The sequence below is a fragment of the Bombina bombina genome, chromosome 6 (genome assembly GCF_027579735.1).
Source record: "Bombina bombina isolate aBomBom1 chromosome 6, aBomBom1.pri, whole genome shotgun sequence".
In the NCBI taxonomy this organism is placed as follows: domain Eukaryota; kingdom Metazoa; phylum Chordata; class Amphibia; order Anura; family Bombinatoridae; genus Bombina; species Bombina bombina.
In genome coordinates, this window is record NC_069504.1 from 1,144,951,606 (window position 1) to 1,145,239,963 (window position 288,358).

A 288,358-nucleotide genomic window follows, 5' to 3' on the forward strand; every position below is an offset into this window, starting at 1 on the left:
AGGGTCAGACATGTTTGACAGACTTAGCACTACAATGCATAAAAAATATTTTTTGAAAAAAAAGTTAGTGTGTCTTTAAATAATAAAAGTGCACACTTTATTACTAAAACATCAAATAACCATCCGATTTTAATGAAATTTTCACCACATTGTCTTAATGCTTTGAAAAGATTGCACACAAATTTTCAGACCAATTAACCTTAATGCCCAAACCGGAGCTAAGAACAGAAGTTAACCGGTTAAAAACACTACAGCACAATGCCACAGCCTCTACTGTGGCTTTTACCTTCCTTAGAGATTATTTGAGCAAGAAATAAGCCTCTTTGAAGTCCTTTCTGAAGTCTCTGGACTCCCCACGTGACGCTGCATGAACTGTCTAGCAAAAACAACTGCGTAACTGAGGCGCGAAAAGGAGGCCCCCTCCCTCTTGATTCCAGAGTGGTGGGGCCTTTTTGACTAGGTTAGGTGTATAAATAAGTGCCAGGCGCCAAAATAAACCCCCCAAGTGTTTTAAAAGTCTCAAAAACTCCCTATTCATACTGAATCATGCTAATAAAGCAATCGATTAAGCCCACAATAGTGTCAACCAGCTTTGAGCCCTTAATTGAAGCCATAATTTTATACAGAGTCTGAGAAAAATGGCTTACCTATCCCTGAGGGGATTTCTGACAATCTTCTAGCATTACTGGGTCTTGTTAGAAAAATGACTGATCATACCTGAAGCAGTTAAGCCTGCAAACTGTTCCCACCAACTGAAATTCTCCGGTATTCAACAGTCCTGCGTGGGAACAGCAATGGATTTTAGTTACTGGTGCTAAAATCATATTCCTCTCAGCAGAAATCTTCATCACTTTCTGCTTCAGAGTAAATAGTACAAGCCGGCACTATTTTAAAATAACAAACTTTTGATAGAAGAAATAAAAACTACAAATCTAACACCACAAACTCTTTACCCTCCCGTGGAGATGCTACTTGTTTAGAGCGGCAAAGAGAATGACTGGGGGGGCGGAGCCTGAGGGGAGCTATATGGACAGCTCTGCTGTGTGCTCTCTTTGCCACTTCCTGTAGGGATTGAGAATATCCCACAAGTAAGGATGAAGCCGTGGACCGGATACACCAATGTAGGAGAAAAGAGTATATCGTCGATCTGAAAAGGGAGGTAGGAGATGAATCTCTACGACTGATAACAGAGAACCTATAAAATAGATCCCCGTTAGGATGACCATTACATTCAATAGGTAATGCTCCCTTCACATCCCTCTGTCATTCACTGCACTCAAGAGGAACCGGGCTTCAGCATGCTGAGAAGCGCATATCAACGTAGAAATCTAGCACAAACGTACTTCACCACCTCCATAGGAGGCAAAGTTTGTAAAACTGAATTGTGGGTGTGGTGGGGGGTGTATTTATAGGCATTTTGAGGTTTGGGAAACTTTGCCCCTCCTGGTAGGAATGTATATCCCATACGTCACTAGCTCATGGACTCTTGCCAATTACATGAAAGAAATAACGTTATGCATTGCAAAATAACATATGAACAGGGTAATAATAAACATTATTATTGTAGGGTCTAGGTAGAGCTGCATTTAGTGGGAGTCGAGAAAGTGTACGACCTTGATTGAAGAGTGCCTGTTACTCTTAACTAGCATTTCAAGGACTAACCAGGACCATACTCAAATTAGGACAGTGTAGTGCCATAAACAAACATTGCAGTGAATAGTACGGTGGATCAGGCGTGTTCTGGCGGTGTAGTATATTGGAATGTAGTATATCGGCTTGTCTGTAGGCACTTTTCTGCCTCTTGGGATTCTATGGGCCTATGAGGGACTCAGATGGACTTTTGGGAGGTTTGAGGTGTCTGTAGTATTCTGGAATAAAGTCCTCTAACTCAGTGATTTGCAACCTTTTTTTTGCCGTGGCACACTGTTTTACATTAAAAATTCCTGCGGCACACCACCATCCCAAAATTTTACAAAATCACACATTGTAGCCTAATACAGGATATATATTTTTTATGTATATTTTTTATATATATATATATTTTACATGCATGTGCTTCTGATATGGCGAAAAAAATACAGTAATTCATTCTGTTTTGCAAAGACAATTTATTGTTAGAAGGTGCTTCTTAATTATTAAAAAAAAAAAAAAAAACTTCTGGCAGCGTTAGTGAAATACAAAGTCCTTCAAAATTATTTCTACATTATATTTACATTAAAGTCTCATGCGTCTAAAAAAATCTACAGTTACATTTCATGATATAAAAATATATTACAAATCTGCTGTATTATTTACAAGCAAAAGCTCTAATAGCCAAGACATTTAGACAAGGTCAGCAAATAATTTCCATCTCTAGTATTTTTTCCAGTTAAAAAAAATATACTGTGACTTCTTGCACATTGTGCAAGAAAATGTTTCATTTTACAAAGAGTACTTTGGTGAGCAATACATTAATTTTTTTCAGATATAATTAAAATACCCTCTCTCTTACATGGAAACTAAAATCTTCATATTCATATAATACTCCACAATGATTCACTTTAAATTTGATTAATGGAGGGAAGTAAAAAAATAAATTAAAAAAAAAAGCAATTTCAACCCTGTGGATTCTAGGGAGTGTTTCAACAAGGTGCTCTGACTGAAGGATACGGAGAGCTGACTGAAGGATACAGAATTACGGGAATGCTTCTACAGAGGTCAGCGATAACAGAACCCTTAGCAAGTAACGCTCCTAAGAGTTTTATTTAGAAGGAAAAAGGAGATTGAAATATGTTGCTTATTGTCTTAAATTGGATTAGTAGATACATATGATGGCCCAATTTTATATGTTATCATCATATGGAATTAGGTTATTAATTCCTTGACTCACAGGGGGCTACAAATCCTTCTCTGCCAGCCAAGGCTATAATTTAATAAAACTGAAAGCACAAAAAAAGAGAAAAGAATAAAACCATCTGAAAGCAGCAAACATGCAAATCCTTGACGTTGTTCCACTACGTTGCCAGAAGAGCATTTTCAGTTTTGCAAAGAGTTATCCCATGAACAGACACATACATACTCCACAACAAGTATTAAATGAGTTCACAGAATGTTCACACTAAGCATAAATATCAAACACTATTGTGCAACATTTATATCTAAGGAGCGGTCAGTGATTAGGACTGAGCATGATACGCTTCGCGATTATTTTCATCTTCGTGTCAACCGTGTCACCGTTCTGGAAAAAAAAACACATCATTGAATTAAACCATTTTACGTTTACTCTATTTGTATTATGTAGTTTGCCAGATATCACTTGGAGAATGTAAACTGCATTTACACACCATGAGTTGGCCAATACTGGGCATGCAAAACTAAGCTACAGTTTTACAGCAATATGCAGTAAGGTCACAGATTGTGAATATTTATGCAGTCTGACAATCCAGTTACCCTTAGTTTGCTTTAATTCGTATATTCACTGGCATGCAGCACCATTACACATAAAGATCAAGCTTTTTATTATAGCAAATCTAGCAAAATGTTCTATCTTAACAACAAATCAGTTTAGTGTGAGGGCTTAACAGCACAAAAGAAAATTTATGCTTACCTGATAAATTTCTTTTTTGACACGACGAGTCCACGGATCATCTTAATTACTAATGGGATATTCACCTCCTGGTCAGCAGGAGGTGGCAAAGAGCACCACAGCAGAGCTGTTAAATAGCTCCTCCCTTCCCTCCCACTCCAGTCATTCAACCGAAGTTAGGAAAGAGAAAGGAAAAGCCAAGGTGCAGAGGTGTCTGAAGTTTACAATAACCCACAGCCTGTCTTACAAGAACAGGGCGGGCCGTGGACTCATCGTGTTAAAAAAGAAATAAATTTATCAGGTAAGTATAAATTTTCTTTTTTAAGACACGATGAGTCTACGGATCATCTTAATTATTAATGGGATCCAATACCCAAAGCTAGAGTACACAGATGATACGGGAGGGACAAGACAGGAAACCTAAACGGAAGGCACCACTGCTTGAAGAACCTTTCTCCCAAAAGCGGCCTCAGCCGAGGCAAAAGTGTCAAACTAGTAGAACTTTGAAAAAGTGTGAAGAGAGGACCAAGTTGCAGCCTTGCAAATCTGTTCCACAAAAGCTTCATTTTTGAACGCCCATGAGGAAGCAACAGCCCTCATGGAATGAGCCGAATCACTTTTTTATCTGAGGAAACAACCTGTTTGAGGTTGAGAAACGCGTCATAAGTATTAAAAGCCATTTTATTTGAAGTTGTCTGTGTTGTGGTTTATCAATACCAACTGAACAACACACAAAAGATTACACCTTTGCAGCACCTGAAGTCCAGCCAACAGGAGACACACTCAGAGTTTCAACTAGGACAAGTGCCTTTGGAGCTTGGCTTCCACAGTGTACTAGCCACTGATAAGTGCAAGCCTGCTTTCTTGCACTGGTCACAGTACAGTGTCACACCATCTGGTAAGCATAATACTTATATCTATACCTACATATCCAGACGGTATCACGCTATTGTGGCGCCCTCTTTCTACTTTCTATTTTAACAGTTGTTCCACACTCTCTGGGATCAAGAGGAGCAGCCCTACTCACGTAACAGGAGGATACCTTTATCCCTTCAATTTACCACCAGTTTAGGGACAATAAATAGGACTAATACGGTAGACTTGATCTACTATACTTTAAGTGTATTACCTGGTTTTATATTGAATATTGTTTTTTTATATTTTAAATATCAGCGCTCTTTTATATCACTTTATTGGGATATGTTCATTTTTTCCCTGGGAGAGATAATCCAGAGACAACCACCATTAAAGAGAAACCCTTGTCTCCTGCTCCAGTAGCATTCGAGGAGACAAATCTGTATAATCTCCAATCCATTGCCTGAGCATGCTTAACTGCAGAGGTCTGAGATGGAACCGAGCAAACGGGATGATGTCCATTGCCGCCACCATCAACCCGATTACCTCCATGCCCTGAGCCACTGAAGGCCGAGTAGTGGACTGAATGACTAAACAAGTATTGATAATCTCTGATTTCCTGACATTCTGTCAGAAAAATCAATGGTTCCCAAGAAAGTTACCTTTGTGCATGGGAGTAAGGAACTCTTTTCCAAATTTACCTTACATCCGTAAGACCACGGGAAGGATAACACCAAATTCGTGCGAAATCTTGCTAGCTGTAAGAATCGCACCTGGACTAGAATATCGTACAGATAGGATGCCGCTGCAATGCCCCGTAACCGAAGCACCGCCAACAGCACTCCCATAGCCTTCGTAAAAACTCAGAGCTGAGGCAAGAACAAAAGAAGAGCCATGGACTGGAAGTGTTTGTCCAACTTGTGAATGGCACATGAATGTACGCGTCCTTTAAATCCACTGTTGTCATAAATTGACCCTCTTGGATCAAGAGAAGAATGGAACGAATAGTTGCCTTCTTGAAGGACGGTACCCTAAGAAAATCTGTTTAGACTCTTGAGATCTAAAAAGTGGTCTGACGGTTCCCTCTTTTTTGGGAACCACAAACCGATTGGTATAAAAAAAAAACAGACCCAGTACCTGTATTGGAACTGGATCAATCATTCCTAGGTCTGAGATATCACTTCCGCAGTGTAAGAACGCCTCTCCTTTTCTCTGATCTGCAAATAATCTTGAAAGCAGAAAACCGCCTCTGGGAAGAAAACTCTTAAACTCCAATTTGAATCCCTGGGACACCATTTTTTATTGCCCAGGGATTCTGAACATCTCGAACTCAAGCCTGAGCGAAGACAAAGTCTGCCCCCCACAAGATCCGTCATAAATTGACCCTCTTTCAAGCCAGGTTCCAACAAGGTCTTCCCCTTGTAATTAATCATTAAAAGCTTAGACTTAGAGCATACATTCATAGAACAAGGCTCTAACCATAAGGCTCTGTGAGCTGGAACAGAGAAACCTGAAACCTATGCTCCCATCTTGATAACTTGAAGGAAGAATTTGAAATAAAGGATTTAGTCAATTTGAAAGCCTTTATCCTATCCTGGATTTTATCCAGGGGAGTTTCTGACGTAATAGTGTCAGACAACGCATCAAACCAATATGCCATTGAACTAGTGACGTTAGCAAAGTACACAGCTGGTTACCATATTAAGCCCTGGTGTATATCCTCTAATTTTTGTCCATAGGACCTTTGAAAAACCCAACTATCCTCTAAGGGTATAGTAGCTTTCTTATCTAAGCTGGAAACTACTCCTTCCACCCTAGGGAATGATAGCCCAGTCTCCATAGCTGAATCGGCTATGGGAAACAACTCTGTAAATATAGGGAATGCGGTTAATAGCTGCAGCTGGTTTCAAACTGCAAACCTTCCACTAGCTAGACAGCTAAGCTAACCATCAGGCTACTACAGCTGGCTGTTTCCATTCTTTATAACTTGCTGGACGCATTAGGATCGCTTACACAGGTAATGTCGGAGTCGCCCAGGGTAGCTAAAACCTCCTAAAGTAACAAATGGAGGTGTTCAAGCTAAAAACTGAAAGAAAAAACAATCTCAGGATCAAATAAAATAATGTTCCATCTGAGTTTGAGAATTCTCTCTCAGGTAATCCCGAAGTATCTTCCTCTTTCAGGTAACAGGGAAGAACCAGTCGGAACAGAAACTACTGAATCAATTTTCAATTCTAAATGATTGAAAATAATACCTCTAGTAAAGTTTCCTACCTCATGGGAAAAACATATAATGTATGAATGCAGAGCAACTCCGAACACCCTGAAGAACTTTAAGAACCAAGTTTAAGCTCCACGGAGGAGCAACAGTTTTAAACACAGGCTTAATCCTGGCCAAAGCCTGACAAAAAGCCTGAATGTCTGGATTCTCTGCCAGACGTTTGTGTAAAAGAATAGACAGAGCAGAAATCTGTCCCTTTAACGAACTAGCGGATAAACCCTTTTCTAAACCCTCTTGTAGAAAAGACAATATCCTAGGAATCCTAACCTTACTCCATGAGTAACTCTTGGATTCACACCAATGTAAATATTTACACCATATCTTATGGTAAATTTTTATGGTAACCGGTTTCCGAGCCTGTATCAATGTATCAATAACCGACTCCGAGAAACCACGCTTTGAGAGAATCAAGCGTTCAATCTCCATGCAGTCAGCCTCAGAGAAATTAGGCTTGGATGGTTGAAAGGACCCTGAAGTAGAAGGTCCTGCCTCAGAGGCAGAGACCATGGTGGACAGGACGACATGTCCACTAGGTCTGCATACCAGGTCCTGCGTGGACACGCAGGCGCTATCAGAATCACTGATGCTCTCTCCTGTTTGATCCTGGCAATCAGACGAGGCAGCAACGGAAACGGTGGGAACACAAAAGCCATGTTGAAAATCCAAGGGGCTGCTAGTGCATCTACCAGCACCGCTCCCGGGTCCCTGGACCTGGATCCGTAACAAGGAAGCTTGGCGTTCTGGCGAGAAGCCATGAGATCCAGTTCCGGTTCGCCCCAACGAAGAATCAGTTGAGCAAATACCTCCGGGTGAAGTTCCCACTCCCCCGGGAGAAAGGTCTGGCGGCTTAGAAAGTCCGCCTCCCAGTTCTCCACGCCTGGGATGTAGATCGCTGACAGATGACAAGATTGAGACTCTGCCCAGCGAATTATCTTTGAGACTTCTAACATTGCTAGGGAACTCCTGGTTCCCCCTTGATGATTGATGTAAGCCACAGTCGTGATGTTGTCCGACAAATCTGATGAACCTCAGTGTTGCTAACTGAGGCCAAGCTAGAAGAGCATTGAATATCGCTCTTAATTCCAGAATGTTTATTAGAAGGAGTTTCTCCTCCTGAGTCCATGATCCCTGAGCCTTCAGGGAATTCCAGACTGCGCCCCAGCCTAGAAGGCTGGCATCTGTTGTTACAATCGTCCAATCTGGTCTGCGAAAAGTCATTCCCTTGGACAGATGAATCCGAGACAACCACCAGAGAAGAGAATCTCTGGTCTCCTGGTCCAGATTTAGTAAAGGGGACAGATCTGAGTAATCCCCATTCCACTGACTCAGCATGCATAATTGCAGCGGTCTGAGATGCAGGCGCGCAAATGGCACTATGTCCATTGCCGCGACCATTAAGCCGATTACTTCCATGCACTGAGCTACTGATGGGCTTGGAATGGAATGAAGGACACGGCAAGCATTTAGGATTTTTGATAACCTGGACTCCGTCAGGTAAATCTTCATCTCTACAGAATCTATAAGAGTCCCTAGAAAGGGAACCCTTGTGAGTGGTAACAGAGAACTCTTTTCCATGTTCACTTTCCACCCATGCGACCTCAGAAATTCTAGAACTATCTCTGTATGAGACTTTGCATTTTGAAAACTTGACGCTTGTATCAGAATGTCGTCTAGGTACCGAGACACCGATATGCCTCGCGGTCTTAGTACCGCCAGAAGCGAGCCCAGAACCTTTGTAAAAATTCTCGGGGCCGTAGCTAACCCGAAGGGAAGAGCTACAAACTGGTAATGCCTGTCTAGAAAGGCAAACCTTAGGTACCGATAATGATCTTTGTGAATCGGTATGTGAAGGTAGGCATCCTTTAAGTCCACTGTGGTCATATACTGACCCTCTTGGATCATGGGTAGGATGGTTCGAATAGTCTCCATTTTGAATGATGGAACTCTTAGGAATTTGTTTAAGATCTTTAGGTCCAAGATTGGTCTGAAGGTTTCCTCTTTCTTGGGAACCACAAACAGATTTGAGTAAAATCCTTGCCCTTGTTCCGTCCGCGGAACTGGGTGGATCACCCCCATTACTAGGAGGTCTTGTACACAGTGAAGAAAAGCCTCTTTCTTTATTTGGTTTGCTGATAACCTTGAAAGATGACATCTCCCTTGTGGAGGAGAAGCTTTGAAGTCCAGAAGGTATCCCTGAGATATAATCTCCAACGCCCAGGGATCCTGGACATCTCTTGCCCAAGCCTGGGCGAAGAGAGAAAGCCTGCCCCCCTCTATTGGTACACATATTTCTATTGGGCTCCACATTGGCCTTTAAACATAATGAGCAAGCAGATTCATCTGTGTCAGACATGTTTAAACAGACTAGCAATGAAGCTATCAAGCTTGGAAATTTCTTTCAATAAGTTTACAAGCAATATAAAAAACGCTGCAGCGCTTTTAAAAACACAAAAAAACTGTCACAGTTGAATATAACAACGAACTAATATGGTTATAGCAACCAATTTTAAACAGTAAATGTATGAAATTAGCAGAGGAATGCACCCATTAGCAAAAGGATGATTAACCCCTCAATACCCAAAAACGGATAATCAATTTAAGATTTAACGCTTTTCTCACAGTCAAACACACTGTCACAGGTCTGCTGTGACTGATTACCTCCCTCAAAAATGAATTTTGAAGACCCCTGAGCTCTCTGGAGACGTCCTGGATCAAAGAGGAAGAAGCAGGAAGACTGTGCTAGAATTTTAACTGCGCAACAAGGCGCTAAAAAAGGACCCTCCCACTCATATCACAACAGTGGGAGACCTGATATAACGGTGTCTATGCAATACGTTAGCCATGTGGAAAAAACATAATTTATGCTTACTTGATAAATTTATTTCTCTTGTAGTGTGTTCAGTCCACGGGTCATCCATTACTTATGGGATATATTCTCCTTCCCAACAGGAAGTTGCAAGAGGATCACCCAAGCAGAGCTGCTATATAGCTCCTCCCCTCACATGTCTTATCCAGTCATTCGACCGAAACAAGACGAGAAAGGAGAAACTATAAGGTGCAGTGGTGACTGGAGTTAAAATTTTAAAATTTAGAACCTGCCTTAAAAAGACAGGGCGGGCCGTGGACTGAACACACTACAAGAGAAATAAATTTATCAGGTAAGCATAAATTATGTTTTCTCTTGTTAAGTGTGTTCAGTCCACGGGTCATCCATTACTTATGGGATACCCATACCAAAGCTAAGTACACGGATGATGGGAGGGACAAGGCAGGAACATTAAACAGAAGGAACCACTGCCTGTAGAACCTTTCTCCCAAAACCAGCCTCCGAAGAAGCGAAAGTGTCAAATTTGTAAAATTTGGAAAAAGTATGAAGTGAAGACCAAGTTGCAGCCTTGCAAATCTGTTCAACAGAGGCCTCATTCTTAAAGGCCCAGGTGGAAGCCACAGCTCTAGTGGAATGAGCTGTAATTCTTTCAGGAGGCTGCTGTCCAGCAGTCTCATAGGCTAAACGTATTATGCTACGAAGCCAAAAAGAGAGAGAGGTAGCCGAAGCCTTTTGACCTCTCCTCTGTCCAGAGTAAACGACAGAGAAGAAGTTTGTCTAAAATCTTTAGTTGCCTGTAAGTAGAACTTCAGAGCACGGACCACGTCTAGATTATGCAAAAGACGGTCCTTCTTTGAAGAAGGATTAGGATATAATGATGGAACAACATTCTCTTGATTGATATTCCTTTTAGAAACAACCTTAGGTAAAAACCCAGGTTTAGTACGCAGTACTACCTTGTCTGAATGAAAGATCAGATAAGGAGAATCACAATGTAAGGCAGATAACTCAGACTCTTCGAGCCGAGGAAATAGCCATCAAAAACAAAACTTTCCAAGATAAAAGATTAATATCAATGGAATGAAGGGGTTCAAACGCAACACCCTGAAGAACTTTAAGAACCAAGTTTAAGCTCCACGGAGGAGCAACAGTTTTAAACACAGGCTTAATCCTAGCCAAAGCCTGACAAAAAGCCTGGACATCTGGATTCTCTGCCAGACGTTTGTGTAAAAGAATAGACAGAGCAGAAATCTGTCCCTTTAACGAACTAGCGGATAAACCCTTTTCTAAACCTTCTTGTAGAAAAGCCAATATCCTAGGAATCCTAACCTTACTCCATGAGTAACTCTTGGATTCACACCAATATAAATATTTACGACATATCTTATGGTAAATTTTTCTGGTAACAGGTTTCCGAGCCTGTATTAACGTATCAATAACCGACTCCGAAAAACCACGCTTTGATAGAATCAAGCGTTCAATCTCCATGCAGTCAGCCTCAGAGAAATTAGGCTTGGATGGTTTAAAGGACCCTGAATTAGAATGTCCTGCGCCTCAGAGGCAGAGACCATGGTGGACAGGACGACATGTCCACTAGGTCTGCATACCAGGTCCTGCGTGGCCACGCAGGCGCTATCAGAATCACTGATGCTCTCTCCTGTTTGATCCTGGCAATCAGTCGAGGTAGCAACAGAAAAGGTGAAAAAACACATAAGCCATGTTGAAAACCCAAGGGGCTGCTAGTGCATCTACCAGCACCGCTCCCGGGTCCCTGGACCTGTATCCGTAACAAGGAAGCTTGGCGTTCTGGCGAGATGCCATGAGATCCAGCTCCAGTTCGCCCCAACGAAGGATCAGTTGAGCAAACACCTCCGGGTGAAGTTCCCACTCCCCCGGATGAAAGGTCTGGCGACTTAGAAAGTCCGCCTCCCAGTTCTCCATGACTGGGATGTAGATCGCTGACAGGTGACAAGAGTGCGACTCTGCCCAGCAAATTATCTTCGAGACTTCCAACATCGCTAGGGAACTCCTGGTTCCCCCTTGATGATTGATGAAAGCCACAGTCGTGATGTTGTCCGACTGAAATCTGATGAACCTCAGTGTTGCTAACTGAGGCCAAGCTAGAAGAGCATTGAATATTGCTCTTAATTCTAGAATGTTTATTGGGAGGAGTTTCTCCTCCTGAGTCCACGATCCCTGAGCCTTCAGGGAGTTCCAGACTGCACCCCAGCCTAGTAGGCTGGCATCTGTTGTTACAATCGTCCAATCTGGTCTGCGAAAAGTCATTCCTTTTGACAGATGAACCCGCGACAACCACCAGAGAAGAGAATCTCTGGCCTCCTGGTCCAGATTTAGTAAAGGGGACAGATCTGAGTAATCCCCATTCCACTGACTTAGCATGCATAGTTGCAGCGGTCTGAGATGTAGGCGCGCAAATGGCACTATGTCCATTGCCGCAACCATTAAGCCGATTACTTCCATGCACTGAGCTACTGATGGGCTTGGAATGGAATGAAGGACACGGCAAGCATTTAGGATTTTTGATAACCTGGACTCCGTCAGGTAAATCTTCATCTCTACAGAATCTATAAGAGTCCCTAGAAAGGGAAACCTTGTGAGTGGGAACAGAGAACTCTTTTCCATGTTCACTTTCCACCCATGCGACCTTAGAAATGCTAGAACTATCTCTGTATGAGACTTTGCATTTTGAAAAGTTGACGCTTGTATCAGGATGTCGTCTAGGTACGGAGCCACCGCTATGCCTCGCGGTCTTAATAGCGCCAGAAGCAAGCCCAGAACCTTTGTAAAAATTTGCGGGGCCGTAGCCAACCCGAAGGGAAGAGCTACAAACTGGTAATGCCTGTCTAGAAAGGAAAACCTTAGGTACCGATAATGATCCTTGTGAATCGGTATGTGAAGGTAGGCATCCTTTAAGTCCACTGTGGTCATATACTGACCCTCTTGGATCATGTGTAGGATGGTTCGAATAGTTTCCATTTTGAACGATGGAACCCTTAGGAATTTGTTTAAGATCTTCAGGTCCAAGATTGGCCTGAAGGTTCCCTCTTTTTTGGGAACCACAAACAGATTTGAGTAAAAGCCTTGCCCTTGTTCCGTCCGCGGAACCGGGTGGATCACTCCCATTACTAAGAGGTCTTTTACACATAGTAGAAATGCCTCTTTCTTTATTAGGTTTGTTGATAACCTTGACAGATGAAATCTCCCTTGTGGAGGAGAAGTTTTTAAGTCCAGAAGGTATCCCTGAGATATGATCTCCAACGCCCAGGGATCCTGGACATCTCTTGCCCAGGCCTGGGCGAAGAGAGAAAGTCTGCCCCCCACTAGATCCGTTTCCGGATAGGGGGCCCCTTTCTTCATGCTGTCTTAGGGGCAGAAGTAGGTTTTCTGGCCTGCTTGCCTTTCCAACCCTGTCTGTAACGAGTAGCAGTCCCTTCCTGTTTTGGAGTGGAGGAAGTTGATGCTGCTCCTGCCTTGAAATTACGAAAGGCACGAAAATTAGACTGTTTGGCCTTTGATTTGGCCCTGTCCTGAGGAAGGGTGTGACCCTTACCTCCAGTAATGTCAGCAATAATTTCTTTCAAGCCGGGCTCGAATAAGGTTTGCCCTTTGAAAGGAATATTAAGCAATTTAGATTTAGAAGTTACATCTGCTGACCAGGATTTAAGCCACAGCGCTCTGCGCGCCTGGATGGCGAATCCGGAGTTCTTAGCCCGTTAGTTTGGTTAAATGCACAACGGCATCCGAAATAAATGCATTAGCTAGCTTAAGGGCTTTAAGCTTGTTCATAATCTCATCCAATGGTGCTGTGCGAATAGCCTCTTCCAGAGACTCAAACCAGAATGCCGCTGCAGCAGTGACGGGCGCAATGCATGCAAGGGGCTGTAATATAAAACCTTGTTGAACAAACATTTTCTTAAGGTAACCTAATTTTTTATCCATTGGATCTGAGAAAGCACAACTATCCTCCACCGGGATAGTGGTACGCTTGGCTAAAGTAGAAACTTCTCCCTCCACCTTAGGGACCGTCTGCCATAAGTCTCGTGTGGTGGCGTCTATTGGGAACATTTTTCTAAATATCGGAGGAGGGGAAAAGGGCACACCGGGTCTATCCCACTCCTTGCTAATAATCTCTGTAAGCCTTTTAGGTATAGGAAAAACGTCAGTACACACCGGTACCGCATAGTATTTATCCAGCCTACATAATTTCTCTGGGATTGCAACCGTGTCGCAATCGTTCAGAGCCGCTAACACCTCCCCTAGTAATACACGGAGGTTCTAAAGCTTAAATTTAAAATTTGAAATTTCTGAATCCGGTCTCCCCGGATCAGATCCGTCACCCACAGAATGACGCTCTCCGTCCTCATGTTCTGCAAATTGTGACGCAGTATCGGACATGGCTCTCGTGTCATCGGCGCGCTCTGTCCTAAACCCAGAGCTATCGCGCTTGCCTCTTAACTCAGGCAAATTAGATAATACTTCTTTCATAACATTAGCCATATCATGCAAAGTGATTTGTAAGGGCCTTGATGTACTTGGCGCCACAATCTCACGCACCTCCTGAGCGGGAGGCGAAGGTACTGACACGTGAGGAGAGTTAGGCGGCATAACTTCCCCCTCGTTGTCTGGTGATAATTTCTTTACCGGTAAAGACGGACTTTTATTTAAAGTAACATCAATACAATTGGTACACATATTTCTATTGGGCTCCACATTGGCTTTTAAACATAATGAACAAGTAGATTCATCTGTATCAGACATGTTTAAACAGACTAGCAATGAAAGCTAGCAAGCTTGGAAAAAATCTGTCAATAAATTTACAAGCAATTGAAAAAAACGCTGCAGCGCTTTTAAAAACACAAAAAAACTGTCACAGTTGAAATAATGAACTAATTCAGTTATAGCCAACAATTTTAACAGTAATTGTATTTATTTAGCAGAGGATTGCACCCACTAGCAAACGGATGGTTAACCCCTCAATACCCAAAAAAACGGATAATCAATTTAAGATTTAACGCTTTTATCACAGTCAAACACACTGTCACAGGTCTGCTGTGACTGATTACCTCCCTCAAAAATGAATTTTGAAGACCCCTGAGCTCTCTGTAGACGTCCTGGATCAAGGAGGAAGACTGTGCAAGAATTTTAACTGCGCAACAAGGCGCTAAAAAAAGTCCCTCCCACTCATATTACAACAGGGGGAGACCTGTTACAACGGTTTCTATGCAGAAATACACGTTAGCCATATGGAAAAAAATCCTGCCCAAAAAGATTTATCACCAAAGTACCTCACAAAACGAATAACATGCCATTAAACGTTTTAAAAACAACTTTCCAGTGTTATGCAAAGTTATCACTAAGCCTGCTACCAGTCGCTTCTACTGCAGTTAAGGCTCATACATTTAATTCAGTATTAACAGTATTTTCTCAGTCAAATTCTAGTCCCTAGAAAATAACTCAACTGCGCATTCATTTATCAGCCTGATACCAGTCGCTACTACTGCATTAAAGGCTGTACTTACATCATATGGGTAACAGCAGTGTTTTCTTAGTCAATTCCATTCCTAGAAAATATTACTGCACATACCTCATTTGCGGGGGACCCCGCATGCTATTCCCTTTTCTGAAGTTACCCCACTCCTCAGAATGTGCGAGAACAGCCAGTGGATCTTAGTTACGTCTGCTAAGATCATAGAAAAACGCAGGCAGATTCTTCTTCTAAATACTGCCTGAGAGAAAAAAACAGCACACTCAGGTGCCATTTTAAAATAACAAACTTTTGATTGAAGAATAATTAGGTAAAAAAACATAATTTATGCTTACCTGATAAATTCCTTTCTTCTGTAGTGTGATCAGTCCACGGGTCATCATTACTTCTGGGATATTACTCCTCCCCAACAGGAAGTGCAAGAGGATTCACCCAGCAGAGCTGCATATAGCTCCTCCCCTCTACGTCACTCCCAGTCATTCGACCAAGGACCAACGAGAAAGGAAAAGCCAAGGGTGAAGTGGTGACTGGAGTATAAATTAAAAAATATTTACCTGCCTTAAAAACAGGGCGGGCCGTGGACTGATCACACTACAGAAGAAAGGAATTTATCAGGTAAGCATAAATTATGTTTTCTTCTGTTAAGTGTGATCAGTCCACGGGTCATCATTACTTCTGGGATACCAATACCAAAGCAAAAGTACACGGATGACGGGAGGGATAGGCAGGCTCTTTATACAGAAGGAACCACTGCCTGAAGAACCTTTCTCCCAAAAATAGCCTCCGATGAAGCAAAAGTGTCAAATTTGTAAAATTTGGAAAAAGTATGAAGCGAAGACCAAGTTGCAGCCTTGCAAATCTGCTCAGAGGCCTCATTCTTGAAGGCCCAAGTGGAAGCCACAGCTCTAGTAGAATGAGCTGTAATTCTGCTACGAAGCCAAAAAGAGAGAGAGGTAGCAGAAGCTTTTTGACCTCTCCTCTGCCCAGAGTAAACGACAAACAGAGAAGACGTTTGTCGAAATTCCTTAGTTGCCTGTAAGTAAAATTTTAGAGCACGGACTACATCCAGGTTGTGCAGTAGACGTTCCTTCTTCGAAGAAGGATTTGGGCACAAGGAAGGAACAACAATCTCTTGATTGATATTCCTGTTAGTAACTACCTTAGGTAAGAACCCAGGTTTAGTACGCAGAACTACCTTATCCGAATGAAAAATCAAATAAGGAGAATCACAATGTAAGGCTGATAATTCAGAGACTCTTCGAGCCGAGGAAATAGCCATTAAAAATAGAACTTTCCAAGATAACAACTTTATATCAATGGAATGAAGGGGTTCAAACGGAACGCCCTGTAAAACATTAAGAACAAGGTTTAAACTCCATGGTGGAGCAACAGTTTTAAACACAGGCTTAATCCTGGCCAAAGCCTGACAAAAAGCCTGGACGTCAGGAACTTCTGACAGACGTTTGTGTAACAGAATGGACAGAGCTGAGATCTGTCCCTTTAATGAACTAGCAGATAAACCCTTTTCTAAACCTTCTTGTAGAAAAGACAATATCCTAGGAATCCTAACCTTACTCCAAGAGTAACCTTTGGATTCACACCAATATAGGTATTTACGCCATATCTTATGGTAAATCTTTCTGGTAACAGGCTTCCTAGCCTGTATTAAGGTATCAACAACTGACTCGGAAAACCCACGTCTTGATAAAATCAAGCGTTCAATTTCCAAGCAGTCAGCTTCAGAGAAGTTAGATTTTGATGTTTGAAGGGACCCTGTATCAGAAGGTCCTGTTTCAGAGGTAGAGACCAAGGTGGACAGGATGACATGTCCACCAGGTCTGCATACCAAGTCCTGCGTGGCCACGCAGGAGCTATTAGAATCACTGATGCTCTCTCTTGTTTGATTCTGGCAATCAATCGAGGAAGCATCGGGAAGGGTGGAAACACGTAAGCCATCCTGAAGTCCCAAGGTGCTGTCAGGGCATCTATCAGGACTGCTCCTGGATCCCTGGATCTGGACCCGTAACGAGGAAGCTTGGCGTTCTGTCGAGACGCCATGAGATCTATCTCTGGTTTGCCCCAACGTCGAAGTATTTGGGCAAAGACCTCCGGATGGAGTTCCCACTCCCCCGGATGAAAAGTCTGACGACTTAAGAAATCCGCCTCCCAGTTCTCCACTCCCGGGATGTGGATTGCTGACAGGTGGCAAGAGTGAGACTCTGCCCAGCGAATTATCTTTGATACTTCCATCATAGCTAGGGAGCTTCTTGTCCCTCCCTGATGGTTGATGTAAGCTACAGTCGTGATGTTGTCCGACTGAAACCTGATGAACCCCCGAGTTGTCAACTGGGGCCAAGCCAGGAGGGCATTGAGAACTGCTCTCAATTCCAGAATGTTTATTGGCAGGAGACTCTCCTCCTGACTCCATTGTCCCTGAGCCTTCAGAGAATTCCAGACGGCACCCCAACCTAGAAGGCTGGCGTCTGTTGTTACAATTGTCCAGTCTGGTCTGCTGAATGGCATCCCCCTGGACAGATGTGGCCGAGAAAGCCACCATAGAAGAGAATTTCTGGTCTCTTGATCCAGATTCAGAGTAGGGGATAAGTCTGAGTAATCCCCATTCCACTGACTTAGCATGCACAGTTGCAGTGGTCTGAGGTGTAAGCGTGCAAAGGGTACTATGTCCATTGCCGCTACCATTAAGCCGATTACCTCCATGCATTGAGCCACTGACGGGTGTTGAATGGAATGAAGGGTGCGGCAAGCACTTTGAAGTCTTGTTAGCCTGTCCTCTGTCAGGTAAATCTTCATTTCTACAGAATCTATAAGAGTCCCCAGGAAGGGAACTCTTGTGAGTGGAACGAGTGAACTTTTCTTTTCGTTCACCTTCCATCCATGTGACCTTAGAAATGCCAGTACTAACTCTGTATGAGACTTGGCAGTTTGAAAGCTTGAAGCTTGAATCAGAATGTCGTCTAGGTATGGAGCTACCGAGATTCCCCGCGGTCTTAGTACCGCCAGAAGAGCACCCAGAACCTTTGTGAAGATTCTTGGAGCTGTAGCCAATCCGAATGGAAGAGCCACAAACTGGTAATGCCTGTCTAGGAAGGCAAACCTTAGGTACCGGTAATGATCTTTGTGAATCGGTATGTGAAGGTAGGCATCTTTTAAATCTACAGTGGTCATGTACTGACCCTCTTGGATCATAGGTAAAATTGTCCGAATAGTCTCCATCTTGAACGATGGAACTCTTAGGAATTTGTTTAGGATCTTTAAGTCCAGGATTGGTCTGAAAGTTCCCTCTTTTTTGGGAACCACAAACAGATTTGAGTAAAACCCCTGTCCCTGTTCCGATCGTGGAACTGGATGGATTACTCCCATTAACAAGAGCTCTTGTACGCAGCGTAGAAACGCCTCTTTCTTTGTCTGGATTGTTGACAACCTTGACAGATGAAATCTCTCTCTTGGAGGAGAGTATTTGAAGTCCAGAAGGTATCCCTGAGATATTATCTCTAGCGCCCAGGGATCCTGGACATCTCTTGCCCAAGCCTGGGCGAAGAGAGAAAGTCTGCCCCCCACTAGATCCGATCCCGGATCGGGGGCCCTCAATTCATGCTGTTTTAGGGGCAGCAGCAGGTTTCCTGGTCTGCTTGCCCTTGTTCCAGGACTGGTTAGGTTTCCAGCCTTGTCTGTAGCGAGCAACAGCTCCTTCCTGTCTTGGTGCAGAGGAAGTTGATGCTGCTCCAGCTTTGAAATTACGAAAGGAACGAAAATTAGACTGTCTAGCCTTAGCTTTGGCTTTGTCCTGAGGCAGGGCATGGCCTTTACCTCCTGTAATGTCAGCGATAATCTCTTTCAACCCGGGCCCGAATAAGGTCTGCCCTTTGAAAGGTATATTAAGCAATTTAGACTTAGAAGTAACATCAGCTGACCAGGATTTTAGCCACAGCGCCCTGCGTGCCTGAATGGCGAATCCTGAATTCTTCGCCGTAAGTTTAGTAAGATGTACTACGGCCTCCGAAATGAATGAATTAGCAAGTTTAAGGACTCTAAGCCTGTCCGTAATGTCGTCCAGAGTAGCTGAACTAATGTTCTCTTCCAGAGACTCAATCCAGAATGCCGCTGCAGCCGTGATCGGCGCAATGCATGCAAGGGGTTGCAATATAAAACCTTATTGAACAAACATTTTCTTAAGGTAACCCTCTAATTTTTTATCCATTGGATCTGAAAAAGCACAGCTATCCTCCACCGGGATAGTGGTACGCTTAGCTAAAGTAGAAACTGCTCCCTCCACCTTAGGGACCGTTTGCCATAAGTCCCGTGTGGTGGCGTCTATTGGAAACATTTTTCTAAATATCGGAGGGGGTGAGAACGGCACACCGGGTCTATCCCACTCCTTAGTAACAATTTCAGTAAGTCTCTTAGGTATAAGAAAAACCTCAGTACTCGCCGGTACCGCAAAATATTTATCCAACCTACACATTTTCTCTGGTATTGCAACTGTGTTACAATCATTCAGAGCCGCTAACACCTCCCCTAGTAATACACGGAGGTTTTCCAGTTTAAATTTAAAATTTGAAATATCTGAATCCAGTCTGTTTGGATCAGAACCGTCACCCACAGAATGAAGTTCTCCGTCCTCATGTTCTGCCACCTGTGACGCAGTGTCTGACATGGCCCTAATATTATCAGCGCACTCTGTTCTCACCCCAGAGTGATCACGCTTACCTCTTAGTTCTGGTAATTTAGCCAAAACCTCAGTCATAACAGTAGCCATATCCTGTAATGTGATTTGTAATGGCCGCCCAGATGTACTCGGCGCTACAATATCACGCACCTCCCGATCGGGAGATGCAGGTACTGACACGTGAGGCGAGTTAGTCGGCATAACTCTCCCCTCGTTGTTTGGTGAAATTTGTTCAATTTGTACAGATTGACTTTTATTTAAAGTAGCATCAATACAGTTAGTACATAAATTTCTATTGGGCTCCACTTTGGCATTGCAACAAATGACACAGGTATCATCCTCTGAATCAGACATGTTTAACACACTAGCAAATAAACTTGCAACTTGGAATACAATTCAATTAGAATATTAAAAACGTACTGTGCCTTTAAGAAGCACAGATGATCTATGACAGTTGAAAATTAATAAATTGAAAACAGTTATAGTGTAAACACCACAACTTTAGCAAAGGTTTAATCCCATTAGCAAAGATAACAAATTCTGAAAGCAGGAAACAAATTACAGAATAAACGTTTTTTATCTCAGTCAACTATAATTCTCACAGCTCTGCTGAGAGAAATTACCTCCCTCAAAATAAGTTTTGAAGACCCCTGAGCTCTGTAGAGATGAACCGGATCATGCAGGAAATACAATGAGCTGCTGACTGAAATATTTGATGCGTAGCAAAAGCGCCAAAAAACGGCCCCTCCCCCTCACACACAGCAGTGAGAGAGAACAGAAACTGTCAGAAAAAAGATTAAGCAACTGCCAAGTGGAAAAATAGTGCCCAAACATTTATTCACTCAGTACCTCAGCAAATGAAAACGATTTTACATTCCAGCAAAAACGTTAAACATAATTTCTAGTTATTAAACAGCTTTATGTAATTCTTACAGTGTAATTCTAGTGAAGTACCATTCCCCAGAATACTGAAGTGTAAAGTATACATACATGACATTATATCGGTATGGCAGGATTTTCTCATCAATTCCATTGTCAGAAAATAAAAGCTGCTACATACCTCTATGCAGATTCATCTGCCCGCTGTCCCCTGATCTGAAGTTTACCTCTCCTCAGATGGCCGAGAAACAGCAATATGATCTTAACTACTCCGGCTAAAATCATAGCAAAAACTCTGGTAGATTCTTCTTCAAACTCTGCCAGAGAGGTAATAACACACTCCGGTGCTATTTTAAAATAACAAACTTTTGATTGAAGATATAAAACTAAGTATAATCACCATAATCCTCTCACACATCCTATCTAGTCGTTGGGTGCAAGAGAATGACTGGGAGTGACGTAGAGGGGAGGAGCTATATGCAGCTCTGCTGGGTGAATCCTCTTGCACTTCCTGTTGGGGAGGAGTAATATCCCAGAAGTAATGATGACCCGTGGACTGATCACACTTAACAGAAGAAACTCCTCTCTCCTCTCGCGACCTCCTTCTTTGTTCAGACTTGCAAGAGAATGACTGGATATGACATGTGAGGGGAGGAGCTATATAGCAGCTCTGCTTGGGTGATCCTCTTGCAACTTCCTGTTGGGGAGGAGAATATATCCCATAAGTAATGGATGACCCGTGGACTGAACACACTTAACAAGAGAAAAGATATTGGGTATTATTTATATGTAAAACGGATCCGGAACGCAGCCGTGGCGCTGTCTGGTGCCACATGAGTAACAGAAAGTACTGTGCTACCAAAGATTCCTTTCCGATATCGGAAGGAAAAACATAATTTATGTAAGAACTTACCTGATAAATTAATTTTTTTCATATTAGCAAGAGTCCATGAGCTAGTGACGTATGGGATATACATTCCTACCAGGAGGGGCAAAGTTTCCCAAACCTTAAAATGCCTATAAATACACCCCTCACCACACCCACAAATCAGTTTAACGAATAGCCAAGAAGTGGGGTGATAAGAAAAAAGTGCGAAAGCATAAAAAATAAGGAATTGGAATAATTGTGCTTTATACAAAAAAATCATAACCACCACAAAAAGGGCGGGCCTCATGGACTCTTGCTAATATGAAAGAAATTAATTTATCAGGTAAGTTCTTACATAAATTATGTTTTCTTTCATGTAATTAGCAAGAGTCCATGAGCTAGTGACGTATCGGATAATGAATACCCAAGATGTGGATCTTTCCACGCAAGAGTCACTAGAGAGGGAGGGATAAAATAAAGACAGCCAATTCCGCTGAAAAATAATCCACACCCAAAACAAAGTTTAAATCTTATAATGAAAAAAACTGAAAATATAAGCAGAAGAATCAAACTGAAACAGCTGCCTGAAGTACTTTTCTACCAAAGACTGCTTCTGAGGAAGAAAACACATCAAAATGCTAGAATTTAGTAAATGTATGCAAAGAAGACCAAGTTGCTGCTTTGCAAATCTGATCAACCGAAGCTTCATTCCTAAATGCCCAGGAAGTAGAGACTGACCTAGTTGAATGAGCTGTAATCCTTTGAGGCGGAGTTCTACCCGACTCAACATAAGCATGATGAATCAAAGACTTTAACCACAATGCCAAAGAAATGGCAGAAGCCTTCTGACCTTTCCTAGAACCAGAAAAGATAACAAATAGACTAGAAGTCTTTCGGAAATCTTTAGTAGCTTCAACATAATATTTCAAAGCTCTAACCACATCCAAAGAATGCAACGATCTTTCCTTAGAATTCTTAGGATTAGGACACAATGAAGGAACAACAATCTCTCTACTAATGTTGTTAGAATTCACAACCTTAAGTAAAAATTTAAATGAAGTTCGCAAAACCACCTTATCCTGATGAAAAATCAGAAAAGGAGACTCACAAGAAAGAGCAGATAATTCAGAAACTCTTCTAGCAGAAGAGATGGCCAAAAGAAACAAAACTTTCCAAGAAAGTAATTTAATATCCAGCAAATGCATGGGTTCAAACGGAGGAGCTTGAAGAGCCCCCAGAACCAAATTCAAACTCCAAGGAGGAGAGATTGACTTAATGACAGGCTTTATACGAACCAAAGCCTGTACATAACAATGAATATCAGGAAGATTAGCAATCTTTCTGTGAAAAAGAACAGAAAGAGCAGAGATTTGTCCTTTCAAGGAACTTGCAGACAAACCTTTATCCAAACCATCCTGAAGAAACTGTAAAATTCTAGGAATTCTAAAAGAATGCCAGGAAAAATGATGAGAACACCAAGAAATGTAAGTCTTCCAAACTCGATAATATATCTTCCTAGATACAGATTTACGAGCCTGTAACATAGTATTAATTACAGAGTCAGAGAAACCTCTATGACTTAGAATCAAGCGTTCAATCTCCATACCTTCAAATTTAAGGATTTGAGATCCTGATGGATCTTGCGATAGAAGGTCTGGTCTTAACGGAAGAGTCCACGGGTGGCAAGTAGCCATCCGGACAAGATCCGCATACCAAAACCTGTGAGGCCATGCTGGAGCCACCAGCAGAACAGACGAACGCTCCTTTAGAAGCTTGGAAATCACTCTTGGAAGAAGAACTAGACGCGGAAAGATATAGGCAAGATGATACTTCCAAGGAAGTGACAATGCATCCACTGCTTCCGCCTGAGGATCCCTGGATCTGGACAGATACCTGGGAAGTTTCTTGTTTAGATGAGAAGCCATCAGATCTATTTCTGGAAGTCCCCACATTTGAACAATCTGAAGAAAAACTTCTGGATGAAGAGACCACTCGCCCGGATGTAATGTCTGGCGACTGAGATAATCCGTTTCCCAATTGTCTATACCTGGGATATGAACCGCAGAAATTAGACAGGAGCTGGATTCCGCCCAAACAAGTATTCAAGATACTTCTTTCATAGCCAGAGGACTGTGAGTCCCTCCTTGATGATTGACATATGCCACGGTTGTGACATTGTCCGTCTGAAAACAAATGAATGACACTCTCTTTAGAAGAGGCCATGACTGAAGAGCTCTGAAAATTGCACGGAGTTCCAAAATGTTGATTGGTAATCTCGCCTCCTGAGATTCCCAAACCCCTTGAGCTGTCAGAGACCCCCATACAGCTCCCCAACCTGTCAGACTTGCATTTGTTGAGATCACAGTCCAGGTCGGAAGAACAAAAGAAGCCCCCTGAACTAAACGATGGTGGTCTGTCCACCACGTCAGAGAGTGTCGTACAATCGGCTTTAAAGATATTAATTGCGATATCTTTGTATAATCCCTGCACCACTGGTTCAGCATACAGAGCTGAAGAGGTCGCATGTGAAAACGAGCAAAGGGGATTGCGTCCGATGCAGCAGTCATAAGACCTAGAATTTCCATGCATAAGGCTACCGAAGGGAATGATTGAGACTGAAGGTTTCGACAAGCTGAAACCAATTTCAGACGTCTTTTGTCCGTTAGCGACAGAGTCATGGACACTATCTGGAAACCTAAAAAGGTTACCCTTGTCTGAGGAGTCAACGAACTCTTTGGTAAATTGATCCTCCAACAATGTTCTCGAAGAAACGATACAAGTCGATTCGTATGAGATTCTGCTAAAAGTGAATACTGAGCAAGTACCAAGATATCGTCCAAATAAGGAAATACCACAATACCCTGTTCTCTGATTACAGATAGAAGAGCACCGAGAACCTTTGTAAAAATCCTTGGAGCTGTTGCTAGGCCAAACGGCAGAGCCACAAACTGGTAATGCTTGTCTAGGAAAGAGAATCTCAGAAACTGATAGTGATCTGGATGAATCGGAATATGCAGATATGCATCTTGTAAATCTATTGTGGACATATAATGCCCTTGCTGAACAAAAGGCAGAATAGTCCTTATAGTTACCATTTTGAATGTTGGTATCCTTACATAACGATTCAATATTTTTAAATCCAGAACTGGTCTGAAGGAATTCTCCTTCTTTGGTACAATGAAGAGATTTGAGTAAAACCCCAGCCCCTGTTCCAGAACTGGAACTGGCACAATTACTCCAGCCAACTCTAGATCTGAAACACATTTCAGAAATGCTTGAGCCTTCATTGGATTTATTGGGACACGGGAAAGAAAAAATCTTCTTGCAGGAGGCCTTATCTTGAAGCCTATTCTGTATCCTTGTGAAACAATGTTCTGAATCCAAAGATTGTGAATCGAATTGATCCAAATTTCTTTGAAAAATCGTAATCTGCCCCCTACCAGCTGTGCTGGAATGAGGGCCGCACCTTCATGTGGACTTGGGAGCTGGCTTTGGCTTTCTAAAGGGCTTGGATTTATTCCAGACTGGAGATTGTTTCCAAACTGAAACCGTTCCTGTAGGGGGAAGGATCAGGCTTTTGTTCCTTATTGTGACGAAAGGAACGATAACGATTAGCAGACCTAAATTTACCTTTAGATTTTTTATCCTGTGGTAAAAAAGTTCCTTTCCCCCCAGTAACAGTTGAAATAATAGAATCCAACTGAGAACCAAACAATGTATTACCTTGCAAAGAAAGAGAAAGCAAAGTTTACTTAGAAGACATATAAGCATTCCACGTTTTAAGCCATAAAGCTCTTCTAGCTAAAATAGCTAAAGACATATACCTGACATCAACCCTATGATATCAAAGATGGCATCACAAATAAAATTATTAGCATGTTGAAGAAGATTAACAATGCTATGAGTATTATGATCTGTTACTTGTTGTGCTAAGGCTTCTAACCAGAAAGTTGAAGCTGCAGCAACATCTGCCAAAGATATAGCAGGTCTAAGAAGATTACCTGAACACAAGTAAGCTTTTCTTAGAAAGGATTCAATTTTCCTATCTAAAGGATCCTTAACGGAAGTACTATCTGCCGTAGGAATAGTAGTACGTTTAGCAAGAGTAGAGATAGCCCCATCAACTTTAGGGATTTTGTCCCAAAACTAATCTGTCAGATGGCACAGGGTATAATTGTTTAAACCGTTTAGAAGGAGTAAATGAATTACCCAGATTATTCCATTCCCTGGAGATTACTTCAGAAATAGCATCAGGGACGGGAAAAACCCCCGGAATAACCGCAGGAGATTTAAAAACCGTATTCAAACGTTTAGATTTAATAACAAGAGGACCAGAATCCTCTATTTCTAATGCAATTAAGACTTCTTTAAGTAAAGAACGAATAAATTCCATTTTAAATAAATAAGAAGATTTATCAGTATCAATCTCTGAAACAGAATCCTCTGAACCAGAAAAATCAGTATCAGAAACAGAATCAGAATGATGATGTTCGTTTAAAAAGTCATCTGAAACATGAGAAGCTTTAAAAGACCTTTTACGATTACTGGAAGGAGGAATAACAGACATAGCCTTCTTAATAGATTTAGAAACAAAATCTCTTATGTTAACAGGAACACCCTGAATATTAGATGTTGATGGAACAACAACAGGTAATGGAACATTACTAAAGGAAATATTTTCTGCATTAACAAGTTTGTAATGACCATCACAAACAACAGCCGGAGAAACAGTTACCACAAGCTTACAACAAATACACTTAACTTTGGTAGATCCAGCATCAGGCAGTGATTTTCCAGAAATGGCTTCTGATTCAGGGTCAACCTGAGACATCTTGCAATATGTAATAGAAAAAACAACATATAAAGCAAAATTGGTTAAATTCCTTAAATGACAGTTTCAGGAATGGGAAAAAATGCCAATGAATAAGCCTCTAGCAAACCAGAAGCAATAAGACTTAAATATTGTGGAGACAACAATGACGCTCAAATTTTTTAGACGCCACATCCGGTAACGCCGACATTTTTGACCCAAAAACGTAAAAAAAATGACGCAACTTCCGGCGACACGTATGACGCCGGAAATGACAAAATCTTTGCGCCAAGAAAGTCTGCGCCAAGAATGACGCAATAAAATGAAGCACTTTCAGCCCCCGCGAGCCTAACAGCCCACAGGAAAAAAGTCAAATTTTAAAAGGTAAGAAAAAATTGATTTATTCATATGCATTATCCCAAATATTAAACTGACTGTCTGAAATAAGGAACGGCGAATATCCTGAATCAAGGCAAATAAATGTTTAAACACATATTTAGAACTTTATACAAAAGTGCCCAACCATAGCTTAGAGTGTCACAAAATAAGACTTACTTACCCCCGGACACTTCTACATGTAGTAGAAAGCCAAACCAGTACTGAAACGAGAATCAGTAGAGGTAATGGTATATATAAGAGTATATCGTCGATCTGAAAAGGGAGGTAAGAGATGAATCTCTACGACCGATAACAGAGAACCTATGAAATAGACCCCGTAGAAGGAGATCATTAAATTCAAAAAGGCAATACTCTCTTCACATCCCTCTGACATTCACTGCACACTGAGAAGAAAACCGGGCTCCAGCCTGCTGCGAAGCGCATATCAACGTAGAATCTAGCACAAACTCCATGGGAGGCAAAGTTTGTAAAACTGATTTGTGGGTGTGGTGAGGGGTGTATTTATAGGCATTTTAAGGTTTGGGAAACTTTGCCCCTCCTGGTAGGAATGTATATCCCATACGTCACTAGCTCATGGACTCTTGCTAATTACATGAAAGAAAAAGTAAGTGCGCCATCCAAACCGGTGCCTAACATAGCTCCGCCCCCGTGGGCGTGTACTAGAAACTATCTCTAGCTCGAAAAACGTGGTATCATCCACTGTTTAACGCTCAGCCCTGCACCCTCAAAAACCAGAGAAGCTGCTGGGAACTGTTTAGGTGTACTGAGAAGCACAATGCAAACAGACCCCGTACTAGGCAATACAGACTTAGCTGTCTAACACTAGCAATGTAACTAAAACAGTAGCTCAATCTCCCGGTCGCCATTGTCATATTAAGTTAAAAATAGCTACCGGGAGAAACTTACGCATCATAAAGAACGAGAGTGAAAATAGTACTAGCACTGAAAGGTAGCATCTTAAACCAAAAACAAAACAATTGGGATGTAATCAACTGAACCAGCCACAAAAACACTTTACCCTCCTGAGTTCTCTATACTCAGATATAGATATAAGCCCTTAGCCCAGTGCCTGCATAGTAATTGCTGTCACAGGGTCCTCCTCCTTACAGAAATGAAGCTATGTCCCCTGAAATATAATAAAGTGCTCCACTCCTTTGAGATCTTCCCAGACCCAGAATAAAAAGTTAGCACTTACCTTGAACTCTGTCCGACAGCAGGGCAGCTCAGCAGGTTTAGGTCGTCCTCTCCCTCCCATAGCCCTGTGGAAGATGATAAAGCCTGAGTTAAGTATTGCTTAGGCCATCAGGATAAGGGCAGCATAAATGTATGGGAGGCGCAGTGAGAATTATGTCCCACAAGTTCCCATTGCTCTTAAGCCACCAAAAGCTCTACTGTAGAGACTGATATGGACTATGGCTACACCCTAGAACAAAGCAGCACACTCTGGCACTACTTTAAAAAACAAAGTCTTGATTGAAGAATCTAATCTAACACCTCACTTTACCTCTTCCTATCACTAACGTAGGCAAAGAAAATGACTGGAGTGGGAGGGAGGAGCTATTTAACAGCTCTGCTGTGGTGCTCTTTGCCTCCTCCTGCTGACCAGGAGGTGAATATCCCATTAGTAATTAAGATGATCCGTGGACTCATCGTGTGTTAAAAAATAAATACAGAATCTTTCACTGAAGGAACAAGTGTCATTACACAACTTGTGACCAAAGCTGAAACAGACAGGGTGTCACAAGGTGTACAATAGCAGCTTCTGCTTTACACGGTGCACTTGCCTGTCTTGGTATGTATGAATAATTGTAATGGCTATAAAAAAAAAAAAAAAGAGTCATACAAACCAGATCTTAAGAGAAGTGATCTTTCAGGGTCCCACTGTGTGTAATCCTTTTACTAGAATTTCTGTACACCAAGCACAAAGATAACACAATTTAGAATGCAACAGCTCCCCAGTAACGATCCCTCACGTGCCGCTAGTACTAGGCTCACCCCAATAAGCACGTATTACATTAGTGTGCAAGCTGCAGTGGGACAATTACCTGTAGATGTTTGGGTCCAGAAGCAGCGCTGTGTCTTTTGGAAGTTTTGATAAATGAACTATTTTTGTTTTCATTTGGTGCCGCTCACTCTCATTCACCCACACGTCAGGGAGGCTGAAAGAGAAACATAATTTATGTAAGAACTTACCTGATAAATTAATTTCTTTCATAGTGGCAAGAGTCCATGAGCTAGTGAAATATGGGATATACATTCCTACCAGGAGGGGGCAAAGTTTCTCAAACCTAAAAATGCCTATAAATACACCCCTCACCACACACATACCTCAGTTATAACGTATAGCCAAGTATTTAGGTGTAAAAAGGAGTAAAAAAGAAAATTTATGCTTACCTGATACCTTTTTTTTTTTTTTTAGACACGATGAGTCCATGGATTCCATCCTTACTTGTGGGATTACGCCTCTTGGTCAGCAGGAGGAGGCAAAGAGCACCACAGCAGAGCTGTATATATACTGTTGCTCCTCCCTTACCTCCCACTCCAGTCATTCAACCGAAGTTAGGAAGAGAAAGGAAAAGCCAAGGTGCAGAGGTGTCTGAAGTTTACAAAATGAGTAACCTGTCTCATAGAACAGGGCGGGCTGTGGACTCATCGTGTCTAAAAAGAAACAAATTTATCAGGTAAGCATAAATTTTGTTTTCTTTTTAAAGACACGATGAGTCCACGGATTTCATCCTTACTTGTGGGATACAATACCAAAGCTAGAGTACACGGATGAAAAGGGAGGGACAAAAAAGGGAACCTAAACAGAAGGCACCATTGCACGAAGAACCTTTCTCCCAAAAACAGCCTCAGCCGAAGCAAAGGTATCAAATTTGAAAAAAAAAAAAAAAAAAAAAAAAAAAAGTGTTAAGAGAGGATCAAGTTACTCTTGCAAATCCGTTCAACAGAAGCATCATTTTTGAATGTCCAAGAGGAATCTACAGCCCTGATGGAATGAGCCGTAACTCCTTCAGGAGGCTGCTGTCCAGCAGTCTTATATGCAAAACGGATGATACTCTTCAGCCAAAAAGAAAGAGGTAGCCGTAGCTTCCGAAGCCCCATGATTTCCAGAAAAAATGACAAATAGGAAAGACGATTGACGAAAGTCCTTAGTCGCTCGCAAATAAAATTTAAAGCACGGACTACGTCCAAATTTGCAGAAGACGTTCCTTCTTGATAAGGAGGATTAGGACACAAGGAAGGAACAACAATCCCCGATTAATGTTCTCGTCTAAAAAAAAAAAAAAAAAAACCTTATGAAGAAAACCAGATTAGTACATAAAACCACCTTATCTGAATGAAAAATAAGGAAAGGTGAATGATATTGTAATGCCGAAAGCACAGACACTCATTGAGTAGAAGAAAAGGCAACAAGAAATAAAACTTTCCAAGATAACAACTGAATATCTATGGAATGCATAGGTTCAAACAGGACTCCTTGAAGAACTTTGAAAACTAAATTGAAACTCCACGGAGGAACAATTGGTTTAAAAACACAAGCCCAATTCTAATCAAAGCCTGACAAAAAAATTTAATATCAGGTACATCAGCCAGACGCTTGTGCAACAAAATAGATAAGGCAGAGATCTGACCCTCGCTGATAAACCGTCTTCCAATGCTTCTTGGAAAAAAAGACAAAATCCTGAGAATCCCTACTCTACTCCATGAGTAGCCCTTGGATTCACACCAATAAAGACATATGCGCCACATCATATGGTAAGTCTTACGCGCCTGAATTAAGGAATCTATGACCAAATCAGAGAACCCTGCTTGGGTAAAATTAAGCGTTCAATCTCCAAGCAGTCAGTTGCAGAGAAACTAGATTCGGGTAAAGGAAGGATCCCTAAATGAGAAGGTCCTTCCTCAATGGAATCTTCCAAGGTGGCAGGAATGAAATGTCCACCAGATCAGCCTACCAAATCCTGCGAGGCCACGCAGAAGCGAGGAGGATGACTGATGCCTTCTCCTATTTGATTTGAGCAATCACCCGGGAAAGAAGCGCAAAACGGGGGAAATAGATATTCTAGGCTGAAGGACCAAGGAACTGCCAAAGCATCTATCAGCTCGGACTGGGGGCCCTGGACCTGGACCCGTATCTCAGAAGCCTGGCATTCTGACGAGATGCCATGAGATCAAACTCCGGCCGACCCCATTTGAAAATCAGGTTGGAGAATACTTCCGGATGAAGTTCCCACTCTCCTGGATGAAAAGTTTGCTTGCTCAGAAAATCCGCTCCCCAGTTGTCTACCCCTGGGATGTGGATCACCGACAGATAGCAAGACTGGGCCTCCGCTTTCCGGATTAACTTGGCTACCTCAGTCATCGCTAAGGAACCCCTTGTTCCCCCCTGATGATTGACGTAAGCCACTGTCGGTACGTTGTCCGACTAGAAACTGATGAATTGGGCCGAAGCCAACTGAGGCCAGGCCCGAAGCACATTGAAAATCGCCCTCAGCTCTAGAATGTTGATGGGAAGGAGAGACTCTGCCTGAGTCCATACTCCCAGAGCCTTTAAAGAGCCCCAGACTGCTCCAAACACTAAAAGTCTGGCGTCCGTTGTCACAATCACCCATGAAGGTCTGCAAAAGCATGTCCCCTGGGATAGATGATCCAGAGACAACAACCATTGAAGAAAGTCCCTCGTCTCTTGTTCTAGGGTTATTTGAGGAGACAAATCTGTATAATCTCCATTCCACTGCCTGAGCATGCTTAGCTGCAGAGGCCTGAGTTGAAACCGAGCCAACGGTATGATAATCATTGCCGCCACCATCAATCCGATTACCTCCATGCACTGAGCCACTGACGGCTGAGGAGTGAACTGAAGTGCTCGACATGTATGCAGAATCTTTGACTTACTGACCTCTCTCAGAAAAATTCTCATGGATATAGAATCGATTAGAGTTCCCAAGAAGGGTACCCTTATCTTCAGAAATAAAGAATTCTTTTCCAAATCTACCTTCCACCCGTGAGTTCTCAGGAAGGATAGCACAATGTCGGTATGGGACCTTGTTTCCTGACAAGACGACGCCTGGATTAGAATGTCGTCCAGATAAAGCGCCACTGCAATGCTCTGCAGTCTTAGAACCGCCAGCAGAGACCCCAGAACCTTTGTGGAAATTCTGGGAGCCGTGACCAGACCAAAAAGAAGAGCCAAGAACTGAAAGTGTTTGTCCAGAAAGGCAAACCACAGGAACTTGTGATGATCTCTGTGGATAAGAACATGAAGATATGCATCCTTTAGATCCACTGTCATAAATTGACTCTCCTGGATCAATGGAAGGATGGCACGAATCGTTTCCATCCTGAAAGATGGAACTCTGAGAAACTTGTTTAGAGTCTCGAAGTCTAAGAAAGGTCTGAAGGTTCCCTCCTTTTTGGGAACTACAAATCGAATTGAATAAAATCCTGCCCCTGGTCCTGTATCGGAACAGGCCAAGTACTCCCATGGAAGAAAAGTCTCTTACACAATGTAAGAACGCCTCTCTTTTTAACTGGTCTGCAGAGAATCTTGAAAGCAGAAACCAGTCCACCGTGAATTCCTGAAACACTATTTTCCATTGTCCAGGGATTCTGAACATCTCAAACCCAAGCCTGAATGAAAGTCTGCCCTCTACAAAATCCGATCCCAGATCGTGGACATGTTCTTCATGCTGATTCAACAGCAGGGTAATTGGATCCTTTTATTTTTTTTAATTCAAAGGAGATTATCTCCAACAAGCCAGGTTCCCACAAGGCCTTCTTGTAATGAATCGTTAAAAAATTTAGACTTAGAGCATACGTCTGTATAACAAGGCTCTAACCATAAGGCTCAGAGAGCTGGGACAGAGAAATCTGAAACCTACGCTCCCATTTTGATAACTTCAAGGTAAGAATTTGAAATAAAGGAACTAGCCAATAGACCGCCTTTATCCTATCCTGGATTTTATTCAGGGGAGTTTCTGGCTTAAAAGTATCAAACCAAAATGCCGCCGCACTAAGGACGGTAGCAAAGTACACAGTTGGATGCCATTGTAAGCCCTGATGTACATCCCCCTTTCCCAATTTTTGTCCACATAACCTTTGAGAAATCTAACTATTCTCTAAATAAAATAGTAGTTATCTTAGCTAAGTTGGAAACTACTCCTTTCACCCTAGGTAATGTCTGCTCCTTAGCCAAGTCGGTTATGGGGAACATCTCTGAGTTATACGGAATGGAAAAGTCCACATTCCCTATACTTACCTAGGATAGATTACACCTGGATAGTGCTAAGGTTGAAAATAATTCCTCTAGTAAGGCTAGTTTCCACGTGGGAAAAACATAAAATGCATGATATGCAAAGAAAAACTCCGGACGGAGTATGAGAGGAAGCGCAGGGCATTTCATGTGTGCCTAAACATTTTGTGAACACTATAGGTTTGTGGCATAAAGTGACCATTGTCAACATACTCCTAAACAGCAAAGGCCATAAAAGGAGAAGGTTCAGAAAAAAAAAAAAAGAGTAATGTTTTAATAAAAATTTACACAAAAAAAACGTTACTGTCACTTTAAATTCTCTTAAAAGTAACTTCTTATTTCTGTGTCAGAAAATATCCAAGTAGCATGTTAACCTTGCTGGAAATAGACATTGCTATGTACATTAAAGCAACCATGTCTTGTGTCCAAAATTCCCTATTAAAATTGCAAGGAACCACAGAGCACCCCATGTGGGCCAGAATTTTTTTTTATTTTTTTTTTGAGACCCTATATGAGAAATTTGTGGCACGTATAAATAATTAACAAATAAACATAACTTTATTTTATGTGTGCACTTGTTCCATTTTTACAAAGCTGAATTATACAACAAACAGCTGAAATGCATCAAATAATAGGAACCCCACAAAAAACGGTACTGTCTTTTTAAAACTCAAAAAGAACGTTATTTTTTGTGCGCTTTCGTTCCATTCAAAGTCATAATGGATGAATTAACAAATAAGCATCTGAAATACTTTGAACAAAATTAACAAATAAAAACGTTACTGTCTCTTTAAAATTTAAACTAAGTTTTTATTTTTGTGTGCAAAAAAAATAGATGAGCACCCAAGTAGCAGAGCAACTACAGACATCTCAGATAAACTTCGCTGAGGTGATCCATCAGTACTCCATATTGAAATTGACACTTAGAACTTCATGTTTCCTAACATGACCTAATTCCCAGGCAGGACAGGAGGGTTAGTATACTGTGTCTAACAAACATTTTTCCCCACATTCTACAGAGAAAAGAAGCACTGCTGATTTCCTAATAAAGGGAAAACTGCTTTAGTCGTCACTGCACAACCTTTCTCTTGCGCAGTAAAAATTCGCAACTCTCCGGAAGAGAAGGGGAAAAAAAGTGGCGCGCTATGAAAAGAGCCATCTCCCTAAGGACCGCCCATCGTGGGCATTAACCATGTATGCCAGGAAAACTAACTAAATAATTAATAATAATAATAATAAAAATAATAGTCTCCTGGTCAGCATTATAGTCGCAACTGCTAGACCGGATGAGAACAACAATTGCCCAATTACGCTCGAAAAGAGCGATGTGAAAAGCTGTCCTACAGGGAGCGCTGTCAGAATAGAAATCTCCCGGTCGACTTGATTGTTTATGTAACCACCAGGAGATGAGGCCTCATTACAAGTAGCATGTTAACCTTACGAGGCCTTCTCCTATCGCTAGCCTGTTAATACTAAAGACCCCAAGGTATGCTCAAGAGGAGCAATGTCAATATTGCAAACTCCTGGTCGGCATGTTTGTATTATACAACCGCCGAGAGTGTCTGGGACAATTGCAGTACATGTGCTGCCTAGTATAGCCTCCCAAACTTAAAGGAGAATTCATACCTGAATAAAGAGCCCATATCTTACACTAAGGGCTGCCCATTTACAACGTGAGTAGCCAACTCCTGAGTTCTTTTTTTCTTCCAAGCCCAGAAATAAAAAAATGGCACTTACCTCACAATCTGCCGACAGCAAAGGCAGCTCCCAGGTGTGTGAAGTCCTACTCCTCACATGGACCTGAGGATTACAAGAAAAACACCGAGTAATATCCCTCATATTTTTTCCAGGATAGGGCAGCAACAGTATATGGGAGGCGCAGTGAGCATTATGTCCCACAAGTTCCTATTGCTCTAAAGCCACCAAAAGCTCTCCTGAAGAGACTGATATGGACCACGGCTACACCCCAGAACAAAGCAGCACACTCTGGCACTAGTTTTAAAAAATAATAAACTCTTGATTGAAGAATCTATACTAACACCTCACTTTACCTCTTCCTATCACTAATGTAGGCAAAGAGACTGACTGGAGTGGGAGGAGCTATATATAGCAGCTCTGCTGTGGTGCTCTTTGCCTCCTCCTGCTGACCAGGAGGTGAATATCCCATTAGTAAGGATGAAATCCGTGGACTCATCATGTCTTTAAAAAGAAAAGCATACAAAAAGAGGAACTGGAAAAATAATGTGCTTTTATACCAAAAAATCATAACCACCAAAAAATAAGGTGGGTCTCATGGACTCTAGTCACTATGAAAAATTAATTTATCATTTAAGTTCTTACATAAATTATGTTTTTTTTCATGTAAGTGGAGGAGTCTATGAGCTAGTGACGTATGGGATATAATACCCAAGATGTGCAACTCCACAGAGTCACTAGAGAGGGAGGGATAAAATAAAAAGAGCTATTTCCGCTGAAAAAAAATAAATCCAAATAATAATTAAAGTTTTCTTAAATTTAAAAAAACTCAAATTATAGGCAAAGGAATCAAACTTAGATAAATGTCTGAAGAACTTCTCTACCAAAGACTGCTTCTGAGGAAGCAAATACATCAAAATAGTAAAATGTAGTAAATGTATGCAAAAGACCAAGTTACTGCTTTGCAAATCTGATCAACTGAAGCTTCATTCTTGAAAGCCCAAGAAGTGGCAACTGATCTTGCAGAATGAGCAGTAATTCTTTGAGGCGGAGACTGCCCAGTCTCCAAATAAGCCTTGTGATCAAAAGTTTTAACCAAGATGCCAAGAAATGGCAGAGGCTTTCTGACCTTTCCTGGGACCAGAAAATACAACAAATAAACTAGAAGTCTTTCTGAAATCCTTGGTAGCCTCAACATAGTATTTCAAAGTTCTTACCACATCCAAAGACTGTAGAGATCTCTCAAGAGAATTCTTAGGATTAGAACACAAAGAAGGAACAACAATTTCCCTACTAATTTTGTTAGAATTCACAACCTTAGGTAAGGCTCACAAGACAGAGCCGACAACTCAAACTCTTCTAGCAGAAGAGATAGCTAAAAGAAATAAACACTTTCAAAGAAAGTAGTTTAATATCCAAAGAACGTATAGGCTCAAATGGAGGCGCCTGCATAGTCCTTAAAACCAAATTAAGACTCCAAAAAGGAGAAATAGACTTAACAGGTTTGATGCGAACCAAAGCCTGAACAAAGCAGTGAATATCAGGAAGCATAGCAATCTTTCTATGAAATAAAACAGAAAGAGCAGAGATTTGTCCTTTCAAAGTATTTGCAGACAACCCCTTAGCCAAATAAACCTGAAGAAACTATCCGAGGAATTCTAAAAGAATGCCAAGAAAAATTATGAGAGGAGCACCATGAAATATAGGTTTTCCAAACCCGATAAATCTTCCTTGAAACAGATTTACGAGCCTGTAACAAAGTGTTAATCACTGGGTCAGAGAAGCCTCTATGACTAAGAACTAAGCGTTCAATTTCCATACCTTCAAATTTAGAGATTGTGATGGAAAAACGGCCCTTGCGACAGGTCTGGCCTTAAAGGAAGTGTCCAATGCAGGCAACTGGACATCCGGACAAGATCCAAATACCAGAACCTGTGAGGCCATGCTGATGCTATCAGAAACACATGAGATTGTTCCATTATAATCTTGGAAGAAGAACTAGGAGGCAGAAAAATGTAAGCAGGTTGGTAAAACCAAGGAACTGCTAAAGCATCCACCATCTCTGCCTGATGATCCTTGGATCTGGAAAGATACCTGGGAAGTTTCTTGTTCAAACGAGAGGCCATCAAATCTATTTCTGGGAGACCCCACATTTGTACAATCTGATGAAACACATCTGGATGGAGAGACCACTCCCGCGGATTCAAAGTCTGACGACTGCGATAATCCGCTTCCCAATTGTCTACTCCTGGAATATGAATCACAGAGATTAGAAAAGAGTTGGACTACGCCCAAGAAAGTATCCAAGATACTTCTTATATTGCTAAAGAGTTGCAAGTCCCTCCCTGATAATTGACGTATGCCACTGTTGTGATATTGCCTGTCTGAAAACGAATGAAACGTTCTCTCTTTAACAGAGGCCAAGCCTGAACAACTCTGAAGATAGCACAGAGTTCTAAGATATTGATTGGTAACCTCGCCTCTTGAGGTTTCCAAACCCCTTGTGCAGTCAGAGACCCCCAGACAGCTCCCCAACTTGTGAGACTTGCGTCTGTTGAGATCACAGTCCAGGAAGGATGAACAAAAGAGGCCCCTTGAACAATCCAATGATGGTCCAACCACTAGGACAGAGAGAGTTGAATGTTGGGATTTAAGTATATTAGTTGTGATATCTTTGTATAATCCCTGCACCATTGAATCAGCATGCAAAGCTGCAGAGGTCTCATATGAAAACGAGCAAAGGGGATTGCGTCCAATGCTGCAGTCATAACACCTAAACCTTCCATGCACATAGCCACTGAAGGGAACGATTGAGACTGAAGGTTTAGACAAGATAATACCAATTTAATTCGTCTCTTGTCTGTTAAAGACAAAGTCATGGACACTGAATCTATCTGGAAACCTAAAAAGGTGACCTTTGTATCTGGAATCAAGAAACTCTTTTGTAAATTGATCCAGCTACCATGCCTTTGAAGAAACAACACTAGTTGATTTGTGTGAGATTCTGCTAAATGAAATGACAGCTAGTACCAAGATATCTTACAAATAAGGAAACACTGCAATACCCTGCTCTCTGATTACAGATAGAAGGGCACCGAGAAACTTCGAAAAGATTCTTGGAGCTGTTGCTAGGCCAAATGGAAGAGCAACAAACTGGTAATGCTTGTCTAGAAAAGAGAATCTCAGAAACCGATAATGGTCTGGATAAATTGGAATATGAAGATAAGCATCCTGTATGTCTATTGTGGACATAAAATGCCCTTGCTGAACAAAAGGCAGAGTAGTCCTTCTAGTCACCATCTTAAAAGTTGGGACTCTTACAAAATGATTTAAAAAGGCTTTAAATCCAGAACTGGTCTAAAAGAAACAGAATTTATGCTTACCTGATAAATTACTTTCTCCAACGGTGTGTCCGGTCCACGGCGTCATCCATTACTTGTGGGATATTCTCCTCCCCTACAGGGAAAGGCAAGGAGAGCACACAGCAGAGCTGTCCATATAGCTCCCCCTCTAGCTCCGCCCCCCAGTCATTCGACCGACGGTTAGGAGAAAAAGGAGAAACTATAGGGTGCCGTGGTGACTGTAGTGTATAAAGACAAAAAAAATTTCAACCTGATTAGGAAAACCAGGGCGGGCCGTGGACCGGACACACCGTTGGAGAAAGTAATTTATCAGGTAAGCATAAATTCTGTTTTCTCCAACATTGGTGTGTCCGGTCCACGGCGTCATCCATTACTTGTGGGAACCAATACCAAAGCTTTAGGACACGGATGAAGGGAGGGAGCAAATCAGGCCACCTAAATGGAAGGCACCACGGCTTGCAAAACCTTTCTCCCAAAAATAGCCTCCGAAGAAGCATAAGTATCAAATTTGTAGAATTTGGCAAAAGTGTGCAGAGAATACCAAGTCACTGCCTTACATATCTGATCAACAGAAGCCTCGTTCTTGTAGGCCCATGTGGAAGCCACAGCCCTAGTAGAGTGAGCTGTGATTCGGTCAGGAGGCTGTCGTCCGGCAGTCTCATAGGCCAATCGGATAATGCTTTTTAGCCAGAAAGAGAGAGAGGTAGCAGTAGCTTTTTGATCTCTCCTCTTACCAGAGTAAATGACAAACAAAGATGAGGTTTGTCTAAAATCTTTTGTTGCTTCTAAATAGAACTTTAAAGCACGAACAACATCTAAATTGTGTAATAAACGTTCCTTCTTTGAAACTGGTTTCGGACACAGAGAAGGAACAACTATTTCCTGGTTAATATTCTTGTTGGAAACAACTTTTGGAAGAAAACCAGGCTTAGTACGCAAAACAACCTTATCTGAATGGAAAACCAGATAGGGTGGATTACACTGCAAAGCAGATAATTCAGAAACTCTTCTAGCAGAAGAAATAGCACCCAAAAACAGTACTTTCCAAGATAATAACTTAATATTTATGGAATGTAAAGGTTCAAACGGAACCCCTTGAAGAACTGAAAGAACTAAATTTAGACTCCAAGGAGGAGTCATGGTTCTGTAAACAGGCTTGATTCTAACCAAAGCCTGAACAAAAGCTTGTACATCTGGCACAGCTGCCAGTCGTTTGTGTAACAAGACAGATAAAGCAGAAATCTGTCCCTTTAGAGAACTAGCGGACAACCCTTTATCCAAACCTTCTTGGAGAAAGGAGAGAATCCTTGGAATTTTTATTTTACTCCAGGAGAATCCCTTGGATTCACACCAACCGATATATTTACGCCATATTTTATGGTAAATCTTTCTAGTCACAGGTTTTCTGGCTTGGACCAGAGTATCTATCACAGAATTCGAAAACCCACGTTTGGATAAAATCAAGCGTTCAATTTCCAAGCAGTCAGCTGCAGAGAAACTAGATTTGGATGTTCGAATGGACCTTGTACTAGAAGATCCTGTCTCAAAGGTAGCTTCCATGGTGGAGCCGATGACATATTCACCAGGTCTGCATACCAAGTCCTGCGTGGCCACGCAGGAGCTATCAGAATCACAGAGGCCTTTTCCTGTTTGATCCTTGCTATGAGCCTGGAAAGGAGAGGAAACGGTGGAAACACATACGCTAGGTTGAACGACCAAGGCGCCACTAATGCATCCACTAGAATCGCCTTGGGATCCCTGGATCTGGACCCGTAACAAGGAATCTTGAAGTTCTGACGGGACGCCATTAGATCCATGTCTGGAATGCCCCATAATTGGGTTAACTGAGCAAAGACCTCCCGGGTGGAGTTCCCACTCCCCCGGATGGAAAGTCTGACGACTCAAATAGTCCGCCTCCCAGTTGTCTACTCCTGGGATGTGAATAGCAGATAGATGGCAGAAGTGATTCTCTGCCCATTGGATGATCTTGGTTACTTCCTTCATCGCTAGGGAACTCTTTGTTCCCCCCTGATGATTGATGTACGCAACAGTCGTTATGTTGTCCGACTGAAATCTTATGAACCTGGCTTTCGCTAGCTGAGGTCAAGCCAGGAGCGCATTGAATATTGCTCTTAGTTCCAAAATGTTTATCGGGAGAAGCGACTCTTCCCGAGACCATAGGCCCTGAGCTTTCAGGGAGTCCCAGACCGCGCCCCACCCCAAGAGGCTGGCGTTTGTCGTGACAATGACCCACTCCGGCCTGCGGAAACTCATTCCCTAAGACAGGTGATCCTGGGTCAACCACCAGAGAAGTGAGTCCCTGGTTACCTGGTCTACTTGAATTTGGGGAGACAAGTCTGTATAGTCCCCATTCCACTGATTGAGCATGCACAGCTGTAATGGTCTTAGATGAATTCGAGCAAAAGGAACCACGTCCATTTCTGCGACCATTAGTCCTATTACTTCCATGCACCGAGCTATGGAGGGTTGAGGAATAGAATGAAGAACTCGACAAGCGTTTAGAAGCTTTAACTTTCTGACTTCTGTCAGGAAGATCTTCATTTCCATAGAATCTATTATTGTTCCCAGAAACGGAACCCTTGTGGACGGTGACAGTGAACTCTTTTCTATGTTCACCTTCCACCCGTGAGATCTGAGAAAAGCCAACACAATGTCTGTGTGGGCCCTCGCTTTGGAAAGAGACGACGCTTGGATTAGGATGTCATCTAGATAAGGTGCTACAGCGATGCCCCTCGGCCTTAGGACCGCTAGAAGGGACCCTAGCACCTTTGAGAAAATTCTGGGAGCGGTGGCTAAACCGAATGGAAGAGCCACGTGAAGGATGGAACTCTGAGGAAATTGTTTAATATCATTAAATCCAGGATTGGCCTGAAAGTTCCCTCTTTTTTGGGAACCACAAACCGGTTTGAGTAAAAACCTAGACCTTGTTCCCCGGAGGGGACTGGGTTTATCACTCCCATCTTTGATAGGTCTCTTACACAATGTAAGAATGCCTGTTTCTTTATCTGGTCTGAAGATAAGTGAGACAGGTGGAATCTTCCCTTTGGAGGAAGTCCCTTGAACTCTAGCAGGTATCCCTTGAAGACTATTTCTAGTACCCAGGGATCCGGAACATCTCTTGCCCAAGCCTGAGCGAAGAGAGATAGTCTGCCCCCTAACAGATCCGGTCCCGGATCGGGGGCTACCCCTTCATGCTGTCTTGGTAGCAGCAGCAGGTTTCTTGGTCTGTTTACCCTTGTTCCAGCCTTGCATGGGCTTCCAAGCGGGTTTGGGCTGGGCCGCGTTACCTTCTTGTCTAGCGGCAGTGGAGTTATTAGCCGGTCCGTTCCTGAAATTGTGAAAGGAACGAAAATTAGACTTGTTCTTAGCCTTAAAAGGCCTATCCTGTGGGAGGGCATGGCCCTTACCCCCAGTGATGTCTGAAATAATTTCCTTCAATTCTGGCCCAAAAAGGGTCTTACCCTTGAAAGGAATATTAAGTAACTTAGTCTTGGACGACATCTGCCGACCAGGATTTTAGCCAAAGCGCCCTCCGCGCTACTATAGCAAAACCTGAGTTTTTCGCCGCCAATTTCGTTATTTGAAAAGCGGCATCCAATATAAAGGAATTAGCTAACTTTAATGCGTGAATTCTGTCCATGACTTCTTCATAGGAAGTCTCTTTCTGGAGCGACCTTTCTAGTTCCTCGAACCAAAAGGACGCCGCTGAAGTGACAGTAATAACACACGTAGCTGGTTGAAGGATGAACACTTGTTGAACAAAAATCTTTTTAAGCAATCCTTCCAATTTTTATCCATAGGATCTTTGAAAGCGCAGCTGTCCTCTATAGGAATAGTTGTGCGCTTCGCTAGTGTTGAAACAGCTCCCTCAACCATCGGGACCGTCTGCCATGCGTCCCTTCTAGGGTCTACTATGGGAAACATTTTCTTAAATATAGGAGGTGGGGCAAAGGGTACACCTGGCTTCTCCCACTCCTTATCCACTATGCTCGCTACCCTCTTGGGTATTGGAAAAGCGTCTTCGTGCACTGGGACCTCTAAAAATTTGTCCAATTTGCACAACTTCTCTGGAACTACTACAGAATCACAGTCATCCAGAGTAGCTAATACCTCCTTAAGCAAAGCGCGGAGATGTTCTAGCTTAAATTTAAATGCTACTATATCAGGTTCTGCCTGTTGAGAAATTTTTCCTGAGTCTTAAATTTCACCCTCAGACAGCCCTTACCGCACAGCCAATTCCGATTGATGTGAGGGTAAAATAGATAAGGCATCATCAGCGTCTGATTGTTCATCCTTTTTTTATCTGTATTTAAAACTGAACAATCACGCTTTCTCTGAAATGCTGGCAGTTTGGATAAAAGATTTGCTATAGAATTATCCACTACTGCTGTTAATTGTTGCATAGAAATAAGCACTGGCGCGCTAGGTGTCGCCTGCGCGGGCAAAGCTGGTGTAGACACAGAAGGAGAGGATGTAGAATTATCCTCACTACCTTAATTAGATAAATTATCTTGGGCAACATTATGAAATGTAACAGAGCTGTCCTTATTTTGTTTGGACGCTATGGCACAATTATCACAAACACTCAAAGGGGGAACACATTTGTCTCTACACACACAGAACATAGGTTATCTGATGGCATAGACATGTTAAACAGATTTAGGCAGGCAAACAATGCAATAAAAACGATTTTAAACAAAAACGTTACTGTCTCTTTAAATAATAAAATTACACACTTTATTTCTGAATGTTCAAAAAACTATGAAGGCAATATCCGATTTTTATGAAATTTGGACCCCAGTGTCTTAATGCTTAGAAAGTATTGCACAGCAAATATGGAGACTCTAGCTCTTAAAACAAGCAAACCAGAGCTAATTGTTGGATTTAACCGTTTTTATACACTACAATCCCTGCTACAGTATTGCTGCAGCATTTTACCTTCCTTAGGGGTCAATCATCCACAGAAATAAGCCTTCTGGAGTCACTTTCTGAGTCACAGGACCCTCTCACATGAAAACTGCATGCACTGCCTTGAAATCAACTGCACCAAAATGAGGCTTCCTCCCTCAGCACACAGTTCAAATGCCATGATATTGTAATAAAAACCAATCGATTTTGCCCCTAACAGTGTCTACCAGCATAAAAATCAAAAAGGGGAAGCCTGTTATCTTTTTTGCTGAGGTGAAAGAAAAATGGCTTACCATTTTCCCTGAGGGGAAAAATGACTGTCATCTAGCATTAGCCTGTGTTGTTAGAAGGAGACTAGTCATACCTGAAGCAGATAAGTCTGCAAACTGTTACCCCCAACTGAAGTTCTTTGGTTTCAACAGTCCTGCGTGGTAACAGCAATGGATTCTAGTTACTTGTGCTAAAATCATATTCCTCTTAACAGAAATCTTCATCACTTTTCTGTTGTAGAGTAAATAGTACAAGCCAGCACTATTTTAAAATAAACTCTTGATAGAAGATATAAAAAACTACAACTAACACCACAAACTCCTCACCATCCCTGAGGAGATGCTACTTGTTCAGAGCGGCAAGGAGAATGACTGGGGGGCGGAGCTAGAGGGGGAGCTATATGGACAGCTCTGCTGTGTGCTCTCCTTGCCTTTCCCTGTAGGGGAGGAGAATATCCCACAAGTAATGGATGACGCAGTGGACCGGACACACCAATGTTGGAGAAATTATCTTTATTTGGGACAATAAATAGATTTGAATAGAACCCCAAACCCTGTTTCTTTAGAGGAACTGGAACAATCACCTTCATGCAGTCTTGGGAGCTGGATTTGGTTTCTTATAAGGCTTGGTTTTATTCCAATTTGAAAATGGTCTCCAATTGGAACCAGAGGCCTTAGGGGAAGGAGTTGACTTTTGTTCCTTATTCTGACGAAAGGAACGAAAATGATTAGGAGCCTTAAATTTACCCCTAGATTTTTTATCTTGAGGCAGAAAGACTCCCTTCCCCCCCAGTGATAGTGGAAATAATAGAATCCAATTGAGAACCAAATAATATATTACCCTGTAAAGATAGAGATAGTAATCTAGATTTAGAAACCATGTCAGCATTCCAAGATTTAAAGGGACAGTCTACACCAGTATTTTTATTGTTTTAAAAGATAGATAATCCCTTTATTACCCATTCCCCAGTTTTGCATAACCAACAGTTATATTAATATACTTTTAACCTCTGCAGAGGCTTAGATACAAGATAATCACAAACTGCCCCTTTATTTCAGTTCTTTTGACAGACTTGCAGTCTAGCCAATCAGTGCCTGCTCCCAGATAACTTCACGTGCACGAGCACAGTGTTATCTATATGAAATACGTGAACTAGCACCATCTAGTGGTGAAAAACTGTTAAAATGCATTCTGAAAAGAGGTGGCCTTCAAGGTCTAATAAATTAGCATATGAACCTCCTAGGTTAAGCTTTCACCTAAGAATACCAAGAGAACAAAGCAAAATTGGTAATAAAAGTAAATTGGAAAATTGTTTAAAATTACATGCTCTATCTGAATCATGAAAGTTTATTTTGGCCTAGACTGTCCCTTTAAGCTATAAAGCTCTTCTGGCTAAAATAGCTAAAGACAGATTTAACATCAATCTTAATAATGTCAAATATAGCATCACAAATGAAATGATTAGCATGTTGAAGCAGAAGAATAATGCTGGATAAATCACAATCTTGGATAAATCACAATCTTCTACCTGACGAGCTAAACTATCCAACCAAAAAGTTGAAGCAGCAGCCACATCAGCCATAGAAATGGTAGGTCTAAGAATATAACCAGAATATAAATAAGCTTTCCTTAGATAAGATTCAATCTTTCTATCTAAAGGATCCTTAAAAGTAGTACTATCTTCCATAGGAATAGTAGTACGTTTGGCAAGAGTGGAAATAGCCCCATCAACCTTAGGGACTTTTTTGCAAAACTCCAATTTAGCCACAGGTAGAGGATACAACTTTCTAAACCTAGAAGGATTAAAGAAGAACCAGGCTTTGACCATTCTTTAGAAATCCTATCAGAAACAGCATCTGGAATAGGAAAAACCTCAGGAGCAACCTTAGGAGGTTTAAAAACAGAATTTAAACGTTTACTGGGTTTTTTTATCAAGAGGACAAGACTCTTCAATACCCAAAGTAACCAGAACTTCCTTTAACAAAGAGCAAATATAATCAATCTTAAACAGATAGGAAGATCTGAATCAGGATCCTCTGAACCAGAGGAATCATCAGCAAGGGACATTTCAGTATGCTGTCGGTCAATACAAAGTTCATCAGAAATATGAGAAGTTTTAAAAGACCTTTTACGTTTATTTGAAGGCGGAATAGCAGACATAGCCTTATCTATAGCTGCAGCAATATAATCTTTAACATATGCAGGTTTATTAGGTACATTAGACATTGAAGGAACAACAGACGATGTATTAGTACTAATAGAAACATTATCTGCATGCAAAAGCTTATGACAGATGCCACATAATTGAGCTGAAGAAATATCAGTTAATTTACAGCAAGATCAGAGGCAGGATCAGACAGACATCTTGCAAAATGTAAAAAGAAAAAAAAAAAAGAAAAAACATTTAAACAAAATATTTAATTTCCTTATATAGCAGTTTCAGGAATGGGAAAAAATGCTTATGCTAAAGTAAAATGCAAAAAAAATAAGCATTATGGTTCTTGATAATATGAAGAGAACCAGAAGCAATAAAGGAAGAGGGGTAATATACAAAAAGTTTTGGCGCCAAGTATGACTCAAAAGGAAGTTCCCAAAAAAAAAAAAATTGCCGCCAAAGCTAACATCAGGAAATGACGCAACTCGCGTCATAGGCGCAACTTCGTGCCAAAACATCAAGTCAACAAAGACGCAGGAAATGACAAAACTTGCGTCATCCTAGACGCGATTCCGCACCAAAAAAAATTTGCATCAAGAATGATGCCATACAGAACAGCATTTTGCGTCCTCGCGACCCTAGCTTGCCCGTGAAAATTTTGGAAAAAGTCAAACTGAAAAATTGAACCCCAGGTAAGAAAAATAATCTTCCCAAATACATTCCATAATGAAACTGATAGACTGCAGAAAAGGGAAATATACATAGACCTGACTCTTGGCAAATATAAGTAAATACATATATTTAAAACGTTATAACATAAAGTGCCAAACATGGAGTGTGTCCTAAAAGAAATGATACATACTTACTGGAAAACACCCATCCATATATAGCAGACAGCCAAACCAGTACTGAAAAACATCAGCAGAGGTAATGGTATAGGAGTATAACGTCGATCTGAAAAGGGAGGCAGGAGATGAATCCCTGCGACCGATTACAGAGAGCCTTTGAAAGGATTTCCTATGGGTGAAACCACTAAATCAATAAGCAATAATCCCTTCACATCCCTCTGACAAACACTGTACTCAGAGGAACTGGGCTTCAGAATGCTTAGAAGGGCCTATCACAGAAGTAATCAAGCACAACTTACCACCTCCATAAGTTTGTAAAACTGAGGTGTGTGTGGTGGGAGGTGTATTTATAGGCATTTTGAGGTTTGGGAAACTTTGCCCCCTCCTGGTAGGAATGTATATCCCATATGTCACTAGCTCATGGACTCTTGCTACTTTACATAAAATAAATATAAAGTCTTGCTGAAAGCAAAATACTTTTTATTTTTATTATAAAGGTTGCAAAGTTTACAACATAATATCAGTAAAAAGTTATATTCTGGGCAACAACAAAGATACAGCTGTAGTGACAAAGTATGCAATGCACTCATTGTAGCCTTTGAGAACAAATTTTGAACACAGCGAAAACCTCAATGCAGACTGAAAAACCTTGTCCTTTATATAAAGCACTAGCTATGTGTAAGTGCGGCAGCCAGGCTCCTTCCTTGCCTCATTATGCCCCCAGTAATGCAACTAGGCAGGAGGGCTCATGAGTTCTAGTCTACTGAGGGCATGTTGCCTTCATTAAAAGGCTTACTGTAGGAATGTTCTGGGCTGAATTCTGATGTTTGAGCATATAGCTAAAATAACTCGGTGATTAAACTTGTGATTTTAGCCATGTTGTGCACCCTTCCGGTAGAAAAGTCACATGCCCTACCACTATTCCTAGAAGACCTACACACCCTACCCCCAACTACTAGAAGACCTGCACAACCTTCCCCTAGATTTGGCAGCCCTCTAGATTATATTTATTAACTAAAAGTATAAAGCTGTTATATAATCTCTCTCTGCCTATCAAAATTACCCCTATCTTATGTAATAGTATAGTATTGAATTAGCATATGAATAATCTTAATAGACCATATACAGCTGATTATAAGAAAATTCGACCAATCTTGGTACACATGCAGTTGTGGCCTAGTGGTTAGGTTGATAGTCTTTATATTATTAGGTCAGGAGTTCAAATCTGGCCATTATTGTTTATTAGTATTAATTTATACTAAATTTTATTTATATTTTTTTAATTTTTTATCTTTTAAATTAACAATATAGATGCACAATTTTGCTATATCAGGAATATATTTAGCATATCAAACATGTCACACGAGTAAACGGAGCATTCTTAATATTCACCCACAATATCTTTTTAGTTAAAAATCTTTTAATACATTAGCACTTTAATAATCAATATTATTTATGATATTGGCTATCAGTCAATATTTATATTTAGGCACCACATTAGTATTTTAACTATTTGACCACTCTATGCAAACAGGCAGTCATGGCCTAGCGGTTAGCTTGTTAGATATTTATACTATGAGGTCGGGAGATCCAATCTAGTCAATGTTTAATACTAATATATATCACATTATATATAGTGGCTTAATACTGTCACATTAAGAGTACATTAACATAGTAAATATGTCATATGAATACATCAAGTATTCTTAATAATCATTCATAATATCTTTTTAGCAAATTATTAACATATTAGCACTATAATAATTACTAGTATCCCCTTCCAATATTGGCTTTTAGTCAATTCTTATTTTATTTTTAGCCATCACACTAGTATGTTAACCAACATGTCACACATATCTGCTATGGCCACACATAGCAATCCATCACATAATGGTACATCATTGCTTTCCTTATATGTACATCACTATAAAGGTAAATACCACTATCTGTTAGGCACAAGTACATCACATTTATACACCTTTTTTCACACACACGTTTATTTTGTATAATGCACCACTTGCACCAGTCACAGCATTGTCAAGATACATTCAGTACACTATGAACACTTGCATCAGAAGCCTGCTTATAGCCTAGTGGCTGGGTTGATGGTTTCCCAGCCACTAGGTCGTGAGTTCTAATCCGACCATTAGATGTAGTAATATGATCGATTATATGGCTTTATATATATTTTTAGTAATTATATATTTTTTTAGTATTTATTCTTGTATTTATATATAATTTGTTATTATATGATTTATATGTTTATTATAAATTTATTACTGAGAATTCATCTATTATATTTATAAATATCAGATTATTATATCGTATTTCTTTTATATTGTTTGTAAGACTGAAATATCTAAATATTATTGTTACAATTATTGAGATTAAAACTTGCTATCGATTCATGTTAAATTGCCCTTGTATATATAGAAAGATTTTTTTGAAGTTTGTATAAATTGTATTCATTTTTAACAAAAGTGCTATGTATCTCAGGGCGACACCCTGTAATCAGATAGTACACCTGAGCAAGGGAGGTGTGTGAATTTTCAGGGTTTTGATTGGTCCTGTCAGTCCTTTTAAGTCAGCAAGGTAGCTCTTAGAATTATGTAGCCTGATGAAACGGCATGTTAGCCGAGAAACGCGTTGCTAAGTAATTTTTATATTTTTAATAAATACTTTTATTTTGTCTACCTTGCTGGTGAATTGTTCTATTTGCCTTATTGATCCCTTGCTTGGATTAACCTCTATCGGCATATCCACCTTTATTTTCCACCACTCCTCCAACGATCCAGGAGCAGCTGTACAGGCCTCAGGGAGTCAGCCGAACGGCTCTTTAAGATTCGGCACGCCTGATATTGCACTGCTTGTGCAACTCCGTTTGTGAGTATAACTTCTCGACATCTGTTGTATGTGTATTCTGTGCCTGGGATAATCTGCACCAAGGACGGTATCTATATTTTATGTCATAGGTATCTTTTTTCCCCACATCGTTGGTGAAGTGATTACCCAGTGAACAGCTGATTTCACCCTCTAGCGAGTCAGCCGAGCGGCTCTGAAGCTTCGGCTCACCTGTTATTGCACTGCATGTGCAAACATCTTTGTGAGTATTACTCTGAACTGTTAGTTTAGAATCATTTGTAGCCAAGGATCATCTGCACCAGAGCGCCTCTTCTTTTTTTGTTTCTATACAGAACGCAGTCATCTCTTCCCCTAGAAAAGCATCCTTACTCCTAGAAGACCAGTGCGCCCTACCCCATATTCCTAGAAGACCTGTGCGCCCTACCACTACTACAAGAGCTGGGCGCCCTACACCTACTACTTAGAAGAGCCACGCATTCTACCACTATAAGAGCTGAGTGCCCAACCCCTACTACTTGGAAGACCTATGCACCACACCCCTAAAAGAGAAGTGCGCCCTACCACTATTACAAGAAGAGTCGCGCGCACTACCCCTACTACTTGGAAGAGCCGCGCGCCCTACCCCCAACCTGGAAGACATGAACGCCCTACTACTAGAAGTTACGCGCCCTACCCTCATTCCTAGAAGACCTGCATGCCTTACCTATAGAAGAGGCATGTGCCATACCACTACTACTAGAAGTCATGCACCCTGCCTGCAATCCTAGAAGACATACACTCCCTACCCTTACAAGACCTAAGTGCCCTACCGGTATAAATGCCGCTTGCTCTACACCTACTACTTAGAAAAGCCATGCGCCCTACCCACACTACTAGAAGGCCTGCGTGCGCCCTACCCCTACTACTAAAGTCACATGCCCTATCCCCACTCCTAGAAGACCTGCACGCCCTACCCCTAGAAGAGCTGTGCACCCTATCACTACTACTAGAGAAGTCCCGTGCCCTACCCCCACAGTCCTAGAAGACACAAGTGCCCTACCAGTAGAGAAGCTGCATGCCCAAACCACACTCCTAGAAGACATGTGCACCCTACCACTAGAGCAACTTGCGCTACCATTACTCCTAGAAGACCTCTGCATCCTGCCCCAAACTCCTAGAAGAGCCGTGCGCCTTACCCCTACTCCTAGAAGACCTACGTGCCATACTCTCACTACTAGAAGAGTCACGCGCCCTACCCCCACTCTGAGCAGAACCCAGCATCATACCCATAATTGACCTGAGTGCCCTACTGGTACAGCTACGTACCCTACCCCTTGGAAGAGCCATGCCCCCTACCCACACGTCCTAGAAGACCTGCGCACTGTACCCCTAGAAGAGCAGTTTACCATATAACTACTCCTAGAATACCTGCGTGCCCTACTGGTAGAAAAGCTACGCGCCCTACCCCTACAAGAATCTCCTGCTCCTAGAATCTGGTGGTCCACCTGCATGGGTCTCGTATGCTTCTCCTTTCTTGTTACTCTTATTTTCATTTAACAGAACTCTTGACATTTGTGTATTTGGTTAATTTCCTCTTGCTGAATCATACTCCAATATTGACGCAGTGGGGGTATTTTTAGACTAACTACAAAAGTTATTTTGTGTGGCTAGCTGCTTAATATTAGTGCGATATTGCGTGAATCCTGAACAATCTCAAATGTACACAACAAACCCGCACACTTCTCTTTCCCATATGATACACACTTACATGTCTTCTGGAGTCCAGTGAAGCAACAGTTTTATTTTACCAGTATCCTCTTTTCTCTTAGCGAGAACCTAGAAGAGTCAACAGGAAAAAACTAAATTACAAAATAAAGACTTAAAAAAATTGAAACAATAGTGTCAAATTACAATTACAGGCCAAGAAGATTTCACCAGTGTTTGCATATGCAAAAGTTATCTACTGTGATTAAATACAGTAGAATTGCATAATCAACAAGTACACTATAATAAAAAGACAATGCAAAAATACTCTGAATTTAAAATGAGCAGATTTTTTCTGACAAATGTAAAAAATGTACTTTGGTTTTCCGGCATGCTGTATCAAGTGACAGCCATCAGCCAATCAGACATATACATATACACTGTGAGCTCTTGCACATGATTAGTAGGAGCTGGTGCATGGTACAGTGTGATTGGGTGATGACTGTCACATGATAGTTAAACGTATATACTGTGAACTCTAGCTGATGCTCAGTAGGAGCTGGTGCCTCAGCAAGTGTGCATATAACTCATGTTACAGCCTGTGTCACGTCACAGAAAACAGTGTCCAGCACCAATCTGCTTAAGGTGGGTGCACGCTGCAGGGTCCTCAATCAGCATACAAAAGACAGCAGCACCATTCCTCCACAGCAACGTTACGTGTTTATTGGGACATAACCAACTAAGTACGACAACGTTTCAGTCTACAAGACCTTAATCATGTAGCATACAGAGAACAACTAATTCACCTTATTTAAACCCAATATAGGCGGAGTTTCAATTCTCAGGTTAACCCTTTCAACACTACATCTCCCTCTACTGGTGAACTATCAAATGACAAAACCTAGTGCATACAGAATTCACATTAAACAATTACTGCGCAGAATGTAGTACAACTCTTAGGAGTAAACAAGACAATGCATTAACTGGGGTGATTACATAAGCCTGTGCACCCTTCACTTGTTCCCAATTTGTTGGATTGAGAGCTTGCATTGTGTGGCTGTTTTAGGGTCCCAGCCGTCAAGTGTATCTTGGTTTGCTGCAGCTACTACAGTCTGGGATCAAAACATTTCTGACCTTATTTCTAAAGAGGTTTCACTTGAAGAAATTCAGGATTGCTAGAGGTTGGTCAAGACTGCAAACTGTTTAATTTGCGATAGCTGTTGCAATGAATGGCATTAATATGCACAGTGCTAATAGGACTTCTGGCTATAAGAATCTTATGGCTCATGTTATGGTATTTAAAAGCAGAATTCGTTCGATTGAACCTCTTTTTGTACCTCGACTAGATGCTATTATTATAACAGTTACTGGGGTAAGGGAGCATTCCTGCAGCAAGACAAAAACATCTAAGGGCAGTGTTAAAGGGATAGTCCAGTCAAAATTAAACTCATGATTCAGATAGAGCAGAAATTGTAATCAAATTTCTAATTTACTCCTATTATCATTTTTTTTTTCATTCTCTTGGTTTCTTTATTTGAAAAAACAATAATGTAAGCTTAGGAGCCAGCCCATTTTTGGTTCAGTACCTAGATAGCGCTTGCCGATTGGTGGCTACATTTAGGCCGTTGTGTCTGCAGAACTTTCCTGTCTAAATCAGCCTATTTTATGGTTGTCTTGTGGACATCATAGCTTGGGTATAGGATCCCACACATGTGATGGCTTGTGGACTCTTGCCATATGTATGACTGAGGGATTATGGGAAGTGAGTATTTGTGCTGGAGTTTAATGATATAGCATGGGATACCACAGTTGTAACATTTTGCACATAATAATAAGAGAAGTCTGCATTGGATGGTAAAGGACAGTCATACTTACTGTGCTGTGGAATACAACGCTGTGTCCATTTCCTAAGCTTTCTATTTGAGCAGAGAGATTAAAGCAAATGGCACGGTGTCGTATCGCATCTAGTGTTTGGGCGTCAAAGAAATCATGTGGCCTTGCTGAAAAGCAATGCATAAACAAGTTAATATCTGAAGATGATTGTTTTACCTACACTACTAGGGCACTGAAAACATTTATATCAAACTATATACTAGAAAAAATGAAAACGGTGTCTCCGTTTATTCACTTTTGTAGAAAATGATGTACCCTGTATACATGTACAAACCTTAACATGACTATATATAAAATATGAGCGGCCAAAGTATTCAGAACACTGCCATTCTACAAGGAAATGTATCTCCTTGATCTTGATCAACTAGAAAACAATCTTGCTTAGGCTAAAGGGTCACACAAATCCATACTAATGGGAAGTTCCCCATTACTGGTAGAAACTTCCTGATGTCAGAGGCTTCTTCCCTTTCCAGCATCAGTTTCCCATGAAGTCAGAGGCTAAAGATAGAAATAGAAAAAGGAACAAAAACAACTTCCCAAGACAATGAACGGGCACATGAGAAAAAATGAAGACCCGTTCCTGGTGGGCTTTTTATGAGTTTATCTAAATAATGTCAAGCAGAAATCTCAAGCTAGGTGCATGTGGTGTTATATTATGTCTGGTGCCTAAGCCAACACTACCCAGCATGCAAAGTTCTGGTGGTGAATGTGAACAGACAACTGGTTAATGGTACACAATGAACCTTAAGTCTTTTGTTCCGATGCTTTGCCTGGGAAGATTAGTTATTGTGAGCTAAAAGATAACCTGCGCCTAAGATTGGAAAGCATGGGATTTATAGAAGACATCTGACTTCAGGAAGTTTGTACATCTCCTCCTGGTTACAAAGCAACCTAACCATTGTTATTGTACAGTCACAACAGAACATGAGATAATGAGTTTCATGTGATGAACCAGGTTTAAGGATTTTTACTTGGTAAGATGCAACAAAACCTTTATTCTACTTCTGAACAAATGACAATACACAAAGAAACTGCACAAATGACCTAGTTATTCTCCAAACATTAGATTTTAAAGGCAGAACACCTATCAAACATATGTCCACAAGGTGTGGCACCACTGAGAAAATGGAATAACCAGGACGCATGTGCAGTGCCAAGTGCATAATATCTTAAAAGCAGAACACAAGCTACATTTCAGTGACTCACTGGCCATGTTCAGTGATATTGAACTAATAAAACAATTTCTCCCTCAACAAGGCAAGCTCATTAATTCACTTCTAACACCGTTATTAAAGGTTAAAAAAAGGATAACATTACAAATGCTTCAATTACTCAGAAAACAATCTCCCCTGCCTGAATAACTTGCTAAGTATGATGTAAATGATGCAATGAACAGATTGGTTTTGTTTAACCTTTCAAACCAGCTTTAGAGTCTTAAGATTAAATCCAACTCACATTTCTGAAGAGTCTGCATCCTCCTGGCGATAAAGCACTCCATGCTGCACATCACTACTTACTGGTATTATTGTATTCGCTACTTACAATTTGCACTGGGTTTTATTGTTTAGCAATTCATGTAAGTTCTAAATACACAAACTAAAGAGCACAATAGTGTTTGTGAAAGCTCACAATGCAGTAGGGATTGGTTTAACTTGGTAAATACTACAGAAGAAATGTCACTATTATACTGCTGTTCTATAGGAACTGCTTAAAAGGACAGTAAAATAAAACATTAAAAGGACATACACCAAAATTAAAATAGGTTATCTAAATAAAGCATTATGTGTAGATAAAACTTGCAATTGACATGCATTACCTATTTTGCAGTTGACTCTCCTAAAAATGGGGGGAAAAACATGCAGGGTGTTTATACCTATGTCCTATACTCTTATTACCGAGATACTGTTTTCCCCTCACTCCCTACAGACAGGAAGTCACCTACTGACATACCTGACTCACTGAATATGTATACGTACTACAGTCTAATCACTGAGTTACTGTTTTCCCCTCACTCCCTACAGACAGGAAGTCACCTACTGACATACCTGACTCACTGAATATGTATACTTACTACAGTCTAATCACTGAGTTACTGTTTACACTCACTCCCTACAGACAGGAAGTCACCTACTGACATAACTGACTCACTGAATATGTATACGTCCTACAGTCTAATCACTGAGTTACTGTTTTCCCCTCACTCCCTACAGACAGGAAGTCACTAACTGACATACCTGACTCACTGAATATGTATACGTCCTACAGTATAATCACTGAGTTATTGTTTTCCCCTCACTCCCTACAGACAGGAAGTTACCTACTGACATACCTGACTCACTGAATATGTATACGTCCTACAGTATAATCACTGAGTTATTGTTTTCCCCTCACTCCCTACAGACAGGAAGTCACCTACTGACATACCTGACTCACTGAATATGTATACGTCCTACAGTATAATCACTGAGTTATTGTTATCCCCTCACTCCCTACAGACAGGAAGTCACCTACTGACATACCTGACTCACTGAATATGTATACTTACTATAGTCTAATCACTGAGTTACTGTTTTCCCCTCACTCCCTACAGACAGGAAGTCACCTACTGACATGCCTGACTCACTGAATATGTATACTTACTATAGTCTAATCACTGAGTTACTGTTTTCCCCTCACTCCCTACAGACAGGAAGTTACCTACTGACATACCTGACTCACTGAATATGTATACTTACTATAGTCTAATCACTGAGTTACTGTTTACACTCACTCCCTACAGACAAGAAGTCACTAACTGACATACCTGACTCACTGAATATGTATACCTACGTACTATAATCACTGAGCTATTGTTTTCCCCTCACTCCCTACAGACAGGAAGTCACCTACTGACATACCTGACTCACTGAATATGTATACCTACGTACTATAATCACTGAGTTACTGTTTTCCCCTCACTCCCTACAGACAGGAAGTCACCTACTGACATACCTGACTCACTGAATATGTATACGTCCTACAGTCTAATCACTGAGTTACTGTTTTCCCCTCACTCCCTACAGACAGGAAGTCACCTACTGACATAACTGACTCACTGAATATGTATACTTACTATAGTCTAATCACTGAGCTATTGTTTTCCCCTCACTCCCTACAGACAGGAAGTTACCTACTGACATACCTGACTCACTGAATATGTATACCTACGTACTATAATCACTGAGCTATTGTTTTCCCCTCACTCCCTACAGACAGGAAGTCACCTACTGACATACCTGACTCACTGAATATGTATACTTACTATAGTCTAATCACTGAGCTATTGTTTTCCCCTCACTCCCTACAGACAGGAAGTCACCTACTGACATACCTGACTCACTGAATATGTATACGTACTATAGTCTAATCACTGAGCTATTGTTTTCCCCTCACTCCCTACAGACAGGAAGTCACCTACTGACATACCTGACTCACTGAATATGTATACGGCCTACAGTCTAATCACTGAGTTACTGTTTTCCCCTCACTCCCTACAGACAGGAAGTCACCTACTGACATACCTGACTCACTGAATATGTATACGTACTACAGTCTAATCACTGAGTTACTGTTTTCCCCTCACTCCCTACAGACAGGAAGTCACCTACTGACATACCTGACTCACTGAATATGTATACATACTACAGTCTAATCACTGAGCTATTGTTTTCCCCTCACTCCCTACAGACAGGAAGTTACCTACTGACATACCTGACTCACTGAATATGTATACGTTCTACAGTCTAATCACTGAGTTACTGTTTTCCCCTCACTCCCTACAGACAGGAAGTCACCTGACATACCTGACTCACTGAATATGTATACGTTCTACAGTCTAATCACCGAGTTACTGTTTTCCCCTCACTCCCTACAGACAGGAAGTCACCTGACATACCTGACTCACTGAATATGTATACGTACTACAGTCTAATCACTGAGTTACTGTTTTCCCCTCACTCCCTACAGACAGGAAGTCACCTACTGACATACCTGACTCACTGAATATGTATACGTACTACAGTCTAATCACTGAGTTACTGTTTTCCCCTCACTCCCTACAGACAGGAAGTCACCTGACATACCTGACTCACTGAATATGTATACCTATGTACTATAATCACTGAGCTATTGTTTTCCCCTCACTCCCTACAGACAGGAAGTCACCTACTGACATACCTGACTCACTGAATATGTATACTTACTACAGTCTAATCACTGAGTTACTGTTTTCCCCTCACTCCCTACAGACAGGAAGTCACCTACTGACATACCTGACTCACTGAATATGTATACTTACTACAGTCTAATCACTGAGTTACTGTTTTCCCCTCACTCCCTACAGACAGGAAGTTACCTACTGACATAACTGACTCACTGAATATGTATAAGTCCTACAGTCTAATCACTGAGTTACTGTTTTCCCCTCACTCCCTACAGACAGGAAGTCACCTACTGACATACCTGACTCACTGAATATGTATACTTACTACAGTCTAATCACCGAGTTACTGTTTTCCCCTCACTCCCTACAGACAGGAAGTTACCTACTGACATACCCGACTCACTGAATATGTATACTTACTACAGTCTAATCACTGAGTTACTGTTTTCCCCTCACTCCCTACAGACAGGAAGTCACCTACTGACATACCTGACTCACTGAATATGTATACCTACATACTATAATCACTGAGCTATTGTTTTCCCCTCACTCCCTACAGACAGGAAGTCACCTACTGACATAACTGACTCACTGAATATGTCTACGTCCTACAGTCTAATCACTGAGTTACTGTTTTCCCCTCACTCCCTACAGACAGGAAGTCACCTACTGACATGCCTGACTCACTGAATATGTATACCTACGTACTATAATCACTGAGCTATTGTTTTCCCCTCACTCCCTACAGACAGGAAGTCACCTACTGACATGCCTGACTCACTGAATATGTATACTTACTATAGTCTAATCACTGAGTTACTGTTTTCCCCTCACTCCCTACAGACAGGAAGTCACCTACTGACATACCTGACTCACTGAATATGTATACGTCCTACAGTCTAATCACTGAGTTACTGTTTTCCCCTCACTCCCTACAGACAGGAAGTCACCTACTGACATACCCGACTCACTGAATATGTATACGTCCTACAGTCTAATCACTGAGTTACTGTTTTCCCCTCACTCCCTACAGACAGGAAGTCACCTACTGACATGCCTGACTCACTAAATATGTATACCTACGTACTATAATCACTGAGCTATTGTTTTCCCCTCACTCCCTACAGACAGGAAGTTACCTACTGACATACCTGACTCACTGAATATGTATACGTACTACAGTCTAATCACCGAGTTACTGTTTTCCCCTCACTCCCTACAGACAGGAAGTTACCTACTGACATACCTGACTTACTGAATATGTATACGTACTACAGTCTAATCACTGAGTTACTGTTTTCCCCTCACTCCCTACAGACAGGAAGTCACCTGACATACCTGACTCACTGAATATGTATACGTCCTACAGTCTAATCACTGAGTTACTGTTTTCCCCTCACTCCCTACAGACAGGAAGTCACCTACTGACATGCCTGACTCACTGAATATGTATACGTCCTACAGTCTAATCACTGAGTTACTGTTTTCCCCTCACTCCCTACAGACAGGAAGTCACCTGACATACCTGACTCACTGAATATGTATACGTCCTACAGTCTAATCACTGAGTTACTGTTTTCCCCTCACTCCCTACAGACAGGAAGTCACCTACTGACATACCTGACTCACTGAATATGTATACGTCCTACAGTCTAATCACTGAGTTACTGTTTTCCCCTCACTCCCTACAGACAGGAAGTCACCTACTGACATGCCTGACTCACTGAATATGTATACCTACGTACTATAATCACTGAGCTATTGTTTTCCCCTCACTCCCTACAGACAGGAAGTTACCTACTGACATACCTGACTCACTGAATATGTATACGTACTACAGTCTAATCACTGAGTTACTGTTTTCCCCTCACTCCCTACAGACAGGAAGTTACCTACTGACATACCTGACTCACTGAATATGTATATGTACTACAGTCTAATCACTGAGTTACTGTTTTCCCCTCACTCCCTACAGACAGGAAGTCACCTACTGACATACCTGACTCACTGAATATGTATACCTATGTACTATAATCACTGAGCTATTGTTTTCCCCTCACTCCCTACAGACAGGAAGTCACCTACTGACATACCTGACTCACTGAATATGTATACTTACTACAGTCTAATCACTGAGTTACTGTTTTCCCCTCACTCCCTACAGACAGGAAGTTACCTACTGACATACCTGACTCACTGAATATGTATACTTACTACAGTCTAATCACTGAGTTACTGTTTTCCCCTCACTCCCTACAGGCAAGAAGTCACCTGACATACCTGACTCACTGAATATGTATACGTACTACAGTCTAATCACTGAGTTACTGTTTTCCCCTCACTCCCTACAGACAGGAAGTCACCTACTGACATACCTGACTCACTGAATATGTATACTTACTACAGTCTAATCACTGAGTTACTGTTTTCCCCTCACTCCCTACAGACAGGAAGTCACCTACTGACATACCTGACTCACTGAATATGTATACTTACTACAGTCTAATCACTGAGTTACTGTTTTCCCCTCACTCCCTACAGACAGGAAGTTACCTACTGACATAACTGACTCACTGAATATGTATACGTCCTACAGTCTAATCACTGAGTTACTGTTTTCCCCTCACTCCCTACAGACAGGAAGTCACCTACTGACATACCTGACTCACTGAATATGTATACCTACGTACTATAATCACTGAGCTATTGTTTTCCCCTCACTCCCTACAGACAGGAAGTCACCTACTGACATAACTGACTCACTGAATATGTATACGTACTACAGTCTAATCACTGAGTTACTGTTTTCCCCTCACTCCCTACAGACAGGAAGTCACCTACTGACATACCTGACTCACTGAATATGTATACTTACTACAGTCTAATCACTGAGTTACTGTTTTCCCCTCACTCCCTACAGACAGGAAGTTACCTACTGACATAACTGACTCACTGAATATGTATACGTACTACAGTCTAATCACTGAGTTACTGTTTTCCCCTCACTCCCTACAGACAGGAAGTTACCTACTGACATACCTGACTCACTGAATATGTATACTTACTATAGTCTAATCACTGAGTTACTGTTTTCCCCTCACTCCCTACAGACAGGAAGTTACCTACTGACATACCTGACTCACTGAATATGTATACTTACTATAGTCTAATCACTGAGCTATTGTTTTCCCCTCACTCCCTACAGACAGGAAGTCACCTACTGACATACCTGACTCACTGAATATGTATACGTCCTACAGTCTAATCACTGAGTTACTGTTTTCCCCTCACTCCCTACAGACAGGAAGTCACCTACTGACATGCCTGACTCACTGAATATGTATACCTACGTACTATAATCACTGAGCTATTGTTTTCCCCTCACTCCCTACAGACAGGAAGTTACCTACTGACATACCTGACTCACTGAATATGTATACGTACTACAGTCTAATCACTGAGTTACTGTTTTCCCCTCACTCCCTACAGACAGGAAGTTACCTACTGACATACCTGACTCACTGAATATGTATACGTACTACAGTCTAATCACTGAGTTACTGTTTTCCCCTCACTCCCTACAGACAGGAAGTCACCTACTGACATACCTGACTCACTGAATATGTATACCTATGTACTATAATCACTGAGCTATTGTTTTCCCCTCACTCCCTACAGACAGGAAGTCACCTACTGACATACCTGACTCACTGAATATGTATACTTACTACAGTCTAATCACTGAGTTACTGTTTACACTCACTCCCTACAGACAGGAAGTCACCTACTGACATAACTGACTCACTGAATATGTATACGTCCTACAGTCTAATCACTGAGTTACTGTTTTCCCCTCACTCCCTACAGACAGTAAGTCACCTACTGACATACCTGACTCACTGAATATGTATACGTACTATAGTCTAATCACTTAACAGTTACTGTTTTCTCCTCACTTCCTAACTGCCTACAGCCAGGAGGTCACACACTGACATACCCAGCTTACTGAATATGTATACATAGGTCCTATACTCTAATCCCTGACCTATTGTTATCCCCTCTCTCTGCCTACAGCCAGGAAGTCACTGACATGCCTGACTCACTGAATATGTATACGTATGACCTATACTCTAATTACTGACCTATTGTTATCCCCACTCCCTACAGACAAGTAGTCACTTATTGACATGCCTGACTCACTGAATATGTATATCTATGTACTATAATCACTGAGCTATTGTTTTCCCCTGACTCCCTAACTAGCGGCCTACAGACAAGAAGTCCCTAACTGACATGCTTGACTCACTGCATATGTATACCTATGTACTATAATCACTGAGCTATTGTTTTCCCCTCACTGCACAACTGCCTACAGACAAGAAGTCACTAACTGACATGCCTGACTCACTGAATATGTATACCTAAGTACTATAATCACTGAGCTATTGTTTTCCCCTCACTCCCTACAGACAAGAAGTCACTGACATGCCTGACTCACTGAATATGTATACCTACGTACTATAATCACTGAGCTATTGTTTTCCCCTCACTCCCTACAGACAAGAAGTCACTAACTGACATGCCTGACTCACTGAATATGTATACCTACGTACTATAATCACTGAGCTATTGTTTTCCCCTCACTCCCTACAGACAAGAAGTCACTGACATGCCTGACTCACTGAATATGTATACCTACGTACTATAATCACTGAGCTATTGTTTTCCCCTCACTCCCTACAGACAGGAAGTCACCTACTGACATGCCTGACTCACTGAATATGTATACCTACGTACTATAATCACTGAGCTATTGTTTTCCCCTCACTCCCTACAGACAAGAAGTCACTGACATGCCTGACTCACTGAATATGTATACCTACGTACTATAATCACTGAGCTATTGTTTTCCCCTCACTCCCTACAGACAAGAAGTCACTGACATGCCTGACTCACTGAATATGTATACCTACGTACTATAATCACTGAGCTATTGTTTTCCCCTCACTCCCTACAGACAAGAAGTCACTAACTGACATGCCTGAGTCACTGAATATGTATACCTACGTACTATAATCACTGAGCTATTGTTTTCCCCTCACTCCCTACAGACAAGACGTCACTAACTGACATGCCTGACTCACTGAATATGTATACCTACGTACTATAATCACTGAGCTATTGTTTTCCCCTCACTCCCTACAGACAAGAAGTCACTAACTGACATGCCTGACTCACTGAATATGTATACCTACGTACTATAATCACTGAGCTATTGTTTTCCCCTCACTCCCTACAGACAAGAAGTCACTAACTGACATGCCTGACTCACTGAATATGTATACCTACGTACTATAATCACTGAGCTATTGTTTTCCCCTCACTCCCTACAGACAAGAAGTCACTAACTGACATGCCTGACTCACTGAATATGTATACCTACGTACTATAATCACTGAGCTATTGTTTTCCCCTCACTCCCTACAGACAAGAAGTCACCTACTGACATGCCTGACTCACTGAATATGTATACCTACGTACTATAATCACTGAGCTATTGTTTTCCCCTCACTCCCTACAGACAAGAAGTCACTAACTAACATGCCTGGCTCACTGAATATGTATACCTACGTACTATAATCACTGAGCTATTGTTTTCCCCTCACTCCCTACAGACAAGAAGTCACTAACTGACATGCCTGAATCACTGAATATGTATACGTCCTACAGTATAATCACTGAGTTATTGTTATCCCCTCACTCCCTACAGACAGGAAGTCACCTACTGACATACCTGACTCACTGAATATGTATACCTACGTACTATAATCACTGAGCTATTGTTTTCCCCTCACTCCCTACAGACAAGAAGTACCTACTGACATACCTGACTCACTGAATATGTATACTTACTACAGTCTAATCACTGAGTTACTGTTTTCCCCTCACTCCCTACAGACAAGAAGTCACTAACTGACATGCCTGACTCACTGAATATTTATACCTACGTACTATAATCACTGAGCTATTGTTTTCCCCTCACTCCCTACAGACAAGAAGTCACTAACTGACATGCCTGACTCACTGAATATGTATACCTACGTACTATAATCACTGAGCTATTGTTTTCCCCTCACTCCCTACAGACAAGAAGTCACTAACTGACATGCCTGACTCACTGAATATGTATACCTACGTACTATAATCACTGAGCTATTGTTTTCCCCTCACTCCCTACAGACAAGAAGTCACTAACTGACATGCCTGACTCACTGAATATGTATACCTACGTACTATAATCACCGAGCTATTGTTTTCCCCTCACTCCCTACAGACAAGAAGTCACTAACTGACATGCCTGACTCACTGAATATGTATACCTACGTACTATAATCACTGAGCTATTGTTTTCCCCTCACTCCCTACAGACAAGAAGTCACTAACTGACATGCCTGACTCACTGAATATGTATACCTACGTACTATAATCACTGAGCTATTGTTTTCCCCTCACTCCCTACAGACAAGAAGTCACTAACTGACATGCCTGGCTCACTGAATATGTATACCTACGTACTATAATCACTGAGCTATTGTTTTCCCCTCACTCCCTACAGACAAGAAGTCACCTACTGACATGCCTGGCTCATTTGTATGAGGACTGCTGAGAAACTTGTTTTATCTGTAAAATAACAGTAAGAGATACACAAACTATCCAGCTTTGTCTCCCACCTCCTCCGGTAACACTGCGCAGCTCCTTACTCCCTCTCTCCTCACCGGACTAAACTTCTTACTCATACGTCTGAGAAACAATATCCTTGTAGCCAGGATTATATTTCACTGAGAAGTGTGTGAGAAGTTTAGCGCTAATTTATTATATTGCAACCATTTGGTGCAGCAGAGAAGGCATAGCTGCCTGATTTTAGGCTAATTAGCTTGTACAGTGAAATATAATTCTGCCTACAAGGAGATTGTTACTCAGAGACATTTGTTTAGTCCAGTGAGGAGAGGGGGTGAGGAGCAGCACAATGTTACCACAGGAGGTGGGAGAAAAAGTTGGATAGTTTTAGGCAATTCTGTGCATCTTTTACTGCTATTTTACAAATAAAAACGAAATTTATGCTTACCTGATAAATGTATTTCTTTCTTGACACGGTGAGTCAACGGATCATCTAATTACTATTGGGAATATCACTCCTGCCCAGCAGGAGGCGGCAAAGAGCACCACAGCAAAGCTGTTAAATATCACCTCCCTTCCTTCCCACCCCAGTCATTTGACCTTAGTAAAAGGAAAGAAAGGAAGCAACAAGGTGCAGAGGTGCCTGAGGTTTATATCATAACAAAAAACCTGTCTTAAAAAAAAACAGGGCAGGCCGTGGACTCACCGTGTAAAGAAATAAATTTATCAGGTAAGCATAAATTTAGTTTTCTTTCTAATGACACGGTGAGTCCACGGATCATCTAATTACTATTGGGAATCAATACCCAAGCTAGAGGACACATAAGGGAGGGACAAGACAGGGAACCTAAACAGAAGGCACCACTGCTTGAAGAACCTTTCTCCCAAAGGAAGCCTCAGCCGAGGCAAAAATGTCAAATTTATAGAATTTTGAAAAAGTGTGTAGAGAGAGGACCAAGTTGCAGCCTTGCTAATCTGTTCCACAGAAGTTTCATTTTTGAATGCCCAGAAGGAAACAGCCCTCGTAGCAGTTTCATAAGCCAAACGAATGATACTCTTCAGCCACAAGGAAAGAGAAGTAGCCATAGCTTTCTGCCCCTTACGTTTCCCAGAGAAAACTACAAACAGAGCAGACGACTGGCGAAAATCCTTAGTCGCCTGTAAATAGAATTTCAAAGCACGTACCACGTCTAGGTTGTGCAACAGACGTTCCTTATGAGAAGAGGGTTAGGACATAAAGAAATAACAACAATCTCCCGATTAATGTTCCGATCTGAAACCACTTTAGAGAGAAACCCTAACTTAGTACGCAAAACTACCTTATCTGAATGAAAAATAAGGTAAGGACACTCATACTGTAATGACGAGACCTCTGAAACTCTACGAGCAGATGAAATGGCAATAAGAAACAAAACTTTCCAAGACAACAATTTAATATCTAAGGAATTTAAGGAATGCATAGGCTCAAACGGAGCCTGTAGAAATTTAAGAATAAGGTTAAGACTCCAGGGAGGAGTAACCAGCTTAAACACAGGCCTGATCCTGACCAAGGCCTGACAGAACGATTGTACGTCTGGTACATCCGCCAGACGTTTATGTAACAAACTAGACAAGGCAGATATTTGAGCGTTTAAGGAGCTTGCCGATAAACCCTTCTCCAAACCCTCTTGAAGAAAAGACAAAATTCTAGGAATCCGAACTCTACTCCAAGAGTAGCCTTTGGATTCACACCAATGCAGATATTTGCGCCATATATTATGGTAAATCTTTCTAGTCACAGGCTTACGAGCCTGAATCATGGTCTCAATGACCAACTCAGAAAAACCACGCTTAGATAAAATTAAGCGTTTAATCTCCAAGCAGTCAGCTTCAGAGAAACTAGATTTGGATGAAGGAAGTAGAAGGCCCTTCATCAATGGAAGTCTCCAAGGTGGAAGAGATGAAATCTCTACTAGGTCTGCATACCAGATCCTGCAAGGCCACACTGGTGCGATAAGGATCACCGACGCCCTCTCCTGTTTGATTCGAGCAATGACTTGAGGAAGGAGAGCGAACGGGGGAAATAGGTATGCGAGACTGAAATTCCAAGGTACCGCCAGAGCGTCTATTAGTACAGCCTGAGGATCCCTCAACCCGTACCTCGGGAGCTTGGCATTCTACCGAGATGCATGAGATCCAGTTCCGGCTGTCCCCATTTGAGAATCAAGCTGGAAAACACTTCCGGATGGAGTTCCCACCCTCCCGTGTGAAAGGTCTGTATGCTCAGAAAATGCGCTTCCCAATTGTCCACTCCTGGAATGTGGATCGCAAGCTACCTCTGTCATGGCCAAGGAACTCCCGAGTTCCCCCCTGATGGTTGATGTATGCTACTGAAGTTATGTTGTCCGACTGGAACCTGATAAACCGGGCCAAAGCCAACTGAGGCCAGGCCAGGAGAGCATTGAAGATTGCTCTCAGCTCCAGAATGTTTATGGTAAGAACCGACTCCTTCCGAGTCCATATCCCCTGAGCCTTTAGAGAGCCCAAGACTGCTCCCCATACCAACAGGCTGGCGTCCGTTGTCACAATCACCCAGTTGGGTCTCCAGAAGCAAGTTCCCTAGGAGAGATGATCCTGAGACAACCACCAAAGAAGATAATCCCTTGTCTCCTGATCCAGATGTAGACGCATAATCTCCGTTCCACTTCCTGAGCATATATAACTGCAGAGGTCTGAGGTGGAAACGGGCAAACGGAATGATGTCCATGGCCGCTACCATCAGACCGGTTACCTCCATACATTGAGCCACTGATGGCCGAGGAGAGGACTGAAGCGCCAGACAAGAATCGAAAATCTTTGATTTCATGACTTCTGTCAGAAAAATCTTCATTGATAGGGAATCTATTATGGTTCCTTAGAAAACTACCCTTGCAGTTGGAATTAAGGAACTCTTTTCCAAATTCACCTTCCATCCGTGAGATCGCAGCAAGGTTAACAGCATCTCCGTGTGGGAGTTTGCTTGTTGAAAGGATGGCCCTGAACCAGAATGTCGTCCAGATAAGGCGCCACTGCATTGCCCTGTAACCCCAGCACCGCCAACAGGGATCCCAGAACCTTTGAAAAAATTCTGGGAGCTGTGGCAGGGCCGAATGGAAGAGCCACAAACTGGAAGTGTTTGTCTAGGAATGCAAACCTCAGAAACCTGTGATGATCCCGGTGGATGGGAACATGTAGGTACGCGTCCTTTAAATATACAGTTGTCATAAATTGACCCTCTTGAACCAAGGGAAGAATTGAACGAATAGTTTCCATCTTTAAGGACGGTGAACTTGTTTAGACTTTTGAGATCTAAAATTGGTCTGAAAGTTCCCTCTTTTTTGGGAACCACGAGCAGATTGGAGTAAAATCCCAGACCTTGTTCCTGTCTTGGAACAGGAACTATCAATCCCAGGTCGGAAAGGTTTCAAACACAGTAAGAACGCCTCTCTTTATCTGGTCTACAGATAATCTTGAGAGCCGAAACCTGCCCCTGGGAGGAAAGGTCTTTAACTCTAGTTTGTATCCCTGAGACACGATGTCCCCCGCCCAGGAATCCTGAACATCCCGAACCCAAGCCTGAGCAAAGAAGGAAAGTCTGCCCCTCCCCCCCAAGATCCGGTCCCAGATCGGGGGCAGGCCCTTCATGCTGACTGAGTCATTAGCGGGCTTCTTAGATTGCTTTCTCTTGTTCTAAGACTGGTTAGGCTTCCAGGAAGGATTTGACTGTTCCTGCTTGTTAGAGGGAGAGGAAGGCTTACCCTTGAATTTTCGAAAGGAACAAAAATTACTCAGACGTCCTTTCTGTTTATTCCTCTTATCCTGAGGGAGGAAATGACCCTTTCCTCACGTAATGTCAGAAATAATCTCTGCCAATCCCGGACCAAACAAGGTCTTACCCTTGAACGGGATCGCCAAAAGCTTAGACAGACGACACATCCGCAGACCAGGATTTCAACCATAAGGCACTGCAGGCCAGTACGTAAAAACCAGAAATTTTTGCTCCCAGTTTGATAACTTGTAGGGAAGCATCTGTAATAAAAGAATTGGCCAACTTAAGGGCTTTGATCCTATCCTGGATCTCTTCAAAAGGAGTGTCGGTCTGAATACAATCAGACAACGCATCAAATCAGTATGCCGCCACAATAGTAACTGTAGCAATACACACCACAGGTTGCCATTGTAAGCCCTGGTGTACATACATCTTTTTGAGCAACCCCTCCAACTTCTTATCCATAGGATCTTTGAAAGAACAGCTATCCTCTATGGGAATAGTGGTTCTCTTAGCTAATCCCCCGAGACCTGACAACTGCCAAGAGCCCCCCCAGAAACTTTGTGAAAATTCTGGGAGCTGTGGCAAGGCCAAACGGAAGAGCAACAAATTGAAAGTGCTTGTCTACAAAAGCGAATCTCAGGAACTGGTGGTGATCCCTGTGGATGGGAACATGAAGATACGCGTCCTTCAGGTCTATGGTCGTCATGAACTGACCCTCTTGGACCAAAGAAAGAATGGAACGATATGTTTCCATTTTGAAGGATGGTACACTGAGAAATTAGTTGACACTTTAGGTCTAAGATGGGTTGAAATGTTCCCTCTCTTTTGGGAACCACCGAGTTGAATAGAATCCTAGACCCTATTCCCTTACCAAAACTGGAACAATAACTCCCAGGGAGGAAAGGTGCTGAACACAGCTTAAGAATGCCTCTCTTTTTACCTGATCTGCAGATAACCTTGAGTAGAGGAATTTGCCCCTGGGAGGACGAGAATTGAATTCTATTCTGTAACCGTGAGATACTATGTCCACAGCCCAAGGGTCTGGGACATGGCGTATCCATGCTTGACGAAACAAGGAAAGTCTGCCCCCCACTTGATCCAATCTCCGACTGGGGGCAGACTCTTCATGCTGACTTAGATGAAGGCTTCTTCAATTGCTTCCCCTTGTTCCAAGTCTGATTGGATCTCCAAGAGAACTTGGCCTGCTCCAGCTTGGAAGATGAGGAGGAAGACTTTTGAAGTTACGAAAGGAACAAAAATTTGAATTTTGGTGCACCTTAGGCCTATTCTTCTTGTGTTGAAGTAGAAAAGACCCCTTTCCAGCCGTAATTTCAGAAATTATCTCCGCCAGACCAGGACTAAACAGGGTCTTACCCTTGTAAGGTAGCGACAGGAGCTTGGACTTGGAGGTAACATCAGCTGACCAAGATTTCAGCCACAAAGCCCTGCAGGCTAGAACAGTGAAGCCAGACATCTTGGCTCCCAGATTAATAACTTGCATGTTGGCATTAGAGATAAAAGAATTGGCCAGTTTGAGAGCCTTGATCCCATCTTGGATCTCCTCTAGCGGAGTATCCTCTAAAATCAACTCGGACAAAGCATCACACCAATAAGATGCAGGGCTTGTTACCGTAACAATACAAACAGCAGGTTGCCATTGAAGACCCTAATGAACATATATTTTCTTTAAATAAGCCTCCAGCTTTTTGTCCATGGGATCCTTAAAAGAACAGCTATCCTCTATAGCAGTGGTCTCAAAGTACAGGCCCCAGGGCCAAATGCAGCCCTCAAGATAGTTTCATCTGGCCCTCTCTTGTTTAATAGGTAAACCATTCTTTTGGGCTGTCAATTTTTTTTTTAAGGTTCTAAAAGTTGTAACTAGTTGATATTCTCTATAGGCACTCAGGAGACAAATATAAAGACAAAGCATCCAGTGTAGACTCCCACCACGCACTGCGTTGGGTAAATATCACTTTTAAATTGCTATACAGTTCCAAGATGATCACTTCACTTGGTACTCATAAGATAAATATACAACTGTGTATGTCTATTGTGGGCTACAACTCCCACTATTCACTACTACTTGGATAAAGGTCACTTCCTAGTATATTTACTCACTCAGTTCAAGCAGCCTCCATGGGGGAAGAACACTTGACCAGTGGCCCCCAGATACTTGGAGTTTGATACCCCTGCTCTATAGGAATCGTGTTTCTCTTGGCCAGCGTAGAAATAGCCCCTTCTACCTTAGGCACCGTGCACCATGAGTCTCGAATGGAGTCAGCAACAGGAAACATCTTTTTAAAGACAGGGAAAAAGAAACCCTGGCTTATCCCATTCCTGTGTAATGATCTCCGACACCGTCTGGAACAGGAAACCCTTCCACAGAGGAAGGATCATCATAGTATTTATGAAGCTTACTAGATTTCTTAGGGTTGACAGCGACAAGAATCTGAGTTGTCCAAAGTAGCCAATACCTCCTTTAAAAGTAACCGGTGTTCAAGCTTAAAGGGACACTGAACCCATTTTTTTTCTTTCGTGATTCAGATAAAGCATGCCATTTTAAGCAACTTTCTAATTTACTCCTATTAGCAATTTCTTTGTTCTCTTGCTATCTTTACTTGAAAAAGGCATCTAAGCCTTTTTTGGTTCAGTACTCTGGACAGCACTTTTTTAGTGGTTGATGAATTTATCCACCAATCAGCAAGGACAACCCAGGTTGTTCACCAAAAATGGGCCGGCATCTAACCTTACATTCTTGCATTTCAAATAAAGATACCGAGAATGAAGAAAATTTGATAATAGGAGTAAATTAGAAAGTTGCTTAAAATTTTATGATCTACCTGAATAACAAAAGAAAAAAATTGGGTTCAGTGTCCCTTTAAATCTGAAGTCTACTTCTTCAGAATCAGGCAAAGGATTTATACTGTCAGGGTCTGAGATTTCACCCCCAGAAGCTACAGAGGTATCCTCCTCATCAGACTTATGAGGGAGGTCAACTTTCGCAGCAGCAGATGGGACAGACACCTTATCAGAAAAATTATTTCCTCTTGCGCTTCCCCATCATGGGAAAAGCCGATAAAGTCGCAGATACTGCAGAAGATATCTGTGCAGCAAAATCTATTGGCAAATATACACCTCCAGGAGGTTGAGAGGAACCGCAGGGCACTGTATGTGATGCCATCAAGTCTTGGGACGTTTGAGGAGAAAGCTGCGGCATATCCTGAACAGCATTATCCTGAGACACAATAGGCTCAGAAGAGAGAAATTTATTTTTAAAAGGGACAGTCTAGTATAAATTAAACTTTCATTATTTAGATAGGACATTTTAATCAACTTTCCAATTTACTTTTATCATTAAATTTGCTTTTAAACCTAGACAGACTCATATGCTTATTTCTAAGCCCTTGACGGCTGCCTCTTATTACATGCTTTTTAAAATGCTTTTCAACACAAAGAGACTGAAAGTACATGTGGGCCATATAGATAACACTGTGTTCAGGCACAGGGGGTTATTTAAGATTTAGCACAAAACAATGCTAAATGCAAGTCAATAGATAATAAACAGTCACAGTCATGTGATCAGGGGGCTGGAAGAAGGTTCCTAGCTACAAGGTAATCACAGAGGTAAAATGTATATTAATATAACTGTGTTGGTTATGCAAAACTGGGGAATGGGTAATAAAGGGATTATCTATCTATTAAAACAATAACAATTCTATTGTAGACTGTCCCTTAAAGTTTTAGGGTCTTAGCTAAACATGAGGAGCAAAATTGCATAGGGAAAACAATTTGGGCCTCTAAACATAAACATTTATCAAATGAAATAGGCTCCTGTTCAGTGTCCATAGCTAAGATAAAAAAAAAAAGTAAAATGAAACAAAAAAGTTTACTGTCACTTTAAAAGAAACTGAACTTCTTCAAAGTGTTGTAATTGCCTTTTTAACAAGGAAAACTGGGATACTACAAAGCGTTAATATGACCCCAAAAATAAGCAAACATTTTAACACCTCTACACCTCAGTCAGACTGAGGTGCCCTACCGTCACCGTTAGTAGCCAAATAAGAGAGAAGCTCCAAAAGCCGTCACAGCCGATAGCCTGCAGAGAATGACACCCCTCCGCTTCAGCATACAAGCGGAAATTCGGTTGTCACGTGACCAGCACACACAGAAACTGCGCACTAACAAAGCGTGCAAACGTGTCTCAGCCTTACTAAACTAACGGATCTGGTCAAATTTCCAACGGGCAGCAAGAAAACAGCAGGTTGTCTACAAATATCTAAACATCTCCCTCACAAATAAAAAAAAGATCGCCTTCAGCCTAAGGAAACAGTCCCATTACACATAAGGAAAGTTATCAGTCTCCTCTCACATACAAACGTGCCTGCACTCTGCCCGAATAAACCCTTAACCAAGGATTATTATGTCCCAAAAAAAAAATGCAGTCTCTTGTTTGTTCCTTTTTTTTTTAAAAACAAAACCTGAAAAGTGCAAGTCTCCAGTAACTAGAAGACAAAAAGCACTTACCTGCATATTCAGCTGTCGGGCATGAAGACAGCTCACAAGGTGTGAAAGGACACATACTCCTATCAGAGACCTGTAGAAAAAGAAAGAACAGAGTAACCAACTCTGGCTTTCTATACCATAGGCAGCAATATGTTAGAAAACAAAGCAAAACCACCTCACCACTTTCCAACCGCTTAAAAGCCACCACTACTCTTACTCAAGACACTGATGTGGACTCAGCTAAACCCAAATCCTTGCTTGCAGGGAAAAGTAGCCAAAAAATGAATAATTATCTTCAGACACCAACTTCACATCCTCCATTAACAGAGGCAAAGAGAATGACTGGGGGTTATGGGTAAGGGAAGTGACACTAAAAGGGACAGTCTAGGCCAAAATAAACTTTCATGATTCAGATAGAGCATATAATTTTAAACAATTTTCCAATTTACTTTTATCACCAATTTTGCTTTGTTCTCTTGGTATTCTTAGTTGAAAGCTTAACCTAGGCGGTTCATATGCTAATTTCTTGAAGCCCACCTCTTTCAGATTGCATTTTAACAGTTTTTCACCACTAGAGGGTGTTAGTTCACGTATTTCATATAGATAACACTGCTCGTGCACAAGAAGTTATCTGTCGAGCAGGCACTGGTTGGCTAGACTGCAAGTCTGTCAAAGAACTGAAAAAAGGGGCAGTTTGCAGAGGCTTAGATACAAGATAATCACAGAGGTTAAAAGTATATTATAACTGTTAGTTATACAAAACTGGGAAATGGGTAATAAAGGGATTATCTATCTTTTAAAACAATAAAAATTCTGGTGTAGACTGTCCCTTTAACAGCTCTGCTGGGGTGCTCTTTGCCTCCCCCTGCTGGCCAGGAGTGAATATCCCACTAGTAATTGGAATGACGTTGTGGACTCTCCATGTCTTAGGAAAGAAATATAGTTTTACTTTACTGTCCCTTTAATCAGTATAATTTATTGAATTAAACAACTAGTTAAGAGGTAAAAGTGACTGAGGTACGGATTTGTGAAATGCGACGGAGCAGCTTGTGTGTGTACCGATACATGTTCTGCATCTTATAGTCACAGCTTGTGTGTGTGTGTACTGATACATGTTCCGCATCTTATAGTCACAGCTTGTGTGTGTGTGTACTGATACATGTTCCGCATCTTATAGTCACAGCTTGTGTGTGTGTGTACTGATACATGTTCCGCATCTTATAGTCACAGCTTGTGTGTGTGTACTGATACATGTTCCGCATCTTATAGTCACAGCTTGTGTGTGTGTACTGATACATGTTCCGCATCTTATAGTCACAGCTTGTGTGTGTGTACTGATACATGTTCCGCATCTTATAGTCACAGCTTGTGTGTGTGTGTACTGATACATGTTCTGCATCTTATAGTCACAGCTTGTGTGTGTGTGTACTGATACATGTTCTGCATCTTATAGTCACAGCTTGTGTGTGTGTGTACTGATACATGTTCTGCATCTTATAGTCACAGCTTGTGTGTGTGTACTGATACATGTTCTGCATCTTATAGTCACAGCTTGTGTGTGTGTACTGATACATGTTCTGCATCTTATAGTCACAGCTTGTGTGTGTGTACTGATACATGTTCTGCATCTTATAGTCACAGCTTGTGTGTGTGTACTGATACATGTTCTGCATCTTATAGTCACAGCTTGTGTGTGTGTACTGATACATGTTCTGCATCTTATAGTCACAGCTTGTGTGTGTGTACTGATACATGTTCTGCATCTTATAGTCACAGCTTGTGTGTGTACTGATACATGTTCTGCATCTTATAGTCACAGCTTGTGTGTGTGTACTGATACATGTTCTGCATCTTATAGGCCAGTGTTACACTGGAAATCATTACAAATGCTAAAGATGTGACCATGACAGGTTGTACGTCTTCTAGCAAACACGGCTGAATGGCTCCTCGTGCAATTAGCACAATGCGCAGCACATTTACTCTTGGGGTATTAGTAAAAGTGATAGAGAGTGTGTGTGTGCCCAGCTCACCTAGTTTTAAGAGTAGAAATCCTTTAAAAAAAAAAAATACATTTCCTTCAGTGAAACAGAGTGCCAATTTCTAGATTTAAAATGATTGTAAAGTTGAATGACTTAAAGCACAGTATTTAAAAATACTCTTAAAAACCTGGGCACTTTAAGACATTAAACTTTACAATGACGCTTTTTTTTTTTTAATTCTTACTTTTTCGTTACTATAAACTTACCGCCAAACCTACGCCCGCATCTCCTTCAGTATTTAGCATATTGATGACTTCCAATCGTGTGCCTCACAAGCTGGACGCCAAAGTGGGCATATGATTGGAGAAGTCGGCTTGTCATCGATATGCTAAATACTGAAGGAGATGCAGGCGGAGGTAAGTTTACAGTAACAAAAAGGTAAGAATTTAAAAAAAGAAGCGTCATTGTAAAGTTCAATGACTTAAAGTGTACATGTTTTTGGGCTTTAAGTCATTCAACTTTACTATCACTTTAAACTCTGTCCAAACCTACAGCTGTTCATATGGCAAAGGGTGGATAAAGTATGAACAAGCATGAAAGGATTTAAAAGGGCTGAAAGTTTCACAAAGTAACCGCCCCTAGCATCAAACGAAGAGCAGCGAAATCTTTAGATAATTTAGAAATAAATGTTCCCTGAAATCACCTTCCACCTTTTAGTAACTGCATTTACAAGCAAAAAGCAAGAGCACCCGGGTTTATATGCACTCAGCTCACAACATATTGCATCAGCTGAGAGAGGTAAGCAATATGCCTCGTTGTATTGGGAGCTAAAGTAACAATACAGTCATTTTACACAGAAATGTATTGCAAAAGATCTGCATAAAAAAGCTTTTACAAAAAGATCGTTATGCAAACACAAGATGGAAGAAACTTCAGGTTACAGATTTGCAACACTAAGAATTTGCCTTTTATTTTATCCAGATTCATTAAAAACAAATGAAAGCAGCGTATCTTGTGACTGCTGACACCTCAGGCAATAAGCTCTAAACACTAACTACTTTATGTGAGCAATTCTTCTTCATAGGAAAACCACCTGAGAAAGACAAGCATTTTAACATACGTATACATCACCAGCACTGTGCAACAATAGGGCCAATAGAAAAACTGTTTAAAGGGACATTCCGCTCAAAATTTAAATGCACGCAGATGAATTACATCTTTGAATAGAAACATACAGGTGACCCTCGTTTTACAACGGTTTCGATTTACAACCATTCCTTCTGGAACCTAACCCCGGCGTAAACTGAGGGCTACCTGTATTTGCAATATAAATGCATTGGCAAAAATGCTTCTAGTAAGAGTTATAACTGTTTTAGTGTTAGAATTTTTCTGTGCATGTGAAGCATAGCTAGATATTCTCAGTGCACCAACATTTTAAATACTGCAACTGCTCAGAGAGCCAGGGGGGTTTGTATCATGTCAGCAATTACACTGAGACACTACCAGATGGTACAAGCACTTTAGGCTCTCTGAGCAAGAGATGTGTGTAAAATGCTGGTGCACGGAGCATACTTAAATACACTTTTGAAATAGCTACAGCTTTCATTACGAGCATTCTTGCTAATGTATGTATATTACAAAAATGCTTTTGTTCAAAACTGAAATGCAGCCATGTGGATTCCAATTTAGGCTGAAATGTCCCTTTAATAGACTTATTTTTAAATAAACAACAGTATTAAGATTCTGCAGGTTACCACACAGCATCAATTACTTTGACTGTGGGTTGTGATTTACAGTCTAGTTGTTTTAACATTATATTTTACAAAACTAGTGTATGTATCAATACCACCCAATTGAGTTGTTATGCTGACCTGATTTTAGGAATACCCCATGTCTACGTTTACAAGTAATTTGTAGCAATTATAGGCCAAATACTACAAAGATGGAATTATTGGTTTAACGCTATTTGCTATGCTTAGACTACGAGCTAATTAGCGGTCACTACATAAAATTATATATTTATAGAATTAAGACACCACAGGACATTTATCTAGAGGGATTTTTACACAAATTTAACCCTTCTATTGTCAAGGGCAGAAAATAAAACTAAGGGGTAAAAAAAACTTTATTAAAATAAAGTTATACAAAAAATAAACACTATTTAAATAAATGTCACTATACCAGGAGACAGAAGGGGAGGGACAAAGACAATGGCTTAATCAATGACCTGTGATTTTTAACATGTAGTTTTTATCACTGGCTGTCACAGTGATCACATGACCATGCTTGTATCTAGGCTCCATTCTGGCTGTCACAGTGATTGCATGCACAGTAGCTGTACTGCTGCCGAGTAGTCTCACATGCAGACATGGTATCACAGGGGCCCCGGTCCCTACGATCCCTAGCCTAGGGTGTTCCCCATTACACAATTTCTGCACTGCTTCACATCTGCTAATAGCGCAGGGTACAATGCAGGTCGTTAAGGAGTTAAATATAATAAAAACAAAATGTCATCTGTTTATGTAGTAAATGTGGAAAAGTACAGCAGCGATACACATCAGGCAGGAGTGCACACAGTGATAATGCCATGTATTATATTTTAGGTTACAATTTAAAAATAAAACTCATTAAAAACGGTCACAATGAAATGCTTCAAACTATTTTTCCTGGCAGTCATTTCACATATCTTAAAACCAAGGTTTAGCAGCAGGAACCAAGGCTGGTGGAAGACGGGACAGTGAGCTACCGACACAAAGTTAGGGCCCGAATTTAAAAACAGAATTTATGCTTACCTGATAAATTACTTTCTCTTGCGGTGTATCCAGTCCACGGATTCATCCTTACTTGTGGGATATTCTCATTCCCTACAGGAAATGGCAAAGAGAACACACAGCAGAGCTGTCCATATAGCTCCCCCTCTGGCTCCGCCCCCCAGTCATTCGACCGACGGTTAGGAGAAAAAGGAGAAACCATAGGGTGCAGTGGTGACTGTAGTTTGAACAATACATTTTAACCTGACTTAATTGCCAGGGCGGGCCGTGGACTGGATACACCGCAAGAGAAAGTAATTTATCAGGTAAGCATAAATTCTGTTTTCTCTTGCAAGGTGTATCCAGTCTACGGATTCATCCTTACTTGTGGGATACCAATACCAAAGCTTTAGGACACGGATGAAGGGAGGGAACAAGTCAGGCACCTTAAACGGAAGGCACCACTGCTTGCAAAACCTCTCTCCCAAAAATAGCCTCCGAAGAAGCAAAAGTATCGAATTTGTAAAATTTGGCAAAAGTATGCAGTGAAGACCAAGTCGCTGCCTTACAAATCTGTTCAACAGAAGCCTCATTCTTGAAGGCCCAAGTAGAAGCCACAGCTCTGGTGGAATGAGCTGTAATTCGTTCAGGAAGCTGCTGCCCAGCAGTCTCATAAGCCAATCGGATGATGCTTTTCAACCAGAAGGAAAGAGGTAGCCGTCGCTTTTTGACCTCTCCTCTTACCAGAATAGACAACAAACAAGGATGATGTTTGTCTGAAATCCTTAGTTGCTTGTAAAAAGAATTTCAAAGCACGAATCACATCAAGATTGTGTAAATCCGTTCCTTCTTAGAAGCTGGATTAGGACACAAAGAAGGAACAATGATCTCCTGGTTAATGTTCTTATTAGAAAACAACTTTAGGAAGAAAACCAGGTTTGGTACGCAAAACTACCTTATCTGCATGGAACACCAGATAGGGTGAATTACACTGCAAAGCAGACAATTCTGAAACTCTTCGAGCAGAAGATATAGCTACCAAAAACAAAACTTTCCAAGATAATAACTTAATATCTATGGAATGTTAAGGTTCAAACGGAACCCCTTGAAGAACTGAAAGAACTAAATTTAGACTCCATGGAGGAGCCACAGGTTTATAGACAGGATTGATTCTGACTAACGCCTGTGTAAACGCTTGAACATCTGGTACTTCTGCCAGACGCTTGTGTAAAAGGATAGACAGAGCGGATATCTGCCCCTTTAAGGAACTAGCTGATAAACCTTTCTCCAATCCTTCTTGGAGAAAAGACAATATTCTTGGAATCCTAATTTTACTCCACGAGTAACCCTTGGATTCACACCAACAAAGATATTTCCTCCATATCTTATGGTAAATTTTCCTGGTGACAGGTTTTCTAGCTTGAATCAGAGTATCTATGACTGATTCAGAGAACCCACGCTTGGATAGAATTAAGCGTTCAATCTCCAAGCAGTCAGCTGCAGAGAAACTAGATTTGGATGCTTGAATGGACCCTGTATCAGAAGATCCTGCCTCATTGGCAGTGTCCATGGTGGAACAGATGACATGTCCACTAGGTCTGCATACCAAGTCCTGCGTGGTCACGCAGGCGCTATCAGAATTACCGAGGCCTTCTCCTGTTTGATTCTGGCTACCAGCCGAGGGAGAAGGGGAAACGGTGGAAAGACATAGGCCAGATTGAAGGACCAAGGCGCTACTAAAGCATCTATCAATGCCGCCTTGAGATCCCTGGACCTAGATCCGTAAAGAGGAAGTTTGGTGTTCTGACGGGACGCCATCAGATCCAACTCTGGAATGCCCCAAAGCTGAGTCAGCTGAGCAAATACTTCTGGGTGGAGTTCCCACTCCCACGGGTGGAAAGCTTGACGACTTAGGAAATCCGCTTCCCAGTTGTCTACTCCTGGGATGTGAATTGCAGATAGGTGGCAAGAGTGATCCTCCGCCCACCTGATTATCTTGGTTACTTCCTTCATCGCTAAGGAACTCTTTGTTCCTCCCTGATGATTGATGTATGCTACAGTCGTGATGTTGTCCGACTGAAATCTGATGAACTTGGCCACCGCTAGCTGAGGCCATGCCTGGAGTGTATTGAATATCGCTCTCAGTTCCAAAATGTTTAAATCGGCAGAAGAGACTCTTCCCGAGACCATAGGCCCTGAGCTTTCAGTGTGCCCCAGACCGCGCCCCAGCCTAACAGACTGGCGTCTGTCATTACAATGATCCACTCCGGTCTGCGGAAGCACATTCCCTGAGACAGGTGATCCTGAGACAACCACCAGAGAAGAGAATCTCTGGTTTTCTGATCCAGTTGGATTTGAGGAGACAAATCCGCATAATCCCCATTCCACTGTTTGAGCATGCACAATTTCAGTGGTCTGAGATGAATTAGAGCAAAAGGGACTACGTCCATTGCTGCTACCATTAATCCGATTACCTCCATGCACTGAGCTACAGATGGCCGAGGAATGGAATGAAGAGCTCGGCAAGTGCTTAGAAGCTTTAACCTTCTGACCTCTGTCAGAAATATTTTCATTTCTGCCGAGTCTATTAATGTTACCAGGAAGGGAACCCTTGTGAGTGGGGACAGAGAACTTTTTTCGGTGTTCACCTTCCACCCGTGAGACCTTAGAAAGGCCAGAATAATATCCGTATGAGCCTTGGCTCTGGGAAAAGACGACGCCTGTATTAAGATGTCGTCCAGATAGGGTGCTACTGCAATGCCCCGCGGTCTTAGTACCGCTAGAAGGGACCCTAGCACCTTTGTGAAAATTCTGGGAGTGGTGGCCAACCCGAAGGGAAGGGCCATGAACTGGTAATGCTTGTCCAGAAAAGCGAACCTTAGGAACTGATGGTGATCTTTGTGGATAGGAATATGAAGGTACGCATCCTTTAAATCCACGGTAGTCATATATTGACCTTCCTGGATCATCGGTAAGATTGTCCGAATGGTCTCCATCTTGAAGGATGGAACTCTGAGGAATTTGTTTAGAATTTTTAGATCCAGGATTGGTCTGAAAGTTCCTTCCATTTTGGGAACGACAAACAGATTAGAGTAAAAACCCAGTCCTTGTTCTGTAATTGGGACTGGATATATCACTCCCATCTTGAGTAGATCTTCTACACAGCGTAAGAACGCCTCTTTCTTTGTCTGGTCTGAAGACAGACGAGAAATGTGGAACCTTCCCCTTGGAGGAGAGTCCTTGAATTCTAGAAGATATCCCTGAGCAACTATCTCTAATGCCCAGGGATCGGGAACATCTCTTGCCCAGGCCTGAGCAAAGAGATAGAGTCTGCCCCCTACCAGATCCGGTTCCGGATCTGGGGCTACCCCTTCATGCTCTCTTAGTAGTAGCTGCAGGCTTCTTGGCCTGTTTACCCTTGTTCCAGCCCTGCAAAGGCTTCCAAGTCGCCTTGGGCTGTGGAGAGTTACACTCTTGTTTTGCGGTCACAGAGGTTGAGGTAGGACCGTTCCTGAAGTTGCGAAAGGAACGAAAATTAGCCTTGTTTTTAGCCTTAAAAGGCCTATCTTGCGGGAGGGCATGGCCCTTTCCCCCAGTGATATCCGAAATAATCTCTTTCAACTCAGGCCCGAAAAGTGTCTTTCCCTTGAAAGGAATATTCAGTAACTTTGTCTTAGACGACACATAGGCTGACCATGATTTAAGCCAAAGCTCTCTGCGCTCCATGATGGCAAAACCCGAATTTTTCGCCGCTAACTTAGTTAATTGCAAAGCGGCATCTGTGATAAAAGAATTGGCCAGCTTTAGAGCCTTAATTCTATCCATAATTTCGTCATATGAGGTCTCCGTCTGGAGCGACTCCTCCAGCGCCTCAAACCAGAAAGCCGCTGCAGTAGTCACTGGAATAATGCAGGCAATAGATTGGAGAAGGAAACCTTGTTGAACAAATATTTTCTTTAGTAAACCTAATTTTTTATCCATAGGATCTTTGAACGCACAACTGTCTTCAATTGGTATGGTTGTGCGCTTGGCAAGTGTTGAAACTGCCCCCTCTACCTTAGGGACCATCTGCCACGCGTCACGCCTGGGATCAGTAATGGGGAACATTTTCTTAAAGATAGGGGGGGAACAAAGGGTACACCTGGTCTCTCCCACTCCCTATCCACAATATCCGCCACCTTCTTCGGGATCGGAAACGCATCAGTGTATACTGGGACTTCTAGATATCTGTCCATTTTACACAATTTCTCTGGGACCACCATGGGGTCGCAATCATCTAGCGTAGCTAATACCTCCTTAAGCAGGACGCGGAGGTGTTCAAGCTTAAACTTTAACGCTAAGGAATCTGAGTCTGCCCGCTGAGAAACCTTTCCAGTGTCAGAAATTTCTCGCCAACACTTCAGAGTGTTGTGAGGGTACAACAGATAAACCCTCCAAAGCATCTGATTGCTCATACTCTGTTCTTAAAACCGAGCTATCACGCTTTTTAGGAAAAACTGGAAGTTTGGACAAAAATGCTGCAAGGGAATTATCCATAACTGCTGCTAATTGTTGTAATGTAATAGGGGCCAATGCGCTAGAGGTACTAGGCATCGCTTGCGCGGGCGTAACTGGTGTCGACACATGGGGAGAGGAAGGTGGGCTATCCTCATTACCTTCTGTTAAAGAATCATCTTGGGCTCCATTTTTAAGCGAAACATCGTGGTCTTTAAAATGCCTAGATACATTAGCAAACTTAACACACAAATCTAAAGGGGGTTCCACCATGGCCACTAAACACATAGAGCAACATCTATCTGCAGGCTCAGACATGTTAAACAGACTTAGCACTCAAATACTGAAATATACAATTTGAGGAAAAACGGTACTGTGCCTTTAAATAATAAAAGCGCACACTTTTTTACTAAATCTGAAAAAATGATCCAATCTTTATGAAATTTTTACCACACTATCTTAATGCTTTGGAATGATTGCACAGTAAATTTCAAGTCAATTAACCCCTTAATTCCGAACCGGAGCAACCTAAAGCTGACAACCGGTCAGCAAACTACAGCACCGTGCCACAGCAATCTGCTGTGGCCCTACCTTGCCCCTGGGGATTAATTTGATGAAAATAAGCCTCTATGAAGTCCTTCAGTAATCTTTGGACCCTCCACGTGAAGCTGCATGAAGCTGTCTGCAATATGGACTGCGCAACTGAGGCGCGAAATTTAGGCCCCCTCCCTCTCCAGAGTTGTGGGGCCTTCAAAACCCTAAATAGGTGTCTAAAATTCTGCCATGTGGAATAAAACCCCATAAAACACTAATAAAACTTGTATAACGATTATATTTTCACAGTGAAATAATCGATTGCCCTTTAACAGTGTCCACCAGTCTTTGAGCCCTGTTAAATAAGCCTTCCTTCTATAGTGAGTCTCAGAATATGGCTTACCTTCCCCACATGGGGATTCTTGTCAGTCTTCTAGCATTACTAAGTCTTGACTAGAAAAAGATGACTGAACATACCTTATAGCAGTTAAGCCTGCAAACTGTTCCCCCCAACTGAAGTTTTCTGGTACTCCTCAGTCATGCGTAGGAACAGAAGTGGATTTTAGTTACAACATGCTAAAATCATTTTCCTCAGCAGAATAATTCTTCACTTTCTGCTACAGAGTAAATAGTACAAACCGGCACTATTTAAAAATAAACTTTTGATTGAAGATAGAAAAACTACAAATCTAACACCACATTCACTTTACCCTCCCGTGGAGATGCTACTTGTTAGAGCGGCAAAGAGAATGACTGGGGGGCGGAGCCAGAGGGGGAGCTATATGGACAGCTCTGCTGTGTGTTCTCTTTGCCACTTCCTGTAGGGAATGAGAATATCCAACAAGGATGAATCCGTGGACTGGATACACCTTGCAAGAGAAATGAAGGTAAATCCTAATGTTTGTGAAACACTAGGATTTACCAGTGCAACAACTAAAGGGGACTTTCAGTCATAAAGTAAAAAATACGTCATGCAGAAAGCAATTTTATTTGTCTGAAGAGTTCACCGTGCAGAGTGCCTCAGACCACCCACGGCAGAACGCCATTTTGTCAATAAGGTGACGTTTCCACCTCTTAGGCAATACCCGTGGAGGCCAGCTGGCACTATGCCGGGTAGCTAGCACACTATTGGCTAAGATCATCTCACTGCAAAATAGCGTTCTGCTGTGGGCAACCTGAGGCGTTGTGGGTGCGGTGAACGCTGTAGACAAATAAAGGAACTTTCATCATGACGTATTTTACACTTAATGACTGAAAGTCCCCTTTATTTGTACCACTGATAAATCCTAGCGTTTCAAAAACACTAGGATTTACCTTCACTGTAAAGGAACAGTATACTGTAAAACTGTTTTTCCCTTAATGTGTTTCCAAATACTTTATTTACCAGCTGCAGAGAATAAATTGTATGAGATTTGCTTTTTAAGCTTTTTGTGTTTTAGCTGGTTTTGTGTTTTGAGGCAACAACCTAATAAAATGGGTTGAGTTTGTAGATATAATCAGATCTCATTACTTTATCACACTATGTACATATACATGTGTCTGTATCTTATATCTGTAGGTATAATCAGATCTCATTACTGTATCACATTACTATGTACATATACATGTGTATCATATCTGTAGGTATAATCAGATCTCATTACTGTATCACACTGTGTACATATACATGTGTCTGTATCTTATATCTGTAGGTATAATCAGATCTCATTACTTTATCACACTATGTACATATACATGTGTCTGTATCTTATATCTGTAGGTATAATCAGATCTCATTACTGTATCACACTGTGTACATATACATGTGTCTGTATCTTATATCTGTAGGTATAATCAGATCTCATTACTGTATCACATTACTATGTACATATACATGTGTATCATATCTGTAGGTATAATCAGATCTCATTACTGTATCACACTGTGTACATATACATGTGTCTGTATCTTATATCTGTAGGTATAATCAGATCTCATTACTTTATCACACTATGTACATATACATGTGTCTGTATCTTATATCTGTAGGTATAATCAGATCTCATTACTGTATCACACTGTGTACATATACATGTGTCTGTATCTTATATCTGTAGGTATAATCAGATCTCATTACTGTATCACATTGTGTACATATACATGTGTCTATCTTATATCTGTAGGTATAATCAGATCTCATTACTGTATCACATTGTGTACATATACATGTGTCTATCTTATATCTGTAGGTATACTGTATTTACCAGCTGCAGAGAATAAATTGTATGAGATTTGCTTTTTTTAAGCTTTTTGTGTTTTAGCTGGTTTTGTGTTTTGAGGCAACAACCTAATAAAATGGGTTGAGTTTGTAGATATAATCAGATCTCATTACTTTATCACACTATGTACATATACATGTGTCTGTATCTTATATCTGTAGGTATAATCAGATCTCATTACTGTATCACATTACTATGTACATATACATGTGTATCATATCTGTAGGTATAATCAGATCTCATTACTGTATCACACTGTGTACATATACATGTGTCTGTATCTTATATCTGTAGGTATAATCAGATCTCATTACTTTATCACACTATGTACATATACATGTGTCTGTATCTTATATCTGTAGGTATAATCAGATCTCATTACTGTATCACACTGTGTACATATACATGTGTCTGTATCTTATATCTGTAGGTATAATCAGATCTCATTACTGTATCACATTACTATGTACATATACATGTGTATCATATCTGTAGGTATAATCAGATCTCATTACTGTATCACACTGTGTACATATACATGTGTCTGTATCTTATATCTGTAGGTATAATCAGATCTCATTACTTTATCACACTATGTACATATACATGTGTCTGTATCTTATATCTGTAGGTATAATCAGATCTCATTACTGTATCACACTGTGTACATATACATGTGTCTGTATCTTATATCTGTAGGTATAATCAGATCTCATTACTGTATCACATTGTGTACATATACATTTGTCTATCTTATATCTGTAGGTATAATCAGATCTCATTACTGTATCACATTGTGTACATATACATGTGTCTGTATCTTATATCTGTAGGTATAATCAGATCTCATTACTGTATCACACTGTGTACATATACATGTGTCTATCTTATATCTGTAGGTATAATCAGATCTCATTACTTTATCACATTGTGTACATATACATTTGTCTGTATCTTATATCTGTAGGTATAATCAGATCTCATTACTGTATCACACTGTGTACATATACATGTGTCTGTATCTTATATCTGTAGGTATAATCAGATCTCATTACTGTATCACATTGTGTACATATACATGTGTCTGTATCTTATAATCTGTAGGTATAATCAGATCTCATTACTGTATCACACTGTGTACATATACATGTGTCTTTACCTTATATCTGTAGGTATAATCAGATCTCATTACTATATCACATTGTGTACATATACACGTGTCATTAGCTTATATCTGTAGGTATAATCATATCTCATTACTATATCACACTGTGTAAATATACATGTCTGTATCTTATAGCTGTAGGTATAATCAGATCTCATTACTGTATCACATTGTGTACATATACATGTGTCTTTATCCTATATCTGTAGGTATAATCAGATCTCATTACTGTATCTCATTGTGTACATATACATGTGTCTGTATCTTATATCTGTAGGTATAATCAGATCTCATTACTGTATCACATTGTGTACATATACATGTGTCTGTATCTTATATCTGTAGGTATAATCAGAACTCATTACTATATCACATTGTGTACATATACATGTGTCTGTATCTTATATCTGTAGGTATAATCAGATCTCATTACTGTATCACATTGTGTACATATACATGTGTCTATCTTATATCTGTAGGTATAATCAGATCTCATTACTGTATCACACTGTGTACATATACATGTGTCTTTATCTTATATCTGTAGGTATAATCAGATCTCATTACTGTATCACATTGTGTACATATACATGTGTCTATCTTATATCTGTAGGTATAATCAGATCTCATTACTATATCACATTGTGTACATATACATGTGTCTGTATCTTATATCTGTAGGTATAATCAGATCTCATTACTGTATCACATTGTGTACATATACATGTGTCTGTATCTTATATATGTAGGTATAATCAGATCTCATTACTGTATCACATTGTGTACATATACATGTGTCTGTATCTTATATCTGTAGGTATAATCAGATCTCATTACTTTATCACACTGTGTACATATACATGTGTCTGTATCTTATATCTGTAGTATAATCAGATCTCATTACTGTATCACATTGTGTACATATATGTGTCTGTATCTTATATCTGTAGGTATAATCAGATCTCATTACTATATCACACTGTGTACATATACATGTGTCTGTATCTTATATCTGTAGGTATAATCAGATCTCATTACTGTATCACATTGTGTACATATACATGTGTCTTTATCTTATATATGTAGGTATAATCAGATCTCATTACTGTATCACATTGTGCACATATACATGTGTCTTTATCTTATATCTGTAGGTATAATCAGATCTCATTACTGTATCACATTGTGTACATATACATGTGTCTATCTTATATCTGTAGGTATAATCAGATCTCATTACTGTATCACATTGTGTACATATACATGTGTCTGTATCTTATATCTGTAGGTATAATCAGATCTCATTACTGTATCACATTGTGTACATATACATGTGTCTGTATCTTATATCTGTAGGTATAATCAGATCTCATTAATGTATCACACTGTGTACATATACATGTGTCTTTATCTTATATATGTAGGTATAATCAGATCTCATTACTGTATTACACTGTGTACATATACATGTGTCTGTATCTTATATCTGTAGGTATAATCAGATCTCATTACTTTATCACACTGTGTACATATACATGTGTCTGTATCTTATAACTGTAGGTATAATCAGATCTCATTACTGTATCACATTGTGTACATATACATGTGCCTTTATCTTATATCTGTAGGTATAATCAGATCTCATTACTGTATCACATTGTGTACATATACATGTGTCTGTATCTTATATCTGTAGGTATAATCAGATCTCATTACTGTATCACATTGTGTACATATACATGTGTCTGTATCTTATATCTGTAGGTATAATCAGATCTCATTACTGTATCACACTGTGTACATATACATGTGTCTGTATATTATATCTGTAGGTATAATCAGATCTCATTACTGTATCACATTGTGTACATATACATGTGTCTTTATCTTATATCTGTAGGTATAATCAGATCTCATTACTGTATCACATTGTGTACATATACATGTGTCTGTATCTTATATCTGTAGGTATAATCAGATCTCATTACTGTATCACACTGTGTACATATACATGTGTCTGTATCTTATATCTGTAGATATAATCAGATCTCATTACTATATCACACTGTGTACATATACATGTGTCTTTATCTTATATCTGTAGGTATAATCAGATCTCATTACTGTATCACATTGGGTACATATACATATGTCTGTATCTTATATCTGTAGGTATAATCAGATCTCATTACTGTATCACATTGTGTACATATACATGTGTCTTTATCTTATATCTGTAGGTATAATCAGATCTCATTACTGTATCACATTGTGTACATATACATGTGTCTTTATCTTATATCTGTAGGTATAATCAGATCTCATTACTGTATGACACTGTGTACACATACATGTGTCTGTATCTTATATCTGTAGGTATAATCAGATCTCATTACTGTATCACATTGTGTACATATACATGTGTCTGTATCTTATATCTGTAGGTATAATCAGATCTCATTACTTTATCACATTGTGTACATATACATGTGTATGTATCTTATATCTGTAGGTATAATCAGATCTCATTACTGTATCACACTGTACATATACATGTGTCTGTATCTTATATCTGTAGGTATAATCAGATCTCATTACTGTATCACATTGTGTACATATACCTGCTTCTTTATCTTATATATGTAGGTATAATCAGATCTCATTACTGTATCACATTGTGTACATATACATGTGTCTGTATCTTATATCTGTAGGTATAATCAGATATCATTACTGTATCACACTGTGTACATATACATGTGTCTGTATCGTATATCTGTAGGTATAATCAGATCTCATTACTGTATCACATTGTGTACATATACATGTGTCTGTATCTTATAACTGTAGGTATAATCAGATCTCATGCATTTAAACAACAGGAAGGCTGAGAGAACGCTGGAAATATACAAAATCAGAATCTTTTATGATGATTATTTAACAAAAGATGCGCTGTTTTTCTCTTTGAGGCAAATAATATTATAACCACATGGAATAAGTGTGTGATACGACTGATAAAATGGGGAAACTAGTCTGAAGAATGTCAGATATTGAGCACTATTGTGATTTTATTCTTCTTATTGGTTTACACAGGAATTATAGCTCACATCACTCTGTATTCATCTGATACGAGACTGGAATCTATGACAATTTTCCGTTTGCAACGTATGTGACTTTGTGCTGCCTGCAACTGGTTTTGTTCCTAGCACTTAAAAGGGACAGTAAAGTCATAATTTAGTCTTTCTTGATTTAGACAGAACAGTTTACTTCTATTATTTAATTTGCTTCCTTCTCGTTATCCTTTGCTGAAAGGTTTATCTAGGAAAGCTCAGGAGCAGCAAAGAACCTAGGTTCTAGCTGCTGATTGGTCGCTGCATATATGTAGCAATTGTGATTGGCTCACCCATGTGTTTAGTTAGAAACCAATAGTACACTGCTGCTCCTACAACAAATGATACCCAGAGAATGAAGCAAATTTGATAATAGAAGTAAACTGGAAAGTTTTTTTAAAATTGTATGTTCTACCTAATTCATGAAAAAAGATTTTTGGGCTCCATGTCCCTTTAACTGCTGTGTTGAATGTGGAGATACAAACAAGTAATACCATGGCATTACACAATAATCTATAGCTCCTTCACAGAACCTCAGAATACTTGTAAGTGAATCCTGCCAGATGAGTGTAATTGTGCAACAGACTATTGCCACATGCTATTCAGTGTGAGGCGTCACAATCACACAGCCTAGTACTGGCCAGCGGGGAGGAACAAACATACTATATCTACCTTTTAGCTGCACTCGGGTAGCAGAATAAGGATCGGTTCCTAGAGATGCTGCCGGTAGCCAAAAAGAGAGAGAAATGCAGTGGTTACGCTTTTACATGCCATGTCTATGCACGTAAAAATAAGACTAAACAGCAATAAGTTATACAATAACACTATAAGAAGTGCGTCTCTCTCTAAAGCAAGAAGTAGTCGCTTATTGTCCAATCCTGCGTCATTTCTGGTGCTATATTACATTTAAACTATACTTACATAGTGAACGCTTTCGCTTGTTCTTTAGTTTTCGCCGTTTATTCAGCCCAGCTTTTGAAGGAGAATCTTCTTTGGACTTCGAATGGTTCGATACCTTCGAGGAGTTCTGCTGACTGAAGTGAGTAGGAACATGGCGCGCCAACCCTCCTTGTGAAGCAAAACTGGCATTGCAGCCGCCAACCACACACTGCAGAGAAGGGAGAAACAGCGTTTTCACACCTTAGTCTCCACTGTAGTTATAACAAAAGAAGTGAACAGAGGAAATGTTCACCTTAATCAAAATAAGATTAAACTAGCAATAACTGCATAGCAATCTGAGCATTTGAAACTTCACTTTGTGTTTGCCAGAGGCCCAGGTTTGGTACGGTAAGGCAGCTCTGTGGTTGTGTGGGGACAGTTTCTATATGAGGCCCAGGTTTGGTACAGTAACGCAGCTCTGTGGTCGTGTGGGGACAGTTTCTATACGAGGCCTAGGTTTGGTACGGTAAAGGCAGCTCTGTGGTGTGTGGGGACAGTTTCTATACGAGGCCCAGGTTTGGTACAGTAACGCAGCTCTGTGGTCGTGTGGGGACAGTTTCTATACGAGGCCCATGTGAGGTACATGTCTCTTCTTGTGGTCTTTTTTCCTAACCACACTGTTCTGTGTACACTATTTTATGTGCTGTTGCCTTAGTAGTTTTTGCAATAAATGGGACATTATTACCATGTAGTGTATTTACCTGTGTAACTCATTACCTATTTACACAATTGTGCTATGGATCCCATCTCCTCCCCAGACCTCCCATAGATTTGTTACTCTTACACACACCCACATACTAAGGCTTATTCCCCATCACCTTGTTCCTACATGTTCCTTACTCTTCTGAGAGCATGTTCCTCACTAAGCCTTATCAGGTATTTCCCCGTCACTGTCCTCTATATACCTTTCAGCAATGTGACCCTATTACAGCCTGAAGGACTAGACCAAGTGTGACACTCCCAGGTTAACTAATCTTTTCTTACAAAGAGCTGCTCCCATTACACTAGTATTGTATAACTAAACATGTCAGATGTGGTCATTACATTCGACCCAACAGGACAAGCAAGTGGTGGCAGTAATATCTGTGACAAGAGGCAGGTGGCAGGTTAAGAAGCTATAATGGCTTCCATGGGCAGAAAAGAAGATTCAGAGGAGCAGCAAAGGCAGCGTGGGAGGCAGAAGAGCTAAAGAACGAATTTTAGCATTGCAGTTTGGGTTCTCTTGCAAGTCCCTTACCTTAAAGGGTTTATCCCCGCTGTGTGTTAACATGTGTCGCTGCAGCCAGCTCTGGCTGGTAGACGGCGTGTTGTACACCTTACACCCTTTCCAAAGGCAAACGAAAACCTGCACCAGATGAAATAAGCACATAAAACAAGAAGGTTATCATCCTGTACTGTTTTTTTCCCCACAATACGAAGAGAGAAAGCACAGTTACACCTCACAATCTTATCCCCCTATTGGCGCTACTGAAGTGGCTACACACCAGGTCACAGACACTAAACTAGTTAAAGGGACAGTTCACCCAAGAATCTTCATCCCTTTAAATTGTTCCCAATGATTCATTTTACCTGCATGAGTGTTTTAAATGGTTTACAAATAGCTCCTTTACACCTATTTTGGCATTTGAAATAGCCGATTTAGATTGTGGTATCCCAACCTCTACTGAAAGTTTCTATACTGGAGTATATTCTATTGAAACACAGCCAGCAGAAGAGATTAGACTCTCAGTGAGGGGCATGAGAAAATTATCATTTTCCATTGTTCTCTCTAAGTATTGAGCTTTAGTTTTCAAGACAAATATAAGATAAGGAAACAATTCTGTGTACACAAAGCGATAACATGAGATCTGATATTACTTGAAGCTCAACCCATTGTAATAGGCTGTGGTTTAAAAGCACAAAACAAGCTACTTCATATACACAAATTAACCAGAAAAATGCAATTTCTCATAAATTTTATACTCTGCAGCTGGTATAACAAGTCATTGAAAATACATTCATATAAAAAAAAATGTACAGTGTACTGTCCCTTTAAAGGGACATTATACACTAGATTTTTCGTTGCATAAATGTTTTGTAGATGATCCCTTTAAAAACATAATTTATGCTTACCTGATAAATTTATTTCTCTTGTAGTGTGTTCAGTCCACGGGTCATCCATTACTTATGGGATATATTCTCCTCCCCAACAGGAAGTTGCAAGAGGATCACCCAAGCAGAGCTGCTATATAGCTCCTTCCCTCACATGTCATATCCAGTCATTCGACCGAAACCAGACGAGAAAGGAGAAACTATAGGGTGCAGTGGTGACTGGAGTTGTAATTTAAAATTTAGAACCTGCCTCAAAAAGACAGGGCGGGCCGTGGACTGAACACACTACAAGAGAAATAAATTTATCAGGTAAGCATAAATTATGTTTTCTCTTGTTAAGTGTGTTCAGTCCACGGGTCATCCATTACTTATGGGATACCAATACCAAAGCTAAAGTACACGGATGATGGGAGGGACAAGGCAGGAACATTAAACAGAAGGAACCACTGCCTGTAGAACCTCTCTCGCAAAACCAGCCTCCGAAGAAGCAAAAGTGTCAAATTTGTAAAATTTTGAAAAGGTATGAAGTGAAGACCAAGTTGCAGCCTTGCAAATCTGTTCAACAGAGGCCTCATTCTTAAAAGCCCAGGTGGAAGCCACAGCTCTAGTGGAATGAGCTGTAATTCTTTCAGGGGGCTGCTGTCCAGCAGTCTCATAGGCTAAACGTATTATGCTACGAAGCCAAAAAGAGAGAGAGGTGGCCGAAGCCTTTTGACCTCTCCTCTGACCAGAATAAACGACAAACAGAGAAGAAGTTTGCCGAAAATCTTTAGTTGCCTGTAAGTAGAACTTCAGGGCACGGACTACGTCCAGATTATGCAAAAGACGTTCCTTCTTTGAAGAAGGATTAGGACATAATGAAGGAACAACAATCTCTTGATTGATATTCCTGTTAGAAACAACCTTAGGTAAAAATCCAGGTTTAGTACGCAGAACTACCTTGTCTGAATGAAAAATCAGATAAGGAGAATCGCAATGTAAGGCAGATAACTCAGAGACTCTTCGAGCCGAGGAAATAGCCATCAAAAACAGAACTTTCCAAGATAAAAGCTTAATATCAATGGAATGAAGGGGTTCAAACGGAACACCCTGAAGAACTTTAAGAACCAAGTTTAAGCTCCACGGAGGAGCAACAGTTTTAAACACAGGCTTAATCCTAGCCAAAGCCTGACAAAAAGCCTGGACATCTGGATTCTCTGCCAGACGTTTGTGTAAAAGAATAGACAGAGCAGAAATCTGTCCCTTCAACGAACTAGCGGATAAACCCTTTTCTAAACCTGCTTGTAGAAAAGCCAATATCCTAGGAATCCTAACCTTACTCCATGAGTAACTCTTGGATTCACACCAATATAAATATTTACGCCATATCTTATGGTAAATTTTTCTGTTAACAGGTTTCCGAGCCCCTATTAACGTATCAATAACCGACTCCGAAAAACCACGCTTTGATAGAATCAAGCGTTCAATCTCCATGCAGTCAGCCTCAGAGAAATTAGGCTTGGATGGTTGAAAGGACCCTGAATTAGAAGGTCCTGCCTCAGAGGCAGAGACCATGGTGGACAGGACTGCATACCAGGTCCTGCGTGGCCACGCAGGCGCTATCAGAATCACCGATGCTCTCTCCTGTTTGATCCTGGCAATCAGTCGAGGTAGCAACGGAAATGGTGGAAACACATAAGCCATGTTGAAAACCCAAGGGGCTGCTAGTGCATCTACCAGCACCGCTCCCGGGTCCCTGGACCTGGATCCGTAACAAGGAAGCTTGGCGTTCTGGCGAGATGCCATGAGATCCAGCTCCGGTTCGCCCCAACGAAGGATCAGTTGAGCAAACACCTCCGGGTGAAGTTCCCACTCCCCCGGATGAAAGGTCTGGCGACTTAGAAAGTCCGCCTCCCAGTTCTCCACGCCTGGGATGTAGATCGCTGACAAGTGACAAGAGTGCGACTTATCTTCGAATTATCTTCGAGACTTCCAACATCGCTAGGGAACTCCTGGTTCCCCCTTGATGATTGATGTAAGCCACAGTCGTGATGTTGTCCGACTGAAATCTTATGAACCTCAGTGTTGCTAACTGAGGCCAAGCTAGAAGAGCATTGAATATTGCTCTTAATTCCAGAATGTTTATTGGGAGGAGTTTCTCCTCCTGAGACCACGATCCCTGAGCCTTCAGGGAGTTCCAGACTGCACCCCAGCCTAGTAGGCTGGCATCTGTTGTTACAATCGTCCAATCTGGTCTGCGAAAAGTCATTCCTTTGGACAGATGAACCCGCGACAACCACCAGAGAAGAGAATCTCTGGCCTCCTGGTCCAGATTTAGTAAAGGGGACAGATCTGAGTAATCCCCATTCCACTGACTTAGCATGCATAGTTGCAGCGGTCTGAGATGTAGGCGCGCAAATGGCACTATGTCCATTGCCGCGACCATTAAGCCGATTACTTCCATGCACTGAGCTACTGATGGACTTGGAATGGAATGAAGGACACGGCAAGCATTTAGAATTTTTGATAACCTGGACTCCGTCAGGTAAATCTTCATCTCTACAGAATCTATAAGAGTCCCTAGAAAGGGAACCCTTGTGAGTGGGAACAGAGAACTCTTTTCCATGTTCACTTTCCACCCATGCGACCTTAGAAATGCTAGAACTATCTCTGTATGAGACTTTGCATTTTGAAAAGTTGACGCTTGTATCAGGATGTCGTCTAGGTACGGAGCCACCGCTATGCCTCGTGGTCTTAGTACCGCCAGAAGCGAGCCCAGAACCTTTGTAAAAATTCTCGGGGCCGTAGCCAACCCGAAGGGAAGAGCTACAAACTGGTAATGCCTGTCTAGAAAGGCAAACCTTAGGTACCGATAATGATCCTTGTGAATCGGTATGTGAAGGTAGGCATCCTTTAAGTCCACTGTGGTCATATACTGACCCTCTTGGATCATGGGTAGGATGGTTCGAATAGTTTCCATTTTGTTTAAGATCTTCAGGTCCAAGATTGGCCTGAAGGTTCCCTCTTTTTTGGGAACCACAAACAGATTTGAGTAAAAACCTTGCCCTTGTTCCGTCTGCGGAACCGGGTGGATCACTCCCATTACTAAGAGGTCCTGTACACATCGTAGAAATGCCTCTTTCTTTATTAGGTTTGTTGATAACCTTGACAGATGAAATCTCCCTTGTGGAGGAGAAGTTTTGAAGTCCAGAAGGTATCACTGAGATATGATCTCCAACGCCCAGGGATCCTGGACATCTCTTGCCCAGGCCTGGGCGAAGAGAGAAAGTCTGCCCCCCCACTAGATCCGTTTCCGGATAGGGGGCCCTTTCTTCATGCTGTCTTAGGGGCAGAAGTAGGTTTTCTGGCCTGCTTGCCCTTGTTCCAGGACTGGTTGCCTTTCCAACCCTGTCTTTAACGAGTAGCAGTCCCTTCCTGTTTTGGAGCGGAGGAAGTTGATGCTGTTCCTGCCTTGAAATTACGAAAGGCACGAAAATTAGACTGTTTGGCCTTTGATTTGGCCCTGTCCTGAGGAAGGGTGTGACCCTTACCTCCAGTAATGTCAGCAATAATTTCTTTCAAGCCGGGACCGAATAAGGTTTGCCCTTTGAAAGGAATATTAAGCAATTTAGATTTAGAAGTTACATCTGCTGACCAGGATTTAAGCCACAGCGCTCTACGCGCCTGGATGGCGAATCCGGAGTTCTTAGCCGTTAGTTTGGTTAAATGCACAACGGCATCCGAAATAAATGCATTAGCTAGCTTAAGGGCTTTTAGCTTGTTCATAATCTCATCCAATGGTGCTGTGCGAATAGCCTCTTCCAGAGACTCAAACCAGAATGCCGCTGCAGCAGTGACGGGCACAATGCATGCAAGGGGCTGTAATATAAAACCTTGTTGAACAAACATTTTCTTAAGGTAACCTAATTTTTTATCCATTGGATCTGAGAAAGCACAACTATCCTCCACCGGGATAGTGGTACGCTTGGCTAAAGTAGAAACTTCTCCCTCCACCTTAGGGACCGTCTGCCATTAGTCTTGTGTCTCGAAATATTTCTATTGGGCTCCACATTGGCTTTTAAACATAATGAACAAGTAGATTCATCTGCATCAGACATGTTTAAACAGACTAGCTATGAAAGCTAGCAAGCTTGGAAAAAATCTGTCAATAAATTTACAAGCAATTGAAAAAAACGCTGCAGCGCTTTTAAAAACACAAAAAACTGTCACAGTTGAAATAACAATTAACTAATTCAGTTATAGCCAACAATTTTAACAGTAATTGTATGAATTTAGCAGAGGATTGCACCCACTAGCAAACGGATGATTAACCCCTCAATACCCAAAAACGGATAATCAATTTAAGATTTAACGCTTTTATCACAGTCAAACACACTGTCACAGGTCTGCTGTGACTGATTACCTCCCTCAAAAATGAATTTTGAAGACCCCTGAGCTCTCTGTAGACATCCTGGATCAAGGAGGAAGACTGTGCAAGAATTTTAACTGCGCAACAAGGCGCTAAAAAAGGCCCCTCCCACTCATATTACAACAGTGGGAGACCTGTTACAACGGTTTCTATGCAGAAATACACGTTAGCCATATGGAAAAAAATCATGCCCAAAAAGATTTATCACCAAAGTACCTCACAAAACGAATAACATGCCAGTAAACGTTTTAAAAACAACTTTCCAGTGTTATGCAAAGTTATCACTAAGCCTGCTACCAGTCGCTTCTACTGCAGTTAAGGCTCATACATTTAATTCAGTATTAACAGTATTTTCTCAGTCAAATTCTAGTCCCTAGAAAATAACTCAACTGCGCATACATTTATCAGCCTGATACCAGTCGCTACTACTGCATTAAAGGCTGTACTTGCATCATATGGGTAACAGCAGTGTTTTCTTAGTCAATTGCATTCCTAGAAAATATTACTGCACATACCTCATTTGCGGGGGACCCCGCATGCTATTCCCTTTTCTGAAGTTACCCCACTCCTCAGAATGTGCGAGAACAGCCAGTGGATCTTAGTTACGTCTGCTAAGATCATAGAAAAAACGCAGGCAGATTCTTCTTCTAAATACTGCCTGAGAGAAAAAAACAGCACACTCCGGTGCCATTTTAAAATAACAAACTTTTGATTGAAGAATAATTAGGTAAAAAACTCCTATCTCCTCTCGCGACCTCCTTCTTTGTTGAGACTTGCAAGAGAATGACTGGATATGACATGTGAGGGGAGGAGCTATATAGCAGCTCTGCTTGGGTGATCCTCTTGTAACTTCCTGTTGGGGAGGAGAATATATCCCATAAGTAATGGATGACCCGTGGACTGAACACACTTAACAAGAGAAATAGCCCATACAGTTAAAAAAAAAAAAAAAAAAAAGATCATTTATGCTTACCCGATAAATTTATTTCTTTTTTGACACAATGAGTCAACGGATCATCTTAATTACTATTGGGAATACCACTCCTGTCCTGCAGGAGGTGGCAAAGAGCACCACAGCAAAGCTGTTAAATATCACCTCCCTTCCTTCCCAACCCAGTCTTTCAACCGAAGTCAAGAAAAGAAAGGAAGTAACAAGGTGCAGAGGTGTCTGAAGTTTATAATAATCACCAACCCGTCTTACAAAAACGGGGCGGGCCGTGGACTCATCGTGTCAAAAAATAAATACATTTATCAGGTAAGCATAAATTTTCTCTTTTTAATGACACGATGAGTCCACGGATCATCTTAATTACTATTGGGAATCAATACCCAAGCTAGAGTACACAGATAAGGGAGGGACAAGACAGGGAACCTAAACGGAAGGCACCACTGCTTGAAGAACCTATCTCCCAAAAGCGACCTCAGCCGAGGCAAAAAAGTGTCAAATTTGTAGAATTTGGAAAAAGAATGAAGAGAAGACCAAGTTGCAGACTTGCAATCTGTTCTACAGAAGCTTTACTTTAAATGTCCATGAGGAAGCAACAGCCCCCGTGGAATGATCCGTAACTCTCTCTCTGGAGGTTGCTGTCCAGCAGTCTCATATGCAAAACGTATGATACTCTTCAGCCAAAAAGAAAGAGAAGTAGCCGTAGCTTTCTGTCTCCTACGTCTTCCTGGGAAAACCCCCAAACAAAACAGAAGACCAACAAAATCCTTAGTCGTCTGCAGGAAAAAAACTTTAAAGCAAGGACCACGTACAAAATGTGCCCGATCCTTCTGAGAAGTAGGATTAGGACACGAGTAACAACAATCTCCTGATTCGAAACAACTTAAGGAATAAATCCTAAGTCAGTACGTGAAGCTACCTTATCAGAATGAAAAATAAGATAAGGAGAGTCATACTGCCACATCGAAAGCTCAAACTCTACGAGCAGAAGAAATATCAACAGGAAATAAAACTTTCCAAGATAACTTAATATCTAAGGAATGCATAGACTTAAACGGAGCCCCTTGAAGAACCCTGAGAAACAAATTAAGACTCCATGGAGGAGTAACTGGCTTGAACACAGGCCTGATCCTGACCAAGGCCTAACTAAAAAATTGTACGTCTGGACAACTGCCAGGCGTTTGAGTAACAAAATAGATAAGACAGAAATTTGACCCTTAAGGAAACTTGTCCATAATCTTTTCTCCAAATCCTCTTGGAGAAAAAGCAAAATCCTAGGAATCCTAACTCTACTGCATGTGTAGCCCTTGGATTCACACCCATGGAGATATTTACGCCACAGCGTTTGGAAAACATTCTAGTTACAGGTTTATGAGCCTGAATCATGGTTTCTATGACCGATTCTGAAAGGCCCGCTTGGATAAAATTAAGCAATCTCACAGCAGACAGCTTCAGAGAAACTAGATTTGGGTGAAGGAAAGGCCCTGAATTAGACGGTCTCCTGCTTGACTCGAACAATAACCCGAGGAAAAAGAGCAAACGGAGGAAATCGGTATGCAAGACTGAATGTCCAAGGTACCGCCAGGGCAGCTATCAGTACCGCCTGAGGGTCCCCGGACTGCAAACCGTACCTCGAAAGCTTGTCATTCTGTCGAGATGCCATGAGATCCAATTTCCGGCTGACCCAATTTTAGAATCATGCTGGAAAAACACTTACGGGTGGAGTGCCCATTCCCCAGACGAGAAGTCTGCCTGCTCAGGAAGTCCGTCTCCCAGTTGTCCACCCCTGGGAGGAGGAACGTCGACAGACAGCAGGAGTGGGCCTTCCGCCCACTGGATTATCTTGGATACCTCTTAACGCTAAGGAACTCCTCGTTCCTTCCTGATGATTGATGTAAGCCACTGAAGTTATGTTCCGACTAGAACCTGATAAAATGGACCGAGGCTAACTGGAGCCAGGCCAGAAGAGCATTGAAGATCGCTCTCAGTTCCGGAATGTTGATAGGAAGAGCCGACTGAGTCCAAACTCCCTGAGCCCTTAGGGAGCCCCAAATTGCTCCCCAACTTAGGCTTGTGTCTGTTGTCACAATCCCCCAAAGCAAAACCCCTGGGTGAGATGATCCAGAGACAACCACCATTGAAGAGAATCCCTTGTCTCCTGCTCCAGAAGTATTCAAGGAGACAAATTGGCCTAATCTCCGTTCCATTGTCTAAGCATGATTAATTGCAGAAGTCTGAGATGGAACCGAGTAAATGTGATGTCCAAAGCCGCTACCATCAACCCAGTTACCTCCATGCACTGAGCCACTGATGGCCGAGGAGCAGACTGAAGGGCTAGACAAGTATTGAAAACTTTGATTTCCTGACTTCTGTCAGAAAAATCTACATTGATAGGGAATCTTATGGTTCCCCAGAAGGATACCCTTTAATTAGGGACCAAGAAACTCTTTACTTGCTAATTGAAAGGATGGCACCTGGACCAGGATGTCACTACTGTAATGCCCCGTAACCGAAGCACTACCAACAGCGATCCCAGAGACTCTGAAAAAAAATTCTGGGAGCTGTGGTAAGACCGAATTGAAAGTGTCTGCCTAGAAAGCAAACCTTAGGAACTTGTGATGATCCCTGTGAATGGGAACATGCAGGTACACGTCCTATAAATCCACAGTTGTCATAAATTGACCCTCTTGGATCAAAGGGAGAATGTAACGAAAAGCTTTCATCTTGAAGGACGGTACTCAGACATTTGTTTAGACTCTTGAGATCTAAAATTGACCTGAAGGTTCCCTCTTTCTTGAGAACCACAAAAAGATTGGAATAAATCTCAGACCCTGTTCCTGAATCGGAACAGGAACTATCAATCCCAGGTAGGAGAGGTCTCCTACCCAGTGTAAGAACACCTTTCTACTATCTGGCTCCAGATAATCTAGAAGTCAAAACTACCCTCCTGCTCGGAGGAAGTAGTAGAAGAATTTGTTGAATCTTTGAAAGGAACGAAAAATTAATCTTAACTAGAGGGAGGAATGACCTTCTCCTCCTCTCCGTCAAACCAGGTCCAAACAAGAAATCGCCAAAGGCTAGGCTAGATGATGCATCCTCAGACCAAGATCTTAACCTTAAAGATCTGTGAGCCAATATGGTAAGCCTGAAAACTTAGTTCCCCGCTTAATGCCTGACGGGAAGTAACTAAGAAAGGAGTTGACCACTTAAGGGCCTTATCTTATTCTGTATTTCTTCGAGGGGAGTGTCTGTCCAAATAGAGCCAGACAACGTCTAAACTAGTATGCTGCCGCCAAAGGTAGCAATACCAAATCTAGGATGCCATCTTGAGCAACCCCACTACCCACTTATCCATGGGATCCCGAAAGGAACAACTATCTTTTATGGGAAAATAAGGTCTCCTGGCTAGCGTGGAAATCTTCCCTACCACCTAGTATACCGTCTGCCAAGGTTCCTTGAGAAGTCTGCTAAGGGAACCTCTCTTTCAATATAGGAAATGTAGAACAAAAGGTTATAAAATTAGCCAGAGTAGCTAAAACTTCCTTAAGTAATAGCCGGAGATGATCTAGCTTACACCTAAGATACTACTTCAGTATCAGCAAGAGGAATCATACCGTCAGAATCTGAGATTTTACCCTCAGATGCTACCGAAGTATCCCCTTTCTCAGGCATCTGGGAGGGGACCTCTGAGATAGCAACAATTGCGACAGAGACCTTAATCCCTGAATGTTTAGTTTTCCTCTTGCGCTCTCCCTGCAGCATGGGAAAAGCCGACAACGCACCTGAGACCACCTAGCACAAGAGGGAAGCGATGTCTTGTAAGATAACTCCAGGAGTTGTCGTGGAGGAAGCGCAGGGCACTGATTGAATGGACGCTAAGTTTTTAGGACACATGAGGAGAAGGCTGCGGAATATATTGAACATTGTCAGAATGCTTCTTGCAGCATCCGAGAATTTTGGTTCTGAAAAAGTTTTATCTCTGAACTGTAAAATCCTCTCAATACATGAGGAACAGAAATGTTTTGGTCGTTTAACATTAGTATCAAGGCATAATGTATATGCAACAATTTATTCACATTTTATAGTTACTGTGTCTTTAAATGACAGAAACGTTCTAATTTTGCTTTACATTTATTCCATTAACCTTGGGATATGCTAATTAATGTGGCGTAGGGCCTCTGAATTCACAATTTGATTAACTAAAATTGGATGGTACAGGGTCTTTAAATGTTAAAATACACGGCTTTATTTTTACAAAGAGTGATTCTTTAACATATAATTCAGAAAATCCCCAGACCTCAGCTAAGCCATGCAGAGGTGTCTGCCTGCCATAGTAGGCATCCTGACAACTTTAAGCACTTTTTAGTACGGTATGTGAAGCCTCTCTGCTGTATGACATAACGCAGCAAAGGAGACCCCACATCACTCTCCGATCACCGGGCTTATGTCTAAAAGGCGCGCAAACAATGTTGCGTAGCTTAGCTCCGCCCATCATGGGCGTATCAAGCTAAAACTCCCGGGTGGCTAAAATGTAAAAATGGAGCCGTCAGGAGAATTAACACCTATCATGTCGATTAAGAGACAAACCTCCCGGTCGGCTAGTAAAATAAAATAAAGCCGCTGGGAGTAGGGAATTGCATCATGCGTAACACTTATACCCGTTCTCTCTATCATGCTTAACAAGGCTAAACCTCCCGGTCGGCTGCTAAAATAAAAAAAAGCCGTTGGGAGTTGCTAGCGAGGCAAAAATCCCAAAAATAAACAGAGCCACTTCTCCACGTCCTCCAGTGCCTGCAGAAACTGCCCAATAACTTATCCTCACTCCTAGAGATAATGTTATCTAGTGTCCATGAATAAATAAATAAAAAGTGTACATTTTTCCGTGTACATACCCCAGAAAATAAAACTTAGCACTTACCTTAGAAATCTGCCCGGCAGCAAGGCAGTTCACCCGGCTTACGAGGTCCTCTCCCTCACATTGGCCTGTGAAAACAAGAAGTACTGAGTATTTCTCCCTCAGACTTTCACAAACAGGGCAGCATACAATTTATGAGAGGCGCAGTGAGAATTATGCCCCACAAGTTCCCATTGGTCTAAAGCCACCATTGCGCTACTGAAGAGACTGAAATTCACTACAGCTACACCATAGGACAAGCAGCACAATCTTGCACTACCTTTAAAAATAATAAACTCTTTATTGAAGAATCTTTTCTAACACCTAATTTACCACCTCCTTGCACTTAAAGGGACAGTCAACACCAGAATTTTTGTTGTTTAAAAAAATAGATAATCCCTTTATTACCCATTCCCCAGTTTTTTGCAAAACCAACACTTATATTAATACACTTTTTACTTCTGTGACTAACTTGTATCTAAGCATCTTCTGACCGCCCCTAATCACATGACCTTAGTTATTTTGCATATAGTTGCATTTTAGCCAATTAGTGCAGTGTCTGCCACTAGCGTGATCACAATGCTATCTATATGGCCTACATGAGCTTGCTCTCCCCTGCTGTGAAAAGTAAATAAAATAGAGGAGGCCTTCAAGGGCTTAGAAATTATATGTGCCTCCCTAGGTTTGCTTTCAACGAGAATACCAAGAGAACACAGCAAAATTGTTGATAAAAGTAAATTGGAAAGTTGTTAAATTATTACATGCCCTATTTGAAAAATGAAAGTTTTTTTTTGGACTTGACTGTCCCTTTAACGTAGGCAAAGAGAATGACTGGGTTGGGAAGAAAGAGAGGTGATATTTAACAGCTTTGCTGTGGTGCTCTTTGCCGCCTCCTGCAGGACAGAAGTGGTATTCCCAATAGTAATTAAGATGATCCGTGGACTCATTGTGTTATTAAAAAGAAAAAAGTATAGTTTGGCTTATTTTTAAGACTCCTAACCAAGCCCCGAAGTTTTAAGAGAATACTGATGTCTACCTACTCCGGCTTGTGTAAAAAACAGAATTTATGTTTACCTGATAAATTACTTTCTCCAACGGTGTGTCCGGTCCACGGCGTCATCCTTACTTGTGGGATATTCTCTTCCCCAACAGGAAATGGCAAAGAGCCCAGCAAAGCTGGTCACATGATCCCTCCTAGGCTCCGCCTACCCCAGTCATTCGACCGACGTTAAGGAGGAATATTTGCATAGGAGAAACCATATGGTACCGTGGTGACTGTAGTTAAAGAAAATAAATTATCAGACCTGATTAAAAAAACCAGGGCGGGCCGTGGACCGGACACACCGTTTGAGAAAGTAATTTATCAGGTAAACATAAATTCTGTTTTCTCCAACATAGGTGTGTCCGGTCCACGGCGTCATCCTTACTTGTGGGAACCAATACCAAAGCTTTAGGACACGGATGAAGGGAGGGAGCAAATCAGGTCACCTAAATGGAAGGCACCACGGCTTGCAAAACCTTTCTCCCAAAAATAGCCTCAGAAGAAGCAAAAGTATCAAACTTGTAAAATTTGGTAAAAGTGTGCAGTGAAGACCAAGTCGCTGCCCTACATATCTGATCAACAGAAGCCTCGTTCTTGAAGGCCCATGTGGAAGCCACAGCCCTAGTGGAATGAGCCGTGATTCTTTCGGGAGGCTGCCGTCCGGCAGTCTCGTAAGCCAATCTGATGATGCTTTTAATCCAAAAAGAGAGAGAGGTAGAAGTTGCTTTTTGACCTCTCCTTTTACCGGAATAAACAACAAACAAGGAAGATGTTTGTCTAAAATCCTTTGTAGCGTCTAAATAGAATTTTAGAGCGCGAACAACATCCAAATTGTGCAACAAACGTTCCTTCTTTGAAACTGGTTTCGGACACAGAGAAGGTACGATAATCTCCTGGTTAATGTTTTTGTTAGAAACAACTTTTGGAAGAAAACCAGGTTTAGTACGTAAAACCACCTTATCTGCATGGAACACCAGATAAGGAGGAGAACACTGCAGAGCAGATAATTCTGAAACTCTTCTAGCAGAAGAAATTGCAACTAAAAACAAAACTTTCCAAGATAATAACTTAATATCAACGGAATGTAAGGGTTCAAACGGAACCCCCTGAAGAGCTGAAAGAACTAAATTGAGACTCCAAGGAGGAGTCAAAGGTTTGTAAACAGGCTTAATTCTAACCAGAGCCTGAACAAAGGCTTGAACATCTGGCACAGCGGCCAGCTTTTTGTGAAGTAACACAGACAAGGCAGAAATCTGTCCCTTCAGGGAACTTGCAGAAAATCCTTTTTCCAATCCTTCTTGAAGGAAGGATAGAATCCTAGGAATCTTAACCTTGTCCCAAGGGAATCCTTTAGATTCACACCAACAGATATATTTTTTCCAAATTTTGTGGTAAATCTTTCTAGTTACAGGCTTTCTGGCCTGAACAAGAGTATCGATAACAGAATCTGAGAACCCTCGCTTCGATAAGATCAAGCGTTCAATCTCCAAGCAGTCAGCTGGAGTGAAACCAGATTCGGATGTTCGAACGGACCCTGAACCAGAAGGTCTCGTCTCAAAGGTAGCTTCCAAGGTGGAGCCGATGACATATTCACCAGATCTGCATACCAAGTCCTGCGTGGCCACGCAGGAGCTATCAGGATCACCGACGCCCTCTCCTGATTGATCCTGGCTACCAGCCTGGGGATGAGAGGAAACGGCGGGAACACATAAGCTAGTTTGAAGGTCCAAGGTGCTACTAGTGCATCCACTAGAGCCGCCTTGGGATCCCTGGATCTGGACCCGTAGCAAGGAACTTTGAAGTTCTGACGAGAGGCCATCAGATCCATGTCTGGAATGCCCCACAGCTGAGTGACTTGGGCAAAGATTTCCGGATGGAGTTCCCACTCCCCCGGATGCAATGTCTGACGACTCCGCTTCCCAATTTTCCACTCCTGGGATGTGGATAGCAGACAGGTGGCAGGAGTGAGACTCCGCCCATAGAATGATTTTGGTCACTTCTTCCATCGCCAGGGAACTCCTTGTTCCCCCCTGATGGTTGATGTACGCAACAGTTGTCATGTTGTCTGATTGAAACCGTATGAACTTGGCCCTCGCTAGCTGAGGCCAAGCCTTGAGAGCATTGAATATCGCTCTCAGTTCCAGAATATTTATCGGTAACAGAGATTCTTCCCGAGACCAAAGACCCTGAGCTTTCAGGGATCCCCAGACCGCGCCCCAGCCCATCAGACTGGCATCGGTCGTGACAATGACCCACTCTGGTCTGCGGAATGTCATCCCTCGTGACAGGTTGTCCAGGGACAGCCACCAACGGAGTGAGTCTCTGGTCCTCTGATTTACTTGTATCTTCGGAGACAAGTCTGTATAGTCCCCATTCCACTGACTGAGCATGCACAGTTGTAATGGTCTTAGATGAATGCGCGCAAAAGGAACTATGTCCATTGCCGCTACCATCAACCCGATCACTTCCATGCACTGAGCTATGGAAGGAAGAGGAACGGAATGAAGTATCCGACAAGAGTCTAGAAGTTTTGTTTTTCTGGCCTCTGTCAGAAAAATCCTCATTTCTAAGGAGTCTATTATTGTTCCCAAGAAGGGAACCCTTGTTGACGGAGATAGAGAACTCTTTTCCACGTTCACTTTCCATCCGTGAGATCTGAGAAAGGCCAGGACAATGTCCGTGTGAGCCTTTGCTTGAGGAAGGGACGACGCTTGAATTAGAATGTCGTCCAAGTAAGGTACTACAGCAATGCCCCTTGGTCTTAGCACAGCTAGAAGGGACCCTAGTACCTTTGTGAAAATCCTTGGAGCAGTGGCTAATCCGAAAGGAAGCGCCACGAACTGGTAATGTTTGTCCAGGAATGCGAACCTCAGGAACCGATGATGTTCCTTGTGGATAGGAATATGTAGATACGCATCCTTTAAATCCACCGAATGGTTTCCATCTTGAACGATGGAACCTTGAGAAACTTGTTTAAGATCTTGAGATCTAAGATTGGTCTGAACGTTCCCTCTTTTTTGGGAACTATGAACAGATTGGAGTAGAATCCCATCCCTTGTTCTCTTAATGGAACAGGATGAATCACTCCCATTTTTAACAGGTCTTCTACACAATGTAAGAATGCCTGTCTTTTTATGTGGTCTGAAGACAACTGAGACCTGTGGAACCTCCCCCTTGGGGGAAGTCCCTTGAATTCCAGAAGATAACCTTGGGAGACTATTTCTAGCGCCCAAGGATCCAGAACATCTCTTGCCCAAGCCTGAGCGAAGAGAGAGAGTCTGCCCCCCACCAGATCCGGTCCCGGATCGGGGGCCAACATTTCATGCTGTCTTGGTAGCAGTGGCAGGTTTCTTGGCCTGCTTACCCTTGTTCCAGCCTTGCATTGGTCTCCAAGCTGGCTTGGCTTGAGAAGTATTACCCTCTTGCTTAGAGGACGTAGCACTTTGGGCTGGTCCGTTTCTACGAAAGGGACGAAAATTAGGTTTATTTTTTGCCTTGAAAGGCCGATCCTGAGGAAGGGCGTGGCCCTTACCCCCAGTGATATCAGAGATAATCTCTTTCAAGTCAGGGCCAAACAGCGTTTTCCCCTTGAAAGGAATGTTAAGTAGCTTGTTCTTGGAAGACGCATCAGCCGACCAAGATTTCAACCAAAGCGCTCTGCGCGCCACAATAGCAAACCCAGAATTCTTAGCCGCTAACCTAGCCAATTGCAAAGTGGCGTCTAGGGTGAAAGAATTAGCCAATTTGAGAGCATTGATTCTGTCCATAATCTCCTCATAAGGAGGAGAATCACTATCGACCGCCTTTATCAGCTCATCGAACCAGAAACATGCGGCTGTAGCGACAGGGACAATGCATGAAATTGGTTGTAGAAGGTAACCCTGCTGAACAAACATCTTTTTAAGCAAACCTTCTAATTTTTTATCCATAGGATCTTTGAAAGCACAACTATCCTCTATGGGTATAGTGGTGCGTTTGTTTAAAGTGGAAACCGCTCCCTCGACCTTGGGGACTGTCTGCCATAAGTCCTTTCTGGGGTCGACCATAGGAAACAATTTTTTAAATATGGGGGGAGGGACGAAAGGAATACCGGGCCTTTCCCATTCTTTATTAACAATGTCCGCCACCCGCTTGGGTATAGGAAAAGCTTCTGGGAGCCCCGGCACCTCTAGGAACTTGTCCATTTTACATAGTTTCTCTGGGATGACCAACTTGTCACAATCATCCAGAGTGGATAATACCTCCTTAAGCAGAATGCGGAGATGTTCCAACTTAAATTTAAATGCAATCACATCAGGTTCAGCTTGTTGAGAAATGTTCCCTGAATCAGTAATTTCTCCCTCAGACAAAACCTCCCTGGCCCCATCAGACTGGGTTAGGGGCCCTTCAGAAATATTATTATCAGCGTCGTCATGCTCTTCAGTATCTAAAACAGAGCAGTCGCGCTTACGCTGATAAGGGTTCATTTTGGCTAAAATGTTTTTGACAGAATTATCCATTACAGCCGTTAATTGTTGCATAGTAAGGAGTATTGGCGCGCTAGATGTACTAGGGGCCTCCTGAGTGGGCAAGACTCGTGTAGACGAAGGAGGGAATGATGCAGTACCATGCTTACTCCCCTCACTTGAGGAATCATCTTGGGCATCATTGTCATTGTCACATAAATCACATTTATTTAAATGAATAGGAATTCTGGCTTCCCCACATTCAGAACACAGTCTATCTGGTAGTTCAGACATGTTAAACAGGCATAAACTTGATAACAAAGTACAAAAAACGTTTTAAAATAAAACCGTTACTGTCACTTTAAATTTTAAACTGAACACACTTTATTACTGCAATTGCGAAAAAACATGAAGGAATTGTTCAAAATTCACCAAATTTTCACCACAGTGTCTTAAAGCCTTAAAAGTATTGCACACCAAATTTGGAAGCTTTAACCCTTAAAATAACGGAACCGGAGCCGTTTTGAACTTTAACCCCTTTACAGTCCCTGGTATCTGCTTTGCTGAGACCCAACCAAGCCCCAAGGGGAATACGATACCAAATGACGCCTTCAGAAAGTCTTTTCTAAGTATCAGAGCTCCTCTCACATGCGACTGCATGCCATGCCTCTCAAAAACAAGTGCGCAACACCGGCGCGAAAATGAGACTCTGCCTATGCTTTGGGAAAGCCCCTAAAGAATAAGGTGTCTAAAACAGTGCCTGCCGATATTATTATATCAAAATACCCAGATAAAATGATTCCTCAAGGCTAAATATGTGTTAATAATGAATCGATTTAGCCCAGAAAAAGTCTACAGTCTTAATAAGCCCTTTTTGAAGCCCTTATTTACGATCGTAATAAACATGGCTTACCGGATCCCATAGGGAAAATGACAGCTTCCAGCATTACATCGTCTTGTTAGAATGTGTCATACCTCAAGCAGCAAGAGACTGCTCACTGTTCCCCCAACTGAAGTTAATTGCTCTCAACAGTCCTGTGTGGAACAGCCATGGATTTTAGTGACGGTTGCTAAAATCATTTTCCTCATACAAACAGAAATCTTCATCTCTTTTCTGTTTCTGAGTAAATAGTACATACCAGCACTATTTTAAAATAACAAACTCTTGATTGAATAAGAAAAACTACAGTTAAACACTAAAAAACTCTAAGCCATCTCCGTGGAGATGTTGCCTGTACAACGGCAAAGAGAATGACTGGGGTAGGTGGAGCCTAGGAGGGATCATGTGACCAGCTTTGCTGGGCTCTTTGCCATTTCCTGTTGGGGAAGAGAATATCCCACAAGTAAGGATGACGCCGTGGACCGGACACACCTATGTTGGAGAAACATAATTTATGTAAGAACTTACCTGATAAATTCATTTCTTTCATATTAGCAAGAGTCCATGAGCTAGTGACGTATGGGATATACATTCCTACCAGGAGGGGCAAAGTTTCCCAAACCTCAAAATGCCTATAAATACACCCCTCACCACACCCACAATTCAGTTTAACGAATAGCCAAGAAGTGGGGTGATAAAAAAGTGCAAAAGCATATAAAATAAGGAATTGGAATAATTGTGCTTTATACAAAAATCATAACCACCACAAAAAAAGGGCGGGCCTCATGGACTCTTGCTAATATGAAAAAAATGAATTTATCAGGTAAGTTCTTACATAAATTATGTTTTTTTTCATGTAATTAGCAAGAGTCCATGAGCTAGTGACGTATGGGATAATGACTACCCAAGATGTGGATCTTTCCACACAAGAGTCACTAGAGAGGGAGGGATAAAATAAAGACAGCCAATTCCTGCTGAAAATAATCCACACCCAAAATAAAGTTTAATGAAAAACATAAGCAGAAGATTCAAACTGAAACCGCTGCCTGAAGTACTTTTCTACCAAAAACTGCTTCAGAAGAAGAAAATACATCAAAATGGTAGAATTTAGTAAAAGTATGCAAAGAGGACCAAGTTGCTGCTTTGCAAATCTGATCAATCGAAGCTTCATTCCTAAACGCCCAGGAAGTAGAAACTGACCTAGTAGAATGAGCAGTGATCCTCTGAGGCGGAGTTTTACCCGACTCAACATAGGCAAGATGAATTAAAGATTTCAACCAAGATGCCAAAGAAATGGCAGAAGCTTTCTGGCCTTTTCTAGAACCGGAAAAGATAACAAATAAACTAGAAGTCTTTCGGAAAGACTTAGTAGCTTCAACATAATATTTCAAAGCTCTAACAACATCCAAAGAATGCAACGATTACTCCCTAGAATTCTTAGGATTAGGACATAATGAAGGAACCACAATTTCTCTACTAATGTTGTTGGAATTCACAACTTTAGGTAAAAATTCAAAAGAAGTTCGCAACACCGCCTTATCCTGATGAAAAATCAGAAAAGGAGACTCACAAGAAAGAGCAGATAATTCAGAAACTCTTCTGGCAGAAGAGATTGCCAAAAGGAACAAAACTTTCCAAGAAAGTAATTTAATGTCCAATGAATGCATAGGTTCAAACGGAGGAGCTTGAAGAGCCCCCAGAACCAAATTCAAACTCCAAGGAGGAGAAATTGACTTAATGACAGGTTTTATACGAACCAAAGCTTGAACAAAACAATGAATATCAGGAAGAATAGCAATCTTTCTGTGAAAAAGAACAGAAAGAGCAGAGATTTGACCTTTCAAGGAACTTGCGGACAAACCCTTATCTAAACCATCCTGAAGAAACTGTAAAATTCTCGGTATTCTAAAAGAATGCCAAGAAAAATGATGAGAAAGACACCAAGAAATATAAGTCTTCCAGACTCTATAATATATCTCTCTAGATACAGATTTACGTGCCTGTATCAATTTTAGACGTCTCTTGTCTGTCAAAGACAAAGTCATGGACACTGAATCTATCTGGAAACCCAGAAAAGTTACCCTTGTCTGAGGAATCAATGAACTTTTTGGTAAATTGATCCTCCAACCATGATTTTGAAGAAACAACACAAGTCGATTCGTATGAGATTCTGCTAAATGTAAAGACTGAGCAAGTACCAAGATATCGTCCAAATAAGGAAATACCACAATACCCTGTTCTCTGATTACAGACAGAAGGGCACCGAGAACCTTTGTAAAAATTCTTGGAGCTGTAGCTAGGCCAAACGGCAGAGCCACAAACTGGTAATGCTTGTCCAGAAAAGAGAATCTCAGGAACTGATAATGATCTGGATTAATCGGAATATGCAGATATGCATCCTGTAAATCTATTGTGGACATATAATGCCCTTGCTGAACAAAAGGCAAGATAGTCCTTACAGTTACCATTTTGAACGTTGGTATCCTTACATAACGATTCAATATTTTTAGATCCAGAACTGGTCTGAAGGAATTCTCCTTCTTTGGTACAATGAAGAGATTTGAATAAAACCCCATCCCCTGTTCCGAAACTGGAACTGGCATAATTACTCCAGCCAACTCTAGATCTGAAACACAATTCAGAAATGCTTGAGCTTTCACTGGATTTACTGGGACACGGGAAAGAAAAAAACATAATTTATGCTTACCTGATAAATTCCTTTCTTCTGTTGTGTGATCAGTCCACGGGTCATCATTACTTCTGGGATATAACTCCTCCCCAACAGGAAATGCAAGAGGATTCACCCAGCAGAGCTGCATATAGCTCCTCCCCTCTACGTCAGTCCCAGTCATTCGACCAAGAATCAACGAGAAAGGAGTAACCAAGGGTGAAGTGGTGACTGGAGTATAATTTAAAAGATATTTACCTGCCTTAAAACAGGGCGGGCCGTGGACTGATCACACAACAGAAGAAAGGAATTTATCAGGTAAGCATAAATTATGTTTTCTTCTGTTATGTGTGATCAGTCCACGGGTCATCATTACTTCTGGGATACCAATACCAAAGCAAAAGTACACGGATGACGGGAGGGATAGGCAGGCTCATTATACAGAAGGAACCACTGCCTGAAGAACCTTTCTCCCAAAAATAGCCTCCGAAGAAGCAAAAGTGTCAAATTTGTAAAATTTGGAAAAAGTATGAAGCGAAGACCAAGTTGCAGCCTTGCAAATCTGTTCAACAGAGGCCTCATTCTTAAAGGCCCAAGTGGAAGCCACAGCTCTAGTGGAGTGAGCTGTAATTCTTTCAGGAGGCTGCTGTCCAGCAGTCTCATAGGCTAAACGTATTATGCTACGAAGCCAAAAAGAGAGAGAGGTAGCAGAAGCTTTTTGACCTCTCCTCTGTCCAGAGTAAACGACAAACAAGGAAGAAGTTTGGCGAAAATCTTTAGTTGCCTGCAAGTAGAACTTGAGGGCACGAACTACATCCAGATTGTGTAAAAGACGTTCCTTCTTTGAAGAAGGATTTGGACACAAGGATGGGACAACAATCTCTTGATTGATGTTCCTGTTAGTGACTACCTTAGGTAAGAACCCAGGTTTAGTACGCAGAACTACCTTGTCTGAATGAAAAATCAGATAAGGGGAATCACAATGTAAGGCTGATAACTCAGAGACTCTTCGAGCCGAGGAAATAGCCATTAAAAACAGAACTTTCCAAGATAACATTTTTATATCAATGGAATGAAGGGGTTCAAACGGAACACCCTGTAAAACGTTAAGAACTAAGTTTAAACTCCATGGTGGAGCAACAGCTTTAAACACAGGCTTGATCCTAGCTAAAGCCTGACAAAAGGACTGGACGTCTGGATTTTCTGACAGACGTCTGTGTAACAAGATGGACAGAGCTGAAATCTGTCCCTTTAAAGAACTAGCTGATAAACCCTTTTCTAAACCTTCTTGTAGAAAAGACAATATCCTAGCGATCCTAACCTTACTCCAGGAGTAACCTTTGGATTCGCACCAGTATAGGTATTTCCGCCATATTTTATGGTAAATCCTTCTGGTAACAGGCTTCCTAGCCTGAATCAGGGTATCAATAACCGACTCAGAAAAACCACGTTTTGATAAAATCAAGCGTTCAATTTCCAAGCAGTCAGCTTCAGAGAAGTTAGATTTTGATGTTTGAATGGACCCTGTATCAGAAGGTCCTGTCTTAGAGGTAGAGACCAAGGCGGACAGGATGACATGTCCACTAGATCTGCATACCAAGTCCTGCGTGGCCAAGCAGGTGCTATTAGAATTACTGATGCTCTCTCCTGTTTGATTTTGGCAATCAATCGAGGACGCAGCGGGAAGGGTGGAAACACATAAGCCATCCTGAAGTTCCAAGGTGCTGTCAAAGCATCTATCAGAACTGCTCCCGGATCCCTGGATCTGGACCCGTAGCGAGGAAGTTTGGCGTTCTGGCGAGACGCCATGAGATCTATCTCTGGTTTGCCCCAACGTCGCAGTATTTGGGCAAAGACCTCCGGATGAAGTTCCCACTCCCCCGGATGAAAAGTCTGGCGACTCAAGAAATCCGCCTCCCAGTTCTCCACTCCCGGGATGTGGATTGCTGACAGGTGGCAAGAGTGAGACTCTGCCCAGCGAATTATCTTTGATACTTCCATCATTGCTAGGGAGCTTCTTGTCCCTCCCTGATGGTTGATGTAAGCTACAGTCGTGATGTTGTCCGACTGAAACCTGATGAACCCCCGAGTTGTTAACTGGGGCCAAGCCAGAAGGGCATTGAGAACTGCTCTCAATTCCAGAATGTTTATTGGTAGGAGACTCTCCTCCTGATTCCATAGTCCCTGAGCCTTCAGAGAATTCCAGACAGCGCCCCAACCTAGTAGGCTGGCGTCTGTTGTTACAATTGTCCAGTCTGGCCTGCTGAATGGCATCCCCCTGGACAGGTGTGGCCGATAAAGCCACCATAGAAGAGAATTTCTGGTCTCTTGATTCAGATTCAGAGTAGGGGACAAATCTGAGTAATCCCCATTCCACTGACTTAGCATGCATAATTGCAGCGGTCTGAGGTGTAGGCGTGCAAAAGGTACTATGTCCATTGCCGCTACCATTAAGCCGATCACCTCCATGCATTGAGCTACTGACGGGTGTTGAATGGAATGAAGGACGCGGCATGCATTTTGAAGTTTTGTTAACCTGTCTTCTGTCAGGTAAATCTTCATTTCTACAGAATCTATAAGAGTCCCCAAGAATGGAACTCTTGTGAGAGGAAAGAGAGAACTCTTCTTTTCGTTCACTTTCCATCCATGCGACCTTAGAAATGCCAGAACTAACTCTGTATGAGACTTGGCAGTTTGAAAGCTTGAAGCTTGTATTAGAATGTCGTCTAGGTACGGAGCTACCGAAATCCCTCGCGGTCTTAGTACCGCTAGAAGGGCACCCAGAACCTTTGTGAAGATTCTTGGAGCCGTAGCCAATCCGAATGGAAGAGCTACAAACTGGTAGTGCCTGTCTAAGAAGGCAAACCTTAGATACCGGTGATGATCTTTGTGGATCGGTATGTGAAGGTAAGCATCCTTTAAATCCACTGTGGTCATGTACTGACCCTCTTGGATCATGGGTAAGATTGTCCGAATAGTTTCCATTTTGAACGATGGAACTCTTAGGAATTTGTTTAGAGTCTTTAAATCTAAGATTGGCCTGAAAGTTCCCTCTTTTTTGGGAACCACAAACAGGTTTGAGTAGAACCCTTGTCCTTGTTCCGACCACGGAACCGGATGGATCACTCCCATTGTTAACAGATCTTGTACGCAGCGTAGAAACGCTTCTTTCTTTATCTGGTTTGTTGACAACCTTGACAGATGAAATCTCCCTCTTGGGGGAGATAATTTGAAGTCTAGAAGGTATCCCTGAGATATGATCTCTAGTGCCCAGGGATCCTGAACATCTCTTGCCCAGGCCTGGGCGAAGAGAGAGAGTCTGCCCCCTACTAGATCCGGTCCCGGATCGGGGGCTCTCGGTTCATGCTGTCTTTGGGGCAGCAGCAGGTTTCCTGGCCTGCTTGCTTTTGTTCCAGGACTGGTTAGGCTTCCAGCCTTGCCTGTAACGAGCAACAGCTCCTTCCTGTTTTGGTGCAGTGGAGGTTGATGCTGCTCCTGTCTTGAAATTCCGAAAGGGACGAAAATTAGACTGTCTAGCCTTAGCTTTGGCCTTGTCTTGAGGTAGGGCGTGGCCCTTACCTCCCGTAATGTCAGCGATAATTTCTTTCAAACCGGGCCCGAATAAGGACTGCCCCTTGAAAGGTATATTAAGTAATTTGGACTTAGAAGTAACATCAGCTGACCAGGATTTTAGCCACAGTGCCCTGCGTGCCTGTATGGCGAATCCTGAGTTCTTAGCCGTAAGTTTGGTTAAATGTACTACGGCCTCTGAAATGAAAGAATTAGCTAGTTTAAGGACTCTAAGCCTGTCCGTAATGTCGTCTAGCGTAGAGGAACTAAGGTTCTCTTCAAGCGACTCAATCCAAAATGCTGCCGCAGCCGTAATCGGCGCGATACATGCAAGGGGTTGTAATATAAAACCTTGTTGAACAAACATTTTCTTAAGGTAACCCTCTAATTTTTTATCCATTGGATCTGAGAAAGCACAGCTATCCTCCACCGGGATAGTGGTACGCTTAGCTAAAGTAGAAACTGCTCCCTCCACCTTGGGGACCGTTTGCCATAAGTCCCGAGTGGTGGCGTCTATTGGAAACATCTTTCTAAATATTGGAGGGGGTGAGAACGGCACACCGGGTCTATCCCACTCCTTAGTAACAATTTCAGTTAGTCTCTTAGGTATAGGAAAAACGTCAGTACTCGCCGGTACCGCAAAGTATTTATCCAACCTACACAGTTTCTCTGGTATTGCAACGGTGTTACAATCGTTGAGAGCTGCTAAGACCTCCCCTAGTAGTACACGGAGGTTCTCCAATTTAAATTTAAAATTTGAAATATCTGAATCCAATCTGTTTGGATCAGAACCGTCACCCACAGAATGAAGCTCTCCGTCCTCATGCTCTGCGAGCTGTGACGCAGTATCAGACATGGCCCTAGCATTGTCAGCGCACTCTGTTCTCACCCCAGAGTGATCACGCTTGCCTCTTAGTTCTGGTAATTTAGACAAAACTTCAGTCATAACAGTAGCCATATCTTGTAATGTTATCTGTAATGGCCGCCCAGATGTACTAGGCGCCAAAATATCACGCACCTCCCGGGCGGGAGATGCAGGTACTGTCGCGTGAGGCGAGTTAGTCGGCATAACTCTCCCCTCGCTGTTTGGTGAAATTTGTTCACATTGTACAGATTGACTTTTATTTAAAATAGCATCAATACAGTTAGTACATAAATTTCTATTGGGCTCCACCTTGGCATTGGAACAAATGACACAGATATCTTCCTCTGAGTCAGACATGTTTAACACACTAGCAAAAAAAAAAAAAAAAAAAACTTACAACTTGGTTATAATCTTTTTTAGCAAAAAAACGCACTGTGCCTCAAAGAGGTACTAACGATTAAATGACAGTTGAAATAATGAACTGAAAAACAGTTATAGCATCAAACTTTAAAACAACCCAACTTTTAGCAAAGGTTTGTTCCCATTAGTAAAAAACAACACTAATTAAATTTGTACATAAGAAAACAAAACAACGTTTTTTATTCACAGTCACTATAAGAATTCTCACAGCTCTGCTGAGAGAATTTACCTCCCTTCAAAGAAGTTTGAAGACCCCTGAGATCTGTCAGAGATGAACCGGATCATGCAGGAAATATAAAAGTAGCTGACTGGAATTTTTTGATGCGTAGCAAAGAGCGCCAAAAACGGCCCCTCCCTCTCCCACACAGCAGTGAAGAGAAACGAAACTGTCACAATTAAAGCAAAAAAACTGCCAAGTGGAAAATAATGCCCAAATATTTATTCACACAGTACCTCAGCAATGTAAACGATTCTACATTCCAGCAAAAACGTTTAACATGAGAATAGTTATTAAAAGGATTAGTGACCTTTAACACAGTAGTTCCGGTGAAATACCATCCCCAGAATACTGAAGTGTATACATACATGTCATTTTAACGGTATGGCAGGCTTTTCTCATCAATTCCATTCAGAAAATAAAAACTGCCACATACCTCAATGCAGATTCATCTGCCCGCTGTCCCCTGATCTGAAGCCTTTACCTCCCTCAGATGGTCGAGAACAGCAATATGATCTTAACGACTCCGGTTAAAATCATAGTAAAAAATCTCTGTCAGATTCTTCCTCAAACTCTGCCAGAGAAGTAATAACACGCTCCGGTGCTATTTTAAAATAACAAACTTTTGATTGAAGTCATAAAAACTAAGTATAATCACCATAGTCCTCTCACACATCCTATCTAGTCGTTGGGTGCAAGAGAATGACTGGGACTGACGTAGAGGGGAGGAGCTATATGCAGCTCTGCTGGGTGAATCCTCTTGCATTTCCTGTTGGGGAGGAGTTATATCCCAGAAGTAATGATGACCCGTGGACTGATCACACATAACAGAAGAAAATCTCTTTGCAGGAGGTCTCATCTTGAAACCAATTCTGTACCCTTCTGAAACAATGTTCTGAATCCAAAGATTGTGAACAGAATTGATCCAAATTTCTTTGAAAAAACGTAACCTGCCCCCTACCAGCTGAGCTGGAATGAGGGCCGCACCTTCATGTGGACTTAGAAGCAGGCTTTGCCTTTCTAGAAGGCTTGGATTTATTCCAGACTGGAGATGGTTTCCAAACTGAAACTGCTCCTGAGGATGAAGGATCAGGCTTTTGTTCTTTGTTGAAACGAAAGGAACGAAAACGATTATTAGCCCTGTTTTTACCTTTAGATTTTTTATCCTGTGGTAAAAAAGTTCCTTTCCCACCAGTAACAGTTGAGATAATAGAATCCAACTGAGAACCAAATAATTTGTTACCCTGGAAAGAAATGGAAAGTAGAGTTGATTTAGAAGCCATATCAGCATTCCAAGTCTTAAGCCATAAAGCTCTTCTAGCTAAAATAGCTAGAGACATAAACCTGACATCAACTCTGATAATATCAAAAATGGCATCACAGATAAAATTATTAGCATGCTGAAGAAGAATAATAATATTATGAGAATCATGATCCGTTACTTGTGGCGCTAAAGTTTCCAACCAAAAAGTATAAGCTGCAGCAACATCAGCCAATGATATAGCAGGTCTAAGAAGATTACCTGAACACAGATAAGCTTTTCTTAGAAAGGATTCAATTTTCCTATCTAAAGGATCCTTAAACGAAGTACCATCTGACGTAGGAATAGTAGTACGTTTAGCAAGGGTAGAAATAGCCCCATCAACTCTAGGGATTTTGTCCCAAACTTCTAATCTGTCAGACGGCACAGGATATAATTGCTTAAAACGTTTAGAAGGAGTAAATGAATTACCCAATTTATCCCATTCTTTAGAAATTACTTCAGAAATAGCATTAGGAACAGGAAAAACTTCTGGAATAACCACAGGAGATTTAAATACCTTATCTAAACGTTTAGAATTAGTATCAAGAGGACCAGAATCCTCTATTTCTAAAGCAATTAGTACTTCTTTAAGTAAAGAACGAATTGTGGCAAACCTAGCCACTTCTGGACTATAACGTAAGAAAGGTTGTCTATAGGCTGTATATTGTGCTATGTAGATGTGACAGACCCTTCTGTCAGCACTGAAAGAGTTAACTGTGTTCAGCTTTAGCCTCAGCTATTGTGCACTGTCATTAATGTTATTGATAAACAGTCCATTGTTTAATCACCCTCAGAGAGCAAATGCTTAGGTGATAAGAAAAGCCAAATGTGTTTTGTGTTTAAATTGTTATCAGCTTAAGCAAGGTAAATCTATTGTATCATGTCAAGGGTGTGTTCCCTTCATCTAATGTACAGCATTCTTTCAACCCCCCCCGATCTGGGGGGGTCAAACCTGCATAAATACTAGGCATAGCCTTTTAATAAATGTCATTCTGTTTAAACCTGAAAACTGGCTGGGTTGTGAATTGCTGATTCCCTATGCAGGACATTGTTCCCTGGTGTTAACCCTTGGTATCCGGTTGGTACCGTTACAATTGGTGGCAAGCGACGGAATGAACCTTATCGCCCAGAAGAGCAACTACACAAGCCAGTAACCTCAGGAAGAGGGGGATTACTACAATACTGACTAAGATGGAAGGAGTACCAGGGACCGAAGTGAATGGAGATGGATTATTCTAAGCTAAAGAGACAAACGTAAAAGGAACTGCTAGAAGCCAGGGGAAAGATAGGCAGCAGCAAACCCAAGGCTATATTAATTGCTGAGCTGATGGAGGGAGACAGAGCTCGCAGCGCTACGCCTCCAGCAGCCATGGAGGAGACCCTATACCAGAGGGAAATGAGGACCAGGCTGGAATTTTTACCCCAACCTGTACCACGGGATATGCTATCCGTGGTAATGGCAGATGTGCAGGAGTACGTGATGGCACACAGTCCGCGGAATGCATCCTCCCGAGCAGAATCCATTTTGGACGCACTCAGCAACCCAGTAAGACCCAAAATCCCATACCATGCATTTAAAATGTTTTGTGAGGAGAAGGATGAGATTGATGGGTATTTACAGGATTTTGAGAGACTGTGCGAGTTACATGATTTGGAGCAGTCCGTATGGGTGCCGGTGCTAGCAGGCAAGCTAGCCGGTAGGGCAGCGGAAGCGTATCGCGCTGTACCCAGGGAGGACAGCAAGGATTACGCTAAAGTGAAGAGAGCGATCTTGGAAAGATATGCCATTACCTCAGAGGCATACCGGCGCAAGTTTAGAGGCCTGCGCAAGCCAGAAAGAGATTCACATGCAGAGTGGGCCCACAAGCTGGATCAAGCATCTCAGGGGTGGATACAGGCCAGCCAAGCTACCACCATGGAAGAATTGCGACAACTGATGCTCTTGGAGCAATTCTTTAACGGCTTGTCTCCAGAAGCCCAAGAATGGGTGAGAGATCGAAAACCCCTCACCTTAACCGAAGCAGCCAGATTAGCAGACCAGCATTTTGATGCCAGGAGGCACCATGGACTACAGCCTAACAACGGACGGGCTAATATACAATGCCACACCTGCAAGCAGTGGGGACATATGGCACGTGAGTGCACCCAAAATCGGAGCAGACAAGCTTGGAACCAGGTCAGACAGAACCTGGCCCCAAGGGCGGCTGCTCACCATTACCAAACGGAGCCAGCCGCTCATGAGGTGTTGAGCACCCAAGCCGAGGAACCCCTGGGAATTCTGCATGAGGTGATGTCGGTCCAGGGACTTCGGGATTCGGGAGCTACTTTAACCCTGATAGCTCCCCATTTGGTGCCGGATACAGCACCCACTGGCGGATCCGTGGCAGTACGAGGGGCAGGGGGAGCAGTATACCGATTGCCCACTGCTAGAGTGGAGTACAGACCCCCAGTCACCCCAGCAGCTGCCAGTTACCAACCCCCGGCGCACCGCTATACCACACGGCCTCCGGCCACGAACTACCCTCAGAGAGGCCGGTTCAATTCGCGGGGCTACTCACAACCTATTCGGTGCTTTGGATGTAAGCGACTAGGGCACAAAAGACCAGAGTGTCCCCTAAATGCAGCAAATCAAGCACAGTCCTGGAGAAGACCCGCCGGCGGAATCCCACATAATCCTCAGCCTGCGGCCCGCTACGTAGAGGCGCCAGAATGCTGGGGCAGCCTACATGAAGCAGACCCCGTGCAAGCTGCCCACCGGAATAACCGGCAGCGGGTTAAAGTGAATGGGAAGGAGGTCAGTGGTCTACGGGATACTGGTGCTACCATGACCTTGCTTCAAGAGAACTTGGTGTCTGAGAAACAGCACACTGGAGACACTATGGCTGTGAGGGTAGCAGGGGGCACTGTGTTCCGCCTACCCGTTGCCAGGGTACATTTGGATTGGGGAGTGGGCGCTAGACTTGTGAATGTGGGGGTCAAGAAGGACTTACCTGCTGATGTTCTCCTTGGAAATGACTTGGCCCCCCTTGTTTCTGCCTATGCTCCCATGGATCCCGCTGATGTTAACCCTGTGACTACCCAAGCCCAGTCCCTCCGGGAAGAGACGCTTCCATGTTTGGGGTGGGTGCAGTACTGAGCCAAGTTGGAGCAGATGGCGGAGAACACCCCGTAGCTTACTTGAGCCGAAAGTTGTTGCCCCGGACATCCCCAAGCCGATCCGTTGGGATCCGACTGTGTATGCCGGCTTGGTTCTGGGGGAGCATTGTGGCAAACCTAGCCACTTCTGGACTATAACGTAAGAAAGGTTGTCTATAGGCTGTATATTGTGCTATGTAGATGTGACAGACCCTTCTGTCAGCACTGAAAGAGTTAACTGTGTTCAGCTTTAGCCTCAGCTATTGTGCACTGTCATTAATGTTATTGATAAACAGTCCATTGTTTAATCACCCTCAGAGAGCAAATGCTTAGGTGATAAGAAAAGCCAAATGTGTTTTGTGTTTAAATTGTTATCAGCTTAAGCAAGGTAAATCTATTGTATCATGTCAAGGGTGTGTTCCCTTCATCTAATGTACAGCATTCTTTCAACCCCCCCCGATCTGGGGGGGTCAAACCTGCATAAATACTAGGCATAGCCTTTTAATAAATGTCATTCTGTTTAAACCTGAAAACTGGCTGGGTTGTGAATTGCTGATTCCCTATGCAGGACATTGTTCCCTGGTGTTAACCCTTGGTATCCGGTTGGTACCGTTACACGAATAAATTCCATTTTAAATAAATATGAAGATTTATCAGCATCAATCTCTGAGAGAGAATCCTCTGAACCAGAAGAGTCATCAAAATCAGAATGATGATGTTCATTTAAAAATTCATCTGTAGGGAGAGAAGTTTTAAAAGATTTTTTATGTTTTCTAGAAGGAGAAATAACAGACATAGCCTTCTTGATGGATTCAGAAACAAAATCTCTTATGTTATCAGGAACATTCTGCACCTTAGATGTTGAAGGAACTGCAACAGGCAATGGTACATTACTAAAGGAAATATTATCTGCATTAACAAGTTTGTCATGACAATTAATACAAACAACAGCCGGAGGAATAGCTACCAAAAGTTTACAGCAGATACACTTAGCTTTGGTAGTTCCAGCACTAGACAGCGATTTTCCTGAAGTATCTTCTGACTCAGATGCAACGTGAGACATCTTGCAATATGTAAGAGAAAAAACAACATATAAAGCAAAATTGATCAAATTCCTTAAATGACAGTTTCAGGAATGGGAAAAAATGCCATAGAACAAGCTTCTAGCAACCAGAAGCAATGAAAAATGAGACTTAAATAATGTGGAGACAAAAGCGACGCCCATATTTTTTAGCGCCAAATAAGACGCCCACATTATTTGGCGCCTAAATGCTTTTGGCGCCAAAAATGACGCCACATCCGGAACGCCGACATTTTTGGCGCAAAAGAACGTCAAAAAAATGACGCAACTTCCGGCGACACGTATGACGCCGGAAACGGAAAAGATTTTTTGCGCCAAAAAAGTCCGCGCCAAGAATGACGCAATAAAAACAGAATTTATGCTTACCTGATAAATTACTTTCTCCAACGGTGTGTCCGGTCCACGGCGTCATCCTTACTTGTGGGATATTCTCCTCCCCAACAGGAAATGGCAAAGAGCCCAGCAAAGCTGGCCATATAGTCCCTCCTAGGCTCCGCCTACCCCAGTCATTCGACCGACGGACAGGAGGAAATATATATAGGAGAAACCATATGGTAACGTGGTGACTGTAGTTAGAGAAAATAATTCATCAGACCTGATTAAAAAACCAGGGCGGGCCGTGGACCGGACACACCGTTGGAGAAAGTAATTTATCAGGTAAGCATAAATTCTGTTTTCTCCAACATAGGTGTGTCCGGTCCACGGCGTCATCCTTACTTGTGGGAACCAATACCAAAGCTTTAGGACACGGATGAAGGGAGGGAGCAAATCAGGTCACCCAAACGGAAGGCACCACGGCTTGCAAAACCTTTCTCCCAAAAATAGCCTCCGAAGAAGCAAAAGTATATAATTTAAAAAAAATTTGGTCAACAGGAACCTCATTCTTGAAGGCCCATGTGGAAGCCACAGCCCTAGTGGAGTGAGCTGTGATACTTTCAGGAGGCTGCCGTCCGGCAGTCTCAAAAGCCAATCTGATGATGCTTTTAAACCAAAAGGAAAGAGAGGTAGAAGTTGCTTTTTTACCTCTCCTTTAACCAGAATAAACAACAAACAAAGAAGATGTTTGTCTAAAATCTTCAGTAGCCTCTAAATAGAATTTTAGAGCACGGACAACGTCCAAATTGTGTAACAAACGTTCCTTCTATGAAACTGGATTCGGACACAAAGAAGGTACAACTATCTCCTGGTTAATATTTTTGTTGGAAACAACCTTCGGAAGAAAACCAGGCTCAGTACGTAAAACCACCTTATCTGCATGGACCAGATAGGGCGGAGAACACTGCAGAGCAGATAACTCAAACTCTTCTAGCGGAAGAAATTGCAACCTAAAACAAAACTTTCCAAGATAATAACTTAATATCTACGGAATGTAAGGGTCCAAACGGAACCCCTTGAAGAACTGAAAGAACTAGATTAAGACTCCAGGGAAGAGTCAAAGGTCTGTAAACAGGCTTGATTCTAACCAGAGCCTGAACAAACGCTGAAACGTCTGGCACAGCTGCCAGCCTTTTGTGAAGTAAAACAGATAAAGCAGAGATCTGTACTTGCAGAAAATCCTTTCTCCAAACCTTCTTGTAGAAAGGAAAGAATCTTAGGAATTTTTATCTTGTTCCATGGGAATCCTTTAGATTCACACCAACAGATATATTTTTTCCATATATTATGGTAAATGTTTCTAGTTACAGGCTTTCTAGCCTGAATAAGAGTATCTATTACAGAATCTGAAAACCCACGCTTTGATAAAATCAAGCGTTCAAACTCCAAGCAGTCAGTTGGAGGAAAACCAGATTCGGATGTTCGAATGGACCCTGAATAAGAAGGTCCTGTCTCAAAGGTAGCTTCCATGGTGGAGCCGATGACACATTCACCAGGTCTGCATACCAAGTCCTGCGTGGCCACACAGGAACTATCAAGATCACCGAAGCCCTCTCCAGATTGATCCTGGCTACCAGCCTGGGAATGAGAGGAAACGGTGGGAATACATAAGCTAGGTTGAAGATCCAAGGTGCTACTATTGTATCCAATAGAGTCGCCTTGGGATCCCTGGATTTGGACCCGTAACAAGGGACCTTGAAGTTCTGACGAGAGGCCATCAGAACCATGTCTGGAATGCCCCATAATTGAGTTATTTGGGCAAAGATTTCCAGATGGAGTTCCCACTCCCCCGGATGCTCCTCCATCGCCAGGGAACTCCTTGTTTCCCCCTGATGGTTGATATATGTAACAGTCGTCATGATGTCTGATTGAAACCTTATGAATTTGGCCTTTGCTAGTCAAGGCCAAGCCTTGAGAGCATTGAATATCGCTCTCAGTTCCAGAATGTTTATCGGGAGAAGAGATTCTTCCCGAGACCATAGACCCTGAGCTTTCAGGGGTTCCCAGACCGCGCCCCAGCCCACCAGACTGGCGTCGGTCGTGACAATGACCTACTCTGGTCTGCGGAAGCTCATTCCCTGTGACAGGTTGTCCAGGGTCAGCCACCAACGGAGTGAATCTCTGGTTATTTGATCTACTTGTATCGTCGGAGACAAGTCTGTATAATCCCCATTCCACTGTCTGAGCATGCACAGGTGTAATGGTCTTAGATGAATTCGTGCAAAAGGAACTATGTCCCTTGCCGCAACCATCAAACCTATTACTTCCATGCACTGCGCTATGGAAGGAAGAAGAACAGAATGAAGTACCTGACAAGAGCTTAGAAGTTTTGATTTTCTGGCCTCTGTCAGAAAAACCTTCATTTCTAAGGAAACTATTATTGTTCCCAAGAAGGGAACTCTTGTTGACGGGGACAGAGAACTTTTTTCTATGTTCACTTTCCACCTGTGAGATCTGAGAAAAGCTAGGACAATGTCCGTATGAGCCCTTGCTTTTGACAGAGACGACACTTGAATCAGGATGTCGTCCAAGTAAGGTACTACTGCAATGCCCCTTGGTCTTAGCACCGCTAGAAGGGACCCTAGTACCTTTGTGAAAATCCTTGGAGCAGTGGCTAATCCGAATGGAAGTGCCACAAACTGGTAATGCTTGTCCAGAAAGGCGAACCTCAGGAACCGAAAATGTTCCTTGTGGATAGGAATACGTAGGTACGCATCCTTGAAGTCCACCGTGGTCATGAATTGACCTTCCTGGATGGTAGGAAGGATCGTTCGAATGGTTTCCATTTTGAACGATGAAACCCTTAGAAACTTGTTTAGAATCTTGAGATCTAAAATTGGTCTGAATGTTCCCTCTTTTTTGGGAATTATGAACAGGTTGGAGTAAAAACCCATCCCTTGTTCTCCTAATGGAACAGGATGAATCACTCCCATGCTTAACAGGTCTTCTACACAGTGTAAGAATGCCTGTTCAAAGATAATTGAGACCTGTGGAACCTTCCCCTTGGGGGTAGTTCCCTGAATTCCAGGAGATAACCTTGAGAAACTATTTCTAGCGCCCAAGGATCCTGAACATCTCTTGCCCAAGCCTGAGCAAAGAGAGAAAGTCTGCCCCCCACCAGATCCGGTCCCAGATCGGGGGCCAACAATTCATGCTGTTTTGGTAGCGGTGGCAGGTGACTTGGCCTGCTTACCCTTGTTCCAGCCTTGCATCGGCCTCCAGGCTGGCTTGGTTTGAGAAGTATTACCCTCTTGCTTAGAGGGTGTAGAATTTGAGGCTGGTCCGTTTCTGCAAAAGGGACGAAAATTTGGTTTATTTTTAGCCTTAAAAGACCTATCCAGAGGAAGGGCGTGGCCCTTTCCCCCAGTGATGTCTGAAATAATCTCTTTCAAGTCAGGGCCAAACAGTGTTTTACCCTTGAAAGGGATGTTAAGCAAAAGCGCTCTGCGCGCCACGATAGCAAACCCTGAATTATTCGCCGCTAATCTAGCTAATTGCAAAGCGGCATCTAAAATAAAAGAGTTAGCCAATTTAAAAGCTTGAACTCTGTCCAAAACCTCCTCGTACGAAGATTCTTTATTGAGCGACTTTTCTAGTTCTTCGAACCAGAAACACGCAGCTGTAGTGACAGGAACAATGCATGAAATTGGTTGTAGAAGGTAACCTTGCTGAACAAACATCTTTTTAAGCAAACCCTCTAACCTTAAATACATAGGATATTGAAAGCACAACTATCTTCTATAGGAATAGAAGTGCGTTTGTTTAGAGTAGAAACCGCCCCCTCGACCTTGGGGACTGTATGCCATAAGTCCTTTCTGGGGTCGACTATAGGAAATAATTTCTTAAATATAGGGGGAGGACAAAAGGTATGCCGGGCCTTTCCAACTCCTTATTTACTATGTCCGCCACCCGCTTGGGTATAGGAAAAACCTCGGGGGGCACCGGAACCTCTAGGAACTTGTCCATCTTACCTAATTTCTCTGGAATGACCAAATTGTCACAATCATCCAGAGTAGATAATACCTCCTTAAGTAGTGCGTGGAGATGTTCTAATTTAAATTTAAAAGTTACAATATCAGGTTCTGCTTGTTGAGAAATTTTCCCTGAATCTGAAATTTCTCCCTCAGACAAAACCTCCCTCCTGGCCCCTTCAGATAGGTGTGAGGGTATGTCAGAACAGATATCATCAGCGTCCTCTTGCTCTTCAGTGTTTAAAACAGAGCAATCACGCTTTCTCTGATAAGTAGGCATTTTGGAAAAAATGCATGCAATAGAATTATCCATTACAGCCATTAAGTGTTGTATGGTAATAAGTATTGGCGCACTAGATGTACTAGGGGCCTCTTGTGTGGGCAAAACTGGTGTAGACACAGAAGGGGATGATGCAGTACCATGCTTACTCCCCTCATTAGAGGAATCATCTTGGGCAATATATCTATGGCATTATTATCCCTACTTTGTTTGGACATTATGACACAAATATATCACATATATTTAAAAGGGGAGACACCTTGGCTTTCATACATATAGAACATAGCTTATCTGATGGTACAGACATGTTAAACAGGCTTAAACTTGTCAACAAAGCACAAAAAACGTTTTACAATAAAACCGTTACTGTCCCTTTAAATTTTAAACTGAACACACTTTATTACTGAATATGTGAAAAAGTATGAAGGAATTGTTCAAAATTCACCAAAATTTCACCACAGTAACTTAAAGCCTTAAAAGTATTGCACACCAAATTTGAAAGCTTTAACCCTTAAAATAACGGAACCGGAGCCGTTTTTACATTTAACCCCTATACAGTCCCAGGTATCTGCTTTGCTGAGACCCAACCAAGCCCAGAGGGGAATACGATACCAAATGATGCCTTCAATAAGCTTTTTCAGTGGTTCTTAGCTCCTCACACATGCATCTGCATGCCATGCTTTCCAAAAACAACTGCGCATTAGAGGCGCGAAAATGAGGCTCTGTCTATGACTAGAAAAGGCCCCCAGTGAAAAAGGTGCCCAATACAGTGCCTGCCGTTTTTATTAAAACAATCCCCAAGATTTAACAACTATTAAAAGTAATAATCTGCCAAATATACTTAGTAAAGTAATCGTTTTAGCCCAGAAAAATGTCTACCAGTTTTTTAAGCCCTAATGAAGCCCTTTATTCTTTTACTTAAACTAAGAAAATGGCTTACCGGTTCCCATAGGGAAAATGACAGCTTCCAGCATTACCAAGTCTTGTTAGAAATGTGTCATACCTCAAGCAGCAAAGTCTGCCCACTGTTTCCCCCAACTGAAGTTACTTCATCTCAACAGTCCTGTGTGGAAACAGCCATCGATTTTAGTAACGGTTGCTAAAATCATTTTCCTCTTACAAACAGAAATCTTCATCTCTTTTCTGTTCCAGAGTAAATAGTACATACCAGCACTATTTTAAAATAAACTCTTGATTGAAGAACAAAAACTACATTTAAACACCAAAAAACTCTAAGCCATCTCCGTGGAGATGTTGCCTGTGCAACGGCAAAGAGAATGACTGGGGTAGGCGGAGCCTAGGAGGGACTATATGGCCAGCTTTGCTGGGCCCTTTGCCATTTCCTGTTGGGGAGGAGAATATCCCACAAGTAAGGATGACGCCGTGGACCGGACACACCTATGTTGGAGAAATGAAGCATTTTCAGCCCCCGCGAGCCTAACAGCCCACAGGGAAAAAAAGAGTCAAATTTTTAAGGTAAGAAAAAATGTTTGATTCAAATGCATTATCCCAAATATGAAACTGACTGTCTGAAAATAAGGAATGTTGAACATTCTGAGTCAAGGCAAATAAATGTTTGAATACATATATTTAGAACTTTATAAACAAAGTGCCCAACCATAGCTTAGAGTGTCACAGAAAATAAGATTTACTTACCCCAGGACACTCATCTACATGTTTGTAGAAAGCCAAACCAGTACTGAAACGAGAATCAGCAGAGGTAATGGTATATAAATAAGAGTATATCGTCGATCTGAAAAGGGAGGTAAGAGATGAATCTCTACGACCGATAACAGAGAACCTATGAAATAGACCCCGTAGAAGGAGATCACTGCATTCAAATAGGCAATACTCTCCTCACATCCCTCTGACATTCACTGCACGCTGAGAGGAAAACCGGGCTCCAACTTGCTGCGGAGCGCATATCAACGTAGAATCTAGCACAAACTTACTTCACCACCTCCATAGGAGGCAAAGTTTGTAAAACTGAATTGTGGGTGTGGTGAGGGGTGTATTTATAGGCATTTTGAGGTTTGGGAAACTTTGCCCCTCCTGATAGGAATGTATATCCCATACGTCACTAGCTCATGGACTCTTGCTAATTACATGAAAGAAAAGTATTTTCATATGCAGAGGAAAGGGGAGTGGCTGCTATTTTTGCTATTGAACCACTTGCTGTGGGTGTTCCAGCTAATCTTTTCAACAGAGTATAGTAGTGTCTATTACATGCAGTTATATGACAATTAGTGTATACTGTATATTTATATCAGTATCTGTACATATTCTGTATAGTAGTGTCTGTTACATGCAGTTATATGACAATTAGTGTATACTGTATATTTATATCAGTATCTGTACATATTCTGTATAGTAGTGTCTATTACATGCAGTTATATGTAATTAGTGTATACTGTATATTTATATCAGTATCTGTACATATTCTGTATAGTAGTGTCTATTACATGCAGTTATATGACAATTAGTGTATACAGTATATTTATATCAGTATCTGTACATATTCTGTATAGTAGTGTCTATTACATGCAGTTATATGACAATTAGTATGTACTGTATATTTATATCAGTATCTGTACATATTTTGTATAGTAGTGTCTATTACATGCAGTTATGACAATTAGTGTATATTGTATATTTATATCAGTATCTGTACATATTCTGTATAGTAGTGTCTATTACATGCAGTTATGACAATTAGTGTATACTGTATATTTATATCAGTATCTGTACATATTCTGTATAGTAGTGTCTATTACATGCAGTTATATGACAATTAGTGTATACAGTATATTTATATCAGTATCTGTACATATTCTGTATAGTAGTGTCTGTTACATGCAGTTATATGACAATTAGTGTATTCTGTATATTTATATCAGTATCTGTACATATTCTGTATAGTAGTGTCTGTTACATGCAGTTATATGTAATTAGTGTATACTGTATATTTATATCAGTATCTGTACATATTCTGTATCGTAGTGTCTATTACATGCAGTTATATGACAATTAGTGTATACTGTATATTTATATCAGTATCTGTACATATTCTGTATAGTAGTGTCTATTACATGCAGTTATATGACAATTAGTGTATACTGTATATTTATATCAGTATCTGTACATATTCTGTATAGTAGTGTCTATTACATGCAGTTATATGACAATTAGTGTATACTGTATATTTATATCAGTATCTGTACATATTCTGTATAGTAGTGTCTATTACATGCAGTTATATGTAATTAGTGTATACTGTATATTTATATCAGTATCTGTACATATTCTGTATAGTAGTGTCTGTTACATGCAGTTATATGACAATTAGTGTATACAGTATATTTATATCAGTATCTGTACATATTCTGTATCGTAGTGTCTATTACATGCAGTTATATGACAATTAGTGTATACTGTATATTTATATCAGTATCTGTACATATTCTGTATAGTAGTGTCTATTACATGCAGTTATATGACAATTAGTGTATACTGTATATTTATATCAGTATCTGTACATATTCTGTATAGTAGTGTCTATTACATGCAGTTATATGACAATTAGTGTATACTGTATATTTATATCAGTATCTGTACATATTCTGTATAGTAGTGTCTATTACATGCAGTTATATGTAATTAGTGTATACTGTATATTTATATCAGTATCTGTACATATTCTGTATAGTAGTGTCTGTTACATGCAGTTATATGACAATTAGTGTATACAGTATATTTATATCAGTATCTGTACATATTCTGTATAGTAGTGTCTATTACATGCAGTTATATGACAATTAGTGTATACTGTATATTTATATCAGTGTCTGTACATATTCTGTATAGTAGTGACTATTACATGCAGTTATATGACAATTAGTGTATACTGTATATTTATATCAGTATCTGTACATATTCTGTATCGTAGTGTCTATTACATGCAGTTATATGTAATTAGTGTACTGTATATTTATATCAGTATCTGTACATATTCTGTATAGTAGTGTGTATTACATGCAGTTATATGTAATTAGTGTATACTGTATATTTATATCAGTATCTGTACATATTCTGTATAGTAGTGTCTATTACATGCAGTTATATGACAATTAGTGTATACTGTTTATTTATATCAGTATCTGTACATATTCTGTATAGTAGTGTCTATTACATGCAGTTATATGACAATTAGTGTATACTGTATATTTATATCAGTATCTGTACATATTCTGTATAGTAGTGTCTATTACATGCAGTTATATGTAATTAGTGTATACTGTATATTTATATCAGTATCTGTACATATTCTGTATAGTAGTGTCTATTACATACAGTTATATGACAAATAGTGTATACTGTATATTTATATCAGTATCTGTACATATTCTGTATAGTAGTGTCTATTACATGCAGTTATATGACAATTAGTGTATACTGTATATTTATATCAGTATCTGTACATATTCTGTATAGTAGTGTCTATTACATGCAGTTATATGACAATTAGTGTATACTGTATATTTATATCAGTATCTGTACATATTCTGTATAGTAGTGTCTGTTACATGCAGTTATATGACAATTAGTGTATACTGTATATTTATATCAGTATCTGTACATATTCTGTATAGTAGTGCCTATTACATGCAGTTATATGACAATTAGAGTATACTGTATATTTATATCAGTATCTGTACATATTCTGTATAGTAGTGTCTATTACATGCAGTTATATGTAATTATTGTATACTGTATATTTATATCAGTATCTGTATATATTCTGTATAGTAGTGTCTATTACATGCAGTTATATGACAATTAGTGTATACTGTATATTTATATCAGTACTGTACATATTCTGTATAGTAGTGTCTGTTACATGCAGTTATATGACAATAAGTGTATACTGTATATTTATATCAGTATCTGTACATATTCTGTATAGTAGTGTCTGTTACATGCAGTTATATGACAATTAGTGTATACTGTATATTTATATCAGTAGCTGTACATATTCTGTATAGTAGTGTCTATTACATGTAGTTATATGACAATTAGTGTATACTGTATATTTATATCAGTATCTGTACATATTCTGTATAGTAGTGTCTATTACATGCAGTTATATGACAATTAGTGTATACTGTATATTTATATCAGTATCTGTACATATTCTGTATAGTACTGTCTATTACATGCAGTTATATGACAATTAGTGTATACTGTATATTTATATCAGTACTGTACATATTCTGTATAGTAGTGTCTATTACATGCAGTTATATGACAATTAGTGTATACTGTATATTTATATCAGTACTGTACATATTCTGTATAGTAGTGTCTATTACATGCAGTTATATGACAATTAGTGTATACTGTATATTTATATCAGTATCTGTACATATTCTGTATAGTAGTGTCTATTACATGCAGTTATATAACAATTAGTGTATACTGTATATTTATATCAGTATATGTACATATTCTGTACAGTAGTGTCTATTACATGCAGTTATGACAATTAGTGTATACTGTATATTTATATCAGTATCTGTACATATTCTGTATAGTAGTGTCTATTACATGCAGTTATATGACAATTAGTGTATACTGTATATTTATATCAGTATCTGTACATAATCTGTATAGTAGTGTCTATTACATGCAGTTACATGACAATTAGTGTATACTGTATATTTATATCAGTGTCTGTACATATTCTGTATAGTAGTGTCTATTACATGCAGTTATATGACAATTAGTGTATACTGTATATTTATATCAGTATCTGTACATATTCTGTATAGTAGTGTCTATTACATGCAGTTATATGTAATTAGTGTATACTGTATATTTATATCAGTATCTGTACATATTATGTATAGTAGTATCTATTACATGCAGTTATATGACAATTAGTGTATACTGTATATTTATATCAGTATCTGTACATATTATGTATAGTAGTGTCTATTACATGCAGTTATATGACAATTAGTGTATACTGTATATTTATATCAGTGTCTGTACATATTCTGTATAGTAGTGTCTATTACATGCAGTTATATGACAATTACTGTATACTGTATATTTATATCAGTATCTGTACATATTATGTATAGTAGCGTCTATTACATGCAGTTATATGACAATTAGTGTATACTGTATATTTATATCAGTATCTGTACATATTTTGTATAGTAGTGTCTATTACATGCAGTTATATGACAATTAGTATATACTGTATATTTATATCAGTATCTGTACATAATCTGTATAGTAGTGTCTATTACATGCAGTTATGACAATTAGTGTATACTGTATATTTATATCAGTATCTGTACATATTCTGTATAGTAGTGTCTATTACATGCAGTTATATGACAATTAGTATATACTGTATATTTATATCAGTATCTGTACATAATCTGTATAGTAGTGTCTATTACATGCAGTTATATGACAATTAGTGTATACTGTATATTTATATCAGTATCTGTACATATTCTGTATAGTAGTGTCTATTACATGCAGTTATATGACAATTAGTGTATACTGTATATTTATATCAGTATCTGTACATATTCTGTATAGTAGTGTCTGTTACATGCAGTTATATGACAATTAGTGTATACTGTATATTTATATCAGTAGTTGTACATATTCTGTATAGTAGTGTCTGTTACATGCAGTTATATGACAATTAGTGTATACTGTATATTTATATCAGTGTCTGTACATATTCTGTATAGTAGTGTCTGTTACATGCAGTTATATAACAATTAGTGTATACTGTATATTTATATCAGTATCTGTACATATTCTGTATAGTAGTGTATATTACATGCAGTTATATGTAATTAGTGTATACTGTATATTTATATCAGTGTCTGTACATATTCTGTATAGTAGTGTCTATTACATGCAGTTATATGTAATTAGTGTATACTGTATATTTATATCAGTATCTGTACATATTCTGTATAGTAGTGTCTGTTACATGCAGTTATATGACAATTAGTGTATACTGTATATTTATATCAGTATCTGTACATATTCTGTATAGTAGTGTATATTACATGCAGTTATATGACAATTAGTATATACTGTATATTTATATCAGTATCTGTACATATTCTGTATAGTAGTGTCTATTACATGCAGTTATATGTAATTAGTGTATACTGTATATTTATATCAGTATCTGTACATATTCTGTATAGTAGTGTCTATTACATGCAGTTATATGACAATTAGTGTATACTGTATATTTATATCAGTATCTGTACATATTCTGTATAGTAGTGTCTATTACATGCAGTTATATGACAATTAGTGTATACTGTATATTTATATCAGTATCTGTACATATTCTGTATAGTAGTGTCTATTACATACAGTTATATGACAATTAGTGTATACTGTATATTTATATCAGTATCTGTACATATTCTGTATAGTAGTGTCTATTACATGCAGTTATATGTAATTAGTGTATACTGTATATTTATATCAGTATCTGTACATATTCTGTATAGTAGTGTCTATTACATGCAGTTATATGACAATTAGTATATATTGTATATTTATATCAGTATCTGTACATATTCTGTATAGTAGTGTCTATTACATGCAGTTATATGACAATTAGTATATACTGTATATTTATATCAGTATCTGTACATATTCTGTATAGTAGTGTCTGTTACATGCAGTTATATGTAATTAGTGTATACTGTATATTTATATCAGTATCTGTACATATTCTGTATAGTAGTGTCTATTGCATGCAGTTATATGACAATTAGTGTATACTGTATATTTATATCAGTATCTGTACATATTCTGTATAGTAGTGTCTGTTACATGCAGTTATATGACAATTAGTGTATACTGTATATTTATATCAGTATCTGTACATATTCTGTATAGTAGTGTCTATTACATACAGTTATATGACAATTAGTGTATACTGTATATTTATATCAGTATCTGTACATATTCTGTATAGTAGTGTCTATTGCATGCAGTTATATGACAATTAGTGTATACTGTATATTTATATCAGTATCTGTACATATTCTGTATAGTAGTGTCTGTTACATGCAGTTATATGACAATTAGTGTATACTGTATATTTATATCAGTATCTGTACATATTCTGTATAGTAGTGTCTGTTACATGCAGTTATATGACAATTAGTGTATACTGTATATTTATATCAGTATCTGTACATATTCTGTATAGTAGTGTCTATTACATGCAGCTATATGACAATTAGTGTATACTGTATATTTATATCAGTATCTGTACATATTCTGTATAGTAGTGTCTGTTACATGCAGTTATATGACAATTAGTGTATACTGTATATTTATATCAGTATCTGTACATATTCTGTATAGTAGTGTCTATTACATGCAGTTATATGACAATTAGTGTATACAGTATATTTATATCAGTATCTGTACATATTCTGTATAGTAGTGTCTATTACATGCAGTTATATGACAATTACTATATACTGTATATTTATATCAGTATCTGTACATATTCTGTATAGTAGTGTCTATTACATGCAGTTATATGTAATTAGTGTATACTGTATATTTATATCAGTATCTGTACATATTCTGTATAGTAGTGTCTATTACATGCAGTTATATGACAATTAGTGTATTCTGTATATTTATATCATTATCTGTACATATTCTGTATAGTAGTGTCTGTTACATGCAGTTATATGACAATTAGTGTATAATGTATATTTATATCAGTATCTGTACATATTCTGTATAGTAGTGTCTATTACATGCAGTTATATGACAATTAGTGTATACTGTATATTTATATCATTATCTGTACATATTCTGTATAGTAGTGTCTGTTACATGCAGTTATATGACAATTAGTGTATACTGTATATTTATATCAGTATCTGTACATATTCTGTATAGTAGTGTCTATTACATGCAGTTATATGACAATTAGTGTATACTGTATATTTATATCAGTATCTGTACATATTCTGTATAGTAGTGTCTATTACATGCAGTTATATGACAATTAGTATATACTGTATATTTATATCAGTATATGTACATATTCTGTATAGTAGTGTCTATTACATGCAGTTATATGACAATTAGTGTATACTGTATATTTATATCAGTATCTGTACATATTCTGTATAGTAGTGTCTATTACATGCAGTTATATGACAATTAGTGTATACTGTATATGTATATCAGTATCTGTACATATTCTGTATAGTAGTGTCTATTACATGCAGTTATATGACAATTAGTATATACTGTATATTTATATCAGTATATGTACATATTCTGTATAGTAGTGTCTATTACATGCAGTTATATGTAATTAGTGTATACTGTATATTTATATCAGTATCTGTACATATTCTGTATAGTAGTGTCTATTACATGCAGTTTTATGATAATTAGTGTATACTGTATATTTATATCAGTATCTGTACATATTCTGTATAGTAGTGTCTGTTACATGCAGTTATATGACAATTAGTGTATACTGTATATTTATATCAGTGTCTGTGCATATTATTCTGTATAGTAGTGTCTGTTACATGCAGTTATATGACAGTTAGTGTATACTGTATATTTATATCAGTATCTGTACATATTCTGTATAGTAGTGTATATTACATGCAGTTATATGACAATTAGTGTATACTGTATATTTATATCAGTATCTGTACATATTCTGTATAGTAGTGTCATTTACATGCAGTTATATGACAAATAGTGTATACTGTATATTTATATCAGTATCTGTACATATTCTGTATAGTAGTGTCTATTACATGCAGTTATATGTAATTAGTGTATACTGTATATTTATATCAGTATCTGTACATATTCTGTATAGTAGTGTCTATTACATGCAGTTATATGACAATTAGTGTATACTGTATATTTATATCAGTATCTGTACATATTCTGTATAGTAGTGTATATTACATGCAGTTATATGACAATTAGTATATACTGTATATTTATATCAGTATCTGTACATATTCTGTATAGTAGTGTCTATTACATGCAGTTATATGACAATTAGTGTATACTGTATATTTATATCAGTATCTGTACATATTCTGTATAGTAGTGTCTGTTACATGCAGTTATATGACAATTAGTGTATACTGTATATTTATATCAGCAGCTGTACATATTCTGTATAGTAGTGTCTATTACATACAGTTATATGACAATTAGTGTATAATGTATATTTATATCAGTATCTGTACATATTCTGTATAGTAGTGTATTACATGCAGTTATATGACAATTAGTATATACTGTATATTTATATCAGTATCTGTACATATTCTGTATAGTAGTGTCTATTACATGCAGTTATATAACAATTAGTGTATACTGTATATTTATATCAGTACATATTCTGTATAGTAGTGTCTGTTACATGCAGTTATATGACAATTAGTATATACTGTATATTTATATCAGTATATGTACATATTCTGTATAGTAGTGTCTATTACATGCAGTTATATGACAATTAGTATATACTGTATATTTATATCAGTATATGTACATATTCTGTATAGTAGTGTCTATTACATGCAGTTATATTATAATTAGTGTATACTGTATATTTATATCAGTATCTGTACATATTCTGTATAGTAGTGTCTGTTACATGCAGTTATATGACAATTAGTATATACTGTATATTTATATCAGTATATGTACATATTCTGTATAGTAGTGTCTATTACATGCAGTTATATGACAATTAGTATATACTGTATATTTATATCAGTATCTGTACATAGTCTGTATAGTAGTGTCTATTACATGCAGTTATATGACAATTAGTGTATACTGTATATTTATATCAGTATCTGTACATATTCTGTATAGTAGTGTCTATTACATGCAGTTATATGACAATTAGTGTATACTGTATATTTATATCAGTATCTGTACATATTCTGTATAGTAGTGTCTATTACATGCAGTTATATGACAATTAGTGTATACTGTATATTTATATCAGTATCTGTACATATTCTGTATAGTAGTGTCTATTACATGCAGTTATATGACAATTAGTGTATACTGTATATTTATATCAGTATCTGTACATATTCTGTATAGTAGTGTCTATTACATGCAGTTATATGACAATTAGTGTATACTGTATATTTATATCAGTATCTGTACATATTCTGTATAGTAGTGTCTATTACATGCAGTTATATGACAATTAGTGTATACTGCATATTTATATCAGTATCTGTACATATTCTGTATAGTAGTGTCTATTACATGCAGTTATATGACAATTAGTGTATACTGTATATTTATATCAGTATCTGTACATATGCTGTATAGTAGTGTCTATTACATGCAGTTATATAACAATTAGTGTATGCTGTATATTTATATCAGTATCTGTGCATATTCTGTATAGTAGTGTCTATTACATGCAGTTATATGACAATTAGTGTGTACTGTATATTTATATCAGTATCTGTACATATTCTGTATAGTAGTGTCTATTACATGCAGTTATATGACAATTAGTGTATACAGTATATTTATATCAGTATCTGTACATATTCTGTATAGTAGTGTCTATTACATGCAGTTATATGTAATTAGTGTATACTGTATATTTATATCAGTATCTGTACATATTCTGTATAGTAGTGTCTATTACATGCAGTTATATGACAATTAGTGTATACTGTATATTTATATCAGTATCTGTACATATTCTGTATAGTAGTGTCTATTACATGCAGTTATATGACAATTAGTGTATACTGTATATTTATATCAGTATCTGTACATATTCTGTATAGTAGTGTCTGTTACATGCAGTTATATGACTATTGGTGTATACTGTCCCTTTAAGCTCATTAAGCCCCATAAATGAGCTAAAAACCGCCCATAGGGGGCGCTAATAGTGTTTGCTAATAGCCTGATGAAATGACTGATTTAGTAGCCGAGAAAAGCATTGCATAAAGGGGGACACATCTGTGTGCTTCCTGGCATACACTACTTTGTTTTTATTGATTTTTATTGTTATTTTAACTAGCGGCGCAAGTACGCCTGATTAATACAGCATAATACAACTGGCTATCCGGCAAGGATCTTCAAGTTATCAGGAGTTGGTGAGCTGGTACACCTTAAAAAGGGACACTGAACCCAATTTTTATATCTTTTGTGATTCAGATAGAACAGCAATTTTAAGCAACTTTCTAATTTACTCCTATTATTAATTTCTCTTCGTTCTCTTGCTATCTTTATTTGAAAAAGGCATCTAAGTTTTTTTTTTGTTAAGTTCACTGGACAGCACTTTTTTATTGGTGGATGAATTTATCCACCCTTCAGCAAGAACAACCCAGGTTGTTCACTAAAAATGGGCCGGCATCTAAAATTACATTCTTGCATTTCAAATAAAGATACCAAGAGAATGAAGAAAATTTAATAGGAGTAAAATAGAAAGTTGCTTAAAATTTCATGCTCCATCTGAATTCCGAAGGAAAAAAAATTTGGTTTCAGTGTTTCTTTAAGATACCAGCTTGCTTCCATAAGCACAAAAGGGTGCTTCCCCAAATGTGAGTATCCTAATATACGTGTGCAATATACAGCTTGGAAAAAGACAGTCTGATACGCACATGAGGTGCCCCTGTTTGATCAATATTTTAGGACTAGATCAGTCTCAAAATAAAAACTGCCTGGATGTCCATCATGTCACTTCCCCACTAAAAGCTTCAACTTCTAGTTCACCGTTTATCAATAGAACCACATCAGCCCCGCGGCACCTCACATCTGCTTTCTCGCAGCCCTGCTGTACCTCACATCTGCTTTCCCGCAGCCCTGCTGTACCTCACATCTGCTTTCCCACAGCCCTGCTGTACCTCACATCTGCTTTCCCGCAGCGCTGCTGTACCTCACATCTGCTTTCCCGCAGCCCTGCTGTACCTCATCTGAGGCAAATGTAGTGGATATAACTAAATTATTTAGGTCAATGAAATGGATGGATAAGACATGGGAGCATGAACAATAGAGCATTACTAATCGTGCATTCATCACACATAGAATGGAAGTTGCCAAGCAAACCTCTCCCTTTCTACCAGCCACCTCTTGATTACATCCAGAACTCAAATACACAGGTGCTTTTTATACAGAGATGTAACTCACCCCACCATGCTGGCCATCCACATGAATGGAACGAATGTGCTCGGCAAGGTCAGGACTGGAGCTGAAGCACATCTGGCACTGATCCCAGCTGCAGTTGTAGGAGACACTTTTGGTAGATGAACCAGCAATTCCATGTCCATTCATCATTGAAGGAGTAGAGCGGCCGCTGGAGATTATGCTGTCTACATCCATAAGAGTGCTGCTTATGCTTCAAAGTGAAAAGGAAAAGTTATTTTCGACAGCTCTTTACGATACTGGTTACTACAGATTCTACCAATACCCCCGGGGAAAAAAACTAATTGTTTGCTATTCCAGAGAACTTGCACCAAATAATGAACCCCTTAGCAGTACATCACAGAGCATGTCTCACCCTTTAGGGCTTTGAAATCTGGACAGTAACAATTTGTGTGCATATATACATAGAGCTTTTTTGTAACAAAGAATATAATAAAAAGATGCGGGTACTCATTGACTAATATTGTGCTCGCTACCTCCCTAGAGGGCTCAGGACGCGACGCTACCTCCCTAGAGGGCTCAGGACGCGACGCTACCTCCCTAGAGGGCTCAGGACGCGACCCTACCTCCCTAGAGGGCTCAGGACGCGACGCTACCTCCCTAGAGGGCTCAGGACGCGACGCTACCTCCCTAGAGGGCTCAGGACGCGACGCTACCTCCCTAGAGGGCTCAGGACGCGACGCTACCTCCCTAGAGGGCTCAGGATGTGACTGTACATTTTAACTATAGGTCTCAGGATGTTACATAATAAAGTTTGTGATTTTATGTAGTGAGATGGTCTGGACCTTTTTTTGGATTTGTAGTAGTGGCTGACCAAACTTTGTTCAAAGGGCTCTACATACCATTTTCAGGCATACACAGGCTCTAGCATCCCGGAAGTTGCAAGAGCAGAATATCTCATGGGAGAAGGGGCTCCAATCCTCTAAACATGCCAAGAAAACATGTATTATGATATATACACTGCATTATAAAAGGGGATCAGTTGTCTATAAGGCTACACTGTGATCGAGGAATTGGAGCTCGCTAATATGGAGATGGATATATAAATCGAATGCTGATATTGTCAGTGTACTTATGCTTACGTGGAACATTGTTTAGTATGGAATTGTCAGGATTAATGTAGAATAGGAGCCCAGTAGAGTATTTGCTAGCACGACCACTAGACAACACAGAAGTGCCTGGGTAAAAAGGCAAATCCAAAAGCGAGGTCAGGGCAGGTGTCCTGTAATTTTCTCCTACTGCGTTACGTTTCCCTACCTACTGCCACGCCTACAAAAAAAATTGCAAAGGCAGTTGTGCATGCATGCGCTCACTGCCTACAATAAACTTGTAAATATACTACAGAGCACACATGCTCATTGCCACAGTCGGCAAATATTACATAACTGGTACCTCAATAATTTTGGCACTAGCTGGGGCAATTTAAATAACAGTTGCAAAAAAAAGGCTTCATATTAATGAAAAAATGTTCAATTATTTAATCAAACAAATCCATATTTTGCAACTGTTATTTAGATGTCACCAGCTAGTGCCAAAATTAATCAAACAAAACCGTACAATAAATTTGAATATGAACCATTTTTGCCACCGTTATTTAAATTGCCCCGTGACACTATGAACTACCAGTGTTTGCAGGACACAGTTTCCTGCCAACTGCGGGACTGACAGCTCTCTCCCGGGGATTTGTTTGATTCATTTTGGCATTAACTGGGGACATATAAATAACAGTGGCTGTCACGGATATCAGACGGCTAAGGCTACCCCCCACCCCCCTACAACCTCACCCCTGTTTCTCAGTGGTTTTGGGCTCCTCAGAGCAACCACCATCTCTGGAAGCTGTTTGTTTGCTTTGTGTTGGCTTGTTTTTGTGTACAGAGAAAAGTTGGTGTATGACCAGGAAAACCCTCCTAGGCTGGCCGGGCTCCTGGAACTCCCGGTCGGCTGCCTTACAAAGGACACCCGCCTAACCCCTCTCAGGCTGGCCAGGCTCCTGGAACTCCCGGTCGGCCACAGGACAGCAGAACACCCGCTAACTTTAACCCAGGTCGCTCCAGCAACCATGTGCCCCAAAGCTCTGCTCTTTTGGGGATTAGTAGCCCCTGGGGAGTACAAGGGGTGGCGGAATTGCCGGAGGGGAGCTCCTTTTGGAACTGGGGGTTTGGACACCCCTAACCCCATAACTTCAACGGACTGTAACTCCGGTCCCCAGTAACTAATCATGCTGATTTTTGGACTGTGGCATCTGGGGAACAAGAGCTTTAAGCACCCTGGAAGTTCCGCCGCTCCGCTGGGATCACGCGAAACCGCCACCCCTATGTATTGGGATTATGTGAGACTGTGGCTCCTATGGAGGTGCCGGGCTGTCTAGAGGGGCGGGAAAATAGTGGGATTGTCCAGGGTCTTATCAAGATGAGCTGACTGTATAAAAGGAGTGTGTGTTTTCAATAAAAGCAGTTCCTGTTAAACCTGAATGCTAGGCTGTCTAGTTATTTGGGTTTGCTCCAGCTACAATCACTTTTCCTAGGCTACATAGCAGCCTGTTCCAGGCAGAGGAAGGACACTCTGACAGAGCTACCTAGTCTGGTAGCTGGAGTCTGCCACAGGGTGGGACCGTGAGTACTGGTGCTGTTGAGCATCAGGGGTGGCTACAGGCTGTGGTAACTTGCCAGCTACATAGCTGCAATCGGCAGGGAGGAAGCAGGAACCGTTTGGTGGAGCTACCCAGTGGGGTAGCCGGGGGTATCCGTCACAGTGGCAAAATACGGATTCATTTGATTTTTCATTAATATGAAGCCTTTTTTTGCCACTGTTATTTAAATTGCCCCAGCTAGTGCCAAAATTATGGACGTACCAGTTCTTTAATATTTGCCGACTGCGGCAATGAGTGGATGGGTGCTCTGTAGTATATTTACAAGTTTATTGTAGGTGGGTTCTGTAATATTTTCCGACTGCGGCAGTGAGCGCTTGCGTGTACAACTGCCTTTGCAAATTTTTTGTAGGCGTTGCCGTAGGGAAACGTAACGCAGTAGGAGAATATTATAGAACACAGGCAGCAAAGGTTCCACACAGGAAATAGCAAGAAGGCAGATTTATAAAAAAATAGGTCCTTGGGAGAACACTGCTATAACCATGTGTAAATAAGTGGAACAGTACAAGGATCACCACCTGCCTGATTTACTTTCCACCCGGCTAAAATTTTACACAATATTAAGCTAAAATTAGGTCATTTGTTGAACAAATTATCATATCAGTTTATACCAAGTTATGCAAATATGTGCTTTGGATAGCTAAAGGGCCAGCAAATACTTTAGATTTGCATAAACACATAAGACAATACTCCAAATGAGAAGATTTTTTTCTGAAAAACTTCAGTTATGTCTATTTCCACTCCCACTGCATCATGTGACAGCTATCAGCCAATCACAAATGCATATACGTATATTCTGTGAAATCTTGCACATGCTCAGTAGGAGATGGTGACTAAAAAGTGTAATATATAAAGCCTAAGCCCATTTTGTTAATGGAAGAAAACTGGAAAGTTGTTTAAATTGCTCTATCTGAATCATAGAGTACATGTCGCTACTCAAAGGCAGTTGTGCATGTTGTCCAAATGCTGTACGCCTACTACATGTCGCTACTCAAAGGCAGTTGTGCATGTTGTCCAAATGCTGTACGCCTACTACATGTCGCTACTCAAAGGCAGTTGTGCATGTTGTCCAAATGCTGTACGCCTACTACATGCCGCTACTTATATTCCAAATGCTGTACGCCTACTACATGCCGCTACTTATATTCCAAATGCTGTACGCCTACTACATGCCGCTACTTATCATATTCCAAATGCTGTACGCCTACTACATGCCGCTACTTATCATATTCCAAATGCTGTACACCTACTTCATGCCGCTACTTATCATATTCCAAATGCTGTACGCCTACTACATGCCGCCACTCATATTCCAAATGCTGTACGCTTACTACATGCCGCTACTTATATTCCAAATGCTGTACGCCTACTACATGCCGCTACTTATATTCCAAATGCTGTACGCCTACTACATGCCGCTACTTATATTCCAAATGCTGTACGCCTACTACATGCCGCTACTTATATTCCAAATACATACATACTAACTAATGAATGGAATAAGCATAAGACTATCCTACATACTAATGCCTGGGATAAGCATAAGGCTATCTTACGTACTAATGCCTGAGATAAACATAAGGCTATCCTACGTACTAATTAAAGGGACAGTATACACTCATTTTCATATAACTGCATGTAAAAGACACTACTATAAAGAATAAGATGCACAGATACTTATATAAAAATCCAGTATAAAACATAATTTATGCTTACCTGATAAATTTATTTCTCTTGTAGTGTGTTCAGTCCACGGGTCATCCATTACTTATGGGATATATTCTCCTTCCCAACAGGAAGTTGCAAGAGGATCACCCACAGCAGAGCTGCTATATAGCTCCTCCCCTCACATGTCATATCCAGTCATTCGACCGAAACCAGACGAGAAAGGAGAAACCATAGGGTGCAGTGGTGACTGGAGTTTAATTAAAATTTAGGTCTGCCTTAAAAAGACAGGACGGGCCGTGGACTGAACACACTACAAGAGAAATAAATTTATCAGGTAAGCATAAATTATGTTTTCTCTTGTTAAGTGTGTTCAGTCCACGGGTCATCCATTACTTATGGGATACCAATACCAAAGCTAAAGTACACGGATGAAGGGAGGGACAAGGCAGGAACATTAAACAGAAGGAACCACTGCCTGTAGACCCTCTCTCGCAAAACCAGCCTCCGAAGAAGCAAAAGTGTCAAATTTGTAAAATTTGGAAAAAGTATGAAGTGAAGACCAAGTTACAGCCTTGCAAATCTGTTCAACAGAGGCCTCATTCTTAAAAGCCCAGGTGGAAGCCACAGCTCTAGTGGAATGAGCTGTAATTCTTTCAGGAGGCTGCTGTCCAGCAGTCTCATAGGCTAAACGTATTATGCTACGAAGCCAAAAAGAGAGAAAGGTAGCCGAAGCCTTTTGACCTCTCCTCTGTCCAGAGTAAACGACAAACAGAGAAGAAGTTTGTCGAAAATCTTTAGTTGCCTGTAAGTAGAACTTCAGGGCACGGACCACGTCTAGATTATGCAAAAGACGTTCCTTCTTTGAAGAAGGATTAGGACATAATGATGGAACAACAATCTCTTGATTGATATTCCTGTTAGAAACAACCTTAGGTAAAAACCCAGGTTTAGTACGCAGTACTACCTTGTCTGAATGAAAGATCAGATAAGGAGAATCACAATGTAAGGCAGATAACTCAGACTCTTCGAGCCGAGGAAATAGCCATCAAAAACAGAACTTTCCAAGATAAAAGCTAAATATCAATGGAATGAAGGGGTTCAAACGGAACACCCTGAAGAACTTTAAGAACCAAGTTTAAGCTCCACGGAGGAGCAACAGCTTTAAACACAGGCTTAATCCTAGCCAAAGCCTGACAAAAAGCCTGGACGTCTGGATTCTCTGCCAGACGCTTGTGTAAAAGAATAGACAGAGCAGAAATCTGTCCCTTTAGTGAACTAGCGGATAAGCCCTTTTCTAAACCCTCTTGTAGAAAAGACAATATCCTAGGAATCCTAACCTTACTCCATGTGTAACTCTTGGATTCACACCAATATAATTATTTACGCCATATCTTGTGGTAAATTTTTCTGGTAACAGGTTTCCGAGCCTGTATTAATGTATCAATAACCGAATCCGAAAACCCACGCTTTGATAGAATCAAGCGTTCAATTTCCAAGCAGTCATCCTCAGAGAAATTAGGTTTGGATGGTTGAAAGGACCCTGAATTATAAGGTCCTGCCTCAGGGGTAGAGACCATGGTGGACAGGACGACATGTCCACTAGGTCTGCATACCAGGTCCTGCGTGGCCACGCAGGCGCTATCAGAATCACCGATGCTCTCTCCTGTTTGATCCTGGCAATCAGTCGAGGTAGCAACGGAAAAGGTGGAAACACATAAGCTATGTTGAAAACCCAAGGGGCTGCTAGTGCATCTACCAGCACCGCTCCCGGGTCCCTGGACCTGGATCCGTAACAAGGAAGCTTGGCGTTCTGGCGAGATGCCATGAGATCCAGATCCGGTTTGCCCCAACGACGAATCAGTTGAGCAAAAACCTCAGGGTGAAGTTCCCACTCCCCCGGATGAAAAGTCTGGCGACTTAGAAAATCCGCCTCCCAGTTCTCCACGCCTGGGATGTAGATCGCTGACAGATGGCAAGAGTGAGACTCTGCCCAGCGAATTATCTTCGAGACTTCCAACATTGCTAGGGAACTCCTGGTTCCCCCTTGATGATTGATGTAAGCCACAGTCGTGATGTTGTCCGACTGAAATCTGATGAACCTCAGTGTTGCTAACTGAGGCCAAGCTAGAAGAGCATTGAATATTGCTCTTAATTCTAGAATGTTTATTGGGAGGAGTTTCTCCTCCTGAGTCCACGATCCCTGAGCCTTCAGGGAGTTCCAGACTGCTCCCCAGCCTAGTAGGCTGGCATCTGTTGTTACAATCGTCCAATCTGGTCTGCGAAAAGTCATTCCTTTGGACAGATGAACCCGTGACAACCACCAGAGAAGAGAATCTCTGGTCCAGATGTAGCAAAGGGGACAGATCTGAGTAATCCCCGTTCCATTGACTTAGCATGTATAGTTGCAGCGGTCTGAGATGTAGGCGCGCAAATGGCACTATGTCCATTGCCGCGACCATTAAGCCGATTACTTCCATGCACTGAGCTACTGATGGGCTTGGAATGGAGTGAAGGACACGGCAAGCATTGAGAATCTTTGATAACCTGGACTCCGTCAGGTAAATTTTCAACTCTACAGAATCTATAAGAGTCCCTAGAAAAGGGACCCTTGTGAGTGGGAACAGAGAACTCTTTTCCACGTTCACTTTCCACCCATGCGACCTCAGAAATGCTAGAACTATCTCTGTATGAGACTTTGCATTTTGAAAACTTGACGCTTGTATCAGAATGTCGTCTAGGTACCGAGACACCGCTATGCCTCGTGGTCTTAGTACCGCCAGAAGTGAGCCCAGAACCTTTGTAAAAATTCTCGGGGCCGTAGCTAACCCGAAGGGAAGAGCTACAAACTGGTAATGCCTGTCTAGAAAGGCAAACCTTAGGTACCGATAATGATCTTTGTGAATCGGTATGTGAAGATAGGCATCCTTTAAGTCCACTGTGGTCATATATTGACCCTCTTGGATCATGGGTAGGATGGTCCGAATTGTTTCCATCTTGAACGATGGAACCCTTAGGAACTTGTTTAAGATTTTTAAGTCTAAGATTGGTCTGAAGGTTCCCTCTTTTTTGGGAACCACAAACAGATTTGAATAAAACCCTTGCCCCTGTTCCGTTCGCGGAACTGGGTGAATCACTCCCATCACTAAGAGGTCTTGTACACATTGTAGAAATGCCTCTTTCTTTACTAGGTTTGTTGATAACCTTGACAGATGAAACCTCCCTTGTGGAGGAGAAGTTTTGAAATCCAGAAGGTATCCCTGAGATATAATCTCCAACGTCCAGGGATCCTGTACATCTCTTGCCCAAGCCTGGGTGAAGAGAGAAAGTCTGCCCCCCACTAGATCCGTCTCCGGAAAGGGGGCCCTGTCTTCATGCTGTCTTAGGGGCGGAAGTAGGCTTTCTGGCCTGCTTGCCCTTGTTCCATGACTGGTTGCCTTTCCAACCCTTTCTGTAACGAGCAGTAGTTCCTTCCTGTTTTGGAGCGGAGGAAGTTGATGCTGCTCCTGCCTTGAAATTACGAAAGGCACGAAAATTAGACTGTTTGGCCTTTGATTTGGCCCTGTCCTGAGGAAGGGTGTGGCCCTTACCTCCAGTAATGTCAGCAATAATTTCCTTCAAGCCGGGCCCGAATAAGGTCTGCCCTTTGAAAGGAATGTTCAGTAGTTTAGACTTAGAAGTTACATCTGCTGACCAGGATTTAAGCCATAGCGCTCTGCGCGCCTGTATGGCGAATCCGGAATTCTTAGCCGTAAGTTTGGTTAAATGCACTACGGCATCCGAAACAAACGCATTAGCCAGCTTAAGGGTTCTAATCTGGCTCAAAGACTCATCCAATGGTGCTGTGCGAATCGCCTCTTCCAGAGACTCAAACCAGAATGCCGCTGCAGCAGTGACAGGTGCAATGCATGCAAGAGGCTGTAATATAAAACCTTGTTGAACAAACATTTTCTTAAGATAACCCTCTAATTTTTTATCCATTGGATCTGAGAAAGCACAGCTATCCTCCACCGGGATAGTGGTACGCTTGGCTAAAGTAGAAACTGCTCCCTCCACCTTAGGGACTGTCTGCCATAAGTCTCGTGTGGTGGCGTCTATAGGGAACATTTTTCTAAATATCGGAGGAGGGGAAAAAGGCACACCGGGTCTATCCCACTCCTTGCTAATAATCTCTGTAAGCCTCTTTGGTATAGGAAAAACGTCAGTACACACCGGTACCGCATAGTATTTATCCAGCCTACATAATTTCTCTGGGATTGCCACCGTGTCACAATCATTCAGAGCCGCTAACACCTCCCCTAGCAACACGCGGAGGTTCTCAAGCTTAAATTTAAAATTTGAAATTTCTGAATCCGGTCTCCCCGAATCAGAACCGTCACCCACAGAATGAAGCTCTCCGTCCTCATGTTCTGCAAATTGTGACGCAGTATCAGACATGGCTCTCGTGTCATCGGCGCGCTCTGTCATTAACCCAGAGCTGCCGCGCTTGCCTCTTAACGCATATTGTATAATACTTCTTTCATAACATTGGCCATATCATGTAAAGTGATTTGTAAGGGCCTTGATGTACTTGGCGCCTCAATCTCACGCACCTCCCGAGCGGGAGACGAAGGTACTGACACGTGAGGAGAGTTAGACGGCATAACTTCCCCCTCGTTGTCTGGTGATAATTTCTTTATCGGTACAGATTGACTTTTGTTCCAAGTAATATCAATACAATTGGTACACATATTTCTATTGGGCTCCACATCGGCTTTTAAACATAATGAACAAGCAGATTCCTCTGTATCAGACATGTTTAAACAGACTAGCAATGAAGCTAGCAAGCTTGGAAATTACTTTCAATAAGTTTACAAGCAATATAAAAAACGCTGCAGCGCCTTTAAAAAACACAGTTGAATAACAAAAAACTAATTCAGTTATAGTCAACAATTCTTTAAATGTATTAATTAGCAGAGGATTGCACCCATTAGCAAAAGGATGATTAACCCCTCAGTACCCAAAAACGGATATCAAATTAAGATTTAACGCTTTTATCACAGTCAAACACATTGTCACAGGTCTGCTGTGACTGATTACCTCCCTCAAAAACGAATTTTGAAGACCCTTGAGCTCTCTAGAGACGTCCTGGATCAAGGAGGAAGAAGCAGGAAGACTGTGCTAGAATTTTAACTGTGCAACAAGGCGCTAAAAAAGTCCCCTCCCACTCATTTACAACAGTGGGAGACCTGATATAACGGTTTCTATGCAGAAATATACGTTAGCCATGTGGAAAAAAATCATGCCCAAAAAGATTGATCACCAAAGTACCTCACAAAACGAATAACATGCCAGTAAACGTTTTAAAAACAAACTTTTTTAATGTCATGCAAAGTTATCACTAAGCCTGCTACCAGTCGCTTCCACTGCAGTTAAGGATTAAGCATTATTTCAGTATTAACAGTATTTTCTCAGTCAAATTCTAGTCCCTAGAAAATAACTCTACTGTGCATACATTTATCAGCCTGATACCAGTCACTACTACTGCATTTAAGGCTGTACTTACATCATACGGGTAACAGCAGTGTTTTCTTAGTCAATTCCATTCCCAGAAAATATTGTACTGCATATACCTCATTTGCGGGGGACCCCGCATGCTATTCCCATTTTCTGAAGTTACCCCACTCCTCAGAATGTCGAGAACAGCCAGTGGATCTTAGTTACGCCTGCTAAGATCATAGAAAACGCAGGCAGTTTCTTCTTCCAAATACTGCCTGAGATAGAAAAACAGCACACTCCGGTGCCATTTAAAATAAACTTTTGATTGAAGAATAATAAAGTAAAAACTCCAACTCCTCTCGCGACCTCCTTTGTTGAGGGTTGCAAGAGAATGACTGGATATGACATGTGAGGGGAGGAGCTATATAGCAGCTCTGCTTGGGTGATACTCTTGCAACTTCCTGTTGGGAAGGAGAATATATCCCATAAGTAATGGATGACCCGTGGACTGAACACACTTAACAAGAGAAAACTGTTTAAAAACTTACTTAGAAGCTGCCAGTTTAGCTCTGTTGAAAAGGTAGCTGGAAAGCCCACTGCAAGTGGGAAATAAGACACTCCTCCCCTCCCCCTTCTTTTGCATATGAAAAGACCATTTACACAAGCAGAAGCAAGCTGGAGAAGGTAGCTGACAGTATTCACATAAAACTTTGGGGCTTGGTTAGGAGTCTGAAAATCAGAGCAATGTTATTAAAAAATAAGCAAAACTATACATTTTAAAAAAAAAACCTTTATGGGCTATATAAATAGATCATCTACAAAACATTTATGCAAAGAAAAAATGAGTGTATAATGTCCCTTTAATGCCTGGGATAAGCAGAAGGCTATCCTACATACTAATGCCTGAGATAAACATAAGGCTATCCTACATACTAAACTAATGCCTGAGATAAACATAAGGCTATCATACGTACTAACTAATGCCTGAGATAAACATAAGGCTATCCTACGTACTAATTAATGCCTGGGATAAGCAGAAGGCTATCCTACATACTAATTAATGCCTGGGATAAGCAGAAGGCTATCCTACATACTAATTAATGCCTGAGATAAGCAGAAGGCTATCCTACGTACTAATTAATGCCTGGGATAAGCAGAAGGCTATCATACGTACTAATTAATGCCTGGGATAAGCAGAAGGCTATCCTACGTACTAATTAATGCCTGGGATAAGCAGAAGGCTATCCTACGTACTAATGCCTGAGATAAAACATAAGGCTATCCTACATACTAACTAATGCCCGAGATAAACATAAGGCTATCCTACATACTAACTAATGCCCGAGATAAACATAAGGCTATCCTACGTACTAACTAATGCCCAAGATAAACATAAGGATATCCTACATACTAACTAATGCCTGGGATAAGCATAAGGCTATCCTACGTACTAACTAATGCCTGAGATAAACATAAGGCTATCCTACGTACTAATGCCTGGGATAAACATAAGGCTATCCTACGTACTAATTAATGCCTGGGATAAGCAGAAGGCTATCATACGTACTAATTAATGCCTGGGATAAGCAGAAGGCTATCCTACGTACTAATTAATGCCTGGGATAAGCAGAAGGCTATCCTACGTACTAATGCCTGAGATAAAACATAAGGCTATCCTACATACTAACTAATGCCCGAGATAAACATAAGGCTATCCTACATACTAACTAATGCCCGAGATAAACATAAGGCTATCCTACGTACTAACTAATGCCCAAGATAAACATAAGGATATCCTACATACTAACTAATGCCTGGGATAAAGCATAAGGCTATCCTACGTACTAACTAATGCCTGAGATAAACATAAGGCTATCCTACGTACTAACTAATGCCTGGGATAAACATAAGGCTATCCTACGTACTAATTAATGCCTGGGATAAGCAGAAGGCTATCCTACGTACTAATTAATGCCTGGGATAAGCAGAAGGCTATCCTACGTACTAACTAATGCCTGGGATAAACATAAGGCTATCCTACGTACTAATTAATGCCTGGGATAAGCAGAAGGCTATCCTACATACTAACTAATGCCTGAGATAAACATAAGGCTATCCTACGTACTAATTAATGCCTGGGATAAGCAGAAGGCTATCCTATGTACTGACTAATGCCTGGGATAAGCAGAAGGCTATCCTACATACTAACTAATGCCTGAGATAAACATAAGGCTATCCTACGTACTAATTAATGCCTGGGATAAGCAGAAGGCTATCCTATGTACTGACTAATGCCTGGGATAAGCAGAAGGCTATCCTACATACTAACTAATGCCTGAGATAAACATAAGGCTATCCTACGTACTATTTAATGCCTGGGATAAGCAGAAGGCTATCCTACGTACTAATTAATGCCTGGGATAAGCAGAAGGCTATCCTACGTACTAATTAATGCCTGGGATAAGCAGAAGGCTATCCTACATACTAACTAATGCCTGAGATAAACATAAAAGACTATCCTACGTACTAATTAATGCCTGGGATAAGCAGAAGGCTATCCTACGTACTAATTAATGCCTGGGATAAGCAGAAGGCTATCCTACGTACTAATTAATGCCTGGGATAAGCAGAAGGCTATCCTACGTACTAATTAATGCCTGGGATAAGCAGAAGGCTATCCTACATACTAACTAATGCCTGGGATAAACATAAGGCTATCCTACGTACTAATTAATGCCTGGGATAAGCAGAAGGCTATCCAACATACTAACTAATGCCTGAGATAAACATAAGGCTATCCTACGTACTAATTAATGCCTGGGATAAGCAGAAGGCTATCCTACAAACTAGATAAGTTTATACTCTTAGGAAACATCGGGCAGACTTGTGGGCCTATGGGTCTTATCTATGTTTCTATGCAAGCTCATGGTTTCACATTGATCACAGCATTACTTAGTTGGGCCTGCATATAACCCTTTACACAGAATCTGTTTGCTACAGCTTCTACCTTTATCAGGTTTCATATGTAAAATAGCAAAACAAAAATCACCTGCAACTCATCAGCCTGGAGGTGACACACTCACTCATTGGGTTTAAAAGATCTTATGCAAACCATGAAAAATACCACTCCCTGTGCTTTATGTAATGCCCAGCACAAGTACAGCTGCTGTCACCGCACTCCCTGTGCTTTATGTAATGCCCAGCGCAAGTACAGCTGCTGTCACCGCACTCCCTGTGCTTTATGTAATGCCCAGCGCAAGTACAGCTGCTGTCACCGCACTCCCTGTGCTTTATGTAATGCCCAGCGCAAGTACAGCTGCTGTCACCGCACTCCCTGTGCTTTATGTAATGCCCAGCACAAGTACAGCTGCTGTCACCGCACTCCCTGTGCTTTATGTAATGCCCAGTGCAAGTACAGCTGCTGTCACCGCACTCCCTGTGCTTTATGTAAGGCCCCGCGCAAGTACAGCTGCTGTCACCGCACTCCCTGTGCTTTATGTAAGGCCCCGCGCAAGTACAGCTGCTGTCACCGCACTCCCTGTGCTTTATGTAATGCCCTGTGCAAGTACAGCTGCTGTCACCGCACTCCCTGTGCTTTATGTAATGCCCAGCGCAAGTACAGCTGCTGTCACCGCACTCCCTGTGCTTTATGTAAGGCCCAGCGCAAGTACAGCTGCTGTCACCGCACTCCCTGTGCTTTATGTAAGGCCCTGCGCAAGTACAGCTGCTGTCACCGCACTCCCTGTGCTTTATGTAAGGCCCTGCGCAAGTACAGCTGCTGTCACCGCACTCCCTGTGCTTTATGTAATGCCCCGCGCAAGTACAGCTGCTGTCACCGCACTCCCTGTGCAAGTACAGCTGCTGTCAGCGCACTCCCTGTGCTTTATGCAATGCCCAGCGCAAGTACAGCTGCTGTCACCGCACTCCCTGTGCTTTATGTAATGCCCAGCGCAAGTACAGCTGCTGTCACCGCACTCCCTGTGCTTTATGTAATGCCCAGCGCAAGTACAGCTGCTGTCACCGCACTCCCTGTGCTTTATGTAATGCCCAGCGCAAGTACAGCTGCTGTCACCGCACTCCCTGTGCTTTATGTAATGCCCAGCGCAAGTACAGCTGCTGTCACCGCACTCCCTTTGCTTTATGTAATGCCCAGCGCAAGTACAGCTGCTGTCACCGCACTCCCTGTGCTTTATGTAATGCCCAGCGCAAGTACAGCTGCTGTCACCGCACTCCCTGTGCTTTATGTAAGGCCCCGCGCAAGTACAGCTGCTGTCACCGCACTCCCTGTGCTTTATGTAATGCCCAGCGCAAGTACAGCTGCTGTCACCGCACTCCCTGTGCTTTATGTAATGCCCAGCGCAAGTACAGCTGCTGTCACCGCACTCCGTGCTTTATGTAATGCCCCGCGCAAGTACAGCTGCTGTCACCGCACTCCCTGTGCTTTATGTAATGCCCAGCGCAAGTACAGCTGCTGTCACCGCACTCCCTGTGCTTTATGTAATGCCCAGCGCAAGTACAGCTGCTGTCACCGCACTCCCTGTGCTTTATGTAATGCCCCGCGCAAGTACAGCTGCTGTCACCGCACTCCCTGTGCTTTATGTAATGCCCAGCGCAAGTACAGCTGCTGTCACCGCACTCCCTGTGCTTTATGTAATGCCCAGCGCAAGTACAGCTGCTGTCACCGCACTCCCTGTGCTTTATGTAATGCCCCGCGCAAGTACAGCTGCTGTCACCGCACTCCCTGTGCTTTATGTAATGCCCCGCGCAAGTACAGCTGCTGTCACCGCACTCCGTGCTTTATGTAATGCCCAGCGCAAGTACAGCTGCTGTCACCGCACTCCCTGTGCTTTATGTAATGCCCAGCGCAAGTACAGCTGCTGTCACCGCACTCCCTGTGCTTTATGTAAGGCCCAGCGCAAGTACAGCTGCTGTCACCGCACTCCCTGTGCTTTATGTAATGCCCAGCGCAAGTACAGCTGCTGTCACCGCACTCCCTGTGCTTTATGTAATGCCCAGCGCAAGTACAGCTGCTGTCACCGCACTCCCTGTGCTTTATGTAATGCCCAGTGCAAGTACAGCTGCTGTCACCGCACTCCCTGTGCAAGTACAGCTGCTGTCACCGCACTCCCTGTGCTTTATGTAAGGCCCAGTGCAAGTACAGCTGCTGTCACCGCACTCCCTGTGCTTTATGTAATGCCCAGTGCAAGTACAGCTGCTGTCACCGCACTCCCTGTGCAAGTACAGCTGCTGTCACCGCACTCCCTGTGCAAGTACAGCTGCTGTCACCGCACTCCCTGTGCTTTATGTAAGGCCCAGCGGAAGTACAGCTGCTGTCACCGCACTCCCTGTGCTTTATGTAATGCCCAGCGCAAGTACAGCTGCTGTCACCGCACTCCCTGTGCTTTATGTAATGCCCAGCGCAAGTACAGCTGCTGTCACCGCACTCCCTGTGCTTTATGTAAGGCCCAGCGCAAGTACAGCTGCTGTCACCGCACTCCCTGTGCTTTATGTAATGCCCAGCGCAAGTACAGCTGCTGTCACCGCACTCCCTGTGCTTTATGTAATGCCCAGCGCAAGTACAGCTGCTGTCACCGCACTCCCTGTGCTTTATGTAATGCCCAGCGCAAGTACAGCTGCTGTCACCGCACTCCCTGTGCTTTATGTAATGCCCAGCGCAAGTACAGCTGCTGTCACCGCACTCCCTGTGCTTTATGTAATGCCCAGCGCAAGTACAGCTGCTGTCACCGCACTCCCTGTGCTTTATGTAATGCCCAGTGCAAGTACAGCTGCTGTCACCGCACTCCCTGTGCTTTATGTAATGCCCAGCGCAAGTACAGCTGCTGTCACCGCACTCCCTGTGCTTTATGTAATGCCCAGCGCAAGTACAGCTGCTGTCACCGCACTCCCTGTGCTGTATGTAATGCCCAGCGCAAGTACAGCTGCTGTCACCGCACTCCCTGTGCTTTATGTAAGGCCCAGCGCAAGTACAGCTGCTGTCACCGCACTCCCTGTGCTTTATGTAAGGCCCAGCGCAAGTACAGCTGCTGTCACCGCACTCCCTGTGGTTTATGTAATGCCCCGCGCAAGTACAGCTGCTGTCACCGCACTCCCTGTGCTTTATGTAATGCCCCGCGCAAGTACAGCTGCTGTCACCGCACTCCCTGTGCAAGTACAGCTGCTGTCAGCGCACTCCCTGTGCTTTATGCAATGCCCAGCGCAAGTACAGCTGCTGTCACCGCACTCCCTGTGCTTTATGTAATGCCCAGCGCAAGTACAGCTGCTGTCACCGCACTCCCTGTGCTTTATGTAATGCCCAGCGCAAGTACAGCTGCTGTCACCGCACTCCCTGTGCTTTATGTAATGCCCAGCGCAAGTACAGCTGCTGTCACCGCACTCCCTGTGCTTTATGTAATGCCCAGCGCAAGTACAGCTGCTGTCACCGCACTCCCTGTGCTTTATGTAATGCCCAGCGCAAGTACAGCTGCTGTCACCGCACTCCCTGTGCTTTATGTAATGCCCAGCGCAAGTACAGCTGCTGTCACCGCACTCCCTGTGCTTTATGTAATGCCCAGCGCAAGTACAGCTGCTGTCACCGCACTCCCTGTGCTTTATGTAATGCCCAGCGCAAGTACAGCTGCTGTCACCGCACTCCCTGTGCTTTATGTAATGCCCAGCGCAAGTACAGCTGCTGTCACCGCACTCCCTGTGCTTTATGTAATGCCCCGCGCAAGTACAGCTGCTGTCACCGCACTCCCTGTGCTTTATGTAATGCCCCGCGCAAGTACAGCTGCTGTCACCGCACTCCCTGTGCTTTATGTAATGCCCAGCGCAAGTACAGCTGCTGTCACCGCACTCCCTGTGCTTTATGTAATGCCCCGCGCAAGTACAGCTGCTGTCACCGCACTCCCTGTGCTTTATGTAATGCCCAGCGCAAGTACAGCTGCTGTCACCGCACTCCCTGTGCTTTATGTAATGCCCAGCGCAAGTACAGCTGCTGTCACCGCACTCCCTGTGCTTTATGTAATGCCCCGCGCAAGTACAGCTGCTGTCACCGCACTCCCTGTGCTTTATGTAATGCCCCGCGCAAGTACAGCTGCTGTCACCGCACTCCGTGCTTTATGTAATGCCCAGCGCAAGTACAGCTGCTGTCACCGCACTCCCTGTGCTTTATGTAATGCCCAGCGCAAGTACAGCTGCTGTCACCGCACTCCCTGTGCTTTATGTAAGGCCCAGCGCAAGTACAGCTGCTGTCACCGCACTCCCTGTGCTTTATGTAATGCCCAGCGCAAGTACAGCTGCTGTCACCGCACTCCCTGTGCTTTATGTAATGCCCAGCGCAAGTACAGCTGCTGTCACCGCACTCCCTGTGCTTTATGTAATGCCCAGTGCAAGTACAGCTGCTGTCACCGCACTCCCTGTGCAAGTACAGCTGCTGTCACCGCACTCCCTGTGCTTTATGTAAGGCCCAGTGCAAGTACAGCTGCTGTCACCGCACTCCCTGTGCTTTATGTAATGCCCAGTGCAAGTACAGCTGCTGTCACCGCACTCCCTGTGCAAGTACAGCTGCTGTCACCGCACTCCCTGTGCTTTATGTAAGGCCCTGCGCAAGTACAGCTGCTGTCACCGCACTCCCTGTGCTTTATGTAATGCCCAGTGCAAGTACAGCTGCTGTCACCGCACTCCCTGTGCAAGTACAGCTGCTGTCACCGCACTCCCTGTGCAAGTACAGCTGCTGTCACCGCACTCCCTGTGCTTTATGTAATGCCCCGTGCAAGTACAGCTGCTGTCACCGCACTCCCTGTGCTTTATGTAATGCCCAGCGCAAGTACAGCTGCTGTCACCGCACTCCCTGTGCTTTATGTAATGCCCAGCGCAAGTACAGCTGCTGTCACCGCACTCCCTGTGCTTTATGTAATGCCCAGCGCAAGTACAGCTGCTGTCACCGCACTCCCTGTGCTTTATGTAATGCCCAGCGCAAGTACAGCTGCTGTCACCGCACTCCCTGTGCTTTATGTAATGCCCCGCGCAAGTACAGCTGCTGTCACCGCACTCCCTGTGCTTTATGTAATGCCCCGCGCAAGTACAGCTGCTGTCACCGCACTCCCTGTGCTTTATGTAAGGCCCTGCGCAAGTACAGCTGCTGTCACCGCACTCCCTGTGCTTTATGTAAGGCCCAGTGCAAGTACAGCTGCTGTCACCGCACTCCCTGTGCTTTATGTAAGGCCCAGTGCAAGTACAGCTGCTGTCACCGCACTCCCTGTGCAAGTACAGCTGCTGTCACCGCACTCCCTGTGCAAGTACAGCTGCTGTCACCGCACTCCCTGTGCTTTATGTAAGGCCCAGCGGAAGTACAGCTGCTGTCACCGCACTCCCTGTGCTTTATGTAATGCCCAGCGCAAGTACAGCTGCTGTCACCGCACTCCCTGTGCTTTATGTAATGCCCAGCGCAAGTACAGCTGCTGTCACCGCACTCCCTGTGCTTTATGTAAGGCCCAGCGCAAGTACAGCTGCTGTCACCGCACTCCCTGTGCTTTATGTAATGCCCAGCGCAAGTACAGCTGCTGTCACCGCACTCCCTGTGCTTTATGTAATGCCCAGCGCAAGTACAGCTGCTGTCACCGCACTCCCTGTGCTTTATGTAATGCCCAGCGCAAGTACAGCTGCTGTCACCGCACTCCCTGTGCTTTATGTAATGCCCAGCGCAAGTACAGCTGCTGTCACCGCACTCCCTGTGCTTTATGTAATGCCCAGCGCAAGTACAGCTGCTGTCACCGCACTCCCTGTGCTTTATGTAATGCCCAGCGCAAGTACAGCTGCTGTCACCGCACTCCCTGTGCTGTATGTAATGCCCAGCGCAAGTACAGCTGCTGTCACCGCACTCCCTGTGCTTTATGTAAGGCCCAGCGCAAGTACAGCTGCTGTCACCGCACTCCCTGTGCTTTATGTAAGGCCCAGCGCAAGTACAGCTGCTGTCACCGCACTCCCTGTGCTTTATGTAAGGCCCAGCGCAAGTACAGCTGCTGTCACCGCACTCCCTGTGGTTTATGTAATGCCCCGCGCAAGTACAGCTGCTGTCACCGCACTCCCTGTGCTTTATGTAATGCCCCGCGCAAGTACAGCTGCTGTCACCGCACTCCCTGTGCTTTATGTAATGCCCCGCGCAAGTACAGCTGCTGTCACCGCACTCCCTGTGCTTTATGTAAGGCCCTGCGCAAGTACAGCTGCTGTCACCGCACTCCCTGTGCTTTATGTAAGGCCCAGCGCAAGTACAGCTGCTGTCACCGCACTCCCTGTGCTTTATGTAAGTCCCAGCGCAAGTACAGCTGCTGTCACCGCACTCCCTGTGCTTTATGTAAGGCCCAGTGCAAGTACAGCTGCTGTCACCGCACTCCCTGTGCTTTATGTAAGGCCCAGTGCAAGTACAGCTGCTGTCACCGCACTCCCTGTGCTTTATGTAAGGCCCAGCGCAAGTACAGCTGCTGTCACCGCACTCCCTGTGCTTTATGTAAGGCCCAGTGCAAGTACAGCTGCTGTCACCGCACTCCCTGTGCTTTATGTAAGGCCCAGTGCAAGTACAGCTGCTGTCACCGAGTCACAGGCCCACAGAAACACTTAGACTCACACATTCTATTAAAAGGGAGAATTCCTGCCCTGGGACACTGTATTTTGTACTGGGCAGCAAGGCCTGTTAGAATGACTAGCAGCAGCCAGTAAAGGACGAGCAGTCAGCTTCCTGCTTGTCGGCTATGGGCCACTTACTTGTACATCCTGACCCTATATTAAGAGTGACATACATATTTTAAGGGACAGTGCATTTAAATTTTCCCAATCACCTAAATGAAAGTGCAGCATTTAAAGGGCCATAATACCCAAATGTTTAAACACTTGAAAGTGATGCAGTATAGCTGTAAAAAGCTGACTAGAAAATAGCAGAAGACAGGTCGCTCATTTGTAAATATTTTCTCATTAACAATTTACAAAAGAATAAACCTTTACTAGCAACATCAGTATGGCAACTAGATAATATTAGCTGCTGTGAAAAAGGAGGTTAGGTCAGTTAGTCCTCTGGTACGGTACAATGGGTAGTGACAAGCAGCTGTCAGATCCTCATAAGGAGGAATACAATAAAACTGCTGGCTACCAACCTCATACAGGAGTATAATAAAGTCTTATGTGCAGCTGATAAATAACATTACAAAGTACGTGCCAGAGCCTAATGTCATATCAAGCGCAAAACCTTCCTATAAAAACACACAGAAGGGAGCTTGTGATTCTGTCCTAGATATTAGTTGTATAAGGTACTTACCCTGTACTTACCAGGACAGATTTGTTTCATCAGTAATATGATGAAGACAACCTCCCTACCAAGCCTTTTACCTAAGCAAGCCCTCATTTTTATTTACAATGAACGGCTGAATCACACTGTGCAATTCCGTCGCGTCCAACACAGTCCAGTCTCCTCCAGTCTTCAGGACACTGTCCCTGCAACACGGAAAGTAGAATGACATGGTCTGGAAACTATCACTCAGGAGTCTGGTAATGGGTGAGGTGCTCAGAGGTACAGAACAGTCATGAAAGTGCACCCCCCCCCCCCTTTAGATTAAAACGGACTTTCTAGTGTAAAGAATAAACTGCTGCTGCTTGTAAAGAACTCTAACAATATTTATCTCATTAAAAAAACAGTTCCCGACAGAAATTGGAGCAGATGTACGCATGCCTGCTTTCTATTTGATACCAGCTGTATCCTCATCGGCAGTGCCACAACTGACTGGGTAGTTAATGCCCTTTCAGGAGTTTTTATTTTTAAACAATTTAATAAATTAATACAGCATTTTTACACTAGAATAGCCATTTAATATTAAAAAGTAACCCCCAAATGCCCCTAGAATTGCTATTCAGTATTTATTTTGCCAGCTTTTCCTGTAGTTGTGCACCCCCTACCCCACAGAGAGACCGGAGAGTCTATTGCAAACATAACTATGGTGCAGTCTATCTAACTCTGCTACATGAAACACAGTGATTGCTTAAAAACCAGTGAATGTGAACATTTCTATCTAGCAAAAGGAGCTAAAACATGCTCAAGAAACCTCTTAACCCTTTCAGTCCTATAAATGAAATAAAACCTGCAGCCGGCAGGTTTTATTTTATTTCCGCGCCATACTTTTGAATTTCTCAGCTAAATAGCAAGTCACCGCTGGAAATGTCGGAATATATCCGGTGTTTGACCGAATGCAGTAAAACCCTTTGTCGGATATATTCCGACATAGGACCTGAAAGGGTTAAAGCAATGTACAATACGGATTCCCAGTGAGTGTAGAGCAGTGTTACTTTTATTTCTCTTCCATTAAATGAGGGCCAGAAGGAGAACCTAAAACCCTCATGCCAACTTAAAGGGACACTGAACCCAAAAAATTTGTGATTCAGATAGAGCAGCAATTTTAAGCAAATTTACTCCGATTATCAATTTCTTCATTCTCTTGCTATCTTTATTTGAAAAGGAAGGCATCTAAGCTAAGGAGACAAACAATTTTTGGCTCAGTACCCCGGAGAGCACTTTTTTTATTGGTGGGTGAATTTATCTACCAATCAGCAAGAACAACGCAGGTTGTTTACCAAAAATGGGCCGGCACCTAAACTTACATTCTTGCTTTTCAAATAAAGATACCAAGAGAATGAAGAAAGTGTGATAATAGGAGTAAATTAGAAAGTTGCTGCTATATCTGAATCATGAAAGAAAATGTAGGTTCAGTGTCCCTTTAATTACAAAGAATAAGTAAGAAAAGGAAGGGAAGCTTGGGGAGTATTAAATAAAGCAGAGCTCTATAAAACGGACAAAATGAGGCCCTGGCTCACTGAATTAGAGTCCCTAAGACACCCACTACAATGTCACAAGTAATCACACGGATCAGATGATAAACTGCCAGCAATTGTTCCTTCCCAGCCAATCGGCCTCAGTAAGCATAGTGACAGGCAGGAGCGGAACAATACATAAGCCTATTATTATTAGGGTATTTGGTGCCCTGACATGCAAAACAACATCAATTTAAAATAAAAAATGTATATATCCCAATAGGTAAATAATAATGTTACATGTTCCTACAACTTGCACTAAACACTAATAAATTGTTAGTCTCCTTTAAAGGGACACTGTACCCAAAAATTTTCTTTCGTGATTCAGATTGAGCATGAAATTTTAAGCAACTTTTAAATTTACTCCTATTATCAAATTTTCTTCATTCTCTTGGTATCTTTATTTGAAATGCAAGAATGTAAGTTTAGATGCCGGCTCATTTTTGGTGAACAACCTGGGTTGTCCTTGCTGATTGGTGGATAAATTCATCCACCAATAAAAAATTGCTGTCCAGAATACGGAAACCAAAAAAAAAGCTTAGATGCCTTCTTTTTCAAATAATGATAGCAAAAGAACGAAGACAAATTGATAATAGGAGTAAATTAGAAAGTTGCTTAAAATTGCATGCTCTTTCTGAATTACAAAAGAAAAAATTTGGGTACAGTGTCCCTTTAAGGACCACAGCACTTTTCCATTTTTTGTCCGTTTGGGACCAGGGCTATTTTTACATTTCTGCTGCATTTGTGTTTAGCTGTATTTTTCCTCTTACTCATTTACTGTACCCACACATATTAAATACCGTTTATATACTCATTTACTGTACCCACACATTATATACCGTTTATATACTCCTTTACTGTACCCACACACATTATATACTGTTTATATACTCATTACTGTACCCACACATTATATACTGTTTATATACTCATTTACTGTACCCACACATATACTCATTACTGTACCCACACATATTATATACTCATTTACTATACCCACACATATTATATACTCATTTACTGTACCCACACATTATATACCGTTTATATACTCATTTACTGTACCCACACATATTATATACTGTTTATATACTCATTACTGTACCCACACACATATACTGTTTATATACTCATTTACTGTACCCACACATATTATATACTCATTTACTGTACCCACACACATTATATACTGTTTATATACTCATTACTGTACCCACACACATTATATACTGTTTATATACTCATTTACTGTACCCATACATTATATACTCATTACTGTACCCACACATATTATATACTCATTTACTGTACCCACACACATTATATACTGTTTATATACTCATTACTGTACCCACACACATATACTGTTTATATACTCATTTACTGTACCCACACATATTATATACTCATTTACTGTACCCACACACATTATATACTGTTTATATACTCATTTACTGTACCCACACATATTATATACTCATTTACTGTACCCACACATATTATATACTCATTTACTGTACCCACACACATTATATACTGTTTATATACTCATTTACTGTACCCACACATATTATATACTCATTTACTGTACCCACACATATTATATACTCATTACTGTACCCACACATATTATATACTGTTTATATACTCATTACTGTACCCACACACATTATATACTGTTTATATACTCATTTACTGTACCCACACATTATATACTCATTACTGTACCCACACATTATATACTCATTTACTGTACCCACACACATTATATACTGTTTATATACTCATTACTGTACCCACACACATATACTGTTTATATACTCATTTACTGTACCCACACATATTATATACTCATTTACTGTACCCACACACATTATATACTGTTTATATACTCATTTACTGTACCCACACATATTATATACTCATTTACTGTACCCACACATATTATATACTCATTACTGTACCCACACATATTATATACCGTTTATATACTCATTTACTGTACCCACACATTATATACCGTTTATATACTCATTACTGTACCCACACATATTATATACCGTTTATATACTCATTTACTGTACCCACACATTATATACCGTTTATATACTCATTTACTGTACCCACACATTATATACCGTTTATATACTCCTTTACTGTACCCACACATTATATACCGTTTATATACTCCTTTACTGTACCCACACATTATATACCGTTTATATACTCCTTTACTGTACCCACACATATACTCATTACTGTACCCACACATATTATATACTCATTTACTATACCCACACATATTATATACTCATTTACTGTACCCACACATATTATATACCGTTTATATACTCATTTACTGTACCCACACATATTATATACTGTTTATATACTCATTACTGTACCCACACATATTATATACTCATTTACTGTACCCACACATATTATATACTCATTTACTGTACCTACACACATTATATACTGTTTATATACTCATTACTGTACCCACACACATTATATACTGTTTATATACTCATTTACTGTACCCACACATTATATACTCATTACTGTACCCACACATATTATATACTCATTTACTGTACCCACACACATTATATACTGTTTATATACTCATTTACTGTACCCACACATATTATATACTCATTTACTGTACCCACACATATTATATACTCATTTACTGTACCCACACATATTATATACTCATTACTGTACCCACACATATTATATACTCATTTACTGTACCCACACATATTATATACTCATTTACTGTACCCACACATATTATATACTCATTACTGTACCCACACATATTATATACCGTTTATATACTCATTTACTGTACCCACACATTATATACCGTTTATATACTCATTACTGTACCCACACATATTATATACCGTTTATATACTCATTTACTGTACCCACACACATTATATACCGTTTATATACTCATTTACTGTACCCACACACATTATATACCGTTTATATACTCATTTACTGTACCCACACATATTATATACCGTTTATATACTCATTTACTGTACCCACACATATTATATACCGTTTATATACTCATTTACTGTACCCACACATATTATATACCGTTTATATACTCATTTACTGTACCCACACATATTATATACCGTTTATATACTCATTTACTGTACCCACACATATTATATACCGTTTATATTAGGGTTGCACCGATACCATTTTTTTAAGACCGAGTACAAGTACCGATACTTGTTTTCAAATACTCGCCGATACCAATTACCGATACTTTTTTTTTAATGTCATGTGACAGTTAACCAAGCACAATACAGACTAATTGTTTAAGATTCCTTCTTTATAATTATGAAGGACTATAACTTAAAAGACATTATGAAATAATAAAACAGTTTTATGTGTCATAAACTTCACAGAACATGTTTATAAATAACAATATTACAATAAAATATATTAATAATAACAACAAATAACAAATATAAAATCACAACCAACCAAAAGTGCAATACAGTAAAAATTAGAAAAATAGTAAAAATAGAACAGTGCACTGTTTAATCATGGGGAACAACACTATGGGCTAAATAACATTTGACTGGTAAGTTTTACCAATGCTATGCTAAAGTCTATGGAGTTGGAAATGTGAACAAAGCATTGATAAAGCTTACCAATCAAATGTAATTTAAATCTAGTCCTATAATTGCAGGATGAGTGCTCATTGGAATTAACTTAATTTTTGCCATGAGTACTCTTCCTGCAATTATATAAGTTAACCTATGGATGTTCCTCAGAGTACAGTATGTTTTGAACATCATTGTGCAAGATGAGAACTAGCAGTAAAAAAGGCAATTTAGCAATTAGAATAATTTTTCAAAAGTTAGTGGCAAGTTCTTTTTAAGGAACAGAACAGAAGCCTCTCTGCATGTTCAGCTATAAGTCTGTTTTTGCTATCAGTAAGGAGGTTTTACTCTAAGTTGAACAGTCTTTCACTTTCCGCACTACTGCATGGTGCAGAAAGATATTTTTGGTCCATTTTAGCCAGACCTGGAAATCTCAGTTTATTAACTGACCAGTACTTCAGGGGTTTGTCTGAACGAGGTACAGTGATCTCTCCTACAATAATACAAATAACAGTAATTTGTATTGGCAGAACAGTAGTAAACAATTTTTAGTTTAGTCTTCACTTCAGCTTAAAATGAAATGGGAACATGCAGTTTGAAAAAACGCCACAAGATAGCATATGGGTAGGAAGTGGAGGTATCGGTATAAGTATCGGTGCATTTGCACGAGTACAAGTACTCATGCAAATACTTGGTATCGGTACCGATACCGATACTAGTATCGGTATCGGTGCAACCCTAGTTTATATACTCATTTACTGTACCCACACATATTATATACCGTTTATATACTCATTTACTGTACCCACACATTATATACCGTTTATATACTCATTTACTGTACCCACACATTATATACCGTTTATATACTCATTTACTGTACCCACACATTATATACCGTTTATATACTCATTTACTGTACCCACACATTATATACCGTTTATATACTCATTTACTGTACCCACACATATTATATACCGTTTATATACTCATTTACTGTACCCACACATATTATATACCGTTTATATACTCATTTACTGTACCCACACATATTATATACCGTTTATATACTCATTTACTGTACCCACACATATTATATACCGTTTATATACTCATTTACTGTACCCACACATATTATATACCGTTTATATACTCATTTACTGTACCCACACATATTATATACCGTTTATATACTCATTTACTGTACCCACACATATTATATACCGTTTATATACTCATTTACTGTACCCACACATATTATATACCGTTTATATACTCATTTACTGTACCCACACATATTATATACCGTTTATATACTCATTTACTGTACCCACACATATTATATACCGTTTATATACTCATTTACTGTACCCACACATATTATATACCGTTTATATACTCATTTACTGTACCCACACATATTATATACCGTTTATATACTCATTTACTGTACCCACACATTATATACCGTTTATATACTCATTTACTGTACCCACACATATTATATACCGTTTATATACTCATTTACTGTACCCACACATTATATACCGTTTATATACTCATTTACTGTACCCACACATATTATATACTGTTTATATACTCATTTACTGTACCCACACATATTATAACAGAATTTATGCTTACCTGATAAATTACTTTCTCCAACGGTGTGTCCGGTCCACGGCGCCATCCTTACTTGTGGGAATATCTCTTCCCCAACAGGAAATGGCAAAGAGTCCCAGCAAAGCTGGCCATATAGTCCCTCCTAGGCTCCGCCCACCCCAGTCATTCGACCGACGGACAGGAGGAAAAAATAGGAGAAACCATAGGGTGTCGTGGCGACTGTAGTTAGAGAAAATAAATCATCAGACCTGATTAAAAAACCAGGGCGGGCCGTGGACCGGACACACCGTTGGAGAAAGTAATTTATCAGGTAAGCATAAATTCTGTTTTCTCCAACATTGGTGTGTCCGGTCCACGGCGTCATCCTTACTTGTGGGAACCAATACCAAAGCTTTAGGACACGGATGAAGGGAGGGAGCAAATCAGGTTACCTAAACGGAAGGCACCACTGCTTGTAAAACCTTTCTCCCAAAAATAGCCTCCGAAGAAGCAAAAAGTATCAAATTTGTAAAATTTGGCAAAAGTGTGCAGTGAAGACCAAGTCACTGCCTTACATATCTGATCAACAGAAGCCTCGTTCTTGAAGGCCCATGTGGAAGCTACAGCCCTAGTGGAGTGAGCTGTGATTCTTTCAGGAGGCTGCCGTCCGGCAGTCTCATAAGCCAATCGGATGATGCTTTTAAGCCAAAAAGAAAGAGGTAGAAGTTGCTTTTTGACCTCTCCTTTTACCAGAATAGACAACAAACAGAGAATAAGTTTGTCTGAACTCTTTTGTAGCTTCTAAGTAGAATTTTAGAGCACGGACTACATCTAAATTGTGTAGCAAACGTTCCTTCTTTGAAACTGGATTCGGACACAAAGAAGGTACAACTATCTCCTGATTAATATTTTTGTTGGAAACAACCTTTGGTAGAAAACCAGGCTTAGTACGCAAAACAACCTTATCTGAATGGAACACCAGATAGGGTGGAGTACATTGTAGAGCAGATAACTCAAACTCTTCTAGCAGAAGAAATAGCAACCAAAAACAAAACTTTCCAAGATAACAACTTAATATCTACGGAATGTAAAGGTTCAAACGGAACCCCTTGAAGAACTGAAAGAACTAGATTTAAACTCCAGGGAGGAGTCAAGGGTCTGTAAACAGGCTTGATCCGAACCAAAGCCTGAACAAATGCTTGAACATCTGGCACAACTGCCAGTCGTTTGTGTAGTAGGACAGAAAGCAGAAATTTGTCCCTTTAGAGAACTCGCAGATAATCCTTTATCCAAACCTTCTTGTAGAAAGGAAAGAATCCTAGGAATCTTTATCTTATTCCATGGGAATCCCTTGGATTCACACCAGCAGATATATCTTTTCCATATTTTATGGTAAATCTTTCTAGTTACCGTTTTTTTGGCTTGAACCAGAGTATCTATCACGGAATCTGAAAACCCACGCTTTGATAGAATCAAGCGTTCAATCTCCAAGTCGGAGGGAGACCAGATTTGGATGTTCGAATGGACCCTGAACAAGAAGGTCCTGTCTCAAAGGTAGCTTCCATGGTGGAACCGATGACATATTCACCAGGTCTGCATACCAAGTCCTGCGTGGCCACGCAGGAGCTAGCAAGATCGAGGCCCTCTCCTGTTTGATCCTGGCTACCAGCCTGGGAATGAGAGGAAACGGTGGAAACACATAAGCTAGGTTGAAGGTCCAAGGTGCCACTAGTGCATCCACTAGAGTCGCCTTGGGATCCCTGGATCTGGACCCGTAGCAAGGAACCTTGAAGTTCTGACGGGACGCCATCAGATCCATATCTGGAATGCCCCATAGTTGCGTCAACTGGGCAAAGATCTCCGGTTGGAGTTCCCACTCCCCCGGATGGAATGTCTGACGACTCAAATAATCCGCTTCCCAGTTTTCCACACCTGGAATGTGGATCGCAGATAGGTGGCAGGAATGATTCTCCGCCCATTGTATTATTTTGGTCACTTCTTTCATCGCCAGGGAACTCTTTGTTCCCCCCTGATGATTGAGATACGCAACAGTCATGTTGTCTGATTGGAATCTTATGAATCTGGCCTTTGCTAGCTGAGGCCAAGCCCTGAGAGCATTGAATATCGCTCTTAGTTCCAGAATGTTTATCGGGAGAAGAGACTCTTCCCGAGACCACAGTCCCTGAGCTTTCAGGGATTCCCAGACCGCGCCCCAGCCCACTAGGCTGGCGTCGGTCGTGACGATGACCCACTCTGGACCGCGGAAGCTCATTCCCTGGGATAGGTGATAATCTCTTTCAATTCTGGCCCGAAGAGAGTTTTACCCTTGAAGGGGATATTAAGCAATTTTGTCTTGGATGATACATCCGCTGACCAAGACTTTAGCCAAAGCGCTCTGCGCGCCACAATTGCAAACCCTGAATTTTTCGCCGCTAATCTAGCTATTTGCAAAGCGGCATCTAAAATAAAAGAGTTAGCCAACTTAAGTGCGTGAACTCTGTCCATAACCTCCTCATACGGAGTCTCTCTACTGAGCGACTTTTCTAGTTCCTCGAACCAGAACCACGCTGCTGTAGTGACAGGAACAATGCACAAAATGGGTTGAAGAAGGTAACCTTGCTGTATAAAAATCTTTTTAAGCAAACCCTCCAATTTTTTATCCATAGGATCTTTGAAAGCACAATTATCCTCGATAGGAATAGTAGTGCGCTTGTTTAGAGTAGAAACTGCCCCCTCGACCTTAGGGACTGTCTGCCATAAGTCCTTTCTGGGGTCGACCATAGGAAATAATTTCTTAAATATAGGAGGGGGAACAAAAGGTATACCGGGCTTCTCCCACTCCTTATTTACTATGTCCGCCACCCGCTTGGGTATAGGAAAAGCGTCGGGGTGCACCGGAACCTCTAGGAACTTGACCATCTTGCATAATTTTTCTGGAATGACCAGGTTGTCACAATCATCCAGAGTAGATAACACCTCCTTAAGCAGTGCGCGGAGATGTTCTAATTTAAATGTCAACATCAGGTTCAGCCTGTTGGGAAATTTTTCCTGAATCTGAAATTTCCCCATCTGACAAAACCTCCCTCATGGCCCCTTCAGATTGGTGTGAGGGTATGACAGAACAATTATCATCAGCGCCCTCCTGCTCTTCAGTGTTTAAAACAGAGCAATCGCGCTTTCTCTGATATGCAGGCATTTTGGATAAAATATTTGCTATGGAGTTATCCATTACAGCCGTCAATTGTTGCATGGTAATAAGCATTGGCACGCTAGAAGTACTAGGGGCCTCCTGCGTGGGCAAAACTGGTGTAGACACAGAAGGAGATGATGTAGAACCATGTCTACTCCCTTCATCTGATGAATCATCTTGGGCAACTTCATTATCTGTGACAGTACTGTCCTTACTTTGTTTGGACGCTTTAGCACAATTATCACATAATTTAGAAGGGGGAGACACATTGACTTTCATACATATAGAACATAGCTTATCTGAAGGCACAGACATGTTAAACAGGCTTAAACTTGTCAGTAAAACACAATAAACCGTTTTAAATCAAAACCGTTACTGTCTCTTTAAATTTTAAACAGAGCACACTTTATTACTGAATATGTAAAAAAATATGAAGGAATTGTTCAAAATTTCACCACAGTGTCTTAAAGCATTAAAAGTATTGCACACCAACTTTCAGAGCTTTAACCCTTAAAATAACGAAACCGGAGCCGGTTACAGTTTTAACCCCTCTACAGTCCCAGCTACAGCCTTTGCTGCGACTCTACCAAGCCCAGAGGGGAATACGATACCAAATGACGCCTTCTAGGAACTTTTCCAACTATTTTCAGGTCCTCACACATGCATCTGCATGTCTTGCTCTCAAAAACAACTGCGCAGTAATGGCGCGAAAATGAGGCTCAGCCTACAACTGGGAAGGCCCTTCCTGACTGGAAAAGGTGCCTAACATAGTGCCTGACGTTAAAAAAACATTCCCCAAGTTTATAAATGTGAAATACCAGCATAAACATGTATAAAATGCCCAAATAAAGCAATCGATTTTGCCCATAAAAGTGTCTACCAGTTTTATAGCCCATATTAAGCCCTTTATTCTGCTTGAGACTAAGAAAATGGCTTACCGGTCCCCATGAGGGGAAATGACAGCCTTCCAGCATTACACAGTCTTGTTAGAAATATGGCTAGTCATACCTTAAGCAGAAAAGTCTGCTAACTGTTTCCCCCAACTGAAGTTACTTCATCTCAACAGTCCTATGTGGAAACAGCAAAGGATTTTTGTTACGGTCTGCTAAAATCATCTTCCTCTCACAAACAGAAATCGTCATCCTTTTCTGTTTCAGAGTAAATAGTACATACCAGCACTATTTTAAAATAAACTCTTGATAGTAGAATAAAAAACTACAACTAAACACCACATACTCTTAACCATCTCCGTGGAGATGTTGCCTGTGCAACGGCAAAGAGAATGAGTGGGGTGGGCGGAGCCTAGGAGGGACTATATGGCCAGCTTTGCTGGGACTCTTTGCCATTTCCTGTTGGGGAAGAGATATTCCCACAGGTAAGGATGACGCTGTGGACCGGACACACCAATGTTGGAGAAATACCGTTTATATACTCATTTACTGTACCCACACATATTATATACCGTTTATATACTCATTACTGTACCCACACATATTATATACCGTTTATATACTCATTACTGTACCACACATTATATACCGTTTATATACTCATTTACTGTACCCACACATATTATATACCGTTTATATACTCATTACTGTACCCACACATATTATATACCGTTTTTCTCGCCAATTAAATGGACTTTCTAAAGATATCATTATTTTCATCATATCTTAAAATTTACTATAAAACAAATTATAAAATATGATGAAAAATTAAAAAAAAAAAACTTTCTAACTGACCCCCAAAATCTGTTACACATCTACAACCAGCAAAAAACACCCATGCTAAATAGTTTAAAAATTTTGTCCTGAGTTTAGAAATACTTAAAGGGACAGTCTAGTCCAAAAATAAATGTTCATGATTCAGATAGGGCATGTCATTTTAAACAATTTTCCAATTTACTTTTATCACCAATTTCTTTGTTCTCTTGGTATTCTTAGTTGAAAGCTTAACTTAGGAGGTTCATATGCTAATTTCTTAGATCTTGAAGGCTGCCTCTTAAAAATGCATTTTAACAGGTTTTTTCACCACTAGAGGGTGGGTGTTCATGTTTTTCATATAGATAACACTGTGCTCGTGAAGTTACCTGGGAGCCATCACTGATTGGCTAAACTGCAAGTCTGTCAAAAGAACAAATAAAGGGGCAGTCTGCAGAGGCTTAGATACAAGATAATCACAGAGGTAAAAAATATATAAATATAAATGTTGGTTATGCAAAACTAGGGAATGGGTAAACAAGGGATTATCTATTTTTTAAAACAATAACAATTCTGGTGTAGACTGTCCCTTTAACGTTTACATGTTCTTTGCTTTTTTTGTAAGTTATAGGGCAATAGGTACAAAATTAGCACTTTGCTATTTCCAAACCATTTTTTTTTCTCAAAATTAGCAACAGTTACATTGTAACACTGATATCTGTCACGAAACCCCTGAATATCCCTTGACATGTACTGTGTGTATGTATGTGTGTATATATATATATATATATATATATATATATATATATATATATATATATATATATATATATATATATATATAAATCAAAGTATTGATCTAGACACATTTGGTATATTTCATGCCACCATTTCCCCGCTAAATGCAATCAAATAAAGAAAATCGTTAACTTTTTCACAAACTTTAGGTTTCTCACTGAAATTATTTACAAACAGCTTGTGCAATTGTGGCATAAATAGTTGTAAATGCTTCTCTGGCATCCCCTTTGCTCAGAAATAGCAGACATATGGCTTTGGCGTTGCTTTTTGGTAATAAGAAGGCCGCTAAATGCCGCTGCGCACCACACGTGTATTATGCCAAGCAGTGAAGGGGTTAATTAGGTATCTTGTAGGGTTAATTTTAGCTTTAGTGTAGAGATCAGCTTACCACCTTACATCCCACCCTCAGATCTCTCCCTGTCCCCCCTTAAACAGCTCTCTTCCCTCCCCCACCTCACAATTGTCACCACCATCTTAAAAGGGAAAGTCAACACCAGAATTTTTGTTGTTTTAAAAGATAGATAATCCCTTAATTACCAATTCCCCAGTTTTGCATAACCAACACAGTAATAATTATACACTTTTTACCTCTGTAATTACCTTGTATCTAAGCCTCAGCAGACTGCCCCCTTATTTCAGTTCTTTTGACAGACGTGCATTTTAGCCAATCAGAGCTGACTCCATGGTAAATGCAAGTGCATGAGCTCAATGTTATCTATATGAAACACGTGAACTAATGCCCTCTAGTGGTGGAAAACTATCAAAATGCATTTAGATTAGAGGCGCCTTTCAAGGTCTAAGAAATTAGCATATGATCCTCCTAGGTTTAGCTTTCAACTAAAAATACCAAGAGAACAAATAAAAATTGGTGATAAAAGTAAATTGGAAAGTTGTTTAAAATTACATGCCCTATTTGAAACATGAACTTTTTTTTGGACTTGACTGTCCCTTTAAGTAGTGGCAGAAAGTCTGCCAGTAAAAAAAAAGTTGTTTTTGTTTTGTTTTTTTAATATATATTTTATATGAACTGTAGGATCCCCCATAAACCCCCAACCAGCTCTCTAAGCCGCCCCCCTCGACCTACTGGCCGCCATCTTAGGTACTGGCAGCTGTACCCAGTTTACTTACAAACGTGCCCTTTTCTCCCAAATATAATAAAATATTTACACCCCATTTTCAGTAGTGTAACTGCCCCCCCCCCCCCCGGATCCCTTTCAAAACAATTTTTCCCCTCCATTTATCTTTCCTCCTTCAGCATATGTTGATGTCCTCAAGGCACGGCCAACAACTCCCCTAGAGTCACGGCACGGCCAACAGCTCCCCTAAGTCACGGCACGGCCAACAGCTCCCCTAAGTCACTACACGGCCAACAGCTCCCCTAAGTCACTACACGGCCAACAGCTCCCCTAAGTCACTACACGGCCAACAGCTCCCCTAAGTCACTACACGGCCAACAGCTCCCCTAAGTCACTACACGGCACAGCTCCCCTAAGTCACTACACGGCACAGCCAACAGATTAGTCCTTACAGCTCCCCTAGTCACTACACGGCCAACAGCTCCCCTAGTCGCTACACGGCCAACAGCTCCCCTAGTCACTACACGGCCAACAGCTCCCCTAGTCACTACACGGCCAACAGCTCCCATAGTCACTACACGGCCAACAGCTCCCATAGTCACTACACGGCCAACAGCTCCCCTAGTCACTGCACAGCTAACAGATTAGTCCTTACAGCTCCCCTAGTCACTACATGGCACAGCTCCCCTAATCACTACACGGCCAACAGCTCCCCTAAGTCACTACACGGCCAACAGCTCCCCTAAGTCACTACACGGCCAACAGCTCCCCTAAGTCACTACACGGCCAACAGCTCCCCTAAGTCACTACACGGCCAACAGCTCCCCTAAGTCACTACACGGCCAACAGCTCCCCTAAGTCACTACACGGCCAACAGCTCCCCTAAGTCACTACACGGCCAACAGCTCCCCTAAGTCACTACACGGCCAACAGCTCCCCTAAGTCACTACACGGCCAACAGCTCCCCTAAGTCACTACACGGCCAACAGCTCCCCTAAGTCACTACACGGCCAACAGCTCCCCTAAGTCACTACACGGCCAACAGCTCCCCTAAGTCACTACACGGCACAGCCAACAGATTAGTCCTTACAGCTCCCCTAGTCACTACACGGCCAACAGCTCCCCTAGTCGCTACACGGCCAACAGCTCCCCTAGTCGCTACACGGCCAACAGCTCCCCTAGTCGCTACACGGCCAACAGCTCCCCTAGTCGCTACACGGCCAACAGCTCCCATAGTCGCTACACGGCCAACAGCTCCCATAGTCACTACACGGCCAACAGCTCCCATAGTCCCTGCACAGCTAACAGATTAGTCCTTACAGCTCCCCTAATCACTACACGGCCAACAGCTCCCCTAATCACTACACGGCCAACAGCTCCCCTAATCACTACACGGCCAACAGCTCCCCTAAGTCACTACACGGCCAACAGCTCCCATAGTCGCTACACGGCCAACAGCTCCCCTAGTCGCTACACGGCCAACAGCTCCCATAGTCACTACACGGCCAACAGCTCCCATAGTCACTACACGGCCAACAGCTCCCATAGTCCCTGCACAGCTAACAGATTAGTCCTTACAGCTCCCCTAATCACTACACGGCCAACAGCTCCCCTAATCACTACACGGCCAACAGCTCCCCTAATCACTACACGGCCAACAGCTCCCCTAATCACTACACGGCCAACAGCTCCCCTAAGTCACTACACGGCCAACAGCTCCCCTAAGTCACTACACGGCCAACAGCTCCCCTAATCACTACACGGCCAACAGCTCCCCTAAGTCACTACACGGCCAACAGCTCCCCTAATCACTACACGGCCAACAGCTCCCCTAGTCGCTACACGGCCAACAGCTCCCATAGTCACTACACGGCCAACAGCTCCCATAGTCACTACACGGCCAACAGCTCCCATAGTCCCTGCACAGCTAACAGATTAGTCCTTACAGCTCCCCTAATCACTACACGGCCAACAGCTCCCCTAAGTCACTACACGGCCAACAGCTCCCCTAAGTCACTACACGGCCAACAGCTCCCCTAAGTCACTACACGGCCAACAGCTCCCCTAAGTCACTACACGGCCAACAGCTCCCCTAAGTCACTACACGGCCAACAGCTCCCCTAAGTCACTACACGGCCAACAGCTCCCCTAAGTCACTACACGGCCAACAGCTCCCCTAAGTCACTACACGGCCAACAGCTCCCCTAAGTCACTACACGGCCAACAGCTCCCCTAAGTCACTACACGGCCAACAGCTCCCCTAAGTCACTACACGGCCAACAGCTCCCCTAAGTCACTACACGGCCAACAGCTCCCCTAAGTCACTACACGGCCAACAGCTCCCCTAAGTCACTACACGGCCAACAGCTCCCCTAAGTCACTACACGGCCAACAGCTCCCCTAAGTCACTACACGGCCAACAGCTCCCCTAAGTCACTACACGGCCAACAGCTCCCCTAAGTCACTACACGGCCAACAGCTCCCCTAAGTCACTACACGGCCAACAGCTCCCCTAAGTCACTACACGGCCAACAGCTCCCCTAAGTCACTACACGGCCAACAGCTCCCCTAAGTCACTACACGGCCAACAGCTCCCCTAAGTCACTACACGGCCAACAGCTCCCATAAGTCACTACACGGCCAACAGCTCCCCTAGTCACTGCACAGCTAACAGATTAGTCCTTACAGCTCCCCTAGTCACTACATGGCACAGCTCCCCTAATCACTACACGGCCAACAGCTCCCCTAGTCACTGCACAGCTAACAGATTAGTCCTTACAGCTCCCCTAAGTCACTACACGGCCAACAGCTCCCCTAAGTCACTACACGGCCAACAGCTCCCCTAAGTCACTACACGGCCAACAGCTCCCCTAAGTCACTACACGGCCAACAGCTCCCCTAAGTCACTACACGGCCAACAGCTCCCCTAAGTCACTACACGGCCAACAGCTCCCCTAAGTCACTACACGGCCAACAGCTCCCCTAAGTCACTACACGGCCAACAGCTCCCCTAAGTCACTACACGGCCAACAGCTCCCCTAAGTCACTACACGGCCAACAGCTCCCCTAAGTCACTACACGGCCAACAGCTCCCCTAAGTCACTACACGGCCAACAGCTCCCCTAAGTCACTACACGGCCAACAGCTCCCCTAAGTCACTACACGGCCAACAGCTCCCCTAAGTCACTACACGGCCAACAGCTCCCCTAAGTCACTACACGGCCAACAGCTCCCCTAAGTCACTACACGGCCAACAGCTCCCCTAAGTCACTACACGGCCAACAGCTCCCCTAAGTCACTACACGGCCAACAGCTCCCCTAAGTCACTACACGGCCAACAGCTCCCCTAAGTCACTACACGGCACAGCTCCCCTAAGTCACTACACGGCACAGCCAACAGATTAGTCCTTACAGCTCCCCTAGTCACTACACGGCCAACAGCTCCCCTAGTCGCTACACGGCCAACAGCTCCCCTAGTCGCTACACGGCCAACAGCTCCCCTAGTCACTACACGGCCAACAGCTCCCCTAGTCACTACACGGCCAACAGCTCCCATAGTCACTACACGGCCAACAGCTCCCATAGTCACTACACGGCCAACAGCTCCCACAGTCACTGCACAGCTAACAGATTAGTCCTTACAGCTCCCCTAGTCACTACATGGCACAGCTCCCCTAGTCACTACACGGCACAGCTAACAGATTAGTCCTTACAGCTCCCCTAGTAACTACACGACACAGCTCCCCTAGTCACTACACGGCACAGCTAACAGATTAGTCCTTACAGCTCCCCTAGTCACTACACGGCACAGCTCCCCTAGTCACTACACGGCACAGCTCCCCTAGTCACTACACGGCACAGCTAACAGATTAGTCCTTACAGCTCCCCTAGTCACTACACGCCACAGCTAACAGATTAGTCCTTACAGCTCCCCTAGTTTTTAAACGGCACAGCTAACAGATTAGTCCTTACAGCTCTCCTAGTCACTACACGGCACAGCTCCCCTAGTCACTACACGGCACAGCTAACAGATTAGTCCTTACAGCTCTCCTAGTCACTACACGGCACAGCTAACAGATTAGTCCTTACAGCTCCCTGGATCAATCCTTCACACACAAAACATCAATTACAAAGTAATTGTCGTCTCAAGGGTCTCACATCTACCAACAGTATTCTTGCATCATTGTTGCAGCAGTCTAAAAACTCCTCATATTTTCATAATTTAAAGTGAATGTAAAGTTTCACGAATGAGTGCCAGGTTTTTAAAAACACTATTAAACACAGGGGCACTTTCATTCATGAAAGTTTACATTGCACTGGTTTTGTTAAAATGCTTACCTTTTCTTCTTGCAAGCTGTAGCAGCGATTTCCCCTACCTGGCTCTTGTCGTTTCATAAGTCAGTAATGACGAATCCGGCTTCCTCCAATCACGGCATGGCCTTAGGCAATGTTTGCTCTGAGGGGAAGTCGTATTAGTCATTGCGGATGTATGAAGAGACGAGAGGCGGGCATGGGGGAAATCGCTGCTACAGCTTGCAAGAAGAAAAGGTAAGCATTTTAACCAAACTGCTGCAATGTAAACTTTCATGAATGAAAGTGCCCCTGTGTTTAATGGTGTTTTTAAAAACCGGGCACTCATTCGTGAAACTTTACATTCACTTTAACCTTCAGCTCCGACAACATCTTTCAGCAAGAAGAAAATGACTGCTACGCATGAAATAATGTTGTCAGAAATTAAACTTTTCCTCAGGAAAATAAAGTGAAATGCAGCATCACTTGCAATGTGAGAGAGAAAATGATGCCAGTTCCAAAGAAGGAACAATAGAAGTGTCATGAGACAATTAACCCCAGCGCAAATCACACATGAACAGATGGTCATGAGACAATTATCCCCAGCGCGACTCACACATGAACAGATGGTCATGAGACAATTATCCCCAGCGCGACTCACACATGAACAGATGGTCATGATACAATTATCCCCAACACATCTCACACATGTACAGAAGTGTGTGAGGCACTTTGGGGTTAATTGTCTCATGACATCACGTACAGAAGTGCCATGAGCCAATTGCCCCCACCACCTCCCATACATCACGTACAGAAGTGCCATGAGCCAATTGCCCCCACCACCTCCCATACATCACGTACAGAAGTGCCATGAGCCAATTGCCCCCACCACCTCCCATACATCACGTACAGAAGGTCATGAGCCAATTGCCCCCACCACCTCCCATACATCACGTACAGATGGTCATGAGCCAATTGCCCCCACCACCTCCCATACATCACGTACAGAAGTGCCATGAGCCAATTGCCCCCACCACCTCCCATACATCACGTACAGAAGTGCCATGAGCCAATTGCCCCCACCACCTCCCATACATCACGTACAGATGGTCATGAGCCAGTTGCCCCCACCACCTCCCATACATCACGTACAGATGGTCATGAGCCAGTTGCCCCCACCACCTCCCATACATCACGTACAGATGGTCATGAGCCAATTGCCCCCACCACCTCCCATACATCACGTACAGAAGTGCCATGAGCCAATTGCCCCCACCACCTCCCATACATCACGTACAGAAGGTCATGAGCCAATTGCCCCCACCACCTCCCATACATCACGTACAGAAGGTCATGAGCCAATTGCCCCCACCACCTCCCATACATCACGTACAGATGGTCATGAGCCAATTGCCCCCACCACCTCCCATACATCACGTACAGAAGTGCCATGAGCCAATTGCCCCCACCACCTCCCATACATCACGTACAGAAGTGCCATGAGCCAATTGCCCCCACCACCTCCCATACATCACGTACAGAAGTGCCATGAGCCAATTGCCCCCACCACCTCCCATACATCACGTACAGATGGTCATGAGCCAATTGCCCCCACCACCTCCCATACATCACGTACAGATGGTCATGAGCCAGTTGCCCCCACCACCTCCCATACATCACGTACAGATGGTCATGAGCCAGTTGCCCCCACCACCTCCCATACATCACGTACAGATGGTCATGAGCCAATTGCCCCACCACCTCCCATACATCACGTACAGAAGGTCACGAGCCAATTGCCCCCACCACCTCCCATACATCACGTACAGATGGTCATGAGCCAGTTGCCCCCACCACCTCCCATACATCACGTACAGATGGTCATGAGCCAATTGCCCCCACCACCTCCCATACATCACGTACAGATGGTCATGAGCCAGTTGCCCCCACCACCTCCCATACATCACGTACAGATGGTCATGAGCCAGTTGCCCCCACCACCTCCCATACATCACGTACAGATGGTCATGAGCCAATTGCCCCACCACCTCCCATACATCACGTACAGAAGGTCACGAGCCAATTGCCCCCACCACCTCCCATACATCACGTACAGATGGTCATGAGCCAATTGCCCCCACCACCTCCCATACATCACGTACAGATGGTCATGAGCCAATTGCCCCCACCACCTCCCATACATCACGTACAGAAGTGCCATGAGCCAATTGCCCCCACCACCTCCCATACATCACGTACAGATGGTCATGAGCCAGTTGCCCCCACCACCTCCCATACATCACGTACAGATGGTCATGAGCCAGTTGCCCCCACCACCTCCCATACATCACGTACAGATGGTCATGAGCCAATTGCCCCCACCACCTCCCATACATCACGTACAGAAGTGCCATGAGCCAATTGCCCCCACCACCTCCCATACATCACGTACAGATGGTCATGAGCCAATTGCCCCCACCACCTCCCATACATCACGTACAGAAGTGCCATGAGCCAATTGCCCCACCACCTCCCATACATCACGTACAGATGGTCATGAGCCAGTTGCCCCCACCACCTCCCATACATCACGTACAGATGGTCATGAGCCAATTACCTATTTAATGATAAACATTTTTAAAAGTGGCGCTTCAATAGCTTTAAGTATTAAAAAACTATGGATAGTCTTTACTAATATGGTCAAATTACCAATATAATATAATATGAATAAAATGGGTATTCTTAAAAAAAAAAATTAAACATATGAGTTTCCAAATAGTAATTGAAATGACAACTTAATAAGACCCAGAGTAAAAGGTTGTTATATTACATTGAACAAGTTAGTTATATCAGCTAAAACAACAAATTTGGAAAAAATTCAGAAAAAAACTGATTAAACTATTTTTTAATATATAAACATTAATAACATACAAATGAAGATTCAATTCATCAAATCATCTTCTAGCGTAGTTGATCAACTTTTAAAACAAATTAAATATAAAATCTATATTAAAAATCCATATGTAAAAACATAAGCAAAGCAATGAGAGAGAGCCCAGAAAAAAAAAGGACTGTAGAGATAAAAAATTATTCCTAAAACTGGGTCACTTAATCCAATAGGTGAAAAAACCTTTTGTTCTTGAAGGCAGATAGGAATAGGATATCAGTAAACAAAAACAATTTTTTGATTCCTTTCTATGATTGGATATCCTAATCCAATAGGTGAGACCTTTTAGTAAACGTTTACATTCAGATGTTTATTATGTGCCTGTGGTTAAAAAGAAAGAAAAAGTGTCTTTTGCGGCACAGGTTTTTGTTTCTGATATATTGCGGTAATTTAGTTTAGACAGTGGTGGCCAGCCGCTATTTAAAACTCTTTTTGTTCCGCTATGTGTAAATATAGAGCACAGTTTGCTGATACAGATCTAAAATGACGGATTTTAATGCTTAGGGTGGAAGTGTGTGTAGCCTGCTGTGCAGGTAATCTCACCCTCCAGCGTTTTCTCTTAAAGATCAGGGGTGCCTCTGAGTAGCGATGCTCCAAATTGCAGATGGTAGTCGGTTCCGGTTGTTTTCAGACTTGCGCAAGTCACCTGTGATGAACCGGTAGTTTTTTTCTCTCCACAACTCCTGCTCTTAGTACTTCAGTGTATGCAGGGAAAAAGTACACAGCTTTCAACAGCTCCGGTACACAGCTTTCAAACCTCCCGGTTTAGAAGGAAGTCTTTCTTTGATAATGTAGACACAGCTTTCTCAATCTGTGCTCTATATTTACACATAGCGGAACAAAAAGAGTTTTAAATAGCGGCTGGCCACCACTGTCTAAACTAAATTACCGCAATATATCAGAAACAAAAACCTGTGCCGCAAAAGACACTTTTTCTTTCTTTTTAACCACAGGCACATAATAAACATCTGAATGTAAACGTTTACTAAAAGGTCTCGCCTATTGGATTAGGATATCCAATCATAGAAAGGAGTCAAAAAATTGTTTTTGTTTACTGATATCCTATTCCTATCTGCCTTCAAGAACAAAAGGTTTTTTCACCTATTGGATTAAGTGATCCAGTCTTAGAAAGGAATACATTTTTATCTCTACAGTCCTTTTTTTCTGGGCTCTCTCTCATTGCTTTGCTTATGTTTTTACATATGGATTTTTTATATAGATTTTATATTTAATTTGTTTTAAAAGTTGATCAACTACACTGTAGAAGATGATTTGATGAATTGAATCTTCATTTGTATGTTATTAATGTTTATATATTAAAATATAGTTTAAGCAATTTTTTTTCTGAATTTTTTCCAAATTTGTTGTTTTAGCTGATATAACTAACTTGTTCAATGTAATATAACAACCTTTTACTCTGGGTCTTATTAAGTTGTCATTTCAATTACTATTTGGAAACTCATATGTTTAAATTTTTTTTTTAAGAATACCCATTTTATTCGTATTATATTATATTGGTAATTTGACCATATTAGTAAAGACTATCCATAGTTTAATACTTAAAGCGCCACTTTTAAAAATATTTATCATTACCACATTGTCTATAACCAGGAGGAGGTTATAATAAAAGAGGCCTAAGTATTTTAAGTCCAGCGCTAGAAACTCACCATTAAACCAATTACCTATTTAAATGGGACAAGACTTAGCAAAAAAGGAGGAAATCCCCTCTGGCATGCCCCTGTGCCCTCAGGCTGTCTCCCACTCTGTAATGCCCCTGTGCCCTCAGGCTGTCTCCCCCTCTGTAATGCCCCTGTGCCCTCAGGCTGTCTCCCCTCTGTAATGCCCCAGTGCCCTCAGGCTGTCTCCCCTCTGTAATGCCCCAGTGCCCTCAGGCTGTCTCCCCCTCTGTAATGCCCCAGTGCCCTCAGGCTGTCTCCCCCTCTGTAATGCCCCAGTGCCCTCAGGCTGTCTCCCCCTCTGTAATGCCCCAGTGCCCTCAGGCTGTCTCCCCCTCTGTAATGCCCGTGTGCCCTCAGCCTGTCTCCCCCTCTGTAATGCCCCTGTGCCCTCAGCCTGTCTCCCCCTCTGTAATGCCCCTGTGCCCTCAGCCTGTCTCCCCCTCAGTAATGCCCCTGTGCCCTCAGGCTGTCTCCCCCTCTGTAATGCCCCTGTGCCCTCAAGCTGTCTCCCCCTCAGTAATGCCCCTGTGCCCTCAGCCTGTCTCCCCTCAGTAATGCCCCTGTGCCCTCAGCCTGTCTCCCCTCAGTAATGCCCCTGTGCCCTCAGCCTGTCTCCCCTCAGTAATGCCCCTGTGCCCTCAGCCTGTCTCCCCTCTGTAACGCCCCAGTGCCCTCAGGCTGTCTCCCCTCTGGCATGCCCCAGTGCCCTCAGCCTGTCTCCCCCTCAGTAATGCCCCTGTGCCCTCAGGCTGTCTCCCCCTCTGTAATGCCCCTGTGCCCTCAAGCTGTCTCCCCTCAGTAATGCCCCTGTGCCCTCAGCCTGTCTCCCCTCAGTAATGCCCCTGTGCCCTCAGCCTGTCTCCCCTCAGTAATGCCCCTGTGCCCTCAGCCTGTCTCCCCTCTGTAACGCCCCAGTGCCCTCAGGCTGTCTCCCCTCTGGCATGCCCCAGTGCCCTCAGCCTGTCTCCCCTCTGTAATGCCCCAGTGCCCTCAGGCTGTCTCCCCTCAGTAATGCCCCAGTGCCCTCAGCCTGTCTCCCCTCAGTAATGCCCCAGTGCCCTCAGGCTGTCTCCCCTCAGTAATGCCCCTGTGCCCTCAGGCTGTCTCCCCTCAGTAATGCCCCAGTGCCCTCAGGCTGTCTCCCCTCAGTAATGCCCCAGTGCCCTCAGGCTGTCTCCCCTCAGTAATGCCCCAGTGCCCTCAGGCTGTCTCCCCTCAGTAATGCCCCAGTGCCCTCAGGCTGTCTCCCCTCAGTAATGCCCCAGTGCCCTCAGGCTGTCTCCCCTCAGTAATGCCCCTGTGCCCTCAGGCTGTCTCCCCTCAGTAATGCCCCAGTGCCCTCAAGCATCCCCTGGTATAACTGAATCCCGGGACTCTATCTCCTGTATCCCGGCTCCCCCCTCACCTGTCTTCGGAGTCCATGCGGCTGAGCGGTTCGCCCTCGGAGCTGCATACTTCTAGGCTGGGCCTTCGGCCTGCGACGGATTCGCTGCAGTATCCGTCATCTCCCCCGGAGCTGCTGCCGGAAGAGCTGCCACCGCTGGGGCCTCCGCTCCCCGACGGGCTGTCCGAACGCTCCGAGCTGCCCTCCTCGCCCACCCCGCTGCTCTCCGTGTCTTCCTCATCCTCCAGCTCGTCCTCCAGATCATTCGGCTCCTCAGTATCCGCGCGCTGCTCCCCGAGCTGCAGCACCGAATCCGGGCTAGGGGGGTACGGAGCGGCGGGGTCAGAGATGCTGGCGGGGGAGGCCTGAGATTCGTGACTCGCAGCGGCCATGTCTGAGCTTCTGGTTACCTCAGAGCTGGGGGCGGAGCTAAGGGCGGCCATGTCTGATTCTCCTGGTTACCTCACACATGGGGGCGGAGCTAAGGGCGGCCATGTCTGATTCTCCTGGTTACCTCACACATGGGGGCGGAGCTAAGGGCGGCCATGTCTGATTCTCCTGGTTACCTCACACATGGGGGCGGAGCTAGGGGTGGCTATGTCTGATTTTCCTAGTTACCTCACTCAAGGGGGCGGAGCTAAGGGCGGCCATGTCTGATTCTCCTGGTTACCTCACACATGGGGGCGGAGCTAGGGGTGGCTATGTCTGATTTTCCTAGTTACCTCATTCAAGGGGGCGGAGCTAAGGGCGGCCATGTCTGATTCTCCTGGTTACCTCACACATGGGGGCGGAGCTAGGGGCGGCCATGTCTGATTCTCCGAGAAGGGTCTAGCTGCAGACTGGACCTCCACTCAAAGCTTTTTTTTTTTTTTTAAATCAACTTTAATGTAACAGACAACCTATAGACAATCATTCTGAAAACGAAACATTTTGCAGATTAAAATTGATTTAAAAAAAAAAAAAAACTTTGAGTGGAGGTCACATGTTTCCTGTCTAGAGTCAGTGGAGGTCACGTTTCCTGTCTAGAGTCAGTGGAGGTCACATGTTTCCTGTCTAGAGTCAGTGGAGATCACAAGTTTCCTGTCTAGAGTCAGTGGAGATCACAAGTTTCCTGTCTAGAGTCAGTGGAGATCACAAGTTTCCTGTCTAGAGTCAGTGGAGGTCACATGTTTCCTGTCTAGAGTTAGTGAAAGTCACATGTTTCCTGTCTAGAGTCAGTGGAGGTCACAAGTTTCCTGTCTAGAGTCAGTGGAGGTCACATGTTTCCTGTTTAGAGTCAGTGGAGGTCACATGTTTCCTGTCTAGAGTCAGTGGAGATTACAAGTTTCCTGTCTAGAGTCTGTGGAGGTCACATGTTTCCTGTCTAGAGTCAGTGGAGGTCACAAGTTTTCTGTCTAGAGTCAGTGGAGGTCACATGTTTCCTGTCTAGAGTCATTGGAGATCACGTTTCCTGTCTAGAGTCAGTGGAGGTCACAAGTTTCCTGTCTAGAGTCAGTGGAGGTCACATGTTTCCTGTCTAGAGTCAGTAGAGGTCATATGTTTCCTGTCTAGAGTCAGTGGAGATCACAAGTTTCCTGTCTAGAGTCAGTGGAGGTCACATGTTTCCTGTCTAGAGTTAGTGGAGGTCACATGTTTCCTGTCTAGAGTGGAGCTCCAGTCTGCAGCTAAACTACTTTGGGGTTACCTTAACACAATGGGGCGGGGCTAAGGGTAGCCATGTATGATTCTCCTGGTTACCTCACACAAGGAGGCGGAGCTAGGGGCGGCCATGTCTGATTCTCCCAGTTACCTCACACAAGGGGGCGGGGCTAAGGGTGGCCATGTCTGATTCTCCTGGTTACCTCACACAAGGAGGCGGAGCTAGGGTGGCCATGTCTGATTCTCCTGGTTACCTCACGCTAGGGGCGGCCATGTCTGATTCTCCTGGTTACCTCACACAAGGAGGCAGAGCTAAGGGCGGCCATGTCTGATTCTCCTGGTTACCTTAACACAAGGGGGCGGAGCTAAGGGTAGCCATGTCTGATTCTCCTGGTTACCTCACACAAGGAGGCGGAGCTAGGGCGGCCATGTCTGATTCTCCTGGTTACCTCACGCTAGGGGCGGCCATGTCTGATTCTCCTGGTTACCTCACACAAGGAGGCAGAGCTAAAGGCGGCCATGTCTGATTCTCCTGGTTACCTTAACACAAGGGGGCGGGGCTAAGGGTAGCCATGTCTGATTCTCGTGGTTACCTCACACAAGGAGGCGGAGCTAAGGGTGGCCATGTCTGATTCTCCTGGTTACCTTACACAAGGAGGCGGAGCTAAGAACGGCCATGTCTGATTCTCCTAGTTGCCTCACAAAAGGAGGCGGTGCTAATGGCGGCCATGTCTGATTTTCCTGGTTACCTTAACACAAGGGGGCGGGGCTAAGGGTGGCCATGTCTGATTCTTCTAGTTACCTCCAAGTGGAGGCAGCCATGTCTTATTCTCCTGATTACCTCAATGCTGGGGGCGGGGCCAGGGGTGGCCATGTCTGATTCTCCTGGTTACCTCACACAAGGGGGTGGTGCTAGGTGCTGCCATGTCTGAGCTTCTGGTTGCCTCAGTGCTGGGGGCGGAGCTAGGGGCGGCCATGTCTGATTCTCCTGATTACCTCACAAGGAGGCGGGGCTAGGGGCAGCCATGTCTGATTCTCCTGGTACCTCACACAAGGGGGCGGAGCTAAGGGCAGCCATGTCTGATTCTCCTGGTTACTTTAGCACAAGGGGCGGGGCTAAGGGCGGCCATGTCTATTTCTCCTAGTTACCTCCAAGCTGGAGGCGGCCATGTCTGATTCTTCTGATTACCTCAATGCTGGGGGGTGGGGCCAGGGGTGGCCATGTCTGATTCTCCTGGTCACCTCATCAAAAGGGGGCGGGGCTAGGGGTGGCCATGTCTGATTCTCCTGTTACCTCAGCAAAAGGGGGCGGGGCTTGGGGTGGCCATGTCTGATTCTCCTGGTTACCTCAGCAAAAGGGGCGGGGCTAGGGGCTGCCATGTTTGATTCTCCTGGTTACCTCAGCACTAGGGGCGGGGCTAGGGGCTGCCATGTCTGAGCTTCTGTTTACCTCAGTGCTGGGGATGGAGCTAGGGACGGCCATGTCTGATTCTCCTGGTTACCTCAGTACTGGTGGCGGGGCTAGGGGCAGCCATGTCTGAGCTTCTGGTTACCTCAGTGCTGGGGGCGGCCATGTTTGAGCTTCTGGTTACCTCGGAGCTGGGGGGCAGAGTTAGGGGCGGCCATATCTGATTCTTCAGGTTACCTCATTGCTGGGGGGCGGGGCTAGGGACAGCCATGTCTGATTCTCCAGGTTACCTCAGAGCTGGGGGGCGGAGCTAGGGGCGGCCATGTCTTATTCTTCTGGTTACCTCAGTGCGGGGGGGGCGGAGCTAGGGGCGGCCATGTCTGATTCCTCTGGTTACCTCAGTGCAGGGGGCGGAGCGAGGCGCCGCCATGTCTGAGCTTCTGGTTCCCTCAGTGTTGGGTGCTAGGGGCGGCCATGCCTGATTCGCCTGGCTACCTCGGAGCTGGGAGTGGCCATGTCTAAGCTTCTGGTTACCTCAGTGCTGGGGGCGGGGCTAGGGGCAGCCATGTCTGATTCTCCTGTGTGATGACCAGGGTTAACCAATCCTGCAACAGTCACTTGTTTGGCACAAAAAGGTTTAACAGATCTTCTCCACTTTAACCAATGTGTCACAGTCTAGCCACTCCAGGTAGTTCAGTGGGTGCAAGGGTTAACAACACTCTCTAGTCTGTCCTAGACTTAGCAAAAATGCCCAAACTTCCCTTTAAAGGGACATTATACACTAGATTTTTCTTTGCATAAATGTTTTGTAGAGGATACATTTATATAGCCCATACAGGTTTTTTTTTTTTTAAATGTATGGTTTTGCTTATTTTTAAATAACATTGTGCTGATTTTCAGACTCCTAACCAAGCCCCAAAGTTTTTTGTGTAAAGAGTCTTTTTATATGAAGGGGGAGGGGGGAGTGTCTGCTTTCACTGGGTATTCCAGTCAACCTAATCAAAACTAAACTGCTAAACTGGGAGCTTCTAAGTAAAAAGAGTATCAATCCTAGGATTGATGGAATGTACACCTGTATAGCACTCTTTCCCTATTTAACAATGGCAAGAGTTGGACAAGGTATAGTAGTCTAGAATAGGAGGAGTGAGTGGGGATGAGTTAAAATATAACCTTTATTGGTAAATTTAAAAAAAAGGCAACAACAAACACAATCTACATACATACTAAGTTAAAAATTGCAGGATTGGGTCTGATTAAATTATATCTGTTTTTACAGAAAATTCAGGTGGTTGTGATATATATATAGAGAAAAACTTGGATTAATAGTCTAATTTCACGTTGTGGTATTCTCAGTACTTATATGCTGTTAGATATTGGTAACACTAAAGTGGTATCAGTAAAGCTATTGTGCTTCGATATTTACTCTGTTGTGAGTCTGATATTGATACTCAGCTATAAAAGGATAGCAATTGGTTAACTTGATTTTGTTATTGCACTTATTTAGATAGGTATAGTATTATTTCTAACACGTGATTCGTGTAATTAATGTTGTAACAAAGTGCTTGTAAAAAGTTTCAATTGTACCCCATTGTTTAGAAGTTTATTTATATATTAAATGTGTACAATATCTAATTCATAGTTAACTGTATAGAATAGTTATTTGTTACACTTTTGTCTAGTTTCTGCTATAGTTAGCACAGTATTTGTTGTTGGCTGCATGAGCAAGATTTTCTATCAATTGTGCACTTGTTTTGCTAACATTTAATGTTAGATGTAATAACTTTCTTGAATGACTTTTTTATTTTCGTTTTTTATTGCAATATTTCACCTAAGTGACTTGTAATTCTATTATCATCTTTATTCACCTCAGTATTTTTATTGAGATTGTATTGTGTTTATTTCATTTTCAGAGTCATAGCAGTTATATGAATTTGATATGAAGCTGCTGCAGAGTAGCTGCTGCTCGTGAATTTAGCTTGGCTTAGCTTATATTAAAGATAGGCTTGTTGGTATATATTACCGGACTAAATGTTAGACATTTAAAAGTCTAAGTGCTGATCTCAAACTAACAATTTGCGGTATTGTAAATATATTTTGATGCTTCAAATTTCTTAACCGCACGTTTGGATCAACACTGGGCTTCTAATATATGTGCCGGTTCTGTTTTGTAAAGTTAGCGTGGCTTAGCTTATGCTAAAAAATAGGATGCGTAATATTTATTGCTGAATTGCATAATATGCATTTTCCAAAGTTAGATATAACTCTTAAATAATTGATTTGCGGTATTATGTATATATTTATATTCTATATTTCTTAACCGCTTGTTTATAATAAATACTGGGCTCTTGCTGTAACTGCCAGTTCTGTTCCACTATATCAAGTTAACTTGGCTTAGCTTGTACTGAAAAATAACAAATTGATAGGTGTTACCACTCTAGTTTTTAAGCGTTTTGGCAGGCTGAGTGCTGATCTAAAGCTGACAGTTTGCGGTATTATATCTGCCTTCGAGTTCCGTATTTTTTAACCGCTTGTCTGCAGTCAACACTGAGCGCTCGCTCTAAATGCCGGTTCTATTTCTAATATAGTTACTGGGTTATTCTCTATATAGATTACATTAAATCAATATTGTGCACAACCACAATTTTTATACTATAAAGACCACCATTCCTGCTAAATAAAAAATGCTACATGGCATTCAACAAACAATTCCCTAACATGTTTCGCCACTACCGTGGCTTCTAAGTAAGTTTGTAAAAGGTTTTATACTGGATCTTTATATCAGTATCTGTGCATTTTATTCCTTATAGTAGTGTCTATTACATGCAGTTAAATGAAAATTGGTGTATACTGTCCCTTTAATGTCACAACAAAGGTGTTTTTTGGTTAGCACACTACAAAAGGACTGTTTAATCTAAGCACACATATTGTGGGAGTGCTACCAAAGTGACCAAAACAATTACATAACAACAAAAAGTATTGGTGCACATCCAACCACTAAAGTCCACTCTTTCATGGCATATTTGTATATGCTTCTGTCTGTCAAATATACTTACATAGCTTCTAATAAGATTGGGATAAACATCTCACAATAATATTGGCTTATATTTGAGCTGCAAAAACAAATATACTTCTATCTGCTAAATATACTTACATAGTTCAAATAAGATTGGGATAAACATCTCGCAATAATATTGACTTATATTTATGCTGCAAAAAATTGCCTGTTTAAATTGAAATAGGGATCTTAGTCACACAATATGATCACATTCTGCTAAGCCAGTCACCACTTACAAGGTGTCCCATAGTAGACTGGTCCTAACACTATGAAAAAAGAGCAATATGTAACAGCACTACACTAGATTAAGGGAGATGCTCGTAATCTGAAAGAATTAACTTTCATACGCTGGAGTGCTTATGCATATAGTAACTTTGGAAGGTTTGGCAACAGAGAAGTTGGGCAAAAGAATGCATCTAATAGCACTCTCCCTGATAATTCTAATCAATATAACATCATTTTGGAGATGTAGTGAGGTGATATGGTTTTAAAATTTAACATTTATTGGTTTTATTTAAAATCACAGAACACAAACAACATAAAGGTTAAAAAACACAAAAGAATTTAGACCTATAGAACGATGTGATTCCTGGTCAGCACGATAAGTAGTAGATAAGGTATACCACAATCAATTAAATAAAATAGTGATTGCGTGGGTGGAAGCTGCTGTACATTTACTACAGAATAACGTAGTGTGTATGAATTTATTGATCTCTCTCTCAACAATGATTATGAGGTACAATATCACAGTGTCCACTATAAGTTTTAAGTAGGTATGACTGAGTTTATTGCTCTAATATTAGCCCAGGATTTGAAAAATTCATTAGGTTATTAATATGGTCCTCTAATAATTAGAATACTAATAATTCCTCTAATCTGAGGATATATGTATTACTGAAGAGGTATACAAGTGGTTAGATAAGCCTAATTCTGATCTAATGATCTCTTGTCAGAGGCTCATATTGTACATTCATAAACTGCAATTCTAAGTAAGTCCTACAATCTATTGGAGATTCAATGAATCATTTTGTACTCAAATGGTCTCTTGTCAGCTACTCCTATTGCATGTTAAGATAATTCCTCTGATCTGAGGATATATGTATTGCTGAAGAGGTATACAAGTGGTTAAATAAACCTAATTCTGATCCAATGATCTCTTGTCAGAGGCTCATATTGTACATTCATAAACTACAATTCTGAATAAGTCCTACATTGTATAGGAGTTTCAATGAGTCATATTGTACTCAAATGGTCTCTTGTCTGCTACTCCTATTGCACGTTAAGATTACTCTTAAGGAATTATTTAAATTAGAGTTCAAGTATATTTTAACAATAATGATTTAACTGGTATCTCAGGTCAAATGATATTGTTGTGGATCAACATGTGTTGAACCTAAAATTTATCTGTAAATTTGATGGTCTGGATTTAAAAATATCCAGTTTATGGAATATTCTTGTGTATTTATTTGCACTTATATTTGCATTTATATGTATGGACTGGAGTGCACATGTTAAACAGGAGTTATACTGTGTTGGTAGTTGGTGTTACAAGGTAGCCAACATCTATTCACGATTAAATTCAATTATGCCACAGTCGTTTGGAACCGTTTAACTGGTTGCTGTTATCAGTTATAGATCGCTACTATATATAGAAATTCAAAGTTTGACTTCTCATTATTTGCAGGCTAAATGGTTACCGGTACCACCTATATAGGCTAGCAAGATTCCACTGTTTGTATATTAAATTAACATCTAATGTTTTTCGTAATCGCAGTTAATCAAGTGAATGAACAATGCTCTCCCACCAGCTACTACAATTATCAGACTATCAATGTGTTAGAGCACGATTCTGCTTGTATAACATGTGCCAAATACACTGCCATTCTATTGATTTATAGCATTAACTTTGGTTATTTAATAAATTGCACGGTCTAAACTCAGATGCAAAGTTAAAATTATATGAAAGGAGTTCAACACCCTCCCCTGACATGTTTCGCCGTCTAAGTGGCGGCTTTTTCGAAGGTGACGCGCGCCCGCTTTCACAGGTGTTTATCACCTTAGCTCCACCTCCTGGCTCAATCCATGGCCAATCAGAGCCATCCTGGTATTGGACGCTCATACAATGTATCAATGCTAATGATACGTGAGAGAGGATTCGTTCTTGGGTGGTATTAGCTGACTTGAATGCTTCTGTATAAAGCATCAGTTTGTTGTGGCAGCTAATAGTAACATCTTATGAATTGTCTTAGTAGGTGAAGTTTAACTAATACATATGATGTGTTACTCAACTATTAACCCTACAGCTGATATGGTTATTTATGTCCATATGTATAAATATACAAATGGTACTGGTCTGTACACACTAGTATTTTGAAAATACATTCTCATGAGTCAGATTCTTGAGTTATTCATATGCAGGTCCAATTTTTCAATTTTAAATAAACCTCAGAATTAAAGATCATTCTGCTAAACTACTCTTAAAGATAATCTATGTTATCTGTTAAATCAGTTTACGGTTACATTTCATTCGAATATCATTTTTAGATATTTTCCCAAATGGAAAAAATGTGGGGAGAGAAGGGGGTTTTAATTGAGGACAAAAATGACCGGAAAGGTGAATTGGTTGAGTGTGAAACATGGGGAATACGTGATAGGTATACATGTGTACATGAGTTGTAACTCAAGTGGCAGCTTATCCCATAAGATAAATATATATAAAAAAGGTGAACCCTAAGTGACATTACAGGAATTATTTTTCACATTCTATTGAAAAATGTTGTCGTGACAATACTGAGCCTGGGCTCACCTTGGTAATGTGAAATATTTGTGTCTGACTTTTACAGACAGTGAAGATTAATGAATAATGGATTGCTGTGTGTGACAAAATAATAAAGGTGAACAGTGTTAAGAAAAAAACAACAATTATGAACACTAAAAATAATATAAAGTGCCAAACTTTATGTAGTGTTAGGATTTATGTGTACAGGATTTTTAAAAAAATATTTGGTCATAACGTTTATGCGTGAAAATAATGGGATTGTATTTCCCATTCTATTAAGAGGTGTTATTATAAAAGTCCTGAGCCTAGGCTCACTTGGATAATGTGAAATGTTTGGGTCTGACTTTTGCAGACAGTAAAGATTGATTAATAATAATATAATGTGTGTAACAAAATGATGAGAAGTGAACTATGTCAAGAAATACCACCAATTAAAAACTGAAAGTAAAATATGATGACCACCTTATGTGGTGTTGGGGTTTTTTGTGAAAAGGATTTGTGGAGAATATTTGGTCATAATATCTGCATTAGATCGTATATGAATTTATTAATATTCCATAGTATTTTATGTTGTAGCTGTCATACTAGACAGTAAGATCTTTGATTGATTCTCACATCAGTATTGAAATATGTATTGCATATTGGTGTACATTTAAATGAACATGGAGTAGTTATTCTGTTCATTTAAGCCTTTAGGGTGTACACAATCCATTAGATAGATCCATCTTGTTTCTATTTTTAGTAGTGATTTCTCCAAGTCTCCTCCTCTCAAGCCTAATGAGATTTCTGTATGCCGTAGCATTGTAATTCTGAGGTCTTGGATTGATGATGTTTCAAAAAATGTGAAGCTACAGAAGTAATTTTTCTGTCTTTGGACACATCATTAGATGCATTCCGGATATTCTGGAGATGTTCCATAATACGAGTATGGAGTTTTCTTGTCGTCATTCCTATATAAGTGTACGGACACATACATTGCAGAGCATAAATGACTCCCGTAGTATTGTAGCTTATATACGTTCTTATCGGATGCTGGTTGCCAAATCTGTCAATGATCATCTTTTTCTTTTTAATCATGTGACTGCATGTAGTGCAACTGCCACAGGGAAATGAACCTGTTTCTGTGGTTTTACGTTGGCAGCTTTTCTTCATATAATGACTGGGGCTAAGCATTTATTTTAAATTTCTAGATCGTCTGTAGCCTATGTCGGCTTTCGCCCCAATATACTTCTTCAGTTGCTGGTCTACTTGTAATATATGCCAGTTTTTTTGGAGTATGTCCACGATTTGATCTGATTGATCATTGTACGTTAGTATCAAACATGTTTTGTTGTCCGATTTTTTTCTTATTGACTTTTAATAGATCTGCTCTTGGAGTCTGGTAGTATCTGCTTTTGGCTTTTTTTGATAGATATTTTGCTATACCCTCTAGACAGTAATCTGCTTTCAAGTTCAAGTGTTCTAGTTTTAAAGGTTTTCTCATCTGAGCAGTTACGTCTCATCCTTAGGAATTCACCTACAGGTAAGGATTTGGTAGTATTGGGAGCGTGAGCACTTGTGGCGTATAGCACATTGTTGGTAGCTGTCCCTTTTCGGAAGAGATCAGTGCTTAGACATCCATTGCTTTCTTTATGGATTCGTAAATCCAAAAAGGAGACTTGGGTTAAGCTTTTCTCGTATGTCAGTCTGATATTTAAGTTGTTTTGATTTAATGTTTTAAGAAACATCTCAAGTTCTGCTTGGGTCCCTTCCCAAATAAACATGATGTCATCAATATATCTAATCCATAACGGGATATTCTGAATATATTGATCATTAGTATAAGTGAATACAGTTGTTTGCTCCCACCAGCCTAAAAACAAGTTGGCATAAGTGGGCGCACATGCAGTGCCCATAGCAGTAGCTTGTGTTTGTAAATAGAATTTATTATTGAACAGAAAGAAGTTTTTGGTCAGCACAAATTGTAGTAAATCCATCAAGAATTAATTATGTTCCTCACTTTCATCGGTGGACATGTCAAGAAAGTATCTCACTGCTTGTAATCCTAGTCTATGGTTGATGCTGGTATATAATGATTCCACATCAGCAGTGACTAGCCAGGTATTTTTGGAGATATTAATACCTTCCAATTGCTGCAATACTTCCATAGTATCTCTTACGTAAGAGGGAAGTTGGGTCAGGAATTGTCTCAGTCTGAGGTTGATATATTGACTGGCTTTTTCGGTAAGATTTTCGTTACCTGAGACTATCGGGCGACCTGGAGGTTGTTTCTGATTTTTATGGATCTTGGGAATAAGGTAACGTGGCAATTTTTGGATGAGATGTGTTTAGGAATTTAGTTTCCTTGTTGGTAATTATCCCATTTTTCTTAGCTGTTTCAATAAGTTTATTGTATTGTTGGTGGAATTGTACAGCTGGGCTCCCAAATAATTCCTTATAGCACTTCTGATTTTTTAGCTGTGTAATAGCCTCTCTCACGTACATGTCCTCAGGCCATATTACAATGTTCCCACCCTTGTCCGCATTCCTGATAATCACGTCATCCCAAGATTCAATATCTTTGAGAGCCTTACGTTCTTGTATAGTTAATTTTTTTGTTTTTGGAAGGATATTCAGTTTGTTTATAGCATTGCATACAATTTGATTAAAGGTGTCAATACATGAACTTGTGTTGTTAGAAGGAGTAAATTTGGATTTAATTTTCAGAGTTGTGCGCCAATCTGTTTGTGCTGATGGAAGTTGTTCTGTCAATAAATCTTCTAAACTGTGAAGAGATTCAAGTTCATCTTCTGATAAATCCATGGGAGCATCACATTGTTGCTTGGTATCAAAATATTTCTTTAAGAGCAATTTTTGTAAGAATAATTGTATGTCTTTTATTGTTTCGAATTTATCTAATTGTGAATTTGGGCAAAAAGATAAGCCTTTAGATAGTACATTTATATGATGTTTAGATAATGTACGATTAGATAAATTGATTATTCTTAGTTCTTCATCCTCATTGTTGAGAATGGACTTGGGTTTCTTTTGTACGTTTGCTCGTTTGTTGTTTGTTCTGAGATTTTTTGTTGTTCCTTGTGTGTCTTTTGTTTGTTCCTCCCACCTCTTCTGATGGCTCCGAATCTGTGCTTGAATCTTCTTCTAAAAAAGACTTCCTTTTTCTATTGTCAGTAATCTTGGAAGTTTGGGATGTTGAAGGTTCTGGTCACTTGGTCTCTCTAGATTATCTGTATTTCCAGATTCTTCATTTTCAGTATCTGATACTTCTGTTTCAATGATATTGACTCTCCTATGTGTTCTTGAATTGGAGATGTTGGTTTTATTCTTCCATTTATACACTTTGTTGTTGTTGAAGTCTTGGATGTCTCTTTGTAGCATTCCCCTCTTGGTGATCTTAATCTCATTCTCATATTTGTCTAGCTCTTTTTGGTATTTCTTATACGCATTTTCAAATTCCTTCAGATTTTCAAATTTTTTTAATTGTTCATTTTGGGTTTTTATAATCTCCTCTAATCTTTCATATTCAGATGAATCATGTTTGATGAGGATTTTCATCAGTTTATTAGAACATTCACTCAAGGCTTCCTCCCATTCCTCACTTAAGTTTTTTTCTTTAAATTCAAAGGCAGGAAATAATTGTATTCTTAATCCTCTGGGTATAAGATTTCTTTGAATTTACTGTTCACAGAACTGCTGATCCCACAATAGTTTATCCTGTTTATATAAATGTTTGTGTAAGTCTCTTAGAAGTGTGTCGAAATTATTAGGATTAATATCTAGATTGCCCACTGTAGGGTTCTGAAAAACTTCATTTAGATCAGTTAATCTCTTTTGTTGTCTGATCTGTTTGTCCAAATCAAATTTACTTGCCATAGTTATTGAATAATGTAATTGCGTGTGCTATAATGTTGCTGGAATCCTATACAACTACAGGTGTATTACAATTTGAAAAAAGAGCAATATGTAACAGCACTACACTAGATTAAGGGAGATGCTCGTAATCTGAAAGAATTAACTTTCATACGCTGGAGTGCTTATGCATATAGTAACTTTGGAAGGTTTGGCAATAGAGAAGTTGGGCAAAAGAATGCATCTAATAGCACTCTCCCTGATAATTCTAATCAATATAACATCATTTTGGAGATGTAGTGAGGTGATATGGTTTTAAAATTTAACATTTATTGGTTTTATTTAAAATCACAGAACACAAACAACATAAAGGTTAAAAAACACAAAAGAATTTAGACCTATAGAACGATGTGATTCCTGGTCAGCACGATAAGTAGTAGATAAGGTATACCACAATCAATTAAATAAAATAGTGATTGCGTGGGTGGAAGCTGCTGTACAGTTACTACAGAATCACTACTCCTATTGCACGTTAAGATAATTCCTCTGATCTGAGGATATATGTATTGCTGAAGAGGTATACAAGTGGTTAAATAAACCTAATTCTGATCCAATGATCTCTTTTCAGAGGCTCATATTGTACATTCATAAACTACAATTCTGAATAAGTCCTACATTGTATAGGAGATTCAATGAGTCATATTGTACTCAAATGGTCTCTTGTCAGCTACTCCTATTGCACGTTAAGATTACTCTTAAGGAATTATTTAAATTAGAGTTCAAGTATATTTTAACAATAATGATTTAACTGGTATCTCAGGTCAAATGATATTGTTGTGGATCAACATGTGTTGAACATAAAATTTATCTGTAAATTTGATGATCTGGATTTAAAAATATCCAGATTATGGAATATTCTTGTGTATTTATTTGCACCAGATTATAATTATGCCACAGTCATTTGGAACCGTTTAACTGGTTGCTGTAATCAGTTATAGATCGCTATTATATCTAGAAATTCAAAGTTTGACTTCTCATTATTTGCAGGCTAAATGTTTACCGGTACCACCTATATAGGCTAGCAAGATTCCACTGTTTGTATATTAAATTAACATCTAATGTTTTTCGTAATCGCAGTTAATCAAGTGAATGAACAATGCTCTCCCACCAGCTACTACAATTATCAGACTATCAATGTGTTAGAGCAAGATTCTGCTTGTATAACATGTGCCAAATACACTGCTGTTCTATTGATTTATAGCATTAACTTTGGTTATTTAATAAATTGCACGGTCTAAACTCAGATGCAAAGTTAAAATTATATGAGGGTTGAAAGGAGTTCAACACCCTCCCCTGACATGTTTCGCCGTCTAAGTGAAAAAGCCGCCTAAGTTTTAGTGCAATTTATTAAATATTATTATTAGTTGTGATGTATAGCGATGGCGGTTTAGAGGTTAATACATTTTATTATTAGTTTGATGTATAGGGATGGCGATTTAGAGGTTAATACATTTTATTATTAGTTGTGATGTATAGGGATGGCAGTTTAGTGGTTAATACATTTTATTATTAGTTGTGATGTATAGGAATGGCGGTTTAGTGGTTAATACATTTTATGATTAGTTACGATGTATAGGGATGGCGGTTTAGAGGTTAATACATTTTATTATTAGTTGTGATGTATAGGGATGGCGGTTTAAAGGTTAATACAATTTATTATTAGTTGTGATGTATAGGGATGGCGGTTTAGTGGTTAATACATTTTATTATTAGTTGTGATGTGGGGGATGGCAGTTTAGTGGTTAATACATTTTATTATTAGTTGTGATGTATAGGGATGGCGGTTTAGTGGTTAATACATTTTATTATTAGTTGTGATGTGGGGGATGGCGGTTTAGTGGTTAATACATTTTATTATTAGTTGTGATGTATAGGGATGGCGGTTTAGAGGTTAATACATTTTATTATTAGTTGTGATGTATAGGGATGGCGGTTTAGTGGTTAATACATTTTATTATTAGTTGTGATGTATAGGGATAGCAGTTTAGTGGTTAATACATTTTCGGCTAGATTTAGAGTTTTGTCGGTAAAAAGCTGCGTAGCTAACACTGTTTTTTTTGCCAACGCACCCTTCCAACAACGCTGGTATTTAGAGTTGTCTGAGGGGCTGCGTTAGGCTCAAAAAAGGGTGCATTGAGCCTAACTTAGCTCCACTTCAACCCACAATACCAGCGGTGCTTACGGTAGTGGTAAGCTGGCAAAACGTGCTCGTGCACGATATCCCCATAGGAAACAATGGGGCATTTTGGGCTGAAAAAAAAAAAGCAGCGTTCAACTCCTAACGCAGCCCTATTGTTTCCTATGGGGAAACACTTCCTAAGTCTGCACCTAACACCCTAACATGTACCCCGAGTCTAAACACCCCTAACCTTACACTTATTAACGTCTAATCTGCCGCCCCCGCTATCGCTGACACCTGTATTATACTATTTACCCCTAATCTGCCGCTCCGTACAACGCCACAACCTACATTATACTTATGAACCCCTAATCTGCTGCCCCTAACATCGCCGACCCCTATATTATATTTATTAACCCCTAATCTGCCCCCCCCCCCACGTCGCCGCTACCTAACTACAATGATTAACCCCTAATCTGCCGACTGGACCTCGCCGCCACTATAATAAATGTATTAAACCCTAAACCCCCGCACTTCCGCCTCGCAAACACTAGAATAAATAGTATTAACCTCTAATCTGCCCTCCCTAACATCGCCGCCACCTACCTACAATTATTAACCCCTACCTCCCGCACCGTCGCCGCTACTATAATAAAGTTATTAACCCCTAAACCTAACTCTAACCCTAACACCCCCCTAACATAAATATAATTGCATCAGCCAATCAGATTTTTTTCTACCTTAATTCTATTAGCCAATCGGAATTGAAGGGACGCCATCTTGGATGACGTCCCTTAAAGGAACCTTCAGTCGTCGTTAGTCCGTCGGGGAAGGAGGATGTTCCGCGTTGGCGGGATGAAGATGGATCCGGAAGAAAGAAGATAGAAGATGCCGCTTGGAAGAAGACATCGCCCGGATGGAGGACCTCTTCTTTGCCGCTTGGATGAAGACTTCACCCGGATGGAGGACATCTTCGTGCTCCGCTTGGATGAAGAATTCGGCTCGGCTGGGTGAAGACGACTCAAGGTAGGGAGATCTTCAAGGGGTTAGTGATAGTTTTTTTTAAGGGGGTTTTGGGTGGGTTAGAGTAGGGGTATGTGGGTGGTGGTTTGTAATGTTGGGGGGGGATTATATTTTTATTTTCATGCAAAAGAGCTGATTACTTTGGGGCAATGCCCCGCAAAAAGCCCTTTTTAGGGCTGGTAAAAGAGCTGATTACTTTTGTATTTTAGAATAGAGTAGGGAATTTTTTATTTTATTAGGGGGCTTAGATTAGGTGTAATTAGTTTAAACTGCTTGTAATTCTTTTTTATTTTTTGTACTTTAGTTTATGTAATTGTATTTAATTGTAGGTATTTGTAGTTAATTTATTTAATTAATTTAATGATAGTGTAGTGTTAGGTTTAATTGTAACTTAGGTTAGGATTTATTTTACAGGTAATTTCTCTTTATTTTAACTAGGTAGCTATTAAATAGTTATTAACTATTTAATAGCTATTGTACATAGTTAAAATAAATACAAAGTTGCCTGTAAAATAAATATAAATCCTAAAATAGCTACAATGTAACTATTAGTTATATTGTAGCTATATTAGGGTTTATTTGATAGGTAAGTATTTAGTTTTAAATAAGAATAATTTAGTTAATTATAGGAATATTATTTCGTTTAATATAAATTATATTTATGTTAGGGGGGTGTTAGGTTTAGGGTTAGAGTTAGGTTTATGGGTTAATAACTTTATTATAGTAGCGACGACGGTGCGGGCGGGAGATTACAGGTTAATAATTGTAGGTAGGTGGCGGCGATGTTAGGGAGGGCAGATTAGGGGTTAATACTATTTATTCTAGTGTTTGCGAGGCGGGAGTGCGGCGGTTTAGGGGTTAATACATTTATTATAGTGGCGGCGAGGTACGGTCGGCAGATTAGGGGTTAATAAATATAATATAGGGGTCGGCGATGTTAGGGGCAGCAGATTAGGGGTTCATAGGGATAATGTTGGTGGCGGCGGGGTCCGGTCGGCAGATTAGGGGTTAAATTTTTTTATTAGAGTGGCGGTGATGTGGGGGGTTCTCGGTTTAGGGGTACATAGGTAGTTTATGGGTGTTAGTGTACTTTAGAGCACAGTAGTTAAGAGTTTTATATTCCGGCGTTAGCCCATAAAGCTCTTAACTACTGACTTTTTTTGGCGTTAGGAGTCTTGTCGGTAGGCAGATCCTATTGAAAAGATAGGATATGCAATTGGTGTAAGGGGATCTGGGATAGCCTGGAATCGCGGTAGGGAAGTGAGCGTTAGACCCTTTCCTGGCTGACTCTAAATACCAGCGGGCGGCCAAAAGCAGCGTTAGGGCCCCTTAACGCTGCTTTTCACGGCTAACGCAGAACTCTAAATCTAGGTGTTTATTATTAGTTGTGATGTGGGGGGATGGCTGATAGAGGGGTTTTCTTCTTAAACGGGAAGAGTCCACAGCTGCATTCATTACTTTTGGGAATTCAGAACCTGGCCACCAGGAGGAGGCAAAGACACCCCAGCTAAAGGCTTAAAGGGACACTGAACCCAATAGCAAGGGAATGAAGAAAATGTAATAATAGGAGTAAATTAGAAAGTTGCTTAAAATTTCATGCTCTATCTGAATCACAGAAGAAAAATTTTGGGTTCAGTGTCCCTTTAAATACCTCCCCCACTTCCCTCATCCCCCAGTCATTCTTTGCCTTTCGTCAAAGGAGGTTGGCAGAGAAGTGCTGAAGATTCGGAGTAGTCTCTTATGTAGGGTAGTACTCTTCAAAATGGGACTGGAGTTTTAAGTAGTCCTGTCAGCCTCTCTGTGAGAGCATGGATGAAAGATAGAGTCCAGAGATGCAGGGAGAGTCTTTCTGCGAAACCATTTGACTCATGTTAACACCTCCTTAGCAATCAGCATTGATGATTTTCGCTGCCTGCTTTCTTATTTCAAGTCCATGTCAGAAGCGAGGCTACTATCTGTCACAGTTGAAGGGCCGTGTTCCTGTTTCACGGCGTTGATTCCGGTAAGATCGTTTCATTTTACTTTGATGATGTAAATAAGTCATGTAAATGAAGAAGTCAGGGTCTCAGTGGGACTCCTTTATCTTTATAAGGAATCAAGGGGTAATATCTCCTGAGGGGGGGACTTTAATCATGTTTGTTATGTGATTCTGTCTGCTAATGTGTAGTGTTATGTCACGCTCAGCTGCTGGGAAGCTCTGCAGTCCTCTCTGTGTGCTTGATTGACAGGTGTCTGAGCCACCCCTTCCTGATGATGTCACAACCAGGCTTTTTATTCTGGCTTCCTGTTTCTCCAGTGTCCGTTTGTTTGTTAACTTTGAGGCTTCTGTTAGGATTTCGCTGAGGAATCTCTCTAACTGCTGCTTTTCTGTTGCCAATCTCTTCAAGGACTTACTATGCTGGATTAACCTTCAACCTCCTGAATACCTGTCTCCAAACAATGCAAGTACTGTTTGTTTTGTGAAACTTTCAAACTTCCTGTTTACCTGCTGCAAACCCTGCATATTCTGACTACACAGTGTTTACCCTCAAACTGCCTGATTACCTGTTGCATACTCTGCAAAGACTGTCTACACAGTGTTAACTCTCAAACTGCCTGATTACCTGTTGCATACTCTGCAAAGACTGTCTACACAGTGTTAACTCTCAAACTGCCTGATTACCTGTTGCATACTCTGCAAAGACTGTCTACTCAGTGTTAACCCTCAAACTGCCTGATTACCTGTTGCATATTCTGCAAAGACTGTCTACACAGTGTTAACCTTCAGACTGCCTGATAACAAATGACCTACTACTGCATTATTAACTGTTTCCTGTTTTACCCTTCTTCTGTCTGAGTATAAGTGACTATCCCTGCTCTCCTGATTCTGTGGAAGGCATTTCCTGAAACCAGTTCCTTATTCAGAAGTCTATCTGGCTGATATCATGAATTACTTTGGCATAGGCTAACCCTGCTCCATATCGTGAGTACTTTGTTTTTTGGAGGTTGTCCTGGGGTCACGTCCTGGATTAAACTCAGAGTGCAAGGGTGTTGTTTAAGTTCGCCCTTGCATTTGGGTCTACTTCTGGATATTTCCTAACCTGACAGTACAAACGGACCATAATATGGACCCTGACGAGTTATCCAGGGCTGTGGCTCTACAAGGGCAACTTCTAGGAAATCATTCTGCTCATTTGCAATCTTTGGATTCCAAGCTTGACCAGATTACTGCTCTGCTACATAACCTCTCCGCTCCTTCTCAAGCGACGGTGACTCCTGCTGCCACTGCTACTAGCACCAATGCTGTCTTTAATCCACCTCAAACTGTTGGACAGAATATACCACGAATCCCACTTCCAGATAAATATGACGGTAATCCTGAAGAATGCCGTGGATTCCTTAATCAGTGTCGTTTACACTTCAGAAACAATCCTCAAGTTTTTTCCAATTCTACTTCCAAAATCACCTTTATTATTTCTCTCTTGAAGGGTAAGGCTCTAGCCTGGGTGTCCCCTCTTTTAGAGAAGAATGATCCGTTACTACAGGATGTGGAATTATTTGTGTCAATTTTTTCTTCTGTTTTTGACAAGCCTGGGAGGTCTGCAGCTGCTGAGGCAGGATTGTTGGATCTGAGACAGGGATCCCTTTCGGTAGCTCAATATGCTATTGAATTCAGGACTTTAGCCGCAGAAACTGATTGGAACCATGGAGCCTTACGGGCAGCCTTTCGCAAAGGACTTTGCGAACGCCTTAAGGATGAACTAGTATTTCGGGAACTCCCCGATTCATTGGAGGGTCTTATCAATTTATGTATTACTCTTGACGCCCGGCATTCTGAACGTCTTCAGGAGAGAGATAGGAATCGGAGATCCTTTGTTAAATCTTCATTTCGTCCTCCTATTCGAACCTCAAGTCTTTCTAATAATAATTCCCAATCTCCTGAGTCTGTGGAACCCATGGAAGTAGGAGCTATTAAATTGTCAGAAGCTGAACGCCATAGAAGGCGTACTCTTGGGTTATGTCTGTATTGTGGTACCAAAGGACATTTACTGAAGGACTGTCCTATCCAGCCAGTAAAAGCCAAGGCTTAACTTTTGATAGAGGGACAGAGTTAAGCCAGAATCCCATGTCTTCCCTTAATTCTAAACTTTTTGTTCCTGTAACTATCTCTTTTGGAAACACCAAGTTTCGAGCTCAAGCTCTCATCGATTCTGGAGCTGCTGGAGTATTCATTGATTCAAACTTTGCTGACTCTCTCAGGCTTCCTCTTCAAGCCAAGAAACAGTTAATTAAGGTAACTACTGTCAGTGGACAGCCTCTAGGTACTGGTATCATAAAACATTCTACCATTCCTCTTCTTTTGACTGTGGGCATACTTCATTCTGAAATTATTCATTTTGATGTCATCTCTTCTCCCCACATACCATTGATTCTGGGGTTACCTTGGTTGCAGCTTCATGATCCAGTTTTCTCATGGTCTAAAGGAGAACTTATTTCCTGGGGAACTACCTGTTTCAAACATTGCCTGCAAAATCCCTCTAAACCATCCTGTCCTGTCGTAGCTATGGTGGAAGTTCCTGAATCATTGCCCAATTACTATCATGCCTTTAGTAATGTGTTTTCTAAAAAAGAGGCTGAGACGTTACCTCCACACCGGATATTTGACTGTCCTATAGAATTGTATTCAGGGGCTCCTCTACCTAAGGGAAGGACCTATCCCCTCTCTCGTCAAGAAAATGTCTCTCTTGAGGAATACATAAAGGACAACTTAGCCAGAGGATTCATTCGTCCTTCCTCTTCACCTGTGGGTGCAGGTTTTTTCTTCATTGGGAAAAAAGATGGAGGTCTTCGTCCCTGTATTGATTATCGAGCCTTGAATCAGATTACTGTCAAAAACAGCTATCCTTTGCCGCTCATTTCTGAGTTATTCGATCGTCTTCAAGGTGCTTCTATTTTTTCCAAGTTAGATCTTCGTGGGGCCTACAATCTGGTCAGAATCCGTAAAGGAGACGAATGGAAGACGGCATTTAACACTAGATTTGGTCACTATGAGTATCTAGTAATGCCATTTGGATTGTGCAATGCACCAGCAGTATTTCAGCACTTTGTTAACGAAATCTTCAGAGATTATCTAAATCAATTTGTTATCATTTACCTCGATGACATTCTAATCTATTCAAAAACATTACAGGAACATGTACATCATGTAAGACTGGTTCTTCAGAGGTTACGAGACAATTCCCTGTTCGCTAAATTGGAGAAATGCTCTTTTCATCAGAGTTCCATCCCCTTTTTGGGGTATATCATTTCTGAATCAGGTTTTGAGATGGATCCTGCTAAACTGTCGGCTATCAAGGACTGGCCCAGACCAACTACTCTCAAATCCCTGCAGAAGTTTCTTGGCTTTGCCAATTACTATAGAAAGTTTATAAAGAACTTTGCTGACATCACGTCTCCACTCACTTCTCTTACTAAGAAAGGGCAAAATTGTAAGAACTGGTCCTCTTCGGCAGTACAGGCTTTTGAAACGCAAAAATCAGCATTTTCTTCTGCACCTCTTCTCAGTCATCCAATTCCTGATTTCCAGTTTATTTTGGAGGTTGACGCTTCCTCTATAGCAGCTGGAGCTGTTCTCTCCCAACGTGATCCGACTACCAGCAAGATACATCCTGTGGCGTTCTTTTCGAAAAAATTCAATCCTGCCGAGTTAAATTATGATGTGGGCAATAAGGAGCTTTTGGCTATAAAATTAGCTTTGGATGAATGGAGGCATTGGTTAGAGGGTACCAGTCAACCTTTTTTCATTCTGACAGATCACAAGAATCTTTTATACCTCCAAACAGCTACACGTCTCAATCCTCGTCAGGCTCGGTGGGCTTTGTTCTTCTCCAGGTTTAATTTTGTACTTTCCTATGTTCCTGGTTCAAAAAATTCCAAGGCAGATGCTTTATCTAGGCAGTTCCAATCTTCTGAACCTTCTCCATTGGATTCAGAACCTATACTACGTCCAGTCAAAGTTTTGGCACAAGTATCCTCTTTTCCAGTACAGGCTTTACATGCTGCTCAAGTCCGGGTACCATCTTCTTGTAAACTACCTTCTGGTATCCTGTATGTACCCAAAGGATTACGTCTTCAGCTTCTACGTTGGGCTCATGACAACATTTCAGCAGGTCATCCGGGAATAACCAATACATTGTGGAAACTGAAGCAGCATGTTTGGTGGTCCACTATGAGGAGGGATGTTAAGGATTATATTGCTGCTTGTAGTTCTTGTGCTTCGAACAAACAATCTTCTCATCGACCGTTTGGTCTATTAAACCCTCTTCCTATTCCTCATTACCCTTGGTCTCACTTATCCATGGACTTTGTTACAGATCTTCCTGTTTCTGCTGGAAATACGACCATTTGGGTAGTGGTGGATCGGTTCTCCAAGTCTGCTCACTTCATACCTCTTCCAGGCTTGCCTACAGCTCAAAGACTTTCTGAACTCTTTGTTCTACATATATCTCGTTTACATGGTTTTCCCACTGACATAGTCTTAGATCGTGGAGTCCAATTTGTTTCCAAATTTTGGAGGTCTTTTTGTAAACACTTCAGAATCAACATATCACTTTCTACTGCACACCATCGTCAATCCAACGGACAGACTGAGCGTGTAAATCAAGCCTTGGAATCTTTTCTAAGACATTATGTAGACCATCACCACTCCAACTGGTCTCAGTTATTGCCTTTGGCGGAATTAGCTCACAACTCACGTTATAATGCCTCATTACAGACCTCTCCCTTTAATGCAGCTTATGGATTTGAACCTAGAACCTTTCCTATGATTACCAGTTCTACTGAAGTCCCTGGAGCAGATCGTATAGTGAAAAATCTCAGTAATCACTGGCAACTCATTCGTCAAAATCTACTCTCTTCTTCCTTAAGACATAAGAAATATGCTGATCGCAGAAGGTGCAAGGCTCCTTTACTTCGTACTGGAGACAGAGTATTTTTATCCACCAGATTCATATGTCTAAAACAACCTTGTACCAAGTTGGGTCCTAAGTACATTGGACCTTTTCGAATTGTTTCCAGAGTTTGTTCTTCTGCATTCCGCCTGGCCTTACCCAAGACTCTCAAGATCCATCCAGTGTTTCATGTCTCCCTACTCAAGCCAGTCATCTACAATCGGTACTCTAGAGTAAACCACCTCCTCCACTTTCCGTAGAGGGAACTTCTGAGTTTGAAGTCAGCCAGATTCTCGATTCCAAGCTACGGGGCAATCGGCTGTACTACCTGGTCCATTGGAAGGGTTATCCTATCTCTGAACGATCTTGGGAACCGGCCTCTCATGTTGTCATGTTCTGTCTCAGGATATCATGTGAGAGCCTCATTGTCTGGAACAGTTGCTTTAAAGGAAGATTAGTAGAAGCCATACTGATTGAAAATGAAAACAAATTTATTTAAACAACAAAATACTTTGTTTAAGCAAATACTTGCAGAATATTTAAATATGCTACTCAGGTATGTTAAGACCACATACAGCAGGAGTGAAAATAAAGAAAACTAGTAAGCAGAGATGCAGATTCAAAAAGGAAAGTCTTTCTCTTGGTAATAACTGAAATGTAAGATTTGCACAAGGCAGAAAACAACTTGTAAACAGGTAGCAGGTTTAAAGGTAAAGTCTTTCTCCTTGTAATTGCTGAGTCCAGGAATTGCACAAGGCAGGAAACAACTTGCAAACTGGTAACAGGTTTAAAGGTAAAGTCTCTCTCCTTGTAATTGCTGAGTGCAGGAATTGCACAATGCAGGAAACAACTTGCAAACTGGTAACAGGTTTAAAGGTAAAGTCTCTCTCCTTGTAATTGCTGAGTGCAGGAATTGCACAATGCAGGAAACAACTTGCAAACTGGTAACAGGTTTAAAGGTAAAGTCTCTCTCCTTGTAATTGCTGAGTGCAGGAAATGCACAAGGCAGGAAACAAACTTGAAGATTGGTAATAGGTTTAAAGGTAAAGGCTTTCTCCTGGTAATACCTTGTAAACAGGTGCAAAGGAAATCTTTCTCCTGGCAATGGCCAAGTGCAGGAATTGCATAAAGCAGGAAACAAACTTGTAGATTGGTAACAGGTTTAAAGGTAAAGGCTTTCTCCTGGTAATACCTTGTAAACAGGTGCAAAGGAAATCTTTCTCCAAAGAAATACAGGAAACAGGTTCTGACTTGACAAAACAGATCCAATGTGAAGACAAAAATGCAGACTAAAAGCCATCCTTAAATAGGGAGGTTTTGCACAGGGTTGGTTCTGATTAATTCCAGAATTGAGAACACCTGCGTGTTGCACAGGTGTAATAACAAGTAAGGCAAATAGTTATTTATCAGATCTTTTAAGATCCATGCTATTGCTAGAACTGGCTGTGGCTCAACATGTAAGCAAATAGAAATAGCAACCACAGAGTCACAGGTTCAAATCCCCACACAGCCCTTCTTAGCAGAATGCCTCCCAGACCTTTTCTTTTTCTTTTTCGTCTGGAGGCTTGGTTCATGACAGATGCCCCCTCCAAAGAGCGCACTCTGGGCGCTCAAAGCCTGTTCAAACATCTGAAGGTGGGATTTACAAACAAGTGTTCCATTTGAAGCCCTAATACAATCAGATGGAATGGATTCTTTGCTTGGAACAGCTGCCTGAGATTGGGGACCCTTAGAAGATCTCCCTGTAGGCATAACAAGAGCTGAAAAACCAAGACAGTTTTGATTTAGAGGTTCCTGATTATACCCAGCAGCTTGCAATGGACTGGCTGATGGGCAGGGTACCTCCGGGTAGGAAAAGACCTCTCCTTCAGAGTCAAGGAATTCCTTATCTGAGTCATATCTGCCTGATGGGTAGAGTACCTCCGGGTAAGGTATGACCTCTCCTTCAGAGTCCAGGAATTCATTTTCTGTGTCATTTATATCCAATTCAACCATCTCATCCAATTCTTTCTCAGTCAATGAGTAGCTGGGTGAAGGTGGTACAAGGAGGTGTGGATCTTTAGAATTGGCAGAGTCTGATTCAGCTGGAAGGTTTGTCACTTTTATGTCTGATGAGTGACTTTTGTTAGCTGGATCTCCAGCCAGGGCAGAAACAAGGTAATGTACAGAATTTCCAGGAGGTATTTTTGCAGAGTTCCCCAATGTGGTTGATGCAGAAACAGACGCAGTGGTATGGGTAATGGATGTAGTTGGAGTTGTACTCCCAATGACCATCTGTTTCAAATCAGGTACCATTTCTTGAAGCGTGTTAGAAACGGTTGTTTGTAGAATAGATGTATTCTCCATAGCTGGGTCATCTCCAGGGGTATCATACGGTTTGCTAGTGGAAGTATAATTTGTTCCCTTAACATCAGAGTTCATTTTCAACTTGGCTGTATCTTGACTTGATCCTCTAGGAGGTCTTACTGGACACCCTGTGATGCGGTGACCAGGTCCCCCACAATAGAAACAGAGGTTAAGTTGTCTTCGCCGAATTTTCTCCTCTTCTGTTAAGGGTTCTTTAAAACCTTTCCTTGTTTGGGAGGTAACTTTAGACAAGGTTTCGGTTGGGAGAGATAACATTTCCACCAGCTCCATAAAGTTAATGAGTATGTCCTTAATAAACTTTAACACTGAATCCAATACAGCAATAATCCCAGAGGGCTCTCTTTTAGGGTCTTCACATTCTGTCATGTTCTGTCTCAGGATATCATGTGAGAGCCTCATTGTCTGGAACAGTTGCTTTAAAGGAAGATTAGTAGAAGCCATACTGATTGAAAATGAAAACAAATTTATTTAAACAACAAAATACTTTGTTTAAGCAAATACTTGCAGAATATTTAAATATGCTACTCAGGTATGTTAAGACCACATACAGCAGGAGTGAAAATAAAGAAAACTAGTAAGCAGAGATGCAGATTCAAAAAGGAAAGTCATTCTCTTGGTAATAACTGAAATGTAAGATTTGCACAAGGCAGAAAACAACTTGTAAACAGGTAGCAGGTTTAAAGGTAAAGTCTTTCTCCTTGTAATTGCTGAGTCCAGGAATTGCACAAGGCAGGAAACAACTTGCAAACTGGTAACAGGTTTAAAGGTAAAGTCTCTCTCCTTGTAATTGCTGAGTGCAGGAATTGCACAATGCAGGAAACAACTTGCAAACTGGTAACAGGTTTAAAGGTAAAGTCTCTCTCCTTGTAATTGCTGAGTGCAGGAATTGCACAATGCAGGAAACAACTTGCAAACTGGTAACAGGTTTAAAGGTAAAGTCTCTCTCCTTGTAATTGCTGAGTGCAGGAAATGCACAAGGCAGGAAACAAACTTGAAGATTGGTAATAGGTTTAAAGGTAAAGGCTTTCTCCTGGTAATACCTTGTAAACAGGTGCAAAGGAAATCTTTCTCCTGGCAATGGCCAAGTGCAGGAATTGCATAAAGCAGGAAACAAACTTGTAGATTGGTAACAGGTTTAAAGGTAAAGGCTTTCTCCTGGTAATACCTTGTAAACAGGTGCAAAGGAAATCTTTCTCCAAAGAAATACAGGAAACAGGTTCTGACTTGACAAAACAGATCCAATGTGAAGACAAAAATGCAGACTAAAAGCCATCCTTAAATAGGGAGGTTTTGCACAGGGTTGGTTCTGATTAATTCCAGAATTGAGAACACCTGCGTGTTGCACAGGTGTAATAACAAGTAAGGCAAATAGTTATTTATCAGATCTTTTAAGATCCATGCTATTGCTAGAACTGGCTGTGGCTCAACATGTAAGCAAACAGAAATAGCAACCACAGAGTCACAGGTTCAAATCCCCACACAGCCCTTCTTAGCAGAATGCCTCCCAGACCTTTTCTTTTTCTTTTTCGTCTGGAGGCTTGGTTCATGACACATGTTCATGCTCCAGCTCTTGTCAAGTCTTTTCACAAGAAATACCCTGCCAGGCCCGGTCGGGTCCCCCGGAGGGGTCCTTGAGGAGGGGGAACTGTCACGCTCAACTGCTGGGAAGCTCTGCAGTCCTCTCTGTGTGCTTGATTGACAGGTGTCTGAGCCACCCCTTCCTGATGATGTCACAACCAGGCTTTTTATTCTGGCTTCCTGTTTCTCCAGTGTCCGTTTGTTTGTTAACTTTGAGGCTTCTGTTAGGATTTCGCTGAGGAATCTCTCTAACTGCTGCTTTTCTGTTGCCAATCTCTTCAAGGACTTACTATGCTGGATTAACCTTCAACCTCCTGAATACCTGTCTCCAAACAATGCAAGTACTGTTTGTTTTGTGAAACTTTCAAACTTCCTGTTTACCTGCTGCAAACCCTGCATATTCAGACTACTCTGTGTAGTTCAAACTATTCAAATACTGTTATTTCTGTGAATCCTTCAATCTGCATGTTTACCTGTTTCCAAACTCTGCAAATACTATTATTCTGTGTAAACCTTCAAACTGCCTGATTACCTGTTGCATATTCTGCAAAGACTGTCTACACAGTGTTAACCTTCAGACTGCCTGATAACAAATGACCTACTCCTGCATTATTAACTGTTTCCTGTTTTACCCTTCTTCTGTCTGAGTATAAGTGACTATCCCTGCTCTCCTGATTCTGTGGAAGGCATTTCCTGAAACCAGTTCCTTATTCAGAAGTCTATCTGGCTGATATCATGAATTACTTTGGCACAGGCTAACCCTGCTCCATATCGTGAGTACTTTGTTTTTTGGAGGTTGTCGTGGGGTCACGTCCTGGATTAAACTCAGAGTGCAAGGGTGTTGTTTAAGTTCGCCCTTGCATTTGGGTCTACTTCTGGATATTTCCTAACCTGACATGTTACTTGGGCTCGTGGCTAGATTGGGTGATGCTTCTGTGCTCCATTTCCATATTCCTGACCGCATGGCGACGGAGAGAGTCTGTTTCGCTAGCTGTCTGGGTCACAGGAGGTGGTGAGTGCCCCAGCCATTGGGGGTGTCAGGTGCCAGCTTTTAATTTTCTATCCATAATTTATATATACCAAGTTATGGAGGATTCTGATTTTTTGGAGACTTATGTCTCTGATTCAGATTCTACTTCTTGTGAAGAGAATGAAATAGCCTGGGTAATCCATGCCCATCAGTTATGTTCTGAATGCCGCTTTAGAGTGCTCTCTTCTCCCGTTACAGGGAACTTAGAGTCCGCCGAACCATCCGCCCCTGGGGATCCTATGTCCCGTGTGGTGCGTCCCCTAGAACATTCTTTGGATACGCAAGCAGGTGTCCCTAATGCCGTTACCCCTTCTCCGGAAGGCGGCTTGTTTCCTCCAGAGGTTACATCACGGTTCCACATGGCCATATATATAGCCCTGGCGCATTTACATCTTCCAGGGGAGGTGTTGCTGAGATACTGTCCGTGTTATGATAACCGGGGCGCGTCAGGCGTGGGATCGTCTGGGTCAGATCAGTAATCTGGGGAAATGGTTGCCTCTGAAGCTTCAGGGGTCGTCAGTTGCCCCGGCTGAGGTAAGTCTTGCTTTTTGTTATAGACTGGCGCACCTTCAAGTCCTGCTACGGCATGTTTTGGCAGTGCTGGAGGATCCCAGTACTAATAGGTTGAGGGATCTTCAGTCTTCTGTCCCAGACGGCAAGCTGGGTTAGACGTGTGGGGATGAAGTTAATCTCCTGGTCGTCTCCAATTTTCCTTTTTTTTGAGTATCTTATTCCAGTTCTGAGCTTTGGAAGAATGGGGTCTCTGGCTGGTCCTGTTGGTGTGCCCACTCTTCTTGGGCGTTCATCTGCGGGTGCTGCCCTCTTTTTATTTGATCTGGTTGGTAGGGATGCACCGAAATTTCGGCAACCGAAATTTTCGGCCGAAAATGGGCCTATCCCATTTCGGCCGAAAGAGGGGAAAACCGGCCGAAAATTGCATCCTCTATGTAAAATTAAATTAACCCCTGTGCCCCACGAAATCATCCCCTGGCAGACAGATTTTTATCCCCAAAGTGTCCTCCCCCGTGCCTCGCCGACCGCTATAAGCCGTTACAAGCTGATCCTAAATTTAGCCCCGTGTGGCTGGGTTATTTCCAGGCTATATTCAATTGAACTACATGCCCCAGAATGCCTCGCGGTTAGAGGGGGTGCGGCACTGTAGGCTGGGCTGTTCACTCACTGTCTAGTGTCTTGAAGCAGAGCAGTGCGGGAGAAGGAACTTGCCGTGTCAGGTGACTTTTATGACACTTGCCTGTAGAGCCAGCCATATAGTTACTTGTAACGGATCCTCCGGTCAGTGAGTGTGTGAAAGGCTAATACGTATATTTACCTTTATCTGGCTCCCTGTCTAACTGTGACTTTAGTTGAAAAAGCAGCTCATTGAGTCCTGCAGGATGAGCTGCTTTTTCAAATAAAGTCACGATTAGACAGGGAGCCAGATAAGGGTAAATATACGTATGAGCCTTTCACACATTCACTGACCAGAGGATCCGTTACAAGTAACTATATGGCTCTGCAGGCAAGTGTCATAAATTTCACCTGACACGGCAAGATTAGGAGACTTCTGTGTAAACGGAGCGGGCTGCAGCGTGGTGTAATTACAAGCAGCTGTGTCACCTCCTCCTCCTGAGAACTGCACAACGAGCCAGATAAGAGTGAATATAAACATGTAGGAGCCCTTTGCACACTGATAGAACTGTATGTGTTTGGGCTACAATTCACAAGCAGTACACTTGTAATGCGATCTCCTGCATTCCTCTGTGTGCCTCAGTACCATATCTTAATGCTTAACCCCATGTTGCCTGCTGTGTGTACCTCAATGCAGATAAATAATATTTTAGGATTGTGTCAAATGTTCAAAAGTATGTATGTATGTGTAATATATAATATATATAATATATATATATATATATATATATATATATATAAATATATATATATTATATATATAAATATATATATATATATATATATATAAATAGATATATATAAATAGATATATATATATAAATTATATCTATATATATATATATATAAATATATATATATATATATATATATATATAAATTATATATATATATATATATATATATATATATATATATATATATAATAAAAAGTCTTATATTAATAATAACATTATAGAAACATTATAGAAAAAAACTTTTAAAATAATTTGGTGGAAAAAGTCATTTTCGGTTTCGGTTTCGGTTTTCGGCCAAGGGCATCCTGCATTTTCGGTTTTGGTTTCGGTCTAGAATTTTCATTTCGGTGCATCCCTACCGGTTGGATGTATTTTATTTATTTTTTAAGAAGCTCATGTCTGTTAATATTTTTCAGTTGGGAAATATTTCTTCTCTGGAATTGGATACTAGCGATTTTGTGGTCGCTTGGGCACTTCTGTGGAAGTCACATGTTAAGGTGTTAGTGCATTGTTATGTTTCTAGATCCTTTTTTCGATTCCTCTTGAGGTCTCGGATTTTCTGTGGCCTAGGTCAGTTTTGAGTGCCCTACGTAGCAGGCTAGTCCTGATAGGGCGCTATCTCTGTTGGTTATGCTACTTCAGGGATCTCGTCTGCTCTCATATTTTTGGGAGATTTACAGATAGATTGTCTCCTCTTTTTCCTGTGTCACCCCTGCTTCAATGTTTTTGTGGGTTTCTTCCACCAGGGGCTAGGATACAGGCTCCTTCTTCAGCCCTCGAGCTGTAGGGGTGTCAGGGAAGTGGATCCTGAGGATCTTGGAGACTTCTGTTAGCTTCTCTACCCAGTTTCTAAGGGAGGTGTGGCGTAGTGGTTACCTCCTCCGCACCTGAAGCAGGAGGTTGTGGGCTTGGACCCAGGTAAAGCTCCTGTTTTATCATCTGTCTTGTGATTCTGGGGACAGCTAGCATTCCTAAGCAGAGTTTTCTGTTTCTCATTGTTACTTAGTCTTTGGACTTAGTGGCATTTGTCCCTAGGGCCTTAAGGCCTTCTAGAGTGGCTGTGTGGCTTCAACATTGCCTATAACCCTTTCTGTTGGGAGTTGTATCCCGCTGTTGGTGTCCTAAGCTCTCTGTGTATTGGACACTTAGTGAAAGTTTAGTGTCCAAGGTGTCTTGGATATGACTGTGATGGCATCGCCTGTGGTGCAAAGTCCGCTCCGGATGGGGAAACCTAGTGGTTCCTCAGGGTGTGACGAGACCAATCTCGCCACTGTGCATTGGAGGAGCCTGGTTGCCCGCCTGCTGCCTTTAGATTATGGCCCCATGTTGAAACGCTTACTTTTCCCCTGCAAAGACACGAAAGCCAGGTCATTCAGTACTTGCCCTATTGAACAGTGATACCCCAGATAGCTATACCATGTAGCCCATTTGTATAACGAAAGACTTTGGCTCCAAGGCAATTGAACTGTATTTATCTCTCTGTAATAATTACATCAACCATTGTGTAAGATAATTGTATCAACCATTGTATAAGGTAATTGTACCAACCATTGTGTAAGATAGTTGTATCAACCATTGTGTAAGGTAATTGTATCAACCATTGTGTAAGGTAATTGTACCAACCATTGTGTAAGATAATTGTATCAACCAATGTGTAAGGTAATTGTACCAACCATTGTGTAAGATAATTGTATCAACCATTGTGTAAGGTAATTGTACCAACCATTGTGTAAGATAATTGTATCAACCATTGTGTAAGGTAATTGTACCAACCATTGTGTAAGGTAATTGTATCAACCATTGTGTAAGCTAATTGCATCCCAGGCAGAGGGGAGGATTTTGTGTGGGAGTGTCAGAGTATTGTATGTGTTTATTGGTTGTTTTACAAAACCCTGTGGGTGATACTAACGTGTAAAAATGTGTCTATAAGAACAATAAACCCACAGCTCTGGCTGATATCTGTTTGACCCTCACCATGGAGCTTTGACTCATGCTTGGGGGAGGGAGAGGGGAAATTTACTGTATGCTGTGCCTCTGAAAGGGAAGATCTACTAAAGGCGGTTTAACCCTTTTATGCTTGGGGGTGCCGTTACACAGGGGTTGTTAAATTTTTAAGCCGGCTCCGAGTTTTTGGGTGCCCGAGTTTGTTTTTCCTGTCTTTGACTGGAATTTTGGGGGTCTGTATCCAGATCACTTAGGACTGATTGGGACGGCCCAGTTTCCCGGTTCCGGGACGCTTTCTGTTCTTACGGCGTATTTTTCTCTCTTGTAGGGAGATTTAGACTTCTTATTGGGCCGGCCTTAGTAGCCGGAGGGTTTTCTTTCTTTTGAGCTTGTCTACAGCTTGATGCTTCAGCTCCACTGTAGTAGCCTGACGGTTAGCTTAACTGTAAATCGAGCAGAAGTTTTGCAGTTTGAAACGAACTGCAGTCATTTGCACTTTGATTGTGCTAGCAAGCTGTTAAGTTCTGGCTTCGATTTCCCTCCCTTTGGGGGGTGAATTTGACATTCCTTAGTGTCCGCCTGTTGCTTGGAGGGACTTTTTATTCCTCTGTTTAGTGGAATTGTTCCCCCTTCCTTACGTGCGGGATGTCAGTGTGAAGGGCGCCATTCCTTTCTGGTAGTTCCAGTAGAGGGTCTCCCTTTGGGAGTGCCTTGCCTCTTCGGGAAGGGGGCTGTGTCTGGGTTATGGAACCCGAGCTCTTTGGGGGGGCTGGTTCACTCCCCTTTTTCCTTCCTGCAGATCTTGATGATCAGGGTACTTTTAATCCCTAACGGCTAGATTTGGAGTTTGGCGGTAGATGGTGTGCTAACGTTACGCGTGGTTTATGTCTAACGCACGGCATTGTTTGACTCCGGTATTTAGAGTTCAAACAAAACCTTCTAACGATACTCCTAACGCGTGTATTTCACACGCGGAATCCTGCCCGCGTTTGACAGTCTCCCATAGAGATCAATGGAAAAGCAAACAAACACGCTTTTTTCACCTAACACTCGATCTCGCGAGAAACACGCACAGCTCGGTCATATGACGCATACCACATCATGCACAACAATAACACGCCGCAAATGTCACAACAACAATCACTAAACAAAGCACATATGCATTACACATTCACAAGCGGGGGGAATTTTTATTAAATAAAATACAGGGAATACGCATATACTTTAAGATGCGGAAATACGCAAAATAACAACAAGGAAAAAAAAAAATACATACACTAGCAAAATAATCGCATTCAATATCACTATATATTAGGACAAACATACATATACAACACTTCACTAATACCACACCATCGCAAATTCACATTTAAACATAATACTATTGGTCAATGTTATAGAAAACGAGCACTATGACATCATCGCATTCTACACATTCCACAAATACTAACTCAAAATGAGCATGCGCAAATTCACACACCTAATACACATTGCACAAATACTAATTGCTAATAAAGCACACCTGAACACAATTTACAACGCAAATCGGTACATCATTAAACATTTACACAGGGTATATAAGCACCACACAAGCATGGCGTCTTTGACTGTGTTGCTGGTGGGTCTTTGGAGATTGGAGGTTTAAGATTAGAGAGTTTGAGCATTATTGTGAGTGAGTTAGTGTTAGTGTGAGAGAGTCAGTTGTTAGTGTTATCGTGAGTGAGTTAGTGGGAGTGGGAGTTAGTGGGAGCGGGAGTGAGTTAGTGGTAGTGGGAGTTAGTGAGAGTTAGTGGTAGTGTGATAGAGTCAGTTAGTGGGAGCGTGAGTTAGTGGTAGTGGGAGTTAGTGAGAGTTAGTAGTAGTGGGAGTTAGTGAGAGTTAGTGGTAGTGGGAGTTAGTGAGAGTTAGTGGTAGTGTGAGTTAGTGAGAATTAGTAGTAGTGTGAGTTAGTGAGAATTAGTAGTAGTGTGAGTTAGCGAGCGAGTGCTTTTTCTGTACACTTAACACATTTACACGCAAACACATTCAATACATGCATACACTTATCAACAACACTACATACACTCCATACCCCATACCCTCTCATACTACACTCCATACCCCATTCCCTGTAGTCCCATTCCCTTTCATCCCATTTACTCTTATCCCATACCCCATCCCATACCCATCCCGTAGTTACATTTAGTTTACATATCCTCCTTTTAGTCTTCTTCTTCATTTTGTTCATTTAAATACTCCTTACCCTCTTTTATTTATATCCCTTTCACACTTTCATCACTTTTTTTGGTCTTTTTAGTTCTTTATTTTGACCCCCTTTCATTTGATCACACTCACTTTTTGTTTGCTTAGTTGGGGTTTAGTTTAGGGAACAGATGGAGGGCAGCCAGGGGAGAGGTAGAGGGGGGAGGAGGGGGAGAGGAACAGGGCAGGAAGGGGGGCAGGAAGGGGGGCAGGAAGCGGGGGTTGAAGCGGTGGGTGGACCCAGCCACTTGGTTCAAGATGAACAAGTGGCTGGGCCCAGTGGCGGACAGAGTAGGGCTTCACAGTCCGGGAAACAGAGGGCATCGTCACAGGGGAAGGCCAAGGCGACTAGGGAGGCGAGGTTTTCGATGGAGGAGAAGGAGGCCCTCGTAGAAGCCTATATGGCCAGGTATAGGAGGCTGCAGCATCAGAAGACCACCCCGACTGAGAAGAGGAAGCTCTGGCATGAGATAAGGAATGCAGTCAATGCCGTGGGTGGACAGAATAGAGATATGGACTCTATAAAACATCGATACCGGGACTGCAAGATGGATCTTAAGAAAAAGTTAAGCCTGGAGGCCCGACATGCCGCAGGAACCGGTGGCGGCCCTGCACTGGAAATCGATTACTGCCGATGGGAGGAAATGTTGCGTCCCAGCATCTCCGAGGTGGATGTAGTCGGTATCGGAGGAATTGATACCGGGAACCTGCCATTCTCATCTGACGGTAAGCTCATTTAAGAATAAATTCACATACGAATGTATTTCAAGGGACACTATACGCAAACCTTTACTTTCATGATTGAGGTAGAGAATACAATTTGACAAAACATTCAAATTTACTTATATTACCTAATTTGATTCATTCTTTAGATATACTTTAATGAAGAAATAGCCATGCACACGGTGAACCAATCACAGGAGGCAGCTATATTCAGCTACCAAACAGCATCTTCTAAGCATATTTAGATATGCTTTTCAGCAAAGAATATCCAGAGGATGAAGCTAATTAGATAAGAAAAGTACATTAGAAAGTTGATTATAATTGTATGCTTCTAAATCATGAAAGATAAAACATTGGGTTTCATGTCCCTTTAAGGCTCAGATTAATGCTATAACGTTGTTTACACGCATTCACAATTACTTTGCGGTTACATCAGTATCTAGGCTATAGGTTAGGTGTGCATTTAAACAGACTGAAAACAAACGCTAAAACATTCAGATTGAACAGAGATATCACAAACACGGTTTAGAAAATGCGGAAATCATATTGATTGTTAGATTTCAAAGTGGATTAATGAGGCTGCATTTGTAATTGTATCGTAAGCTAAGTCATTTAAAGCTTTATTTGGAAATATGCTAATATATACATTTCTTTCTTTTTCAAATATACAGAGTCTGGGGAGGAGGCAGCACAGCAAATACAGGCTCCTCCTTTTCCCCGGGATGAGAGTGGTGGGGATGAATTTCCACCTCGGAGGGAAGAGGCCCCCCGTGACGAAGAGGCCACGGAAGCAGAGGAAGAGGCCCCGGAACCAGAGGAAGAGGCCGCGGAACCAGAGGCCCATCAAGGACCCGCACCCCGCCGTGCACGGGCACCCCGCCGTGCACGAGCACCCCGCCAAGCACAACAAGAGGAAATAGCGGAGGTGCGGGTTCTACTAGACTACATTGACCAGATGCGTAACTCTCGGATACAAAATATAGAAGGCCGAACTAGAATTCTTGAAGGACAAAACAAAATCATTGAAGGCCAAAACCAAATAATAAACATCCTTACTCGAATAGAAGAAGGCCAAAACAGAACCTTTAATCTTCACCAAGAGATGTTTAATTTCTTCCGGGAGGCGCATGCTGGTCTGCCTCCTGGTCCGCCTCCTGCTGCTGGGCCTCCTGCTGCTGGGCCTCCTGCTGCCGGGCCATCTTCTCCTGCCGGGCCATCTTCTCCTGCCGGGCCATCTTCTCCTGCCGGGCCATCTCCTCCTGCCGGGCCATCTCCTCCTCCTCACCTTGGTCGTCCCAGTACTCTTCCTTCCACTCTTCCCACAACATATCCAATGAGAACTCGTCGGAGTCGGCAGTTGACCCTCCCAGAGCCTCAGCCCCGTGGGAAGAGGGGAAGGAAGAGGAAGTAAGTATTTGTTTTCATGTTTAATGTTATTTTTATTTAATGTGTAATGGATAGGTATGTAATGATGTGGTTTTCATACACTTGTGGACCACACTCTGTATATAATCTACTTCTATGGGACCTGGTCCATGGAGGCAGATTGTTTGCAGAGTGTGGGTTATAAGTGTGTGAAAACCACATCACATACCTATCCTTGTTCATGATATTGATTGGTTTCTGTGATGTGATGTCCAAACTGTTTCCCAAATCGCAAACAAAATTACCATTACAATTATCCATGATGGCATATTACTGTTTGAATGCCAATAACACAGCTTAAAGGGACAGTCAGAAAATTATTGATTACAAAGAAAACACTGTATTACGCATTATCAAGTTGGAAACAACAAAACATGGAGAAATACGTGTGACTTATGTGCTTACCCTTGTATCTATGCCTATGAAAAATGACCACTTATTTGTTGTTCTGACATAACAACATTTTAGACATCAATGATCAATACATAGTAAATATGCTGTATGAGCACAAGGTTTTAGATATACAAATGCTATCCAAATGCCCTCTAGTGGTCAAATTGCATAAAGATTACATGCACTCTTCAAGCTCTAAGAAATGAGCACACGAACCTCATAGGTTTAGCTAGCAAATTAAAATAAACACAGACAAATGATTAATTGGTGAGAAACCTTTGATATCATTGATATTACAAAATTGAATTTTATAATAATGCAAAACATGATTTGTTTTCTAAACTGTCCCTTTAACAAAATTACATATGCTAACATATAATATTTTCAGATTGTTGGTATATCTACATGTACTTGTTCAAACAATAAATACTGAAAACAGATTTATATTGACATGTTAAATAAAGTCTATTTTCTTAAAGAGACATTATTGTGTTAATTTTTTTTTATAAAGACATTTGTTTTAACAATGAATATGGTTTAAAGTCCTTTTAGGAGTGGGGGGTGAAAATATGCTAACAATAATATATTTGGAGATTAACCAATGTGGAACTCATACATGATACAAAAATAAACATTTGCATTAAAGGGACAGTATACTATATTTTTAACAGAACTGTATGTAATAGACACTACTAGAAACAACAAGATTAACATATACTGATATCAATATTACAAAGCTTTAAAAACTTTCAAAGAAAATCGGGTTAGCTCTATTGAAAATATAGATGAACCCCCATTACAACCGTAAAACAAGACAATACCCCATCATTAACATATGAAAAGACCCTTTACACAAACAGGAGAAAGCTGGAGATGGTACTCACATGAAACTTAGAGTCTTGCCGAGGAGTCTGAAAATTACTTACATTTTATTTGAACAGAAGCAAAATGAGACGTGTATTTGTTAAACAATGGACTATCTAACTAGAGACAAAATAAAATATTTTTATTTATAATGTGAGTGTCTAATGAACCTTTAATAAAATATACGACGAAATTACATTTAGAAGAAGTCGGCATCATATATTTAGCATATGATAAAGATAAATGCATATTGATTACTTTATTCTAACACAATAGCGCATATTTATGAATTAGATATCTTTAACATTAAACACAACAGTCATTTTTCATAAAAAGGAACATATTGTTGACAAACATATTAAACAACATGGACTATAGAGATTTGCACTTGCCTCGAAATATCATATGCATGAAAACATTTTGCTTTCGTTCGTTTATTCAACCAGACATCCAGCAAAAGAGAATGTAGTGGTCTTTATCAGCTATGGGTCAACAATGTAACATGATGCAAACAATACATATTCGCCATGTTTTTAAACTTGGCTTCATTCACAAACGTGTTTAACGTGCACAAACAAATATTACGGGACTACGTAATACAATCAGACGTTTTTTTACCTTTGCATGTGACGTCTTAATTAACATGGCGCTTCCTTGATCACGTAAGAACGCAATCCAATAAAAGGCACATTCTTGATCACGTAAGAACACAATCCAATAAAAGGCACATTCTTGATCACGTAAGAACGCAAACAAAAAAAAGGCGCATCCTTGATCGCGTAAAAACGCCATCCAATAAAAGGTGCATCTTTGATCGCGTAAAAACGTCAGTCAATACAAGGAATCATTGGACAGCCTGGCAGGTGACGTCTTAAGCAACATGGCGCATCCGAGATCGCTGAAAAAACGCAGCCAATACAAGGACTCAGTTGACAGCTTGGCATATCACTAAGAAACGTATTTATATTTTTGTAATTAGTATGTGTCTAGATTGCTATCTAGGAATGTCACGAAATCATGAATCATCTTTTCGGACTTGACTGTCCCTTTAACTATAGCTATGGTGTATATCTTTAACATTTAAAATATACACATGAGAAATACATATGCCATTGATGTTTTAAGATATGTTTAGATTGTTTTGGAATAACAATAATGACACATGTATTGATCAAACGTGTCATTTATTCAAGTTGAAATATGGTCAGACTACCTATAGCCATATATGGGAGGAGAAGTATTTTTTAACAATATTTTGAAAAACATATTCCTCATCTAAAATATGCGCATTGCACACAGAGATTGATTTGGTTACACTTTTACAATAAGATAGAATTGAAAATGAAATACATGTGCTGTCAACATTACAATAAGATTGTTTATTAATAAGATTATATGTCCTTGTTCATGTAAAAAGGACAAAAACGCTTTAGAAATGGAAATACATTCATTAACAATTGTGCTCACCATCACTTAAAGGGACATGATTTTTATTTTTAAAAAGAGGATACACAGAGACAATACTATTTCAATAAAATGAACACTTTACAGGGATTATATCATTGGATCAATCCTCAGATCATTTGTTAAAGGTGCATCAATTCATGCAGAGTTTATAAATACACACATGGATGTGAAATTTGAAATATACATATATAACAATCTATATATACATATATAAAATAATTACTATGCTAATCATAACCATGCAATGATAAAGCTTTTAGAAAAATATATAAAGACAAAAATAAAAATTACATTGGAGATGTTAATCTTAAAGTCATTTACAATTGTATTACATATATGATTCAGGAAACACCATTATTTTTGGTAGGTCCCTTTAAGGATCAACAAGATAAACTAGAGATTTCAATCAATGACATGAATAAGGAGGACAAAGAATCGTGCAATGACCTGTCTTTTATTAGTATGTCAGAAAACATCAACAACGTTTATAAATAATCTGGTAAAGATCAGGAAAATTGGAGCCATATGACAAGGTAACAGAGTGCATCACAGTCCATGAAGAGAGTTGCCAAGGGCCAGCATAGCCCCATTGGAGCCATATGACAAGGTAACAGAGTGCATCACAGTCCATGAAGAGACTTGCCAAGGGCCAGCATAGCCCCATTGGAGCCATATGACAAGGTAACAGAGTGCATCACAGTCCATGAAGAGAGTTGCCAAGGGCCAGCATAGCCCCATTGGAGCCATATGACAAGGTAACAGAGTGCATCACAGTCCATGAAGAGAGTTGCCAAGGGCCAGCATAGCCCCATTGGAGCCATATGACAAGGTAACAGAGTGCATCACAGTCCATGAAGAGAGTTGCCAAGGGCCAGCATAGCCCCATTGGAGACATATGACAAGGTAACAGAGTGCATCACAGTCCATGAAGAGAGTTGCCAAGGGCCAGCATAGCCCCATTGGATACATATGACAAGGTAAAAGAGTGCAACAGGCACAACAATAAACAGAAAAAAAGGCCAAATGGCAACCATAAAAACAAACATCAACATGTGGACGGAGGATTCTTTTCAGCGCCCTTGGAGCATCTCCAGATCCTCCACTTACTGGTTATCCCCTTCATCGTCCTGTGCCTGTCCAGCTACAGATTCAAGCATTGAGTTCCACCGCCTCATCTGACGTAGAGTCATATGCTGAACCTGTAACTGGGCCTGCATGGTGTCGGCCATCCCTCTCAGGACAGCTGTGTTCCTCAACACGGCCTGCTCTACACGTGCTATACCTTCTAGCATGAGCCATGTTGAGTCACAGCCTAAAATAAAGAAAAAAACAAATATTAATGATAATTAAACAACAGACAAAATAAAAAGCAAAGATACATTGTCATCATAAAGACAAATCATTCTTTAAATTAATTTGTTGACATTGATTATTTACACATGAAATATGTTCTTCAGACAGACCTAAACCATTAAATGGACATTTTAATCCAACATGTTGTCCCCTTTAATTGGTTTTTGATGATCCACTTTTACAGCTTGAGTGTCTAAAATCTTGTTAAAGGATTTACATTGTACTTACATTAGCAATTTAAAGATTTTTGTTATACTGTGGTAGGCACACCTATCCTTAAACATTTTGGCGTTGAGGACAAGCTGTGTAAACATAGCAACCAGAAGAAATTACATTCCCACTGGGTTATACAAGAGATAATGTATGCACATTTGTACATACATTGTTGGATCCAAATAGTGGTGATTGGTATATGTAGTGATATCAAATTAAAGGGACAGTAAACCTAAATATTTTAATTACTGATTCAGATAGAGCATAACATTAAAAGAAATTATTAATTTACTCGTATTCTTTAAATGTTAGAATTCTCTAGCTATATTTTAAATGCAAGAATGTAAGTTTATAGGGCAGGCCATTTTTGGTTATCAACTTTGGTTGTCCCTGCTGATTGATGGATACATTCATCCAACAATAAAGAAAGATGTCCATATTTTATTTGAATAAAAAAAAATATAGGCATTTCTTTGTTTCAAGAAAGATAGCAAGAGAATGAAGAATAATTGATAAGAGTAGTAAATTATAAATTTGATTAACATTGCATGCTCTATTTGAATCACAATTGAAATTTTTTCATTCAGTGTACCTTTAAGTATCTTATAATGTTGATTTTGAATGATACTTACAGCTGTGCCTGGGAAGGACAATCCGACACCCAGGACAATGAAGGTTGAGACAGGGGGGAGGGATGGGATTGGGTTGTGGAGGGATGGGATTGGGTTGGGGTGGGATGGGATTGGGTTGGGGAGGGATGGGCTGGTGCTCTGGGGTAGCCCGTACAGCTGGGGAGTGGTGAGTTGGGGGCTGGGCAGCTGGGCTAGCTGTACGGGCCAAAAGACAGGGAGAGCGGCGAAGGGGGACGAAGGGGCGTTTTTTGGGAGGTATAGAACAGGACAAATGGGAAGGGCCAGGCTGGGCAGGGGGCTGGGCAGGGGGCTGGCTAGGGGACTGGGTAGGGGGCTGGGCAGGGGGCTGGCCAGGGGACTGGGCAGGGGAGGAACAATGATGACCAGAAGCGGAGGATCCATCTGAAATAAATATAATAAATATATTAACATCTCATACATAATGAAATCAAATCAACGCATTTCAACTTGATTATGTTTGCAATATACTTAGAAGTGTGTTTGAATTTCTAAACAATGATGACATGAGGATATGGTATGCATATAGGCACTCAGATGAATAGCAATGACTGTCTGTACAATTAAAAATTTATTATTGTGGTTTGGCCTAGAATATGCATGTGACATCATGATGGCATGAATTTCAATTCCAAATATTTAAACAAATCCAAGCATATCTTCATTATGCCTGATATATAAAGGGGGCAGTAGTGTATTTGAACAGACAAATAATATTCCTTTTTAAAGTGCAAAAGCTGTAGACTTTGAATGTCTTCAATAAAATGATTTAGAATAAAGCAACATGTTGGAAACATGTTAGATATATTTCACATACCATCAGACTTCAAGGGAGTCTCTTCCTCCTCCGTCCCACATGTTAAATCAATCTCTGTAAAACATAACATGTTGTGTACACGTTAAGATCAGATATTATAACATATGTTACTGTTGCTCAAAGACACACATTAATGTTGCATTAAAGATATACACACCCAAAGTTATGATTTACATCATTTTGATGGAGCATACAAATGACATTAGATTTGTTATTCTCAATGATTCAGATTTTCAATTTATTGTTTGTATTAATTTTTAAATCATAAAAGCATAATACATTGAACATTTAAGATTTCTCATGTGTGTATCACTTGATGATTGTTGTCAAAAATGAACATGGAAACAAACATATGCTATATATCTTCTGAATAACAAAGGTGTAGAATAAGAAAGTTTTAATTCTTAATCTTTCAATATTCAAATAAAATTAATATATAATCAGAGGAGTAAATTATATGTTTGTTTAAAATATTATGCTTCATCAGAATCATGTTCATAATATTGATTAACAATACACCTTCAATGACATATAAATGAGTCAATGGACTTACCAGAAGACCGCAAGGGCATCTCTGCGTCGGTGCTGGATTCCTCTGGGCTCCCCACATCAACTCTCTCTATGAATGATATAGATATATATTAGTGAACACATTTGGGATATCACTAATTCACATCTGTATCGATTTATAAGAATAATCAACTTGAAAATGTGAAGAATAGAGCAGTCATTCTAAAAAAAAATGCTTGATTGAATCAAGGGGATTCTGAAAAAAAAGATGTATTGAACATATGTTTAATTTCTGACTATATTAGACATCAAACTCATCTCATACGATGCTATTGCATATCTAAATATACCCATTGATCAATGTTCTTAAAAGAATACACACAAACCACATTTTGAATAACAGCTGTTCACAAATATAAACAAAGACATGTGGCACATCGAGCCATTTGTGCAATGTACAGTAATCTTGTTTAGGACACAACACACAACACATATTGATCACAATACCAAACCAAATTGATTAGTACAAATATGTAATCATGGTGCTGTTAGAGTATGCTTATATCTATAACTCCAACAGTGAATATGTGAATTAGATATCAATATTGTCTAATCCAAAGAATGTAAGGATTAATTAATCTATTGTTTATTAAAGGGACACTGACATGATTTATTTCAATCATTGATTTCACTGTTCAAAGTGTTCCAAATGATTTAACATTGACTCCTATTATAATTTTAATGTTGCTACATTTTAATCTTAAAGGCAGATAAGCAATATTGGATTCAATAAATATTGTTTGTTGAAGGTATCCACCAATCATCAATAAAAACCCAGGTTTGTCAACCAAAATTGAGCTGCAGATAAACGTACATTCTTGATTTTAAAATACATTTAGCAATAGAATATTTCACATATGATTATAGTATTATATTTAAATGTTGCTTAATATTGCATGCTCTATCTGAATGACAACATTAATAATTTTAGATCAGTGTCCCTTTAATATAAAAATATATTGATTTGACAATGTTGGTGTTAATGAATTCTCTACTCCATATGTTGATGTAATGAATGGGATTGAGCATGCAATTCCAATCAAATATGTTAATTAAGGATATCCTAGGAATTATTTAATTTTCATCTATTAAAGGGACATGAAGCTCTAAAAGTGTAATTGTATACTTTTTGAAACTATGTACTACTGTTATCTGAACACATGATTTTAACTTTTGACCCAATGCCAATTTATGCATAAAAAAAGCAGGATAATACCAGTAATGCATTGTTTAACCTAAACCAAAATCAATATGTTTTTAGAAGAACTAAAACAATAGACTAAACCAATGTAGCTCATAAAATGTTTAAACAAAACAATAAAATCACGTTTAAAAATCATTCAATGTAAAATTTAGTTGGCATGTCCCTTAAATGATGTGATAAATTTCAATAATGGAATCTATATTTTTACTATCAAATCATATGCAAAAGTGTGTGAATTTTTTTCAAAATGTATACAAATAATATTAAGCAATACACAAGGGAAGAATATAAATTGGACATTCAAAGAATCTTACATTAAAATTAAGATATCCAGAATAGATGGGATATCTTAAATTCGAAAAAAAATCAGAGTAGTCTTACAATGTAATCCTATGGTTTTTTTTTGTTTATTCTTATTTGTAAAGATTTTAATAATCCATTTTGCAGATACATATAAATATTGAACAATGTGGATTTAGTATGTAATGTTCTGTCCATGTTTCTAAGACAAATGTCAATTAAAATGAGACATACCATACTGTGACAAGCCCTGGCTTGAGGATCCAGCACCAACATCCATATCTGTAATATATTAAATGAGGATTGGATATCATTAATACAAATCATGCCATGTTTAAAATCCTTACATTATTAGCAAATCAATTTTAAACTATTAATCTTTTGTTAGTCCCATGAGTTAATTGTTTCCTCAATTAAATTCATGATAAATATATCCTGTACTCTTATTTTCAATCATTTGTGTTGTTTACTGTAGCTTTAATTATTTTTTAGTGTTATTTCATTCTCTTCAATTGATGGGCATATGTTATTATTTTTTTGTATTTTTTTGTATTCTGCTATTTTGTTTTTATTATGTATAATATTGAAAATAAGAATACTGTATTCTTCACATATATAATAATTCACATTTCATTTTGACTAACATGTATAAAGCAATGCCACTTACAGCAAACCCATGTTAACGTGTATGCACAATTCCATTTTCGCGATCATTGCGCAATGATTCCAAGCGGAATTACGCATCCGTCATTTGACCAACATGTATAAAGCAATGCCACTTACAGCAAACCCATGTTAACGTGTATGCGCAATTCCATTTTCGCGATCATTGCGCAATGATTCCAAGCGGAATTACGCATCCGTCATTTGACCAACATGTATAAAGCAATGCCACTTACAGCAAACCCATGTTAACGTGTATGCGCAATTCCATTTTCGCGATCATTGCGCAATGATTCCAAGCGGAATTACGCATCCGTCATTTGATCAACATGTTTAAAGCAATGCCACTTACAGCAAACCCATGTTAACGTGTATGCGCAAATCCATTTTCGCGATCATTGCGCAATGATTCCAAGCGGAATTACGCATCCGTCATTTGACCAACATGTATAAAGCAATGCCGCTTACAGCAAACCCATGTTAACGTGTATGCGCTATTCCATTTTCGCTCTGTGATGCATATTCTGTAGAGCGCCAGAAACATCATTCCTATTTCATGTGTCACTAATCTAAAATCATATATCTAAACATCATATGTAGTGTATGTTGTGAGATCTGTATAGGTTTAGTATCTGACTATATACACATTTTCTAAAATTCTAATCAAATATTAAGATATTATATGAAGTTGGATAGTTACCTGGTTCAGATTCTCTTTCATCTCCTCCCAGGCCACCGGACGGAGAAGCAGCTGCCCTGGCCCCCGCGTCAGGACTTTCAGAACCCGCAGCTGGGAGGGAAGAAAAGGAGGCCAAGGATGGCGAGGATCTAAATCTTTTGGGGACCCCGGAGAGTGAGGAGCTCGCATAAAGTCACCTCATAAGGGAGTAGGTATAGTTTCCGCGGGGCCTTTCTTTGGCCCCCACTTTTACGGGCTTGTACCCAGTCCCTTATGAGGTTGACTTTTTTTGACAAGCGCAACCTCATATCTCCGAATCTCCTCATGATTTGATCCTGGCTCCTCTGGGCGCCACACACCAATTTAACCACATTGGTGATAGACTCCCAGAGGGCCTTCTTAACAGGCGCATCTGTCGACCTCCTCTTGTTCCCAAACAGCTGGGGATAAAAGTCCTTGATGGCGTGGGCCAGTGCAGCGCTCTCCTGCTTGGTGAACCTGGGAGATGACATGCCTGCTGGGTTGTAGAATATATGTAGGGATAAAAGTTTGAAATATTGTTAGAATGTCTGTGAGACCATCCTGACTCAAGTTGTGTTTGTGTGATGAACTCTGATTGGCCGTTCCTTAATGTTTCATATCTTAGCAACTTCCATACACATACCTCCTGGTGGTGCTGTTACTTCATTTTTCATGTAGACTTATTTGTAACTCATGGGCCTGTCATGCGGATATGTGTGACGCAGATTTAATATCCGTGATCCATTAAATCTTAATCTTTAAATTAACTTTAAAATCTAATACTGTCACATTATTAAATGTTGTATACATTTTTCGGTTGAATAACGGTCTGTTTCTTTAATACAAATACACATTTAATATTGCATGTCTTTATTGTTCATAAAATCAATTTTTTGACTTATTGTGAAGTATTGACATTGCTCGATTAAATGTATTTATAATGCACATTGATTGTGTGCTATTGCGTGACATTAGACTCTAATGTTTAAAGATGCAAATCTGGTGTTTCAAGATCTGTTTCCCACGCAACATTTCTGAATGTTCAAATTCAGGTTATAATGTCAGTAACTTTGATAATCTGTTTATAGATGTTAAACTGTTTTTTTTTTGTTATTAGTAAATAAACCTCGAGCTTGTATTTGTCTGAACTGCTCATATATGTTATTGTGCAATGGCGTCTTTATTTTTAAATAGACATTACAAACAAACAATTGTATCAAATGATCTGTAGAGATAGAAAATTGTTTAGACTTTAAAATGTAACTTAATTTATCTTTGTATTTAGATATCCTCAACAGAAGAAATTTAAATGCACATGGTTGAGCCAATCACATAAGGCATCTCTGTGCATCCACCAATCTTCATCTACTGAGCCTATCTCGATATGCTTTTCAAGCAAAGTATGTCAAGATAAGAAGAGAAGTAAATACACTCTTTAAATCTCTTAACGGGACACTGTCCAAACAAATTTAGCGTTCGTGATTCAGATTGAGCATGAAATGTTAAGCAACTTTATAATTTAATCCGATTCTCAAATGTTAAGAATTATCTTGTTATCTTTCTTAGCAAATCAATAATGATATTTTAGATTACGGACAATTTTTGAAAAAAACCTGGGTTGTCCTTGATTCCAAGCGGAATTACACATCCGTCATTTGACCAACATGTATAAGGCAATGCCACTTACAGCAAACCCATGTTAACGTGTATGCGCAATTCCATTTTCGCGATCATTGCGCAATGATTCCAAGCGGAATTACGCATCCGTCATTTGACCAACATGTATAAAGCAATGCCACTTACAGCAAACCCATGTTAACGTGTATGCGCAATTCCATTTTCGCGATCATTGCGCAATGATTCCAAGCGGAATTACGCATCCGTCATTTGACCAACATGTATAAAGCAATGCCGCTTACAGCAAACCCATGTTAACATGTATGCGCTATTCCATTTTCGCTCTGTGATGCATATTCTGTAGAGCGCCAGAAACATCATTCCTATTTCATGTGTCACTAATCTAAAATCATATATCTAAACATCATATGTAGTGTATGTTGTGAGATCTGTATAGGTTTAGTATCTGGCTATATACACATTTTCTAAAATTCTAATCAAATATTAAGATATTATATGAAGTTGGATAGTTACCTGGTTCAGATTCTCTTTCATCTCCTCCCAGGCCACCGGACGGAGAAGCAGCTGCCCTGGCCCCCGCGTCAGGACTTTCAGATCCCTCAGCTGGGAGGGAAGAAAAGGAGGCCAAGGATGGCGAGGATCTAAATCTTTTGGGGACCCCGGAGAGTGAGGAGCTCGCATAAAGTCACCTCATAAGGGAGTAGGTATAGTTTCCGCGGGGCCTTTCTTTGGCCCCCACTTTTACGGGCTTGTACCCTGTCCCTTATGAGGTTGACTTTTTTTGACAAGCGCAACCTCATATCTCCGAATCTCCTCATGATTTGATCCTGGCTCCTCTGGGCGCCACACACCAATTTAACCACATTGGTGATAGACTCCCAGAGGGCCTTCTTAACAGGCGCATCTGTCGACCTCCTCTTGTTCCCAAACAGCTGGGGATAAAAGTCCTTGATGGCGTGGGCCAGTGCAGCGCTCTCCTGCTTGGTGAACCTGGGAGATGACATGCCTGCTGGGTTGTAGAATATATGTAGGGATAAAAGTTTGAAATATTGTTAGAATGTCTGTGAGACCATCCTGACTCAAGTTGTGTTTGTGTGATGAACTCTGATTGGCCGTTCCTTAATGTTTCATATCTTAGCAACTTCCATACACATACCTCCTGGTGGTGCTGTTACTTCATTTTTCATGTAGACTTATTTGTAACTCATGGGCCTGTCATGCGGATATGTGTGACGCAGATTTAATATCCGTGATCCATTAAATCTTAATGTTTAAATTAACTTTAAAATCTAATACTGTCACATTATTAAATGTTGTATACATTTTTCGGTTGAATAACGGTCTGTTTCTTTAATACAAATACACATTTAATATTGTATGTCTTTATTGTTCATAAAATCAATTTTTTTACTTATTGTGAAGTATTGACATTGCTCGATTAAATGTATTTATAATGCACATTGATTGTGTGCTATTGCGTGACATTAGACTCTAATGTTTAAAGATGCAAATCTGGTGTTTCAAGATCTGTTTCCCACGCAACATTTCTGAATGTTCAAATTCAGGTTATAATGTCAGTAACTTTGATAATCTGTTTATAGATGTTAAACTGTTTTTTTTTTGTTATTAGTAAATAAACCTCGAGCTTGTATTTGTCTGAACTGCTCATATATGTTATTGTGCAATGGCGTCTTTATTTTTAAATAGACATTACAAACAAACAATTGTATCAAATGATCTGTAGAGATAGAAAATTGTTTAGACTTTAAAATGTAACTTAATTTATCTTTGTATTTAGATATCCTCAACAGAAGAAATTTAAATGCACATGGTTGAGCCAATCACATAAGGCATCTCTGTGCATCCACCAATCTTCATCTACTGAGCCTATCTCGATATGCTTTTCAAGCAAAGTATGTCAAGATAAGAAGAGAAGTAAATACACTCTTTAAATCTCTTAACGGGACACTGTCCAAACAAATTTAGCGTTCGTGATTCAGATTGAGCATGAAATGTTAAGCAACTTTATAATTTAATCCGATTCTCAAATGTTAAGAATTATCTTGTTATCTTTCTTAGCAAATCAATAATGATATTTTAGATTACGGACAATTTTTGAAAAAAACCTGGGTTGTCCTTGATTCCAAGCGGAATTACGCATTCGTCATTTGACCAACATGTATAAAGCAATGCCACTTACAGCAAACCCATGTTAACGTGTATGCGCAATTCCATTTTCGCGATCATTGCGCAATGATTCCAAGCGGAATTACGCATCCGTCATTTGACCAACATGTATAAAGCAATGCCACTTACAGCAAACCCATGTTAACGTGTATGTGCAATTCCATTTTCGCGATCATTGCGCAATGATTCCAAGCGGAATTACGCATCCGTCATTTGACCAACATGTATAAAGCAATGCCACTTACAGCAAACCCATGTTAACGTGTATGCGCAATTCCATTTTCGCGATCATTGCGCAATGATTCCAAGCGGAATTACGCATCCGTCATTTGACCAACATGTATAAAGCAATGCCGCTTACAGCAAACCCATGTTAACGTGTATGCGCTATTCCATTTTCGCTCTGTGATGCATATTCTGTAGAGCGCCAGAAACATCATTCCTATTTCATGTGTCACTAATCTAAAATCATATATCTAAACATCATATGTAGTGTATGTTGTGAGATCTGTATAGGTTTAGTATCTGACTATATACACATTTTCTAAAATTCTAATAAAATATTAAGATATTATATGAAGTTGGATAGTTACCTGGTTCAGATTCTCTTTCATCTCCTCCCAGGCCACCGGACGGAGAAGCAGCTGCCCTGGCCCCCGCGTCAGGACTTTCAGATCCCTCAGCTGGGAGGGAAGAAAAGGAGGCCAAGGATGGCGAGGATCTAAATCTTTTGGGGACCCCGGAGAGTGAGGAGCTCGCATAAAGTCACCTCATAAGGGAGTAGGTATAGTTTCCGCGGGGCCTTTCTTTGGCCCCCACTTTTACGGGCTTGTACCCAGTCCCTTATGAGGTTGACTTTTTTTGACAAGCGCAACCTCATATCTCCGAATCTCCTCATGATTTGATCCTGGCTCCTCTGGGCGCCACACACCAATTTAACCACATTGGTGATAGACTCCCAGAGGGCCTTCTTAACAGGCGCATCTGTCGACCTCCTCTTGTTCCCAAACAGCTGGGGATAAAAGTCCTTGATGGCGTGGGCCAGTGCAGCGCTCTCCTGCTTGGTGAACCTGGGAGATGACATGCCTGCTGGATTGTAGAATATATGTAGGGATAAAAGTTTGAAATATTGTTAGAATGTCTGTGAGACCATCCTGACTCAAGTTGTGTTTGTGTGATGAACTCTGATTGGCCGTTCCTTAATGTTTCATATCTTAGCAACTTCCATACACATACCTCCTGGTGGTGCTGTTACTTCATTTTTCATGTAGACTTATTTGTAACTCATGGGCCTGTCATGCGGATATGTGTGACGCAGATTTAATATCCGTGATCCATTAAATCTTAATGTTTAAATTAACTTTAAAATCTAATACTGTCACATTATTAAATGTTGTATACATTTTTCGGTTGAATAACGGTCTGTTTCTTTAATACAAATACACATTTAATATTGTATGTCTTTATTGTTCATAAAATAATTTTTTTGACTTATTGTGAAGTATTGACATTGCTCGATTAAATATATTTATAATGCACATTGATTGTGTGCTATTGCGTGACATTAGACTCTAATGTTTAAAGATGCAAATCTGGTGTTTCAAGATCTGTTTCCCACGCAACATTTCTGAATGTTCAAATTCAGGTTATAATGTCAGTAACTTTGATAATCTGTTTATAGATGTTAAACTGTTTTTTTTTGTTATTAGTAAATAAACCTCGAGCTTGTATTTGTCTGAACTGCTCATATATGTTATTGTGCAATGGCGTCTTTATTTTTAAATAGACATTACAAACAAACAATTGTATCAAATGATCTGTAGAGATAGAAAATTGTTTAGACTTTAAAATGTAACTTAATTTATCTTTGTATTTAGATATCCTCAACAGAAGAAATTTAAATGCACATGGTTGAGCCAATCACATAAGGCATCTCTGTGCATCCACCAATCTTCATCTACTGAGCCTATCTCGATATGCTTTTCAAGCAAAGTATGTCAAGATAAGAAGAGAAGTAAATACACTCTTTAAATCTCTTAACGGGACACTGTCCAAACAAATTTAGCGTTTGTGATTCAGATTGAGCATGAAATGTTAAGCAACTTTATAATTTAATCCGATTCTCAAATGTTAAGAATTATCTTGTTATCTTTCTTAGCAAATCAATAATGATATTTTAGATTACGGACAATTTTTGAAAAAAACCTGGGTTGTCCTTGATGATTGTTTGAGAAATTAATCCAACCCAAAAGAAAAAGTTCTGTCCAGAGTACTGAAGCAAATAAATAATCAATTTAATGCCTTATTTTTAAAGTAATGATAGCAACATTACGAGGAACATTGATAATATGAGACAATTTATAAAGTTGCTTAAAATAGAATACTCATTCTGAATGTATAAATCATTACTTTTTTAACTGTCTCCCTTTAAGTATATTTTGAGTTCATGTCCCTTTAAAGAGACATTTCACAATAATGCTTGAAAAATCAGAAACCTAGGCACCTTCCTTTTGCTAAATTAGTATAACATATGAGTAAAGCATATTTAGATTAACTTCTGGATTGTTTTACACACTGACTGAAATATATATTGTAATGAATGTATTTCGCAGTCTTCAGCTTAGAGGGACATTAAGCTATATGTTATTTATGCATTTTGGATAAGATTATAATATTTGAACAACTTAATATGTTTTGTTATTCAATCATTCGATTGTAATTATATATATTCTTGGATTAAATACATATCTACATAGGCTAGTTTGATGCTGATTGTTGGTTGCACATAGATGCCTTATGTAATTGAATAAGATATGTGCATTGATGTATATTTTTCAAAGTATATTTAAAGACTGAATGTAATTCTATAGTACTTTCTAAATATGTTTAAATTCTTTTATGATTTTTTAAAAATCAATACACAATATATTTTGTGAATGTCCCTTTAAGGACCAAAACATTTGGAATGTTGATTTAACATTGTCGAAAGAAACTAAAGGGGAATGAAAATTATATATAGATATGTGATGTCTAACCCAAGAGGTAAGATTTTAAAAACTACATCATATTAATAACTATAGTTAAATGTCCCTTTAAATGACTCCACTAGAAAATAAAATCTATTAACATGGCATCCAATAACTAGCTTGTGCTAAATATGAAGTTAAATGACCTACCATTTATAAATTTAACAATTTATAAATTTTATAAAATAATGTTTTGAGATACAAGATCTTATAAAATTAATTTTACATTGAACAACACTGTCACTTTAATGTAAGTGAACCACTTCCCCTTCTTAAAAGTGAAAAAAAATAAATATAGGTCAAATTCTGACTACATATCCGACATTATTTTAACATCTAAGATTTTCACAAGAAAAGCATTGATGGATCTCACTCCCCAATTAATTTAAAAAAGATAGTTTAATTTAATATTCTCTGAATCAGTGGATTTTCAAAAATTAATGCATAATTTGATCTTATGCATGTGCTTGTCAAATAGACAACTACCAGTCATGGGAGTCAAATTGTTTTTTATTGACAGATTATATGGATATTTATTATAATCTGTTCAAAAGAGGGTATTTAATAATAAAATGTTGATTATTACCATTTAAAAATAAAATGTTTTTTAAACAAAACCAACAAAATATTCCTGGAAGTCATCAGATGACAATCTGAAAGTAAAAAACTAAATTTGACAAAGTTAATACACACGTTGTAAAATATTCATAAAATACATTTACAATCATCTTGTGTCTATGCTCTAACTTTGTGCATAATTTTATCAAGATATTTCTGATTTAAAATTTATAAAACAAACATACACCATTATATTGTGTAATAATAAAAAAATTAAAATATCAGAATTTCTAATTATACATAATAATGTATATCACATTTCAATAATAAATATATATGTATGCTGAACATAAATGTAATATTTCATGTCCATTCAAATACCTCTATATCAACTATAATATGTATTCCTTTTTAAGATTGTGATACCTAAATATCTAATTATGAACTAAGTATGACTAATGTATGTAAGCTACTAATATTCTACATTCTTCCTGTGATTCTTAACTAGCATGCATTGGTAAACCAACCTGGATAATGCATGGTCTTTGAAAGTCAATTCAGGGGTCAACAGTTGATCTTCAATAGGTGTCTTATTCATCATTTCATAAATAGAGGACTGAAATACCAATCTAGAAATTAGAAAATCATCTAAGTGTCTGATTGTGATACCTAAATATCTAATTATGAACTAAGTATGACTAATGTATGTAAGCTACTAATATTCTACATTCTTCCTGTGATTCTTAACTAGCATGCATTGGTAAACCAACCTGGATAATGCATGGTCTTTGAAAGTCAATTCAGGGGTCAACAGTTGATCTTCAATAGGTGTCTTATTCATCATTTCATAAATAGAGGACTGAAATACCAATCTAGAAATTAGAAAATCATCTAAGTGTCTGATTGTGATACCTAAATATCTAATTATGAACTAAGTATGACTAATGTATGTAAGCTACTAATATTCTACATTCTTCCTGTGATTCTTAACTAGCATGCATTGGTAAACCAACCTGGATAATGCATGATCTTTGAAAGTCAATTCAGGGGTCAACAGTTGATCTTCAATAGGTGTCTTATTCATCATTTCATAAATAGAGGACTGAAATACCAATCTAGAAATTAGAAAATCATCTAAGTGTCTGATTGTGATACCTAAATATCTAATTATGAACTAAGTATGACTAATGTATGTAAGCTACTAATATTCTACATTCTTCCTGTGATTCTTAACTAGCATGCATTGGTAAACCAACCTGGATAATGCATGGTCTTTGAAAGTCAATTCAGGGGTCAACAGTTGATCTTCAATAGGTGTCTTATTCATCATTTCATAAATAGAGGACTGAAATACCAATCTAGAAATTAGAAAATCATCTAAGTGTCTCCAATAGGATGCCTCCACAGCCTTATTCTATCAAATAGTTGGCACTTACCATGTGAACATGTATTTGTATGGTTTTCAAGGTCAGCAGATTTGAAAGATAATGCCAGACATGATCCCATTGGTATTCTTCAATTTCAATCTTGTCTTTTTCCACTGTCAGTCTGGGAATTCTTCACTGTCATTTTCGAATTCTTCCCCTTTCAGTCTTTACATGAAGTCATCTCCCTAATGGCATAATTCTTTTTGATTAAAATTACTACTACAAGTGTGTGAATCAGTTCTGTACCCCTCTCCCACCCCCCATTTCTGAATCAATTTCTGTCACTAGCTTACTAAGCGTGTGTAGCATCTTGTGTTATGTTCTATGAAGTGTGAAGATGAGTCATATTGAGCATAACTAACCTCTAATGTGTGACATTGAACCATAGTCATGCTAGAGGATAGTTATGCTAGAGGATCCCTTGCTGAGTATTTACATTTTAAGTAATGTGTAAACTAAATGCTATTTTCGAAAATGTATGCCATATGATGTATTTGTGTACAATTCATGCCAGCAACAGTCCATACATCTATACTTACCAGCTGATGTCCTCTTTAAAAACCAGGTGGCAAAGACTCGCTACAGGACCCAATGACCAGAGCATCACCTATATTAATAAATGAAACACATTTTTAGCATTTGATGAACAATCCTAACATGTTTGCACAATTCTCTACTTGTCATTTCCCTAGAGTTCACATCTATTGACAATACTCCAGTCTAACTTCTATTATTTACCGTCTAAAGTGGCGGTTGATGATGTCTGCTCTGACATTGAGCCCCTCGTCCCGGAATGGCCCCTCTAGAACAGGATCATCCTCCTCATCTCTGAGGAGGTTTCGTTGCGAATGGACGCCCTGCAGCATCCCAGCCTGCTGTGCAATATTATGCAGGACACTACAGGCTATAACGATCTTAGCCACCTTCTTTGGGTTGTACTGGAGGGCTCCTCCCGACCTGTCCAGGCACCTGAACCTCATCTTCAGGAGCCCGAACATTCGTTCAACCACCGCCCTGGTTCTCTTATGAGCCCTATTGTAGCGCTCGTAGGAAGGGAGCGGAGCTGCTACAGGTAACTTCCGTTTTGGACCGGAGGGGTGAATGGATTAGACCAAAGCTGGGAGAGGGGGATGTGTGTGGAGCCAACCAAGAAGCGGCGGACGACCGCAAAATACTCAGCAAAGAAAAAACGGAAGGCTGCTGAGCAACAGGTAAAGAAAAAAACAGCTTTATTCCATTAAAATAGAAGAGACACAAAAATGACAAGGAGGGTAGTTAGCCATCTAACATGTTTCGCGCTGGTGTGCACTTACTCATAGATGCTAAGTGCAAGTAATGGAAGCTAATGCATTTAAAGGGGCAGGAACCAATAGGAGAATGATCTTGAAATTTTGTAATTTGATCAGTTTCACACATGGAGTTTCTCCTTGTTAATTTAATACCCAGCCCCTTCAGATATGCATTAGATTGTGTACTTAAAAACAAAGGAACATATTACTTGTGAAAGTATTGCAATACTTGGCTTATTGAAAAAATTGCATCTCTATATACATCAAAAAGATTATTATTATTTCAAATTACCTAGAAAACACTTTTTATGGGAGAAAGAAACTAGACAGAAAATAAGCAGAAAATATGGAAAATGTATGAAGACACTTTAGAGATAACGTGTGTATAAACACACACATACATGAGGAATGTTTGCATACATACATACATACAGGAAAAACATATATGCAGAAACATTTATATGAATGTCAGCAAGGACCTAATAGGTATTATAATCACTATCAATGGGACAACTACAAACATGTCTCACATCAAAAATAAAATTACAATAATGTGTGTATGTGTCACCAACATGTGATTCCTCACATATACCTTTTTCTGTAGTTAAGTGTATGTATATACTTAGAATTAAATGGAGCCACACTTAGGTGTTGTTTGGATAAATAGGTAAACAAATGCTGAAAACATACTAATATGAAAATATATGTATGAATGTACAGTAATGAGTATGTAAGATCGTGTTCACCTAATCCACAAAATATCTCATGTCCCATTCTAGGTTCATGCCCAGTGGTGATTTGAATCTTAACTTATAGATCCAATATAGTTCCTTCTTGTCAAGTATTTTTGACACATTGCCACCACATAAGGGAACTCTCGCTATATCTATGATCTTAATTTTAAACCTAGGTATATTTGTGAGATGAAAAGAGTTAAAATGTCTGGCAACTGCAGAGTCCTTATTAAAGTTTTTCACATCTCTCAAATGTTCCCTTGTGCGATCCCTAAGGCTCCTAGTTGATTGGCCAACATATTGGGCCTTACAGAGTTGGCAATCAAGTAGATACACTATATAGGAGGTAAGACAAGTAGCATAGAAATCAATTTTAAAAATTTCACCTGTGACTGCACTATTAAATATATTAGTGTAGTCCATTGTTTCACATGTTAAACAATTTGAAAGGTGTGCCTTGAAATTACCTTTGCCCCTAAGCCAATTAGTGTCAGTACTCGTGTTAGTTTTCACTAAACTAGGGGAAAGCTTTGTTGCTAATGTCGGAGGTTTTTTTGCTACAAATTTACAATTTTTAATGTGAGGTAGTAAAGTTTCATCACCTTTTAGAATATGTAGATGTTTTTTAATAATACCACAAATGGAATTATATTGAAGTGAGAATTCAGTTGAAAATACAATACTATTTTCATCAAGGTAATTATTCTTTTTGGAATCATCTCTAAGTGAGATAGTGCTACCGATTGTCCCTACTGGAAGGGGGGAATCTATAGATTTGGGCTTCCAATTTTTAATCTCTTCGAATGTTTTAAGTAATTCTCTTTCATTGTAGCCTCTAGCTTTGAGTCTTGTGATCAATTCCTTACCACCTTGTACATAATTTTCAAGGTTATTGGCATTACGTTTAAGTCTAATAAATTGGCTCCTCGGTATTGATTTAACTAAGTGGCGTGGGTGGCACGAGGTGGCATGGAGGATGGTATTGCCAGCTGTATCCTTCCTAAATGTACTTGATAGAACCTTATGTGTAGAATTGTCACCAATGAGGTGTAAATCCAAGAAGTTAACTCCCTCCGGATATAGGTCTCCAGTAAACCTCAAATTGATCTCATTGTCATTAATGACAGATAGAAACTCCTGAAAAGGGAAATCATCCTTCACAATGAAAATGAGATCATCTATATACCTCATGTACATAAGGATGCCGGACCTGAAAGGTTCCCCTATATCATAAATGTGTTGGAGTTCCCACCTACCCACAAAAAGATTTGCATAAGAGGGGGCAAATTTCGCCCCCATTGCTGTTCCTTGGCATTGTAAGTAATACGCTGAATCAAAAATAAAATAATTGTGGGTAAGTAGGAACTCCACAACCTCCAAGATGAATTGTTTAATCTCATTATTATAGGAGGTATTCCTATTCAGGAAAAATTCCAAGGCCCGGCATCCATGCACATGAGGTTTAGATGAATATAAGGATGTAGCATCGATTGTCACCCATTTGTAACCATCCTGCCAGTTAAAGTTTTGCAATGTTTCTAATAGATGGCCTGAGTCCCTAATATAGCTATACAAGTTCTTAACTAGCGGTTGTAGTATGCTATCTATCCATTCAGACATAGGCTCCAAAAGGGAGCCCATGCCTGAAATGATAGGATGCCCTGGAGGTGACAAAAGGCTCTTATGCGTTTTAGGCAAATAATGGAATATGGGTGTTATAGCATTAGTTGGTAAAAGATATTTCGATTTTTCTCTAGTGAAGATACCAAGAGACACAGCTTCTTCAATTAATCGCTGTAATTGTCTTGAGAAAAGTGTAGTAGGGTCTGAGTCAAGTTTCCTATATGTGGTACTGTCTGACAACTGCCTGATGGCTTCTTTCATATAATCGGATTTGTTGAGAACGACGGCATTGCCACCCTTGTCCGAATTGCGGATGACAATGTCGCCGTTGTCAGCCAAATCCCTCACAGCTTGTTGTTCCTTAATAGTTAGATTATGTTTATATCGGTAACTATTAGAATTACATGTTTCCTCTAGCTTCAAAATATCTTCCTCTATTCGCTTGTGAAAAGAATTGATAAAATTCCCCCTGAAATGTCTAGGATAAAAATTGGACTCATATCTTCTAGGAGTTGGTGTCTCTTCTATTTTAATGGAATAAAGCTGTTTTTTTCTTTACCTGTTGCTCAGCAGCCTTCCGTTTTTTCTTTGCTATTGTAGCGCTCCTCAGACACATCAGTCGGGCTACGCAAGGGGGTAATAAGCCAAGGCCGGCTCATGTACCCAGAATCACCTATAAATGATGAACAGAACATAATTCAAAATGAATCCTCAAAATAGTATTTTGAGTCCAAAAAAGTTTGTGTACACGATAATCCACTAACAAATGTTTTATTTTTACAAGAATAATCTAGTTCAATATTATTATCTATCTTCCCATTTCAGCCAAGACATGCTACATATGCATATTTCTCCTAAACCAAACCTTGTGTAAAATGTCAAATAAATGGTTACATTGCATTCTCTGAGCATTTAAGGTAAGACATGCTACATATCTGCATTGAACTAAAACTAGACATTAGCGGAAAGAGACAATGACATGGTTAAATTGCATTAGCTAATATCTTCCCATTTCAGCTAAGACATGCTACATATGCGTATTTCTCCTAAACCAAACCTTGTGTAAAATAAAAACTAAATGGTTACATTGCATTCTCTATCTGAGCATTTAAGGTAAGACATGCTACATATCTGCATTGAACTAAAACTAGACATTAGCGGAAAGAGACAATGACATGGTTAAATTGCATTAGCTAATATCTTCCCATTTCAGCTAAGACATGCTACATATGCGTATTTCTCATAAACCAAACCTTGTGTGAAATAAAAACTAAATGGTTACATTGCATTCTCTATCTGAGCATTTAAGGTAAGACATGCTACATATCTGCATTGAACTAAAACTAGACATTTGCGGAAATAAAAATAAATTGTTAAATTGCATCCTATAGCTGAACATGACGCTAACATTTTAAAACTACAGTGGCAATTGTTAAACTAATTAACCATGTTGTGCACAAATACTCACCAACGAGATAACCAGGGGGCATTTGTCTTTCCTCAAATGGTCTCCACAGGGACGACTGAGCGAGGATGCGGGCATCATGACAAGATCCTCCAAAATTCGCACACACATGCATAATCCTCATCTGTGCGTCACAAACATACTGCACGTTGAGGCTATGAAAATGTTTGCGATTTCTGAAGGGCAAGTCATCAATTGGAGCACGCAGCGCAATGTGGGTACAATCTATGGCTCCCAAGACATTGGGCAATTGAGCAATATCAAAGAATTCCCGCTTCAGGCGCCTCCAATCACCATCATTCTGTGGGAATCCTATGTATTGCTTACTGATACGTACCATGGCATCCAGAAAGTTATCAAACAGCACAGAGAATGTACCTTGAGCCAGGCCATGCATGTACATTTCTCCGGATTGAAAACTCCCGGAGGCCAGGACGTATAGACAACTTAGCATCTTACTCATGGCGGGAACAGCAGTCCTTATTCTTATACGTGGCTCCAAATGAGGTTTAAGAAGATCGTAAAGGCCAATGAGCTGTTCGCGATTAAGCCGATACTTATCATAAACCTCAAAGTCGCTCATGTTTTCCAAGGTGGGTCTCACCCTGTAGACACGAGGACCTCGAACCAGACGACCCCTTCGTCTCAGTCTGAGCCGCCGAGGCTGCCTGATTCGACCAACAGCTAGTTCGCCAATAGCACCACCAGCAGCGTCTACCATGTCATCGTCATCCATCTTTCAAAACAGCGTAACAAGGTATGCACTTGATCTGATGTGGATCACAAGTGATGCATTGGCCATGTTGTTTGGGGGATTTATAGTACAATTAGTCCAATGGTATTGAGTTTGTAATGATTGCTGATTGTATTCACTTGTTTGTATGTGAGCGGCGCGAATGCTTTCACAGTGGGCGTTTTTTTGTTGTTTGCTGAAATGTTGTTTTCCCACAATGAATCTCAATGTGAAAGTGTACAATATCACACATACAGTGCATGTTTGTAATGTTTGATCATATGCGTAATCAATATTTCTTAAACGCGATCTTAGTAACAAGCACACGTCCAGGCTAACATGAATGAAAGTGCATAGTTGTGTATAATGTGCATCGAATGTGATCGATCAATGTTGCTGCAACATTGTTTGTAAACGATAAAGTAACATCTGCCATCTGTAGTGTTGTATATATAAGTGATTGCAGAGCTGTCAATATTGTATGCGTCCCTTTAAAATCGCAATAATAATTCCGAACTTCCCGTCTGCCATCTGTAGTATTGTATATATAAGTGATTGCCGAGCTGTCAATATTGTATGCGTCCCTTTAAAATCGCAATAATAATTCCGAACTTCCCATCTGCCATCTGTAGTATTGTATATATAAGTGATTGCCGAGCTGTCAATATTGTATGCGTCCCATTCAAATGGCACTAATACTGAATAACTTCCGGCTGTCATCTGTAGTATTGTATATATAAGTGATTGCCGAGCTGTCAATATTGTATGCGTCCCTTTAAAATCGCAATAATAATTCCGAATTTCCCGTCTGCCATCTGTAGTATTGTATATATAAGTGATTGCCGAGCTGTCAATATTGTATGCATCCCATTCAAATGGCACTAATACTGAATAACTTCCGGCTGTCATCTGTAGTATTATATATAAGTGATTTGCGATCTGACAATATTTATTAATTGTCCCATTCAAATCTCCCTAATAATGCTGTTCCAAACTGTTATTTACGTATATGTTGTATTGTAGTATTGAGTGTTAAAGTTCAGAAAGGGGCGGTGCAGTCGTGAATCTGTAATGTGTATGGTTAAATCTTCGAATGACGTCATGATATTATTAACCTGCCTATGTAGTTCTGAAATCCTCATTGTGTTGTTGTATTTGACTACATTGTTATTGTGTGCTGAATAAAATCTAAATGTGTGCTTTGTGGTTGCGTGATGGGTGATGCGTGTTATGTACATGTACGTATATATTGTGATTGTGTCCCACATATGCTGACTTCTATATAGCGGTCTGGCATTGTTGTTCCTTCCCATAAAGTGACATCTGTAATCTGGTGTAATGATGTTCTTCTTGTACGTAATTCCTAATGGTTTATTGTGAGTGAATCATGATGTTAAAAGTACAGTAAAATCCATATGTTCTGTTTTGTGATTCCTAGAGAGAATGTAATGTGTTTTTCCCCCATCATTTGAATGCACATGTATGAGTGAATGATAAAAGTAATGTATGTGCATCCATGACTGATCATGTGTTAAGCCTATGTAGATATGCAGTTGCTGCAAGCATATGAGTTGAATACATGAAATGCAATAATAAAGGTAAACGAGAGGTGTTTCCCATTGTGTACTGTTTGTGAATCCTGAAATTTTTGAATTATCTTTGGGTCCGTTTAAATGTGATTTATTTTTTTAAAATGTTTGTTACTAGTGATGTTGATTTGTAGTTGATGTAATGTAAAAGTATGAAACAATTTAATGCTGTTGTGAATATTCAATAAGTACAATCCATAAGTCCACCATAGGGAAATAGTCATTTCTTGATCTATTTATCATAGCTGGGTCTAACGCAGAAAAGCATGTATTTTTTTCCTATTTCTAGCGCTGGTATTTGGAGTTTTTAGGTCTACGCTATTTGCGTGCATTAGGGAAATCTGTGTTTCGCGTGCACGAGCACGTCTTCCCCTTAGAAGTCAATGGAGGCTCTAAATTTTGGTAATTTTTTTTTCAAAGACTGGTTTTCCTCGTAAAGTGAGTGACGTCATGAGCTTGTGTGAAAAATAAACTAAATCGTGTTCATTTTGTAATAAATAACTTTTTTGTGTATGTCATGTGGTGTATATTGTTTGTATGCATCGATGAGTGTATGTTAGTGATAATCTTATTAGTTAGATGTAGCTATATGAGGGTCTTTTCCCGTGTGTCAATGTAAGTCAATGGCAAAATGGATTTGTGTTGTTTTTTTTTCTAACACCCGAGATCTTGCAACTTTGATCCTTTGTATTTTGATGAAAAATTATTAAATATTAAAAATAAAGATAGTGTAGTGTTTGTATGAGTGTAAGTGTACTTTGTGTAATATTTGTTTTGTGATTCGTGGATGTTTATTTTGTTGGTAGATGTTAACTACTGGGTCTAAGCTGTCGGTAGAGATTTGTGCGTTGGGAGATTTTTGAGTGTCTGTAACTAAACTCTAAATACCGGAGTCCGTAAAAAACAAGCGTTAGGAGCCTCTAACGCTGGTTTTGACGGCTAACGCCAAACTCTAAATCTAGGCCTAAGTCTTTCGGACATTATCAGTCACTTTGGTGCTGGGTCCGTTACCGGAGTGAGAGTCCGGGATCTGTCTGATCTGTTGATCTTAGCCACGTATCATAGTTATTGTGCACCTTCTTTAAGTGAGGGGCTTCACATTGGATCCCTCCTCGGCGGGTAGTTTTCTCTACTGGGTTCTGGCTTCTGGGTTCAATTCCCTCCTTTCCTGTCCCTTTTTTTTTGGGGGGGGGGGGGAAGGTCCTTTCCTGCACTTTCAGAGTTCTTCTGAAGAAGAAGGTTTCTGTGTGGTTTCATAGCTAGGGTGGCGACCTGTGGTCGTTATGTCCTTATTGGTAGCAGGATGCCTATGGCTTGGAGGAGCATATTCAGATATATGATGTAGTTTTTTCGGTGGCTCCCAGGGACGGTTTGTCTTTCGGTTGTTCTATTCTGGGTACGAGTGAGCACTCTGGGTAGGGGAGGAATTTTTCTTTCCTCCTGTTAAAATCTCAGGACATTTTTTGGTCCTTTGTTTTAGGTAGAGGGGGCTTTACAAGTCCTCACTTTGCTTTGCTGGGGAGGCAGGGTCTTTCCATAGGTGCCCTGTTCATCCTGGTTCACTCTTTTGGAGTTCCTTTCTTAGTCCTAGTCCCTTTGGGTTCTGAGTTCCCTTTTGGACTCATTTAGCTGAGTCTCCCTTCTTTCCTGCTGGGGGAATGTGGATGTTTCCCCTCTCTTTTGATCGGGGTTGAGTTTAACTTTGTGTGCTGCGTGCCGGCGGGACTTTGTCTCCTCAGAGGCTTTTGACTCGGTTGAGTCTAATAACCTGAACGGTCTCTGGCAAGGGCCTTCTGTTTTAACTGTTCGGCAGTTATCTCTGCTTTTTCCTTTTTGGCCTTTAGCTTCTAGTGAAGCAATTTTTTATGTCAGGAGTTTGGGGTTTTAGGCTGTGGTGCCCTCAGAAGGGGCCGCCTTTTGTACCCACCCGTTTTGCATTCAGTGTCTTCTATAGTTTGGGTATTGTTTTCCCAAAAGTAATGAATGCAGCTGTGGACTCTTCCTGTTTAAGAAGAAAAACTTAAATTATGCTTACCTGATAATTTTCTTTTCCTCTGACGGGAAGAGTCCACAGCTCCCTGCCCGCACCTTTCCCCCCCTGATTTTTTTCCTATTGTTCCTTGTTCCCTCGGCAGAATGACTGGGGGATGAGGAAAGTGGGGAGAGGTATTTAAGCCTTTGGCTGGGGTGTCTTTGCCTCCTCCTGGTGGCCAGGTCGTGAATTCCTAAAAGTAATGAATGCAGCTGTGGACTCTTCCCGTCAGAAGAAAAGGAAATTATCAGTTAAGCATAATTTAAGTTTTTGACGTGTCTGGTTTATTTTTGGGAGGCGGGTAAGATTTCCATGGGAAATAGGTCTCAAAAAGCTGCTTTTTCCTCTTTTACACCTAGTTGAGCTGGGTGTAATTTTTGTTAATGAATTGTCATTTTCCGACAGGGTATTAACGGTTTGTGCGGTCATTGGAAACCTGGTATTATTTATAGATTAGCAGCTTCTGATACTTTCTATGGGACATAAAAATGTTTTTGGCAGCCGGAGTCCGGTTGCTGAAATTGAGGTATAACGGGCCGTTGGAAGCAGTCGGTGAACGATATTGCTTCCGACAGCCTATTTATTGGTTTGCGAGCGCACGCAAACCTAATTATGGCTCAATGGAAACAAGCCCTATCATGGGTAAGTTGCCCCATCTGTCATGGCAGCTTGTCTAATAGAGAGAGTGTTGTAAAGTTGTGTCTCTGTGTTATACTAGGTGCATTAAACACATTTAAGCCCCCTTGCTTCAGGCCATTAGAAGACTGATGTACCGGGTATCCAGCCAATTGTCAGTGTGTTTACGAGGCTTTGAGGGGAGCGATTCAGACAAAAGCTTTTACAGGGCACAATCAAGCATTTTGATCCTCATTTCTGTCCTAGCATATGGACCTTATACATGCAGAACTCGTTACCGGTGCTCTGGTCATTCCATACATGGTAATGCAGACTCGTCCCACCATGGGAGGGGTGTATCATCAATACTACAGCCCGCAGGCCTTTTGCGGATGCAGGCTGTAAAAGAGGCTGTCAGCAGCATTTTTGCTCCATTTCCGCATCAGATTGCGCACATATGTTCTAACGTCTTACTCAGGAGGCACAAGCGGACAACCCACTGAGGAATTTCTGCATTGCCTATCACCAACAGGCCCCAGTGCGGCTTCTCAAAATTCGGCTGATACAGAGTTGCCTGTCCAACAGCCCCTGAAGACAACTACGGTCACCCCAGAACAGTTTGGAGAGAGCGTATTTTACCCAATGACCTTATGGCCTGTATACAGGCGGCTGTGTATGCTGCCCTGAATGCTAGACCGGTATCAGAGAAAAGAAAAAGAAAGGTTAAACATTGTTCTCCTTTGCGTAGCCCAAGTGCGGTGGCTGAGGCCACAACTTACAGTTAAGGGCAGCCTTCTGAGGATGAACCTTTAGCTCTGAAGGGGATAAGGTTCAAGGTGCTCCTGCTTAAGAGTGTTCTATCTACCCTGGGGGTCCCGGCGGAAAAACCGCCTGAGGAGGAACAGATTTCGAGACTTGAATCAGTATTTAGACCTAGGCCCCCTAAGGTTTTTCCTGTATCCCCCATTATTGCAGAAATCATTTCAAAGAAATGGGAGAAGCCTGGGATTTCCTTTGCCCCTTCAGCAGCCTTTAAGCGATTGTTTCCTGTTCCAGTTTCCAACGCATCGTTTTTGAACCGAAGGTTGATGGCAGGCTTTCTCTGTTTCAGAGGGAATGGGTTCAGTCGATCCAGGACCCATGGGTTCTGGACATTGTTTGCCAGAGATACCAAATAAGCTTTCGATCCCATCCCCCAAGGGACCGCTTCTTGCTGTCAAGAGTATCAGGAAACTCAGTAAAGAGAGATGTGCTACTCCGCTGCGTAGACATCCTCATTGCCATGGGAGTGGTGGTCCAAGTCCCTCCATCAGAAAGGGGGAAAGGGATTCTCCTCCAATCTCTTTATGGTGCCCAAGAAGGAGGGCACCTTCCACCCTATTCTGGACTTGAAGGAAATCAACAGATTTGTAAGGCTTCCAACCTTCAAAATGCAAACAATAAGGTCCATCCTTCCCTGGTTCAAGAGGGTCAATTCATGTCTACTATAGACCTAAAAGACGAATAACTTCATGTTCCTATTCACAGAGATCACTACCGTTTCCCTACGATTCACCTTCCTAACCAAGCACTACCAGTTTGTTGTGCTTCCATTTAGACTGGCTACCGCTCCCAGAATGTTCATCAAGGTGCTGGGAGCCTTGCTGGCCACGGTTCGTCTGCAGGGAATCACAGTAGCTCCTTACCTGGACGACATTCAGGTTCAGGCTCCATCTTTGCCAGTGGCTCAGGACCACACGGAGAGGTTACTCTCAAGTCTTCGGGTGCATGGTTGAAAGGTCAATGTGGAAAAGAGCTCCCTTGTTCCTGCTACGAGGGTAAACTTTTTGGGAATGATCATAGACTCAGTCAAAATGTGCATTTATATCACAGATCAGTGCAGAGTAACACTTAAGTATAGAATGTAATTTGCGTTAGGAATAGCAGTTTTCTATTAAACCCCACTAAAATTAGTATCAAAATAGTATTAAATTAGTATCAAAATTCCGAATCCAGCAATAAAAACTGGAAAAACTTTAAATGTTATAACAATCATGAGGCGTGGGGGGTGCTCATTGTACAAGTAGTCAAGTATAAAAAAGGAGAAGAGGAAAGTGGAGAATTCTGAGCACTCAAAAATGTGATACAATTACTATTGTTGGCAAGGGAAATCCCAACAAAGGTGAAAAAATATAAAACTTATTATATATTACTAATAAATAAAAAGATGTAGCAAACAGTGTGTGCATTAAAACTTACAATAAACATGGTAAGGCGTACCAGTAGTTAGCAAAGGAGGCACTAATTATACAGTCAAATAAGAGACACCACACAGACTGGCACAAACCAAAATGCTAGGTTGCTGCAAAAACTAAATCTAAAAAAGAAGATTGACCTCAACAACAATTAATCTATAGAGGCCTACTTATCAAGCCGTCAATTTACTTGCATTCGATGGCACCAATACGCTCGCCTTACATCGCCTAACATCACGGCCGCTGACCTGAATACGCTCTCCATATTTAACGAAAAAGCTGTCAAAAAGCTGCGCACCAAGTAGGCGATGAGCAGCAAACTGTGGTTAACTAATAGTCATCGATCTCCCTGCTATTCAGCTTTTTCACAGCTTTATTTGTATACTGTCACTAAACACCGCCACTATACTAAAATGTTTAACCCCTATCCCGCCACTCCTGGAGCCCACCGCAACTAAATAAAGTTATTAACCCCTATCCCGTCGCTCCCGGAGCCCACCGCCACCTACATTATGTTATTAACCCCTAATCTGCCGCCCCCTACACCACCGCCACCTACATTATGTTATTAACACCTAATCTGCCGCCCGACACCGCCGCCACCTACATAAAAGTATTAACCCCTATCCCGCCACTCCCGGAGCCCACCGCAACTAAAGTTATTAACCCCTAAACCCCTGCCCCCCCACATCAGTACCACTTACTAAACCTATTAACCCCTAAACCGCCAGCCCCGCCACATCGCCATAAACTAAATTAACCTATTAACCCCTAAACCTAACAACCCGCTAACTGTACATTAAATATTAACTCATCCCTATCTTATAATAAATTTAAACTTACCCTTAGAATTAAAATAAACTATATTAAACTATTAATTAACCTACCCTAACTATTATACTAAAATTACATTAAACTACAAATTAAATTAACTATTATATATTTAAAAACCTAACCCTACTCAAATTATTTAAATCTACTATTACAAATAAAAAACTAACAACTAAGTTACAAAAATAACAAACACTAAGTTTAAAAAAAATAAAAATAAACACTAAGTAAAACAAAATAAAAAACAAATTATCAAATAATTAAACTAATTACACCTAATCTAAGAGCCCTATGAAAATAAAAAGCCCTCCAAAATAAAAAAAACCCTAGCATACAATAAACTACAAATAGCCCTTAAAAGGGCCTTTTGCGGGGCATTGCCCCAAAGAAATCAGCTCTTTTACCTGTAAATAAAAAATACAAAAAAAAAAAAAACTATCTAAAAAACCTAAGCTCCCCATTGCCCTGAAAAAGGCATTTGTATGGGCATTTAGCTCTTTTTCAAAAGCCCAAACCCTAATCTAAACTTAAAACCCACCCAATAAACCATTAAAAATGCCTAACACTAACCCCTGAGGATCCACTTACAGTTTCTGAAGATCCGACATCCATCCTCATTGAAGCCGGCAGAAGTCTTCATCCAAGCGGGCCGACGTCTTCATCCAACCGGGCAGAAGACTTCATCTTCTACGACATCTTCTATCTTCATCCATCCAGAGCGGAGCGGCTCCATCTTCAAGACATCCGGCGCGGAGCATCCTCTTCTGACGACGTCTTCTTCCGAATGAAGGTTCCTTTAAATGACATCATCCAAGATGGCGTCCCTTAGATTCCGATTGGCTGATAGATTTCTATCAGCCAATCGGAATTAAGGTTGAAAAAATCCTATTGGCTGTTGCAATCAGCCAATAGGATTGAGCTTGCATCCTATTGGCTGATCCAATCAGCCAACAGAATTCAAGCTTGTTACGGTACCAACAGGATACCAAGGGTTAATACCAGATGGAAGATGCCCTGAATGTGAGATCAGCAACTCACAACCCAGCTAATTCCCCCCTCAAACATGAGACCAGGCTCCACATTGAAGGTTAAAACAGAATGCTTTATTGAAGGCTATATGCCCAGTATTTATGCAGGTCTGACCCTAGATGGGGGGTTGAAAGAATATTGTACATTAGATAGAGGGAAAACGCCCTTTGACATGCCACAACAGAATTACATTACTTAAGCAGATAAACAATTTAGTCTTTCTTATCACTTAGGCGTCTGCTCTCTGGATGTGATTAAACAATGTGAATGTTTATCACTAAACTTAATTACAGTACACAATAGCTGATGCCAGCAACCCTGTCTTTAGAAAATAGCTTCTTAAAGCTGAACAAAGTTAACTCTTTCAGTACTGACAGAAGGGTCTGTCACATAGCTCCCCCCTTGTGGAACACTCCGGCAGACCCGGCTTGACCCTTTGGCGGGTCAACCTGGGGATGACCGGACTAGGAGGTGGTAGGCATGTCAGTTTGCCGGGGCAATCCATCTGTATGAGAGAGAATTCCTGCCCGTATAAATAAGGGTTCAACTTCCTCAGTGCCCAGACTAGGGCTAAACAGTCCTTCAAAATCTCATCAGCTTCTTTACAAGTTTTTTGTACCTGCTCTTTATAGGTATCCACAATCCCTTCATACTGACATAGGGTGCCCTTGAGTTGCTGCACCTCACTATGAGCCAGCGCCAGCTTCTCCTCCAGTGTCGCTAAGTTTGTCTTTACTGTTTCATGTTCCACTCTCAAGCTGGTGTTTTCTGCAGTCTGTCGGTGCAGCTTGTCTAGCAGAGATTCCCGTTCTAAACGTGCTTTTTCCTCTGCGCTCCTCTTCTCTCCCGCTAGCAATGTTACGTGATTGTTTATCGTGACCATTTCATCCTCTACTTGGCTCTTCTCCTTCATCAGCGCATTGTAACGGGACTCCCACGTATCAATAGCGGATAGGGATTTACTGAGCTCAGCGTCCTGGGGCTCAGCAGCAGGTGGGTCAGTCTCTGCGGCACGGATCTGAGCACGGGTATGCACAGGGTTAACATCGGTGGGACCCATGGGAGCATAGGCAGAAACAAGGAAGGCCAAGTTATTTCCAAGGAGAACATCAGCAGGTAAGTCCTTCTTGACCCCCACATTCACAGGTCTAGCGCCCCCTCCCCAATCCAAATGTACCCGGGCAACAGGTAGGCGGAACACAGTGCCCCTTGCTACCCTCACAGCCACAGTGTCTTCATTGTGCTGTTTCTCAGACACCAAATTCTTTTGAAGCAAGGTCATGGTAGCACCAGTATCCCTTAGACCACTGACCTCCTTCCCATTCACTTTAACCAGTTGCCGGTTATTCCGGTGGGCAGCTTGCACGGGGTCTGCTTCATGTAGGATGCCCCAGCATTATTACTCCTCTACGTAGTGGGCCACAGGCTGAGGGTTAAGTGGGATTCCGCCGGCGGGTCTTCTCCAGGACTGTGCTTGGTTCGCTGCGTTTAGGGGACACTCTGGTCTTTTGTGCCCTAGTTGCTTACATCCAAAGCACCGAATAGGTTGTGAGTAGCCCCGCGAATTGAACCGGGCTCTCTGAGGATAGTTCGTGGCTGGAGGCCGTGTGGTAGAGCGGTGCGCCGGGGGTTGGTAACTGGTAGCTGCTGGGGTGACTGTGGGTCGGTACTCCACTCTGGCAGGGGGCTTAGTGGTAGCAGTGTCCAGTTTGCGGGCATCCGTATACTCATCTGCCAAGCGAGCCGCTTCATGCAGGGTGGAGGGTTTACGGTCCCGAACCCACTCTCGAACTCCTGCGGGTAACTTGTCGAAGCAATGTTCCAACAGGAATAGCTGCAGCACCTATTCCCCAGATACGGCTTGGCACCCCGCTATCCAGTGAGCTGCTGTGCGGTGCACCTTACATGCCCACTCAACGTAGGAATCACCAGCTAATTTAGTGTCTCTGAACCGCCTCCGGTATGCCTCCGGGGTAACCGCATACCTGGAGAGCAGAGCCTCTTTTACAGTATTATAATCCCAGACTTCCTCATCTGGAATGGCCCGAAAAGCCTTACTGGCCCGGCCGGATAATTTTCCGGATAATATCGTGACCCAGTCCTCTGCGGGTACCTTGTGTAGTGCACATTGCCTCTCAAAATCCGCAAGGTACCCATCAATCCCTCCTTCTGTTTCCAGGAAGTTTTTAAAAGCTGCAAAATTTACTTTTCCCTTTTCCACTGGGGTTGCTGTGACTTGGGCTGCTGCAGCGCCGCTTTGGCGAAGTAGGTTCGGGGGTTCTGTCTGATATGCTGGGCCCATTGGTTCCTTCGGTCCCTGGTACTCTTTCCATCTTAGTCAGTATTGTAATAATCCCCCTCTTCCTGAGGTTACTGGCTTGTGTAGTTGCTCTTCTGGGCGATAAGGATCCTCCCGTCGCTTGCCACCAATTGTTACGGTACCAACAGGATACCAAGGGTTAATACCAGATGGAAGATGCCCTGAATGTGAGATCAGCAACTCACAACCCAGCTAATTCCCCCCTCAAACATGAGACCAGGCTCCACATTGAAGGTTAAAACAGAATGCTTTATTGAAGGCTATATGCCCAGTATTTATGCAGGTCTGACCCTAGATGGGGGATTATATGCAAAAGTGTAATCTGTCCGACGGCGCTAACTATCAAGACCAAGGCTCCTATAACAATTGGGTCTCTAGATACCCAAAAAAAGAACAAAGAGATGGGGTGTGTTAGGAGCGCCTAATGAAAGGCTAGGTCTAAATATAGGGTATATACTAATAGTGTCAGTTTGTACACTATAGGTTATAGACTAAAAGTGTCAGTATGTACACTATAAGAATCCTACCATGGTATAATAATGGGATCTTTAAATAATACAGTTTAACAGGTTTAATATCACATATAATAACAGCAGAAAATCACAGGTTAAAAAAGCATAAAAGTATATGGATCCATGATACTTAATAAAAACAATAACAATAAAAATAATCTAACAATGGCATTAATATTGATGCAAGGACAATGATACTTAATAAAAACGATTGCAATAAAACCAATTGCAATAGAAATAATCCAAAAATGCCATTAATGTTGATGCAAAGACAAATAGAAAAGTAAAAACAGTAAAGTAATATAAATGAAATACAATAAATACAATAAGTGACTATGTGCGATGTCTAGTAAAAATCAATGCGATATACAGTGGAAATTATGTATCAAACATGTATAAAAACATATAGAAAAAATAGAAAAAATACAATAGATTGGAAGTCCAGTGAGAAGGGAATCCGGTGAAAAAAGTATATGGAAATGTCAATAAAAAATAAGAAATGAAAAATATATGTGTCAAAAATCCAATGAAAAACAATCTATATAAATAAATTAAAATGTCCTCGTGATCCAAAAGTCAATCCAAAAGTACGTATGTAGATCCAATATTGTGATAATAATAAAAAGTGTTCCAACAGTAAAAGATCCAATAAAAACAAAGCAAAAATGTCATATATCAGAAAGAGTGATCAAAAAATATGTAAACAAACTTCATAGAAAATAAGCTTCATAAAAATATGAGAAACTAAAAAACCAAAAAACAATCCTGTGAAAAAATAGAAAATCCAATAAACAATCCTGTGAAAAAATAGAAAATCCAATACCTGTGAAAAAAGAAAAAAGAAAAAAGAAAAAAGAAAAGAAAAAATACAACATAGAGTAGTAGTGCTTAAAATATGCTTGCAATTATAGGAATAAAACTCACCATATATGCCAACGCGTTTCGGCCCACCAATAGGGCCTTTTTCAAGACTTTTTCAAGACTTTTCTTTTTTCACAGGTATTGGATTTTCTATTTTTTCACAGGATTGTTTATTGGATTTTCTATTTTTTCACAGGATTGTTTTTTGGTTTTTTAGTTTCTCATATTTTTATGAAGCTTATTTTCTATGAAGTTTGTTTACATATTTTTTGATCACTCTTTCTGATATATGACATTTTTGCTTTGTTTTTATTGGATCTTTTACTGTTGGAACACTTTTTATTATTATCACAATATTGGATCTACATACGTACTTTTGGATTGACTTTTGGATCACGAGGACATTTTAATTTATTTATATAGATTGTTTTTCATTGGATTTTTGACACATATATTTTTCATTTCTTATTTTTTATTGACATTTCCATATACTTTTTTCACCGGATTCCCTTCTCACTGGACTTCCAATCTATTGTATTTTTTCTATTTTTTCTATATGTTTTTATACATGTTTGATACATAATTTCCACTGTATATCGCATTGATTTTTACTAGACATCGCACATAGTCACTTATTGTATTTATTGTATTTCATTTATATTACTTTACTGTTTTTACTTTTCTATTTGTCTTTGCATCAACATTAATGGCATTTTTGGATTATTTCTATTGCAATTGGTTTTATTGCAATCGTTTTTATTAAGTATCATTGTCCTTGCATCAATATTAATGCCATTGTTAGATTATTTTTATTGTTATTGTTTTTATTAAGTATCATGGATCCATATACTTTTATGCTTTTTTAACCTGTGATTTTCTGCTGTTATTATATGTGATATTAAACCTGTTAAACTGTATTATTTAAAGATCCCATTATTATACCATGGTAGGATTCTTATAGTGTACATACTGACACTTTTAGTCTATAACCTATAGTGTACAAACTGACACTATTAGTATATACCCTATATTTAGACCTAGCCTTTCATTAGGCGCTCCTAACACACCCCATCCCTAGATGGGGGATTGAAAGAATATTGTACATTAGATATAGGGAAAACGCCCTTTGACATGCCACAATAGAATTACATTACTTAAGCAGATAAACAATTTAGTCTTTCTTATCACTTAGGCGTCTGCTCTCTGGATGTGATTAAACAATGTGAATGTTTATCACTAAACTTAATTACAGTACACAATAGCTGATGCCAGCAACCCTGTCTTTAGAAAATAGCTTCTTAAAGCTGAACAAAGTTAACTCTTTCAGTACTGACAGAAGGGTCTGTCACAAAGCTCAATTGAAAACCAGGTACATGGGCCAGAATAGTAGCGAGCGTACCTGGTAGATATTTGATAACTTGCAAAAGTCATCAGATAGTGCCGAATTTGCATTCGGAACATCTGTAATGATGTAAGCATCGATCTGTGTCGGACTGAAACCGGCGGATCGTATTTTACGTCACAAATTTCAACTTTTTCCGGTCTGTAGGCTTTGATAAATAAGTGGAATCAGGACCTCCACAATTACACTGAGGAATTCCAGCGTATTTGTGGTTGACGGCTTGATAAATAGGCTTCATAGACTGCAGTGCAAAGTAGGTAAGTGCCGGTCTGTGTAGTAGCTAATAAACTATTGGTATAAGGTATACAATAGCTGTAAGAAACAGAATCATTAACAACATTCGTAGCAACCACTGGCCCCCAGGAATACGCCTGATGCGCATTTCACCGTTAACCGGCTTCGTCGAAGGCTAACCCGAGTTGGGAAAGTTCCTCTACCTAAAACATGTAAGTTGGCCAATCGTGGGTGAGTAGAGATACACACCCCTGAGGAAGACCAATTACATTAGCCTGGATACTATTGGGTGTACCAATATTATGTGTTAAGAGACAGCCAATCAGGTATAAACCACGAACATCATAGTAAACATTGCCAAGTGATCCAATTAAGACACAGAAAAAAAAAAAAACATGTGTACAGTCATTGCTGTGAATAGCACCAAACAATGCACAAACAGCACCTTAATTCCCTAATTCCCTTTTCATCTCAGGGTTTATGGTGACCGGTGGGATAGAGGAGACTGCCTTCCTCTCAGCATTCCAATGAAAAGAGTATCCACAGCACCAAGTAAAATGAAAGGTGTTTATTCAGGTACAAAAAATAAAAAATGCAACGTTTCGGGATCCATTCCCTTAATCATGCATAGGTTCAACAGGTGTGTGCACATGCTTTATAGGGGAAAGAATTAACCCTTTACTATCAATTGAACATTACTTGTATTATAGCATCAACTAGTGGAGAATAGGAATCATTACATTTTATTAATTAAAACTATTTATTTTGATGCCTGTAAAATAAAAATAAATCCTAAAATAGCTACAATGTAATTATTAATTATATTGTAGCTATCTTAGGGTTTATTTTATAGGTAAGTATTTAGTTTTAAATAGGAATTATTTAGTTAATAATAGTAAATTTATTTAGATTTATTTAAATTATATTGAAGTTAGGGGGGTGTTAGGGTTAGACTTAGGATTAGGGGTTAATAACTTTATTATAGTGGCAGCGGTGTGGGGGGGGCAGGATAGGGGTTAATAAATATAATGTAGGTGGCGGTGGGCTCCGGGAGCGGCGGTTTAGGGGTTAAGCATTTTATTTAGTTGCGGCGGGGTCCGGGAGCGGCGGTTTAGGGGTTAAGCATATTATTTAGTTGCGGCAGGGTCCGGGAGCGGCGGTTTAGGGGTTAAACATTTTATTTAGTTGCGGCGGGGTCCGGGAGATTCAGTTTAGGGGTTAATAAGTATAAAGTAGGTGGCAGCGGTGTAGGGGGGACAGATTAGGGGTGTTTAGACTCGGGGTACGTTAGGGTATTAGGTGTAGACATTTCCCATAGGAATCAATGGGATATTGGGCAGCAGCGAACATGAACTTTCGCTGCTGTCAGACTCCCATTGATTCCTATGGCATCCGCCGCCTCCAGGGCGGCGGATTGAAAACCAGGTACGCTGGGCCGGAATAGTGCCAAGCGTACCTGGTAGGATCTTGATTACTAGCAAAAGTAGTCAGATTGTGCCGAACTTGCGTTCGGAACATCTGGAGTGAAGAAACCATCGATCTGTGTTGGACTGAGTCTGGTGGATCGTATGTTACATCACTATATTCTACTTTTGCCGGTCTCTAGCCTTTAATAACTAAGGCGAATCAGGCTCGCCACAAATACGCTGTGGAATTCCAGCGTATTTGTGGTTGACAGCTTGATAAATAGAGGCCAAAAGCTTAATTGTTGTTGAGGTCAATCCTCTTTTTTAGATTCAGTTTTTGCAGCAACCTAGCGTTTTGGTTTGTACCAGTCTGTGTGGTGTCTCTTATTTGACCATAACTACTGGTACTCCTTACCATGTTTATTGTAAGTTTTAATGCACACACTGTTTGATACATCTTTTTATTTATTAGTAATAAATGTTAAGTTTTATATTTTTTCACCTTTGTTGGGATTTCCCTTGCCAACAATAGTAATTGTAACACTTCAGACAGCATGTTGCCTGCTTCAATCCAATGCTCATCCCTCGGTAGCACAATGCATGGAAGTAGTAGGTCTGATGTTTGCGGCATCACATGCTATAACGTTTGCTCGCTTACATCTGAGACCACTACAGTTGTCTGTTGCAGGTCAACCGCCTGGATGCCCAGACGAGAGGGAGTCTTACGTGGTGGCAATCCCCAACTTCAGTGAATTGGGAAGCAGATTTCCTGAGCAGACAAGCTCTCCACTCCGGGGGGTTCTAGAAATAACTTGCAGATGGGGTGTTTCTGATATAGACCTGATGGCTTCTTGCTTCAATACCAAGCTGCAGAGGTATGGATCGAGGTCCAGGGATCCTCAGATGGAGTTAGTGTATGCTCTAGTGGTCCTGTGGAACTTCTCCCAAATTTATTTGTTTCCACTGATTGTTCTCCTGCCCAGAGTGGTCGCACGGATCAAGCAGGAAGGAATACCAACTATTCTGATAGCCCCTGCGTGGCCACGCAGGACTTGGTACACATACCTAGTGAACATGTTGTCTGCTCATCCTTGGCGGTTACCTCTTCGTCAGGACCTATTGACTCAGGGCCCGTTCTTTTATCAAAACCTAGATACTCTGAGGTTGACTGCCTGGAGATTGAACAGTTCATTTTGGATCAGAGAGGATTCTCTAAGCCTGTCACCCGGGGCAACTACTACAAGGTCTGGAGGACTTATCTCCACTAGTGTGACCAGCGAGGATTCTCTTGGCGTAAAGACTCTGCGTATCCTACAGTTTCTCCAGGAGGGCCCGGAGAAGGGCTTGTCGAACAGTTCTATCAAGGGTCAGATGTCTGCCCTGTCTGTTTTGTTTCACAAGAGGTTGGCTAGTTTACCTGATGTTTAGGAGTTTGTTCAGGCATTGGTCAGAATTCGAACTGTGTTCAAATCTGTTGCTCCACCATGGAGCCTAGATTTAGTGTTAAAAGTTCTTCAGCGGTCTCTGTTTGAGCTTCTACATGCAGTTGATATTAAGTTACTCACTTGGAAAGTGTTGTTTTTTTGTTGTTGGCTATTTCCTCTGCTCGCAGTGTGTCAGAGCTTTCGGCCCTAATGTTTGATCCTCCATATCTGATGATCCATCAGGATAAGGCTGTGTTGAGGACTTGACCAGGTTTTCTTCCCAAGGTGGTTAGTACCCACAACATCAATCAGGAGATTGCGGTTCCTTCAATCTGTCATCCTCCAAGGAAAGGTGCATAATTTGGATGTGTTCAGAAAGTTTAAGTTCTAACTTCACACTATTAAGGAGTATTGTCAATTTTGTTCCTTATTCATGCAAGGGGCAGAAGGCCTCAGCTGTCACTCTTTTTCCTTTTGGTTGAAAAGTCTGATTCGCATAACTTACAAGGAAGCAGGTCAAGAATTACAGCACATTCTACTCGTACGTTGTCTACTACTTGGGACTTCAAGAATGAGGCCTCAGTTGAACAGATTTGTAAGGCTACAACTTGGTCTTCATTACACACATTCACAAAGTTCTATAAATATGATGTTTTTGCCTCAACAGAGGCTTACTTCACAAACTCACCTTTTCCTCTTTCTGACCACCACCTCCTCACTTGTACCATCACCTCCCTCCCTACAACTCTCCCTCCTTCTACCCCCAAAACTAAACTTCACAGAAGAATCAAGTCATTAGATCAGCAACAGCTCGCTAGCTCTTTTGAACCTCTTCTCTCTTCCATCCCCTCCTTTTCCTGTCTTGATGAATCCATCTGCCACTATAACTCCACCCTTACATTGGTCCTTGATAACCTGGCCCCACCTACCATAGCTTGGAAAACATACACTCATCTTCAGCCCTGGCATACTCCTCTGACACGGTACCTACGCAGATGTTCCCGTACTGCTGAGTGACACTGGAGGAAATCTCAGAGTCTGCTGACTTTCTTCACAATAAGTTCATTTTGAACTCTCACTATTCTGACCTTAATCTATATAAGCAACACTGCTTCTCTACTCTTATCTCTACTCTTTCTTCAAACCCAAAACATCTGTTCTCCACATTCAATACCCTTCTCCGCCCACTCCCACCACAACTTTTCTCTCAGCCCAAGATTTTGCCAACTACTTCAACAACAAAATCGACTCCATCAGAACTGAAATCAGCTCTCAACATATTACCGGTCTCCCGCCCCCTCAAAAGCTCACAATCATCCAAACCCACATAGCAATAAATTTAGCTCTTTTGCCCCTGTTACAGAGGATGAAGTTTCTGCCCTTATACTATCCTCTCACCGCACTACCTGTCCCCTCGACCCCATCCCCTCACAACTACTCCCCTCTCTCTCTTCTACCCTTACCCCTATACTCACACACATCTTCAACCTCTCCCTCAGCACTGGTATAGTTCCCACATCTCTTAAACATGCATTAGTCACACCTATCCTCAATAAACCTTCTGTCGACCCAACCTCCCCATCCAACTACCGTCCTATTTCCCTACTACCTCTTGCCTCAAAGCTTCTTGAAAAGCTAGTAGATGCACATCTATCTCATTTCCTTACATTAAACTCCCTCCTTGACCCACTGCAATCTGGATTTTGCCCCCTTCACTCAACAGAGACAGCAATTGTTAAGGTTACCAAAGACCTACTTACAGCAAAATCAAAAGGCCACTTCTCTCTACTTATCCTCCTTGATCTGTCTTCTGCAGCCTTTGATACTGTCGAAAACCCTCTTTTGCTCTATACCCTCCAATCCTTCAGCATTTGTGACACAGCTCTCTCTTGGTTCTCTTCCTATCTGTCTAACTGTACCTTTAGTGTAGCCTTCTCTGGGGTATTTTCTCCCCCGTTACCTCTTTTTGTTGGGTTACCACAAGGCTCTGTCCTTGGTCCCCTTCTCTTTTCAATCTACACGTCCTCACTAGGTTCCTTAATAAAGTCCCACAGGTTTCATTATCATTTGTATGCCAACCATACCCAAATATACCTCTCTCCACCAGAATTATCTCCTTCCTTGCTAACCCGTGTCACTAACTGTCTCTCTCATATCTCATCTTGGATGTCCTCTCACTACCTCAAGCTAAATCTCTCCAAAACTGAGCTCCTTATTTTCCCCCTTCTTCAAAAATCTCCACCCCCATGTCTCTATAACTGTTGACAACTCCATCATTACCCCAACCTCACATGCCCGATGTCTTGGGGTCACACTTGACTCAGATCTTTCTTTCACTCCTCACATTCAGTCCTTGGCTAAAGCCTGCCACCTTAAAAACATCGCTAAAATTAGACATTTCCTTACACAAGACACAACAAAGATTTTAATTCACTCTCTCATCCCTTCCTGCCTCGACTACTGCAACTCTATCCTCTCTGGTATCCCTAGCTTCCGCCTAGCTCCTTTACAATCCATAATGAATGCCTCTGCCAGGCTCATCTTCCTTGCACGTCGCTCTTCATCTGCTGCACCTCTCTGCCAATCCCTTCACTGGCTTCCTCTTGCCTCCAGGATTAAACACAAAATTCTCACTCTGGCACACAAAGCCCTCAATTGCATTGCTCCCTCCTACATCTCAGACCTTGTCTCCAGATACTCTCCCTCCCGCCCCCTTCGCTCCGCTCATGATCTCCTACTCTCTTCCTCTCTTGTTACCTCCTCACATTCCCGTCTACAAGATTTCTCAAAACTGACTCCCATCTTATGGAAATCTCTTCCTCGCTCCACAAGAATCTCCCCTAGTTTTCAAAGCTTCAAGTGCTCCCTGAAGACTCTACTATTCAGGGATGCTTATAACCTACACTAACCTTCCTATCTCCACTGCTATCCCCTAAAACCCCATAGCATGTAAGCCTATGAGCCCAGCTGTTTGTAGTTCACCTTCAAAAGAGCTGACTACCACAGTGCAACTCTCAGCAGGACCCTTCACCCATTTGATCCCTGTAATCATTTTTTATATACTATCCTCTCACCTTACTACCTGTCCCCTCGACCCCATCCCCTCACAACTACTCCCCTCCCTCTTTGCTACCCTTACCCCTATACTCACACACATCTTCAACCTCTCCCTCAGCACTGGTATAGTTCCCACATCTCTTAAACATGCATTAGTCACACCTATCCTCAAAAAACCTTCTCTCAATCCAACCTCCCCATCCAACTACCATCCTATTTCCCTACTACCTCTTGCCTCAATGCTTCTTGAAAAGCTAGTAGATGCACGTCTATCTCATTTCCTTACATTAAACTCCCTCCTTGACCCACTGCAATCTGGATTTCGCCCCCTTCACTCAACAGAGACAGCAATTGTTAAGGTTACCAAAGACCTACTTACAGCAAAATCAAAAGGCCACTTCTCTCTACTTATCCTCCTTGATCTGTCTGCAGCCTTTGATACTGTCGACCACCCTCTTTTGCTCTATACCCTCCAATCCTTCGGCATCTGTGACACAGCTCTCTCTTGGTTCTCTTCCTATCTGTCTAACCGTACCTTTAGTGTAGCCTTCTCTGGGGTATTCTCTGCCCCGTTACCTCTTTCTGTTGGGGTACCGCAAGGCTCTGTCCTAGGTCCCGTTCTCTTCTCAATCTACACGTCCTCACTAGGTTCCTTAATAAAGTCCCACAGGTTTCATTATCATTTGTATGCCGACTATACCCAAATATACCTCTCTGCACCAGAATTATCTCCTTCCTTGCTAACCCGTGTCACTAACTGTCTCTCTCATATCTCATCTTGGATGTCCTCTCACTACCTCAAGCTAAATCTCTACAAAACTGAGCTCCTTATTTTCCCCCTTCTTCAAAAATCTCCACCTCCGTGTCTCTATAACTGTTTACAACTCCATCATTACCCCAACCTCACATGCCCAATGTCTTGGGGTCACACTTGACTCAAATCTTTCTTTCACTCCTCACATTCAGTCCTTGGCTAAAGCCTGCCGCTTCCACCTTAAAAACATCGCTAAAATTAGACATTTCCTTACACAAGACACAACAAAGATTTTAATTCACTCTCTCATCCTTTCCTGCCTCGACTACTGCAACTCTATCCTCTCTGGTCTCCCTAGCTTCCACCTAGCTCCTTTACAATCCATAATGAATGCCTCTGCCAGGCTCATCTTCCTTGCACGTCGCTCTTCATCTGCTGCACCTCTCTGCCAATCTCTTCACTGGCTTCCTCTTGCCTCTAGGATTAAACACAAAATTCTCACTCTGGCACACAAAGCCCTCAATTGCACTGCTCCACCTACATCTCATACCTTGTCTCCAGATACTCTCCCTCCCGTCCCCTTCGCTCCGTTCATGATCTCCTACTCTCCTCCTCTCTTGTTACCTCCTCACATTCCCTTCTACAAGATTTCTCAAGACTGACTCCCATCTTATGGAATTCTCTGCCTCGCTCCACAAGAATCTCCCCTAGTTTTAAAAGCTTCAAGTGCTCCCTGAAGACTCTACTATTCAGGGACGCTTACAACCTACACTAACCTTCCTATCTCCACTGCTATCCCCTAAAACCCCATAGCATGTAAGCCTATTAGCCCAGCTGTTTGCAGTTCACCTTCAAAAGAGCCGACTACCACAGTTCAACTCTCAGCAGGACCCTTCACCCATTTGATCCCTGTAATCATTTTTTATATACTATCCTCTCACCTCACTACCTGTCCCCTCGACCCCATCCCCTCACAACTACTCCCCTCCCTCTTTGCTACCCTTACCCCTATACTCACACACATCTTCAACCTCTCCCTCAGCACTGGTATAGTTCCCACATCTCTTAAACATGCATTAGTCACACCTATCCTCAAAAAACCTTCTCTCGATCCAACCTCCCCATCCAACTACCGTCCTATTTCCCTACTACCTCTTGCCTCAATGCTTCTTGAAAAGCTAGTAGATGCATGTCTATCTCATTTCCTTACATTAAACTCCCTCCTTGACCCACTGCAATCTGGATTTCGCCCCCTTCACTCAACAGAGACAGCAATTGTTAAGGTTACCAAAGACCTACTTACAGCAAAATCAAAAGGCCACTTCTCTCTACTTATCCTCCTAGATCTGTCTGCAGCCTTTGATACTGTCGACCACCCTCTTTTGCTCTATACCCTCCAATCCTTCGGCATCTGTGACACAGCTCTCTCTTGGTTCTCTTCCTATCTGTCTAACCGTACCTTTAGTGTAGCCTTCTCTGGGGTATTCTCTGCCCCGTTACCTCTTTCTGTTAGAGTACCGCAAGGCTCTGTCCTCGGTCCCATTCTCTTCTCAATCTACACGTCCTCACTAGGTTCCTTAATAAAGTCCCACAGGTTTCATTATCATTTGTATGCCGACTATACCCAAATATACCTCTCTGCACCAGAATTATCTCCTTCCTTGCTAACCCGTGTCACTAACTGTCTCTCTCATATCTCATCTTGGATGTCCTCTCACTACCTCAAGCTAAATCTCTCCAAAGCTGAGCTCCTTATTTTCCCCCTTCTTCAAATATCTCCACCTACGTGTCTCTATAACTGTTGCCAACTCCATCATTACCCCAACCTCACATGCTCGATGTCTTGGGGTCACACTTTACTCAAATCTTTCTTTCACTCCTCACATTCAGTCCTTGGCTAAAGCCTGCCGCTTCCACCTTAAAAACATTGCTAAAATTACACATTTCCTTACACAAGACACAACAAAGATTTTAATTCACTCTCTCATCCTTTCCTGCCTTGACTACTGCAACTCTATCCTCTCTGGTCTCTCTAGCTGCCGCCTAGCTCCTTTACAATCCATAATGAATGCCTCTGCCAGGCTCATCTTCCTTGCACTTCGCTCTTCATCTGCTGCACCTCTCTGCCAATCTCTTCACTGGCTTCCTCTTGCCTCTAGGATTAAACACAAAATTCTCACTCTGGCACACAAAGCCCTCAATTGCACTGCTCCACCTACATCTCATACCTTGTCTCCAGATACTCTCCCTCCCGTCCCCTTCGCTCCGTTCATGACCTCCTACTCTCCTCCTCTCTTGTTACCCCTCACATTCCCTTCTACAAGATTTCTCAAGACTGACTCCCATCTTATGGAACTCTCTGCCTCACTCCACAAGAATCTCCCCTAGTTTTAAAAGCTTCAAGTGCTCCCTGAAGACTCTACTATTCAGGGACGCTTACAACCTACACTAACCTTCCTATCTCCACTGTTATCCCCTAAAACCCCATAGCATGTAAGCCTATGAGCCCAGCTTTTCGTAGTTCATCTTCATCGTAGTTCAACAGTGCAACTCTCGGCAGGACCCTCTACCCATTTGATCCCTGTAATCATTTTTTATATACCACCCATGTTCATAGTGCTGCGGAACCTGTTGGCGCTCTACAAATACCTGATAATAATAATAATAAGGGTTCTACAAGCGGTGGTGCCTAGTACTTAGGACTGCCTTCCCTATTTTTCCCTCCCGAACACTTGTGAACTCCACAGCTTGGGTATTGGTTTCCCATAAGTTAAGAATGTTCTTGTGGACTCTCAATGCAAATAGAAGGAATATAACATTGATGCTTACCTGATAAATTAATTTCCTTCTTGGCAGTGAGAGTCAATGAACAAAAAGTGAAAGAATCCGGAGGTAATTAAAACATTCAAATTTATTGGAAAAAATAAAACAAGAGGCAAAGTGACCCATATTAACAAACATAACCCAGCGTGTCCGCCGGATCAGCTGCAAATTTCAACTGGATTCCGTAGTCATAGCATGCTGGATCATTTAAACACCAAATCCTTTTCTCATTGGCTAAAATCAAGACACAAAGCGATCCCCCATTGGAGTAATGTAACTAGCAATTAAAGCTAGAGTCAAAGTAGAAGTAACAGTATCAGAACTTGTGATTCCCTTTAAGCTGACATATAGGGGCCTAGTTATCAAGCCGTCAACCTCAAATACGTTGGAATTCCACAGCGTATTTGTGGCGAGGCTGATTCGCCTTAGTTATCAAAGGCTACAGACCGGCAAAAGTAGAATTTTGTGACGTAAGCTTCGATCCGCCGGACTCAGTACGACACAGATCGATTCTTACGTCACTCCAGATGTTCCGCACACAAGTTCGGCACAATCTGACTACTTTTGCTAGTTATCAAAAAACTAGCAGGTACGCTCGGCACTTTTCCGGCCCAGCGCACCTGGTTTTCAATCCGCCGCCCTGGAGGCGGCGGATCCCATAGGAATCAATGGGAGTCTGACCATAGCGAAAGTACAAGTTCGCTGCTGCCAGACATCCCATTGATTCCTATGAGAGCTGTCTACACCTAACACCCTAACATGTACCCCGAGTCTAAACACCCCTAATCTACCCCCCCCCTACACCGCCGCAACTAAATAAAGTGTTTACCCCCTAAACCGCCGCTCCCGGAGCCCACCGCCACTATAATAAATATGTTAACCCCTAAACCGCCGCTCCCGGAGCCCACCGCAAGCTACTCTATACATATTAACCCCTAAACCACCGCTCCCTGACCCCGCCGCAACTATAATAAATGTATTAACCCCTAAACCGCCGCTCCCGGACACCGACACAACCTATATGATACCTATTAACCCCTATCCTGCCCCCCCTATACCGCCGCCCTCTATAATAAAGTTATTAACCCCTATACTGCTGATCCTGCACCTCGCCGCAACTAAATAAATAGTTTAAACCCCTAAAACGCCGCTCCCAGACCCTGCCGCAACCTATATTAAATTTATTAACCCCTAATCTGCCCCCCCTACACCGTCGCCACCTATAATACATTTTTTAACCCCTATCCTGCCCCCCACTACACCGCCACCATTGTAATCAATTTATTAACCCCTAAACCTAAGTCTAAGACTAACCCTAACACCCCCTAACTTAAATATTAATTAAATAAATCTAAATAATATTTCTATTATTAACTAAATTAATCCTATTTAAAACTAAATACTTACCTTTAAAATAAACCCTAATATAGCTACAATATAAATAATAATTATATTGTAGCTATGTTAGGATTTATTTTTATTTTACAGGTAACTTTCAATTTATTTTAACTAGGTACAATAGCTATTAAATAGTTAACTATTTAATAGCTTACCTAGCTAAAATAAACAGAAATTAACCTGTAAAATAAAAACTAACCTAAGTTACAATTACACCTAACACTACACTATACTTTAATAAATTATTCCTATTTAAAACTAAATACTTACCTGTAAAATAAACCTTAAGATAGCTACAATGTAATTAATAATTACATTGTAGCTATCTTAGGATTTATATTTATTTTACAGGCAACTTTGTATTTATTTTAGCTAGTTAGAATAGTTATTAAATAGTTATTAACTATTTAATAACTACCTAGCTAAAAGAAATACAAAATTACCTGTAAAATAAATCCTAACCTAAGTTACAATTAAACCTAACACTACACTATCATTAAATAAATTAAATAAATTAAATACAAATAACTACAATTAAATACAATTACATAAACTAACTAAAGTACAAGAAATAAAAAAAGCTAAGTTACAAAAAATAAAAAAATAAGTTACAAACATTTAAAAAACTATTACAACAATTTTAAGCTAATTACACCTAATCTAAGCCCCCTAATAAAATAACAAATGCCCCCAAAATAAAAAAAAATTCCCTACCCTATTCTACATTAAAAAAGTTCAAAACTCTTTTACCTTACCAGCCCTTAAAAGGGCCTGTTGTGGGGCATGCCCCAAAGAATTCAGCTCTTTTGCCTGTAAAAGAAAAATACAACCCCCCCCAACATTAAAACTCACCACCCACATACCCCTAATCTAACCCAAACCCCCCTTAAAATAACCTAACACTAATCCCCTGAAGATCATCCTACCTTTAGTCGTCTTCACTCAGCCGAGCCACCGATGGAACTGAAGAGGAGATCCGGAGCAGCAGAAGTGATCCTCCAAGGGGCGCTGAAGAAATCTTCCATCCGATGAAGTGATCCTCCAGGCAGCGCTGAAGAAGTCTTCTATCCGGGCGATGTCATCTTCCAAGCGGCGCTGAAGAAGTCTTCTATCCGGGTGATGTCATCTTCCAAGTGGGGTCTTCAATCTTCATCCCGCCGACGCGGAACATCCTTCTTTCCCGCCGGACTACCGACGAATGAAGGCTCCTTTAAGGGACGTCATCCAAGATGGCGTCCCTTCAATTCCGATTGGCTGATAGGATTCTATCAGCCAATCGGAATAAAGGTAGGAAAAATCTGATTGGCTGATTGAATCAGCCAATCAGATTGAGCTCGCATTCTATTGGCTGATCAGATTTTTCCTACCTTAATTCCGATTGGCTGATAGAATCCTATCAGCCAATCGGAATTGAAGGGATGCCATCTTGGATGACGTCCCTTAAAGGAGCCTTCATTCGTTGGTAGTCCGTCGGGAAAGAAGGATGTTCCGCGTCGGCGGGATGAAGATTGAAGATTGAAGACCCCGCTTGGAAGATACAAAATACAGAGTTACCTGTAAAATAAAAATAAATCCTAAAATAGGTACAATGTAATTATTAATTACATTGTAGCTATCTTAGGGTTTATTTTACAGGTAAGTATTTAGTTTTAAATAGGAATAATTTATTTAAGAATAGTGTAGTGTTATGTGTAATTGTAACTTAGGTTAGTTTTTATTTATTTAGTTGCGGCGAGGTGCGGGATCAGCAGGATAGGGGTTAATAACTTTATTATAGAGGGCGGCGGTATAGGGGGGGCAGGATAGGTGTTACTAGGTATAATGTAGGTTGCGGCGGTGTCCGGGAGCGGCGGTTTAGGGGTTAATACATTTATAAGAGTTGCGGCAGGGTCTAGGAGCGGCAGTTTAGGGGTTAATACATTTATTATAGTTGTGGCGGGGTCTAGGAGCGGCGGTTTAGGGGTTAGTAACTTTATTTAGTTGCGGGGGGCTCCGGGGGCACCGGTATAGGGGGTAGAACAGTGTAGTTTAGTTTGAGTGCTTAGTGACAGGCTAGCAATAAAGCTGTCAAAAAGCCGAATAGCAGCGAGATTGGATGAGTGATAACTCTCACAGTCCGCTGCTCATCGCCCCGTACTTGGTGCGCGGCTTTTTGACAGATTTATTGATAACTTAGGCGAAATTTTTCAGGTCCGCGGCAGCGAAGGTAGGCGAGCTTAGGCGGGCGTATTGGGCCGGCGAAGGCAGGAAAGTAGACGCGTTGATAACTACCCCCCATACTGTACATATACAAATTAATGCACAAAGTTAACATATGTGTTCGTGCATATCACCCTTTTAAGCAAAATGTTTGGACAGTTTAAGCCAAATCTTCATATTAAATAGAGCAAACTTCTAATGCTAGCTTGCTATGCTTACATCCACCTTTCAGAGCGTAGTCACCCTTAATACATTTAGTGAACATACAACATGCATAGAACTGCAGCAACTGCTATGTCCTTTCCAATAAGCAGCTTCAGTGTACAGTGGGTAGTTGACATATTAAGCTACAATACTGGCATCAAAATTATTAAAACAATCCTATTAGAAAATACAATTAATAATAAGAATCAAATTATGTTTCAGTCCCTAGATGTCAGAATACAAATACGATTTTTTTGCATTATGCTCAAGCTCAGTTCCTGTTTTAAATTGAAGTATTATCATTTTCCTGTCAATCGGATTGAACTTGAATCTGATTGGCTGATTCAATCAGCCAATCAGATTTTTCCTACCTTAATTCCGATTGGCTGATAGAATCCTATCAGCCAATCGGAATTCGAGGGACGCCATCTTGGATGACGTCCCTTAAAGGAACCTTCATTCTGTGTTAGGACGTCGGAAGAAGAGGATGGATCCGCGCCGGAGGTCTTGATGATGGAGCCGCTCGTCAATGGATGGAAGAAGATAGAAGATGCCGCTTGGATGAAGATGTTTGCCGGTCCGGATCTCCTCTTCTGCCTGGATAGGATGAAGACTTCTGCCCGATGATGGAATTCTTCAGCCGCCGCTTGGATCAAGACTTCAGCCGGAGGATGGACGTCTTCAGCCCCCGCTTGGGCTTGGATCAAGACTTTGGAGGCTCCTCTGGACGGATCGGTGAACCCGGCGTGGTGAAGACAAGGTAGGAAGATCTTCAGGGGCTTAGTGTTATGTTTATTTAAGGGGGGGGTTGGGTTAGATTAGGGGTATGTGGGTGGTGGGTTGTAATGTTGGTGGGGGGTATTGTATGTTTTTTTTTCCAGGCAAAAGAGCTGAATTCTTTGGGGCATGCCCCGCAAAAGGCCCTTTTAAAGGCTGGTAAGGTAAAAGAGCTTTTCTATTTTAATTTTAGAATAGGGTAGGGCATTTTTTTATTTTGGGGGACTTTGTTATTTTATTAGGGGGCTTAGAGTAGGTGTAATTAGTTTAACATTGTTGTAATATTTTTCTAATGTTTGTAAATATTTTTTTATTTTTTGTAACTTAGTTCTTTTTTATTTTTTGTACTTTAGTTAGTTTATTTAATTGTATTTATTTGTAGGTATTTTATGTAATTAATTTATTGATAGTGTAGTGTTAGGTTTAATTGTAGGTAATTGTAGGTAGTTTATTTAATTAATTTATTGATAGTGTAGTGTTAGGTTTAATTGTAACTTAGGTTAGGATTTATTTTACAGGTAATTTTGTAATTATTTTAACTAGGTAGCTATTAAATAGTTCTTAATATTTCTTGTACCTGGTTAAAATAAATACAAGGTTGCCTGTAAAATAAATATTAATCCTAAAATAGCTACAATATAATTATAATTTATATTGTAGCTATATTAGGGTTTATTTTACAGGTAAGTATTTAGCTTTAAATAGGAATAATTTATTTAATAAGAGTTAATTTATTTAGTTAGATTTAAATTATATTTAACTTAGGGAGGTGTTAGTGTTTGCAGATTAGGGGTACATAGGGATAACGTAGGTGGCGGCGATGTGCGGTCGGCAGATTAGGGGTTAAACATTTTTAATAGAGTGGCGGCGATGTGGGGGGCCTCGGTTTAGGGGTGCATAGGTAGTTTATGGGTGTTAGTGTACTTTAGAGCTAAAATAAAGAGAAATTAACCTGTAAAATAAAAACTAACCTAAGTTACAATTACACCTAACACTACACTATACTTTAATAAATTATTCCTATTTAAAACTAAATACTTACCTGTAAAATAAACCTTAAGATAGCTACAATGTAATTAATAATTACATTGTAGCTATCTTAGGATTTATATTTATTTTACAGGCAACTTTGTATTTATTTTAGCTAGTTAGAATAGTTATTAAATAGTTATTAACTATTTAATAACTACCTAGCTAAAAGAAATACAAAATTACCTGTAAAATAAATCCTAACCTAAGTTACAATTAAACCTAACACTACACTATCATTAAATAAATTAAATAAATTAAATACAAATAACTACAATTAAATACAATTACATAAACTAACTAAAGTACAAAAAATAAAAAAAGCTAAGTTACAAAAAATAAAAAAATAGGTTACAAACATTTAAAAAATATTACAACAATTTTAAGCTAATTACACCTAATCTAAGCCCCCTAATAAAATAACAAATGCCCCCAAAATAAAAAAAAATTCCCTACCCTATTCTACATTAAAAAAGTTCAAAGCTCTTTTACCTTACCAGCCCTTAAAAGGGCCTGTTGTGGGGCATGCCCCAAAGAATTCAGCTCTTTTGCCTGTAAAAGAAAAATACAACCCCCCCCCAACATTAAAACTCACCACCCACATACCCCTTAATCCCCTGAAGATCATCCTACCTTTAGTCGTCTTCACTCAGCCGAGCCACCGATGGAACTGAAGAGGAGATCCGGAGCAGCAGAAGTGATCCTCCAAGGGGCGCTGAAGAAATCTTCCATCCGATGAAGTGATCCTCCAGGCAGCGCTGAAGAAGTCTTCTATCCGGGCGATGTCATCTTCCAAGCGGCGCTGAAGAAGTCTTCTATCCGGGTGATGTCATCTTCCAAGTGGGGTCTTCAATCTTCATCCCGCCGACGCGGAACATCCTTCTTTCCCGCCGGACTACCGACGAATGAAGGCTCCTTTAAGGGACGTCATCCAAGATGGCGTCCCTTCAATTCCGATTGGCTGATAGGATTCTATCAGCCAATCGGAATTAAGGTAGGAAAAATCTGATTGGCTGATTGAATCAGCCAATCAGATTGAGCTCGCATTCTATTGGCTGATCAGATTTTTCCTACCTTAATTCCGATTGGCTGATAGAATCCTATCAGCCAATTGGAATTGAAGGGATGCCATCTTGGATGACGTCCCTTAAAGGAGCCTTCATTCGTTGGTAGTCCGTCGGGAAAGAAGGATGTTCCGCGTCGGCGGGATGAAGATTGAAGATTGAAGACCCCGCTTGGAAGATACAAAATACAGAGTTACCTGTAAAATAAAAATAAATCCAAAATAGGTACAATGTAATTATTAATTACATTGTAGCTATCTTAGGGTTTATTTTACAGGTAAGTATTTAGTTTTAAATAGGAATAATTTATTTAAGAATAGTGTAGTGTTATGTGTAATTGTAACTTAGGTTAGTTTTTATTTATTTAGTTGCGGCGAGGTGCGGGATCAGCAGGATAGGGGTTAATAACTTTATTATAGAGGGCGGCGGTATAGGGGGGGGCAGGATAGGTGTTACTAGGTATAATGTAGGTTGCGGCGGTGTCCGGGAGCGGCGGTTTAGGGGTTAATACATTTATAAGAGTTGCGGCAGGGTCTAGGAGCGGCAGTTTAGGGGTTAATACATTTATTATAGTTGTGGCGGGGTCTAGGAGCGGCGGTTTAGGGGTTAGTAACTTTATTTAGTTGCGGGGGGCTCCGGGGGCACCGGTATAGGGGGTAGAACAGTGTAGTTTAGTGTGAGTGCTTAGTGACAGGCTAGCAATAAAGCTGTCAAAAAGCCGAATAGCAGCGAGATTGGATGAGTGATAACTCTCACAGTCCGCTGCTCATCGCCCCGTACTTGGTGCGCGGCTTTTTGACAGATTTATTGATAACTTAGGCGAAATTTTTCAGGTCCGCGGCAGCGAAGGTAGGCGAGCTTAGGCGGGCATATTGGGCCGGCGAAGGCAGGAAAGTAGACGCGTTGATAACTACCCCCCATACTGTACATATACAAATTAATGCACAAAGTTAACATATGTGTTCGTGCATATCACCCTTTTAAGCAAAATGTTTGGACAGTTTAAGCCAAATCTTCATATTAAATAGAGCAAACTTCTAATGCTAGCTTGCTATGCTTACATCCACCTTTCAGAGCGTAGTCACCCTTAATACATTTAGTGAACATACAACATGCATAGAACTGCAGCAACTGCTATGTCCTTTCCAATAAGCAGCTTCAGTGTACAGTGGGTAGTTGACATATTAAGCTACAATACTGGCATCAAAATTATTAAAACAATCCTATTAGAAAATACAATTAATAATAAGAATCAAATTATGTTTCAGTCCCTAGATGTCAGAATACAAATACGATTTTTTTGCATTATGCTCAAGATCAGTTCCTGTTTTAAATTGAATTATTATCATTTTCCTGTCAATCGGATTGAACTTGAATCTGATTGGCTGATTCAATCAGCCAATCAGATTTTTCCTACCTTAATTCCGATTGGCTGATAGAATCCTATCAGCCAATCGGAATTCGAGGGACGCCATCTTGGATGACGTCCCTTAAAGGAACCTTCATTCTGTGTTAGGACGTCGGAAGAAGAGGATGGATCCGCGCCGGAGGTCTTGATGATGGAGCCGCTCGTCAATGGATGGAAGAAGATAGAAGATGCCGCTTGGATGAAGATGTTTGCCGGTCCGGATCTCCTCTTCTGCCTGGATAGGATGAAGACTTCTGCCCGATGATGGAATTCTTCAGCCGCCGCTTGGATCAAGACTTCAGCCGGAGGATGGACGTCTTCAGCCCCCGCTTGGGCTTGGATCAAGACTTTGGAGGCTCCTCTGGACGGATCGGTGAACCCGGCGTGGTGAAGACAAGGTAGGAAGATCTTCAGGGGCTTAGTGTTAGGTTTATTTAAGGGGGGGGGGGGGTTGGGTTAGATTAGGGGTATGTGGGTGGTGGGTTGTAATGTTGGTGGGGGGTATTGTATGTTTTTTTTTCCAGGCAAAAGAGCTGAATTCTTTGGGGCATGCCCCGCAAAAGGCCCTTTTAAAGGCTGGTAAGGTAAAAGAGCTTTTCTATTTTAATTTTAGAATAGGGTAGGGCATTTTTTTATTTTGGGGGACTTTGTTATTTTATTAGGGGGCTTAGAGTAGGTGTAATTAGTTTAACATTGTTGTAATATTTTTCTAATGTTTGTAAATATTTTTTTATTTTTTGTAACTTAGTTCTTTTTTATTTTTTGTACTTTAGTTAGTTTATTTAATTGTATTTATTTGTAGGTATTTTATGTAATTAATTTATTGATAGTGTAGTGTTAGGTTTAATTGTAGGTAATTGTAGGTAGTTTATTTAATTAATTTATTGATAGTGTAGTGTTAGGTTTAATTGTAACTTAGGTTAGGATTTATTTTACAGGTAATTTTGTAATTATTTTAACTAGGTAGCTATTAAATAGTTCTTAATATTTCTTGTACCTGGTTAAAATAAATACAAGGTTGCCTGTAAAATAAATATTAATCCTAAAATAGCTACAATATAATTATAATTTATATTGTAGCTATATTAGGGTTTATTTTACAGGTAAGTATTTAGCTTTAAATAGGAATAATTTATTTAATAAGAGTTAATTTATTTAGTTAGATTTAAATTATATTTAACTTAGGGAGGTGTTAGTGTTTGCAGATTAGGGGTACATAGGGATAACGTAGGTGGCGGCGATGTGCGGTCGGCAGATTAGGGGTTAAACATTTTTAATAGAGTGGCGGCGATGTGGGGGGGCCTCGGTTTAGGGGTGCATAGGTAGTTTATGGGTGTTAGTGTACTTTAGAGCACAGTAGTTAAGAGCTTTATGAACCGGCGTTAGCCCAGAAAGCTCTTAACTCCTGACTTTTTTCTGAGGCTGGAGTTTTGTCGTTAGAGTTCTAACGCTCACTTCAGCCAAGACTCTAAATACCGGCGTTAGAAAGATCCCATTGAAAAGATAGGATACGCAAATGGCGTAGGGGGATCTGCGGTATGGAAAAGTCGCGGCTGGAAAGTGAGCGTTAGACCCTTACCTACAAGACACTAAATACCAGCGGTAGCCCAAAACCAGCGTTAGGAGCCTCTACCGCTGGTTTTGACGGCTAACGCAGAACTCTAAATCTAGCCGTAAATGTATTAAGGGTGAATACGCTCTGAAAGGTGGATGTAAGCATAGCAATCTAGCATTATAAGTTTGCTCTATTTAATATGAAAATTTGGCTTAAACTGTCCAAACTTTTGCTTAAAAAGGTGATATGCACGAACACATATGTTAACTTTGTGCATTAATTTGTATATGTACAGTATATGTCAGCTTAAAGGGAATAAAAAGTTCTGATACTGTTACTGTTACTTCGACTCTAGCTTTAATTGCTAGTTACATTACTCCAATGGGGGATCGCTTTGTGTCTTGATTTTAGCCAATGAGAAAAGGATTTGGTGTTTAAATGATCCAGCATGCCTGCACCGGATCAAGCTATGAATATGTCAGTATATAGCAGGATTACAATACAATTTATTTAATAATTATTCTTTAAAATAACCTCCAATTAAAATGCATATACGAAACAATTTAAAATCAATATTTATTCCTAAATTCTTTAGATTAGTTAAAATTTATGAACACATTGAATTATATTTATAGAAACCAGATTATGAATCAAATGTTACACACTTAAATTGTTACAATATTCTATACAAAGATCATAAAAAATATACCTTTACAATTTACCTTATTCACAATGAATCGCATTAAAATATCACAATAAAATACCAGAATATGGACCGCTAACTTTAACAGTGCCTATTTGAACAATATAACAAGATACTTTAAAAGCCAATTTCATGCCAATTTATCTGAGCTGAAATAAATCCTATTTAGCTACAATAAGACAATTTCTAAAATGTATATATATTTGCAAATATAAATTACTAAATATGACTAGTTAAACTACACAGGACTATGAACATGAGCTTAAAATACAAATTATGCCCTTTTAAAATTACTAACTACAATCTAGTTGTAGTTACCAAATATCTTTGATTAAAATATAAAAAATATAGAACAAAAGTAATCAGCTCTTTTACCAGCCCTTAAAAGGGCTTTTTGCGGGGCATTGCCCCAAAGTAATCAGCTCTTTTACCTGTAAAAAAAAGAAATACAATACCCCCCCACAACATTACAACCCACCACCCACACACCCCTACTCTAAAACCCACCCGATGCCGCCTTAAAAAAACCTAACACTACCCCATTGAAGATCACCCTACCTTGAACTGTCTTCACCCAGCTGGGCACCACTGGTCATCCGATGGGGCAGAAGAGGACATCCGGACCGGCAGATGTCTTCATCCTATCCGGGCAGAAGAGGACATCGGGACCGGAAGACATCTTCATCCAAGCGGCATCTTCTATCTTCCTCCATCCGACGAGGAACGGCTCCATCTTGAATGAATATTCCTTTAAATGACATCATCCAAGATGGCGTCCCTCAAATTCTGATTGGCTGATAGGATTCTAGCAGCCAATCGGAATTAAGGTAGGAAAAATCCGATTGGTTGATTTAATCAACCAATCGGATTGAAGTTCAATCTGATTGGCTGATTGGATCAGCCAATAGAATACGAGGTCAATCCTATCAGCCAATCGGAATTCGATGGACGCCATCTTGGATGACGTAATTTAAAGGAATATTCATTCGTCGTTAGTCCGTCGGCCGAGAAGGATGTTCCACGCTGGAGGTCTTCAAGATGGAGCCGTTCCTCGTCGGATGGATGAAGATAGAAGATGTCGCTTGGATAAAGATGTTTCCGGTCCGGATGTCCTCTTCTGCCCGGATAGGATGAAGACTTCTGCCGGTCCGGTTGTCCTCTTCTGCCCCATCGGATGACCAGTGGTGCCCGGCTGGGTGAAGATGGCTTAAGGTAGGGTGATCTTCAATGGGGTAGTGTTTTAAGGGGGGATCGGGTGGGTTTTAGAGTAGGGGTGTGTGGGTGGTGGGTTGTAAATGTTGGGGGGGTATTGTATTTCCTTTTTTTACAGGTAAAAGAGCTGATTACTTTGGGGCAATGCCCCGCAAAAAGCCCTTTTAAGGGCTGGTAAAAGAGCTGATTACTTTGGGGCAATGCCCCGCAAAAGGCCCTTTTAAGGGCTATTTGTAATTTAGTGTAGGGTAGGGAATTGTATTATTTTGGGGGGCTTTTTTATTTTATAAGGGGGGTTAGATTAGGTGTAAATAGATTAAAATATTATAATTTCTTTTTTATTTTATGTAATTTAGTGGGGTTTTTTCATAATTTATTTTATTTTATTTAATTGTATTTAATTGTAGGTAGTTTAGGTAATTCATTTAATTAAAGAGTAGTGTTAGGTGTAATTGTAACTTAGGTTAGGGTTTATTTTACAGGTACTTTTGAATTTATTTTAGCTAGGTAGTTATTAAATAGTTAATAGCTATTTAATAACTATTCTACCTAGTTAAAATAAATACAAAGTTGCCTGTAAAATAAAAATAAATCCTATAATAACTATTAGTTATATTGTAGCTATATTAGGGTTTATTTTATAGGTAAGTATTTAGTTTTAAATAGGAATAATTTATTTAATTCTAGTAATTTTATTTAGATTTATTAAAAAGAGATTTCAGTTAGGGGGGTGTTAGGGTTAGGGTTAGTCTTAGGTTTAGGGGTTAATACATTTAATATAGTAGCTGCGACATTGGGGGCGGCAGATTAGGGGTTAATAATTGTAGTTAGGTGGCAGCGACGTTGGGGGCGGCAGATTAGGGGTTAATAAATATAATGTAGGTGTCGGCGATGTTAGGGGCAGCAGATTAGGGGTTCATAGGTATAATGTAGGTGGCGGCGGTGTCCGGAGCGGCAGATTAGGGGTTAATAATATATTTCAGGTGGCGAGGATGTCGGGGGGGGGCAGATTAGGGGTTAATAAGTGTAAGGTTAGGGGTGTTTAGACTCGGGGTTCATGTTAGGGTGTTAGGTGTAGACTTAGAAAGTATTTTCCCATAGGAAACAATGGGGCTGCGTTAGGAGCTGAACGCTGCTTTTTTGCAGGTGTTAGGTTTTTTTCAGACAGCTCAGCCCCATTGTATCCTACGGGGAAATCGTGCACAAGCACGTTTTGCCAGCTTACCGCTACCGTAAGCAACGCTGGTATTACAGGTAGAAGTGGCGCAAAATTTGCTCAACGCTCACTTTTCTGAGGCTAACACAGCCATTTAGAAAACTTGTAATAACAGCGTTGTTTAAAGTGTGCGCTGGAAAAAAAGGCTCGTTAGCAATGCAAGTTTTTACCGACAAAACTTGTAATCTAGCCGTAAGTATATTTCTAGTAATCATATTAATAAGCAGCTCACTGTTAACCATCCTTTTTCACAGAATCATATCATTCAACATCCTGGCTTTGTATTGTATCTTAAATGAATACAGTATATTTCATGCTTCTAAGAATTTTGAATGCATAAAAAAACAGATGTAGGTCTGAAATGAAAGAAATAATGTTGTTAAAACTGTCAAACATTTATACATCTATTAATGCAGCTATTATTCAATACAGCAGACATTTATGCAATATAGTATGTTTCAGACCAATACATTCTCCCTCTATGACTTGTAGTTCGGATCTAGGATGGCACGCTCACAACTGATTAATATGGACCCATTTATCCATAAAAGTATCCTTTTTAGGTATCCTAATTTTATAGGCGACTGGAGATATTTTTTTAGTTGCAGCAGTTGCAGCCTTTTCTAAGTTCCTTTGAGCAAATGCAAAGGCATATTGTAGGTGCTTCCTTAAGTTTTCCACATATTGATGCATATTTGCAGCATTTATCAAGTTCTTGTCTGATGTATGGTACAGTAGATGCTGAGGTAGAACCATTCTTCTACCAGTCATCAATTCAAAAGGTGTCATCTTAGTAGCACTACTTGGAGTTGCTCTTAATGCCATTAGGAATAGAGGAAATTTTACATCCCAGTCTTTACCTGTTTCACTCACAAAAGTTTTGAGGATTTTCACAATGGACTGGTTGTAACGCTCTACACCACCACTTGAGGCAGCTCTATATTCAATATTAAGGGTTTTTTTTACCCCTAGTATTTTCCACATTTTGGTCATCACTTCACTAGTGAAGTGGGTTCCCCCGATCGGATTAGATTCTCTGGGGTAAACCAAATCTGGAAAATATGTGGTTGATGAGCATTTCTGCGCATGTTTCAGCACTATTGTTAGGTGCACTGATGCATTCTACCCATATAGTGAAAAGGCATGTCACTGTCAACATGTATTTATTACCTCTTGATGACCTTGTTACTGGACCAATAAAATCAATTTGTATATCTGACCATGGCATTACCATCCCCCTTTTCTGCAATGGCACTCTATGCGTTGGTGCAGTGGGTTGGATTTGTGAACAGAGTAAACAACCTTGACAGTAGGTATGAACATCCTTCAACATAAGTGGCCAAAAGGCATAATCACGTAATATTTCATACGTTAATTTGGCGCCACGATGACCAGATGTGGGAGCATCATGGGCATGATGAAACATGAGACCTCTGAACTTTATAGGTACCAGCCATTGCTGGATACCATTTTTGGAGGTTCTAATTAACAAACCATCCTGTAACTTGAATTGTGATCTGGATTTCATGAAGATTCTATGATCTTTCTTGCCAATACCGTCCTCTTTTGGGATGGGGTTGTTCTCAGGATATTCTATGTGTTTATAGAAGATGCCTACAATGGGGTCTTCCTTTTGGCTAGTGATCAGGTCCTCACTAGGAGAATCCTGACTCCATTGTACCAGGTTAGGCTCACTTTGTTGTTTAGCCTGGTTTCTGGTTATGGCTTCTACCTGAATTGCACCCATTAAGTGGTCAATATTGAGGAGTTCTTCATTTATGGCTCGTTGTTTGGCTAATGAATCTGCAAGATCATTGACTTCCTTATCAGGACCTAGAACCCTGGAATGACCCTTGGTCTTCTTCCAGTGTATGGTTAACCCATTGGTCACCTTTAGATTATCAATTTTGCAGAACAACTTGCCATGCTTGACTGGTTTGTTGTTAGTTTTCTGCAAGCCATTTCTTTTCCAAGTTGGCAGGTATTCAACAAAACTGTCACGCACGTAATTTGAGTCAGTAATGATCACAAATTCATGAATACCGTGTTCAATAGCCATCTCAATGGTTTTTAGAACAGCAGTTAGTTCTGCAACTTGACTGCATCTTGGTCCAATGTTGAAACCGCAAATTTAGGTGTGTATAGATACAGCGCCTGGACCCACTATTACCTGTGGCTTTGAACAGAGGCTACCTAGCTAGCCAATGAATGAATAGATGTGTATGTGGTATGTTCAAAGTGCCTGAAAAGGCAAGGTGTTGTATATTAAAATCTATGTCTCTGGTGGTATGATGAAAGGGCTGATGGTTAATTCAAAGTAGTAAGTGAGTATGATTGAATTATAAAAGAGATAGATTATTTAATACATATGATAATTTGCTTACAATCAATGGTATGTGTCCATACTAGACTAGTTTAATATAAATCTTAAAACCATTCAACAGCTGCTGAACAAATGACAAATGTTTTTACAGTAAGGGATTATACTTATTGGAACAGCCAATAGAATGCGAGCTCAATCCTATTGGCTGATTGGATCAGCCAATAGGATTGAACTTCAATTCTATTGGCTGATTGCATCAGCAAATAGGATTTTTCCTACCTTAATTCCGATTGGCTGATAGGATTCCATCTTGGATGATGTCACTTAAAGGAACCTTCATTCTTCAGTCGCCGTCAGATGGAAGAGGATGCTCCGCGTCGGATGTCTTCAAGATGGACCCGCTCCACTCCAGATGGAAGAAGATAGAAGATGCCGCCTGGATAAAGACTTCTGCACCTCTGGATGTCCTCTTCTCCCTGGATAGGATGAAGACTTCGGCCCCTCTGGAGGACCACTTGTGCCCGGCTGGGTGAAGACATCTCAAGGTAGGGTGATCTTCAAGTGGGTAGTGTTAGGTTTTATTAAGGGGGTATTGGGTGGGTTTTAGAGTAGGGTTGGGTGTGTGGGTGGTGGGTTGTAATGTTGGGGGGGTATTGTATTTTTTTTACAGGTTAAAGAGCTGATTACTTTGGGGCAATGCCCCGCAAAAGGCCCTTTTAAGGGCTATTTGTAATTTAGTGTAGGATAGGGAATTTTATTATTTTGGGGGGCTTTTTTATTTTATCAGGGGGATTAGATTAGGTGTAATTAGTTTAAAAAAATTGTAATTTCTTTTTTATTTTCTGTAATTTAGTGTTTGTTGTTTTTCGTAATTTAGTTTATTTAATTTAATTGTAATTAATTGTAGTTAATTTAGGGATTTAATTTAATTATAGTGTAGTGTTAGGTGTAATTGTAACTTAGGTTAGAATTTATTTTACAGGTAAATTTGTATTTATTATAGCTAGGTAGTTATTAAATAGTTAATATCTATTTAATAACTATTGTAACTAGTCAAAATAAATACAAAGTTGCCTGTAAAATAAAAATAAAAATAAAGATGGCTACAATATAATTATTAGTTATATTGTAGCTATCTTAGGGTTTATTTTATAGGTAAGTATTTAGTTTTAAATAGGAATAATTTAGTAAATACTAGTAAATTTATTTAGATGTATTTAAATTATATTTAAGTTAGAGGGGTGTTAGGGTTAGACTTAGGTTTAGGGGTTAATAACTTTATTATAGTGGCGGCGACGGCGGCAGATTAGGGGTTAATAAATTAATATAGTTGCAGTGACGTTGGGGGTGGCAGATTAGGGGTTAATAACCATTAATATAGATGTCAGCGATGTTGGGGGCGACAGATTAGGGGTTCATAGGTATAATGTAGGTGGCGGCGGTATCCAGAGCAGCAGATTAGGGGTTAATAAGGTTATGCAGGTGGCATCGATGTTGGGGTCGGCAGATTAGGGGTTAATAAGTGTAAGATTAGGGGTGTTTAGACTCGGGGTTCATGTTAGGGTGTTAGGTGCAGACGTAAAATGTATTTTCCCATAGGAAACAATGAGGCTGCGTTAAGAGCTGAACGCTGCTTTTTTGCAGGTGTTAGGTTTTTTTTCAGCCAGCTCTCCCCCATTGTTTCCTATGGGGAAATCGTGCTACCGTAAGCAGCGCTGGTATTGAGGTGAGATGTGGAGCTAAATTTTGCTCAACGCTCACTTTTTAGAGGCTAACGCCGGGTTGGAAAAAGCCTGTAATACCAGCGCTGATTGTAGGTGAGCGGTGAGTTGGAACTGAGCGTTAGCACCGCAAAGCCTTACCGACAAAAACTCGTAATCTAGGTGATAGATTTTAATATACAACACCTTGCCTTTTCAGGCGCTTTGAACATACCACATACACATCCAATGTTGAAACTACAGAAATGTTTGGGAATCCATTGGCCCAAGTAATACCAATGCCAGCGACTAGTCTGCGCTCATTTTCAATAGTGACATGGTAAGAACAACCATCAACATACACCCAAGGTAATGTTTGACAATAGTCCTCATTGTATATTTTATATGGGGAAAGCAATTGTTCCTCCAGGAAATCATCTTCTAATAACTCTTCCCCATGATCCTTGGCAGTACAGTCGTGGTGCTCTGCAAGCCCCTGTGAGACTGGATTCTTTTTATTTTGCTTGTAGCGAATTTCTAAGGGCCAGCCTTGTAAGGAAAGAGTCCACGCTGTTATGCGGCTATTAGACAAATTTCCATCTCTTACTCTCTCACTTTGCAGATATAGCAAAGGCTGGTGGGCCGTTTCTACAATAATTTTCTCGCCCTGTATATAGCTGCGGAAATTTTGTAGAGCCCATACAGTAAATAAGAGGGCTTTTTTGAAATCGCTAAATTTTATTTCTACTGGGGATAGAGTTTTGCTCGCATAAGCAATGACTTTAATTAAATTATCATGCTTTTGGTATAACACAGCACTCATGCTTATATCTGTGTAACCTGTCTCTAAGTAGAAAGGTTTACCACCTTCAGGGTACACTAAGCAAGGTGCTTGAGTGAGTTTTCTCTTCAGCTCTCTGATGGCTGTCTCTTGAGACTCACTCCAGTGCCATTTCACATCGTTCTTTAGAAGAAGTAGTAGTGGTTTAGCTAATTCTGCATAATTATCAATACATTTGTGAGAATAATTTGTCATACCCAGGAATGATTTCAATTCCTTAAAGTTACTTGGGTTTTTAGAATTTATTATAGCTTCCACCTTTTTCTTCTGAGGATTTAGCCCTTCAGAAGTAACGTCATGTCCCAAGAAGTTTACACGAGTTCTGCACCATTGAGCTTTTTGTAGGGAAAATTTGACACCTGCCCTTTTAAGTTGGCTGAGGACATGTTTGAGTTCTGTGATGTGTTTTTCAAAGTCTGTGCTTTTGATTAAAACATCATAAATATAAGATAAGGTCCCCCTTTCCAGTGCATCAGACATAGCCTTATGCATGAATACAGCAAATTCATGCCCTGAATTTATGTATCCAAACGAGAATCTTTGGAATGCATACTGGACCTTTTGGAATGAGAATGCAAGCTTATACTGGTCCTCCTCATGTACCTTTATGGTCCAATATCCCTGTGCACAATCAATGGCAGTGAATATTTTGGATCACTGCATTTGTGCTAGGCACTGGTCAATATATGGCACAAGCCAGCCAGACATGTACACTCTTTTGTCTTATATCAGCACACAAACGCCATTGTCCATTGGGCTTAAGAACACCTAAAATAGGATTGTTATAAGAGCTGTGCACATGTCGGATTATACCCCTTTCTTACAAGTTTCTTATGATTTCCGCAAGAGAATCATATGAGGCTAAAGGAAGTCTGTATTGATTAACAAAGACAGATGGTGCATTGGAATCTGTTTGGATTCTTGCATTGTGCAAGTCTGTAGTACCACAGTCGTAAGAATCCCTACCAAAAATATCCTTGTACTCCATCAGGAATTCTCGTAGCTGTCGGCGTTCATCATCACTGGAATAGCCATTAGCTAAGGAGATTTTCTCTTCGACTATTTGCTGAAATCCAGGAAAGATTTCAGGCTGTCCTATCTCATAGGCTTCTTCCAACCTAGAGGTGAGGTCCCCTTGATTATAATTTACATTGCCCCCATGACTCTGGGTATTGGGGTATTCTTGATCTTTGATTGGCTGATCAAATACTAGAGAGGCTTCTTCAATTTTACAGATGCCTTCCTCTGAGCTGAAGGGATAAATAGACTGAATTGTAAATAGTCCCTCTGGCATAGATGCAAAGGATTGTTCTATTAATTGTTCTTCAGTTAAGTATCCTTCAGGTATTAGCCTAATTACATTATTCTGGAATCCAAAAGTGTAATAAGTGGATTCCAGAGCATATCCTATGGTAGTTCCCTTGGATAAGGTTATATCTTGTGGGGTCATGTTATGCACAATAATATGTATTGTAATAGTTCCAATATTTACCAGAGGAGTATGGGTCATTGTTATACCCAGATCTTGCATTCTATGGGAGAAGCATATTAGTGTTTCAGAAGTTTTTAATTTCTGACCTCTTTTTTTTTTTTTGTAAGGATAAGAGGAATTTATCAGCCCCAGCAGGGATTACAACATTGTTAGATACCTGCATATTCACAGCATATGTCAATTGCTGGTTTGATTTCAGGGCAGCATTTTCATCTTGAAATACTTCAGGGTCCCCTTTTAACCTGCTCCAGATGCAAGAGTTAATCAAATCTATTTGTATAGCATATCTATGTCAGAGATCGTTGCCAATATATATTTGATTATGGGGAGTATTTAAAACTAAAAACAGGTGCTTCGCTGATTTATTACCTATAGAGATAGATAATAAGCACTTAGCTGTGAGGTTATAGCTTTCAGATCTGTCATCCAGGTCTTGGACACAGTGGTCTTGGGAAGAAAGATATGTAATCACTTTAGGTTCAGCTATCTGCACTAACAGGCCTTCACTTATATAGCTAGTTTCCTGTTTTAAGTTCAATTTAGCATACTTGGTTTTACCAAGGTCATGCACTTGCATAGGGATAAATAGATCATCCTTAACTCTCGCAATTTCGGCAAGGAATTGTGAATGAACTCCCTCTTTAGGGGATTTAGGGCCCCCTTGTGGAGGTAGATGGTTAATATATCGCTATCTAAGGAAATATTTGCTATCTTCCCAGGTGAAATTTTAAAAGTATTACCATCAGAGCCACTAAAAGGAGTCTGATCATCTATTTGTAGGATAGTGATCTCAGGTATAGAGTCAGTCCTGAAATGAATCTCCACAGCATCTGGCTTCTCTTCCACCACGTGAGAGTTATGTCGGGTGTGAGATATACTGTAGCGCTCATGATTAATAGGCCTTTTTACTTGTGACCAAATTACATTATTTATGCAATCAATTATGGTGCTTAATCGCTTCAGGAGATCACTACCAATTATCAAACTAACAGTTGGCAGATCCACTATTCCCCAGCCTTAGTTTTAACCATGCCGTACCGTAGACTTTGAGAGAGTCACCCCCAACACTTATTAGTGAACCATCAAATTCTTTTATTTTAGGTTTGTGGGGTGTTAGCTCATTTAGCTGTGTGTAGTACCTGTGGGATACAATAGTTGCCTGAGACCCAGTATGAATTAATCCCATGATAGGGTTAGTAACAGAAGCCTGGAGTTCAGTACATACATAATATCTTCCTGCAGTTTCTACCATTTCACACATACAATTAGCATGATATCATATCTGTGGGCTTCGCCACGTTTTACCTGTATTCACCACGTTACCTGATGCCAAAGAAACTTCATTCTTACCAGTCCATCCCTCTGTAATAGGGTCGACAGGGTTCCTGTGTACCGCATCTGTTGGAATAAGGTTATGAGACAACTGCAAAGAAAAATGTTTGTTAGAGCTTCCAGGCTGAGGTGGCTCGTCATCACAGCTAAACAATCCATTTTTGGGCTGTGGGGAGAGAACATGATTAGTACCATTATTGTCATTTATCATTTCATTTGGTATATCTATCCCCCCCTCTCTCAGGTAATACTGTAGTATTTATGACTGTGCCTGTGGCCCACTGCTGGCCACTGGCTGTACCCTTAAAAAAGGATTATTAGGGTGCTGAGCCGTAAAAGCTTGACTCATATTAGTAAATAGTGTACATAATTGACTAACTTGCGTACTGAGTTGGCCCACTTGAATGGACAAGCTGTTTTTACCCATGGACCGATTTTTTGATGTCCCAGGGTACTGATTCCTGGATCCTTGGGATCTCTCAGAATCATAGCTATTTCTCCTATTTTGACGCGGTTGTTTTTTTGGTTCAACTTGTTCAGCGTTAGTATCTTGGGGAGCACTATTTACTTGGGGTGTCTGGTTACCCTGAGAGTATTTTTGCCCCTTTTGGTATTTATTTTTACGGGGATACCGATAACCTTGTGAGTATTCATGTCTTTGGGGATAATTATTTACCTGGGTATGCCCCCCATTTAGTGTATATTATCTCTGTACCTCAGCCTGTGTTGGGGGAGGGGCAGAGTTAAAACTTTGTGGGGATGGCCTGTTTTCTCGGGCCACCTCAGCATAGGTTTTCTCTTTAGACTCCAAATTGAGGGGGCTAGGTGACACCCTAGTTTCTGCCAAAATTTTCATATCCTTTAGTGAAGCAAAGAATTTGTGATGTTTACCCTCAAATACCCAGGGCAAAAATGCAATTTTTGACTGCTAACTAGTAACATTCATTATGGATAAAGCATTTTCATAAGTCACTAAGGGGTCAATTATAGAATTGGTTCCCTTGTTGGAAAACTTAGGTACTGCACCACTTAAAAATTTAATTATTTTAGGGGTGTCATATATCTTATTAGATGTATCTTGGGCTTTCCTAGGGACCTTATTTTTGGGGCTGGAGCGCCCCCTATCTGTCCTATATTTACTAAGGGGATATCCCCTACGTACATTAGTACTACGTGGGCTTTTGGGTAGCAAGCTCCGCCCTCTGACTCACTACTAGAGCTTCCCTCCCCCTCCTCTGAGGTATAGCAGTTTCCTGAATTTATAACATGAGGTGACTGTCTATTTGGGAAGTGTATTTCTGACCCAATGGGGGTCCTTTGTTTAAATTCTTCCCTAAAGTTCTGCAGTTCACTTCTGATCACTTCTTTAAGGGATTTAGAATTATCTGCATTATCCTCATTGCTACTAGAGGGGTTTTCATTATGACGATACAGCCTTTTTAAACCACTTAACTCTCTTTCGGCTAGATTTAGAGTTTTTTGTCGGTAACGACCCGCGTAGCTAACGCTGGCTTTTTTCTGGCCGCTCCTTTAAAATAACTCTGGTATTGAGAGTCCATATAATGTCAGCGTTAGGCTCCAAAAAAGGAGCGTAGAGCATATTTAACGCAGAGCATATTTAACGCAGCTCAAACAATGGGGCTGTTTGAGCTGAAAAAAAACCTAACACCTGTAAAAAAGCCGCGTTCAGCTCCTAACGCAGCCCCATTGTTTGCTATGGGGAAACACTTCCTACGTCTGCACCTAACACTCTAACATGTACCCCGAGTTTAAACACCCCTAACCTTACACTTATTAACCCCTATTCTTCCGCCCCAACTATCGCTGACCCCTGTATATTATTTTTAACCCCTAATCTGCTGCTCCGTAAACCGCCGCTACTTACATTATCCCTATGTACCCCTAATCTGCTGCCCCTAACACCGCCGACCCCTATATTATATTTATTAACCCCTAATCTGCCCCCCACAACGTCGCCTCCACCTG

At 40.9% G+C, this 288,358-nt stretch overlaps 1 protein-coding gene and 1 long non-coding RNA gene across 4 annotated transcripts; both read right to left on the reverse strand.

Annotated features, from left to right (window-relative positions):
* Positions 1–2,088: 2,088 nt before the first annotated feature.
* AEBP2 (AE binding protein 2) lies at positions 2,089–183,291 on the reverse strand. 3 transcript variants are annotated; one of them, XM_053719119.1, is made up of 10 exons: positions 182,851–183,287; positions 138,862–139,069; positions 90,269–90,376; positions 89,014–89,200; positions 88,765–88,812; positions 52,613–52,737; positions 50,802–50,869; positions 28,723–28,836; positions 28,525–28,585; positions 2,089–3,217 (listed from the first exon to the last, which is right to left on the reverse strand). In XM_053719119.1, exons 1-9 carry the CDS (start codon positions 183,270–183,272, stop codon positions 28,531–28,533), a joined length of 1,335 nt encoding a protein of 444 aa, XP_053575094.1. In that variant the 5' UTR covers positions 183,273–183,287; the 3' UTR covers positions 2,089–3,217; positions 28,525–28,530. The 3 variants fall into 3 exon arrangements, with proteins under 3 accessions (XP_053575094.1, XP_053575095.1, XP_053575096.1); XM_053719120.1 differs by lacking the exon at positions 88,765–88,812; XM_053719121.1 differs by lacking the exons at positions 2,089–3,217; positions 28,525–28,585; positions 88,765–88,812 and having other exon boundaries at positions 28,719–28,836; positions 182,851–183,291.
* Positions 56,261–59,133, reverse strand: LOC128664286 (uncharacterized). Its single transcript, XR_008402941.1, has 3 exons — positions 59,103–59,133; positions 57,437–58,439; positions 56,261–56,773 (listed from the first exon to the last, which is right to left on the reverse strand). It is a non-coding gene; the product is annotated as an uncharacterized LOC128664286 (long non-coding RNA).
* Positions 183,292–288,358: the final 105,067 nt, after the last annotated feature.

Bases quoted from the DNA above. Each gene is read 5' to 3' on its own strand.
- AEBP2 (XM_053719119.1), bottom strand. From the start codon at position 183,272: ATGGCCGCCCTTAGCTCCGCCCCCAGCTCTGAGGTAACCAGAAGCTCA. The intron at 90,377-138,861 runs GTGAGTTACATC...CATCTGGTGCAG, and splicing joins TGGATGGCCAGCATGGTGGG to GTTTTCGTTTGCCTTTGGAA. The intron at 88,813-89,013 runs GTAAGTATAGTT...GGCTACCGGCAG, and splicing joins CAAGCGAAAGCGTTCACTAT to CATCTCTAGGAACCGATCCT.